Source organism: Strix uralensis, chromosome 19 (assembly GCF_047716275.1).
Source record: "Strix uralensis isolate ZFMK-TIS-50842 chromosome 19, bStrUra1, whole genome shotgun sequence".
Taxonomy (NCBI): Eukaryota; Metazoa; Chordata; class Aves; order Strigiformes; family Strigidae; genus Strix; species Strix uralensis.
The window spans coordinates 16,317,872-16,545,555 of record NC_133990.1 but is presented as its reverse complement, the minus strand read 5'-3'; the positions used below and the strand labels follow the sequence as shown (position 1 = coordinate 16,545,555).

General features: G+C 56.7%; 11 protein-coding genes across 28 annotated transcripts; 7 read left to right on the top strand and 4 right to left on the bottom strand.

Moving 5' to 3' along the window:
* The first annotated feature begins 24,634 nt into the window (after positions 1–24,634).
* ENPP7 (ectonucleotide pyrophosphatase/phosphodiesterase 7) lies at positions 24,635–31,117 on the top strand. Its single transcript, XM_074889124.1, has 7 exons — positions 24,635–24,875; positions 27,675–27,820; positions 28,671–29,291; positions 29,818–30,031; positions 30,451–30,532; positions 30,591–30,650; positions 31,006–31,117. Exons 1-7 carry the CDS (start codon positions 24,635–24,637, stop codon positions 31,115–31,117), a joined length of 1,476 nt encoding a protein of 491 aa, XP_074745225.1.
* Positions 31,118–38,158: 7,041 nt separating this feature from the next.
* Positions 38,159–42,610, top strand: CBX2 (chromobox 2). Its single transcript, XM_074889270.1, has 5 exons — positions 38,159–38,230; positions 38,316–38,359; positions 38,867–38,932; positions 40,803–40,872; positions 41,264–42,610. Exons 1-5 carry the CDS (start codon positions 38,159–38,161, stop codon positions 42,608–42,610), a joined length of 1,599 nt encoding a protein of 532 aa, XP_074745371.1.
* Positions 42,611–48,266: 5,656 nt separating this feature from the next.
* CBX8 (chromobox 8) lies at positions 48,267–52,844 on the bottom strand. 2 transcript variants are annotated; one of them, XM_074889036.1, is made up of 5 exons: positions 52,719–52,844; positions 52,192–52,235; positions 51,916–51,981; positions 51,750–51,840; positions 48,267–51,558 (listed from the first exon to the last, which is right to left on the bottom strand). In XM_074889036.1, exons 1-5 carry the CDS (start codon positions 52,785–52,787, stop codon positions 50,719–50,721), a joined length of 1,110 nt encoding a protein of 369 aa, XP_074745137.1. In that variant the 5' UTR covers positions 52,788–52,844; the 3' UTR covers positions 48,267–50,718. The 2 variants fall into 2 exon arrangements, with proteins under 2 accessions (XP_074745137.1, XP_074745138.1); XM_074889037.1 differs by having other exon boundaries at positions 51,750–51,816.
* An 18,574-nt stretch (positions 52,845–71,418) lies between these two features.
* On the bottom strand, positions 71,419–76,161 carry CBX4 (chromobox 4). The gene is made up of 5 exons (XM_074889038.1): positions 75,959–76,161; positions 75,823–75,866; positions 74,963–75,028; positions 74,169–74,235; positions 71,419–73,651 (listed from the first exon to the last, which is right to left on the bottom strand). Exons 1-5 carry the CDS (start codon positions 76,025–76,027, stop codon positions 72,323–72,325), a joined length of 1,575 nt encoding a protein of 524 aa, XP_074745139.1. The 5' UTR covers positions 76,028–76,161; the 3' UTR covers positions 71,419–72,322.
* Positions 76,162–95,685: 19,524 nt separating this feature from the next.
* On the bottom strand, positions 95,686–128,113 carry TBC1D16 (TBC1 domain family member 16). 5 transcript variants are annotated; one of them, XM_074889572.1, is made up of 13 exons: positions 127,706–127,844; positions 120,947–121,182; positions 119,495–119,909; positions 119,279–119,329; positions 105,460–105,657; positions 104,474–104,621; positions 103,251–103,418; positions 102,430–102,578; positions 101,499–101,633; positions 100,245–100,431; positions 98,960–99,139; positions 98,308–98,454; positions 95,686–97,880 (listed from the first exon to the last, which is right to left on the bottom strand). In XM_074889572.1, exons 2-13 carry the CDS (start codon positions 121,122–121,124, stop codon positions 97,635–97,637), a joined length of 2,202 nt encoding a protein of 733 aa, XP_074745673.1. In that variant the 5' UTR covers positions 121,125–121,182; positions 127,706–127,844; the 3' UTR covers positions 95,686–97,634. The 5 variants fall into 5 exon arrangements, with proteins under 5 accessions (XP_074745673.1, XP_074745669.1, XP_074745668.1 ...); XM_074889568.1 differs by lacking the exon at positions 127,706–127,844 and adding an exon at positions 128,016–128,113 and having other exon boundaries at positions 119,279–119,909; XM_074889567.1 differs by having other exon boundaries at positions 119,279–119,909.
* A 1-nt stretch (position 128,114) lies between these two features.
* On the top strand, positions 128,115–142,007 carry CCDC40 (coiled-coil domain 40 molecular ruler complex subunit). Of its 2 annotated transcripts, XM_074889564.1 has the most exons (20): positions 128,115–128,252; positions 128,569–128,688; positions 129,400–129,531; positions 129,924–130,092; positions 130,671–130,792; positions 131,289–131,372; positions 131,461–131,680; positions 132,513–132,670; positions 133,499–133,621; positions 133,990–134,111; positions 134,865–135,108; positions 135,217–135,399; positions 136,694–136,939; positions 137,714–137,927; positions 138,449–138,618; positions 138,742–138,833; positions 139,390–139,510; positions 140,184–140,372; positions 140,630–140,788; positions 141,674–142,007. In XM_074889564.1, exons 2-20 carry the CDS (start codon positions 128,590–128,592, stop codon positions 141,917–141,919), a joined length of 3,093 nt encoding a protein of 1,030 aa, XP_074745665.1. In that variant the 5' UTR covers positions 128,115–128,252; positions 128,569–128,589; the 3' UTR covers positions 141,920–142,007. The 2 variants fall into 2 exon arrangements, with proteins under 2 accessions (XP_074745665.1, XP_074745666.1); XM_074889565.1 differs by lacking the exon at positions 129,400–129,531.
* A 269-nt stretch (positions 142,008–142,276) lies between these two features.
* Positions 142,277–148,818, top strand: GAA (alpha glucosidase). Its single transcript, XM_074889566.1, has 19 exons — positions 142,277–142,675; positions 142,750–142,895; positions 143,229–143,394; positions 143,746–143,842; positions 143,926–144,045; positions 144,198–144,316; positions 144,460–144,591; positions 144,751–144,861; positions 145,029–145,142; positions 145,255–145,339; positions 145,464–145,581; positions 145,946–146,079; positions 146,186–146,337; positions 146,428–146,576; positions 146,670–146,811; positions 147,016–147,114; positions 147,264–147,428; positions 147,842–147,994; positions 148,351–148,818. The coding sequence occupies exons 1-19, from the start codon at positions 142,280–142,282 to the stop codon at positions 148,408–148,410; spliced, it is 2,658 nt and encodes an 885-aa protein (XP_074745667.1). The 5' UTR covers positions 142,277–142,279; the 3' UTR covers positions 148,411–148,818.
* Positions 148,819–149,159: 341 nt separating this feature from the next.
* SGSH (N-sulfoglucosamine sulfohydrolase) lies at positions 149,160–153,127 on the bottom strand. 3 transcript variants are annotated; one of them, XM_074889578.1, is made up of 9 exons: positions 152,974–153,119; positions 152,542–152,702; positions 152,309–152,414; positions 151,392–151,542; positions 150,969–151,125; positions 150,589–150,670; positions 150,302–150,505; positions 149,875–150,032; positions 149,160–149,781 (listed from the first exon to the last, which is right to left on the bottom strand). In XM_074889578.1, the coding sequence occupies exons 1-9, from the start codon at positions 153,065–153,067 to the stop codon at positions 149,473–149,475; spliced, it is 1,422 nt and encodes a 473-aa protein (XP_074745679.1). In that variant the 5' UTR covers positions 153,068–153,119; the 3' UTR covers positions 149,160–149,472. The 3 variants fall into 3 exon arrangements, with proteins under 3 accessions (XP_074745679.1, XP_074745680.1, XP_074745678.1); XM_074889579.1 differs by having other exon boundaries at positions 149,160–150,032; positions 152,974–153,127; XM_074889577.1 differs by having other exon boundaries at positions 149,160–150,032; positions 152,542–152,699.
* Positions 153,128–153,216: 89 nt separating this feature from the next.
* On the top strand, positions 153,217–161,403 carry SLC26A11 (solute carrier family 26 member 11). 4 transcript variants are annotated; one of them, XM_074889574.1, is made up of 16 exons: positions 153,217–153,532; positions 153,779–153,971; positions 154,164–154,249; positions 154,992–155,071; positions 155,768–155,910; positions 156,197–156,372; positions 156,523–156,595; positions 156,985–157,035; positions 157,380–157,440; positions 157,798–157,853; positions 157,969–158,109; positions 158,239–158,366; positions 158,734–158,833; positions 159,076–159,209; positions 159,552–159,624; positions 160,395–161,403. In XM_074889574.1, exons 1-16 carry the CDS (start codon positions 153,356–153,358, stop codon positions 160,481–160,483), a joined length of 1,761 nt encoding a protein of 586 aa, XP_074745675.1. In that variant the 5' UTR covers positions 153,217–153,355; the 3' UTR covers positions 160,484–161,403. The 4 variants fall into 4 exon arrangements, with proteins under 4 accessions (XP_074745675.1, XP_074745676.1, XP_074745674.1 ...); XM_074889575.1 differs by having other exon boundaries at positions 159,073–159,209; positions 160,400–161,403; XM_074889573.1 differs by having other exon boundaries at positions 159,073–159,209.
* A 167-nt stretch (positions 161,404–161,570) lies between these two features.
* RNF213 (ring finger protein 213) lies at positions 161,571–216,149 on the top strand. Of its 7 annotated transcripts, none has more exons than XM_074889558.1 (67): positions 161,571–161,895; positions 164,091–164,215; positions 166,900–167,225; positions 167,769–168,449; positions 169,075–169,256; positions 169,950–170,108; positions 170,371–170,558; positions 170,787–171,067; positions 172,214–172,482; positions 173,490–173,678; positions 174,208–174,406; positions 175,082–175,137; positions 175,414–175,567; positions 176,063–176,218; positions 176,855–176,953; positions 177,755–177,877; positions 178,288–178,468; positions 179,062–179,235; positions 179,504–179,662; positions 179,953–180,545; positions 180,846–181,011; positions 181,612–181,829; positions 182,369–182,509; positions 182,705–182,866; positions 183,310–184,450; positions 186,139–186,332; positions 186,711–186,863; positions 187,537–191,130; positions 192,016–192,152; positions 192,478–192,573; positions 193,030–193,148; positions 193,727–193,849; positions 194,541–194,623; positions 195,437–195,584; positions 195,932–196,067; positions 196,498–196,686; positions 197,142–197,281; positions 197,721–197,875; positions 198,230–198,442; positions 198,830–199,011; positions 199,678–199,798; positions 199,909–200,009; positions 200,280–200,459; positions 200,989–201,152; positions 201,246–201,348; positions 202,031–202,145; positions 203,048–203,258; positions 204,228–204,418; positions 204,722–204,850; positions 205,700–205,810; positions 206,042–206,284; positions 206,937–207,018; positions 207,632–207,666; positions 208,002–208,096; positions 208,847–209,006; positions 209,328–209,508; positions 210,309–210,403; positions 210,973–211,224; positions 211,523–211,655; positions 212,090–212,173; positions 212,526–212,706; positions 212,829–213,030; positions 213,177–213,254; positions 213,563–213,760; positions 214,542–214,631; positions 214,736–214,914; positions 215,430–216,149. In XM_074889558.1, the coding sequence occupies exons 2-67, from the start codon at positions 164,119–164,121 to the stop codon at positions 215,581–215,583; spliced, it is 15,624 nt and encodes a 5,207-aa protein (XP_074745659.1). In that variant the 5' UTR covers positions 161,571–161,895; positions 164,091–164,118; the 3' UTR covers positions 215,584–216,149. The 7 variants fall into 7 exon arrangements, with proteins under 7 accessions (XP_074745659.1, XP_074745660.1, XP_074745658.1 ...); XM_074889559.1 differs by lacking the exon at positions 161,571–161,895 and adding an exon at positions 161,965–161,986; XM_074889557.1 differs by lacking the exon at positions 161,571–161,895 and adding an exon at positions 162,987–163,097.
* Positions 216,150–216,237: 88 nt separating this feature from the next.
* On the top strand, positions 216,238–227,005 carry ENDOV (endonuclease V). The gene is made up of 9 exons (XM_074889582.1): positions 216,238–216,292; positions 216,722–216,893; positions 218,049–218,183; positions 218,366–218,405; positions 218,508–218,620; positions 218,730–218,798; positions 219,459–219,587; positions 225,582–225,658; positions 226,722–227,005. Exons 1-9 carry the CDS (start codon positions 216,249–216,251, stop codon positions 226,747–226,749), a joined length of 807 nt encoding a protein of 268 aa, XP_074745683.1. The 5' UTR covers positions 216,238–216,248; the 3' UTR covers positions 226,750–227,005.
* The last annotated feature ends 679 nt before the right edge of the window (positions 227,006–227,684 follow it).

The window sequence follows — 227,684 nt, the reverse complement described above, 5'->3', positions numbered from 1 at the left end:
TGCAGCATGTTCAGCTCCAACACAGCACCGGCAGGTCGAGCCTGGCGCTGCCGGGAAGTTCACCCGCCGGTGCTGGTGCCGGTGCCGGTGCCCATCCTACCTGCGCAGGTGGCCCGGAGCTGCCGGGGGGCCGGGGGGCACGGTGCCAGCTGGAGCCTTCCCCAGAGAGCTGCCAGAACACCGGGTACCGGCACCGTCCTTGGCTGCGGTGGAGAAGGTGGGATGATATGGCAGGACCCAGATTTTTTTTCTGGCAAGTGTCAGATGCCCTGACCCAAAAAACCCGAAGCGGAACGCGCGATACCCGGCGAGGAGCTGAACGCCTGCCTGGTCATGAACACGCTCAGCCTGCAAAGCACTCTCCAGCGCTGGGGAGAGGAGAAGGGAGAGCCATGCTAATGTGCTCTGAAATAATGCTTTTTTAAATATAATTTATGATAGATTTCATAGCTAAGTTATGCAATATAATGAGCAAATCTAAAATGTAATTGTCACTGCACATTAACAGCAAAATCCTGAACCTCTATTACACTAACAAACTTATTAAATCAGTGAACATTGCATGGCATCAGTCAATTACTAAAACAATGCCAAAATCAGTAGAACAATCTGATATCCATTACGGGGGGAGAAGGAGCGAGGGCGTGCAACCAGGGCTGCCCGCAGCGCGGCGTCTTTGAAAACATTAAATGTCTTTACACCTTTGCTCTGCCGCTTCACCTCTGGGGTGTTTTGCAGCCGCTTCCCCTGCTGCAGGAGAGGGAGAGGAAAGAGCCCGAAGCCATCGCTGTGCCCGAAGCCATCGCTGTGCTCGGACCCAAGTCCCTGCCCGGCAGCCGCAGCCCAGGGAGGGAAGCGCCACCGGCCTCGCTGCTGGGATTTCCCCAGCGCCAAGCAATCAACTCTGCAGCATCGGCAGCGCTCGGTGTCAGAAAACACCGTGGAAAAAGGCAAATCTTGTACAAAGCGAGGGACACACCGCAGCGGGCACTGCTGAGCTGCTCGGGTGCCCGGATCCCCATCCCGGGCACAGCGGGCCGGGCCCCACCGCGGCCTCCGCCCCAGCTCCTGCCCCAAGCGCCTCCCCAAAGCGTCCCTGGAGCAGAGCCCCGGGGTGGATTCGAATCAGCCGCGATTCAGCCGTCACGTTGCTGCCACTGCCCGAGGAGCCGGCGTTGGCCAGAGCCCGCAGGTCGGTGCCCGCGGGCAGAGCCGGGTCTGAGCTCATCCCTGGCGCCCGGAGCACGGCCACCCGCGGCCGCACAGATTTTCCGCGAAGGGCATTTGCTCCAACAGCAGGACAGGGCAGCAAAGGCTGGCAGGGCTTTCACCCCGCAGCCCTGGGCCCTCGCCTCCCCTTTTGACTCCGTGAAATCCTGCCAACAGCGATGCCACGTCCTTACGAGACTGTTAAACGTGAAATAAGGTGAGCTGGAGTAACCCTGGGAAGATGTCCATGCATACATCTACAGCAAAGTGTGCCTTGCACCTCGGTGAAGTGATTTGACACAGCACTAATTATGCAAATTAATCATCGGTAAATCAGGTACTTGTTTATTTATTTATTTTGCATTTTGCACAGCAACCAGGCAGGAGGAGCACCGGGAGAGAAGAGCTGCTCGATTTCAGCTGAGAAGAAATGTTTGGTAACGTGTTGCATGATCCAACCTCCCCACGTTCTTTTTCAGATTAAATTCTGAATTGATTTGCTGGTATCACACCGCTCATAGCTCTCAATATGTCATGGCAGCTAATGAACCATGCCAGGGACACATTTATAACCTGCTATTAGCCACTTCCATCAGGAAAGGATTTTTTTTTTTTTGTCCTCTTTGCTCTGAGGTTCTAAAAGTCAAAAAAACAACCCAACCACCAAAAACAAAAAAACAAATGCCAAAATCATCATCAGCGAACATTTCTACTGAAAGTCAAGCAGTTGTGCGATTTCAATCCCTCCCCACCGGGACCCGCCTCGCAAGTGGCCACAGAAGCGGCCCTGGACAAGTCACCCAAACCCCACTGATCCTCCCCAGCCCTGGCTGGCCCCGAGCAGGTTCCTCCCCTTGCCCAGACCTTCACCCTCCGGGCACAGAGGCTCACGCCATCTTCTCAGCGAAGCTGCACCGACACCATCTACAAAACCCACCTCAAAGGGCAGCCCAGAGCGGAGCCAGCAGGAGCTGGACTTCCACGCCCCGACCCCCCGCTCCCCACCGCCACAGAGCCGGGCTGGGAGCCGCGGCACGGGCTGGGAAAGGGGTGGTGGGGGCAGGAAGGCGGCGGGGCCGCGGGGTGCTCACTGCGGGGAGGCAGCGCTTCGGCCAGGAGCCCAGCTCCCCTCCGCTCCGAACACAGCGCTTCGGCGTCGCGGGGACAACTCTATCGGGGGAGCAAGAGCTAATTAAATTTACTGGGATCACTGAAGAGGAAATTATTGAATATTCTGCATGGAATTTAATATCTGAAAGCATGAATGGCCTTGTTTCTTCAGAGATCCGTTCCCTCCCAACATTGGAGTTTACTTTTCGCAGCCAGCCCCACCGCCAAGGGACGGGCAGGGACGGGGGAGGACGCTGCCTGCGAGGAACCGCGCTGCCGGAGCCGGAGAGAAACAAACAGCAGGAGAGCAGAGCGTCGCCGGAGCCGCGGCCGCATCCTCGGGTGCTCCCGACGGAGCGGCAGCTCCACGAGCCAGAGGAGAGCAGCGTCCCGAGGGGCTCTGCCGGCTTTTCGGCAGGAGGATCCCCCGCTCCCTCCCACAGCCGCTTCCGTGTGGGGCTGCCGCTCCTCCGGCGAGCACCCGCCTCCACGTGGGGCCTTCAGCTTATCCCTGACACACCGTCACCTCGTCCCATTTAACTGCCCAAATGTTGGCACTTCTTAAATCTCCCCAGCCCGCTCCTCCATCCGAAGAGGAGCCTGGGCTGGGCACACCAGGACCCAGGGACAGGAGGGAACCTTCGCCTTGGCTGCGCATCCCTCTGGTGCTGCTGACCCCGACCGGCCTCTCCGTATCCAGCACCTTCCGCACCGCAGGAGGATCCCGACGCTTCATTTTCACACGCTCCGTGCTGGCAGCTCTTCAGCTGCTCCTGGTTGCAAAGACCCTCCTGGTCCCACCGGCTGGCAGCTGCCTCCGTGCCCTCTGCGGGCTGTGTCCCTGCAGCAGCGGAGTGTCCGCGGGAAGCGGGATGTGGAATGTCAGCGGGAAGCAGGATGCCACCAGGCCACCCTCCCGCCCATGCAGGGTGGTGGTGGCTGGGACGCCGCGGGAACGATGCCCTCGGCACAGCGCGTTTCCCTGCTGCAGCTCAGCCACGCCGCGCACAGCCGCTCATCTGGGACTGCTCCGTTCTTGTCCCTACAACCCGACTCCTTCCTTGGCTGGTTCATGATTTTCTAGAAGCAAAATGTCAGACTCCACTTGTGACTGTTAAGAAAAATCCAGTGGTTGCTTCCCGATGGCTCCCGGAACGTTGGCTGCCTGTCCCCTCCGCCCGGCGGCCGGCGCTCTGCTGGGATGGGCACAGTCCATTTTGCCTCTCCCCGAGCCAGCAGCTGGGGGGACCCCTCCAGCCCCCCAAGCCTCAACTGCCCACAACCCACCTTCCCCCAGGTGCCACTCAGCAGCCCGGGTGCTGCGGGTCCCTCCCGCAGAGGTGGGCTCAGTCCCTCGGCAGAGCCGGCATCTCTGTTCGGTGGAGCAGGAGCCGCCGGGGCTGGCGCGGAGCGGCACCAGCCAAGCCCCCGGCCCCGCAGCCGCAGGGTCTCTGGCCTCTGGAGCAGAGCCCAAGGATGTGCCAGCCTGGTACTGGAGACCCCAGAGCTCCTGCCCCTCTGGCTCTCCGTTTCCTTCTCTTTCTGCTCCGATAACGTCTCCTTCTCTCTCACACACATGAAAGTGATTATAAGGAGCAATAATTTTGCTTCTGTATTTATGTCACCAATACCTTCAGCTAATTCCTCTAACTGCCAGCATGGAAGCACTAATACCTCTGCAAAAGACAAAGCAATTATTTCTAAACATAGCTCCCTTCCCTTGCGTTGTCACCATCCAAATCACCAAAACCCTGGTTTGTTGTCAGCATCTTTCTCTAACTAGCAGGGCGAAAAAAAGAATTTTTTTTTTTTCTGAAAAAAACCATATCCAGTGGCATCAAGCAAGCAAGAAAAGAGCGTACCCAGACCCTCGCCCTCCCCAGCCCACCCTCGGGCAGAGCAAGTCAGCGTGGGGAGTGACCTGAGTCCTGGCTGGGGGGAGGCACAGGCACGGCCCGGGGACAGCCCAGGACAGGGACATCGCCCTGACGAGGGCTGAGACTCGCCAGTGCCTGGGTCAGGAGAGCTCCGGAGCTGCCCCTTGCCTCGCAGCACCCGTCTGCAGAAAACCATCTGGGTGACAGGGACCCAGCTGGGGACAGTGGCCTTGCCAGATGGGTGGACAAGCGAAGCACCAAGCACAGAAGCCGGGAGCTGGCTCTGCCTCAGGCCCCCGCGCATCAGCTCCTTTTCAGCCACCCAACTTCTTCTGCAGAGACACCCCTGGCTCTTCCCCAGGTGACAGGAACGTGTCACCACTTGCCCCAGACACAGGCACATTAGTGGAGCTCCCAGCGTCTCCGGCTGGATGGAGCCGCAGTGTCTGCCTCGGGACCCTCTGCAGCACCAGACCTTATTATCCTATGGGTCTGCTCTCAAGAAATTAAGTCGAGCCATAAAATGACAAATAAAGTGAAATAAGGAATGTAAAGAGCAGAGAGAATGTAAATGGTGTCATTAGCGCACGTACAGCGCTTGCACGGCGCCTGTTCCCCACCGGGTCCGTGCAGCCCCCCGAGGCGGGAGGACTCCTCTGCCTGGGGGTCCTGGGGGTCCCCTGCCCAGCCTGGGGGTGCTCCCCTGGCCCCCCTCTCCCAGGTGCCCACCCTATGGAGCCGTAAGGGGTTCAGGGCCCTTGGACAAGATGTGGTGCCCCCAGCCCTGCAGATCCCTCCAGGCTTGCACCAAGCCCCCAGACCCACGGGCCAGCCCCCGCACCCGCCGGGCACACCAGCCCCTGCTCCAGAAGGACACTGGGAGGGAGAAGCAGCCACAGAATTAATGAGCAGATGCTGGTTCCCCACCAAGGGCTGAAATGAGCTGGTACCTGGAGGCAGCAGCACACCTGGGTGACCTACATACCCGTCGCTGATGGAATATTTAACCGGCTCTTGTCAAGGGATCGCGCAGGAAAAACCTCCGGGCGCTTGCACGTGGCAAAAGGTGTTTAACGAAGCCTCGGTCCCCGCCAGGCCCTGCCCAGCCTCCGCTCTCAGAGAGCTTTAAGGGAACAGACGGAGGCTGAGCAGGGGGATACAGGAACGGGAGCTACACCACCGACTTGGCCTTTGGCTGGATGCTCAGCAGCAGCCCAGACGTTTGTACAGCTCCCAGAGCTGCGGCCCAACACACCAGGGGCTCACAGCCCTGGGCAGGGCGCCGGCGTCTTGCTTGGAGTGCTGCTCCCCGTCCCCCCAGGAACCGGGGGGGGGACATCCCCGTGTCACCCACTGCCCAGAGCTGGGAAAGCATCATGGATGCTCCTGAGGCCGCCGCACCTTGGGCCGGTCGCAGGGGCCAGGGGAGCGGGCAGCGGGCGCTGCAGGGCCTGGTGCTGCCACATGGATGCGGTCACCCCCGCGGCCCCGTCCCAGCAGCTTCCCAGGGGAGGGGACCCCGGCCAAGGGACACACCAGGGACAAGGGAGCGAGGCCAGCTTCCCAAAAACTGCCCTTAAAAGTGTTTCCATAACATTTCATATCCAACCTACAGTAGCACCTCCAGTAATTAACAGCTAAGTTTTAATTAAACATTGATTAGCAACTAATTAGTCTAATGATTAGTCACCTGAAGGAGACAAAGCAAAATACTGGGGCTGCCAAGATAGGAGTGGGAGAAGGCAAATGATGAAAGATGAGAGGCAGCTTCCCTCTGGGCCAAACGTTTTCTCATATTTTGGTCCTTTACAAATGAAGCCTTCGATGTGAATTTTCCTAATTGTAGCAAGTCTGATAGAGTCTCAGGTGAGTGATGTGGAGGAGACCGACTTCCTTCATCTTTCCCATCAGATCTCAGCCTGTTCATGCAGCTAAAGAGCCTTTCCCTGCTAAAGGGGACTCGGTTTCTGTCACCGTAATGAAGTCGGGGGGGGATTTTCGTGCCTTCGCTCCTGCAGCATCCCAACGAGAACGCCGCAGGGCGTGCAGGGAGCAGGGGGGCAGCTTCCCCCCGCCCGCGACAGCCTCGCCCCTCCCGGACACAGCTTCACTCTCGGTTTCTACCAGACAGGGACCTGCCTGGTGGGGGGGTCTCCCATCACTGCTCCCCCCCCCGCCCCCGACACAGCTGAGCTCGGGGATGAGCAGGACTCAGTATCAGACTGAGCCTATGGGGGGCTGGGACAGACCCGGGGCTCTGGAATGGAGAAAGAAACCACCCCGGCAGGCAGAGCCCTGGGCTGGTTCCCAACCTCCTCTGAAGGGATCCGGGCTGGAGACCTGCTCCCCCCTGCCCGCACGTGTCCTGGTGCGAGCCCCTCGCCTGGCCAGGCACGTGCTGCTTCGCCGCGCTCGGGGTGGGTTTGGGACCCCAGCTCCTTCCTCCCCAGTAGCCCCGGTGCCTCTTCACAGTCCTGAGCACCCCCAGCACCCATCAAGTTCATGTCACACCGAAAAATGGGCTCGTGATACTCAGCCCCACGCAGCCGCGGCTTTGCGCTTACGAGGAGCCGTAGAGTCAGGCCAGGTCCTGAGAAGCAGCTTCTCCGCGTGCCGGGGCCACTCCCGGTGCTCACACCCACGGTCCGGAACAGGCTCTCGGGGTGATGACGCCCCAACACGCTCCTGCCCGGACGCGGCCCCGCTCCCGGTGCTGGCTGCGGGCAGGGCTGCCTGCCCCAGTCCGGGGCGGTGCTGTTATCAGGATGTTTATTATTTTGCCGTTTCCTTCTGTGAGATAATCCTATTTACCTACATTACTTACGCCTCAGAAAAATCACTTCTGGCTGAGGGTTATGAAAGCACTTACAGCCGAGCGCTCCCTCCCCAGGGGCGAGAGCTCCCGGCTCCGCTGGCCGAGCATCCCCGGCGTGCCCGGCAGCTCTGCAGCCTCACAAGCTGCCCCTTTCCCTCCCTCCTCCTACCCCAAGTTTCTTCACCCTTCTGTGTTTGAGCCTTTTTGCGTCTTTTTTTTCCCCTTTCTTTTCCTTCCTCCCCCAGCTCTTCCCAAGCTCCTCTCAGGAGTTTTACAGGAAGGTGAAACAATAATGCTGCTGTGTATAAGGAGGTTGCAAACAGCACGAGGGTCGGAGCAGAGCCGGCGCTGAGCCAGACGCATCTTGGGAAAGGCTGGAGAGGGCTGGGGAGGCCATTTCACCATGGTGCTGCGTGAGGAGCCCGACGGCATCGGTCCCTGAGCGCAATAAAACCCCCAAGGGAGGGAACTCAGGGGCTGGGCAGGCTGGTGGGACACTCGGGTGGGGACACCCCGGGATGTGTGGGCAGAGGGACAGTGGTTCAAGAGCCACTCGTCTGTCCCCAGGCAGCGAGGGGACACACAGCCCAGCCTGGCCCACGGGAAGCCCTCAGCCCCGGGGGGGTGGGACCCGCAGTGGGGGACAGGAAGGGTTAAACGCCGGACCCTCATCCCCTGCCTCCCTGCAGCCTTGCAGAGCTGCAGGTGTATTGATCGCTTCACACATCTCATCAGACTCGGATCGGTGCAAATCGATGGGGTTAGGTCAGGGAAGGAGGCAGCTGAGTGGATACCGATACCCTCCTCCTCCTCCTCCTCTCGCCAGGAATGGCACCTGCTGGGAAGCCCCCGCAGCTTCCCCGGCTCCTGCACAGGCACATCCTGAGCCTCCGTGGGTCTCTGCAAAGGGGCTTCTGGATCCCCCAGAAGAGGTAGAGAAGAGGCAGAGACCAGCAGCAGCAGGCAGGGGCCTGGCAGCTGCCTTCTCCCGGAGGGAGGGACACGGCTGGGCTGCCCGTGGGGGCGGCTGCTGGGCCTGGCTGTCCTGCAGAGCTGGGATCTCCAGCCGGAGCCGGGAGATGACCGGCCATCCTGGGAAGAGCCCCCGCTGCCTGCACCCCCCCGGGGCTCCTTGTCCTGCCCGCGCTCCATCCTAGATACGCCCCGATCACACCCGTGAGCTTCATCCAGCTGAACGCGTGAGATCTGTTGGCAGCAGGGAGACAGCAGCTCTGGCTGCGGCTGTTTCATGCTTCTCTCAAAGCAATCTGCTACTTGGGCTCCTCTGTTCTTCCCTCTTATGCAACTGCACAAAATGTAGAGGAAAAAAAATCCCCTAGATGCTAATTTATCTGAGGAGCTCGAGCAGGTTTGCACAAGGCAGCAGTTTCAGCAGGAAAAAAAAAAAAGGGAACAGCCATGTCTGAAATGTTGCTTCAGAAACCTGCCCCCCCCTCCCGGGGACTCCTGCCCTCCCCGGCTCCCTGCAGGGATGCCTGCCTGCATCCCTGCCTGCATCCCACTCTGCCCGATGGGCTGCCTGCTGACCTCAGCACCTCTCCAGGCTGGGACCTGGCTGCCCAGCGAGCCCAGTGCCCGAGCTCGCCTGTGAATTATCCCAGGCTCCGCTGCTGGGGCAGGGGCATTAGAGCTCAGAGCAGGCAGGCAGGCAGATGGTCCATCCCCCCCTGCCCCTGCCCCCTCCCGCCCGGGGGACACAGCCCGAGCCCACCGGCAGCACCTCGCAGCCCAGCCGCTCTCCTTTGGTGGGGACCTTCGGCAATTGCAGGTTTAGTGGTGCAAAACCCAGTTTAATAGCAGCAGAGGCTGGTGGGATTGATTTCTTGTTTTGTTTTAAGTGCAGCTAATCTAATAGATAATTTATTTAAATTGATAGGGCAGAGAGAAATTACATTTCTATCTTCTCCGAATAGATTTTACTGTGTCTGGTGACTCAGGCGAGCTGAAGGGCCAGGCTGAGGGCCCTGACATGCCTTGGGATAGCTGCCTTGATCAGCTGGTAATATTTTTTAGTTCATTACTGCCATTTTAACAAACAACTAGTATAGATCTTTTTTGCTACCACAGCTCCTAACGTGTTAGTTGGGTGTGAGCTGGTACCTGCCTTAACCGGGTCCAGTAAAGCTTTTCCCTCCAGCAAACCGACCCACTGAGCCCAGCCCAGCAGGAAGGGGTTGGGGCTCCCCAGCTGCCTCCCCACGGACCCCAGACAGCCAGAAAAGGGGGCCCCGAGGTGTGGGCAGCCCAGCCCGGGGGCTCGTCCTGCTGCCAGAGCCCCTTCCCAGCCGGGGCCGCAGATAAAACCCGTCTGGGGATGTGCTCTGCGCCATGGAGCTGATGGCAGCTCCCGCCACAGCGGCGTTCTGTGGCTCAGCCGGGGGAGGAGGGAGCAGCCTGGGCTGCAGATTTTGCTCTTACGCCTTTGGGAATCGTCTTCAGGGCTCTGCAGGATCCCGGCCTGTGCCGGAGCACGCGGGCTGCCCCAGCGCTGCTCCTGCAGGAACCTCGGAGGGTTTTCCCAGCGCAGGGGAGAATCACTCAGGACAAGCAGGGAAGGGAAAGGCTCATTTCCAGGCTGCAGCCCCCCCTCAGGAGGGGAATTTGGAGGTGTTGGGGTGCAGGTGGTGGCCGGTGTGGGCACAGGGGCACATGTCAGGGCTGCTCCCCGCTGGGGCATTTCTCTGCCGGTGCCACCGCGGGAATGCAGGTGGGCAGCAGGCGATGGGCAAGAGGGCAAACGGCCGACGGCTTCCATGACTTGCCGGAGCACTTCGTGGTCTGCGCAGGCGATTAAAAAGGCACCGTCTGAGCCCAGAGTGCAGGGGGGGAACCAGCAAGGGCAAAGCCGGGGCGGGGGGAAGGCATCACGTTGGGCGTGGGGACGCAGCCCTTGCTTCTCTGTGTGCTAACACCCACTCCTCTGGCAGAAGAGCAATGCCTGAGCTGCCCACCCCTCTGCATCGTGCCCCCCTGGCCCCCCAGGCAGAGCAGAGACCCCCAGGCTGCCCGGCCGGCACCCACGGGACCAGCACCGCAGGGCCAGCACCCCACTCCCACCCCCGCCGCGCTCCCGCAGCGCTGCCGCAGCCGCTGCCGTAGCCTCTGCCTCTCACGTCCCAGCTCTCCCTCCCCGCAATAACTCCAATAAAGAGTAAATCGCTATTATTCTGTCCCCAGCTCCTCCGATCCATCCTGATGAGCACCTTCCCCTCGCCTCCTCAAAGTCACCAGGCGGAGGGACGCATCCTGCAGGCGCAGAGCCCCGGGGGAAGGGGCCAGGCTCTGGATCCCCCTGAAGCCCTGCAAAGCCGTATCTACCACCCCAGCAAGAGGTAATAAATAAAAGGGAGGCTGGTGGCAGGCGCCAGAGGGAGAGCGGGGCTGAGGAGGGTGGTTAAGCCCTTGGTGGAGGCCCCTCAGCGGCTCTGCTCGGTGGGAAGAGTGGAGGCCGCCCGGGCTGCTGCACCGCCAACGCTCCTGCAGAGACTCCCCGGGCTCGCTCGGCCATCGGCTTCCTGTAAGAGTCAGCACCGTGCCAGATTTATAGCGGCTGCTGCTCAGTATTTCATGCCTGCTGCAGGCAATCCCACTGCTGCCACTGCGGCTGCACGGAAAGCACTTTGTAGATTTGATTATGCGATAAGGGGCATCAGAAATGCAACTTGTTGCCTATTTCCCAGAGTAATTAATTTCATCTGTATTGAACAAATGACATAATTTGAGGATTTCTGGGCTATGGATTAAGTAAAGACCAGATGAGAGCATCCTCATTGGCTTGGAGATTAATTAACAGCACGGGGTGAAGCGAGCTCTCTCCTCTGCAGGGTTGCTTTGCTGGTGCATTTGGAATCCACCTGCTCTGTCCCCATGGCCGGTGGCACCCGCGCTGCCGGGGAAAGTATCAGCACTAGCGTGGCCAGCAGGGACAGGGGAGGGATCTCACCCCTGGGCTCAGCACTGGTGAGGCCGCCCCTCGATGAGTGGGTTCAGTTTTGGGCCCCTCACGCCAAAAAGGCCATTGAATGACTCGAGCGTGTCCAGAGAAGGGCAACGGAGCTGGTGCAGGGTCTGGAGCACAGGTCTGATGGGGAGCGGCTGAGGGAACTGGGGGGGTTTAGTCTGGAGAAGAGGAGGCTGAGGGGAGACCTCCTGGCCCTCTGCAACTCCCTGAAAGGAGGGTGCAGAGACGGGGGATGAGTCTCTTGAGCCAAGGAACCAGCAGCAGGACCAGAGGGAATGGCCTCAAGCTGCGCCAGGGCAGGGTCAGACTGGCTCTTAGGAAGGATTTCTTTGCAGAAGGGGTTGTTGGGCGTTGGAATGGGCTGCCCAGGGCAGGGGGGGAGTCCCCATCCCTGGAGGGGTTGAAGAGTCGGGTTGACCCAGCGCTGAGGGATCTGGTGGAGTTGGGAACGGTCAGGGTGAGGTTCATGGTTGGACTGGAGGAGCTTCAGGGGCTTTTCCAACCTGGATGATTCTGCGAAGCGCAGGGAGCACCCTCATGGGCTCAGTCATGACTCAGCCAAGGGCTCTGAGCGCAACCCCCACCCCAGGACCCCTTGGCCCAGTGCACCCCAAGCCCGCTCGTCCACCTCGATCCTTCCCCTCACAAATCGCAGTACTCAGAAAATACAAACCCCACCTGAGCTCCAGATTACAAACACCGAGAGACAGGCTGAAGCTGAGTACAGAGGGTGGACTTAAATGTGAGGGACGAGGGGAGCAGGGTGGGGGATCCCCGCACAGCTCCTTGCTGCGGAGACTCTCCCAGCCCTGGATGTGCCTTGGGGAGCACCGGGGACAGCAGGGGACTGCAGCAGAGCTCCAGGGAAGCTGGGTACTCCCCCATCCCGCCCCGCAGCACCCTGCCAGGGCACTGCAGCCACGCTCTGCCTCTGCTTTTTGTAACCATGGCAGTGGGGTTGTCACTGCAGCCCCCTGCTCCTGCCGTGGGGAGACGTCCTGCCCTGCTCCATCTCCTCCCCCCAGCCCCGCTCCCGGGGCACCAAGGGGCCAAGGATCTCCCCACACCCACCTCAGCCTCTCTGAAAATTTTCTGAGTGGGGTCAGAAAAACAGGGCTCCGTGCAGCGTTTATTCATGAGCCAGGCATTTTATTTAATGTGCCTTGCGATGCAGGATCAAAGATCCAGAGCAGCACCTAATTAATTATTTTTCTCTTCTTCTGTACCATCCCCTAGTTGAGCACTGAGTCCCAGAATGTAAAAGCCTTCCTTTCAATGACTCCGCATAATGAGATGGATTTGGACTCCAGCAAATTTGTTCAGTTTTATGGAGTATTATATGAAAATGCTGTGAAATTAAGTTCTGTCTTTGCTATCACGCCATGGCCATCAGAGTGCTTTTATGTATGGCACTGAGACTAAAAGATGGGAAAGGGAGTCCTTGCTGCAATAATGTGGCAAACGGGGAGAGGGAGGAGCCGTGCAATGAAGATGACATGGTGGAGGGTTAGACCGGGGAGATAATGAAGGCAACGAGAAAGCGACACAGATGAAGAGAGTTGCAAGCGCAGAGCCTGGAACTGGAGTGGTGGCAGCCAGGAGGCTCCAGCTGTGGGGAGGATGAGGAGGGTGGGGATGATGGGGAGGATGAAGGGGCCCCCTTCTCCAGATTCTCCCTCTGCACAGCTCTCCAGCAGCCCCACTCGCAGCACGAGGGAGGCAAATGCCGCCGTCCTGGAGGACATGGGCAGAGCCCCCGAGGGAGGGGGGGCAGGTCGGCTCGTGCCCCTGCTCACCCTGCCCAGCGCAGGCACTCGCCCACTCAGCACCACGTCAGCAGAACGTGGTGTTTGAGGCCAAAGCGAGCACAGCAGGAAGGAGCTGCCCCCGCCCCGGCCACCAGCACAGACCCTTCATTCTGGGGGGCGTTTCACCCCTCAATGCCAGGAACAGTGCCCGGCACAAGGTGCCAGTTCAGGGAGAGCCCCCACGTCCCTTCCCGAGGCAGCTCCCTCCACCGCCTGCCGATCCCTCCCTGTTCTTTCTCCCCCCTCCATCTCTCCCCATCCCCGGCCTTTCTCCCCCTCCTCTTTACCCCAGCCCCGCTCCCCTGCATTTACCCCAGAGTGATCTGTTTTTTCCCTTGGCAACTTTATAACCCATTTCCTTGCCTGACAGCAATTAAGTAGATGCTTCACTTCCAATCCCATGGCCCATAAACATTGGGAAAAGAAATTGTTATAAAGAAGAAAACAATCAAATCTGCACACAGATGTGTGCACAACGTGTACAGACAGAGGGACAAACGTGGAGGACGGGGTGAAGCTGGGGATGACGTGTGAGCCCCTTGTGCAGAGGCTGGAGACCTCCTCACCCCACACCGCAGCCCCCCCAACTCCAAACGTGCGGGCCAAGGGCAGAGATTTCTGTAACGCGTGAAAAGGCGAGTTGCATCCGTCAGCCCCGCGCCCAGGGCTGCTGCCCCTCTCCTGCCCCACCATTTGCCTCGCAGCGCTCCGGCACTCCCAGAAAAATAAAATGGCCAAAAAAAAACCAAAACAGAAAGAGAGGCAGCAGCACTCCCACGGTGATATATGGGATTTTTAGGTGCCTGACAGGCCCCGAGCCTTTGGGGACCGGCGCTGATGAACCCCACCTTCCAGCTCGCCATGAGCACCTTCACCCGCCCGGGCTGGCCGGTGCCTCCCGTGTCGAACCACGGCCCCGGCGAGGGGGGCAGCGGCGGCCATTCCCGCTCTGATGCACAAACCGCTGGGAACGCGGAGCCCTGCGCCCAGCACACTCGAGCAGACACACTTTCTAATTTCCATGACAACTGTAATGGGGTGTTTGCTGGTTTAGGAGCGCCGGGGTGTGCGGGAACGCGCTCGTTAGGCACGGAGCGAGATCAGCTGCTGCTGCAGAGCCACCCCGAGCAGGCGGGCCCAGGTCACCCCACGCACCCCGAGAGCGGGCAGGACCCCCGCTGCCCGCAGCCCCAGCCCGCACAGCCCCAGCACGGGGCTGACCCTGGGCAGCGCAGACCGGGGCCCCTTCCCGCTCCGTGGAGCCACTGCCCATCACCTCCCGCTGTGGGATGTGCTGGGGGAGGGTGCGGGGGGGAGCCTGGGGTGACAGGAGCCCCTGCCCGGACAAACAGAGGCCGGAATGCTGGGGCAGGGCGGGAAAGGGATGGGACCCAGACCCGAGCGATGGCCCCGGGGCTGCGTGGCTGACGGCCGCAGAGGAGCCGCACCGGCTGCACCGTCCCACACCGCTGCCCTGGGGAGGGACCGAGGAATAGACCGGTTCAAAGGCGAATGCAGCTTGGCTAAAACGAGCTCCTTTCCCATCCCTGGAGGAGCTTAAGCAAAAACTAAGAAGAAACCAGCAACCAGTTAGCAAGAGAGCACGAAATCCAGGCGATTACTGAAAATCTTGGACATGGCTGTGAATCCCGTGGCTGCCAAGAGTATCCCCAAGCTATTAAGAGAAAAATCAAGATGTGGACAGAATTAGATTGGCCATAGGTGAAAAATGGCTCAATTATTTCTACCGCCAGAACCACAGAAGGACATTTCCCTCTGTTCCTGATCCACAACCTCCCACTAATTAGCAGACCTAGCAGAGAGAAAAATGCTCCGAGCCCCAGAAAGAGCAACAGCCAGAGAGCCACAGCACCACAGGCATTTGTATGCACGGTGCGAGCCGGGCACAAAGCGCTGCCCGGGCCGAATTACACCGCTTTGGTAGGGACCAGCCGCAGGAGGTGTTTGAGTGGATCTTTGCCCCCCGGGGAAGGCCAGCTGCCGGGCACAGCCAGCCCTTGGGACGGCCGGGCTCCGCGGTGATGGCCCAGCGCCCTCACCGGCCCACGTGCTGGGACACGGGGTAACAGCAGCCTGCGGGAGCAGAGGGCTCAGGGGGAGAAACAGGGATCCTCATGTTGGCATCAAGATCCTGAGCCTGGAGAGGCACCGGGCAAGGGGGGATCCAGGCCCGGGCAAAGCTCCGAGCAGGATCCAGCCCAGCCCGGCGCTCCTCAGGGATGGGCTGGAGGGCAGAGGGAACGGCTGGCGCCAGCTCCCGAGCTGCTCCTCTCCCCTTTTATGCAGGGATCTTTTAAAACAACCGATGCATAAAACCGAAAAAAGTTACCAGGAGGCCCTGCCCCCTCCCCAGCAAACTTCGGAACATGCTGTCATCAAGAAAAATGATGCTGGCAAGAGAGAAATCCGCTGGGGTTGCTGGCAATTTTCCAGGCTCCAGCCCCAATGAGTGTTTATCAATAATTTCAGGATCTGCCTGTCGCAGGCACTGGCTGGGAGCGCAGGCAGGCAGAGCGCGGGCAGGCGGGTGTCAGCACAGCCACTGGCAGGGGAAGAACGATGAAAAGGGAAATCAATTAACGGCTCCTCAGGAGCGGGGATTTGCCGGCATTACTGGGAAAGGTCTGTTCGCTGGGCTGTGACAGGGAAACACTTAAACGGTCCTCAGTGACCTAAAGGCACATCCCAAGCCAGGGCTAGCTGGCGCCATGGATGGCTAAGCTCCGGGCTGAGCCAGGGATGGTCGTGGAGGGGAGGACAGAGGAAGAGGAGGCTGGGCTGGCTGCAGGTCACACCCGGAGCTGCAGCCTCCCCTCACCGCCCCAGCTGACAGACCCCCACGGTCTGCGCCGCCACCCCCGAGCGCTGCCAGGGGACACTGTCCGGCATCCGTGAACCTGCCCCGTTGCTTTCTGAACCAGGGGCTGTGGGTCCCCACCCTGCCGTGCCAAGTTCACCACGTAACTAAGCATCGCATGGAAAAAAGAAAATCCTTCTCTGCGTTTATGTTTTAAACCCATTGCCCGATTGTTTCATTTGATGCCAACTATTTATGAGAAACAGTGAATATCCATTTCCTATTACACACCTTTCTACCACTCCTGAATTTACAGAACTCGATCCTCTAGCACTGCTGTTGTCTCTCTTCTCACCAAGAGAGTCCTCATTTATTAGTCTCTTCTCACACAAAAGCTGTTCGGTGCCTTTGATCAGCCTTGTCATCCTTTTCTTTACCTTTTCTAGTTCAACTACCTCCTTTTTGTGACCGGGCAACCAAAACCGCACACGGCGTTTGCGCTGTGACACAGCATATCACACCTTGGCATAATGCTGCTGCCCGTTTTGTTTCCAGACTCTTTCCTAACAACTACTAACAAGCAATTTGCCTTATTTGACTGGCACCGGGCACCGCGATGACATTTTCATACCCGCAGTGACTGCGAGGTCTCTTTTCCTGAGTACAAAATATTAAATTACAGGCCAGCTCCGTGGTTTTGTCCTTAGGGATGAGTCCTCATCTGGTTTACCTGGACTCGCCAACATTCATCTGCCATTCTGCCCCCCAGCCACCCCCACTGTGAGTCTCTCCCACAGCCCTGCCCGCTCAGCGTTAGATTGAAACTACCCCAACTACTCCTGACCTCGGCCCACGACCCCACGTGGCACAGGCAGGTGGGGTATTGGCCTCTGGGCACATCCCGAGAGCACCGGGCGAGTCAAGGGCGAGTGAGAGCCCACGGCGGGAGCGCGGGGGGGTCGGGGGAGGCTCCCCGGGAAGCGGCGCAGAGGCCTCGGGCGCCGCCGCCGTCAGCACCGCGGACAGCGCCGGGAGCCGCCGGACCCGCGGGGGGGGCACCCCACGGTCCGGGCACCCCCCAGCAGGGCCAGAGCCCCCCAGCGGGCACAGAGCACCCCCCAGCAGGGGCAGGACCCCCCCAGCGGGCACAGCACACCCCACAGCAGGGGCAGGACCCCCCCAGCGGGCACAGCACACCCCACAGCAGGGGCAGGACCCCCCCAGCGGGCACAGCACACCCCACAGCAGGGGCAGGACCCCCCCAGCGGGCACAGCACACCCCACAGCAGGGGCAGGACCCCCCCAGCGGGCACAGCACACCCCACAGCAGGGGCAGGACCCCCCCAGCGGGCACAGCACACCCCACAGCAGGGGCAGGACCCCCCCAGCGGGCACAGCACACCCCACAGCAGGGGCAGGACCCCCCCAGCGGGCACAGCACACCCCACAGCAGGGCCAGAGCCCCCCAGCGGGCACAGCACACCCCACAGCCATGTCAGGACCCCCCCCTCAGGCACAGCACACCCCACAGCCGGGAGCTACAGCTCAGCCCACAGCCAGGCCCCCGCCACGAGCCATCCCAGGGCACCCCCACTGTGGGGAGACCCCCCCATACCCCGGCACCAGTCCACGGCAGGGAAAGCCTTCACGCGTGGGGAGAACAGGCTCACCACCCAACACACACACGTCTACTGCAGAAAAACCACCCACCCTTCCCACTTTGTCGAGCAAATACAATTCTTTATCCCGCGCTCCGGGAGCCACTGAGGTCCACCCGGGCTGCTGGAAGCGTCCCCCAGCACCCCCCTGCCTCAGCCTCCCGGGGACCAGCCGCTTCGCCCTGCTGGGGAAGGTTCCCAACATCCTAGCTGGGCCCAAACTGGGATGCTCAGTCCTCGCTCTGCTAAGCTGCGGGTGCCCCCTCCAAGAGGAACGTTTCCTAGTTAATATTCCTACTCTGCATCGTGGCAGATCTCAGGGATTGATGCTCCCGCCCTGCCAGTCCCTCGCCCAGCACAAGGTGGTTTTATGGGCTGGGCCTGTGCTACTGGGTGTTCCTGACCCCCGGTCTGGGTGTAGCTGTAATGGATTGGTGACACTGTTGTATTTATGGGTATTTCAAGAGAGAGAAAAAGGCTACAGGGTGTTCATATGTTCTTGTTCTATTATTTAAGAGAAGCCATTTGAGAGCACGGGAGAAGCAGTGTCTGCTCCCAAAAGGAGGAAAAATAATGGAGGGGAATATTTGCAAAAAGCTCAGTTAAGTAAATATTTTATGCCCAATAATGTTATGGCTTTTGAATGATGCATGCAAGAGTTGAAAGGAGGTGAGGCACAGCGCGAGGCAGCGTACGGCGCATGCTGAGCGCGAAGGTGTCTGGGGGGGAGGCAGAGGAGAACGTGGTGCCCTGGCTGGGGCAGCGCGGCTGGGCAGGGCTGTGCCTCTCCCTGCACTGACCGCCTCGGTCTTCTGCAGAAAAGTCAGAGTGAACCTCGCGGGGAGCCAGCTCTGCCCCAGGTGGGTGATACCCCCTGACTCTCCCACTGGGAGAGGGATTGCCCTGGCCAGGGGGAAGGGCGGGCAGGGAGAGGGCAGGGGCTGGGGTCTGAGGGGAGCAGAGCAGGGCCGGCACCGAGCGGGGAGGTTTCCCTGACCCGAGCATTCTCCTCCTGGCAGGGAGCAGCACAGGGCGAGCATCTGGCACAAGGTAAGCACAGAAAGGAGTAAAATACCATTAAGTGTAATAAGAAATGTACTTAATCAATGAGCTCTGCAGCTGAGGATCAATGGGAGGCAGACACAGCCATTAGCTAAGAAAGCTGAGAAAGAGCCCCGGGCTCTGGTGGGGCGGTCGATGCCGGGTTTAAGGGAGCAGCAGAGGAAGGGCCCCGGGGGAGAACGGAGCCGCCGGACGGGGCTGACCCCGCTCTGCTCCGCGGCACTCGGACCCCAGGAGGGAGCAGCAGGAGCAGCCCAGGCCACGGCCAAGCCCCGTGCCCAGCCCTGGGGAGCACCACGGACTCTGGACCAGGCACAGTGATAAGGGCGCGAGAGGGACGGGGACCGCTGCTGACAGAGAAGGGACTGGAGCCCCTTGTCATCACGCGGGGACATCACTTGGCTGCGCAGAGCAACGGCCAGGGTTTAGCCGTGGGCCTTTCTCCGGCTGACCAGAGGCTGTGGTGAACTTCAGGTGTTGGTCCTTGCTGTGGGACCCAGCCCAGGAGGGTGCGGGGGGCTACGGGTGCTCTGGGGAGATCACCTGGAGCAGGAGGACATGCAAAGCCCCACTCGCCCCCAACGCTGCCTGGCTGAGAGCTGCCTCCTCCCGGCTCTTGTCCCTCCACCTTGCTCCTCCCCTCAAGCTGGGTTGCTCCCCGAGGGCCACCCCACGGAAGAAGCGCAAACTGGATGGCGAAGAGGTCACCCTCCCAGGAAGGTGTTGCACCAGCCCGGGTAAACAGAGCTGCTGCTGAGTCAGGGCTTGCCCAGGACCCAGCCTTGAGAGATGCCCCAGTGCGCTCCCCCGACCCAGAGCACTTGGAGCCTGTCCGGGTGGTGCCGGTGCCCGGCTGAGTCACCGTGCACAGGGCTCCCTCAGGAGAGAGTCTTGATTTTCAACCCATGAGCAAATTTAGCGCTGGGGAAGGCAGAGGGCCCCAGGCAGCGAGTGGGTACAACCTCCCGGTCCCACTGCCGGTGCTGCAGCTGACTCAGCCCCGGCACCGAGCCCCTGCCACACTCCTGCCTGCGGCTCCATCCAACACCCAGCTCCTCACGCCGGCCCGACCCCAGCACTGAACTGCTCCGTGCTCCCTTCACGTTTCCAAGGCTGTCGCCCTCAATCCTGACCCCTGCTACTCCCCTTCCTGCCAAAACCTGACAGCCAGAGCCCGCTCAGAGCCAAGGAGCAGAGAGAAGCAGCACGAATCTCCGTGTCGGGGAGTCTTCAGGGACCAGGCACACAGAAAGTGATGTCTCAAGAGCATTAACAGCCTGGAGTTGTGCTTACGGCAGAGCTTCTGTACGTGCCTGTGAGGAGGAGTAAAGCGGCTGTCCCCTGAGGGACAGGGACCCAGGGGGTGGGCTCCCTTCTCCCACTGGGGCTGAAATCACAGCCCTGATCCCAGGAGGCTGCTCCTGGCCCTCCCGGGGCACGGGGTGGGCTCCATCCCTGCCCATCACTGGCTCCTGTCACCGCAGGCTCCGCGAGACACGTTCCTGTCACCAACCCCCTTCCCAGACCCTGCAGCCCAATGGGGGGACAGCTGCCCTGGGAACCAGGCATGGGCTGGGGGGGTCCCCATGCTGTGTCACCTGCCCCTTCCCAGACTCACGCGCTGACCGTGAGTAGATCAGCTCAGCCCCCTCCTCGTGTCCCCCCTCCCTCCCACACCTTCCTCCAGACCCAACGCGGCCACGCTCAGCGCTGCATCTCCTGGGAGGGGCAGGAGGCTCGTTGCCCATCCCAGGTGACAACAGAGAACCAGGCAAACACCCAGACAGGGAGGGACCCCACCTCTTCTCCCTTTGCAGGCAGCTCCTGAGGGGGCCACCCAGCCAGTGCCCCCCCCCAGGCTAGCGCAGGGCCTGCTGCTGCTGCCCCGCAGCCTCCCGGGGACACCCCCCATCTGCTTCTCTGTACACTTCTCCACCCAGCTCGGTGCACCCCGGGCTGGCCCAGACCTCCACACCTCCCACCCGCTGAACAGGGTGGCACAGGGGTCCTGGGAACAGCCCCCCTAAACCGCAGCTCTCCATACCTGGCCCTGGCCAAGGACCGGGTATAACACTGGGTGCCGCAGGCCCTCAGCTAAAGCTGGGTCCTGAGCCCAGCCTTTCGCTGCACAGGCTCAGGGAAAGGTGCAATTTGGGGGATCCCCACAGCCACCACCATGTTCCTTCAGCCCACTGACACGTGGGTGCAGCTCCGTGGTCAGACCTGCGGTGACACCGGTGACCACAGCTCCCGCGCTGGCTCCCTGCAGCCCTGGGGCTCTCAGGGGCACCAAGGGAGCAGTTTCACAAGGGTTAGACCCAAAGTCCTGCCTCCCGGTACAGGCACCCTGGCCCTGCCTGAGGAGCTCCCCTGTAGCAACCAAACCCCTTTTCCTTTCCCACCTCCTCGCTCCTTTTCCAGCCTTTATGAGCCGTTTGGCGGGAGCACCTTCCTCCCACCATCTGCCTCAGGGCTCGGGCCAAGTCCGGGGCTGCTCCTGGCTTCCGATTTCATTCAGCTCGCTGTCACTGCTGCTCTGCGCCTCACTTTGAGGCCATTATCAGCACTTTCTTCCCCTGTATCCCAGTTTCTTGGCCGTGCCTGGGATAAAGCAGCTGGAACACCCACAGACTCCCCCCAGACGGCGGCAGGCATGAGCAAAACCACGCGTGAGCAAAACCAGGTGTCTGCTGGGCTTGGGAGCAGCCTTCCCCCCAAGAGCTGCCCTCAGCCCCCCAGCTACACTCCACAGGGAGCGAACAGGGTCTGCCCCCCACCCATCAACTCCACCCAACCACTCCCAGCGCACCCAGTCCCCAGCAGACTCCGCAGCTCCCAGCCGCACTCAGCTGCAGAGCCCCCGGTTCTGCTCACCGGGCAGCGCCACGACTTTAACCACGAGATCCTGGCACTGGGTATTTCACAGACACTGACCCAGGCGCTCAGTGCTCAGGCAACCACGTCCTGGGAGCCAGGAGCAGCTCTGCAGGCGTTACCCCGTGTCTGAGCCGCACCAGACCGATGCAGGAGACAGGCTTAGTGCAAAGAGCAAACCAGGGCTTCTCCTGCTGCTTTGTTCAAATCTGTCCTCGCTCTCCCGGCCACCCTCTCTCCCCTTCTCCCTTCCTTCACCCTCTTTCACTGCACATGCAACACCTTAACAGAGCAAATGGTCTGCACAGCAGAGCGACCAGGCGGGACAAGGCGAGCAAAATTAAAACACCTACTTGCTTTCCATCACCTCATCCCCTGTGTTATGTCCAAGCGCCCTGTTTCCAGCCAGCAGTGATCCTGCCCTCCAGCACCCCGCAGGCACCTGGGCTCTCCCCAGGGAGCAGAAAGAGCTGCCTGTAAGATCTCTCAGCTCTGCAGCACCCGAGACCCCGCAGGCATCCTACCTCTCCTGAGGTGGCTCCGACCTAGGTCTCTGTTGTCCTTCAATTCCCAGCACTTCCTCCCTCTGCGCTCAGGCAGAGCAGCACCAAAAAGGCTCCCAGGGCTGTGGGGGGCTTTTATAAAGTGCTTCCCCCACGCCCCCTCCCTCCAGCCAAGTGGTCTCACCTGTGGAGCCCTGCCCAGCATCGCCTGGCTCGTCAGTCCCATCGCCAGGAGCAGCACCCTGAGGAACTTACAATTTGATTTTCCCTTTAAAAATAAAAAATAAAGAAGGAAAAACTGCCCAGCCCTGCCTGACCAAATAGCTCCCCCCAGCATGGACCCTGGCAGCTGCCCACACGCGTTCACACGCCGCGGTTCTGCTCCGGTTTTGCCCACGGGGTGCTCAGCGCGTCCCTTTTTCCGAAGGCTGGAAGTAGGCTGCGCCTCCAAGCAGCACATTTCAAACAGGGCAGTCCCACTGGCCCATGACTTCTCTGCGCTCACGGTTTCTATTTTCTAGCCCCTTCATCTGTCTGCACTGTGTTAACGGGTACACAAGTGTGGGAAGGACGATCTCGGCCCCAAGACACCTTTGCAGGGACCATCTTCCCCAATTAAATGTTGGGACTGCACGTTCTCGTGAGCGCTTCCAAGGATGCAGGATTGGGGCCGTCAGCAAGAGGCCCGTGACTCGGCGGGTGCTGACCAGGGCCACGGTGGCCGCAGAGCAGCCACAGCCCCTCGGGCACATCTGCTCCGCGCTGGATGAGTGCCTGGGGTGCTGTCAGCGCAAGATCAACCGCATCAGCCTTCACCGGGGATCGAGAGCGTCCCCAGGCAGCGCGGCCAAAGGTGATGGTCTTTATCTGTGCCTCGTGCTTCTCAGATACCAAATATCAAAACATGCCTTGAGACACTCCTGTTATTAAATATTCCTCCGAGATTAGAGCAGTGCTTCCTCCTCTCTAGCCTCTTCCCTCCCAGCGGAGCCGATGAACACGATAACTTATCGGGACCTTCCCCTGTGCTGTTAACAACGGCACGGGGACTTATTGACCCACCTCAGAACAACACACTGAATATTTAGGACTATCCCTGAGCTCGGTAAGAGATAACATCTTTATCATAGGAGCCCTTTAAACCCTCAGTGCCTGCCAGGCTCCTCTGTCCCCACTGAAAGGACAATATCAGACCCAGAGCAGCAAACACTGATAACAAAATACTTCCTTGAGCGAACGGCAGTGCCGGGGCTGGCAGAGGGGGTTGCCCGGCCAGCAGCCCCTCTCCTGGGGCTCTCCGCTGTCCGGACACACGGCAGCTGCTGGAACGGACAGACACACCAGCAGAGCAACTGCTCCACCCCAGCCTGGCCAAACCCTGGGTGCAGGGGCACGCCCGTCACACCAGCACAGCACCCAGCTTCACAGCACCCAGCTCAGCCAGTACAGCCCAGCACAGCCCAGTACAGGCCCGCAGAGCCCAGTACAGCCCTGCAGAGCCCCGCAGCCCCAGCTCCCAGCAAAGGGATTTCCCCTTAGGCTGCCATCAGACCAAGACCCACCCCACGCCCTCCGTTAGCAGGAGGAGGGGTTGGCTTGGAGCAGGCTCCATCCCGCCGTGGATTGGGCTCGTTTGCAAACGAAGCGCCCAAGGCTGCGCTCCCGGCGTGTGTCGGCCGCGAGGTCCCTGGTGGGATCACTCGAACCTCTCACAGTGTCCTCACACGATTATCCCGTGTCACACCTGGGAAACACGAGCACAGAGGAAGAGGCGACCGAGACCTGGATGCACCCTGAGGAATCGCTCCGGACAGGAATACTCGGGGATGCTCAGGTCTACAGAGAGACTGTCAGGGGCCAGGAAGGATGAAGCACAGCGTGAGCACGAGACTCACCTGCCCAGCTCAGCCCTGGGGGGAAAATGCCAAGGAATGACCCCAGACAGTGCTGGGGAAACCAGTGGAGATGGCTCTGCTCAGCGAGCGAGGGGATGGCTGGGCAATTAGGAAGCAAAGCACCAAGGAATAAATCTGGAGCCTGAGCAGAGGAAGATCAGCAAAGACACAAAGGTTGAGAGTTCAGACCCTGAGGAACCAAGTCAACCTCTGTTACATAAGTCTACAAAAGCCTTAAACTGTTTTGCTGAGAAATGAATCATCAGCAATGATTAAACCCCAGAGAAGTCATAAAACCAGCAGATATTGATAAAATGGGATGCTGATATGGTGAAGCTCAGCCGTGCACAAGCGGATGAGGGTTACCTGCGGTGAGCAGCAGGCGCTGGGCTGAGGGGACACGGGGGCTTCAGAGCTGGGCTCACCCTCTGCAGCATCTCTGGGGGTGTCTGGCATGGCCAGGATCCAGGACAGAGCCTCCTCCCCCAGCACGTACCTCCACAAAGCCACACTCAAGGACCTTGGGTAAATCCAGGCTCTTTTCTGAGCCTCTGAGCATCCCTCCTGAGGCAGATGAGCAGCCCTGGGAGGGGGGTGAGTTGCCTTTTGAGGCTGAACTGGTGAGCAAAGAGTGGGGCACCCCAAGCCAGGAGCGTGGCAGGGACACGGCCGTGGGCTGCAGGGAGCCAGCGCGGGGTGAAGGATGCACGGGGGGACGGGGTGGTGGGGAGGCCGGTTTCGCACGGGCCTCCTGCCACATGAGCAACTCTTCCCCTTTGTCAGTGCTAAAATAGCACCCGACGCCACTGATTGAGGAGGCAGATCTGGTGTTTGACCCAGAAGGAAATCTAAGCTAATCTACCTCAGCCAGCCAAAAACCAGAGGGGCTCATTCTGATACGAAGTGCTGGCTGAAGCCACACACCTGATCAGCAACTGCAAGATTAGATAAGAACTGAACTTAGTCCCATCCCTCATGTATTAATGGGAGCTCTCCGGTCTATTCCAGTTCAAGGGCATGAAGATGTTCACTTCACTGGGGTTCCTACTTGCTGCCCTCTCTTTAGCAAGATGCATCCCCGTGCAGCAGGTATCCCACCGCAGCAAAGTCCTCCTGGTGTCCTTTGACGGCTTTCGGTGGAACTACGACCAGGACGTGGACACCCCCAACCTCGACGCTATGGCTGCGGAGGGGGTGAAGGCGCGGTACATGACTCCTGCCTTCATCACCATCACCAGCCCGTGCCACTTCACGCTGCTGACCGGTGAGTCTTCCCCAGCCCCGAGCCCGACAGAGCAATGTGGGGTGGGCTGGGGAAGGGCAAATTTAGGGTTTATGCAGCAGTGAAGGAAACTAATTCAAGCGGCCATCCAGCCTCGGCTGCACGCTACGCTTTAGGATAGGTGTGTCCTAGAAATACAGCGAGAGACAAGGCAATAGTTGCAGAAAGGGGTAGAACTGAGCCGGTGTTTATCAAAGGTAAATAGCACCAGATGTTGTAGGAATTATGCAGCCGCCACCTAGACCATGGTAGGAATTAGCACGGTAGGAATCAACATCCTGGTTGGCGACGTGGATGGTGGGATCGAGGCACCCTCAGCACATTCCCCGCTGACACCGAGCTGGGTGGTGCAGGGGACACCCTGAGGGGAGGGATGTGCCATCCTGAGGGGCCTGGGCAGGCTGGCAGGTGGGACCATGTCAACCTCATGGAGTTCAAGAAGGCCAAGGGCAAGGTCCTGCCCATGGGCCGGGGCAATCCCAAGCACAAATCCAGGCTGGGCAAGAAGGGGATTGAGAGCAGCCCCAAGGAGAAGGACTTTGGGTGTTGGTGGGTGGAAAACTGCCTGTGAGCCAGGAACGTGCGCTGGCAGCCCAGAAAGCCACCCGTGTGCTGGGCTGCACCCAGAGCAGTGTGGGCAGCAGGGCGAGGGGGGGATTCTGCCCCTCTGCTCTGCTCTCGGGAGACCCCCCTGCATTGCTGGGTCCAGCTCTGGGGACACCAACAGCAGAAGGACACGGACCTGCTCGAGTGGGGCCAGAGGAGGCCACGAAGATGGTCGGGGGGCTGGAGCACCCCCCTGTGAGGACAGGCTGAGAGAGTTGGGGGGTTCAGCTGGAGAAGAGAAGGCTCCGGGGAGACCTTAGAGCAGCCTCCCAGGACTGAAAGGGGCTACAGGAAAGGGGGGAGGGACTCTTGATCAGGGGGGTGTAGGGATAGGACGAGGGGGAACGGGTCTAAACTCAAAGAGGGCAGATTTAGATGAGATGTAAGGAAGAAATTCTTCCCTGTGAGGGGGGGGAGGCCCTGGCACAGGTTGCCCAGAGAAGCTGTGGCTGCCCCCTCCCTGGAAGGGTTCAAGGTCAGGTTGGACGGGGCTTTGGGCAACCTGGGCTAGTGGAAGGTGTCCCTGCCCAGGGCAGGGGTGTGGCACTGGATGGGCTTTAAGGTCCCTCCCAACCCAAACCCTTCTGTGAGTCCATGATTACACGGAGGCCACCCCAACAGGGCTCATCCCTAAGTTCCGCTTTAATAACTGGTCAGATCAAATCTTTTGTAGATATTTATTCCTCACACATAGGATCTGCAGCTCGTAGTTACTGGATTTATAGTCTCTATAGGTCACCTGGTTTCCTGATGGCACTTCTGCTCATCCAGTCCTGTTCGCAGAGCCCAGGGTCTCCTTTTCTCCTGGTTCACTCTCACAGCCTCCAGGCACCCTTTTTGTCTGTGTCTTGAGATATTTCCTTCTCTTTTGTTACAGGATAGCCTGCAGGTAAAGTTTACTTACACTTTCCTACTTACCCAAACAAAGATTAAAGTACAGTTTACGCAGCCCAAGGCTTCATTTATTTAGTCACTACTGCTAAGCTCTGGCACAAATCAGTGTCTCACGACCATGTCCTCCCTGGCTGTATTAGCATACCTGCAGCGTTTATATTATATCGGTGCCGAATATCAGTAGCCTCTGATCTGTGTACAGATTGGATGCAACACTGCAAACACGCAGATATAATTAGAAAGGCACAAACACAAAATAATATTCCCTTCAATATTCTCCTAATCTGGATTCCCCAGTCAGCGAGAGACGAGGCAAGAGCTGCAGAAAGGGACAGAACTGAACCTCTATTTATCAAAGGTAAATAGCACCAGCCCAACCCAACAGCCTTCTTTGATAAGATAAATGATTTTTTAGACAACGGAGATGCACTAAATTTAATCTTTCTGGACTTGAGTAATGTATTTGATACAGTGCCACACGGGAAATCATTAGTTAAGATGGAGAAGACGAAGATTAGTACAAAACCTCTAACGTGGGGAAGTAACGGGCTGCGGGGAAGAGGACAGCAGGTGATGCTGAGAGGAGACTGTCAAGCTGGAGGGAGGGCAGCAGGGGAATTCCTGAAGAATCGATTTTGGAGCCAATCTTATTTAAGATTTTAATTAATAACCTTGGCATAAAAGAGTGGAACATGCTAATGAAATCTGCTGATGAGAAAAGGCAGGGAGGCATTGTCAATACAGGGGAGGACGGGGATATCATGCAGAAGTAACTGTGCAGTCTTCAGGACCAGAATAATAAAAATGGCATGAAATGTAATAGCACCAAGTGCAAGTCTTTCACTCCTAACAGGAATTCCTGCTGCACGCCGACCTCAGGGGTTGTGAGCCCCAGAGAAAGCGAAACGCCGAGGCGATTAGTTAATGCAGGGTAACGGGGAACCCCGCCGGCGCCGGGACGGGCAGGGGCGATTGCAGGCAGCACCTCCAGGGCCGAGGGTCCCGTGGCTCGGGGTGCAGGCGAGACCCTCCTGCGATCAACCCCCCACCCGCGCGAGGAGCATCCCCCAGCATCTCATCCCCTGCCCTGGGAACCCCACTTTGTACAGCACAGGGGGAGGAAAGGGGCAAAGCAGAGGCAAAGGGGGAGGGCTGGGATGGGGTACGAGAGGCAGAAGCTCCTCGCTGAGCCGGAGCGGTCCCCGTGCCCAGCGCAGGGGTGAGACCCCCCTGTCCATCCACAGCCTGGCTCACCGCCAGCTCCTCCGTCTCTCCTGGCAGGGAGGTACCTGGAGAACCACGGCGTGATTCACAACATGTGGTTCAACACCAGCACGGGCCAGAAGCTGCCCTACCACAGCACGCAAGGCGTGGACAGCTGGTGGGACAACGGCAGCCTGCCCATCTGGATCACCGCTCAGAGACAGGCAAGTGCAGCGGCCCCCGCGCACCACAGCCCCTGCGCAGACGGAACCTGCCTGCAACCAGCCAGGAAAGCTACAGGCAAGCCACGATCTCTAGTGGCCGTGAGCTAACAGCCTCGCTGCAAACGGCAGCTAATTAGACCAGCAAAAAAAATGAAATCCCCAGACACCGGCAGGAATAATTATGCTCATTCTGTTAAAAATAGCAAAAAATAATAGATGCGTTTCAGCTTTATTAAGACGTTAATAAAACAGGTTCTCCTTTCTCTGTTTAAGGAAACCTCCACCAGTTCCTTAGGGAGCACCAGGAGCCCAGGGGCTTCAGCTGCTCCAAGGCACAAACGGCGTTTCTGCAGCCTCACCCAGGACCGTGGGGGGGCAGCGTCAGGGGCTGGTCCCCCCTACACTGGGGGCTGCAGCGAGGCTTTCCTCGAACCCCCTAGGCTTTGAGTCTGGCTTTGAGACAGGGCTGGCCCAAGACATGTGCTTTTGCCTGTATTTACCTGCCAAGTTGGCCCCGTTGACTTCAGGGCAAGCGCTTATAGGATTGGAGTGAAACACCTCAATGTGTCGATGGTCCAGAGCCGGAGGGTCCACGCAAGGTACAAACGGGTCACTGTTCCCAAAGTCACAACTAGTGTTACTAACACAGTGAGAAAACCAAGGTGCAGGGAAGGGCAGTGCTTTCAATTAATCACTTTTAATTGGCACTGAGCAAGAAAAACTCATTAGAGGCAGAGGGAGACATTAGGGGGCTGAATGAACTAACCGCATTAGTAGGTGGTTGCACTGACAGATGGAGAGATGCTGCAGGGCGAGCTCAGGTGAGTTTATGCAATGTCTCCCCTAACAGGGTTTAAAGACGGGCTCGATCTATTTCCCCGGAGGAAGAGCAAAATACCAAGGGGAAGAAGTGAATATGAAGCTGGTGGAGCCCCTCTTGTTCAACTACAGCAACGAAACCAACTGGAGAGAGAACATTGACACCGCCATGGAGTGGTTCACGGTGAACAACCTCGACTTCATCGCCCTCTACTTCGGTGAGCCGGACTCGGCGGGACACAAGTACGGCCCCGAATCCACGCAGAGGAAAAACATGATCAAGCAGGTGGACAGAACCATCGGTTACTTGAGGCAACGCATCCGGGAGAGCGGCCTGGAGTCAAACCTCAGCCTCATCATCACATCTGACCACGGCATGGAGACTGTCATAAAGACCAACGAGATTCACATCCAGACGGTGGCGAACTTCACGTTCAAAGACATCCAGTTTGAGCTCTTAGATTACGGACCGAATGGACTACTGGTGCCAAAAGAAGGAAAACTAGAGCATGTGTACTCAGTCCTGAAAAATGCCCACCCAAACTTACACGTGTACAAGAAAGCCGACTTTCCGAGAAGATTCCGCTACGCCAACCATTCCCGGATCACCCCGCTCCTGTTGTACAGCGATCCAGGATACGTGATCCACGGGGTAAGATGTATCCCACTGCCTCTCTCCTCCTGTCCTTCTCGTGGCACCCCAGTACCTACCCACCTTTAGGCCTTCACGTTGTCTGGTCGCCCTACAAACAGGTGGAAGTGCTTTGTGTAAAGACCTTTTCTGCTGTTCAGACAAAGAAGGGTCCAGAAGTCTTGGCGCAGGACTTGCAAAACACGGAGTATCAGTTGCAGGGTCCTCTCCTGGCCTGGCATTAGGGGAAGGCCCAAGGTCAAGGCCAGCAGGCAGCTTCCCACCGCGAAGCTCCTCGGTACAACAAAATGTGGATGAGCTGACATTTAGGGAGGGAACTTGCAGGATGTCATCGCTTGAGAGCTGTGTCTAGGCAGCCCCCTCCAGCTCCTGCAACGTTTAACATTATAGATCCACTCCAAAAACTCAAAGAAACTGAACAGACTGTTGAATGCTGCAGCTGCGGAAGGGGGGGAGGCGTCCGAGGCCGTGCTGGGGAGGGGGGAACGAAGGCTTTGGGCTCTCACATCCTCTCTCTCGCTGCCAGAGGTACAAGGTCCAGTTCAACAAAGGGGAGCACGGCTTCGACAACGAGGCCATGGCCATGAAAACCATCTTCCGCGCCGTGGGACCGGCCTTCCGGCGGGGGCTGCTGGTGGAGCCCTTCGACAGCGTCCACGTCTACGCCCTCCTCTGCGAGCTGCTGGGCATCACCCCCGAGCCCCACGACGGCGACCTGGAGGCCCTGAGGCCGATGCTGCGTGAGTCGGGCGGGGGCCGCGCGCCGCCGGGTACCGGGAGCGCGCGCCGGGATTCCCGCGGGAACAGCGACACCTGGCGGCCGCCGCCCGCCCCGCCCGCTCCCCGACACCGGGGGCACCGACGGGCACCGGCCCCACGCTGATGTCCCCCACGGACACGGAGATCGCAGCTCCCCCGCTCCCCCCCCACCCCTCCCCGGTCCCCGGACGCGGCAACCGGGAAACTTTGTACGTTAAAGGTCCGGGAAACGTCCCCACAGCAGGAGCGGGGAGGGAAGGGTGGGGGGGAGCAGGGTGGGTGGCCACGGGTGCCCAATTCCCCGCGGGAGCTCCCCGCCGCCGCCGGGACGGGGCCGTTGCTCGCCCGGGCAGGGGCCGGGCACCGGGCGATCGCCGCGCTCCTCCTCTCGCCGTTGCAGGCTCCCGCGCTCCTCTCCCTCCCGCCAAGACGCTGCCGGTGACGCTGGGACTCGCTCTCGTTCTGGGACGCTGGGGAGGAATGTACTAACCCCCCCGTCAGAGGTAAGTGGCTCTAAGGACCCCCCCAACCCCCCCGCAGGCCCTTTTCCAGGCAGCTGCGTGCCCCGGTTGTTCGCGGCCTCCTGGGGCTCGTCCGCCCGTGACGCCCCGCGCTGCTCGTTGCCCACCAGCCACTCGCCGCTGGGCACAGCGGAGCCTTCGCCCCCTCGGGCAGAGGGACTCTGGATTTTGACTCAGCACTGACCCCCCCCAGGGCATTTGCTGGGCTAGAAAGAAGGGCTGGGCACCCCCCAGCCGCTGCCGAAGCGGCCCCCCCGCTCTCCGGTCTCTGTGTGGTGGGGACCGGGGGGGGGTGGGGAGGGCAGCTGTGGGAGCACCGGGGAGGAGGGTGAACCCTTCATCGCTCAGGGCTCTGCCTGTGCCCGCGCGGGGCTGAGAGAGAAACAAGGAGGGGGGAGTTGGTCGCTCGCCTCACCGTGCGCGTGTGCCCGCAGACCCAGCGGGACGAGCGATTCTCAGGCTGATTTCCTGGTGCTTCCAGCGTGGCACCACCCAGCCGATATCACCGAATCGTCTAGGCTGGAGAAGGCCTTGAAGATCATCTAGTCCAAGAGCCTATCCATAGGCTGCACATATGTGAAATAAGTATATTCTTAATTACAGCGCTGTGCTCTCCTGCCTTGGCAGCCTCCGAGTTCCAGGCAGCTCCACCAGAAACGGGTGGTGAGATGAGGATGGACACGGCTCATGAAAACCACCAGTTCCGCTCTCAGAGAACCACACTGAGTTCCCAAAACCTCCCCAAATTCCTGACCCACGCTCCTCCAGACTGCCAGCATCCCAGGGGGGAGATGCCCCCCCCCAAGCCTTGGGGTGCACACCAGGACACCCCGCTGTGGAAGCCGGCACCGATGTACAGTCTGACCTTGAGAAGGTCACCCCGTGGCTGCGTTACCCCGACCTCCCCGAGGCAGAATGACTCCGACTCGGTTTGGACCAGGGACAGCTAATACACGTTGAGCATCTAAAGCAATTAAAAGTATTTGTTCCGAGTGCGCCGGGAGGCTCCTGTAAACGGCGCTGGGCTCTGGCACAGAGCGAACAGCCGCGACACACCAAGGAGACGGTGAGGCCCAGCACGTCTCTGCCGGCCGCGGGGCTGGGCTGGCTGCCGCAGCGGCACGGGGAAATCCGGCAAAGGCCTGGGAGGGATCCCAGAGTCAGTCAGTGTTTCTGGGTGCCCTCAGCACCCTTCTGCTTGTCTTTCTGTCCCTTATGGCTGTGGACAAAAACGGGAAATACCACCTACACACCCCTGAGCCCAAAACCCGCAGGCAGGGCAGCCCCGGCTGCGCTTAACACACCTGACTCGGCTCCGGGAGCTCTGGGAGGGGGCATCAACCCTTGATGTGTTTTGGGGAGACAGAGGAGGTGGCAGCGACGGGGCCAGTCCCCCCCACTCAAAGGAGACACCCAGCATCGCCATTCCCCAGCCCAGGGCCACGCAGAGCCTGGGCCGCCTTGTGCCGCCCGGCCTGGCCCCCCCGCAGCGGGGCTGATGCACCCTGGATGCCAAAGGCCCTCGCACGAAGCCCAACTCCTCTCTGCAGGGAGCAGCCCAGGCTCCCTCAGCCGGGCTGGGGCTTCGGGGAGAGGCAGCAGGACACCCCCCAGGCCCCTCCAGCGTGGCATTAGCGTGGCAGCTGCCCCAGGCCCCATCCCAGATGCTGAAGTGCCTCTCCCCAGCCCGGTGCCTCATCTCAGGGGCTCGATAAACATCTGTTGCCATAGAGACTTGCTCGTGCTGCCTTCCCTGCATCGGCTTCACCCAGCGAGATGAAACAAGAGACGCACGCTCCGCTCGGAAAAACAGGAAGAAAATGTTTGGCTTGAAACCGTGCTGGGGGTGGGGGTCAGGCCGGCAGCACGCAGCGCAAACAGCCCGGCGGCAAACGACAGGGAGGCTCTGAAAGGGGAGCGCGCGGGCCAGCGCCGCACACACTTCTTAAAATAATAATAATCGTGCACAGAAACTTTCCCAGTGATCCTGCTGACGACCTGGGGACTGTCCGTGCAGGTCAGCACCGCCGTGCCCGTTTTACAGACAGAGGGGGGCAGCTCGGCTGGGATCCCAGCGATGCCGGCGGTGGGAGCCCGCAGAGCTCCTGACCGTGGGGGGGCCTCTGGGTGCCCGGCAGGGACAGAGCGGGATGCTCGTAGCGCTGATCCCACTTGAGTTCCCAGACCCACGCAGGCAACGGGATTTATAGTGACCCACCTCCTGGCGGGAATCCTTACCTGCCAGCTGAATTTCGCCTCAGCTGTGAGTGGGAATTTAGCTCCCGATTCGACAGGCAGCGTGTTCAGTCAGACAGGGCTCTGCCAGAACAACCTCTCGCGAGGCAGGTACTGAAGAGTGAACCCTGCCATCTCCCTGCTAGGAAGATTCCCACTGCCCCTGAGATCACACGTTCTCCGTCAGACATCCCCTGGAGCAGCTCTTCTCACTCGGAGCGGGGGGGAAAGAAAAAAGCGAGCGTTGAACGGGGCATTTCTTCAGTGCGCCCGTATTTACAGCACAGAGCATCCTCCCAACTCTGCGTCTCTGAGCACGGCAGGAACCGGGAGGATTCCCCTCCCTGGCCGGAGACCCAGCCCTGCCTCTCCATCCTCCCCCCCAGACCCTCTCCCTGTGCCCCCCTCGACCCTCTCCCCTCGCCCTGGCCCCCCCCGCCGGGGGTCCCGCTGCAGTACCGGCAGCCGGCGGGCGATGGCTCCCGAGCCGCGCTCACGGCCCTACACCCCCCCCCCGGGAGATCCCGGCACCGGCGGGGCGGGGGGGCAGCTCAGGATAAAACCCCACCCAGGAGCACCCCGCGGCTTGTCAAACCGGCGGTGCCCGCGGTAACCGGCCACTCGCCCAGCTCCAACAGCAGCCCCGGGGCCCTCAACTGCCGCCAGGTCCCGGTGTGAGCGGCCTCGGTGGCTTCCGCGGGGACAAATCCCCGGGTGCTGCCCGGTGACAACTCAGAGCTGAAGGGCTCGGCGGCACCAGCCTGGGACCCACCTCTGGGCGCTGCCGAGGCCGGAGCTCCCAGCACGCAGCACCCACCACCGCTCTGGCCGCGCGGACACGCCGGGCTGCTCAGGGTGATGCCCTGGAGATGCGCGTCCCTTAAACCTCCCGGTCCCTTCCTCCCCCCTCACAGCGCAGCCCCGCAGTGACGGATGCTTCGAAGTCCCAGGCGGGATGGGTGAGGCCGATCCTTCCCCCGTGGGTGTGGGGAGGTTTAACCCCACCGACACGCAGAGCTGTGAGAGCCTAAACCGGCTGCCGGTCCCCGGCCCAGGGGCTGTCTCCAGCCCAGCCCCTCCCCAGCAAACCCTGGAATCCACAAGACACTGCCAAATTTTGCCTGTCCTTCTCTGAGCCTCTCCCAGCTCTTCCCGCTGCATCTCGCACCTTGTACACTTACTTCCCCCATGTGACATTTCCACCAAACCTTTACCCGACAAGGCCCTGCCCAGCCTTGCCAGCAAACCCGGCACTGGGTTGTGCTGGTGGACGCAGTCGCTGAGATCCCGGCTCTGCCCAGCGCTGCATCTCCCCCCACCCTCCCGTCCCCATTCATTCCCCACCGCCCCCCTCCCCGGGCCTGGGGGTCACACAGCAGGGAGAGCCCCCGCTGTGGATTGCATCCCAATTTGCTCCGCATTTCCACACCATTTGCTTCCTTTTCTTTTTCCTGCACTAGAAAGACGCCGCTGCCCAGGGGTCCCGACTGCTCCCGGCTGGGAACACAACAACAAACACCCCCCTACACCTGTGTCCTTGCGGCAGATGCAGTTTCCAGGAAAACTGCTGCCTCTTGCAATGCCCGCTCGGGGGGCGGCACGTGCCCCTGCAATTCCCGCACGCGGCCGCGGGCCCGGACACCACCTGCTCTCTGCTCATCCCACCGAGCCCCGCAGCCCCGTACCCAAATGATATGCAGATCTCTGGGCTTCAATTGGCCAATGCCTTGGGGAAACAGCCACCATTTGCCCACAACAAACATGGTGGCTGCAGCCCAGCCGCTCCCTGGGCTGGGCCCAGCTTCATCCTTTGAAGTCAGGAATATGAGGCGCCCTTGGCCCCCCCCAGCAAACCCCGTCACTGTTCACCCTGACCCAGGAGAGCCCCGAGCCCGCAGTGCCAGGAGGAGCGCAGGCACCTCAATAATGCTCCTTTTTTCTGGGCGGTCCAGGCACAAAGACCAAGTGTCCCATCAAACAGCCCCGGTGCTGACCCCCACCCCAGCCGGGGCTCTTTGCTCTGCAAGCCCCCGAGGAGCAGCCGCATCCCTCGCCGCGGGTCCGAAGCCTGATGCGATGGGCTCTCGCTCCTGGTTGATGCTTGGCCCCGCCACACTCACCCCGGCAGCCCCGCTCAACTTTCCTGCTCCAACCTGCCAGAGGCACCAGCAGCTTCACCGAGAAGGTCTGATCTTGGGGCAAACACCTTCCTCTGACAGCAAATCACCACAGCCCCCCACTACCGGCATCACGCAGGATGCGCAGCATTCCTGGGATGTCTGGAACGCTTGGGAAGAGCTACAAAGTTATGCTCCACCAGATTAGTTCAGGAGTCTGAGTCTCATGTTTAAGATGCCAAAGGTTTTCTCAGTGACTGCTGAGTTTATTGGCTCTGCTGTCACTTAGCTCGGCTGGAGCCAGGGATTGTGGCAACCAAACTATTTACTGTGTGTTCCCAAGTTTCTCCAGGAAGGTGAAGCCTGTCAGGGATGGTGATCGCCGAGTTCAGCCCAAAGGTGCTCACAGGTGGAGCCGCAGCTTCGGCAGCAGTGGGCAGACCTCTCCTCTCCTCCTGCAGCCCCCCAGGAGCTCTGCCCCAGCCCGCAGCGATGCCCGGGGAAGCGCCGTTGCTGGGACAGTCCCCTCTGGCCAACTCAGCAGAGAGGGGACATCACTGTGCCAGGACCCAGAACTCCCCCGTTTCCCCTCCTTGCCCTCGGTCCTGCCGTGCAGACGCCATCCCTGCCCTCCCCAGGGCAGCTGGAGGCAGCAGCAGAAGGCAGACGGGCAGGGGCAAAAGGCACTTGCGGACAATTTTATTTTTTTTCCATCACTAAAACATCCTGAAATGCCAAGGAGAAAGCTGGGCAATACTGGGCTGGCACCCCCGGCACAGGGGAGGGGCAGGCAGCTACACTTCCAGCAAGATCCTTTTGCTATTGCTGAGCCCAAGAGCAAAAGATCTGAATTGCAACATAAAAACTCACAAAATTTTAACATATAAACAAATGTAGGATTTTTTTATTCGCTTCCTGTTTTTGCAAATCTTCAAAGCCACAAGTTCAGGCATTTTGAATGCTTAAAGTGATTTATTCTCTTCCCTTTTCTAAGAAAAAGGGAGGTTTTTCACTTAACCACATGGCTCCATTAAAGAGATCAAATAATGGGAAGGAAACCTGTGATCAACCTGAGAGAGCTGCCACCCCAGAACGGGCGACAGCCAGGCCTCCGTGTGCTCTGCGTCCCCAGGAAACCCCCGCTCTGCCCCCGGCCATCACACGCAGCTTTTAAACTACACAAAATAACCTGCGGCTCCAAACTGGGGAGAACCAGCAGAATGTCCGGAGCCCACCGCAGCCCAGGAGCTGACCAGGACCCGTTCCCAGTAACACCCCAGGGATAGAAAGGAGATTTCCAGTCCACGGAGCAGCATGAGCTCGGGGACTTGGCTCCGCGTCGACGCGGAGGCGGGAGGAGCGGGAGCGCGACGGCGCTGGGGCAGCACCAAGGAACCGGGGTCACTGCTGGGAAGGGACAGCTCGGGGCGGGCCACGAAAGGCCAGAGCAGCCGGCACAGCCCCGTGCCAGGCACCTGCCTCCCGCACGCTGCGCTCAGCCCCCCCAGACCCGAAGGCCCAGGGCTGCTCCCGCGTCCCACCCCCGGCCCAAGCAGAGCATCTCCACCACACCGGGCTTTTCTTCTTCTTCCCTCCGGGAAGGGTGGACACGGCTATTCCATCCTGCGTCCTCGCAGGGAGCCCCAGCACCACTCGGTAACACCCGGTGCCACCCGAATGGGGGCCCCTTTCCCCCGGTGAGCCGGATCCGGGTGACCAGGCGAGCCCCCCGCGCTGCTCGCGGGCGCGGAGGCCGTAGTGTGCACGCACACGGCGAGGCAGAGGCGCGCACGTTTCTTCACGGAAAATTTAAGAGGTGCTGCACACAAAGAGCAGAGCCGGCAAAAGGTAAATTAACTCTGAAGAAAGACAAAGTGCGGCGCTGGGTGGCATTTCTGTGCCACCTTCCGTTAAAAAACGGCGTCTAACCCTTCTCCTGGCCAGCGAACAGCCAGAGTCAGCGTACAAAGAAGACAACAAAGCCCGATAGCGCTGGACCGAGGACAATTACCCCGTCTTGACCCGCACCCCGGGCACATCCCCAGTCCTGCAGACCCCAGCCAGCCCCGCCCCGCTCGCCCACCGGCTCTTTGCCCCCCCCCAAACCACGCAGGGGGTCCCCAGCAGCGCCGTTACGGCCGGCAGCGCCCCCCCCCCCCCCCCCCCCCGCAACGCGCCAGCCCGGGGCTTTGAAAAGCCTTTTCCTAACCGCAGCAGCATCGCTTACCGGGGTTTGCGTGAGGCCCCTCCCGCAGGACACCCCATCGCCCGGCCGCAGCCCGCTCAGCCCCCGCGCCCCGTGGCCACCCCGGCGCGGCGGCGGCGATTCGTTTCCCTCCGGCTCCTGCACGGTTAATCGCGGGGCTCCGCGCCCGCGGTTGTAAACTCCCCGCGGTGCTGACTCATCCGCGGCCATGCCCGTCGAGCACCATGTTTCACCGCTCCACGCCCCCGGCGCGCAGCCCCGCCGTGGGGCAGCTCCTCACGCCGCCTCGCACGCCCCGGTGGCCCGCGGAGCCGCGGCGTTGGTCGCCACCGCGGGCCCGGCCGGCGCTGGCTCCCAGCCCGGGGTGACGGGCATCCCCGCAACCGCCCCCCGCCGAGGAAAGACGCTTTATTCCATTATAACCGACTATTTCACACCCAAAAACGTGCCGCCGCCGTCCGCTGCGCCCGGGAGGGACCGAAGCGGGGGGCTGCGCCCCCCGCCGGGGCTTTGTCCCCGGGAGGGACCTCGGCTGCCCGAGCAGGGGACGGCGGAGCCCGTGGCCGTGCAGACAGCGAGCCGGGCAGGGCGGGCAGGACCCCCCCCCCGCGCCCCGGGGAACAAAGCGCCGGGCCGGGCCGTCCCCATTGTCCCCGCTCCGGCCGGGCAGCGGCCCCCCCTCCGCCACCCCGCACGGGCAGGAAGAGGAGGGGTCGCGCAGACAATGCCTCCCCCCCACACACACCCCCCACACCCCCCTCCGCCCATACGCTCCGCCCTCCGCTCCCCATTGGCCAGCAGGGAATTTGGGGAGCCCCCCCCCCCTCCTCCTCCTCCTCCTCCTCCTCCTCCTCTCGCCAGCTTTCTCCCCCCCCCCCCCTCCTCCGCCGGGGGCGCGCACGCCGTATTGTGCCGGGGGGGCGCGCAGGGATGGGATGGGATGGGGGGGGGGCGGGGGCGCGCGCGGCCGCCGTCGGGGGCGCGCCCGGGGGGCTCCCCTTGTGTGTGCGTGTGCGCGGGGCCGGGGCCATGGAGGAGCTGAGCAGCGTGGGAGAGCAGGTCTTCGCCGCCGAGTGCATCCTCAGCAAGCGGCTCCGCAAGGTGGGACCCGCCGCCGCCCCCCCAGCCGCCCCCCCCTTTCCCCCCCCCGTGCCGCTAACGCGCCCCTCTCCGTCTCTCTCGGCAGGGCAAGCTGGAGTACCTGGTCAAGTGGCGGGGCTGGTCCTCCAAGTGAGTGCGCGGGGCTGCGCGGAGCGGGGCGCGGGGCGCGGAGCCGCCCGCCCGGCCGCTTTTGTTCGGGTCGCGCCGCTCCTTTTGTTTACAAATAAGCGCGGCCGCGGCCCGGCCCTCCCCCGCCGCCGCGTGGGGGCCCCCCCCTTCCCCCCACACCCCTCCCCCGGGCCGGACCAGTCGCCCCCAGAGCCCCCACACACACCCCCCTCCCGCCTGCTGAAAGCGGAGCTCCCCCGGGATGCGCTGGGGTCCCCCTCGCCCCGCGGCGTGGCCGCCCCCCCCCGCCCCGGTCTGCCTCCCGCCCCCCCCCCACCGTCCCGCGGGGACCGGATCGGCCCCCGGTGCGGGGATGCCCCGGTGCCCCCGGGAGCTCGGGCCCGGCGGCACGAAGGGCCCGTTTGTCCTTGGATGAACTCCCCGGTGCCGGGCCGGTAACGGGGGCGGCGGGGGGGGCGGGATGGCGCTGGCCCCCCGCTCTCGCCCAGCCCGTGTCTTCTGTTGCAGGCACAACAGCTGGGAGCCCGAGGAGAACATCCTCGACCCGAGACTCCTCCTCGCTTTCCAAAAGAAGTGAGCAAACTCTAAATATTTCTAAGCGAACGATAAAGTCAATTAACTTCTAATTGGCTGCGCGTGCGGTGGAAGTTGTGGAAACAACAGCCCGAAGCTCGCCGGGCCCTTTGTGGCAAGAGCCCTTTTGTTCATCTCCTGAAATTACAACTCAGGTCCACCTAGGACGGCTCTCCCGGGCTGGGTAAACACCAAGAATTTATGGCCCCGCGCACAATCTGGGCTGGCGCTGGCTGAGACCTTGGGCTCGTGTTCCCCGGCCTCTGGCCGGGGCCTGACTGGGTTTGGGGGGGCGACCACAGGCCCCGGTGGGGAGATGGTGCCTGGGACTGCAGGAACGGTGGGCTCAGAAGGCTCCGAAATGGGCTACCGGAGGGCACCGCTGCAAGGCGGTGGGAGAAAATGGTGTCCCCTGGCAGGGCCGGGGCTGGGCCGAGCTGGGACCGGCCGTTGTTCTGCCGCTGTCGCACACCAGGAATCGCGCGGAGGTCAAAAAGCAGGCAGCTGGCTCCGGTCAGCACAGCGCTGCCAAATATTTTGGCTCCGTATTAATAAAAATCATTAAAGTTTATGATAGGATTTAATTATAACTCATTTCTGGATCCCTTTTCAAGAGTGGAATCTGGTGGTTAGCGCAGGCAGCTCGGTGCTCAGTTGTGGTGCAGCTTAGCACGGTCCTTCTTGAACGGGCAACCACGAAAAATCAGAGAGTGGCCTGAAAACTCTCCCCGCTGCCAGCCCTGGCCCCGCGTCCAGCCCGGGAGGTGCAGGAGAGGAGAAACGTGCCCGGCGAAGGGGAGAACTTGCCGGGTTTCCAGGGAACGCGTTTGCTTTTCCTCCGCACAGAGGCCACGCCGCTGCTCGCGGTGTGCGGGGGGGAAGCTCAGCTCTGCGGGTGCCGGAGGAAGGCAGAGCTTAGCAGAGACCTGGCAGATGCTCCTGTTTGCCTGATCCTGTTGTACCAGAAAAACTGGAAATTTTACCATGAATTGGAAGAGCCAGAGTCAGGATGGGTAACGCCGTGCGGTCCATCACTGACCGCTGGAAGCTTCTTGCTGCGGGGATGTTTTAGCAAACGGGGCTGCCAGGAGGGCTGCCCGCAGGAACACTCCCCCATCACTGCCCGGTTCCCTGGCACGAGCAGAGCAGGGAGCTGCTCTCGGGGGCGGCGTTACAAAACTCAATGCCTCTCAGTGGAAGGCCTGTGCCTGGCACCAGTGGGGCAAAGGGACCAGGATGGGGGTAACCAGGAGGACGCTCCCGTGTGGGAAAGGCTTTGGCTCTGTGAGCAGTTTGGTAAATACATTTCAGCCACCCGGGCAGTTCTGTCCCGTGCTGTACGCAAGAGAGTTTCTCTTTTTTTCACCTCTCTTCCAGCACATCAGGGCAGATGCCCACTGCTGAGCCAGTGGGATACCCCAGCACCCTGAGAGCTGTCCTTGTTCTAAGACCACCCTTTTCATAACCTTTTCCTCACTGTGTAGTTCTTTTTCTCGCATTACATCACATTCATGGCCCGAGTCTTCCAGTGACCTGTCCCAGTCCCACAGGGTAAACGATCCGGGTGCCACATGAGGGGGGTTGAACTGCACAAGTCGCCGGGTTTCTGCAGGATTCCTGGGGATCTCTGACCTCACTTGAGCGCAGCGTCCCCGTAGCAGCGTGGGTTCGAGTAAGTGATGTGCTCAGAGTCTGTAAGATCATCAGGTGTTGGTAGGGGTTGAGAACACCCCCCAGCCGCTGCTCAGACAGGAGCTGAGCCTTCGGCATCCCATGCAAGGGGGTTTTTAATGACAGAAGAAAGGGAGGAACCAGGATGATTTGGGATGTTTTTCCTCCCTGCAAACCGTGTCCTTAATTGTTTTTTCAGGGAGCATGAAAAAGAAGTGCAGAATCGGAAGAGGGGCAAGCGGCCCCGGGGAAGGCCCAGGAAACACGTGGTGAGTCCTGGTGGGTCCACGGCCGTGCCGGCGCTGGAGGGGCTCTGGCCTGGGAAGGCACCAGCGAGTGTCTGTCCTCAGTGTGGGGAGTGCGGGGTGCTCGGCCTCGGGGGGTGGCGAGGACACGGCCGGTGCCTGCAGACCCCAGGTGCCTGTGAGGAGAACATGTCTCTTCATCGCTGCGCTGGCGCGGGCGTAGAAGGAGACAGAAGGGTCCCGCCTGGTATTGCAGCCCGATCGGTTTGTGCTCTGCGCTCCCAAAGTCGTTTCGTGGCAGAGGACGAGCAGATCGGCTGACGTGGAGGAGGAACCTGTGTGTGTCTGTGGCACCTGGCCCGTAACAGTTCTTCGGTAATTTGTGTTGACTTTCCCCGTCTCCGTTGCTTTGCAGGAACCAGAGATGCCTGCAAAAACTAAGTCAAGTAGCTCCTCTTCCTCCACATCCTCCTCTTCCTCCTCCTCTGATGAAGAGGATGAAAGCGACCTGGAAACAAAGAGAGGTCCCCGCAGCAGAGAGACTCACCCGGTACCACAGAAGAAAGCTCAGATCCTGGTGGCGAAGCCTGAAATGAAAGACACTTCCAGGAAGAAGCGTGGACGGAAACCTCTTCCCCCAGAGCAGAAAGCGGCTCGAAGGACCGTGAACCTGACAAAGGTGCTGAAAACATCCCGGAAGGAGGTGGGCGGCAGCGCCAAGCTGCTGGGGAAGCTGCAGCCCCAGCACAGCTCGCAGGGCTCGGGCATGGCCGTGCTGAAGGACCCGCCGGGCGCTTTGCCTGGGCTCAGCTCCGCGGGGTCGTCTGCAGAAAACCTGCCCAACATGATGAAGAGCGGCTCCGCGAGCCCAAGCCGGGCCATCAGCTGGCAGAGCTCCATCGTGCACTACATGAACAGGATGTCCCAAAGCCAGAACTCGGCGGAGACCTCGCCCCTGGGCAGGCTGGCGCTGAAGTCGCAGGCATCCAGTAAGAGCGGCTTAGGGCTGGACTTAAAAATGAGGAGCCAGAAGGGATCTGGGGAGCTTGGGCTGAGCATGCAGGGACCCAAGACTGCTAAGGCTCCTAGCAGCGGCGCTGGAGGGGACCAGAAATCAGGATTTGCCGCGGGAGGCCAAATGCTGCACAACGGCAGCAAGACGCCTGCGAGCTCATCCGGGGCCGGCAGCCAACCGGCCTCCAGTCAGGAGCTGAACCTCCAGGCTCTGAACCTGCAGAGCGTCAAAAACGGGCCGAGCTTGGCTGGTGGGAGCAGCCTCCCCCGCCACCTTTGCAGCGCCCTGTCCAAAGGCTCCGGCGGTGCAGCAGCGAGTGCAGGGGCCGGCGGGGCGAAGGGCGGCGCGGCGGGGGCCGGGGCGAACGCTGCCAGCACCGGTGGGCTCGCAGGGGGGGACGGCAGCAAGAGCGAGAAGCAAGCGCACCGGACAGGCGACAGGGACTCGGCCAAAGGCGGCCCGGCCGGCCCGCAGGAGGGGCACGCGGCCACCGAGACCCGCAAGCCAGCCGCCCTTTCCGAAATGAGCACAGGTGAAGAGACCAGCTCGGATTCGGACCGGGATTCAGCTTCCTTCCCGGGCATGGGTCAGAACATGTCTGTCTCCATCCAGACCAGCCAGGACTGGAAACCCACCCGCAGCCTGATCGAGCACGTCTTTGTCACCGATGTCACCGCGAACCTGATCACAGTGACAGTCAAGGAGTCCCCCACCAGCGTCGGGTTTTTCAACCTAAGGCAATACTGAGCCCAGGAGCGCGAGAGGAGGGAGAGGGTCCTTCAGCCTCTCCCTCAGCTTTGCCCAGCTCTTCCATCAGGTTTTTCTTTCTTCAAGTGAATGCGTGAGACCTGCTGGGACTCGTGTCTGGAGAGGCTGGAGAAAGACGTGGTGAAACCTGCTCAGAACTGCCAGCGGGCCGACGGATCCCTCCCGGCTCTCCCCATCCTCTCCCAGAGCCAGTGCCCCCAGCGGAGGTGGCTGATGCCGCTCTCCGGGCGCGGGGGCTCTGGGGGTGACGGGCTGGCAAGTTTTGAGCCAGGCTTCACTGTACGCAGGTTTCTTTGCTTTACAGCTTGAAACAGCAGATGACGAGGTCTGCGGCTCACTGGCAGCAGGGAGGGTGTGGAGCTGCGATGGGCCAGGCTTATACTCGGGAGAGGAAGAGGAGATCCTTCTCTCTCCTCTGGGCTCCCCAATAATCTTGTCTGTGAGCGTGGGGAGCTGCAAGTCAATCCAAATGAGACAGCCGCTGCTCCCAGTCCTTGGGGGCTGCTGGGGGGCGGCTGTATATGGGGGTTTTTCAGGGTACACTCAGCCCAGCCACCCCCCTGGGCGAGGTCACTTCCAATGATGGTGAAGTCCACAACGTTTCTGTTGTGGTTTCTAGCTGATAGGGAAATACTGTTTACATTTTTTATTAAGGAAAAAAACTTTGTTTTTGAGGGGGGGGAATAAACCCGATCTAGGGAAGACTGAATCCTGAATGCCGCTGACAATACAGGCGTCAGAGGTGCCTCTTCCAGGGCGAGGGGTGGCTGGCAGCAGTGCCTCCTTGCTGCCCGGGGAGGGTCCTGCCCTGGGAGCCAGCCAGAGCCGCTGGCTTCTTCGCAGTGACTTGACTTTCAGAGGAAAGTGAAGCCCGAATTGTTGCGCAGCCCAGGGAGCCCCAGCGCCGCTCCTCTGCCTCGTCCCGGCATGGCCAGCGTCTCCCCCTCCCGCTCAGCAGTTGCCAGGCCCTCGTAGGGACCGAGCTGGGGAATATTTTTTAAGTCTCGCAAAACAAGCAAACCTCCCAGCGGCAGGTAGGTTGGTGCTCGGACTGACACGTGTCTGTGAGGTCAGTGCTGGGGTCAGAAGTGGCGCCCGGGCAGAGCCGGGGGTGAGTCGAGCTCTCCATGCCAGGAGCCCGACCCAGCCTTGGACACTCTCTGGGTTTGACTCACACCAATCGTCCACCTTTTTCTCCAGCCAGAGGGGTCAGAAGCGGGTCAAGGACACCTGCACGGGTGCTCTGGAGCAGTCGGAAAGGGAAGGAGAGGAGAGGGTGAAGGGGCAGGGCCAGGCAGCGGCTGCCTCCGGCCGCTGTTCCCCGAGGAGCCAGAGGGCCTGTGGCAGCCGTTCACCTTCGTCTTGCCGTCCTGTGCCAGCAGCCGGGGTGTTCATTTTGGCGGGTCGCAACCCGCCAACCAATTTATTGCAACCAATAATGGCTTTTTTACGGAGGTCTTTTGCCCTGCTATAGATTACTCTTACAAGCCAAAATCAGCAGCAGTAGTTCAGGCAGTTTATCAGCATTCGAGCTCATTTTAGCTCTGTTAATGCTGAACTCCTTTCTCGGAGGAGATAAAAAGCCCACGGGTGCCGGGGCTCAGCACGTGGTCAGGAGGTGCCGGTGGCCCTGGGGTGGCTGCTCAGGGTGTGCGTGAGCCCAGGGGTCACCGCTCGCTCGGTGACCGACCTCGCACCCAGACGGGTCTGTCTTTGCCGCAGGCGGGGGCACTCGCAGTGTCGTCACACACAAGAGTGCGGAGATAAACAAACCAAACTGGGGGTACAGGTACTTCTGACACACCCCCCCCCAACAATGCACCAGCCCGCTGCAGCCGCATTTGCTGCCGCTGGCTGGCAGCAGCGCAAGTCTCAGGTGAAATGAAAAGCCGGCGCTGGCAGCATGCGCTGCCCGGTTGTTGGAGGGGTGGGTGGTTGTTCAGGCTCCTGTGCTCCAGGGACGCTCTCCCTTCGCTTTTGTATTTAATCCCCGGCCGTCCTGTTGGTTTCTTGCGTTACGGAGCCGAGCACAGTGACCCGCGTGTGCCGACAACGTGCCGGCAAGTCGGGGCGGGTGGAGGCGAGGGGCTGCCTGGCCGCAGGACCTGTGCAGGCTGCTCGGCCGGCTCCAGTCCAGCCCCGGCGCGGCCGCCTTGGATGTCCCCTCACCATGGTGGCGGTGGCGGGCGGCCTGGGCCGGGGGGTTTGCGGAGGACTGGTGCAGCTCTGACCACCCGGCCCAGCAACGTGCTGCGTCTTCTGCCGGGCAAAGGGCCGAGGGAGAGGAGGGAGCGTTGTCCGTGGAGGAGGTTCCCAAGGACAGAGTTTCCGTTGAGCTCCACGATGCCAAAATGTCACAGTCTGTGCTGTTTACCTTCTAGTCTTTAACTTTGCCAAACGAGCTACCGTTGCTTTGACTGGTCCAAGGAAACGTTAGCCTGTGTCAGCAGAAACGGTCTCTGCTGGGTGTGCTTTTGTGCTGGGGATACGAGCGTTTTGGGAGAAGAATCGAGGAATCTGGGAGTGCGGGGGGTAGCGCCCTTCCCCACACACCAAATGTTTGCTTCTTGGCCTTTGCGAATCCAAACTGAACGACAATGTGCCTTTCGGACCGTCCTTATCTCAGCCTTGTCTGCGACGCCGGTCCCACGCCAGGTTTGTGCCTATGCAAAGCGGGGTGGTCACAGGGTCCTGGGGACAGCCGTGACCCCCAAGGGGAGGGGTGCCCGGGTCCCCAGCGGCGCAGCCCAGCCGCCTCGCTGGCAGCAGCTGAGAGATGGCCACAGAGGGGAAGCCGGCCCAGCAGGGATGCTCTTACCCAGAGCAATAGGGTGTGGGGGCTGGCGTCCCCGAGGGGGACAGAGCATCTGAGGATGCTCCGGGAAGGGGTCGGGCACCCAGTGGCCACAGAGGGTGAGGAGACGGGCTGCGACAGCGGGTGCTGTGCCGTGCTCGCTGCATGCCAGCTCCGAGATGGCTGCTCCCTGCAGAGCCCCCGCCGAAGCTCACATCCCTGCGGGGGCTTGCTCCTGCCTCCTGGCCGGGCGAAGGGTCCCTGGGCCCCAGCTTGTGCCCAGGGGAACACGTATCCCAAGGGCGAGTGGCTTTCCTCCATCACCCCCCTTCCCAGGCGTGTCCCCCCTCCCCGGCAGCGGCAGGACTCTGCTGTCACCACTTGCTATTGTGCCTTTTGCTCACCAGCTGGTTCGATTCCAAAGGTCTAAGGATGGTGAAAATGATAATCCAGAAATTTTTCTGACCTCCGTCTCCTCCTGCGTTCCTTCCCCAGCCCCTTCCTGACCTCGTGTTTCAGATCTCAGCTCTCCCAGCAGCGCTGGGGTGTCTGAGCGAATGGTTCCTGTTGGAGTTTGCCTCTCAAAGGCACATTATGTGAGTGATTTACTGTAATCTTTTGTGGACAGGGGTTGAAAGCCGCTGCAGACCCTGTTTACCAGTCAGTACCATTAGTATTCAAGGTCTACCTTTTATTTTTTTTTCTTTTTTTTTTTAAGTTTGCTGCTATGGGTTGGAGTGTTCAGCCGTGTGTCAAACAGCCAATTAAAGGTTTGTCACTTGTCATTTTCTAAGGGGTTTCCGATGTGGAAAGTCCTGCAGTATTTGTATATTGAATGGATATTTTCTCCAGGCATAATCTGGTTAAGCATACTTGTTGTTTTCCATTGGACTGGAAGAGGTGGCCAATTCAGCCATCTTCCCTAGGAACTTCGTCTATTTTTATATATATATTTTGTACCAAAAAAACTGGAGTTCGTGGAGGGATGGGGATAGTTTAGGGGGTTTGGTTTGTGTTGAGTTTCTGAGCTGGGTGTGAAGGACTCCAGAGCCAGAGAGAAGGTTTTTACTGAAAGAAATGGAGGGATGGGTGAAAACAAACAATTGTTCTTGTAACTTGTGCCAGTCACTGGTCTGATTTGTATGTTTTAATTAAAGAGAGAGCCAAATCGTTCCTGTATGACACTTATAATTGCTTTAAACTACAGCTGTTTGTTTGCTTTTATTTTCAGAGAACAAAAGTTGGAGATGTTGTTACCCTGGGAAAGCGTAAGGGCTCTGTGCAGCAGGACAGGCGCCCAGCCCGCCGAGCGCCGCGGGGCTGGGGGGGCCCCGCTCCCCGCTCCCCCCCGTGCCCCCGCTCGCCCTCCCGCCACCTCGCTCGCGTTTTGTGCAGCGTTTTCTAGTGCTCCCGGACACTGACCTAGTGTAGAGCCACCACCTCGAGGCTGCTTTCAGTTTATTCGCAGGAGAACACTAGGAGATGGTTACGTCGGGGGGTGGGGGGGGGGGGTTTGTGTAACTTTTCCACTGCTCTTTTTTTAGCATATCAATAAATATTTTTTTAAACTTTTCAGCCTGGTGTGGTCACTGCTCTGGGAGTGGCCCCCACCCTCGGGCACTGCTTGCGTTCACCCCCCCACCCCGGGGCTGCCGCTGCCTTGTGAAACCGCATCCCCCCCCACCCTGCGGGGCACCGTATTCCCGCCCCTGCCCGCGGGCTCCGGCCTGGGCCGCAACGGGGCCCCCGGGATGGGGATGGGCGAGGCTGAGGAAAACCGACGGGGCGGGCAACCACCCTCCTGCCGAGGGTCCGGGCAGGACGCGGCCCCTCCCGGCCCGAGCTCCTCCCGGGCTCCGCTGCGGCGGGAGCTGCGCTTGCCCGGGGACGGGGCGGGGGGGCGGCTCAGGTGCCTCCGCTCAGCACCGGCCCAGCCCGGGGACCCCCCCCGGCCGCCCACCAACCGCGGCACCGGGGCCCGCGGGGCGCGCTCGGGCCGGGCCGACCTGGGGAGGGCGCTGCGCGGCCGCGGAAGGGGCGGCGGCCACCGGGGCTCCGCCGTCGGGGCTGCCGTCGGCAGGGAGCTGAGCCCCGGGGCGGGGGGCCGCGGAGCCGCCCCGACAAGGCGCAGGGAGGGGGTGTCGCGTCTGGGGGCTCCACCAGCCGGTCGCCCCCCACCCCCTCCCTCCGCGCCCGCCCCGCGGGGGCCCCGCCGCGGCCCGTGTGAAAGGGCCCCCCCGCTGGGCCGGGGGAGAAAGGCGCCATTGTGCGGCCCTTTCTCCCGCTCCTCCTTGACACTCATTTTCCGCGCCCAGGCGCTGACAGCTCCCATAATGCGGGGGTCCGCGCCTTTCACCCGGCGGAGCAGAAAAAGGAGGTTAATGAGGACACAGCTTAAAAAAAAAAAAAAAAAAAAAATCACTAAAACCAACACCACCCCCCCACCCCGCTCCCGCTCCCCTCCGCCTGCGCGGCCGGGGCAGATTTGAATACAAAGGCCGGGCTCGCCGGGTAGGGGCGGCCGCCGCGCCCCGGGCCCCGACCCGCACCCCCGCCGCGCTGCCCGCCCCGTCGGAAGGGCGGAGCGGCGGCCCCGGGGTGGTTCCTCGGAAAAGAACCGCACAGCGGGCACCGCGGAACCCCCGAGGGGGCGGCCCGGAGTCCCTCCCCCCGTGCCCCAGCCCCGCACGACAGCAGCTTCCAGCCCGCCTGTGCAGGGGGGGGAGATGCGGGGCCGCCCGCCCCGTCAGGGCCCCACCACTCACCCCTCGATGCTCCCGGCCACCCCCCGGGCCCCGCGCCCCCCACTTGCCCCAGGGCCACAAAGGGAAGACAGACACGTTTCTATTTACAAAGTATATATTTAAACTCACATAAAAAGCAGGTCTCATGGACATTCACGGCTGGCAGAAGACACGTAGTTAAGCTTCACTTCTGAGACTGAGATTTAGCCAAATTGCTTTTGTACAAGTCTTAAGATTTAAATAATTCACACGCACACACACCCCCACGCGCACACACTCGGTATATACGTCGCTATATACATACACACATATACACCCACATGTATGTTCTGCTCCATGCCCGCGTGTCGGGACACACACACCGGGCTGGAGCGAAGCACCCCAAAGCCCACGCGTGTCCCGGGGGGGCAGGAGCGCGGCTTCGGGCTCTTTTGCAAGGGGAAGCGTCCCTCGGCCTTGGCACGGTGGCAGCGGGGGGACGGGCAGCTCAACCCCCTCGCCGTCCCTTCAACAACACACGTGTCCCGTGCCAGCTGCCCCTGGCACCGGCACCGAAACCAGCACGTTGGTTCTTCGTATAAACCAAGTTAAAAATCTCAATTTTACAAAATATGCCTTTTAAAAAAAAAAAAAAAAAGGAAAACAACACCACCAACCAAAAAAAAAAAAAATCCTCAGAACTCACAGACATGGGCTCCCTTTGTAGAGTCAACCCAGCACCCTCCTGCCAGGCCACCTGCCCGAGGTCCCAAAAGGACGGGGATGGGGACGGAGCAAGGTGGAGCTGCAGATGGGCCCAAGAGCCGAGGGCTGCTCCTTGCCCCAGCACCCTTCCCCGCCCGTCAGGCCCCCAGCGCTGTCCCCCCGCCCCGTTACAGCCCCCCAAAAGCAGGAGCCTTCAGGAGCTCAGCCGGGACAGGGGGACAAGGGGGACCTGGCCCAGCCCTGGCCCTCGGACACCACCGGACAGATTTGTGCTTTCCAACCCAAAGAGATGCTCAGAGCAACGCGCGGGGACGGGGCCACCTGCTCCACCTTGACCGAAATCACAACTCGGGGATCCCCACCCGGGCCCGGCCGCAACCGAGCTGGGGGACCAGGAGGGAGCGGGGCGGGGGGCTGCAGCCCCCCACGGCCACCCAGGGATGCTGCTGCTGCTCGACCCGGCGGGGAAACTGCTGCACTTTGTTCAGAGCCAGGAAAGCCCGCGGCCGTGCCCTGCCCCAGCCCGGGGAGACCCGCAGCAGGGTCCTCCAACGGCAGAAAGAACACAGGCAAATAAACCACAAAAAGCCACCCGAGTCAGCAGGGCTGCTCGCGCACGGGAATCTTTCGCCTCTTGGCTATTGTTTAACTAGCATAAGAAAAGGGAAATATTTATTGTCTCTGAATGCATAAAGGTGGCTCTGGGATTTGTCAGAGATGTGGATATTACAAAACACTTTATCTGGAGTCTTCCAACAGTCTGAAGTGAACTATGTTTGGGGAAAAAAAAAAAATAATAATAATCCACTTTCTATAGCAGTATAAAGCATCTAAATATGGGCAGTGACATGCTACCCTCCCAAACCTCTCTGGCATTTCAGGAATGTAAACAGAGGGGTTTTTTGTTGATTTTTTTTTTTTTTAAGTGGATGGGGAACAGAATCAAGCGACCAGACAAAATGAAAACAGATTCTCAGCTCAGTCCCATCTCCCACAACTGCTACGACAACTCTATTAAAGTGCATTTCAGTATCACCCCTCTCAGGAACCTTACACACACAAACCTCCTCTTCCTTCACAAGAAAAGGTAATTCAAGTTAATACTCCGCTAGAACAGTTTTAGCTTTTTTATGGATTTCTGCTTTTCCCCGCCCCGACTTTGTAGCAACATTATTTTTTTTTTTTTGTTAGACTGGAAACGCCCCTTCCCCAACAATACTGTAAATTCAAGTGCTTACTTCAACTGTCAAGGGCAACAGTTCTGGATACAGCACACTTGATTGTACAAGCAACACCTTATATCACAATCAAGAAATCAGGGCACTTCGCCCTCCGAGGGAGTAACACTTCCCCCTCCACCATCCATAGCATCATATGAAAAATAATAGTTAAAAAAACCCAGAACATAATTAGCTATGAACATCGTTCGTTATGTACACCGGCTCCTGCAACAGATGCATGAACTCTGTTAGTTCTCAGTTTTATTGTCCTTTCTAAGAGCAACTGAGCAGTCACTGTTGTCTCCATTTAAATAAAACAACTCAGAGTTGAAATATATATATATAGATATATATAAGCATTTTTTCTTAAATAACATATTTACATCTAATAGAAAATATAACTCTAGAGATAATCTTTCCAACGAAATGTAAGACGTGACAAAAAAATAAAGAAAACAAAAAGAATGAGTTAATGAATTTAGGACAGTTTCTAAATCCTCTCCAGGACCAAAAAAAAAAAAAAAAAGAAAAAAAAAAAAAAAAAAGAGAAAAGGCCCACCAAGCTCTAACCAAGCTTTTGTCTGGATCTGACCGAAGAAAACCCCAGCACCACCTCCGCCAAACTCATCGCTTCTCTTTAAAGAATCCTTGGTCCGTGCTGCTCTCCTTGATGGTGACGGTCAAAAAGTTAGAGGTCACATCAGTTACCACCACCTTCTCCAGGTTGTTGAGAGAGGGGCTCCAGGACTCCTCCTCGGGGTCCCCCAGGATCCTGGAGACGGGGATCCTGGCGATGAGGGAGGGTCGCCCCGCCTGGCCCCCCACGCCGTCGCGGTACAGGCTGCCCACGGCGCCCGGGCTGACGGCGCCGTGCAGGAGCTTGGGCCCGCCGGGGTCCAGCCCCCCCTGCCCCTTGGGGTCCAGAAAGTCTGCCCGGTGCTTGGCCAGCCGGGGGGGGTAGGTCTCGGCAGCTCCCAGCTTGGCACCCACCTCGGCTCGGTTGGGGCCGGGCAGGGCACCGGGGAGGTCGGGGTCCTGCCGCCGGGCCAGCTGGATGACACTGTGTCCTGAGCCGAACTTGGCCGCCCCCGCCGCCGCCTCCTCCATCTTCCTGGCCTTCAGGTAGTCCCCCACCTTGTCCCCCGGGTCCCCCAGTTTCCTCTTGGAGGCATCCAGAGTCTCCGCCAGGTCCTTGTAAAGCTCCTTCCTGGGCTTGGGGCCTCTCTTTTTGGGGGTCTCCCCAGGTTTCTCCTCCACGCGGATCACCCGGTCCCGGATGCTGTCTCCCTTGGGGGTGCTGGTGCTGGAGCTGCCCTGGGGAGCCAGGGCTATGTTTCTCAGTCCTTCCCTAGCCCGGGACGTGGAGCCCAGCTCCTGGGGGGACCTGCCAGGATACGGCACCCGGATCCCCCTGGAAGAGTCACTGCGGAATTCATAGGTTTTGGCTTTTGCTTTTGCCTGGGCCTGCAAAGAAGATAAATCAACCAGTGACTTTATTATCCTGCCATCCGGCTGCGTAATTACAACTTACAAGACAACAAGAGGCCGCCTTTACCAGGAGCATCCTCCACGGGGGCCGGAGAGGGACCCCCGCTCCCCACTGCGGCGTGCAGCCCTGGCCAGCACCGGCGTGCGCGGGGCTCGGGCCTCCTTACCTTTAGCAGGAAGGTTTTGGGCTTGGGGCCTCGCTTTTTGGGCCCGTATAGCTCCATTTCTCGCTCCCTAGAGGTGTTAAAAGAACCAAAGCTTCAATTCAGCATAGCTACAAGACAGCAACATATTTACAAGCGCAACGGCTACGGCAAGCAAAGGCCTTTGTACCTTTCCTCAAAGGCTGCGAGCAAACGGGCATCCAGGATGTTTTCCTCAGGTTCCCAAGTGCTGTACCTGTGGGGGGGGCACAGAGAGAGGGACCAGCATGAGGAGCCAGAAACAGGAAAAAATAAAAATCAATAAAATAGAAAATACAGGGGATAAAGGAAGGGACCCAAGTTTCCTTTCTACTACAATGGGAGAGCAGGGCTGCAGTGAGCCGGCTCCCCACGGCCCCCCACGGCTCCCCGGGTGCAGATCCCCACGGACAAACGGCCGACTTACTTCTGAGACCAGCCCTTCCATTTTACGAGATATTCCATGCGCCCCTGCAGATGCAAAGAGAAAAATAAATATGCATGGAGGGAAACCGCGATAAACGCCCGCGACAAAGCTACACCCGCAATTCCACGCATGCAACAAACACGCGCCGCGCCGAAAACACACGCAAGGGGGGGGGGGGGGGGGAGGAGGGGGAAGGGAACGCGGAGGGGTGGGGGGGGGATGCAACAAAAAAATGAAATTATTATTTAAAAAAAAAAAAAAAAAACAAACCCCCGGGGGTGCGCAGGCCGGCTGGCGGGCAGGCAGCGGCGGAGCACGCCCGCCCCCCCGGCGGGGAGCGCCCGGGCATGCGGCGGGGAGAAAGAGCCGCCCCCCGCGGGCGCCCAACCGCAACCGGGCCGGGGCCGCAGCGGCGGCGGGGAAGGGAGGGGGGGGGGCGGAAAGGAGGGTGGGGGGAGCGATGGGGGAAGGCGCGGGGCCCGCGGAGGGGGGGGGGGGGGCGGTGCGGGGAGGTGGGGGGCACCTACTTTGCGGATGCGGCGCTTGAGCAGGGCCTCGGCCGCGAAGACGCGCTCCCCGACGGCCGAGAGCTCCATGTTTACGCGGCCGCTCGCAGCACACAGGCAGCCGCCAGCGCAGCCCAGACCATAATACTCCGCCCGCTGACGTCAGCGCCGCGGCCCCCCCCCCCCTCTCCCTTCTCCCCCCCCCCCCCCGCACTTGTTGCTGGCGGAGCCGGGTGGAATATTCCGCCCGCGCCGCATTGGCTCTGCCGCCGCCCCGCCCCCCCGACGTGCGCCGCGTCCCGATGAGCGCGGGAGGGGCGGGGGGAGGACACGCCCCCGGGACACGCCCCCCAACGCCCCGCCCCTCTCCGGGGAATTGGAGGGGGGGGAAGAAGGGGGGGGGGGTGCGCGGAGCACAAAGGCGCCCCGGGAGCGCGGGAGGCGCCTGGACGGGGCGGACCGGGAGGGGGGGGGCGGGTCGTTCCCCGGTGACCGGACAAAGGGAACGGTGTGAGGCGGGAGCGGTCACGGACAAACCGCCCCCCCCGGCGAGGAGCCCGCCCACGGACACACGCGGTCCCGCGGGGGAGTGGGTCGTTCCCGGCGGGGCGGGCGGTCCCGCAGCTCAGCGGCCTCCGGTACCCGCCCCCCGCGCCCGCTCCGCTCTCCGGAGGGGGCGGAAGGGTGGTCCCGGGGCCAGCGGGGCGGCCCCACGCGCGATTTGGTGGGGGGGGGGGTGTCCCCCACCCGCGTTACCCATCAGCAAAGCGGCGTGCGACCGCGGGCGGCACTGCGGGGGGGACAGCCGGTACCGGGACACACACCCCCCCTGGGACCCCCCTCCCCGGTTCTGCCGCTCGCCCCACGTCCCGCCCGGGAGCCGTCGCTGAGGCGGCCACGGGAGACCGAGACACGCGCGTCTGGGTGACCAGACGAGTGGGACGCGTCCAGCCTCGCGGGGAACCGGAGGCCCCAACCCGCCCCCCCCCCCCCCCCCCGGGGGGGCTCCACGGGGACCGGGCAGCCCCGTCCCGCGGAGTGGAGCCGTTTCCGCGCCCGCGGGCAGTGGGGCTGCGCCGCGAGTGGGACGCACAGCACCGCGGCCCGGTGCTGAGTGGGCTTCAGCGGGCCCGTCCACGCGGGATGAGGCCAGGCGAGGCTGACACCCCCCCACACGCCCCCCCGCGCCGCCGCCTCTCCTCCGCGAAGGAGCTCGAAGCCGAGGGGAAATGGGCCTCGACAGCCGCCGCGTTCACGCGTGGGGACCCCACGGTGGGCGTGGCCTCGAGGATGCGACTGCGCCTGCTCTCCGGTAAAACGAGACGGCGGCTGGCTCGCCCCGGGGCTCCGGTCTGGTTGCGGTTCGCCGCCGGGGCGGGAAGGGGGGGGTGGTAGCGCCGGGTCACGCGTGGCGGGGACAGCGAGACCAGCGCGGCTGCGGGACCGCGTTCGGCGCGGGGGCTGCGGGGCACTTGGCTGCCCCCGGGCCTTGGGGGACCCCGGGGTACGCCGGGACCGGCCGCGGGGACCGGGGGGCACCGGCGTTGTCCCGGCCCCGGGGTTCGTCGTCTCCCGGGGCTCCCGCCCGCCGCCGCCGCGGAGCCCTCCCCCGCCCCGCCACCGGAGGGGGCGGTCGGGGCCCTCCAACGGGGATCACGGGGGCAACGGGTCCCCGGCAGTGGGGTGGGGGACACGGGTGGGGCTCCGCGGCCCCACGGGGGACTCGCGAGGCGCGTGGGTCGGGTCCCCGCCGGCGGAGCCCTCCCCCCGCCGCCGAGGGGAAACCGCGCTCACGGGAAGAGGCGGGAGGTTCCCACCCCGCGGCTCCCGTGGGCTCCCGGCCCCACGCCTCTATCCCCGCGCCCCGCGGGTTTTGCGCGGCGGTGCCGGGCGGGGGGAGCGCACCCCCCCGCGCCCTCTCGGCCCCCGGCGAGCGGCGTCCCAGGGAGTTTTTCGTTAATGTCGAATTAATCGTTGTTAATTAAGGCACGTCGCGGGGCGGCTCGTGAACTGGCGTGGACGCGCCGGTCCGGATCCCGCGAAGGTGCCGCGCAGAAAAGAGACCCGGGGGGGGGGGGGGGGCGGGGCTGGGGGAGGGGGGCGGCGAATCGTCCCCCCGGGTCCGACGGTGCCGCCGCCTCCTCCGCTGCTCGGCGCTCCGGGGGCAGCCTCCGCGGCCGCGCCGCGGGGCCCGTCCCCGTGGCCGTGGGGGTGCTGCAGCCCGTGGAACGAGGTGTTTGCTCCGCACCTCTGCTGCCGGGGTCCCGGTGCGAGCTCGGTCCCGGGGCCGAACCTCCCCGCACCGGAGCCCTGAGGGGCCTCGGAGCTCCCGGCTGAGCAGCCGCCTGCGCGGAGCAACGCGGAGCCCCACAGCCACGCGTGGGGGCGGAAAGGGGAGAGGCCGCGGCTCTAGCGGCCTCCCGAGCGGGCATCCGCGCAGGGAACGGCTCCATCCCCCCGCCGGGACCCACGCGGGACCTGCGCGGGGCCGGGGCCGGGTCCCCGGTTGCGGGGCGGAGCGGGGCGGGTGGGGGGGGCAGGGGGCAGGGAGAAGGCGAGACGCAAACGAGAACGGCGCGGGGAAAGCAGCGGGGAGCGACCGGCGCTGCGTGGGGGAGCGGCCGGAGCCCGCGAGCCGTGGGCGAACCGGGGCCGCGGCTGCGGTCACTCGTGGGGGTCTTGGGTCGGAAGGAGAAGCGGAACGGAGCCGCCCCGGCGCCGCGGGGACGAGACAGCGGCGGGAGGCACCGCCCCCGGGTCTCCCGGGCAGTTCTTCCCGCTGCTGGGGGGGGCCCGGGGACCCCCTCGCCGGGGCCGGTGGCGCTGCGGGGGGCGGGGGGGACCCTCCCGCCCGACCGGGCCACCGGGAGCAGGAGCGGAGCCCGGGCACGGGCCGCCCTCCCCGCTCCCGAGGTCAACGGCAGAAGCTGCCCGGACGCCCTACGGGGTCTCGGCCCGGGGGGGCCGCTCGCCCCCGAGCCCCCTCCGCCCCCGCCGGCCCCGCCCGTCCCCGGCCCTGCCCCGGGGTCCCGGGGCTCGGTGCGGACTCGGGACGGCTCCGGCCCGGCGAGGGCGGCGTGTCGCCGCGGCAAACCCCGATTTCAGCCCATTTGACCCCAAACCCGCCCCTTGGCCGCCGCATCTCTGCTCCCCCAGCCCGTAGTCGTGCGATGAGCTCCTCGGGGCTCAGCGGGCCGCCGCGGGGCAGAGCGCCCGGCTCCCCCCTCGTTTCTCGCTGCGCGGGGGCTTCCACGGCTGCGAGCTTTGCAACGAAACCGGGGGGCTGCTGCCCCTCCCGGGGCCGCGCGTGGGGGCGGCGGGGCGAGCACGCGTGTCCGAGCGCGGCTGGGCCGGGGGCGGCGGCGGGGCGGGGGGGAGCTGGCTCCAACCCAACCGCCGGCGCGATCGGTCCCCGCGCCGTAGCCGGGCTCTTCCCCGCGGCTTCCCGTGCGCTCTGGTGCCCGTGCTTCAGAAGCCGCTCCGCCCCACGGACACCCGTGCCCGGGACGGCTTGGATCCAGCCCAGCTCCCGCTCCGGCCCGGTTGCCCGGGCGGCCGAGGGTGTCGGTGCCAGTGTGAGACCCGGTTACGCCACGGTCGCGCTCCCCGCCGTGTCTCCTTCTTCTGGGCGACCCGAGCGTGGCCTCAGCGCTGAGATCGCGGGGGGAAGTGGCGGCAGAGCAAGTCGCCCCCTCGGCAGAGCCCCAGCGCCCCCCAGTCCCCGAACCGACCCTGCGGTCGGCCCCGTGCCCCGGGAGGGGCAGCCCGTAGCCCGGCCGGGCCGGGGGTACCGCAGCGGAGGGCGGAGCGCGCCCCGGAGCCACATTCCACGCGAGCTCCCTGCGTGCATGGACGCTTCCCCCGCACCCCCGGGGCGGCCGGCCCCGGGCTCCCCATCCGCCCCGCCGCCCGGTTCGGCTCCGGGCTTCTCCCGGTCCGGTCCCATTCCCGAGCCGGCCGGGAAAACGATTCCCTCCACCCGTGGCTGAAGGGAACCGGGACGAGCCTCGGGGCAAATTCGCGGCTCCCCGCGCCGGTACCGGGCTGCCCCGGCGGGGCGGGCGCGGACCGGGAGGGACCCCGCGACCCCGCCGGTCCCCGCCGCCGTTTCGTTTCCGAGCAGCTCGGGGCGAAGCCGGGAGGCAGCGACCGGCCCCGGGCTGCGGCACCTGCACCCCACGCGGGACGGGTGGGGCGGGGCAGGACCGAGACCGAGGGCGGGCCCGGAGACGGGGCCATGCGCGGAGCTGCGGTCACTCGTGGGCTCGCTGCCGGCGGGACCGGGCCGCCCGCGTTCCCCCCCGTTTCCCTCGGGGCAGCGCGCTGCCGTGCGCCCGAACCCCCGGGGCCGCGGGGGCGGCCTCTGTCCGGTGCTCGGGGGTACCGGATCCGGGGAGGGGAGATGTCCGGGGCTGCCCGGGCAGCGGTGTCCCCGCGGGGCCGCTCCTTCCCACTCTCCGCAGCCCCGTGCGAGGAAGTTTTGGTGTCGACGCGTTTGACATCGAATTCAGGCCCGGGAGCGGCTTCACCGGCGGTTCCGGAGGCGCCGGCGCCCGGGGCTGGCGGGGGGAGGCGGTGGCTCGGGCTGGGGCCCCGCGGACCCCGGGAGGGCACCGGACCCGGCTGCCGGCCCTTCCCCTGGCACCGGGGGGGGCGCGGAGGGGAGCTCGGCGCGGCCGGACCCAGCGGGAGCGGGGAGGGGGCAGCGAGAAGGCAGCGGTGCGGGCAGGGTCAGCTGGGACAGGCAGGACCGTGGGGACTCCCCCCGAGCAGGCAGCTCCCCTCGGGGGGGCCGCCGGACACCGCTCTGCGCGGGTGCGGAGCGGCCCGCACTTCCCCCCCGCCGCGGTGCGGACCCAGCGCCGCCCTCCGCCCATCCCGGAGCCTTCCTCCCGTCTTCCTCCGTCCGTCCGTGTCCCCCCCCCACCCCCCCCCGCCCCGTCCAGGCGCCCGGCGCTGCTCTCACTCCTCCGGGGCTCGGGATGGAGCCGCCGCGACCGCGTTCGCTGCCCGGCGGGACACGGAGCCTCCGCGTCGGGGGATCCCCGCCCCGGGCAAAACCGCTTCTCTCTGCCCCGGTTGTCGTTATCCCCCGGTTACCGGGGCCTTGACCAGCTGGCGAGGGGACCGTCCCGGGGGGGTGCAGCCCACCGCCGCCCCAGGACCGAGCCCATCATCCTCCCCGCGGCCGGCGGGCCCGGGGCGGCGGTGCTGAAGGACAGCAGCGGCCCCGCCGACCGGGGAGACCGAGCCCGGTTTGCCGCCCTCCGGCTCGGCCCGGCCCGGAGGGGGGGGGCGGGCGCGGGGAGCGGTGGGCGCGGCGGCGGGCGCTGCCCGGGCTCGTCCCGGGGGTCCCGCACGGGAAGGAGACGCTGCCCGGTGCGGCCCCGCCGGGCCGATTAATTCCAGGTGCTTTCCATAGGTGGCACCGTCCTCCTGGAAATGGCGGCTGTGGCCACCGCGCTGCCAGCGGCGCTCCCGCCCCCCCCGGGGGGCACTGCCGCCCCCCACCCCCGCCCCCGCCTCGGGGAGGCCCCCCGCCCCGCGGGCTTCGGCGGGGCGAAGCGCCCGCGGGAGGCCCCGGGGCGGTGGGGGGGAGGGTCCCCACGGGGGAGAGCTGCCGCCGTCCTCGCCCCCCCGGAGCACACACCCGCGAACCGTCGGAGAGGCTCCCGCGTCGGCACTGCGCGTGGGAGCCACCCCACGCGTGTCCCCGCACCCTCCCCAGCAGGGCCCGGGGGTAGTGGTGGGGGGGACGTGCCCCGAGCACACCCCCCTGCTCCGGCGAGGCGGAGCGGTGGAGTCCCCACCCGCGTCCCACTGCGGGGGGAGCCCACGGGCAGCCCTGAGAGCTGACGGCAAAGCGCCCGCTCCCCGTTTCCCACGCGTGTCGGCGTACACCGAGAGCCGCTCGTCGCCTCGGGCCCCGGGGCCGCCCCCCCCCCCCCGCAGCCGCGCAGCTCCGCGGGTCGCTCCGAAACCCCCGTGTGAGGAAAGTGCCTCTCCCGGGGGCGGCGCGGGGAGCGGGGGGGGGGGGGGGGGGCCGCCGCTTTATCGCCCCGCTCCAGGCTGCGAACACTCCGCACAAAAGACCTTTTGTTTCCGGGGTTTCTGAATTTGCTGATTATTTGTAGGAACAGAAATGCGGGTTGTTTGCAGAGGGGGGAGAGGGAGGAACCGACCCGAGCGCCGCGTCGGGCGAGGAGACCTGAACGTTTCGGGCTATTTCCTTTCCCCCCCCTCCTCGTCTAACCGGCGCGGCTCCGGCCCGACAAGGACGGCAGAAGGACGAAGCTGCTCCCTCGCGGCTCCGGTCGCAGCGGTCACGGGAGCGCCACGAGTGGGCAGGGACCACCCGACGGCCCCGCCGGGGCGGGAGGGACCGCGCTGTCAGGACCAGCGTCGGGAGATTTCAGCTGGGATGTGCCCGAGGATGGGGGGGGCGCGACTGGAACGGCCCGTCCCTACCCCTACCCCGTGCCCCGCTGCCGGCCCTGCCCGGCCCCGCCCGCCCGCGCGCGGCCCCGCGGCTCCGCTTTTAACAAAAGCAATTAGAGGTGAAACGCGGCCCATTTACATTCCCCCTAATGACCGGCGGCGGCTTCCCCCGGGCGGGGGGCGGCATCTGCGGCGCGGCCCGTCCCGCTCGCCGGCCCCGGGCCCCGCCCGCCCCGTCCCGCCGCCCCCCGCCCGCCCGCCCCGTCCCGCCGCCGCGGCCCCGCCCGCCCCGCCCAAGGTAGCCGCTCTATTTAGGTTCATGCCCTTATATGGCGATGAGCGCGGCGCCCCGCGGACGGCGCGCACCATATAAGGAAGCGGTGCCCGAGCGCGCGGTGAGGTGGTGGACGCTTATTGGCCCGTCGGTATCGCAGCAACCGGCTCTCACGAGTGGAACGGCCCCGCGCGCCCCCCCCCACGGGGCCGGGACCCCCCCCCGGGAGCGTGGGGACGGGGCTGACACCGCCCCGCTCCCACGGGTGACCCTCGACGGGACACACACACCCCCCCACACCCCACCTCCGGTGCGCACCCCTCCACCGGGACCCCCCGCCCCGCTGCCCCTTCCCGCTCCGGAGCGCGCGTGGGGAGAGGCGGTAGCGCCGTCTTCCGTGGGCACCGACGGCACGCGGGAGCCCACGGCGCCCCCGAAATGCGGAGGGGACCGCCGCTCCCTGCCCTGTCCGTGTCCGTCCCACGCGGAGGACGGGTCCCAGCGGGCCAGGCGGGACGGTGGGACGGGGGGGGCGGCGACACGGGATCACGCGTGGGCAAGGGGAGCGCGGAGCCGCGGCGTTGCGCGGACACGGGTGACCCCGATACTGGGCACGCAGACCGGGCGGCTTCGCTGTGACTTCCCGCGGGGCCGGGCCCCCCCCTCCTCTTCCTCTCGCCGAGGCGGGGGGGGGCTGCGCCGGGCGGAGCCTTCCCGGGAGGCACCGGTGTCGTTCGCACCGTGCGTGGCGGGGACGGCGGTTTCCGCGCAGGAGGGAGCCCCGCGGGGCTGCGCGCACCCCCGGCGCGGCAAAACGCCTTCCCGTGTCCAGCCGTCACGGTGCGGACCGGCCGCGACAGCCCCCCCCGCCCCCCCGTGGGGGATCACCCCATCCCGGCTGCTACACTCGCGGTTTTGGGGCGTCCCCTCGCTCCGCGAACACCCGCGAAAGCCACCGGCGGGGAGCGAAGCTCCGGCGGCGTGAGGCGGAGGCAGCGCGGGCGCCACCCGCGCACCCACGCCTGTCCGCTCCGGCGCCGCGACCAGGCGCCCGGGGGCCGCCGCCGTGACGGGGAGGGGGGGGCAGCGACACGCCGCGGGTCCGTGGGGTCGAGTTTTCGTTGCGGTTTCGCCGCGGAGACGGTGCCGCGGCCGCGCAGCGCCGCGTCCCCCGCGCCCCCGGTTCTATTTTACTGATTTTATTTTTATTTTTTATTTTAAATCGAGCGCGAAACCGGCCGCTGCGGGAGCGGCTGCGGGCGCACCTCCGGCGAGGCGGGCTCCGGTGGCGGGGGGGGGGGGACACACGATACACCGGCCCGCCCCTCCGCCGCGCCGCCCCCGGGCCCGGAGCCGCCCCTGCCCCCCGTCTCGGCGGGCACCGTGTGGGGGCTGCCGGCACGTGCCGTCCCGGTGCCGCAGTGGGGGGGGTGGGGGGGGGTGGGAGGGGGAGGGCCGGGCACCGTCCCCACACCTCCCCCCCCACCGTCTCGCCGCAGGTGAGGCCCCGCCGGAGAGGCTCCGCACCGGCCGCCGGGCCCCGCCGCGCTGCGGGCTCCGCTCCGGTCCCGCCGAGCCTCCGGCCGCCCCCCGCACCGCCTGCCCCGGGGTTCCCCGGGGGGGTCCGCGGCCGGCGGGAAGGGCTGCGCCGCTTCGTTGCCGTGTCCCGTTCACCCCCCCCCTCCATGGCAGGATTCAGCGGGCTCCGCCGAGCAGCCATTTTCTGCAGCTGCGTCTGCACCGGAGCTCTGCCGGGCGGCGGGGCCGGGCGGCGGGCACAGCCCGGGGGGGCCCCCCGCCCCCCTGCCTGCCGCCGGCACGGACGCCCCGAGCCCGGCGGGGAGGTGCCGGGGGACCGGCCGGGCTGCGGTGCAGGGTTGCCCGTGACAATCCCACCCTTTCCCCGCCATTTTGTTACCGTGCTGGCGTTTTCCCAAAGCAGACACAAGAGCGGGAGCCTTGGGAACGGGCCCCCGTTGTGCCGGGGCGGGGGGCGCCCCCCGCCCCAGGCCCGGGGCCCCCCCGCACCCGCCAGCGGGGCCGGTCCCGGGACGCCCGGCGGCCGCCGGCTCCTTCCCACCGGGATCGCCCCGCTCCCCTTCGCGCCCCGCGCACGCAGCGGCCGCGCGTCGTGGCTGTTTGGGTCCACGCAGGACCCAGTCACGCGGGGGTGGCACCGGTCTCCGGGCCGCTGTCCCCACTCGCGGGGGGCCCGGTCACCGGTTTCCCTTCCCGATGGGCCGGGGACGCGGGGCTGGTCGCCTCCCTCCGCCCGCCCCACCGGCAGCGCAAGTGCCCCGACGGCCGAGGGGGACCGTCCCGTCGGGGAGAGGGGCCGCCCCGGGGCCGGGCCGCCCGGTTCCGCACCCTTCAGCCGTGCCCGGTCCCGGTGGTGGTCCCGGCTCCCCGCGGGACCAGCCCCAACGCCGTCGCGGGAAGTCCGTGGGGAAGGCGCCGGGTGGCCACGCGTGGGCCCGGCGGGGCGGACAGCACGGGCAGCCCGGCGGGGAGGGCGGCGCGGGGGGAAGGCAGGCGGCCTGGACGAGCGGCGGGGCTGTGCCGTGGCTGCCCCGACGGGGCGGGCCGGTCCCTCCACCCGCGCGGGGGTTGGTGAACGCCGGCGACAAAGGGGACGCGGCGGGTGGGGTGCGTGTCCCTCGCCCCACGGCTGCATTCCCGGGCCGGAGCGGGGGGCGCTCGGCCGTGGCCGGTTCTCGGGAGCGGCGGCGGAGGGCGGAGAAGGGAGCGGGAAGGGGCGGGGGGGCTCCCGCAGTGCTGCAATGCAGCGCCGAGCCCGCCGGCCCGGCCGCGCTCCGCCGCTGCTGCAATGCAGGTGTGAGCGCCGCGCCGGGCCGGGCCGGGCCCCCCCCGCCCCACCGGGCCGCCCCCCGCCCCAACCGCGCCGGGCTTCGGCTCTTTCCCGCTTTCTCGCCCCCGTTTCGTTTTCCTCCCGCTCCTGCCGGGACCGCGAGACGTTTCCTCCCGCGGCGGGACCGTGTCCCCGGGACCTCCCGCTCGCCCCGTGTTTGCCGAGGGAGGGGCGGGGGGGGCTCATCCTGCGCCCACGGGCCACGTCACAGTCACCTTGGCCCTCCCCGCTCCCCGGCTTCTCGCTGCGGCTCCCCCCGACGCCGGGATCGCTGCGAAGCCCCCGGTGCTGCGGGGCGAGTCCCCGGTCTCCGCTCTGCTCCGCTCCAAATTCTCCGGGGGGGGGGGGGGGAAACTCCCCACTCCCCACATTACCTCCGGGCCGCCCCCCGGGGCCCCCCCACCCTCGCCCGGACCCCCGTCCCGTGTCCCACGCGGGACCCCAGGCGTGGGGTGTGGGGTGCGTGTGTCCCCACCTCCTCTCCCCTTCCCCGCGGCTAGGATCTGACACTCGGACACGCACCGCGGGGACACGCAGCACTGCGGCCGCGTGTGGGAGCTCCCGGAAAGGGGGGGCACCCCGAGGTGCGGGGGTGCGGTGTTGTGCGGGCGCGGCTGCCGGGGAAAAAAACTCGAGTGCCCCGGAGAGGAAGAATTCATCTTATTAAAGTCACCGCTGGTAAAAGACACAAACCTGGCGGGGCACGGGGGTGCCTAAAATATCGGGGTGCGGGGCGTTTTCAGACTGGGGGGGCCGGTCTAACCACCCACTGCCCGTCCCTGTCCTGGGGGTGACCCCCCTCGCGTTTTTGAGTCCTGCCGTAGCGGCCCGGGGCTGGGTGGCGGCGCGGCTCGGGGCGGTGCCCAGCACCCCCGGGGTTTTGCCCCCCCACCTGGATTTTTTTTTTTCCTGACGCGGTGAAAATGGCACCGAGCGCGTTCCAGCTCCAGCTGCTGCCGGCGCGGACTTGAGCCGCCGGAGCCTGTTGTGTCTTCGTTTTCCAGATGAAAGCTCCGCCGAGGCCCTGAATTTCGTCCCTGGGCAGAGGTTCACGGGCTGAGCACGATGCCCTCCCCCTTCCCGTCGGGACGCCCGGCAGCCCCCCGCCGCCGCCTCGCGGGCTCCCCGCGCCGCACGCACCCCCCTGCCCCTTTCCCGGCTCCTCGCCGATATTTCTCTCTCCCGAGCTACCGGGGACGCGCAGCGGGCTCACCAGTGCCACACACCGAGGCAGTACCGCCAGCCTGCTCTGCCTCGGCGGGGAGGGCTCCTGGCTGGCGGGGCTGTCCCTGTCCCTGTCGCCGTCCCCCGCCCCGTGTGACACGGCTCCGCGGCGGGGCCGGGAGAGCGGCTGTGGGCGACGGCCCCTGCCCCGGGGGCTTGTGTCTGCGCTCCCCCAGGCAGGCTGCTCCCCGAAGAGGGGTGGGGTGGGGGGGTTACGGGGCCATCCCGCACCGCAAACGCGCGCCGGTGCTGGCGGAGGGGGGGGTCGGGGCTGGGCAGCTCCCGGCCCCGACCCCCCCCGGGCCCCCGAGCCCGTGGCTCCTCCTGCGTGCGGTCCCTCGTCAGGAGAAGGGCAGGGGGGGAGCACGGGGGAGCCCACCCCTCACCGGCGTGGCCCCCGAAGGACGGCGCTCGTTCTCTGCAGCACCCCCCCGGGTATTCCCCCCCCGTTTTGTGATTCAGCATCTTAGTCCCTCGGAAACGCCCCGTCCCTCGGAGGTGCGCGAGGCAGGGGCAGAATTACCTTTCCAGGGAAAATAAAACCAGAGTTAAGCCTGTTAGTCCGAAACCCAAAGAGACGATGCCCCGGCCAGGACTTATTTGTCACAGACTGAGGTGGGAGAGGGGAGGAATCCTCGGGTAAAGCTCGTCTCTGCTCAGCCCATTGCTCCGACCCACAAGCTGCGGCCATCAGCCGGTGGATGAGACGAGTCGTCGCCGGAGTTATTGCCGAGTTCCAGCAGGGTCGAGGAGCGGAGCATCGGACCCTGGAGAAGCGGGTCTGCTTCGGGCTGCGGAGCCACAGAAATGCAAAACATCAGGGAAGCGGAGGAAGAATCGCTCAAAGCGGCGCGGGACACCCAGGGAGGGCTCATCCACCCCGGGCTACGAATGGCCCAGGGTCAGGTTGAGCCCTTGAACTCCGGATAAAAGATCATCCCACCGGCCAGGCGCGGGGGTCAGGGCACCTCTGCCCCCACCACATCGCACTGAATCCCGCTGGTGTGTCCGTCGCTGGTGGCTCCGTGTGCCAGAAGGACGCAGGCGGGGGGCGGGTGGTGTCGGGGCTGGACCCCAAACGCGTCCCTGATGTTCAAACGAGCCTGGTTGGAGCCGCGCCGCGCCCGGCTGGGTCCGTGCGGGGACGACGCTTCATCCTTCATTTCTCAAGCCGTGTGGAATGACTAACATATGTGAAAAATTAACGTTTACCAGCATAAGTGAAAATTACCATTTATTTTGTGCTTTGAGATGCTTCGGTGGCTCCCTGATACCGAGCAAACCTTCCCTCTCCAGAGCTTATATTTGGTATTTAAAAAGAACCCGACGCTTTTTTTTTTTTTTTTTTTTTTTTTTTTAAGCCAAAATATCAATTAATTCTGTTCTTAGGTCGCCGTGGCTGTGAGCTCCGAACAGCTCCAGGAACCTGTGGAGCGCATCCCGGCCCCGGCCCCAGCGCTGGGAACGGGCGCCCTCCCCTCGGGAAGCGGGAGCGACTCCAGCGCAGAGAACACAGTGCCGGGGAGGGGGGCAACCCCAACCCCCCCAACTCTTCTGAAATCACAATCTCCAGGCTCACACAAAGAGCATTTTCAGGATTTTCTCGCTGCTCTCCCCCAGCGCCGGGGCCAGCCGGGGGAGCGCTGCCCGTCGCTGCCCGTCGCTGCCCGCCCCGCCCGGCGCAGCCTCACCGCCCCCACCGCCCGGGCCCTCCCGGTGCAGTTTTGCCTTCCCCTTTCCCAGCATGCCTTTTGGGGGGGTTAACCCTTGCCGCATGGCAGAGCCCATGCCTGCAGCCGAGCGTGGCCATTTTAGCCCGCCGGCTCGCCTCCCCCCTCCCCGCCCCCCCGGCTCTTCGCCCCCCAGCCCCAGCACCACTTTCTGACTCTCGAAAGCGGCCGGGGACAGATCCTGCCTCGGGGCTGGCGTGGCCGTGCCCACGCGGTGTGACATGGCACCGTGGAGCATCACTGGACCAGCCCGGTCCCCCCTGGCCCTCCCCGCGCCGGTGCTCGCCCCCCGCGCTCGCCCGGCCACGGGCGGGAGGGAGACGTTGAGTCCGACTTTCCACCCCGGCCTCTGCTGCTCACGGCTCTCGGGGCAGCTCGTGGGCCGCGATTTTCCGCCTCTACAGAGGTAACTTCTGCAGTTGGAGTCATCCTGGTTTCCCCGTTCTTGTGCTTCATCAACCAAAGCGACACGGTCCCCACAGGGTCCCCATGCTGGGCGTCAGCAGGAGGGGAGAGGGGAAAACCCGAGGCCTTTCTCTGGGCAAAACCCTGGGCGCGGGCAAGTTGCTCCCTCTGGAAGATCATTTCATGCCCGTCACCACCGTTCCTCGAGCTGCACATCCCCGGCTCGTCCCCGCTGCCGAGGACGATGGAGCGTCCAGCGGCTTCCTGGGAGAGCGGGAGCTGGGGCTTTACACGTGCACAACAACAGTCTTTATATCCAATATTAAATATGTGTTTAAGCTTCCAGCAGCTCAGCCCCTCCAGTTGAGCTGCCTGTTAAAGCATTTTATAACAATATCTAAACCTTTTTAATTTCTTTCCTCTATTTGTAGGACTTCTTTGCCCTGGCTGCTTCAGCACAACAATACCTCCTCCAGGTTTAGGTTATTCCCTTTCTCACCTCCAGCTAAGCACTTCCAACCAAAGCACGCCGATACCACAGAAGCTGCGTCCACGCTTGGGCCAAGGCAACGTATAAACCTCCTGGAAAATGGGAGCGCGGCCGTACCCCGCTTCCCAGGCCGGCCCTGGGACAGGGAGCCTGTAACGCCGGCGGAGCTGGTGCCAGGGCCATCCCTTCCCAAAGGGTCACGGCGTCTGATGTGGTGCTGGAGGGTTTGGCAGTTGGGGATCGTTTCTTTCCCCGCCCTTAAACCCCGCGGGAGGGACGGCACGCGGCCCGGCGTGCCGAAGCCACGACTCCCGGGATTCAGGGTGCTTCCTGCCAGGCTGCGCTGCGTTGCACGCTGTGTTTTATATGCCTGCTCGCTCGATAAAAATAAATCTTCATGTTTGCAGTTTGCTTTAAACTACATCAAGGTGTCAGCTGAACTGACGGCTCCCTCTGAGAAACGACTTCAGGAGGTGCCAGCAAATTGCTCCCGGGTGAGCCTGGGATCTCGCCCTGTGATGGGAGATACCAGCAGGTCCCAGCCTGGCAGGAGGAGACCTGGCTGCTCCCACCAGCCCCAAACTTTCATTATTACAGAGATACCCGTTTGTCTCCCATTTGCACCCAAAGGTCCATCGCACAAACACCCCTCCAGCACCCATGAGGCCCCATGCGCCGGCACAGACCCAGGGACGGCTCCTATGAGCAGCGACACCACCAGGACTCTCCTTCCTGACCCCCCCAACACCCATCTGCAGCCACCACGGCCCCTCTCCCACATCCTCCAGCCCCGTCCCCCCCCGCAGCAATCAGGGGGTCCCTCCCTGGCAGCACAGTGAGGGGGGCCCAAGGCCAAGCCCCCATCTCCTCCACACAACATCTTGCTCACGCGACTGCTCCCGCTCGCCGCGCTGACGCTGCCCAAGGCCGGGCAACGCTGCCGGGCCGTGGTTAGGTCAGACGTTGCTGGTGGCAGCCGCCTCCTGAACGCACGAGCTGCTTTGTTTTGCTTTTAATGGGATTCTCCCCAGCTCAGGGTGCGGGCAGCAGCTTTCCTGCGCACAGGGGACCCCCCGGAGCCGCTCACTGAGGCTCTGGGAGTGCCTGGAGATGGTCCAGGCTGTGCGCGGCACTGTGGAGCCTTTTTCCTCTTCTGGTGAAAACGTAAACAGAGCAGTGTCCTTGCGGTCGTCTCCTCCCGACACAGATCTTGCATGAATCTGGGCTGAATCCAAACGATCTTATCTGCGGAGGAGACTAAGGATATCCTACCGCCAGGCGCTCTCGGCTGTTCAAACCAGAGATGGCCCCACGGGATGGGGGAGGCGAGGGGGAGAGGGGATGGGGCAGAACCAGGGGAAGCCCCGTCACCATCCCCCTTGCCGTCCCCCTCGCCCAGCTGCCCCAGTTCAGTCTCACCCTCCTGCAGCCGCTCTCCCAGAAGGACACCAGCCTCACCAAAACGCCCGCAAAAACCCTCTGCGTCGGGCCTCTGCTGCTGGACCAGTCCCATCGGATGCAGTTTTAGTTAAAATGGTTTATAGGGGCCGACACGTGCAGGGCCGAGCTGTACGGCCCTCACCGCGCTCAAGGGGACGGGTCTGGAAAAATGCAGCCTGAACAGCGGGCTTTTTTTTTTTTTTTTCCCCCCGATGTGACCATGAATGCTTTACCTTGTTGCTGCCTTCTCCAGTGGGGGAGAGATGCTGAGGCCGCCGCATTCAGCAAAGTCAGCCAGTCAGCTCCCAACATCGCATAGCGAAATGATAGAGAAAGGAAACCCCCCCCAAAACGCATGCAATGACTGCCTGGAGGAGCGGCCCCCACCCACGTATGAGCAAAAGCACCGAGTGCCCCAACTGCCTGGGGAATCCTCCACTTCCCACCGCAAACGGGCACTTGCACCTTCGGCCCTTCTCCAGGCAGCAGCTCCTCTCGTGTTCCCAGTCCGGACCTGGGAGTCTCCCAGTCCCCACGAGGCTGTTTCTTACTCTGATTAAAAGACATCAGCTGTGTGTTGTGTGTTTAACATCCTCCTCCTTAACAGCATCCTCACCCCAGAGATCCAACCTCTTCTGCCAAGCCCCAGCGCCCGCCCTGCCAGCTGCTGTCACCTGGGGACGGTGTTTCTGTCACCTCCCGTGGAGTGGGGACCACACCAGCGCCTGCTGCAACCGCACAGGGCCCCGGCAAGGGAGGGCCAGCGCCTGGATTCCAACCCAGCACTGGTGCAGACACTGGTACCACCACGGCTGGGGAGGGGAGAACCTGAAAGCGGCTTTACAGCACAAATTTGCAGCCCCTCCTTTCAGCACGGCTGCGTCCAGATGGATGCATCAGACCCTTTCAGAAGAGCTAAAATACGAACACAAATTCTCCTTTTAAATCAGCAAATGTTTGTCTGGAATAAATCCAAACCAAGCAGAGGTTAACGCATTCCTGGGAAATCCATTAAGTGTAGCACGCACCAGTCTTCCTAACGGAGCGCGGCGATGCTTCACCTCGTCCCGGATCACTTCGATAACCATGGGAAGTCATAGTGGACTTCACGTTAATCGGCTCAGGAACAGGCATTTCGGTTTGATGCACTTAACACAGGAAGAGCGCGGTATGAGCAAGTAATTCATATCCTAAACATCCTCATCTTTCCCAGCCAATTGGCACAGAGCAAGGGGAGGGTGTATCTTTTAAACCAGTAACTACTTATCACACCTTTCACTGCACAGGAAGCTGCTGGAGTTCTGATAAACATGATCAAACTATTAAACTAAGAAATATCTGGCTATGTGGTTTCCGGGAAATGGTGCCTCAAACAAACCTCAGCTACAGCCAGCAGAGACAATATTTTAGGTGCTTCTACGGCTCGTGGAGCAGCGGTGGGCGCAGGGAAAGGAGGCTCAGAAAGCACAGACTGAGAGGAACATTGCTTCCTTAAAAATGGGCAATGCAGTACAATCCGTTTTCAAAAATGTTAATGAGCTAAGCTAACTGTAAACCTGCAAAAAAAAAAAAAAATTAATTGCCAAGAGTCTCCCACACCTACAGACTAGAGAAGGAAGCTGCTGACCCGGCTCACGACAGCAGTAGCGATGCTCAGGCTTTGGCCAGGAGCTGCGAGCCCACATTTAAAAGACGCATCCTCCTATTTGCGAGAAAGCCCGTTGGTTTCATCTACCTTTGTTTGGCTGAAGAAAAAGTTCTGCTTTTGCAGAGACTCTGCCCCAGAGCGAGCCCGCCTGCCCAGCCCCGCTCCTGGACTGGCTCCTGCCGCTGTCTGTCGAGCGGCACTTCCCCTTTCATAAATCACATTTTGCATTCTGAGCATGCGTCTCCTCTTCCATGCCATTTTTGTTTTCAGATAACCATTAGCTTAATTAATCAAGGGAAATGCATCATTCCTGATTGTCTGCTCTGCCAGCTCAGCCCGGGACAGCAGGGAAACGCCTCCCTCCGAAGCATCCCTGGGCATCCCCCCGGCACGGCCGGGCTTCACCTGCCCAGCCTGCGGTGTCCTGCCCTGACAGCCCCTCTCCAACACCCTCGGCCGCCGCTGCCCCTGCCCGTCACCACACAGCCCCGGTGACACGTACAGTTGATTAAAACCCTCTGAAGATTCAGCACAGCTAACAGGAAAAATGTGGATTTGAGCCAGAGTTCACCTATTTCCACTTGCTCTCCGCACACATACAATCAGATTTCGGGTGTCCCTGCAGGCAGGTGAAAACCGCAGGCACGAAAGACAGCGCACAAGTTCTCATTGACTTTGGAGCATCAACTGAAACGAGAGATGAACCGAGCTGTCAGCGCTGACCTTGCCCGCCCCAGGGAGCTGGGATGGAGCCACCTTTCCGGTGCGAGCTCCCAGAAGCCATTCCCACCACCACACCAGCACACCCAGTAGCAGAGCGGAGCTACACCAGACCAAAACCAACATCTGCGACAACAGCATCCACAGTTGAGATTGTTCCACTCGGGTACAAGCCTCCACGGCTGTCCCAGCTGAGCAAAGGGCATCCACACGCTCAGTGGGTGCTTTTCCTGGGATTTACCCCGGGCTGCCTGGGACAAGCGCTCTGGCTCTGGCACGAGAGCGGCTGTAGGCCAGACTGGGGCTGACACGGCTCCTGCAGTGGCTCCCACTGCGAACCAGCCCCAGCGGATGACACCCGGCTGGATGCTGCCTCACCCTTCTGCGGGTGCCACATAACCCTCAGGATTTACAAAGGAGCAGTTGTCAAGCCGACTTTTGAAATTATTTAAATAAAATGAAGCCTAGGAAGACCAGGCGGCCCAGAAGCGGGCAGCATGAGCCGGAGGGGTTTGGTTTTGCTTCGGGAACAGCACTGCCACACGCCCGGACAGACACGCCACAGCACAACCCAGGGGCTGAGCAGCACCCACCCCTTGGGCAACTCCCCCACGGCTTCAGGTAGTCCCAGCGTAACTGCAGGGTCCACCTCGCCCAAACCAATTAATTCGGCTGCTCACAAGCTCGGGGCTCTCGTCCATACACATTAATGTGCCATCAACGACAGTATTTCAGCTCAGATCTTTTCTGGAAGAGAAATCAACTTCAAGCAAAAGCCCAAGATGGGGAAGGCCGGCAACTGAGCCCGTTTGGCAAGCACAAGATTATTCAGAGGGCAGTTACCGTCCGAGCAACTCGACTCTGCTTGGGAAGGTTACGGGAGATCCCGGGGGGAGCGGGGAGGGAGCGCTGTGTCTCAGCCACCTGCAGACAGGCTCCACGGGCACGCTGCTCGGTTGCCACCTTTGCGAGCCCTTTTGTAAAGAATTAGCCCTGCACTGTATTTTCAGTGGACTCCAGCAATTATTAATCTAGTTCAGAGACGGCTGCAGGCTTATTTGTGGAATTTGGACCATCTTCCTTTCTGGAGAAGTTCCACTCCTCGTCGCCGGGGATAAGGCCGCTGGGGTGGCAGCGCCAGGCGCTCGCCCAGCCCCTGCCGGCAGCTCCCCGGGTCCCGCCGCAGACCTCACGCAGCCCCTTTTGCTCAGGAGACGCCCAGCCCTGCCTCGGCCCCGCCAGGGAGCACCGAACCGCCGGCTCCTACGGCCTCGCTGCCCGCAGCAGGGTGCCCTCCCGCGCCGCAGCAGCACGCTCTTCTCCGCGCTTCTGGGGAAAAGCCAGGATTATATTCGATACGCTGCGGCTCGGAGCCAAATTAACCTGCGAGCACCTGCTGCGGGGCACCCCAGCCCCAGCCGGCCTGCACAGGGACGCCTTCCGTGCCGTCCGTAGGCAGTAACAAACGCACTCCAAATCCCGGTAGTTTTTGTAAAGGTTTATAGTCCTTCGCAATGATTGCATGATACATTTTCTTCCCCCGTGACACAGCCCTCGGACCAGGAAGCGCCGCTGGCAGCTCGCGCTCCACCTCCCAGCAGCTGGGCTTTGCAATCCGATCTACACTAGCTGCAGAACATCAAATGCACTTTCAACATCTCCATTTAATATTTACATTCAAGCAATTAATAATTGGAAGCTTATAGTTTAGACATTTCTAATAGCAGCAATTTCTATAATAGCTCGTTTAGCTTTAGATAACGATTTTTTTTTTTTTTGCACATAGAAACACCACATGTGTACAGTATCAAAAAATATATACCGGGGATGGTCCTGCGGGTCGTAAGGAGGGCAAGGGGATGAGACTAACAAATGCTGAATGGTTAAAAAGGAGAACAGAAAATACTCATTTGATATAGTTTATAAGGTGATCTAGGGACTCCATAAATCTAGGCTTTATATTTCATTATATAAATACCTACAAATAAATATATTAGCGTGGCCAGAGAGCGACCAGCTTTCAGCTCAAACAATACATTTCAATAACACCACGTACAAACGGGAGCAAGAATCACTCGACAAGTTAGCACTGTTAAAATATAATACTATAACTCTGAGTAACTGGCAGGCCCCGTCCTCGCGTGTCCCGGCGCCCGCAGGTCCCGGGGCGGCCCCCGACCGCGGGCGGGAGCAGCGGTGAGGACACCCCGCCTGGCAGGGACGGCCACCGGGCCCGGCCCTGTCCCAGCGTCCCCTCGGCCGCCGCGGCGCGGGCAGGGGGCTCGCGGGCTCTGGGGAAGGGGCACCAGTACCTTCGAGGGAGGCTGTGGGGCCGGCGGCCCCGGGGCGGGCAGGCAGCTCCCACGGGGAGCAGCCGCCGTCCCACCTCACACCGTCACGTACTCCTTGAAGGTCACGGTCAGGCAGTTTGCGGTCACATCTGTGATAATTATATTCCCAAAGAAGGGCTTGAATTCCTGCAGGGACTCGGCCTCCTCCTCCTCCTCCTCCACGGCCTCCCGGGGCTGTGGAGGCTCCGCGGCCGGTTTCTCCGCCGGCACTGGCGGCGCCTCCGGCTTCACCTGTGCCAGGGCCAGCTCGCCCTCCGCCCGCGGCTTCACGCAGCGCAAGTCTATGGGCTCGTCCAGGTCCGAATCCAGCAGGATGACCTCCGGCTGGGCGGGGGGCTCCGGCCGCTCCGGGGCCGGGGGGCTGAGGCAGGTGGGGGCACTGATGCTCCGGGAGGTCAAGCGCTTTTTGCCCGGCTCCCGCTCCGCGTGTGGCTCCGACAGGCAGCGCTTCCGCGAGCCGGGGCTGGAGAGGTTCAGTCCCATGGAGGAAGGGCTGTGCTCGCAGATGGGGCTCAGGGACCAGGGCACAAGGTCCGGCTTGGTGGTGAGCTGCAGGGGCTGCTCGGCCGGAGGAAGGGGCAGCTCCTTGGCCAGGGGAGTCTTTCGGGGACTTTCCTCGAGCTCCGCGGGGGGCTGCCGGCCCTCGCCCTCTGCTTTGCTCAGGGCGTTGCTGCCCACCACCCTCTCCTCCCCCGGCTTCCTCCAAGCCTCCAACTTCTCCTCCCCACCCTTCTTAGGAGTCCTCTCCTCTGCTGCCCGCTTCCGGGGCGGCTCCCCGGACTTGATCTTCACCGCCTGCATCCCGTTCTCCATGTACTTGCTCATGACGATCACGATGCGCCCGTTCTTGTTTTTGTTCTTGACGATCTTCATCTTGCCCCCGAGGCCGTTGCTGGTCACCCTGTCCCGGGGGGGAGGCCCGGTACCACTCGACAGGTTTTTCTCAGCCCCGTTCTTGCTCTCTGCAGTGAGGTTCTTGACTGGGCCCAGCAGGTTTTTGGCCGGGCCGTGAGCCCACTTGTCCGGGTGGGTGACCAGGGGGCTCTTGGTACTGTCCAAGCAGGCCTGGCCCTGCGGCTCCTTGCTGCTGGGCTGGTAGTGGGGCTCGTACATCTTGGGGTCCGGCTGGTAGTGGTGGTGCTTCTTGCTGTTCAGCTGGTAGTAATACTTCCCTTTGCTGTGGGACTGGTGCTTCATGCCGCTCTCCTTGCCGTTGGGCTGGTACTGGTGGTGCTTCTTGCTGTTGAGCTCATACTGGTGCTGCTGGCTCTTGCCGGAGGAGCCCAGATCCAGCTTCGGCCTGTTGTCCACGGCGGGGTCCTGCAGCCCCGTGAGGATGTTCGAGCGGCGGGCGAAGGAAGGAAGCTGCAACAGAAAACCAGGGGCCGCAGTCAGCGGGGTGCCGGTGCTCCGGTGAGACCCCCCACCCCTCCTGCGGCTCTCAGTGCGGGACGCTGTGTCACGGGGAGCTGCGTCCTCGAGCAGGCGGCCCCCCCCCCCCCACCCCCTCCAACTTCGAGGCTGTGCATTGCTCCAGATTAATGAAGCAATGAAAAGAAGAAAAGCACCCTTCAATCAGCTGTCTGGGAACAGGGGCCGAGCGGGACCGCCGCCGCCGAGCTTGCGAGCAGCCTGCTAATGCTGCCCGGCCGCGGGCGCAGCGGGGCTGCCCGGGGGAGGGGGGGCTGGCACCGCCCCGTGAGCTCAGCGCTGGGGCCTGGGGGTCCCCGGGGAGCTGCGGAGCACCCGGGCTGCGCACACGGCGCCGGGGCATGATGAAACCCGCTGAAAGGGGCTCCCCGGGGATGGGCCGTGCTGCAAACAGGCCGCCCAAGGGAGGGGGGGGGGGTGGGGGGGTTGAGGGGCTCCGTCGCGCATTTACCTGCACGACCAGCGGCTTTGGCTTGGGCCCCCGCTTGCGGTATCCCATCAGCTGCTCCTGCCGCTCCCTGCGGGAACACAGAGTCATGGCCAGGCCCGAGCGGTGGCACGCAGACCCCCGGGGTACACCCCCCCACCCCGCACCCCCCTCGTGTGGCAGCTCCCGCGGTGTCAATGACCCTACGTGGGTGCAGTGAGTCGAGGCGAGGAGGTGGTGGGAGGGGGGCCGGGGCCCCACAGGTGTGGAGCTGCAGGCCAGGGGTCCCGCGGGAGGCAGCGGGACAGGGGACGGGGTGGGGGGGGTCACAGCCGAAGCGCTGAGGCAGCGGGCGCCTGGCGAGGCGGCTTCCCCGCTCCCGCCTCCCCCTGCTGCAGCGAGGGGCTGAAGTTTACAGTTTGCGCCAAAATACTACAGGAAATAAATGCACGGAAAGGAGAAGAAAAAAAAAAAAAAGGCAGAAAAAAAAAAAAGGCCGAGAAAAAAAAAAAGGCCGTCCAAGCGCAGCAGCAGCGCCGCCTCCTCCACTCGCAGGCATCAAATCCCCGCGCAGGCAGGAGCGCAAGGCGCGGCGTGGGGGGAGCGCGGCGTGGGGGGAGCGCGGCGCGGGGGGACCTTGAACCGGAGGCGCCGCCCGCCCCGTCGGGGCCGCGCCCCCGAGCCCGGGCCCGTCCCGCGCCCGCCCCCGCCCCCGCCGCGGCCCCCGGCTCCGTGACGCATCCGCAATTGCCGAGGCGGGTGCCGGTGCCCGCCGCCCCTCCCGGGGGGGGTGTGTGTGTCCCCCCCCCGCCGCTCACCTGTTCTGGAAGGCGATGAGCAGCCGGGGGTCCAGGATGTTCTCCTCCGGCTCCCACGTGTTATATCTTGCGAGAGGGGAGGAGAAGCGGCCGTCAGCCGCGGGGCCCCGCCGGGAGGGGGCCGGGGTCCCGGGCAGGGGTGCCCCGCCGTCGGCGGCCGGCCCCGGAGCACCGGGCCCGGCTGGGAGCGGGCGTCGGGGGCTCGGGTCCCGGGGGAGGGGGATGGGCGGGCGGGGGGAGGGAGGGAGTCGGGGGGGGGGGGGGGGCACGGGGACGGAACTGTTTATTTAGCGCAGTTATTATTCCGGAGGAATTCTAGGCATGTCATGATGAAATTTTCCAAATCCCCTTTCCCGGACCCGGGAAAAGCGGCCGCGGCGCGGAGGGGGGGACCCGGCCACCGAGTCCGGAACGGCGGCGCGGAACCCCCCCCCCCTCCTCCCGCGCCCCCCCGCCGGCACTGTCATGCAAACCCCAAATACTCCGCAGCGGCCGCCCTCGCTCCGCGGCCGGTGCCTCCGCCTCCGCGGGCGGCTCTCGGGGGCCGCCCGGGTTATTTTTGCGGTTATTCCCCCCTTCCCACCACCACCCCCTCCACCCCCCCCAACACACGCCACCCCCCCGCCCCCCTCCCGCTCGGTTCTGCAATATGGAGCCCGGCTCCCGAGGAGGGGAAAGGGGGAAGGAGCCATTTTCTGGTGCACATCAGCCGCCGCCTGCCCGCCTCGCTCGGCCCCGCCGCCGCTTCTCGCCGCCCGCCCGCCCTCACCGGGGCCTTTCCCGGGGCACCGAGCGCGGCGGAGCCCCGGCAGCGGCCCGGGCCGCCCCTGCCCCATCCCCATCGCCGCTCGGTTACTCACTTGGGCGACCACCCCCTCCATTTCACCAGGTACTCGACTCTGCCCTGCGGAGCGCGGGAGGCAAAGACACGGCGTCAGCTGGACCCGCCGCCCCCCCGGCCGCCCCCCCCTCCCCCGCCGCCCCCGCCCTCCTCACCTTTCGGATCCGCTTCTTCTCGATGCTCTCCACCGCGAAGACGTGCTCCCCCACCGCCGGCAGCTCCATGCTGCAGCCGGGAGGGGCCGGGCCGGGCGTCCGCGGCCGCCGCTGCAGCCGAGCTGGGCTCCGGCTCCGGCAGCTCCCGCCGCCGGCCCGACAGACGCCGAGCCCCGACAGACACTGAGCCCCGGCCGCCGCGGCACCGCAACCCGTGCAAATCCCGGAGCGAAACGTCAGGGAGGCGGCGCCTCCCGGGCCCGGCTGCCCGTCAACGGCGGGGCCGGGGGATTGGCGCAGACCTGCCGGGGAGGGGGCGGGCGGGGGCCGGGCAGGAGCGGCGACGAGGCGGGCGGGGGGGTTGGGGGGGGAAGCACGGGCAGCCCGGCCCCCGCCCCACGCGTGACTCAGCACGGCCCCCCACGGCCGAGCCCGCGGGGCAGGTGCGCGATTCGCGCCGCCCGGGAAGGATGGGGGGGGGCACAGAGGATGCGCGGGGGGTGTCCGTGGGGTCTCGGACTGAGGGACGAGCCCTGGGGAGGGCTCCACGCCGCGCCACGTCGCGGGTTGTCCCCCCCTCCCCCGCCTTTCCAGCACGACTCGGACCCGCCGCCTCCTCCCGTGGGGTCCGGCCCGGAGGAGCCCTCGCCCGCTCGACGGGTCCCTGCGGCCGCGGGGAGCCCGGCCCCGGGGGCAGCCAGCGGCGGGGATCCCCCGTTGCAAGATGGCCGGAGCGCCCGGGGGGGGAGCGAGCCCGGGGGCCCGGGGCAGGTGGCGACGAGTTCTCCCTCGCCCGGTGCCGGAAGCCGCAAACGGCGGCGGAGAGAGCCCGGGGCGGGCGGCTCCGCGCCCGCGCTTCTCGTCTGGGCGGCTTAAGGGGAATAGGCTGAGGCCCACGCGTGTCTGCGCCGATCCGCGGCTTAACCAGCGGGGGGACCCGCAGCCGTTCCCCGCTCCGCTCCGGGAAACGTGGCGGTGCCGGAGCGGACGGCGACCTTCCCCCGGGCAGGTGGAGCGGGGCCGGCACCTTTCCGGTGCGGAGCCCCGGCGGCTCCGCGCAGCCCCCGCCGCGGGGACCGGCAGCTCCGCGCCCTCCCCGGCCACGGCCCCGCGTGGGGCGATTCCCGGGAAGGCGCTGCCGGGGGCGGGTGGCGCCGCGCGGAGCCCCCAGACCCTCCCGGGGATCTCGGCTGCCGGGACTGGCCGAGCTCGGTCCCCGCGGGTTTGGGGGTGTGTGTGTCCCCAAGCCGCCGTCGAGGGAGGGGGACGCGGGACCGGAGCCACCGCGCCCGATGCGCAGCCAGGCCGCCCCAGGGCCGCGGGGTGCGCGGGGGGGTGTGTGTGTCCCGGTGCCGCCGCCCCCCCCTCCCTCGCCCGGGCTTTGCCGGGTCGCGGCGTCCCGTCGACCCACGGACGGGGCGGCCGCTCCCCGCGGGGCCGGGACACCCGTGGCCGCCCCCGTGGGGCTCCCGGCAACTTTCTCCGGGGTGCGGGAGTGGCGGGGACGAGCCCGAGCGGCACCGGGGCCCCGAGCGGCTCCTCTGCCGGGGGCCGGGCAGCAGCGCCCGGTCCCCCCCCGGTCCGTGGCATCCCCGCGGGCTCGCTCGGTCGCCGTGGCCCCGGACGGGGTGGCCCCGGCCGGCAGCAGCCCGCGCTTTCGGGGGCCCTTCCCGGGCCCAGGGGTGCGGGGGGCACCGGGGAGGCACCGCTGAATGTCACCGCGCCGGAGACCATAACAAAGACGCAGCCGCCGCGATCCGAGAGCCGAGCCAATAAAAAGCAAACTGATATTACAATTTTGATTTCCCTGGAGGGCCGAAGGGGCTTAATGTAAGAATTATTATCCATTGTGAACAGCAGCCGAAAGAAAGCACAGACAGGAATATTTAATTTTTTTTTTTTTTAACTTAGCGGTTTTCCTCAGAAACATACATTCATTGAAATTTATGCCAGTGGAGTTTGTTAACCCTCCCCTTTGACATTTCCAGCTTCTCCTGTTGCCAGAGGAGACAAGCCGAGCACAAACCACTAATGCTTGCAATAAAACTAAACGCCCAGGGACGAACAAGCGCGATTTGGTGCAATTCCCCCCCAATCTGGGTAAACTGCAGAGCGCAGCCAGCCCGAGGAGCCGCGGCGGGTCCGGGCCCAGCCCAGGCAGGCAGCCCGGCTCTGCCCAGGACACAGCGGGAGGGGGCGAGGAGCAGGGCAGGGGCTGGCTGGCTGCATATATATACATTTATTTGTAAAAAAATATGTGTATTTTTAAACATGTGACCAGACATCCTTGGCATCTCTTTAGAACCTGCCTCGGGAGCAGTATGAGAGGCCACTGATGAAATATAATATTAAAAAAAAAAAAAAAAGAGGTGAAAGCAACACTGAAAACCAATATTAAAAGCATTTTAATCTTCGCCTGGCTGGTGGCTCCCGCAGCTCAGCACCCACTCCCGTCCTGTAGGTTTCTGCAGGATGTTCATCTGCTTTCTGTTACCAGGCTGATTGCACATGATTCGCAGTAATGATGGTAATGGTGGTGATTTTCTACCCCTTACCTTGCTCAGATAGCAGCAGTTCGTGAACTGATACATCTTTCCCTTTGTCAGTTCGAAAGAGGACACCTTATCTGAACCACATAAAATATCCTAAATAAGGAAAGCGGGAAACGTTTCCAACTGCTGCCTCTTCCCGACGGGTCAGGGCATATCACAGGGATGAGGAAAGAAAAAGAATTTCCAACCAAAAGAAACAAGAGCCAACTGCTGCCTTTTAAAGCCAAGAGAGCAGTTGTTTAATACTGCACAGTTGTTTAATACCGCGCGTTTTGTTTACGATTTGCCTCTTTGAGAGGTACGAGGTGCAGACACACGTTCTGTGGCTGCTCTTCACCTCCGCCACACACCTGCGCAAAAATCCAGCTTCCTCTTTCCCTGCAGAGCATCGCCCATAGGAACACGGCTCCTGGCAGCGGGACGACTCTGTCCCAGGTGGGGCTGTGAGGAGCAGGGGCTCCAGCCACCCCCCGTGTGCCCGTGGAGCCTGGCGAGGGCCTGATCCTGAGTGGGGGCTGCCAGGGTGCAGCTGTAAGACAAAACCTCCACCAGCCAGAGACAGATGGGCTTCCTGCAGGTGCTAGGAAGTATACCAAGGCAATTTCCCCTCAAATACTTGCTGGCCATGTTCCCTCCTACTACCCAGAGCTGACGTCTGTCTAAGTTTATTCTTTTCATCATTATTTATAAAGTTCTTACCCCGGAGCGCCTCGCTCAGGCTGGGTTCTGCCTCTCTGAAACAAGACGCTCTGCTTCCCCTCGCCCCTTACACCAGCAGCTCCTGCAGCCCCGCTGCATGTTTGCTGTCAGGCAGCGCTGATTACACATGCCATCATTTCTGAGGTTGCTCATTAGTCTGTATCATTATTAGCAATTCAAACCAGCAATTCTTTTTCAGCTCTAATCCTCCAATTCCACCGAGAAGACTCCAAGGCTGCAGTTTGGGTGCTCAGATTTCCCCCCGCTCTGCCCTGGCACGGCCAGCGGTTCCTCCTGGAGCCCGAGCAGGCCAGGAGCACGTCAGGCTAAACACCAAATGATAACAGAAAGTTAATTCATGAATAGTTGCAGCATTTCCTTCAAGGCCGCTCTCACAGGCGGCCAGGCACAGACTTTGCGACTCTCTTGCATGACGGTGTCCTTGGAGGGAGGGGGAGGGCGCTGGCCCCGTTCATTCCTACCTGGCCGCCCGCAGCCTTGGCCAGCTGGGCTCGTGGATTTGCCCTTCTGCTTTTGTCAGCTCTGGCTTGCATTTGAAGTTGCGGCCAGTCTGAAAACCGGATTATAATATAGCCCTTGCTGAGGTCAACACCATGCTGGAGAGAGACAAGAGAAGGATGAGTAGGTAGGCTTGGGGGGAAAAAAAAAAAGCAAACCCACAAAAAAACAAAACCCACCCACCCAATCAATAGGATGCCATGAGGTAAGATGCAAACAATGAAACCCTGCTCCAGGTTGCCAAGGCAAATCTGTCAATAGAGTATTGAACAAGCAAAGCTGACTTGCAATTATTGTCTCCTTCTAAGTACAAGCTGCCCCTTTGCCTCACAGTTCAGACCCAACACTGGTGGCTGAGAAGCTCAGTGATTGCTGGCCAGGGCTGTTTCAAAACGGTGAGGGAAGAGTCAACTCTGCTGGAGGCTGGGCTGGAATTTACTCCAACACATGCACTGAAAACCCCTGGAGCATCCCCACCACCTTCGCTCCAGCAGCTGAAGTGACACATGCCCTGCCCCCAGTGTAACAGCTTTTCTAAAGCAGCAAAAACCCCTTTGCAACAGTTTGCTCTTCGAAGCTTTCAGTAAAACACACAGGACCATGGAGCACACACGAGCATTTTCAGATGCTGCTGCAGGAAGAAAACCAGCTTCTTGTGGCGCTCAGGAAAGCGCCGCGAAGCCCGAGCGCTCAAGGCTGGGGCTGTCAGTGTGGAGCAAGCGTGGTGGCCTTCAAACCGAGTACAGCAGCGGGGTCTGGAGCTGCCACCGCCCGCCCAGAGGCAGCAGCAGTGGGAAAATCCAGAGGCAAAACCACCCTGAACTGGGTCATCACGTGGAAACTGAAATGGCTCCACAAGTGCGTCGCTGCCGTTGCTGCTGGTGCGCACAGGGCCGCGTTAGGCGAATTCTTTTTTCTGGTGCCGCTTCCAGCGCAAACCAGGAGAGGCTGCGTGTGAAATCCCCAGGAATGAGACACTTGCCAGGGGTGCTCAATGCGCTTCCACAGCGGTTTAACAAAGCCCAGCGGAGCTGCTTTCGTGTGGCCGGTGGAGGGGCTCAGACACAGAGTACGCGTGACACTGTTACCCACAGCGGTGGTTTTGGGGGCATGGCTGGGGTCCCCTCACCCCCAGAGCCCCCTGCGAGGAAGGGGGTGACAGCCCGGCTCTGCAGAGCCCCAGTCAGCGCAAGCGGGGAGGGCAGCGCCGAACAGCAGGTTCCCAGGAGGCTCCATCCCTTGGGGCCTTGGGTGGGAATAACCCCCCTTCTCCGGGGCCTTTTTCCACCATGCCCTCACCCCCAGCCTCAGCATGGGTGCCAGCAAGCAAGCCCTGGAGACCATCTGTCCTTAATCTTCTTAGAGTCAGGCAAGTCCAGAGAAATTCTGAGGTGCTGAAGTCCCTCTGTCCCTGGCCGTGACCCTCCTTGCACGGCACAGGGCTCAGCACCCACTGGTGGGAGCAGGTCCTGCCTGCCCCACGTCCCCACAGACCACCTGGGACAGTGACCAGCAAGCACTGGGAAGCGTTTCCACCCGGGAAAAGGGGTGTGGGGGGGCTGCGGGTCTGGGGCAGAGGGAGATGGGAATCCCTTCCCCTGGTGCACGTCATCTGCCTCATCCTGCCCTGCACCTCCTCTGCCGTCCCCCTCGGCTCCTCCAGCAGCCCCGGAGAGGGCTCTACTCGGAGCTCCCTTCCTCCTCTTATCACTTAAGCCAACGCTGTTCCTTGGCAGCCGAGTGTAATGATGATATTTTCTCCATCAGAAATGGGTCTGCGCACGTGCCTCCCGGCGAGGCCGCGATCCGCCGGTGGCAGCAGCGAGGAGGCGCTCGGCTGCCCAGCAAGTTGTGAAAGGCTGGAGAGGTTTCGTGCAAGCGCTTCCAATCTTCTCCATCCACCGGAATCACAAAAACTTCCATCAAAAAAATAAACAGTGCCAAGGCGCCGCAAGCCCCAAACAGCTCAACTTTCAAGCCGCTCCACAAAAATCAAACAAGAAGCTACTGGAGTCAGATTTAATTTTGGACACAAAACCCCAACTAAAACATATTGAACAAAAGTGCCTCTGCAGCACAGGGGACACAGGAGTCCCGCACACGGGCCAGGAGCTGGGATGGCTCCGGCTGGCCCTGGCCCAGGCATAACAGCCTACAGGTAGCTCTGGGATTTCCTCCCCTCTCTGTGCTCCAGGTAGACGGGAGCTAAACCGCCGCCTGCCCTGCGCCCGCTGCCGAGAGCGTGAGAAAGGCAGAGGCTCCAGGACGTCTTGCTGAGGAGAGCAGGTTGGGGTGGTGATTAGGGTGGTGGTTTGGAAACGCCATCAACAGAGGCGCTGGGAAGAAATTACCCTCTGTGGCTTCCCAGGGCTTCCAGAGGGCTCTTCCCCTGCGATTCTCCAACACACTCAAGTGGAGAGCAAGAAATTCCCTTTTTCTTAGGAGCCAGGCTGAGAAGCTGCAGCTCGTTTCACACCAAAGGTGCAAGGACGAAAGCCTCCGGGCAGATACTTCCACCATCACAGCAAACAGAAGCCTGGCCTCCGATGACGCACTTTAATGAGCAAAACCACCAAACCACTCCTAATAAAGTGAGTCAAAGCACATCCCTCCGGGAGGGTCCTTATCTGTTCTAGGAAGACAATCTAAGATGGGTATCTGGTACAAACAAAGTCTTGACCATGCAGAGGAGTCACCGGGCGCAGGGGTTTGCCCCCACGGTCCGACAGCAGAACACGGGTGGACGATGCAGCTGGACATTTAACTGGAGCTTCCAGGGAAGAATCTCAGCTGGAGCCTCTCGGGTCGCTCCAGCTCTGCACGAGCAGCCGGGGAGACGCTTCGCTGGAAGGGCTACGGCTTTGAAACACAAAAACCTTGTCTTGGCATTTCAGTAATCGAACTCAAAGACTGGAGCTGCTCTACCTGAAGATTCTTTGAGAAGCATCACCTTTCAGAGAACATTAAACACGGGGAAAACCAGTCCCAAAAGCATCCTCAGGAGATAAACCACCACCTGAACCTCAGCAATAGCACACACCACTGGAATTGCCATGTGCAGCAAAATCTGATTCCTCCTCCTCATGTGGCTGCAAAGCCAGCGTGCTCTGCCCACGCCGGCCTCGGCTCACCCCACTGCAGGCTGCTCCTCCGACACACCCGCTGGTCCCCCGGAGCGGGGACAGCCCCATGCCCCTTTCTCCAGGCCCTCACCACTGCTGCTCCCTCTGGGGCAGGAGCTGGGCTAAGCCCTGGGAGAAAGGGCTTCCTCGGTGCTGCCCTGGCCTGTGCACAAGCTCTGCTGGCTCCCCTCCACACAAACAGCTCTTCTGGGAGCGACAAATATCCATGAGGCCTTCCCTGGCTGCAGAAGAAGCCAAACTAGTTATGCCAAGTTGTTTAAGTGCAGAGATTGATTGGTTGGTTGGTTGATTGATTGATTAATTGATTGATTTGCCAAGCTGAGGAGAGCATGCCTGCACCCAGGTGCTGCCATGAGCTGCCCGGGCAGGGCAGGGTGACAGGCAGCCCCGCCGCAGGCAGCTGCCTGGCCCTGTGGAGAGCTGCTCCAGCACACGGGCAGGAGGGCGAGGAAGGGATGTGGGGAAAGCTGCAGCCCTCCCGTGCTGGCACCGTGCGGGCTGCGGGCAGCAGAGCTTTTATCCCCGAGCTCTGCACCATGCCGGGGCTCTGCTCCAGGTACCACCGAGCCGTGGCTCCGGCTCCCTCCCGCTGCCAGGCCCAGCTCCCCTGGCAGAGCGGTTGGACACCATGTGCTGCTCATCCAGACGGACACCCCGGCCTCCCCTCCCTGGGCAGCGTGGCCACGGAGAGGTGATTGCCCACAGACAGAAGGGAGTTACTGGTTTGGGCTGGGACAGCTCGGGGAGCTGCAGTAAGAGGAGCAGGTGAGGACCTGCCAGCACACGTCCCTCCCCACGGCCCCGGAATGGCAGATGGCGGGGACTGGCACAGGGGCAAAGTGCTGGCGGTCCTGGGAACTGCAGAGATGGTGACGGCCACCACACAGCTGGTGATGGGGACCTTGGGACTCTGCAGCTCTGGGGGCTGCGAAACACCCGGGGGGCCCTTCGGTGTCCCCAGGCCTGTGGCGTCCTGGCTGGTGGCACCATGAGCTGCGGCTCCCACGGCACGTGGCGTTGTGGCTGTGCAGTGGGTGGGTCTGGGGCCGCGCTCTTGGGCCTCTCCTGAGGCAAATGGCTGCGGGATCCTCGCTCTGGGCACACAGTTCCTTTGGGATTGAGCTGGGAGCTGCTGGGATGGATCTGGCCACTGTGCCGTGGACGGGGAGTCTGTGCAGCCACAACCAGAGTGAGTGCTGTGGCATGGGAGCGAGGGGCTACAACCCCTGCACTTCTCCCCTCTGGCAGATCCATCGCCAGTGGCCAGCGGCCACAAAAATGCAGCATTTGACAAGAGGCATCTCAGTTTCGAAAGGGTTCACGCCCGAGCAGCGAGGCCAGGGAGGCTTCGGCTGCCTGCACGCCGCGACTGGGTGCAGGCAGAGGGAGGAAGCGTGCGCAGAGCTGTGGTCAGGCAGTTTCCATCCTCCCTGCACCTGAGCCGAGGCAGCGGTGCGGCTCCCCGGCAGCCCTTCCCCTGCCTCGGCGTGCTGGCAGCTTCCTTCCTCCCGTGCCGCTCTGCCAGCACCGCCTCAGCGGGGTTAGCCAGCGCCCGTGCCTGCCTGAGAGATGATTTCACCCACCCAGCGACTGCCCTGGCACTTCATCCTCTCAGCGGATTACACCCAGTATTTATGTTTTCAAAGGTTTTGGGAAGATTTACCGGCCGCGCTGTCTGCCCGCCGTGCGTTACGCTGTCACCAGAGAGCTCCCTGCTCTAAAGCTGCTTAGCCCAACCCAAGTGGAACCACGTTAAACCCATTAGGAAGCGAGCACGTGTGCCTGGGGGTGGGAGCCCGTCTGTGTTTGTGGGGCAGAAACCCGGCAGGTCGTGGGCCTCAATCCGAGGCAGCCGCCGGCCGGGTATCACACACGTGGGGGTCCGCTCCGTGCCCCCGCTCCCGCCGACCCGTGGGGCTCGGGCAGCGATTCAGCACCCGCAGGCGGCTGCTGGGGAAGGCTCAGCCCTGGATGCGATTCGCACGGCGTATCAATTCCTTAAACCCAAAGGCTGATGATCTGCAAGTCCGTTGCGTGTGCGTTAAATCGGGCAGAGCAGGCACCGGGCTCCCGGCCGGCCGCGGGGGCACCAGCTCACGCCAGGTTTAGGCGACTGGGAACAGCCATGCAGCGGCTGGGGGAGCGCTGCTGGGGAGACAGACTGGTCGCTGACTGGTTAGACTGGCTCCTCCAACCTCTGCCCCTCCTTGGACTGCCTGTAGTTGGTTATATAGAGCCAAGTGTTTGCTAAGGGACTCAAATTGAACTGGGATCCTGCAGCACTCCTGCCTGGCAGAGCTGTCCTGCCCCACAGTGACCTTGTCTGGGCCCTGCGGGTGCCGGTCCCTGACCCTTGGACGCTTTTTCATGCGGAATGTTCGGGTGAAGGCGTCGCAGGAAAGATTTTGCAATTCACGCACGGGAGAGTGGTGAAGCAGCACGGTGAGAGCAGGGTGCTCTCGTCCAGAGAGTCCTGCAGCCTGAGAAACCCCCACACCAGGGACCTCTCTGGGCAGGGAAACCTCCCCGCTGAGTCCTCTCCTTCTGCTTGTTGTTCGCTGGGATATTTCGAAGGGGACGATGTCTCAGCAGAGGGAGGGCAGCTCCATGGGAAGGTCAAGCCCCCTGGGCACCGTGACCCTGGGATGAGCTGCAGGATGGCACAAGAGTCGCACAAACTGGATGTGCTGTTTTCACCCCGGGCCGGAGGAGAGGAGCCCAGCGCGGCTGGTGGGGTCATCGGCAGTGGCCGGGCAGCACCAGCCATGCTGTGAGAGCAGCCTGGCACCGTCTGCCCCGCAGCGTCACCTGTGGGAGAACGGCAGCGGGAGATTTGGCCGTGGCACAGGGAGACCTTGGCACGTCCCGGGGAAGCAGTTGGCGGGCGAAGGGACAGAGCTGCTGTCCCTCAGAAGGATGGAGACATCCCTCCATGCAGAGGGTGAGCGGGGCCATGGCTGGGCTGGGGGCTGTTCCTTGGAAAGCTGCAGACCACCTCCCCTTTCACTTCCCCTTCTCTTGGGCGAGCGCATGTGCCCTGGGCCACTATTTTTAGGCTGCTGCTCGCTGTCTGGTTTCCCCTGGGGATGCTGAGCAGGTTCTGGGAACTCCAGCTGTCTCTCGGGCAGCGCGAGAAGATGCTTCGCTTCCTGAGCTCGCTCCTGCGCTCCTCAACACGTGCAGCCGTGCTGGCACGGGAAACCCCCCGGCATGGCCCTCGCCAGCACTCCTGGGGTGGGCAGGACGGCCTCATCCAGGGAGTGGGGTTTGAACTTCACCCCAAGTGCATTTCCCCACTCCAGGGGTCTTCCCGATTTTGTACCTCGCCGCGATCTCTGGGATGCCCGTGAGGTTCTGCTCACCCGCACTCCCACACCGGGGCTGGGGCGGGGACACGCGGGACGCCGTTGGGGACAGCTCTCGTTGCCATGTGCACACACTTGCTCCATGTCCCCAGCCTTGCCCGGCTGCCCCACTCCCTCTTCTGCTCCCTTTTGTGCCCCGATGTCCATGCTGAGCCCATGCTGAGCCCCCGGCATGGCCAGCGCTGAGCAGTGAGGTCCCACGTGTGTCCCCATCTGTGATGACCCGTGATGGAGCCCAGGCTGGGCTCAAGCCCGGCTGGGTCTGAACTGGAGGCGAGGAGCTGCTGGAGCCCCGGGGTGACAGGCAGGAGCCCACTCTCGGGGGGTGACACTGAGGGGATGGCCGAGTCGTTTGGTTTCTGACACACCCTGTGTTGCTCGGTGGGGCACACCCTTTCCTCCGTGGGGAGCCCAGCCCGGGTACCGGGTGGGAGGAGGGTTCCCAGGGCTGGTGGCCCCTCGTCTCTGACCCTCGGCAGCTTGTTTCTCTGTGAGCAAAACCGGGGCTGTCCCGGCTTGGTGTGAGCTGTGCTGTGCCGTGCCGTGCCGTGCCGTGCCAGCGCAGGGACCCTGTGGCTGGAGGGGACGGGGAGGTACGAAGTGACACTGTGCACAGCCAGAGACTGGCACAGGGTGCAGCACGAGGCAGGGATGGGGGGGTGTGAGGGGCAGAAATGGGGGGTGCAAGGAGCAGGGATGGGGGGTGTGAGGAGCAGGAATTGGGGGGGTGTGAGGGGCAGAGATGGGGGGGTGAGGGGCAGAGGGACAGGGCCACAGGGCTGCAGGGTGCTTGGGGACCCCCCAGAGAAGCGGGGTGCTGCTGACACGGGGCTGCTCTGCCCCAAGTCCCTGAGCGCACCCACCCAAGCTGGGGGGGCTGTCGGGGGCAGCCCCCGTCGCCGTCCGGGGCAGCTCCAGGGAGGCTCCCAGCTCCGCGTTCCCGCAGCCCATGTTTGGGCCGTGGCTGCAGCGGGGCCATAAAAGGCAGCGTGGGGACGGCGCTGGCGCTGGGCCCGCTGCATCGGGGCCACCACGCCGGGGGCGTCCCGGGAAGCTGCCACCGGGAATTGGGGCTGGGGACCGGGGCTGCTCCTGGGGCGGTGGGGCCACCCCTCAGAGGGGATGCTCAGGACCCCCCCCCCCCCCCCCAGCCTGTTGCTGCCCTGCAGAGCAGCCTGTGCCCTGCTGGCCCCCAGAAATGGCCAGGCAGCCCTTCTCCCTGCGGGCAGGCGCCCACCCCAGCACCCATGGGTGCCCAGGGTGCTGGGGAGTGTGTTGGGCTGGTCCCAAGCCGCAGCCGTGCCCCAGCTGGTCACAGCTGGGGGGCTGGCTCAGTCTCAAGTGCCCTCCCCGGGGCTGGGGAGCCAGACCTGCTCTCATCCAAGATCGTCTGTCACGGAGGGGCCGCGGCAGCCGCGGCACAGGGAGGGTGTTTGTGGCTGACACTGACTCAGGAGGTGTCGCAGATGCCAAGACACGAGAATCAGAGGGACCAGGAGAGACTGGCAGGGGCTGAAAGCACAGAAATGAAATCCAGGCTGGAACCACACTGCTAATCCATCCCAGGGGATGCTTGGGCTCAGAGGCGTCCCGAGGAGGAGACGATGGGGCAGGAGCTGAGGCAGGGGAGGGAGCAGTGAGCTTGAGAGCTCGTTACGCATCGGGATGGCAGATAACAGTGGTGGTGAACTTGGTGCAAGTGTTTCAGCTGAGCCGAGCTGATGTAGGACCTGCTGGAACACCAGCTGAGGAGCAGAGCTGGGAGGTGTTCGGTGAGCTGGGGTCCAGCAGATGTGCGGTAAACGCAGCCACACCAGCCAGCCCCAGAGGGCAATCATGGGGAAAAAAGTGGAGGCAGCGAGATTTTGGGGGATTCATCTCCTCCAGCTGAGCCCAGGGACGTCCTTACCATCAGGGACTGAAACACTGACCAAGCAGAGGCGCCAGGTAACAGTCCCATCACGGAACTGTGACTAATTTATGAGGAAAACCTGAATGTGCCATGGTGCTGCTGGGCGGCTGGGGTGGGGTGTGAGCCAGCCCGGAGGAATGTGAGGAAGATAAACAGGGAGAGGGAAGGGCAGTTCCCCAGGTATCGGGGTGGGCACCGCCGAGCAGCCGGGCAGCGTGTGAAGGCTGGAAAGCTGCGGCTGTGCATCGGGACGCGCTTCCAGCTGGAGAGGTGGACGGGGTGGGGGAGACTCTCCCCAAATGGCACCTACCAGGGCCTTTCAAGTTGGGCTGGGAAATGCTGGAAGGGTCTCGGGGGTTGGGGCGCTGGGGCAGGAGCGCTGCTGGCGCTGCTGGGCGGTGGCGAGAAGGGCCGTGGTGGCAGCCGTGTCCTTCCCGAGCTGGGTCTCCGTGCTCAGCTCAGGTCCCGTCCCCCCACACCCAGCAGCTTCCTTGCTCCTGCTTCAGCTTGCAAAGCGTTTTTGGCAACGCTGGCATGTAACACTAAGCCCAGCTGCAGCCATTTTAGACCTGGCATTAGACAAAGCAAAATAAATCCCCATTGTCGGCACCTCCCTACACCCCAGGCGGGGCTGCCGCGGGGGTCTGGGGGCTGCAGCCCCGGGGCCGGCAAGTGCAGGTGAGGGGCTGCCTGCGCCCGCTCAGGTCCCCTGTGCTGCAGAGGACACGGGGCTGATTCATCTCTTGCCTTGGCTGCTGCTTACGTATGTTCACACTGTTTGTTCTCTGCCTGAACGGCTAAATTAAGCCCAGCAACAATGGGCCATCGATTATCCCATTATATTTCCATCGGGCCTGACTTCACAGCTGGCTCCTGGAGCAGCAGCACACGTGGCCCTGGCAGGGGCTCAGTGCAAACAGCCCCTCGCTCGGTTCTGCTCCCTGGAGCCCCGTGCCCCACGCACCGGGCACCCTGGTAACACCAGGCCCACGGCCGCATGTCAGTCGCTGCCCCGTCCACTGGCAGGGACATTGGGCAGAGCCCATGAGCCAGTGGTGATGCACCCGCAAGGGAAATGGCTCCTGTTTCTGGGGACCCCCCTGCCCCAGCTCTGGCAAGCTCAGGGCTTGCTCCAGCTGTTTGCAAGGGCCTGGGGGCTGTGTCCTCCTGTCCCCTGCTTTCTGTGGGGCTGTATCCCCTCCCAGGTGCCTCCCCTCGTTGCTTCCCCATGGCCAGCCATGGCAGAAGCACTGACGGCCTCTTTCTCTCGTGTGCTGCCTGTGAAGCCCAGGAGAAGCCAAGTGATGGGGTCCTGCAGGTCCCCTCATCCCATCCCACCCTGTTCCATCCCATCCCACCCTGTTCCATCCCACCCTGTTCCACCCCACCCCACCCCACCCCATCCCATCCCATCCCATCCCGTCCTGTCCCACACAGGGGAACAGCCCCAAAAGCACCAGGTCTCTGGTGGCCGTTTCTTCCTGTGACACCAATCTCAGCTTTGCTCGTTCCAAGTCTTTTTATTACTCAAGCTGCTGAGGAGGGATTTTTCAGGAACATCATGGTCAGCACGTGCCGACCCTCATCGGTGGCCCCACGGTGCCCACCCTCCAGTGGGGCTGCGGCTCGGCTCTGCCCCACGCCCCCGTGATGCCTGTGAGCATCCCGGTGCCACGAGCATCCTTCCAGCAGCAGTTTGCAGGAGCAGGGCTGGGTCTGGCCGCGTTTGGGAGCAAGGAGAGGGGTGGGCACCCTGAGGTGGTCCTGGGTGACACGGGTCATGCTGTGTGGGGTGGCAGCTCCAGCCTGAGCTCCCTGCATGGAGCTGAGTCGGTCGCCCACTCCCCGTGTGCTACTCCCGCTGGCGGGGGAAGCTCTGCAGCAGCCCAGCGGAGCGGTGACGGTGACGCTGCTGTGTCTGCACAGGGATGCTTCGCCTGCAGATCTCCTACCTGCGTCAGCAGCTGAATTCCCTGGTCTCATTCCCCGCTCTGGCAGCTCCTTAACCCTCTCCTCCCGGCAGCTGCGCGGCGAGGCGGAACGGCTCAGCACACAGGCTGCCTGGAGCTCGCGGCACGGTGGCCGTGACCCTCCTGCTGTGGCAGCCGGGCCTGACCCCGTTCCCACATGCCCGCAGGAGCGGACGCAGCATTTCCCAGCTTGGGGAAGCTGCCCCGCATCCTGCTCAGTGCCCCCAGCTCGCCTGCAACCTTCACCTGGCACCCCCTTCCCAGCCTGGCCCTGGCTGCACCCCATCCCTGCGCACCCCTCGTGGCTGCAGCACAGGCGTTGGGGCAGATTTATCACCTTGGCAAAGGGCCTAAAGGCCAGCTGGTGGTTGGGCTCTTTCCAGGGTTTCCAGTCACCACTGGAAGTTTTTCAGTGCCCACCCTCCCGTGCAATATGTGGGAACTGGGATCCTGGAGCTGGGACCCAGCTGCTGGAGCTGATTCGGGCCAGGCAGCCCTCCCGGTGGGTGCCCCCGCACCCGGGCACGAGCAGAACCGAAGGGCTCTCTGCCTTCATCCACAGCGCGGGCTCTGCCCGGTGCCGGGGGCTCAGGGTCACGCAGGGGGTTGGGATCGCTCTGCCGGGGTGTTTGTCGTGTCCCCACAGCACCTCGGCTCCGGCTGGGCCACCGCTGAGGTTGGTCAAGCACTGGCCGCGGACAGAAGCAGCTTAACTTGTTTGTGGTTCCTGAAAGACAAACCCAAGCCAAACAAAATCCAAAATCCCAGGAGGAGTCTTTAGGCTGCTCCTTCTCCAGGTCCCCACTGCTGCTTTGCCACACAAAGCAGGAGCTTTGGCAGGGACTGAACTTGCAGGTGACTGAATTCGGAGGGACTTGGCTTATTTGGGCACAGTGGAGGGTTGGGGGTGGCTGGAGAATCCCTTCCAGTTGGCAAAAAGCAGCAATAAAGTGCCAGCTGACACCCTTTTGCTGGATTGTCCGAGCTGTCACCACGCTCACTCGGTGTTTCTGGCGCACGCCCGGCGTTGCCGGGGTGGTTGTGGACCCCAGAAGCCACAGGCGGCTCCACGCGTCCCTGGGCTGCAGACAGACCCGAGTCCCTTCGTGGCAATTTTCCTTTGTCAAGAAGACCTTGCGCAAGGACAGTCGCTTGCTTAATTCTGCTTTACAAAAGCACCCGTAGTAGAGGTGCTGTTGCCTCGTTGGGGTGCACCTCCAGCCCTCTGAGTCCGGCAAAACACGGGAGGACATTCCGTGGTGCAGGCAGAGCAACAGCGAGGTGGAGCAGTGTGAAAACAAATCCTAACCTGGGTGTCCATGCTCACACGCCGTGGTCCCGGGATGGCCCCCGGGATGTTAACAGGAGGATGAATTTTGATTTCGCTTTGTTTTTCTGCTTTTTGTACCACTGCACCACGGCATGGCTCTATTTATTTATTTATTTGCAGAGATGCCAGCCTGCCGAACAGAACAGAGCGAGCTTGCAAGGGGAAACAGAGGAAAAAAAACCCAACCCCCTTTGATATTCCCTTCCCACGAGACCGGCTGGGGCTTTGTTTTGAAGGTGAGCTGCAGAACATCAGTTTAAATGACAGCAGCTTGCAGACAATGATGGGTTTGGAAACAAACCACCAAAGCCATGAGGGTGGGCAGGGATGCCCCTGCTTCCCGGGGGCTGAGCCCAGCCTTCCAAGAGAGGGAAAAAGGGGACGGGGACAGTCCCTGCCCTGGGAACGGCTCGTCCTGGGGCCGGGGTGAGAGCCTGGCGTAGCCCCAAGCCCTGCTCCCCACGCCTGGCCGGCTGCTGGAGAGCTCAAAGGCCAAAATCCGCTCTCTGGAGAATCTCTGCAGCACCATTTCTATCAGATGTGTTTCTTTTATCAGTTTCAAGTGTAACATTTATTTTCACCACCCCCGGGTTGAAGCATTTCCCCCCAGGACTGCTGAGGGATGTTACAGCGACGCGGGTCCACGGGCGCTGCCCCAGCCCCGGCACAGAGAACCCTCAGGTCGCCTTTAGCGAGTGACCCAGGCGACAGCTCGGGGCGTTCAAGCATCTCACCCCAAAACCAAACCAGCCTGTTGGGTTCATTACCGAGACTTGCTTCATGACAACATTACCCAAATATTTTCTTATTAAACCAGCAGCATCCAAACACACACCGCTCTCCGCCTGGCAGGTGAACGTGCTCTTACAAAACCGGCCTGGAGAAGCTTCTCCAAACCACCAGACCTTTAGATACGTCTTAAAATGGAAATCGGTGCCCAGCTCTGGGGCGGGGGGTGGAGGAGCCCAGGGCCCTGCGGCACCCCAGGGTGCTCTGCCCCGGCACCCCCTGCATCGCTGTCCTGGAGACCTCGTGCTGCCAAAGGGGTCCTACGGGCACATCAAGGCAAACAGCTGTAGACAGGTTCAGCAGGTCAAATATCTTTAAATGGAAAATTTTGGCCTTTTTTGAACCTGTTTGAGGCTGGCCACGTGGACATGAGCGGTCACGGAGCTCCTGCTGCACACTCAGACGCTGGATTTTGACAGTTACGGTACCACACATACCACTTGACCACTGCAATTTCAAGACTACAGCACCAAAATTGCCCCCAAATTTTTTTTTTAAGGCAGAAACCCTATGAAACGTGAGGAAGAGCCCGATTCCCTGTCTGGACACCTCAGGGGATCATCCCTGCACACTGCTCAGCTTCCTGCTGCCCCAGGTTAGATCAGCTGGGGAGGGGGAGCCACGGGCAGAGACCAGCAATGCCGGGAGCCACCGCTGCCAGAAGACACGCTCTGAAAAGATCCTGCTTTTTCCTTCGAAAACTTCAGTCTGTGGAGGAGGAACGTGAGCCGGGACCTCATGAACCCGCCATGAGGGATGCGGGACATGGTAAAAAGCCCAGCTCGGCAGCAGGCACGGCCCGAGGGGAGGCCAGAGGCCAGGGCTCAGCTCTGTGACCTGGAGAGGTTTTGAAGCGGGGGAGCCTGGACCTTCACAGCAGAACTATTCTTCAAAGCCCTTTTAAAGCTTGAGCTAAGAGAGAGTTGCCTTTCATAACTAGAAGGAGAAATGAGCTCCATTCAAAGAGCAGCGATTTTTGGGTACTTGGATGATGTTGAAGCTCTTGGCTGAAGCGCAGACTGCAATAAAATTGGCCACAAAAATATTTAAGGAGCTTCCTCTAAATTTCCAGCCTTGCAGTTAGAGCAACCTGGTTCCGGAGCAGTCAACGGGGAGAGGGGGAAGGGGGGGACCCGGTAGATTTTGGGGTGTGACTCAGCTTGGGAGAGGACTGGGCACGTGTTGCTGGAGAAGGGCTTCCTCCACCGCGGCTCCGGTGGCCCTGGGATGGGCAGCACCAGCCCGGCCGCTCACAAGCTCCTCGTCGTGGAGTCACCGGCAGCCCCGTGGCTCCTGTGGCCTCTGCCGGGGACTTCCCCCAGCCTCGGCTTTTCTTCCCAGGTGGTGTGAAACCTCATCGCACCTTGGGCTTCTCGATGTTTAAATGAGAGAAATAACCGGCGTGTGGAGCCTTCCCCGGAGCAGGGCAGGGCTGGGCCAGCGCCCCGGAGCGGGACGTGACCGTGAACTACAGCCGGCCAGACTGGTCTATTTTTACGACCCAAGCAGAGAGACTTGGGGATTAATCAGCCAGCCCAAGGGGGACGAGCTAAGTTGGGTTTCAAATTCTTTGGTGCCTGTAATAACTCAGGTGAGTCTCTTTGTTCTTGTGAACTGTAATTTTTCATTTGCCAGGCAGCGTCCCTCGAACACCACAGCCAAGCAGCCGTGTCCGAACACACCCCGCCCCGGGACGCGGGACCCGGCTGCCTCTTTGCTCCAGTTCCCAAACGCGGATTTTCCCTCCAGCAGCGGTTTGGCCCAACGCCACTGCCCCGCGCCCGGCGCCGACCCAGGCCCCCGGCCGCTCGCGTGGTCAGTGCTTAATGCCGAGGCCAAACGAAGCCGTTTGCCCGATGCCCTCCCGCGTGCCCTCGTGCGGGGCGGGCGGTGCCTCCTCTCGCGGACCGGGAGGCGGCTGGCGCGGCCCCGGCCCCATCCCGGCTCCTTGGTTTTCCAGCTGCTGGCGAGCGGGTTCCCGCCGGGGTTACAGACGCGGGGTTACCGCTGCCAGGAGTGGGGACTCGCTTCTCGTTTCTTCCTGCTCGCCCTGCTCCCCTTCCCCCCGGCACCGGGAGCCAGAAGGATGTGTCAGCTCAAGGCTGAGTCTAAAGAGGCTTATGCTGACTATTTACCTTTGCAAGGGTCTATTTTTGGCTGCTCAGCTGCAGCTAATTCAATGAACAGGGCAGCGATTCAGGAGAGAAGCCACATGAGGGGCATTGTTTCTAGGATCCACTTTACTCCTCTGCAGGGGCCAGAAGCCTTGCTTCTTTTTTGTTCCTTGTTTTTTTTTCAGATGTCAAAGCGTGTCACAAAGGAAAAGGGGATCTTGGGGACAGGCCAGAAGGACCCTGGAAACCTGCTCCCTGTCCAACACTTGACCTCTTGCCCTTCTCTCACTGCAACGGAACCCCAAGGTTGCTCCTGACTCTACCCCAGCTGCTGCCAGACGGCTCCAGGCTGGCTCCACGCCCCCCCATCCCCGCACCTCCCACCCAAAACATGCTCAGAATTCGTGGATATCCAGTGGGAATTTAATAACGGCCTCAGGAGTTAACGAACAGGCTGGGACTGGGATCAAGTCACCTGGGACACGATTGCTGCTGGTGAACGGGGAGCAGCCAGGCTGTCAGCTCCGCCTGTTCCTGCTGCGAAGGGTTGGTGAGCGCGTGATGGGAGCTGGGGGGCACCAGGGCTGCAGCAGTGGGGAGACCCCAGAAATCTGCTGGCAGTGGGACCCGCAGGGGACAGCAGGCACAAGGTCGCTCCGAGGGGCGGCACGCTGATCCTGGCGACGCGCTCCCACCGAAAAACCTGCTGGAGAACCGCAGTGCAGAGCCTTTAACTAAACAACTCCTGAGTGATTTCCACATTGCTGAATGACATTTTAATAGTGGAAAAGTAACGCTCAAAACGATCCACTTCATCTCTCCCTATTGTCTTTTAGTGGCTGGGAAGGGCCGCTGCAGCCAAACCAGTGCTGGATCTTCTGGTGGGTGTTTGCTGGTGCCCCCCAGCCCGCCGCAGGCAGCCGCGGAGCGCAGGCAGGGCCTGCCTGTCCCTGCCCAGCACACGGAACCCGGCACGGGCCGGGACGCAGGTGGTGGCAGGTGGTGGGAGGCTCCTGCCCTCCTCCGGAGGGGCCTGGCTGCGTGTCACCGCGCCGCTCTGCAGGAAGACGCTTCTGGCGTTTTCCGACGTGTGGTTTTTCTGACCCTCATTCAGGCACCGCCGCTCGGAGCCGGCAGCCAGGTGAAAATGTCGAGTGGGGCCACACACGGCGCCGGTCAGCGGAGCCTGGGGGGAGCGGCGCAGACCCAGCACCCGACGTGTCCCCTTGCACGGCCGCGGAGGAGCTGCTCGAGCTGTGGGTCGTGTCCAGCCGAGAGCCGTGCCCTGACTTTAAGGTGCGGTGCCCAGCCAGGACAGCAATGTACCACACGAGTGCCTCACACAAACTTTTATTATTCACTGAAACGTTATAAATCTCGAAGAACTCCCCATTTCACAGCAAAACAGCCACCAGCCCTTATGTGTGGTGTCACCTCCTACAGCCCCTGCAGCCTCGGTACCTCTCAAGCTGGGTGATTTTGGAGGTGTGTGATACTGCAGTGGTTTCACCATTGCTCTCACCAAGGGGAAGGTTTTCATCCTCTGAATTAAAGGCACACAAATCAGGAGCCAAACCGTCCTTCTGCCACACAACAGCCAGTCTCTGGCGTGGTGCCTACATAGGGCCAAGTCCTCTTCCCCTTATGAACACGCTGTGCACCTGGGCTTCACACAGGGCACCCCAGACTTCCCAGCAGGGCACACGCACTCCACAACAGGCTCTGGGTAAGGCCTTGCAGGAAGATTTTTAGAGAAATTGGTTTGTCAGATGCAGGAACCCGCTGCAGCACTGTGCACGAGGATCCAGGGTTTTCCAGGCGTGCTGCTGATGGGACAAACAAGCCTGACAGGCAAAGCTGAAAAGCGAGCGCAGACTTTCCCCGCTGGCAGACTGAGCCAGCCGCCCAGGAGAAGCAGCGTGGCTGACGTGAGAGGGAGCAGGACGACCAGGAAAGGCTGAAAGACTTCATACGCCGTGCAGAGGGATGCAGCAAAGCCGGCACAGCCCGCTGTCCCCTCATCTCCTTTTTTTATTCTTACAAGGAAACGATTCCCTCGGCTCTGTTTGGCACAAACGCTGGCTCAGGACATGCCTTGGGCTGCCACTGAATTTGGTAAGGACATTTGGCAACGTGGCTGTGCTCAAGGCCCCAGCTCCACTTCTAGTTGGCAAATTTTATGGAGGACAAGAGGAGAAACATGCTGTCCTTTCAAAAATACTTGAAGGGAAACCTTTATCAGAGACAGAGCTCAGCAAAAACGACTGCAACAAATCAAGTTTCATTTTCACTTTGGGATGGGGAAGAGGGTGCACTATTGGCACCAGCTGAAGAGCCTGAAGCCCTCTTGGAGTGTTTGTGCTACAGCCTATGGTGAGGACAAGGAAGGACGGTAAATATTCAGTAATTGAGAAGAGCCAAAGGAAACACAATGGGAAACATACTGGGAACAACAGACTTCCATAAACAAGTGTCTAAAGTCTGTAGTTGTCAGCAGAAAGAAACAGCTTTGCTGTAACACCATGAAGTAAACTTTGGAAGGTGTCTGAAATACCCTGACTACAGAAAAGCAGTGCTTTAGGACCTGTGGCTGTACACTTTCTGTACAAATAGAAAAAAAATTCATGTCACTATACCATATGAAAAGAGAAAAGGCGAGAGACAAGACCTTTAGGTGACCAGTTCTTCCTCGCCAACACAGCAGACACCTTCCCTGCAATCCCAGTAGCCTGCAGTTTCATTTTTGGCAGATTATAATTAAAACTGTCTTTATGGCTTTAGAGAGAAGCCACTAAGCTGCACGTTTTGGTTGAAGCAGAGAGCATGTGCACCTGGTATGCTCTGGATGAAGGGGCAGGCAGAGGTCTTGCCACAGCTCTGCTCCTTCCACCTGACCCACAAACGCTGCTGGTCGTACTTGGCTCTCTTTAGTGTTCTCATTTCTCATCAGCAAGTAACAAAGTTCTGGTCACTAACCAGTCCAATCCCAGAGGCAGAATAAAAAGTCTTTGTTAAGACCTAGAAAAAGCATGTTTCTAACAAAATCAAATCCAAACACGTGCAAACGCTGTTCCTGGTTTGATGCATTTTGTTCAGGTTCCACCTGCAGTGCACTGGAATTTGCTTCCCCTGTAGAGTGATTTAATTCTTCTTCCATTCTCCACCTTTTGGTCTTCCCAGGAGTCTTGACAAACTATCCCTCCTTTTCTGCCTTCAACATTTTTTCTTATGCACATCCTTCCTGCTTTTCCCTCTTCCGCTGTCACATCCCGTTCCTCTACAGCTATTTTCGGAAAGCAAAGACGTCCCGTGTTTTCGAGCCTCTCTTGCCTTCGAGTCCTGGTTTAGGAGAAGACGCCTCCACCAGCCCACCGTAGGGGCAGCTCTCGGACTGCAGGTGATGGCCAGAGCACTCCACAGCGGGGATGAAGCCGCTGTCCCACATCCCTGTCCCGCAGAGCTTGCACAGGTCGTGCAGGCTGCAGGGGATGCGGGGTAAGAGGTGGAACTGATAGAGCAGACTCCTCGCCTGGAGGGGAGAGAGACAAAGTCATTCCCCCCCTCACCGGGGGCCCGCAGCCTCCTGCCTGGCTACCTTAGGAGAGCCAAAGCCCCAGCAGAGAAGCGTCCCTCCATGTCCCTCCTGAGCCCAAACCTGACGGTTAAAGGAGGTGCCGGGGACGCGCAGCCCCTGCCCCGCCGTCACTCCCAGCCCGAGGCGGACGGGGCACCGCGGCACAGAGACGAAGAGCTCGCTCTGCTGTTTCCCTGCGTGCAGGGGTTATCCCAACCTGAAGCGCTCCGTAAGTACCCCTATTTCTGCAGCACCCCACCCTCCCAGGCTCCAGGCGTGCAGGGGGATACAGGAGATTCGGAAGATTCGTCATCAGTCCCTGATTTTCTCAACGCTCTGACTCATCTCTGGGACCTGAGGCTCAGCCCCCGTCAGCATTTACCTTCCTGAGCACCAGTTCGCCGTTCATGTGCATCGCCAGGTTGCCGAAATGCAGCAGCATCTGGTCAGTGGCCAGCTGCTGTTCAATGACATCGTCCCCATAAATCACCACAATGGCCACGCAGATGAAGAGGTGGAAGTAGTCAGTCTGCAATGAGAAAAGAGGGGCTGGAGTACAGCAGGTGGAGGCAGAGGTCTGACCTCACTTCCTCACCCTTCACAAGCATGTCCTTAGCAGAGATTTTGTTCTTCTTCCAGTTTTGCTGAGTGGTACCCAGAAAGCGAGTTATTGGTGGATTCTGAATCAAAGTCTCTTGCCTTTACAGCACGGCAGCAAGGTTTGCACCACTGCTTTCAAAGCAGACTAGTGATTTTCGGGAAGACTTTTTCCATCTGTGTAAGAGGAGTCTGAACTTCAGAAGTGGATGTTCAGCACTTTCTGAAAAATCTCCTTTTGAAGCCCAGACACCCTCAAGTAGGAGAGGCAAGCCTCCATCCTCCTGCTACATGGATAAACCCCTTCGACAGTTACAGACCCGCTGTGACACCTACTTCTTTTGGATACTTTTCTACTAAGAGCCGTTAAGGAAATTCTGCAACGCTTGCTGAGACAGTTGCCCAGTGCACGCTGAGCCCAAGCCCAGCTCTCTAACCTGATAGTGAGCCCAGCACGCTTCCCACATGCGCAAAGCCTCGGCGTCTGGAAATTCACGTTTAAAACAGAGGAGGATCCAACGGTGACAGAAAAGCATCTGCAGGCCGTCCTCTCCCAAGGAAGAAAGGTGCTGGTAGAAGCGTGGGTGCATGAGCCGTAGCAGCTCTCGCAGGTACATCTGGAAAAGATGCTCTGAGCTGAGCCGCTGCCCCCACCCGCTGTCCTGGGGAGCCCCCGCACTGCACCCCAGGCCTGGGTGCCCGCAGAGCTGCCCACGCTGCTCTTCTCCCACAAAAATCTCTGGCCTTACGGCCTGGATGTTACAGCACAGGAGCATGCTTGGATCTACCACTAAAGGCCAGAGCTCACAGGCCACGGCAGCTATTTCACAAGGAAGGATGGAGGGTGAAAAGAAGATCCCGTGACACTACGTTGTGAAAAGAAAGAAGGGGAGAGATTCAGGCTGAGGAAAGTGGCTGGAGCCTTAAAAAACAGAGAAAAGAAAGGACACAGCTCTCTGGCAATATCTCATTTCAGTTGAGGCTGAGCAATGAAGCGATTTTGGAAAGCCTGACTATACAGGCACATTACAGTGAATAAATCTGCACGTTAACTAACTGCGTCCCACCAGCAGCCTCCCATGGGGTTTCCACCACAACTTTGCCACTTTAAATTAGTGTCATCATGACCCGGACAGGATTGTTCAGCTTTAGAATGGATTTTTCAGGACCTTAACCAGAAACAACTGACATTCATGTTAAAACCTAAAAAGTTCCAATTTGTAAACAAGATCACCTTGTTTTAAGAAACTGCCAGATACATAAGGCTTTCATTTGGACATAATTTTAAAAATCTATTAAAAATATTAAGACCTTAAAAAACAGAAAGAGGGCTGCAGCTCAATCAACTCCTCTGCCTCACTGACACCAAACACCCCAGAATCAGGACAAAGCCAAACCAGTGACTCTTCACCACCTGGGAGAAGTACAGAGTCAAAGCCAGCAGCACCCTAAATACATTTGCTCATAAAAGATTCCTTGAGTCGGCACCCTTTAGCATAGCCAAGGTAAGTTTACTCTGGCAATTTATTGGCTCTAACTGCCTCTGGAGTGCCCCAATCACCCAGGATCGATTTTATCCATGGGGTATTTTGTGGCGTTGGGGCGTGACTCGGCATGCTGGAACCCAAGAGCCCCGGTAACGTGTCAGCGCGTTCTTCTGATCTGACCGGGGGGCGGAGAAGCTAAAGACAGGGTGAAAGGGAGCTCAGCACTCAGCCTCACCAGCTGTTTCTCCATATCCTCATCCCGGGGTGAGCTGATGAAGATCGTGTTCTGCATCAATCCTACAAAGCACCAGAAAGTATCCGACTCATCTAGGACCTCTGCCAGGAGTGGGGCAACCAGGTCGGACATCCCCTGGGAGTATCCGATCGTTGGGTTAAACACTGCATAGTTCAGCAAGATCCTCCTGGAGGAGAGATGAAAACAGGGAGGTGAGACAGGGAGAGGGCAGTGCCCCTTCCCCTCTACCCCAACTCCCACCGTACAGGCGGCAGCAGAGCAACAGATCACTCCTGCCATCTAAAAGATTAACTTGCAATATCACCCGGTGGCTTTGAACTTTGGAGCATCTGTGCAGCATGTTGCATCCCAGAGAGTCGCTTTCCCTAGAAGAACTGTGTCTAGAAGCACAACAAAGACACACTAACACTACACCTAACTGGAACTCTCCTTATTTTTTAGGATTACAACATTTTGTGTTGTAATGTGGACGGGCAACAGCAGCCTAAGACCACGGATTTGAACAGAACTCCTTTAGGCTCCTGTTTTCCAGCCGCAGCGCAGCCCGCTGCGAGCAGTGCAGTAGGAACAAGCAACACCGGTCATCTCAGGTGCATCTCAGTACTGCAAGGTGCTTTAACACATACAGATAAACCCGGCTGCAAACATCACACCAGTGAAATAAACTCCAGGAGAAGGTTTTCAACACACAGGCACCAAAATATAAAAAGAAAATGAGAATTGAAAAAGACAAAGAGGACAGAGATGAAGGGCCCAGGGGAAAGGAGAGCTGATGCCTACACATCCACGAGGCTCCACGCCACGCTGCCAGCTGAAATCTGACTGTCTGTAGGCACACATTCACAAGTCACACCCCCATGAAGCAGCCTCTGGTGTGCTCGTCCTCACCCCCATCAGAACCACAGACCCAAGCGACTGCTCAGAACCCTGCTGCAACACCCACGACGCCCCCAGAGCCCCCAAAGCTCACCCCTCTTCTGTGCCTGGCTATGGAGGGAAGTTAGGTGATGGGAGCAGGGTTTTTGTATCGGGAGGTCGGTGGCCAGAGCAGCAGTGAAAGCTCTGGGGCAGAAGTCCCTGGTTTTGCATCCCGTGGTACCGGTCACCACATGCCCGGTGCTCTTCAGCCCTCCCACAGCAGTGACCGAGGCAGCCTGGGCCGGGGGGCGGTTACTGAGCTTTCTCACGGTCAGTAGGACACGTTGTTTGGGACACTAGGATCAGATACTTCACCTCATAGTTTCCACGTTTGGGTTGTCCTCCCCTCGAAAGAACTGGTTGCTGCGGTCAGTCCTCACCACGTCTTTATCTACCGTGAACTGTACTTTACACCAAAAATCCTTCTGTTCATCCGGAGTCATCGAAAGCCTGAAAATGGAGCAGCAACAGGAGGACATTGCCGAGAGAGGAGTATGATCGCCACAAGGAACAAAAAGCCTTATTTCAGCTTGAGTTTTCAGGGAAAAATTATCCCTGTACAGTTTTCTTATCACCTGAAAAACAGACAAGCAGGTCTGTCCAGAACAGCAGATTTTCTGACCAGAGGAATTACTAGAAGGAGCCTCCTGGGTTATAAATGGGATGACATGATGTGTTTTCTGCGATAAACTCCACTTCAGCAGCAGTCGGACTCTGCTCTCCACTGCTCCTTGTGGGTGGCACACCAGAACTCACCACTCTGTTTTGATTGTCTCCTAATTAATAACACTACTGTCCCTCTCCAGCTTAAATGTACCCACAACTCGATTACAACATACAGTTCTTGCAGTAATAATGACGTTGAATTAGATATCCCTTCTTCTTTCCAATTCTTACATTAGATATATTTACAAAGAAATATAAGATCCCATTTTCACCTTCTGTGTGCTAAACCAAGCACGCTCAGCTTGCAGTCTTGCCTGTGAGATAAGCTTCCCTACCTGGGACTGAGGAGCCTCTTTGAGGACCCCAGGTAAGATAATCCTGGAGCTGTTTGGTATTAGCTCTGGGCTCCCGAGAGGTCAGCTGTGCCTGATACACCTCCTCTACCATCCCTCTCGCTCCTCTGCTCCAATCAGCTTCTCCTGAAGCGAAGGAGGCAGAGACTCTCTACAGCACCAGCGGTGTTACTGCAACGTCAGGCCTGGGGAGAGATGAGCAGGGGAGGATGAAGCCGGTCTGTTACCTTTTCTCCTGGATCTCAAAGTATTCTTTCCTCTTCTGCAGCCTCAGTGCCTCCCTCTCTTCAGAGGTGGACTCGTAGCTGTAGTAGTGCAGCAGAAAGGGCCACACCTCCCCACGGATGGAAATATCAATCCCACCAAAGAAAATGGCCTGGAAGAAGGAGCAGAAGTTATGACTGGTGCAGTTTTAACGTTCCCAAAAACAGCAACAAGAAACTGCCCGCTACTGTGCTTTGGTGGCTTTGCAGTTCTTTCCTGACAAGTGACGCCTTGATTCAAGCTCCTGCAATTTGCACATGTTTAGAGGGAAAGTGCTGGCCTTCTATTCCCAGACGAGACACAAATCGGGCTCATTTCAATGTCAATAACCCCCCCTGGAGAGGCTCTATGATTAACGTGTCGTTCTCATGTCACGGCTTAATCCTCAATCTTGGAGACACTGCATTGCACTGCAAACTTCTCTCTCAGGACCCGGACCCAGTGATCCCCCGCAAGCCTTGCGTTATTTCATACAGTAATCTCAATTTTTCTCTCTTTGATTTGCTCACATCGCATTTTGCAAGCACGTCTCGCACTGGACGCTTTGGTTTACTGATCCCAACCGGCAGCAGAAGCCGGACAGCTGAGGGAGATGCTCTCCCACCCTGCCTGCAGCAGCCTCACCTGCAGTGCCAGCAAGACCTCCAGCCAGGCTGGTCTTTACATGCTCGGACACGCAGTTCTTGCCCCCAGCACGAAAACAAACTCTTGCGGCTTCCACCCGGGGACTCACCCTCCGCGGCAGGAGAGAAAGGACCCAAACCAGAGCGGCTGCCCCGCTCACCTTCTGCAGCTTGTACTCCTCCTCCACCTGTCCGGATTCATTCAGGTGATGGAGCCAGGCAGACACGTCCAGACGCTTGTACGTGTTCTCCTCCGGGTGGGTTTCCGAGGAGGGCAGCTTGGGACGGCGGATGGAGAACTGCATACATGTTTTTTCATCAGCAAGCTGCTGAACCGGGGAAAACAATACAAAAAAACTGGAGGCAGGAGCCAGAGATAGCAGCGGAGTATGAAACACAGCAATTTTCAGAGCAGGAAAGCCTTTTTGCATGGTTCGCGTAGGATTAAACGCTGAGGCGCTGCACTTGGGGAGGGTTTTTTTAAAATTCTAACCATTACAATAGCAAGAGTGATTAGAATAATTAAAAATCTGAGCGCCACAAAACAGCTTCATCTTTAAAAAAAATAGTTTCCATTCCTCCCCCAATCTTATCCCTGACCTGAAACTGAATTAATGCTGCTTACAGCAAAACTTCACCCTGCCAGGAATGCCTGCAATAAATTACATATGATTGGCCATATACAAAGGGATTGCTGTTAGGCAAGCAGGGAGCTGCACTGCCAGGCTCTCTAAGGGCACTCATGATCCCAGTGCAAGACTGCAGCTGACATTTAATTTAAAAATCAAAGGTTGTTCAATGCAAAAAGTGAGCCCATGCGACCATAATAAGAAAAGCAGCAGGGGGCTCTGTGGGAAGGATGGAAATTTAAAAATCACTGTTTCTAATAAGCACATACAGTATCTTAAACAGATAATTAAAGAGCTCTTATCACATTTGTATGTAGATTGAACAAAATATGGCAAGATGCCTTGTCAAAACATTTTCCAAAGCGGTGTGCTATGCTTCACAAAATGGATGAAAGACTCTGACAGAATTTCAGACCTACCACTGCAGATTTCCAAGTCACCTTATGTGCCTAAAGCACCGTGCTGACCTGTCGGGTCTAGCAAAATAACTACCCAAGCAAGTCTTCTGGATTATCTTCCCCCATATCCCACAGGCAGAACAGGAATGGATGGGGATAAGCGAGTACGAGAGAGGCCTCGTGTCCGACTCGTGGTCGTGTCCTAAACAACATCCAACACGTTGTAGCTTTCTGCCTGACTGGGTGACATGAACTTGACATGGCTTCAGTCCCCAACGCACTGCCCTGGCTACAAATGTTAAGTGTGAAACATCTGCTGGAAAACCCCTCTTCGCCCCATCAGCCTCGCTCAGGTACCTGGTCCTTGAGATGGGTCTCTGTGCAGTACTTCCACTGCTGGAACACCTCGGACAGTTTATCCAGGCCACCATGGTGAAAATGGAAGATCTTGTACTGGCTCTCCCTGCTCGCAACAACCAGCTGTCCGCAGGTGCACGCCTCATCGCTGTGGGACAGAACCACGGGGGAGAACAACCTGCATTTATTGCCCAGGATAACGAGGGGCCCAGCGGGAAGGGGGAACATCAGCTGAGGGGAGTGGGAAGCAAATTACAAAGAAGTGTAGCAGCAAGTTATGCCTTAAAACAGGGCACAGAAGTAATTTTACAGCTCTGGGAGTTGATGATCCTTACGGGTCCCTTCCAACTTGAGATATTCTATAATTCTGTGGCATGGCCATCGTGACCGTTTTCCCCAAGAAGCTCCACTCGTGCCTGCTAACAGCACTCTTTTTACCCTTCCATCATGTGAGGGAATTAAATTTTGTCTTCCCTGGAGAAAAACCCACAAGAAGTCTGCCCCAGCAATATTAAGGCAGTACACAAAGTCAGCTCCTAGGGATGTGAGGACTTGGTTGCACACTGCATTGTCTAAAGAAGCAGGGAGTGAGAGTGAAAAGAAAGAGTCAAAATGTTTTTAGTATCTTTTGTAATAATTTGAAAGATAATTGAAGAGGCTAAGAGCAGGAAGACCCTAGAGGAGCCCCAGGGAGGGGCAGGCAGGGGAGAAGGTACTGTAGATAAAGACATTTTTTCCACACCTCCAGGTTCTTTTAAACATTTTTGGTAAGATAGCGAAGAGCAACCTTTACCTTACTAGGGAAAAAAATCCTTCAGACCCCATAACTGTAATTCAGAGGCTCTCCTTGGGAAGGCTGACGCTTGCTTTCCTGGAGACAGCCATTAGGGAGAGACTTCCAAGGACGGCAGAAGCCCTCTGCTCCCACAGAGCCAGCGTGCGCTGACCCCGGGCACACACAAACACCACACACAGAAATACGGTACCTGAAGAAGAGGCGAAGGGATCTCATTTGTCCCAGGTCCACTCTGAAGACACCACAGACCTGCTCGAGGGCAAATACTTTCTGCTGTTCGTCCCATCTGGTGCTCTGCATTTGCCCGTTATTCTCCTGGAACTGGGCACTGGTGTCGAGGCTGGAGGCAGAGCTGGTGGAGCAGGTCATGCGATTGTCACACGTGTCCCTGCAGACAAGAGCGGGGAGGGAGGAAGCCCCGCAAGACATCAGCCAAAGACGACTGCAGTTACACGCAATAACCACAGATGCTCCACGTTAAAAATCTCTTGTCAGAGCTCTGAAATTGGAATTCAGTGCAGGTCTAAGGAGTCAATAACCGACAGCCCGCGTAAGAGACTAAATTATTTTCAATTAAATTAATTCCCTATCAGACCAAAAAACGATCCTATTTCTTTGTCTGTTCCTAAATTCCATGCAGAACTGGGGAGAGCCAAAACCATTCCTCAAAACACTTGACTTTTGAGAAGGCAAAAACTAAGAAGCCCAGCGTGGGAACAGCCCAGACTCCTCCAGGAGCGGCCCGTCCCTGCTCCTTCGGCGCAGCACAAGGACCAGTTTGGGATCCCCCCAGTCCAGCAGGCTCTGCCCGCTCTCCAGCCCACGCCACAGAGCCCTGGACTGCAGGACCCCTTCAAACCATTATGCCTCTGGATTGATGACCCCAAGATGGAAAACCTTGGGCCATGGAAAAAACTTGACAGCAGAAGCACGGGTGCCTGACGGGCTGCATCAGCAGCTCCAGCGTCACGTAGTGAATAACTTCCCAAGGAGGAGAGTTCTTGTCCCACAGCACGAGCAGCTGCCTCAGCACGCGGCTCTGCTGCTCCGCACCGGGCTGGGGAGAGGAGGAGGGAGCACATCCAGACGGCAGCACTGACTAGGAATTCCCTCAGTGACCAGTAAGATCCAAAGATATTGTCCCAGAGCTAGAGTTTCCCATTACACCTTTGCAAGTGGACCTGACAAGCCTGGATTCATGTGTATAAACTTTAGACAAATGGTTTCCGCTTGCAAACTCGAAACTTCAGAGAGTGCAGGAGCGGGAAATTACACACGAGCTCTTTAACCCACCACAACGTAGAGAGAGCGAACCCAACCGTTTTCCAATATGCCGGGAGCTCGCTGCACCCCAGACATTTATCTTTAAGAGTAAACTGAGTTTAGATTAAAAAAACCCACATGCCCGCCACCAGCCCTGATCCCAAAAGAAAAATATCACTGCTTTGAGAATTAGGTGAATCTGAAACTGTGACCCCTTGATTCTTAAAAAGGCCAATACATGTGAACAATCTCAGCGCAAGCTCTGAATGGGTTCCGCTGTGAAATCAGGGTTTGCAAAACAAGGCAAGTAGCAGGTATAAAGACAGCCCCCTGCAATGCCACTTTATGCAATGTTTTCTAATCCGCTTATCTAACAATGTAGGCACTGAACGCTGAAAATCACACACTCAGCATGCATCTGCAGCACACCACATCAGTATGCTTTCCAAGCCTGGCTACAGTGCCTCTTCCACAGGGACAAGCCTTATTTGCAGCATCTACCCGTGGTTCAGGTCATTGCGTTCCAATGGCCAGGTCTCCGGACATCCCAGTTAGTTGTGGGTTAAATTGTTAACCGAGCCCCTGTGAGGCGCCCGGTTCAAATGTATGACTCAAAACCTCGGCGCCCACACGCATGGGGAATAAATCCCCGAGCCCCCTTCTCCAGTTCTGCAGCATTATGCAGATGAGACCAAGTCTGCTTTACTTTCAGCTAAAAGAGTGGCCTCACCACTCTGTTCATGAAGTTCTGCTGCTCCATTTTTCTGAACGGAAACATCAAAGCAGAACTTACGTTTGAGCCATTCGGAGGTTGAGGACTGAGAAGTGACACGGCAGCATCGCCATGTGAGCAGGGATCACACGACACACCCAGACTCACTCACAGCAGTTTTTCTAGGTTAGACCCCGGGATACTTCCAGTCTCAAGCGCAGCTACACACCATCACCTGCACCTTGTGAATTTTTCCATGAAAACTGTACTGGCCTTTGTGAAAAATCAAGCGTTACTTTCTGATAAAGCTGCAAAATGTAACACTTTCTAAAACATTCAGTACCTCGTGTTAATGCGAAAGTAATGAGAGTCCTGGTACAAGACACTTGTGCTGGACTGCTTGCTATAAGCAGCTGGTATTTATGGAGCAACACTTCGTAACAGCCACAGCTGGTTACACAGGATTTTCCTGGAAGAGATGACTCAAACCGGCTCAAAGACTAAGCAGAGGCAACCAATTTTCTAAAACTCTTGCAAAGATGAACTGGTCAGTACGGCAAAGGGCTGGAAGACGGGTTGGCTGTGAGGATCATTGTCCCGCGGTTCCCTCGTCAGAGGCCAACGCGCCCATTCTCCAAGAGCCTCATCTCAAACGACCAGTGGCAGAGGGATGACTGCCAAGAAGCGATGGTTCCCAGCAGAGCTGGGCAGGCTCGCTTTGATCCCCGGGACTCGGGCAGCTCCTCCGTACACAACGCTGCTGCCAGCTGCAGCTCCTCCTGCGCCGTAACCAAAATCCGCTTCAGATACACGAGTAGCTACCCGAAAACTCAGAGGCTGGACACACACATCACAACATGCTGGCAATGTTCTAGTTTCTGGAAATGCCTTTTCAAGACAAATGTTTACAGTTCACATTTAGCCACCAGCTACAAGCTTGCAAATGCATCCAACATACACGTAAGCAATCTGAAGCAACATGTGTAAGTGGATTTACCCTTTCTGGACAGCAAAAAGCCAGCAAGTGTACGCAGGGTGCCTCAGAGTGTGCAGCCCAGGGAAATTCCAATGTTTTCATTGATGTAGAAGATGAAATCTGAAAGAGACATCTGTGCACCCCACGCCTTTCAGGGAGGTCGATGAACACGGACATTCATACACAGCACAGGCGCAGAGAGAGCACCGCCTCATACACCAGCACATACTTACTCACTGTGGAAATTAAGAAAAAAACCGCACTGCATTTAAAATTACTTTTTCCTGTATATATTGACTGAAAAAAAAATAATTGAAGATTCTAATCTGTTGGACTACTTTTTAAAATAATTTTGAGATCATTCTGTAAGTAACAAGTAGTATGATCAATGCTAACTTTGTGGCTTTTGGGGCGTCCTCTAACTAGGCACACAAGATACGCAGATGCAAAGGAAGAATTTATTATTTGTCAAACTATTTTATCTGTTAGATGAGGAATTCATACCAGAGTGCCCTGCAAAAGGAGGGAGCTGAAGCACTGCAAGGCAAATAGCTGGAGGAACATTCCAGAGAGACTTTGGGTTGTGGGATCCAGGAAAAACAGAGCGCCAGCTAGTATACAGCACTGCTCAGCAAAACAAGAGAACAAGTGCAATGGTCCCTGGGAATAAAAGGGACAGGGGGAAAAAAAAAAAGGAGGATTAGCAAAACCTGAAGCAGGAAACCCACGGACATATTCATGATTCCACTTAAGCCTTTTCCCCTGCTGCAGTCCCATTACTCTTTTGTCACAAAATACATCTCATTCTTGCTGGTAAGCAAGACCCGGTGGTGATGTATTTTCAACAATCAACTACAGCAATCAACCCTATCTGCATTCCTCGAGCTTCTGCAGGCCCTAAGACAGCGAGCGCTTGCGCAAGGCAGCCGCCGTCCTCTCCCACCGCACGGCAGCTCTCCTGCACGCCTGATCCGAGGAGGTCGGGCACTCTGCGAGTGAGACTTTGGGCGTGCAGTGATGGAGTAATGGGACCCAACTCACTGGTCAGCTAAAACATCTGCACACACCTACAGCCTAAAGAGAGATAAAACCAATGATTTTCTCTGTTACAGAGCCAGGGCAGAGACCTGCACCAATTACATGGGAAGACTATTTCAGCAACAAAGATCTAATAACTCATTTTACGACCCGATGTGACAAATGTAATTATAAGAGGGAAAGGGGCTGAAGATTACAGCCATGATGTGGCAGTTACCTAAGCTGTCAGCGTGCATCGCCCTGTCGTGGTTTAAACCCGGTTCCCAGAGAGCCTCTCGCAGCAGCCAAACCGCCTGGCTCTCCGTCACCGCTGCACGAAAGCGCGCCGTGGCTAATAACAGCTCTCCTTACAGCCCGAGCTGCTCCTGCACGCTGGCTTCTGAAGCATCATTTACAGACAATAAGTATCATCATAATGTATGAGCATCCATGTAATGGGAATTACATGCCCCTTTTCCTCCCCAGGGGTTAGCATTTCTCTTTCTCCACTATTCCCCACAGGCACTGACCTTCTAGGTTCCTCTTCTTTCCAGCAAGGTGAAATAGCTCATGGCAGCATCAGCTGCCTAAAATGTCTAATACAGAGAGCTTCAAAAAAATAATCCATCAATAAAATTTTGAAGTTATCCTGAAACGCCTAAAAATTTAGTGTAGCGACTGTACAAAGTGAGGCAATCCCGGGCAGCTGGAACCCAAATCTATTGTTTTGATTAAAAAGTGTCCTTGACAATGTACATATATAATGAGTTGTGAAACAAGCTGACTTCAGCAACATATTAAAGACATGCAAAAGAAAACCGACTGGTAATCTGGGATTAGAAAAAATTTGTCAAAATATTTCTGCTCGTTCTGCGTACGCTGCAGAGAAGGACTGGAAGGACACTCGTGGGATGGCGCCTGCTCCCAGAGGAGCGTGGCCACGCGCAGTCAGACGGTGACAGTGAAACGCTGCAGTCGCACCAGCCACTCGCATCTGATCAGCGCAAACGAGTAACTAGGTTAAGAATTGTGTTAAATTCACCCTTTGGCTGAAAATATTTGGAACTTGAAGTGCCTCTCCCTCAGAGAGCCCGAACAGAATCCATTTACACTGACCTCAGTGAATAGGGAAAAAGGTGTTAGTCTGGATGAAAGCCTAACCAGAATTTCTGAAATTAAATGTCAAAACATCCTCATGTGGAAGCGTATCTACATGGCTGCAAACACGCGTGGAAACAAATCTAAGAATTCTTCCTATTTGTTGGGGAAACCTGTGAAAAACTGCCCAGGCTGTTACAGTACAAAGTACACGAATGTCAACGTGGACTTTCCAAAAGCTTGTTCCACAGGCTTTCCATTGATCTGTTTGCTTTCAAAACATAAATTTCCCCACGTTGAACCGCACTAAATGCTATTTAGTAGCTAATTAACTTTCTGTGCTGAAAACCTCCTGTAATTGCACTTCTTTCACCTTTTTTAGCCTGTGTCCTCCAGGGAACCCAAGCTGTCCTACGGCATTTGTTCTGCTCATTTCTGTCTCACAGGCACAAGTTCCTCCCTGACACCAGGCTGCCAATCACGGCTGCAGAGGTCACTGGAGACCAAATTAGGAGCACTCTGCCTCTGACAAACTTGCTTTGCTTAGCTTGCCGTAAAGGGAAAATAAAAGGTTATGAAAAATAATTGTATCCTTTCATGCTCGGCACCAGGAAGCAGATTCAACAGCGCTTCTAAAAGTCAGCATATTATTGTTAGTCACTCTTTGCATTGTTAATGTTATTAACGATATTCAAAGAAGCTGTTTATATCTCAAAAGCGTTGGAATCCCTCCCGCCCTCCCCCCGCACAGGGGAAGAGCAGAAGGTGGTTTGTGGTTCCCAGCCGTCCGCGCGCCGGCCATCCCACCGCACATGCTGCGGGGAGGGCAGCAGCTTCTACAGTCACCCTCCGACCTTGGACTGTAACAGCGAGTTCAGGATCAGGGACGGGGCTCTGAATTAACATCAACTTTGTGAACACGAGCCTGACAAATAAAACATTTTAACACAACGAAACAAGGGACTCAAGGAAACTCGATTATGCAGCTTTGCCTTCCGATAGGCGTAATTGGTTTGTCCTTGAGAAATAAAGATCAAAACAATTTGTTATGCTTTACGGGGCTATCGCAATCGGCTGCTTCAGCACCCTGCCTGCCTTCCCAGAGCAGACACAACCCCCGGCGCAGGTAGGACAGGCAGCGGCCACCTCTGCTGCCCGTTCCTCCTCCCAAAGCTCGGCGGACAAAAGCGGAGCTGTGCGGCCGCGGCCGGCGCCCCGGGATGACCCACCTCTGCAGCGGGGCTGGGTGCTGCCTTCCTGCCCCGCGCCGCCGAGGAGGGCGGCCGCTGGGCGAGAAGCCTCACTACACTGGGGGCTTTGTTGCTCCTAATTCATTCCTGCGAGTCCTCGTGGCCTGAAGGGAAGCCGAGCGATTTTAGCCAGCAAGAGGGGGCATTAGAAAAACAGCCCCGCTCACCTCCAAGGGGTTCCCTCCAACTGCTGTGAATGAAACCAGAAGGAAAACAAAATAAACCAAGAATTCTTGAGTTAATTATTTTGAGTGTAAGTGGGAAGGGAAAAAAAAAATAAATCAGAAGTTTGTAGTGAATTAATGTGTGTTTTAATCTCTTTTACCCAATCGAAGCCTGGAACGTGACACACATCTACCTTCAGTTAAAAGACAAGCAATCTGTTTTTCGCAGATGAGACTCCCAGGCAGGTGTAGGCTACTGAGGTAAAACCCAAGCAAGGTTTTTCTCTGTGACTTCTTGTTGCAGTGAGGTAGCGGGGGCAGAATTAGCAGTTTGATGCTTATGAATAAAATACACACAGCTCCCAAGAAGCCAAACACAACAAATCATTTAGAGCCGAGCCTACGCTGCTCAATGATGCAAATGTTACCCTCATCTTAAGGAAAGAAAATATTCCAAAAGCTGAATGGCAGATTTTTACAATCCATACAGCGAAGGGGCACCTCATGCCTCGGCTTTAGCTCATTAATAAATCAATCGAAATGCAACACTTAAAAAAAAAATTCCTTAGATGGAAAAAGTGATTTCTCAGCAAAGCCCGAAAAAGAATGTTTGCTTTTCAGCCTATTCCAGACTGGAAAAGGGGACCTTTCTTACCAGTGTTTATTTTATATTTAAAATCAATGGATTACTTTGCTTTTTTTCTTTCAGTTCTATCCATGCAAAAATAAAATTCTACACTAATTATGCTAATTACAATCAAGCCTTCAAAACCCCGGTCCCTTGAAAGCCCTGAAGATTACCTTTGTTCTTGTATTCTTGGCTCTAAGCAATGAACTGGGAATTTCAGGGGGACTTTTTACTGACAGACAAAGTTAACCAACTCCCCGGACTCCGCACTGCTGCTGACCCAGTATTAGCAGAGCCAGCACCACCCAGAGAGAATTTCACTGTTTCTACAATACAATGCGGATTTCCCAAGGGGAGAGCTTTCTTCGAGTAGCAGAAAAGGGAGAGGAAAAAGGAGAGCTGACTAAAAGCATGTTTCAGAGTTATTGTAAATGCTTAATGCTGTTATAATTGCGAGGACCAAGCCAAGACGACAGAGGCTATGCAGATTTATTTGCATATACTGTTGTACTTCTTAGAGGGGACATGCTCTTTATTTTGATCCAGTTAGCGCAATTCTTCCCTCACAAAGCTATGGATACCTGCCAGCAGCATTTATCTCCGCTCTCAATTAGGATTTCTGGGCGTTCCGATCGTATAAATAAGGAACAGAAGAAATGCAAGAATATCCTGGGAAAAGGCACTTTATTGCAATGCCTCCCGGAGAAAACAGCCCCGGTTGTGTTTTACTCCGCTCCTGCAAGATCTCCTGCTCTCCAGCGAGGCTGGCCTGCAGCCCAGCCTTCCCCTCGCCCCGCTGCCCGCTCGGGAAGGAGCCCCCTGCTCCCTTCGAAATCCTCCTGTTCCCCTGGGACAAGCCCACGCTGTCATTTTCTGTCCATCATTCCGCTCCAGGGTAATTCCACGAGCGAGGAACAGCGGAGCGGAGCTGCCGGGCCTCAGCCTGGGTGCAGGGTGGGCCCAGCGCTCCCTCGGGCGGCTCTGCCGAGGGGGCGGGAAGCGGCCGGACCCTCCGCTTCGCCAGAGGGCACGGGGCGGCTGGGCCGGGGGTGCCCAGCGGGGTCCGGGGGTACCGGTGGGGGGGGCGGCCACCGGCACCGGGGAGCGCGCGGCCGCGCCGCTGAGCGGAGCCCGCCCCCTGGCGGCCGCGCCGCGCCCCCCGCCCGGCCCCGCGCCCAGCCACGGCCACGGCCACGGCCACGGCCACGGCCACGGCCACGGCCACGGCCCCGGCCCCGCCGGCCCTTTCCGAGTCCGAAGTGGGAGTTCAGCGCTTCCCCGAACAGCGCCTGGAGCCCCAAAAACCCGGGGGGGGGGGGAGGCCCAAAGCGGTTCCTCTCCGTTCCTCCATCGCTGCCGGTGGCGTGGCCGCGGGATCCCCTGCGGCAGCACCTGCTCCCCTCGCTGGCTGTTCCTCCTCCGAAATCCCGAAGAAAGAGCTTCGCGATCCCGCTAGCTACAATTCCTGATCTCAAGTTAGCTGTCACTATTTTTTTTCCTTTCCACAGAAATCTGGCAGCGAACCAACGGAGGGAAAAAACAAACCTGCTATAATTAATGTTCTTGCTGTTCAAATATTTATATAAAGCAAGATAGAGCCGTATGCCTCCGCAATCTCTTGGATCTGTCCAACCTTCCCAGCTCTGCAGCCGGTAACAACTTTAACTGATTACACAGCACCGCCGACGGCAACGGCGAAGGCCAGCTCCTCTTCCCAGCGCCCAGCTCCAGGCAGACCACCCAAAAGTACTGCCTTGGAGTGCCCTCAAGGAGAAGGGAAAAAGGATCATCCCTGTGACGAATGAAGGATTTGGGGATGTTTCTGGGTACAAATGGAATTAGGTGCTTCGGTGTCTTACATCATAAATGGCACTAGTTCAGGCAAACTGGGGAACTGGAGCCCCGAGGCAGCAGCAGTGAGGGACCCCGTGCCCTCATCCCCAGGGCTGAAATCACCAGAAGTAAGACAGCATGTCACGGGGTGCTGCTAGAAGTTACAGGAGATTTTGAAGTCTGTGACCAGTTCCCCTGGTTCTGAGAATATAATCACTTCTGTTACAACAGCAACGAATTCCCAACCTCTTGATGACTCCAGAGCTCCTGCCAGTTCACGCTAATTTCAGCTCATTTCCCCTATAATTTTGCCTCCTGTTTATTCTGCAGGGTCTGAGCAGCACCCAGCCTTTCAGGTGAGCTGCCAAAACAACATGATGCAACACCGTAGGCTCTGTTACCACCCGCTCCTGCAGCTGCTGCCACCCTCCGTAGGGCTGCACCTCCGCTCCCCCGTGAGAAGGTAATTTACTGATTAGCTCCCTGGGAAGAGGCTTAACAACAGGATGTGCAACACATCTGTAAAAATTGCATCAACTACGACGCCAAAGGGGTTTTTCCTTGTGTTGTGTGCTCTGCCTGGGCCGTCTGTAATAGTTCTGTTAGGTGAATTCACGTCTGCTGAAGAACATGAGAACTATACCATCGCTTAGCACCATTATGAAAATGTGTCATTATTTTTATTACTGGCTGCTAAAATTATCACCTTATGAAAGGCGTCTCCTTCTTGCATTGATACCCACGACCACATCGGTCACGTCGCTTCTGCTTGTCCTCTAAAGCAAGTGCTGTGGAAGCGTGAGCTGGCGCCTGGTCCACCACCCGCAGGACCGCTCGCAGAGCTCCAGCCTCTGGCCAGGCGTTGCCCCAAACTCCACGCAGACGATTCCACCGCCGAGGCTTCTCGGTCCAAACGCTGACTGTATCGACTGAAATCCCAGCCTGAAGTTAGCGAAGGAACCAGTGCCAGCATTTATTTGTCCTCTTCAGCATTTTTATACGGTAACAGCAACTGCAGTTTATTACCGAAGTGAAAAGCCTTTAGCAGCCCTACCACCCATTGCTAAGGAAAGCTCCTGTTAACCAGGGATCACTCTGGCACGGCACGAAAGAAAACCCAAACCAAACACCACTTACAGAGCACTAAGTGCTTCCACAACCGATTGGTATAGATCTGATGTCACGGCCAGTTAAAATAACTCCAGGAGCATCAGTTGAAAGACATTCTATAGGTGTCAGATGCTATTTGGTTGCCAGGATGTAACAAAAGGCTTTTAGTTTCACTTTACTGATGGGGAAAATGGAAGCTGAGTAATTTAGCAGGGCGGCAAGAAGCCAAAGCTGGGTATAGAGTACAGTCGTCCTGAATTAGTGCCCTTCAGACCACAAGGCAAATGTCTCCTGACAGACAGCAAACACCGGTGACAGGGAAGAAAAGGAACAAAATGCAAGGATTTTATTTCCAGTATCCCTCCTTTCTACAGAAATACAGTCAGTGACAGAGCCGCTATCAATACAGGCACTTCCCACATTAGCTACCCCCCTGTAGGAACCACGTACTACGAGCAGAAAGGGGCCACCACGTTCACAAGGGCACAAAAGCCAAGAGAGCAAAGCCACCTTTCCACGAGAGATGAGCGCACGGCGCAGAAGTGCCAGGCTCGTCTAAGAAGAGAAGCAAGAATGTGTACGCTGGTGCTGGGACACTCCCATAGCGCCTAGCCTGAGGAATTGTGTAAATGGGAGGAAAGCATCAATCACTGCGTGGGATCCCTGGCAGCCTGTCAAACTGAGAAGCAAAGAGGGAAAAAAAAACCCAACAAAAAACAATGGATACGTTTTTATTTCCTTATGTTCTACAAGGCGAGTTGTTGACTTGAAATGACTGACTTGTTGTGCAACTCGAAGGCTTCCAAGCCTACCTCCCTCCCTCCTCCCCGCCCTGCTCTGCCCGCCGCCGTGCGCATTGGTGGCTCCCTCCTACCCCGGAGGCCAGGCCACCTCCTCGGAGGATGCTCCAAGCGGCACACGGGACTGGTGACTCCTGGTCACACGGATATTTTGGTGAGCCCCTGATCTCATCTGATCCAAGTCTACATGTACATCCTAATTCTTCCACAATGTCACATTTTTCCATATCTGATGATATCTAATGGCACGGACAGAAAGACGGCTGGACTGAAACACCCATGCAACGCATTGTGCTTCAGCTTCTGAAACAATCATGGGGAAAAGCAGAGCTCTCTTTACAACAACTCCCCAGTGCAGAGGGAAATAACCAGAAACATTCGTTCCTCTTTGCAGGGAGGAGGTGGTGACCGGGGGGTAGGGAGGGAAAAGAGTTGAAACAATCTGCCAGCAGCACAAACTTTGTTCGCACTCCAATTCTGTCTCAGATGGGAAGCAGCCAGCAGGAAAAAAAAAAAACAAACCCTTAAGAAACAAGGAAGCTGTTCTCATGCTTGTAGTGACTTCTGAAACACATCCCCCGCGCCTTGAAACACTGGGATGAACGCAGGAAATAAGAGAATGCTTTTTGACAAGACTTTTGCAAAGTCTCTGACTCAAACCAGTTTGTAAGATCTTGCAGATATCATGCAAGGGGGCTCTACGGGGAAGAAGAAATGGGCATAAAAAATGGACACACTGGACAAAAGCCTTTCAAGTCTGAAGTCCCAAACAATGAAAGGTCTGTTTTATTACTCTGCTGCAAATTATAAGTGCCGCATATGTGGTACGAGGCTTCCAGACTGGTGCCAGAGGAGTTAAAAGAAAAAAAAAAAAAGAAAAGAAAAGAAAATTCTACCAGGAGAGGAGCGGTGTGCTCGCGGAGTAGCTGGAGCTGTCAGGGCTTGGGCAGCATGCGGGGATAGCCGGCAGAGGGCTCGCCAGAGCCGGGCTGCGGAACAACAGGGAAATGCTGCGTGAATTCACGGGCAAGGCAGTGAAGATGCAGTAAACTGTATTTCCTTCCTTCCCTGACGCTATCAGCGCTCAGAGTGTGAGCACTGACCAACAGTTAAAGCACAACGCCCCGTACCCGCCTGCCGTGCCCCCGAACGCGGCGCCAGCTCCCACCTGCACCAGGTCCTCACCCCACGCAGGAGCTCTCCGAGGCTGCCCCACGCCTTGGGCAGCACACGGCCTTGTGGCCACGGCCAAGGACGGGGATTTCCCCAGGATGAGCTCGATCTCCTGGTTTTCAGCAGCTTGGACGTTACTCTGAACGTGTCCCTCGCCTCTAAGCACTGAAGCGGGGATGACGAGCCCTTGCTCAGGGGGTGTGGGTGACCTGCGCCACAGCTTCCCCACACACATGCTGAAAGCCAGGAATGTTTGTCCCTTAGGAATCCTAATGTCAGAACTCAGAAATGTTCACAGTAGCATTTTAATTGTATTTTATTTACAAAAAAATGCTTTAAAAAAACCCCCAAACCTCCAAAACTTCACTTTTTTCAGAGTAACAGGGACAGCTCAAACAGAAGGAAAAACAGCTTTACACACCTTAAAGAAACAGAGGCTTTGGTTGCAGTGGATTTGGGGGTTTTCTGTTTCTTAAGTCAAGGCTGAGACATTTCTAAGCAAACACAACATTCTCTGAAAGTGTATGCAACTAAAAGTTTCAACCCCCAAGCAGTAGCCCAGTGCTAGAACACAATCTGAGTGGGACAAAAAGCCTAAGAACCAACAAAATCAAGGCAGTTATCAGGCACGAAATTTAATCATTCAAAGATCTCTCTGTAAAATTTTTTCAAGGTGTGTTTTGTGACATTTCTGTAGTTTCCAGTCTTCTATATTCCTACGAATACTTGTCCCAAAAGACTGTCAGGCATCATATCTAGAGAGCTAAAAAGGTCACTGTCAAACTGAGGTCGTTCAACACAATTTGGAAACCAAAGGCCATCCTGGGCACCCTGCAGCTGCTCTGCAGCCAGAGGAGAGCTGGGCTGAGCTGGGCTGGGCTGGGCTGGGCTGGGCTGGGCTGGGCTGGGCTGGGCTGGGCTGGGCCAAGGCTCTGCTCAAACCAGTGCCACAGAGCTCATGCCCAGAAAACCCTGTGGGCTCACAGTTAATTAGAGCATACTGCTAGGACACATATCAAATACAAAGCTGATACAAAGTCTGAGATCACCACACCGAAGCGTTTTAAAACATCCAGAGAGAGTTGAATCAATTAGAATACTTCCTTCACAAACCTTGTTCTTACTGGCATCTCTGGGCTTGAGATCAGCCCATAAAACAAAGAGGCAAAATCTCATCAAACGTCAAGACTTAATGTAGTCTGTACATCGCTGACACGCACAAAGCAGAACTCGTTTTTCCTAATTTCAGGTGGTTTCAAAGGTGAGGTATACCCTTAAAATCAGCCCCACGGTGCCCCATGAGCGCAGCACACCCATCCTCCCCGAGGTGGAGATGACACCACACAGAGCAGGAAGGCAGAAACGTTGTGCATCAACACAGTGAGGCATATAGGTACCCTGCTCTCAGTAGTCCTCTGCCAAGGTGCCCTCTTTCCCCTGTGCAGAGTTTACTGCAGACGCCACTGAGAAGCACTGACACTTAGATATATCAGCCCTGACTAAAATATCCAGGTTAGACATGCAAGAATTAATATTTATATGTCTTAAGTGGGACCACGCTCCGAACAGCGGCAAAACAAGCTCATACATGCAGACTTCATGTCAACACGGTGCCTTGCAGAGGCACCCACAGCTCAGAGGAAGTCAGAGAGACACTTTGATGTGGCTGCCACAAGAAGTGACTAGCACATCTCCTCAGCAGAGCCAATTAGACCAACAAGGAACCTTTTGAACTTAGTAATGCTGCTTTCAGTTCACCTGAAAGACTGTACATACACAGGCCTGAACGTTCGGGGCCAGGGTTCACTGAGCAGAAGCAGGACTGGCCGACAAATAATGTCCTGTAAATTATACAGGTGTCTGAAGCAAGACAGGATGTTCAGCTCAACGCACTGTGAAGCTTCTCAAGTTCCTTCAGCATCTCCAAGCTCGGCAACCAGCACCACAGCTATTCACCCAGAAACTGGAGAAAAGGATACACTCACCTGCTTTCGTTATCCAGAAACACAGAACTGCTGCTTTTCCCGAGGGCTTCACTAATGGGAGAGAGGCAGAAGGGGGAAGAGAAGGCATCAGAATCAGAGTCAAAAGTACTGTCCCTGCTCACGTCATCGGCAGACAGCTCCAAGGAGCCCTCGTCCTCCCCCGGCTCTGGCCTGCAGTCCAGACCTTCCTCCGGCCCCTCCGCCGACAGCTCCGACCTGTTCTGCTCCTCCTGAGAGCTGATTGTCGAGAGGATTCCTGAGTCGCTGCGGGCAGGCTGGGGGGAGCGGCGGGTCCCCTCTGCCGCGGGGCAGCACTGGGAGAGCTTCTCCCCTTCCGAAGAGGGGGAGCTGATGGAAGCCACATCTTTCACAAGCTGTGACACAGTCAAGATGTCTTCTCCTTGCAGGAGCCCTGCCCCTCCCTGCTCGGTGGGGGAAGCCTGACGGACAGTGCTGAAACCCTGAGTGTGGCGGCCGCGTTTGCGGGGAGCTTTACGGACAGGGGAGCTCTCAGGAGTGATATAGCGCAGGGCTTCCTCATCCTGCCTCTGAATGCGGGAGTTTGGCACCCAGGCAAGGATAAGCGTGGTTCCGAGGAGCTCGTCTTTCTCCATGTACAAGCACAAATAACCTTCGAGAGAGCAGAGGAGCCATCAGTTATGACACAGCTTTATTCTTAGGAAACTGCATAAGCCTGAAATCTGGCCATCCCCATCTCCCCCCACTTCACCACCATTACACATGGGCAAAACAAACCCTTTTATTCACCAGGAGAGAATTCTGCCAAATGAATCGTGGAGTGCTCAGCATTAGTCAGTATTTACAAATAATTTCAAGCCTGCATATGGCTTTTGAATAGTCTAAATTCCCTCCGGCCTAAGTGGACATAGAAATGACATGCAAATACTTCAACTTCCTGGATGGATTACTAATCAAGAGTAAATTCTGAAATATGTTGCCACATGAAAAACTTCTACTGTTTGTTAGTTAAACAATTTCAAGTGCCAGCTAAACATTTCTTTCTCAAGAATATTTACCTTACTGTAGCTAAAGTGCTACAACTTTCATGGAAAGCCAATAGAGAGAGTCACACACAGAAAAAGGGAAGCGTGGGTCAATGTTCACAGAATAATTAGTTTTGTGAAGCTAAGCCAGTAGCCACGGCTCTCTTTGATGAAAACATGAAAGAGCGCAGTACCAGATGAGAATAAAGGCACAGGGCAGTATTTATCTTCATTTACTCCAGTGCACGCAGCCACAATCAGGTTTTCTTTTTTTCCTTTACCAATGGTTGTTGAGGCCACTCTAGCAATGCCAGTTACAAGATAATACTTGGCTTTCCTGAACAATACACGTATTTGAAAGAGCAACAGAAGCTACTTAAATGACAGCTGTCCATCTTCTGGCAATACAAAAGGACTTACTAGAACAGGTAAATCCACACTAGACCAGAAGAGAAAGGAGAAATATCATCCATTTTCCTACTAAAAGAAGAGCTGATGGATCAGCTCGTGGATGGCTTTCCTTAGTCTTGCATAAGACTGCCTTGCCCTGTCCCCCACTGGCACCTCTTCTTTCTTTAGAGCCCAAGATGTTGAATTTGATACAAACACACACCCCAGGAGAGAGAAAAAGAGTGAATGAGCAGTGTCTGCAACGGCCTATCACCTGGATGATGCTCCCCGATGCCTTGTAGCAGCTCAGGTGGGTGGACACAGACATTGTTCTTGGAGTAGATAATCTCCCCATCAAGTACGGAAGATGAGCTGCTGCCAGCACCAGGGTTCAAGGTCAGGAGGTCGGAAGCTTTTGAAGAGGCACGTCGGAGGAGTCGCCCCAGAGACATCGCCAAGGAAATGTTTCCATTATCTGTCAGCTTTAATCAGGAGCCAAATTCAGAAGATCTGCCAAGAAGGTGGAAAGAATAGTGTTAGAACAAACATAACGACAGCACAGCACGTGTCTACCACCATCTGAGAAGGAAGAGGTCTCCCATCAACTGCCGCATCAGTCCTACAACTCAAGCAAGGGCCTTCAAACGCTCTGGATCTGTGACATCACCTCTACGTTTTAAAGATGCTGACCTACAGAATCCCAGGATGTTTTTCTCTGCAACAAAGAAATACGAAGGCAGCAAACCCCCCATATTTTAATAGTTGCTGTGGGGAGGAAACAGAAGAGTAATGCTTGTCACTGAAAATTGTCCATTCAGGGAACAGCCCAGAGATGCAGAGCTGCCCAATGTGTCACTGTCCTGGGGATGTCAGGGAGTCAGAGCAGACCCTGGAGGACTCCTTCAGCCCAGAAAAACTGCTGAGACTATGACATTACACAAGGGGCTGCTGCTTCATCTACAGTAACCATCAAAAAAAACATTAATCAAAACAAGTTTGTCTTGTGTTTATCAATTGTTGGCATAATCCTGCTGTGCACTTGAGGTTTTTCGGTTGGGGTTTTGTTTTGCGTTGGGTTTTGAGCAGTGATGGTTAAATAGAGCCTTTTCAGGGAGGAGTGGCAAGAGACCCCAGTTCAACAGAGCGGGCAGACTCTGGTGGTGGCACAGCAACACAGGGCAACCACTTCACCTCTCAATAGGCAACTCCAGCTAACGGTGGAGGACGATCCCCAGCTCAGCACTGAGTAAGCTCTCGACTCCCATGAGACGTGCTCCTCATCGGGGCTGCTGATGGGGAGCTCTACGCTGAATCCAGGGGGGTCACCCAAGCTACAGACTATTCAGCAGACGGGTCAGGAAGAAGACTCGATGTGTTGAAACAGCAGGTGGGTCTTGCACAAAGCAATCCCACGGCCAGCCCAACACAGCTCAACGCGGAGCAGGCTCCCTCCGCTGCTGGCCCTGGCTGGGAAACAGAGCGTCCGAGGCACGGCAGCTTCTGTTCTGCCAAAAGTACATGAGGAGAGGAAACACCGACGTTTGTTCCTTCGTGTTTACATGGTCTGGCTTGCTCGCAAAGAGGCCAGTCCGACCGAGCACACACCACACATCGCCACGGTGCCGGGTCTGGGGGCAGCACGTGGAGAGGTCAGCTCGGTGTGTTCCTCGTGGCAGGTCCCACTCCACGGCCTGTGAGCGTGCAACAGGGCAGCCAGAAATGAAAAGAAAAGCAGACAGGCCCTGACTTGTACTACCAGGGGCACTGCATGCAGGAAACCTTCAGGGGCCTAAAGCAAGTGTCATTAAACACTGAATAGCTCCGATTTCTCTAAACATGGCTCGAATGGTGTCTCCAGACAGACAAGGAAGCGAGAAGGCAGAAAGGACAAACAGAAACCAGCGTCTCTCAAAGAGCAGAGCGAAACCTGCAGGGAAGGAAAATAGCTGTCCTGATTCTGACAGATTTGTACATACAGAAGATTGCAAATGAGACTGCCAAGCAGTTGACAGAGCTTTCATTAAAGGACAAACTATTGGTTTAACCGGCAATCTCTACATTTGTCAGCTTGAATCACAGCATAAGCAGTTTCTGTATTTCAGTCTTGGCTGGAACTTGACGGAGAAGCCTCAACCCTGCTATGCACTGTGCCCAGCAAGTGTTTAGGGTATGACAATTACTTTGCAAGTCCTTCACACTCTTGTCTCCTTCTAGCACCAAACACAACAGGTATCTTCGTGTCTCAGCCCCCAAAACCAAACCCCAGCGGAGCCATATGGTCATTCTTGTCCAGATTGCCAAAAAACACAGTACTGTTTCCAGCTCTGGGTTACGTCTTAGAGAAAGTCATTTGCCTCAACCACATTTAAAAAGCAAGTGACCTTTCCTCTCCTTGCACCCTGCAAGAATACAGACAGTAACCTCTTCTGCAATTCCTCCTTCCCACCACCAAGTTACAACACGCCGTTTCAACACAGTGTTGAGGGAGTCTGAAGCAGCGATGTGGAGCAACCTGTATGGCATCAGAGGCCCGGAGCCTCCAGCACATCCGAAGAGGGTCATCTGTCACCACAACATTTTGTGGGCAGCACAGTCCGCCCAGCTCTGCCCCGTTGCCATCGAGACTGAAACCAGCCTGGACATCCAGACCTTCAGCTAGGTCAGCTATTCCATCAGAACTCTAAAAGCGCAAAATCTGCACAGGCAAAGGGGGAAGGTGGTGTCAGGTGGCTGCGGCTGTTGACCAGGGAATGCCTCCTCAGAAACCACCAGCGAGCATTTCCTACCACGGACAGCAGATGGAGATGCACGAACGAAACAAGAGCTTGTGCGACATCCCACTGCAGCTCTCCAGGGGCTCTCAGGAATGCAGGCAGAGGGGCACGACTTCTCTGCCAACACAGGCAACATTTAATTAGCTTTTACCTAACAAAGAAAGAACAAAGCAACAGGTAAAAGATCAAAAGCTGCTGCCTGGAAAGCAGGAGGAATTTTAAGGGAAATTATCGCTTTGATCCTGCAGAACACCTGTTGCTTCAGCACTGCCTTGACGTGCAGGTGGACAGCGCTGCAGGTACGCACATGCAGGCTGGGAAAAGGAAACAAAAAACCCCCCAAAAGACAGGAGGTGAAGAATATGGTGTCCTGCCAGCACAGAAATTTAGTCTGGTGTGTTTGTCTTGCAGAAGAGCTATGCATCAGGAATCAGAGACCACTACAATGCTGCAAACAAGCAGCCAAACATACTGGGACTCAAATGAATCCTTCCACTGTCGCCACAGGGCAGGGAATTCTGTGTCGCTTTGGTTGCAGCCTTAAAGAAAATCAGATGCAAGTCACTGGACAGTTTCAGGGAGAGTGACAAGAGTGATCTGGGGCATGGGAAGAGATTGTTAAGGGAAGATTAAAGAAAGGAAAATGTATCAAAAGTCTTCATACACAGGAACTGTCACTGCCAAAAAAAGGAAGAGCTGTCTCTGGAGGACAGGAGAAGTACTAATCCGTGGCAAGGAATATCTAATTTAGCCATTCTGATAGCAGGGATAAGGGTGTCCCAGAACGGGGCAACCTGAAGAGGCCATTTCCATTGCTGGGGGGTTTCAAAGACAGGCCGCAGAAATAGGCAGCCGGTCCCAGCTCGGACAAGATGATGGGCTGGACCTCTGAAGGTCATCTAGTCCCCTTGTACAACCCCAAAAGCCTCTGAAACACAGCATGTGAACGTGCCTCTCCTTCCTAAAAGACAGTTCATACAACACAAACCAGCAAATAACAGACCAAATCTGCAGGGTTTGCTCTGTTCTCAGCCCTCCTCTGTGCAGGACAAGGGCTGCACGCACAGTCCATGGGGCCGGGGTCATGAGGAGAAGCAGGTATTGCTGCTGCCTCTTGTGGGAGCTTGGGACGGCAGGCGGGAACTGTCCTACAGCTAAGTCAGCATTAAATTAGCACAATTCAAAAAAAAAGTATTTTTCATATTAATTTTTTATTTATCCCTTGATCTGAAGGGATTCTTTGCAATGTGGCAGAGACAACCCAGCCCTCCAGAAGCTGAAGCACTGAATTAGCTGATAAGCTCTTGCTGAGTGCCAATATTTATTAAGCACACATACATTTTCTTCTCCCACACATCAACTGTCACCACTAAAAATCTCTGCTACAGCTACCGAGTCTGTTCGCACAGCCCCTGGCTGCTCTCCCAGTCAATGCCAGCACTTCTCAGCTACACGAGATCTCAGAAACGCGCTGGGGAGCCAACTCCTGAAATCACCCCAGGAGCCTCTTCACAAGAGCCTGACCAGTTCCAGCGAGCAGCATCTGAAATAGCACCGGCTGCTTGCCTCCCTTGGAACTGCCCTTCCCCTTCTCACAAACCCATCAACAACAAAACCCTGTTTGGCTTGGCAGATCGCACCCTCACCTTGGCAGACGCTGCTGGACCAAATGTTGCTGCCTCCGGTTGCGCAAGATTCCTGTATCCTGGCGCAGGAGGGCAACGCGGGGCTCCTGCCCAGGCTGCCACAGGCTCCAGCACCTTACTGCCGGTCTCCGGAGCAGTTTGCGGGCACACAAGGCAACAAGGCTTCTCTCACGAGTAAGTTTAGCCTACAGAGGCATAGGACAGCCTGCGCGTTGGGGTTGGCTGCAGCTGACAAGTCCCACTGCTGAGCACTTTGTGCCTGGCAGCGGGTCTTGTGGTTCCAAGGGCAGATTTGCTGTGCAGGAGTTTAATAGCTTTACAAGCAAAATAAGCCGAACTACAGGGCTCTTGAAGTGAAACATGAGACCTACAGCATGTCTGGGCACAGAGGAGAAACGCGAGCTGTCAAACATCGGCACCAAATTTAAGCATGAAACGCCTTAAGTAAGAGAAAAGCAACAAGCTTTTTCTTCTTTTTTTTTTTTTCCTTAATAACTTGAATTTGGTTTTACATATTTAAGGAGTACAGAGTCACTGCACTGTGGAGGTCTCGAACACCGCAGCAGTTGCTGCCTCCTCCTCCCCTTGGGCAAAGCAAATGCCAGGTTTGCAGCTCTGGTAGCTCAAGCACAGGTTAGAGCACGCTGGAAGGGAGAGAGGCCGGAGATGGAGAGCAGGAGCCCAGAGTCAGGACTCGCAGCTTCTTTCCAGTCCTCTGACTGGATTTTCTGTGCAACCCTCAGCTAGTCACTCACTTGATCTATACTCCTCTATGTATACATGAGAGCCCTTGTAACGACCTTCCCTTTGTATTGTAATACCTCTACATTAGGGGAAAAAAAAAAAAAAAAGCTTTCAAAACTACTAGCTATTAGCTGGAGCTATTTAAGATGACCTAGCCAAATCAAGGAAAAAAGTTTACCATAGGGATCCATTCTGAAGTCATCCCATTTCACGGGGAGAATTATGTAGGTCACCAAAAAGTCTTTCATTCCTGACCTGCTGGTGCAGCAGTGGCACGCAGAGCACAGAGTAAAGGAAAAGTAACAGCAGTCACCAGCGAAGGCTGAAATCCCGACACTCGCACAACTCCAATTCCAGTCACTTCAGTGGAACAGATTTCACTCAGATGCATCTCAGCTGAGAAGGTAAAAAAGGGACAGCAGACTAAATACTGCAAGTTTGTGACTCAGAGATAAAAAGGGAAATGAAATGCTATCATCGGAGCCTGCCTGCTGCTCCCAGCCACACCTGCTTAGGCACAAAAAAGCAAACAAAAGCTTACCACCCCTCCAGCACTAAAAGTCAAACCACAACACACGCTTTAGTGCTGAGAAATTATTTGTGCCATATGTCCCTCCAGCCCAAGATTAAACACCATTTCATATTACTTAACTGCAGTGCTTGTGCAGCAGGTAACACTTTTACAGCTTTTTATTGCCAATGCCCTGCAGCCATGGCCTGATAACGCCCACAGTACTAGATCCCTAACTATCAGCAGCTAAAAAATCCCAGGAACCTGGTTTCACAGCTGAATTGATGAACCAATTGCAAAGTCTCTTCTTAATATGACAGACATCAGAGCACATGTCTCTGCTGCTCTGGCACTTTGAAATAGTCTCCTTTTCACCCTGCCACCGGCAGGACCATGCCCCTTCTTGCCAGCAGGACAGAGAAAGCAACGCTCTGCCCCATCCCAGCTCTCCAGCTTTACACCAACCACACAGCGAGACGCAGAGAATAAACCCAGATATTCAGCAAATCCAACACAGGGTCAGAGAAGCAGCTTTCAGAGACTTCTCTGCTCTCAGCCAAGTTATCACCAGAACAAGAACGAGCTCCTCTAAGGCTACAAACCTACAAAAGAAGCTGCAACCCCGAGATCTTTACCCTGAGCTATCCTGGTCTGAACATTTCTACTATTTCCTCTTAAAAGATCTTTCATTTTTATTAGTTCCTATTCAGAGGGACAACTAAGAACATAATACCTTCGCAAGATGTGCTACCAGTCCGAGAACGGAAAAGACGGGCAGACCTCAGAGAGGAAGAAGCAGAGTTATTTTACCGAGTGTCAGCAGCACAGCGAGCAATATATCAACATGTAATCCCTGCCCTGGAGCGCCTGAAGGCCAAACAGCAAATAATTGCCAAGGATCCCGACCATCCATCTTCCCGGCTCCGCTGGTAGCAGGACTCGGCAAATGAAGCGGTAGATACTGGGGTAATCTGAGAGGAGACCACCTCCCCAAAAGTAAGGAAATCATTAAAATACCCCAAGCTGTGCGGAGCCACTCCGAAATAGCAGAAGATAAAGTTGAAGAACTATTTCGCGTTCTGCCAGCCCCCTGCCCGCCGGCCGCCTCGGGGGCTCCGAAGGCAGCGGCGGCGGCGGGGGGGGCGTTGGAAGGGAAGACAAAGAGCGGGATAACAAAATGGATGCACGGCCACGGCGCCGGGCAGGATACCGGGGCGCCTCGTCCCCGGGCACGAAGCCGTGTGACAGTCACACGCGTGGCGAGCAGCCGCCCCGCGGGCCCCGGGTGGGCTGGGGCAGCCCCCGCCGCCGCCCCCCGCCGCCCCGAGACACGCCCCGCGCGGCGCCGGCGCTTTTACCGGTAAAGACGAGCCCGGGGAAAACTTCTGGCGGCTCCCGCGGTTAGACGGACCGGCCCGGCCCCGGGCGGGCTCCGAACCGCCGCGCCCCCACCGGGCCCTGCGCGGGGCCGCCGCCGCCGCCCCGCTCCGCCCGGCCCGGCCCGGTGGGGGTGTGCCCGCCCGGCGGCCCCGCCCGCCGCCGCCGGCCCCGGGGCTGCCCGGCAGCCGCCTCAGGCGGGGCCGCCTCCGCGGGGGAAGGGCAAAGAGGAGCCCCCCTCCCCTCCCCAGCACACCCCGCCTCGCCCCGCCCGGCCCCCGGCGCCGTTACCTGCTGCCGCGCACCGGGGCTGGCGCGGCCGTGGCAGCCCGGGACGCCGCGGGCCTGGCCCGGGCCCGGCGGGCTGAGGTGGTGCGGCCCGAGCGCCCCCCCCTCCCCTCCCTCACGGGCTGAGGTGGTGCGGCCCGAGCCCCCCCCCGCGGGCTGAGGTGGTGCGGCCCGCAGCGATCACGTGACCCGCTGTTGACGCGTCGCCTGGCAACGGGAAGATGGTGCCGCCGGTGGCCGGTGAGTGCGGGGACGGGCCCGGCCGGGGCTCTACCGCGGCCCGGCACCCCCCGGCCGGGCCCTCCTGGCCTGGCACCCCCCGGCCTGGGGGCCAGGCCCCCTCTGCTCGGCCCCGCGGCCTCGTACCGCGGCCTGGCCCACCCTGCCCGGCCCCGCGGCCTGGCCGCCGCCTCCCAGGCCCGGCCCGATCTCCCCGGTCCCGTGTGTTTCCGTGCCCAGCCCCGCGGCGGAGGGGCGGCGGGCAGAAGGCGGGCGCCGGCGAGCCGGGCACTGGGCTGGTGCTCACTCTCTGTCCTGCGGGACGCTCCGGTTGCAGGCACAGGCCAGCCCCAGCACCATGGAGGAGGCCCCCGGTGCCCCAGCAGAGGGATCTGGGATGGAATTCGGCTCCGGTGAGCAGGATGCAATCAGAGTTCCATCGCATCTTGCTGTGGAGGTGATTTCCTTTGATATGTTCACAGGGCAGCGTGTTCCCACCCTTCCTTACAGAGCGACGTCTTCATGGGAGCGGTTTCAATTGGAAGAAGTAAAACAGAGCGAGCAGTTATTGCAGTCTTGCCCTGCATGTAAAAAAAAGCTACTAAAAAGTAAATTTAGTTAGTCCTGTGTGTCAGCAGCATCTTGAAGTATGTGTTTCTCTCTCAGTTCTTAGATAACACATTTCTGCTGTAGATACTTTAAAAAGGAAGTTATCCACATTTCACAGATGCACATACTTGGGCTTTTTTTGAGATTTGTTGGTGATAAGTTTTCTTCTGTTGGTACTACACAATACTTGAATTTGGCAAATGCTGATATGGGATAAAACAGTGTCTCTTTAAAAAGAAAGAAGAGAACAATTTGACCATAGGTAGTGCAAGCTGGAAGACTTCCTTTAATAAATCCCTAAGGGCATTTTTTTAAAAAAATAGATGTGAGCTAGAAACACATGGGAAATTATAAGTGGTGTGTAGAATTTTTGTCAGGATCTTTACTCTCTTCATGCTAGCTGGGTGACCGTTTTTGTGAATGAGGTTAAACTTCTAAATTAATCTTCTGGGCCCTGTGACAAAAAGCAGTTGTTATAATACCGTAGCATTAACATTGAACAAAGTCCACACCCCGTTGTAATGCTGCTGTTCTGCTGTCTCCCTGTGTTGTGTGCTAGGCGGTAGAGGCAGAGAACGGGAACGGCAATGAGGAGGAAGAGTCTGTTCCTCTGGAGGACCAAAAAGAGACGTTTCCCCCAGCAGAAAGAGACGGCTACGGAGCTACAGAGCTGTCTGTTGGTTCTGCAGAAGTGAGACACTGCAATAATATTTATAATCTTATTCACAGAACGTGTGACCAGTATTTGTAACGTTACATTCTCTTGGTGCAGTTTTATTGCTGCAAACACAAACCCGATCAGAATCGGAACAGAGAGAAGCTCATTGGTCAAGCACGAAGTATGCAAAAGCTCTGACAAAACAGGAGAGGTTCCTTTGCTGTGCTGTATGTGTGTAAAGTTGTTTCTTTTAATCAGGAGTGACGCAGCTTTGCCAGTATATCTGTGCACTGATTTTAGAACAAGGCCTTGTTGATTCTTTGTCTGCATTGTTTGTGTCTCATGATGACAAAAACAAGCATATTTTTAGGGGCAAATCGAGTTAGGTTGAAAAGCTGTTTCAGGTGATGGATTTTACGTTTCAGGAAAAATCTCCTGAAACTTTCTTGGACAAAGTGGAATTAGACAGTTGTCCTCCTGAACTGGGTGACATGGAGCAGCCACTAACAGACAGAGGAATCCCCTCCCTTCCCCCAGGAGCTCCTCCACGGGCATCTGCAGCATCAGTGGAGTTGAGCAGCTGCGCAGAGTCAGGTATCATTCAGCTCCTTATTAACAGTACACAACTCGATACCATCTGTCAGTCACAGAATCACAGACTGATTTGGGTTGGGAGGGACCTTAAAGCCCATCCAGTGCCACACCCCTGCCCTGGGCAGGGACACCTTCCACTAGCCCAGGTTGCCCAAAGCCCCGTCCAACCTGGACTTGAACCCTTCCAGGGAAGGGGCAGCCACAGCTTCTCTGGGCAACCTGTGCCAGGGCCTCCCCGCCCACTTCCCCAATTGTTCTAAGGAAACAATTTCTCCCTTAGATCTCATCTAAATCTCCCCTCTGTCAGTTTAAACCTGTTCCCCCTCGTCCTATTCCCCCCCCCCCCCCCGCCCCGATCAAGAGTCCCTCCCCCCTTTCCTGTAGCCCCTTTCAGTCCTGGGAGGCCGCTCTAAGGTCTCCCTGGAGCCTTCTCTTCTCCAGGCTGCACAAGCACAGTTTCTATTTTTCTCCCTTTCTGTTCATTGTTAATCCAGCTGGAGGCATAACATTAGGAAATCGAAGCCTTTATCTTTTTTTGGGGTCCAGGTAACATTGAGAACGCATTTCTCTCTATTCAGAGTCTGCCTTTGAGCAATTTGGTCAGCTTACTAGTGAGGAGGAATGGCAGCAGCATGGAGCTGAGGAACAGGAAATAAGCAGAAGTGAAGAAACAGAACTGATTGTCTTGGATCCAGAACATGTGAGAAGCCCTCAAATCTTGCCATTCTTCTCTGCAGACTTGATATTTTTATTTGTATAAAATGTGTGAGGCAAATTGTAAGCGGTGGCTTAGTTGTTTAAAAATGGCTTTTGCAAAAGTACTAACTCCTGAATGTGTCTGCTCCCTCAATATTAACCCCGAAGCTGCAGAAGTGAGCAATGCGGTGGGTGAATCTGATACTCTTCAGCACTCCTGAAAGAGACGTACTTACCACGAGAGTCAGTAGATGGGTGCTCAGATGTAGCTCTTCTGAGATGTTTCTGACTTTCAAATATTCTCAGTAGTCACTTCCTGATGTCAACAAACACCCGTTATATAATGGCTGTTGCTTGCTACAGTGAGTTTAGCTAAAATAAGAATGTGTCTATGGCAGAAAATAAGATGTTTTATTTAACAGTGGGAGTAGCAGTAAGGTTTCTTCATTATTTATTTACACAAGTATGTTAAAGTTTATCAATGTCATACTTCTTTACAGCCTCTGATGAGAAGATTCCAGGCTGCCCTGAAGAACTTCCTTACCAAGCAGATGGAAAAAGTGAACCTAGAACTTCAGGAACTGGTAGATGGTGTTCCTTCCGTGCCTTCCCCCAGCAGCCCATCCCTGTCCAAGCTGAAGTGAGAGAGCCGATTTCCTCTTGTGTTTGCAGAGGATGGCGACAAGGAAGGGCAGAGTGCAAAGAGAAGAGCTTGGGGTGATTCTTTACGGGGCGCAGCAGCAGCTGGCGCGTCTGCAGATGGAGCTGGAGAAGAGCCATGAGCGCCGCTCTCAGGCGGCCGCAGCGCGTCGGCAGCTGGAAGAGGAACTGGAGGGCCTCAGGCTGACTTACAAGAAAATGTGTCACAACACGGATGATGAACGCAAGAAAGGTGACTGAGGCAGTCCTGGCCGTATTTCCTAATTCTAGTACTATGTGGAGAAGTTAATTTGAATGTAAGTCAAGCACTAGATTGAAAATACAGTAAAATTAATCAGGAATAATGCACTTGTGGAAAAAATTCACTGGTATTCCTGGTTGCCATATAATTTCTATTGTTTCTAAGACCATATTGCTACATTGTACTTCTAAGAAGGTCTTTAGGACTAAAACTGTTCCTGGCAGGTAGGCTGTTGTGTGACTTAGAAGAAGGAAAATTCCCATCACTGTTACGTTTCCCTGCGTCTCTGTAAGGGTGTGACGAGACAGCAAAGGCTGTGGGTCATTAGGGGCATCCAGGAGTATGAGAGCAGTGCCCATTCCGGCCAAAGACATGGACCTGACTAATTCCTGTTGTGTTGCAAGCATTGGGATAGGAAACAGTAAAACAATTGCAATGGCAAGGATAGCTGAGCATTAAAATCAATTGCCTAGAAAGTGTTTGCAGGTCCCTGAAAAAATTGAGAAGCATTCAACAGACTGAGAAAGAGGCAGGTCTGTTTTGGGACAGAGAAGTGGATTCGCAGCCTCCTGAGGCCCCTTCTTTGATTTCCTGGGATTCTGTGTGCTGAGAATCAAGGAATTGCTTACCAAGATTTTTAGCTTTGCTTGTGGAGCTACACGCCAAAGCTGATGTAAATTCTTATTTCAGGGAGGGCTGATTTAGCGGGTACGTGTGCGGTTTTTGCTTTGGGTGCTTCTGTATTTCTGTCCCTTTTATCTCTGTTTAAAATGTGTCCTACAAACGTACTTTTCTGTAAATATTTTTCCTCCTGCCTCCCCAGTTTCTGCAATGCAGACCCAGGCTGAAAACCTGGCCTTGCATCTCTTCTACATGCAGAATATGGACGAGGATATGCATCATAATATTTTACTAATGAAACAGTCGACAAAGAAGGCTGAGGCAGAGAAGGTCCAGGCTGAGGTGGAAAAGAAAAAACAGGTATCAAGTAAAACTCTCTTCTTTAAAATAAATAATGTCAGTTAGTGGTGAGTCTTGGCAGACGTGCTGCCTTGTCAGAAGGAGGGCTACAGTGACTGAATCGTGGAAGATGGGTCAAATAATTGAAAAAAAACCCCACAGGCTTTTCTCAAAACGCAAAGAATCCCCACCACCAAGATAGGGGCATGTACTGCCCAGAGGTTTTTGACAAGCCTTACAATAGTAAATCACTCTTCACTCAAGCAAAGGGGTGTGGGGGCAGAAAGATATTTGGCGAAGAAGAATCATATGTTCAAATCTGGAGAATTGTTCTGAGTCACAATGAGTTTCACAATGAAAAGCCAACTTTGCAAAGGGACCGAGCGGGCTGGTGTGCTGGAGCTCCCTCTGCTGCCTTCTGCTGGCAGCAGGACACGGATTGAGGATTATTAGTGCAGAATTGCATGCAAACGGTTGAAACCAAATGGATTTGGATGTTTTTTAACAAAGGATTTTAAAACATAAATTACTAAGATTCCCAGCTGCTGGAGAGGTGGCACAATATAATCCGTGCTGACAGGCGTGAGTGCTGCTTCAGATCCGAAGTATCAATTTACTGCTGCAAAAGGGATAATAAAAAATTAGCGGAGGGGGTCTCACTCTCTTGAACGTTGTCCCTGCTGCATTTGTGAATCATTTGTATATGAACGGAAAAGTTTCAGCAGGAATCAACTCTAACCCAGTTGCCAATTTAATTCCTTTTCTAGTTTATGTTATTCTTGTAGAATATAGTTGGTTAAGACTGAGATTGTATTATTCATCCTGAACTGTTTGGCTCTGACTCTTTAGGATCTTTTACTAGACCGCTTAACAAGAAAAGCCCACGAACTACAAGAACAAATTGCTCTGTTTGAAGCCCAGTTTGTGGCCCAGGCAGAGGACACAAAAGTAACTCGGCAAGCAGTAAATGAGGTAGGAGGGTGCCTTTTTCGCCTCTGGTTAATATTTCCCTCTGGAAGGACTGACCCCTTTTGCTCCTGCTCACGTGGTATGCACAGTCTAGGCCAGAGCTGTATGGTTCATTCCTGTTTGGAGGAATGAAGACTTCTGGTTTTTTTTTTTTTTTTTCCTTTGTCCTTAAGAATAGCCTGTAAATCACTTCCTCCCCCTCACTTCTCAGCATTTTCTTTTCTTGCAAACCTATGTTCTGTGGTCTAGTGTGGCAATAAACTGGACACATGTTAGTTGAACGTGTTCATAAAATGCCCTGCATTGTAACCTGAATTTGTGTTTTCAGCACAGTCTAGCTTCACGCTGTCCACCAGCTCTCTCTTCCCTAGGCTTGTACGGAGGTGCAGGCTATTAACATGGAGAAGAAGCGATTGATGAACCACTGGAATAGCAGCTTGGCTGGAATGAAGCAAAGAGATGAGGCCTATATTGCTGCACAAGAACTGCTGAGGTACGGTGTCTGAAAACAGTCCCAGGAGAGACCTCAGATAATTTGGACAGGAAGGATTCTAAAAGGGGCAGTATGTCTTCTGTTGAGTTTATTACTGTATGTGCAGGATATGTCGGGCAGAACAAGTTTGCTGCTCTACAGCACATAATAAGGTTAGAGGATAAGAAGCACAGTCCTTTGTTACTATTTTCTTTATCCAAAACACAGCTCTCCCTTGAAACGTGTGGGGTTTTTAAAGCTGCTTAGAGTTTTTCTATTCCTACTTTATTCCTTTAAAAGAGTTCCTTCACCTTTGCAGCATCTCTCAATCCAAAGAGCCAGACATCAGGAAGGATTTACCTATCCCTTTCAGTTAGGGTTTTGTGATGCCTTTAGGAATCTTCAGGAAAACCTTCCTATTGTTGCCAAAGGAAGTGTTTATTTGGTCTGGAGTCTTGAAGCTTGACTGATTCCCTGAGAACAAACAACATGCTTTTATATGGTGGCATCCTGGTAAGAATGGGGGGGTGGGGACGGGACTGAAAGAAGGAATTACTTTTCCTACATACATTTCCTTTTAAATGTTAATGCCTCCATCCATCTTCTGATGACTCTGCGCTGTCACAGCAGACCAGGCTTTATAAAGATCTTCCTTCCTGGGCAGTTGTTGCTGCAATAGCCCGTTTGAAAAGAGGAATTTGTAGCTGACCTAGCTGACCGTTCAGCACATGAATCAATCCCTGTGATGAATTTCCATCCTCTTTGCCTCTCCAGCAAGTACAGACATGACCTCAAGTCCCTAGAAATGGACATCCATGGCTGTAGAAAGTCGATCAGGAAGGAGGAGGAGAAGAATGAGTTGCTTGTCACCGTCCTGAGCCGTTCTGAGAACGATGCCAACACTACAAAGAAACTGCTTGCCCAGTGCCTTTCGCAGCAGGAGGCCTTGAAGGCTGAATCTGGCACCTACGCTCGTGTTCTCCATGAGACGGAGCAGGCCCTCAGCAGGACCAAGATGGTGAGAAGAGTCACATGGAAGATGAACCCTTCTGAATTGTACATGGGCATGTAATTCCCTTCTCCTAACAGCTGTAGTGATCCTGTCTCTCTCTTCCCTACCTTTTAGGATCAAGCTGCTCATCTGAATGAGTTGCTGTCCATCAGTAAGGGTATAGAGAAAGGAATGGATGCCAACGCACAGTTGGAGAATGAAATCATGGCAAAGGTTCAGGACCAGATGGTGTCCAGCAAAGCCACAAAGCACTTCTCACAGCTGGCTGCAAGACTCCGTAGGAGAAAAACAGATCTGGTATGGTATCTTCTCCATTTGGGAGGGCAGGGGAAGGAAACCGCCTCGAGCAGTGTTTCTCAAGGGTGTTTTGTCAGTGTCTTCGTTCTGGTTTTCAGGTCTGTAATTGAAGCTCTGCTGGGTTTGCAACTTCAATTTAGTTCTTCCAGTGATCTTATTGCAGGATTCTGGTGTAGGCAAGAGCATGGCCAAAAAGTCCTGACACATAACAAACTATTCTTTCTGTACTTAAAAAATGGGGGACAATGATGAATCCTGGAAGTATTTACTGTAAAGTGGTTCAAGTTCTCACATATGGCAGGAAGATAGTGGATATGTGGTACTTCTATACTCTACATTAACTCTCAATAGTGCATGATGGAATGAGATACAGGTAGTCTCTCAGTTTCTAAGAAAGGATTACAGTCCGAGGAACACTCAAACCAGACCCGCAGCTCTTCATGGCAGGATAAGTTGCTCTTTTGGGAGTGTATAACTGGTACAGATAGAGAAACTAGAAGATTCAGCGTAGTCTTTGTCACACCGAGTTGTGTGGGCTGGCACTAACTCCACGCGTGCACACCTCTCTATTTCCACGGGTTACTTCAGCCTGCCCCTGGCTTTTTTAAATCAAGGGCACATCTTAAGTAACTGGAAGGCTGCCAGGGTTGGCTTTTGTTGTGAGAAAGGCCCCTCCAGCCCCTTTCCCACAGGCACACAAACAAGTGGATACTCCGCGCTGGCTCCCGTTAGCATCTGTGTTGCACAGGCAACTACAGCGTGGAGACCACGGCCTCGGAGGGAGCTCAGGGTGACCTCCTGCGGGGCGGGGCGGGCTGTGGGCAGCCAGCAGACGGGCTCCCGGAAGGCACCTGCCTGCATTCGTGCTGCTCCCGAACAACAGGCAGGGCCGCGCGCTCTGGGTGGTGGGGTGGTTGTTGGGCAAGGGCTGCGTTTGCCAGGTGTGGTGGAGCCATGTAGTAATGTCCTACTACTGTCAGCCAGACAACTAGAGACCTCCGGGCAGGAAGGTCACTGCACAAGTGAGGAGTGTGGTCTCTGAAAGGGTTTGGGGACATTCAGGCTCCTTAATGTTTCTCAACAGCCTTATGGCAGAGGTAAATATTGCTGTCTGCTGCCAAGAGGTGGAGAAACAACAGTACGGAGAGGGGAAGTAGCTTGCTCATGGCTTGTAGTACAGACCTGGGAGGAAGATCTGAATCCCCCGGCTCCTGTGCTTTGATTAGTGGGCATTACAAATCAGTGAGTTGCTGTTGGTGACAGTGATTTGCTTTCTGTCTGTTGATAACCCTAGGAGCTGCATTTTTCCAAGGCTGAGAATGATACGGCCCAGGTTATTCTGAATGCAGCTCATACCAGCTGCAGGCTGACAATCCTCCAAAAAACACTTTGTGAGCTGGACAAGGAAATCAAAAATGTCCGTGATCTGATCAGCCACAGCGAAAGTGAGATTGCAAAGTGCAGTCTCCTGACTGAGAGCAAGCGGCGGGTCATCAGCCAGTACAACAAGAGGTTGGAGACGATTCTTTCTCAGCAGGGGGTATGTGCATTTACATTTCAATCCCAAATTTGATTTTATTCTTTGTGACCACAGATGTCCTTGATGAATGTAACTGCATAAGGGTTGGATAGTTAAAACTTGCAGGCATCAGTACTATGATTTAAAAGCTGCACTAGTTAGTGTAATTGTTTACGTTTGTCAAACAGTTCTTAATCCGTGGGAAGAAGAGCTGGAAAGAGGAGCTGGCATTAGGGAATTGTGAAATGAGGGTGTGCCCAGCACAGATTTCTGCAGGGAGTTGTCTGCACCCAGTGAAAATGTTGAGTGACATCAGTACTCAGGGAGTAAATAGGATCTCATTATAAAATCTGCAAAGATTGTCGAGGGGAGAATGGAGCAGGCAGAGCCATTGCAGTCACGGGGTGGTTGGGCCCTTCAGGTGCCACCCAGCCCCGTCCCTCACGCCGCGAGCCCTCGGGCCGTTACGGACACGAGGAGGAGCACTCGCTGTGGCACGCGCTTGGCATCCCTCCCTGTCGGCTGTACCTGTTGTAAGAGCTTAGGAGGCCCTTTGGGCACAGAGTCTGAGAACCTTTCGGGCTTCTGTTATGTTTATTCCTGTGAGGTCAGGGGGGATTAGGCCCATCCAACTCCTGGGAAATGGAGGCAGAAAGTAACTGACTGACAAAGTCACGGCACAGCTGCGGTATTCAGTGGGTGTCTCGGCAGTGGGACTGGCCACCTGCAATGATGCTGTAAACAAGTGCTCCAGCAGCTTCTGCCTGATTTATCCCACACCTTGCCCTTGTACAGGGGCAAGAATTGGGACCCCTGGAAATTGAGATCAACAAGTTGACCAAGGAGATAGAAGAATGTAATTCTGAGGTGATGACACTGCAGACGTACTGGCTCAATCAGCAGAAAGAGCTGGTCAAGCTAACGCACGAACGGGAGGAACAAAGAGCCTCCCTGGATATGTTAAAGAAACAGATCACAGTGATGCAGCAGAAGAAAGTGCGCACTGAAAGTAAGTCATTTCCTAACGCTTTCTTAAAATGTTCATCTGTGAATGGAGGGAAAAGGGAGCGAGGGCTTACAGGCAGGTGATGCTAAACCTTCCCCGAGGGCTGCGCTCGCTGCCCCTGGGGATGTGTGAGCAGTAACCGAATGGCCCCAGTGCTGCACCCTGGGGCTGAGAGCCAGGCACCTGCTGCTGTTCTGCACCTCGTTATTTCCTGGAAGTGTTGATCCTGCTGTCCTGACCGACACAGTCGAACCCTAAGTGACCATGTCATGTGTTACACTTCTTAAATAAAGTTTGTGAGCAGTTGGTAGGTAAATTCCCCACCAATGATAGCACTTTCCTTGGCCAAAACCAACTCTCTTCCACAGTAATCTCCTTCTAAACCTTATTTGAGTTCTGGACTTGTGGAAAAATGTTCTGACTGGGTGTGAGGGATGCAGGTTGCTCTACAGTTTGTCACACCTTGCCTGTATTCAATCCAGTGCTCATGGGAATTTTAAGACTTTTTTTCTATTTGCCTGTAGATAAAATTCAGCAGGAAACAAAAGAACAGAAAGACATCGAACATCACATGAAGAACATGTCAAATGACTTGATAAAGTTGAATGTGTTGATCAACAAGAACAACAGCAGCTGCGAGGAGCTGCGGCACAGCAACATGATCACAGAGAATGAGTTTGTGCGCTCCCTCAAGGTACAGAGGCTTGACGTCTTGTTTCCAGGTCTCAACCTCCTGTGCAGATCGGAGGCAAACGGTGATCCTGGAAATCTTTCTCAGTCTGACAATGTTGTATTGGTTCATGCTTCCCAAATCTAGGCAGCAGAAAAAGAATCAGTTGAGATGCAGGAGAGGCACAGTCAGTTGAGTGAGGAGAAGGACAGACTCCTGAACAGCCTGCTGGAAGCAGAGTAGGTACCAGAGAGATTCTTGCTTTGTGCCACAGTCTTTGAACTTTTGTACCTGTGTCCCTGTTACCTTTCTTCTCCAGTCATCAAACTGAACCAGCAGCAGCAAAAGTGCTTCTGTCCTTAGAGAAGGTAAAAGGCATTGAACGAATTTTTGGAACACAGAAACTGAAAGGTGCTTTAGCTGCCTTGAACCAGCAATAGCTGAGAGGATGTTGGCTTTAACAATTCCAGCTTGCTTGTGCTGGATGTTGCAAAGATCCCTGGGGGAAGACTCCACATGCCACCTCCTCTGATGGTAACCCAGAGCGAGTGTGCTGCACTGGGCAGCTCATCGGGCTCTGCCAGCCTGTGTCAGGCTGGGCAGGCTTGTTTTTACAGTCCCCATGCCACTTTCTAACTTGCAGTGCTTCCCGTCTGATTCTGTGATTCTGTGATTTCACGCTGCTCTGTTGCTGCCCTTTGATGTCCCGTACGCAGCTCCTGGGTTGCAGCTCTGCGCTCAGAATCGATCTCGGGAGCGCGCTGCCACTGATGCTCTGCTTTCCCTTTCTGTCAGGCATCAAATCATGCTGTGGGAGAAGAAGATCCAGCTGGCAAGAGAGATGCGTGCAGCCGTGGATTCTGAGACAGGACGAGGCGAAGTCCAAGCCATGAGAACAGAGATTCATAGGATGCAGGTGAGCCACTGCCAAAGAGAAGCACCAAGGGGAAGCTGCACACAGCGTGTTCAGCTTTGGAGCTGCTGAAACATAAGGCAGGAGATGAGAAACAGGCTGGAGAGGCAGCATCTTCACGGCTATAGCAGTACTGGAAATCTTACCACCCTGCAGCTGGATTGAATTAAATCCATCCAGCCTGGGTGTGCTTCGTGCCTCCCTTGCGCGTGCCACGTAACAGGCTGCCCCAGGAACTGGATACACCTCAGAAATCGATTTGAAATGCGACATGTCTGCCACCTTCTTCTGTGACCCCAATTTATAAGCAAAGAAACGATTATTAAATCTTGCATCATCTTAATCACTGGTTAGGGAAGTCTTCTATCTTCTGGCAAAGCAGCTCTTCCCTTTCATTCTCGGGATGCTTCTGCTCTTCTGCTTTTGCTATTGCTAATGAGTTCCAGTGAAACATTTTGAAGAATACTTTAGACAAGTCGATAATCCAGCCCTCTGCCTTCCAGATCCACACAGGGCAAACCAGGTTTCGATTTAGAGCAAATTTGGCTTGCCAACACTCATGTGTCACGTATATCTGGTTTATGTTGGTGGGATGTGCCACACAGATGACTTCAGTTAGGTGCTGTTCGTAAACATTAATTATTTTCAGCCTGTTTTGTATCTCGGCAAATGGCAGGTCCGCTATGGCCAGCTGATGAAGCAGCAGGAGAAGATGATTCGTGATATGGAGGCATCTGTTTCTCGTAGAGAGGCGATAGCAGTTCGTGGGGAGGGTCAGAACAAAACAGATAAGACACGGATCACCAAGAGGGACTTTCACCGCGGGAAAGAGGAGCTGAGAAAGAAGATCAGCGAAACCCAGAAGGTGAGCGAGAGAAGCAGCGCTGCAGGGGCTCTGTGTTTGCCTGGTAGTGAGCACCCATGTGCCCTTAGCGCAGACCCTGGGGTGTCGGCACCCAGACCCTGCACCCACACAGGGACAGCGCTGCACAGGCTTTGGAAACGCATTAAAAAAAAATAACAAACACAACAAAAAACCCCCAGAGTTCTGGGAAGATGGCTGGGAGTGCAGCTGAACTGAAGAACCAGCATCTGCCAGTTTCCTTCTCTTCTGTTTTCTAGAACACTCAAGGCTGCAACAAAACCCTCCTGGAGCTGGAGAGCACCCAAGTGTCCCTGAGTGCTGCCTTCTCGGAAAAGCAGCAGGAGCTGCTCAGGCTGCAGGCTGAGTGCCACGGCCTCGATTCGGACGCAGAACGTCTTCGGGACGAGAAGCAATGGGTGAGCATCGCCGCTTCCCTGCAGCAGTGAGCCACACACAACCTGCTGCTCGCCTCTCCCAGCTCCCGCCCCAGCTCTGTCTCGCTGCCATCCCGAACCGGGCGTGTTGGCGTGTCATTTTAGCCACACTTTAAGGTAACTGAGCATGGTTTGAGGGCTCGTAGCAGTCCTGAATTGATGCTGCAGTTGCACCCTTAGTGAGGCAGCATTCACGTGGAAGCACCAGCCTGAAGGACATTGTTTGTGTCTGGAAAATATCTAGTACCAGCCATCCTCCGTGAGCGCTAGCTGGCTACTCACAGGTATGGTACAAATTTGAGAGGCAGCTCAAGGTCTTGAGTGACCTCCTGTGATGTTTTTAAGTTGGTGAAACCCTGTCCTGGCAAGGGTTGCCCTCATATGTGCAGGTAGTTCTCTGATTTATGGAATTCTGTGCCATCAAGGCCAGGTTGGATGGGGCTTTGGGCAACCTGGGCTAGTGGAAGGTGTCCCTGCCCAGGGCAGCAGGTAGGACTGGATGGGCTTTAAGGTCCGTTCCAACCTGAACCAGTCTGTGATTCCATGATCCAACATTTTAAAATATCTTTTTCTCTTAGTGCAGATGGTGCTTAGGGACAGGGTTTGGTGGTGGGCTGGGCAGTGCTGGGTTTACAATTGGCCTCAATCATCTTAAAGGTCTTCTCCCACCTAAATGTTTCCGGTTTGAGGGCTGTACCTCTGCAGGTTTGGCTGGTACAGTGGGAACTTCGTAGCCCTGCCCTTGAGAAGCCCTTTCGTGTCAGAACAGGATGGTTACAGCACCTGTGACCTCACTCACGTCCAGCTCTTAGTTCTTTTCTGGGTGCAGTCTGCTGTCAAAGCAGTTTCTCTTGCTGCTTTTCCCAGAACCTCTTGGAGATTGTGGCCTACCAGACTCGCCAGAAGCACCTGCAGGCCCTGAAGGAAGGGAAATACGCTCCCCTCTGCCGCACCGAACAGGCCTGGAGGAACAAGCAGCAGGAGCTGCGGGCCCGGCTCCGGACCATCGCTGCCATCACCCGCCGGGCCCAGCAGGAGCATCCCCGGCACCAGCGGCCGCTCCAGCGGCTCCGGCAGCGCCTGGAATCCCGGCTCGGCTCCCTGGAAGCCTGACAGGGCCAGGGACAAAACAACGGGGACCCGCCTGTTCTTGTTCTGGGGGCTTTGCAAAGAAATAAATATTTAAAAAAATAATGTTTGTTAACAAGGTTTTTTTTGTTTGTTTCTTTTTACATGTCGCCCTCGCTGCAGAGGGCGGGTTCATCTGTGCCGCACGGCTTTGGGGGCAGTTCTGGGTCCAAGGGGCCCCCCCGGGCCCCGCTTTTCCCGTAGCTCCGGCCGGCGGCAGCACCCGGGGGCGGGGGGGGGGGTGTTGGGGGCGGCTCCGGTGCCGGTGCCGGTCCCGCCCCGCGGGCCGTGACGTGCCATGGGCCGCGCCCGCCGCGCCTGCTGGGAGCCCGGGACGGCGGGGCCATGGCGGGCCCGGGGCCGCGGGTCGCGGTCGCCGTCGCTGTCGCCATGGCTGTGGCGGCGCTGCCGGGCCCCGCCGCGGCTCGCAGCCCCGGGGCCGCCGGCTGCCAGGTGCCCCCGGGCGAGCGCTTCGACTGCGGCCCCGAGCGGCTGCTGGGCCGGGCGGGCTGCGAGGCGCGGGGCTGCTGCTACGGGCCCCCCGGCCCCGGCCCCGGCCCCGGCCCGCCCTGGTGCTTCTTCCCCCGCGGCTACCGCAGCTACCGGGCAGAGAACCTGACGGCCACGGCCACCGGCTTCACCGCCCGGCTCCGCCGCGTCGCCGCCAGCTTCTTGCCGGGTGACGTGGGCGACCTGCGGCTGGACGTGGCCATGGAGACCCCCACCCGCCTGCGCTTCACGGTGCGCCCCGGCCCCCCGGGACCCCGGCTCCGGCCCCCCCGGCCCCGGCCGACCCCCCGTCTGTGTCCCCGCAGCTGCGGGACCCGGCCCGGCAGCGCTACGAGGTGCCCCTGGCCACGCCGCGGGCGAGCGGCCGAGCCGCCTCCACACTCTACGGGGTGCGGGTCAGCCCGGACCCCTTCGGCCTCCTCGTCTACCGGCAGCGCGGCGGACGGGTGCTGTAAGTGCCCGGCAAAGCCTCCCCGCCCCTCCCGGAGGGATTCGCTCTGGCAGCGGGACCCGACGCCAGCCCCCACGGGGACATGCCGGGGGACACGGGGGACGGCAGCAGCGTGGCCGTCTGTGGCTGCGGGGCTTTGCTTGGGCCCCTGCTGCGGTTGGGTGGCTGGGAAGGGACACGGGAATCCCAGAGCTTGGCCAAAATGGGGTTTTGTTTCACGTGGGGACGAGCATCCACGTCCCTCCCCAGGGCTGGCGGTTCCCAGCTCGGTGCTTCCCTCCTCCCCGGGCGCTGCCGGGGCCGGTTGCCGGAGCCCCCCCCTCTCTCCGACAGGCTGAACACCACCGTCGCGCCCCTCTTCTTCGCAGACCAGTTCCTCCAGATCTCCACCTCCTTGCCCTCCCGTTTCATTTCTGGGCTGGGGGAGCACCTGACGCCGCTGGTCCTCGACACGACGTGGACCAGGGTCACCCTCTGGAACAGGGACATGGCACCCGCGGTACGGAGTGGGGCTGAGGGCGAGGGCTCACTCACGCCTGCAGGGGCGGCCCCACCGCCTCTTCACGTCATTATTTGGGGCTGGGGAAAGGCGCCTGCTGAGCTCTGGGCCCCGGCCCCGACCGTGTCCCCCCCCAGGGCTCGGTGCCGCTCAGAAGCTGCGTTGCCCCGCGCGGGCCAGGGCTCTGGCTCGAGGCAGAGCTCTGCCGACTTCAGGCGGTGTTTGGGGCCACCAGCCCTGGGCTTGCACCTCGTGAGGGTGCTCCTGGGCAGCGGCGAGAGGCGGGTGGGTGGGTGCTGTGCCAGGGACTCTGGCGGAGCCTCACTGGCACCGTGCTGTGCTCTGCTCCAGCCCCAGGTCAACCTCTACGGCTCCCACCCTTTCTACCTGGGGATGGAGGACGATGGGTCAGCTCATGGTGTCTTTCTGCTGAACAGCAACGCGATGGGTGAGTCCCACAGAGGTGCCGGGCGCAGGCTCAGCCCCCGTCCCCGTCCTCAACTTGTTCCTCCGGCGCTTGCGCTTCCCCAGACGTGCTCCTGCAGCCCAGCCCGGCCCTGACCTGGCGCACGACGGGCGGGATCCTCGACTTCTACGTCTTCCTGGGCCCCGACCCAAAGAGCGTGGTGCGGCAGTACCTGGACGTTGTCGGTAGGACCGAGCTGTGGGCGGGGGGCACGGGCGCTCCCGTGGTGACTTTCCCGGGATGCTGCGAGCGGCGTGGCGGAGCGGGGCTGCGGGGGAGCGCGATGCTGGGCTGGCCCTGCACCCGCCTGGCCAGCACCCGCCCTCCCGGCTCCCAGGGTTCCCCTTCATGCCCCCGTACTGGGGCCTGGGCTTCCACCTCTGCCGCTGGGGCTACTCCTCCACTGACATCACCCGGCAGGTCGTGGTCAACATGACGGCAGCCCGCTTCCCCCTGGTAGGTCTCAGCTGCTCCCCGGAGCCTCTGCCTGAAAGCGGCTGCGGGGGGGCTGCTGGGGAGTGCCCCCCTGGGGCGGGGGGTCCTGTGGTGGCGTGTGGGGGTCCCTGCTCCTCCCCGAGCACCGGTGCCGCCGTCCCCAGGATGTGCAGTGGAATGACCTGGATTACGCAGATGCCAAGAGGGATTTCACCTTCAACAAGAAAAGCTTTAAGGATTACCCGGAGATGGTGCAGGACTTCCACCGCCGCGGGCTGAGGTACATCATGATCGTGGTGAGTGACACCTCCGGCCGTGCCAGGGCTCCCGCACCGGGGGGCTGGCACCGGGGTTTCCATCTGCCCCCGAGGGTGGTGATGGCACTTCCCCCGAGGAAGGTGGGGGGGGCCGTTCCCTGCCCTTGCTAGCGAAGCCCCGGTTTTGTGCCCCGCCAGGATCCTGGGATCAGCAGCTCGGGGCCTCCCGGCACCTACAAGCCCTACGACGAGGGACTGAAGCGAGGGGTGTTCATCCGAAACGCCACGGGGCAGCCCCTGATCGGGAAGGTGCGTGCGGGGAGCAGCCCAGGTCCCCACGGGGATGGAGCTTGAGTGAGGCCCCGAGAGCTGGAGGGAAATACCCGGGGAATGGCCATGGTGGAGAATGGGGTGGCTGTGGGGTGCAGTAGGGTGGGGACAGTGGGGCTTTGCCGGTTGCTGCCTCCCTCCCGCAGGTCTGGCCGGGTCCGACAGCCTTCCCAGACTTCACCAACCCAGAGACTCACGAGTGGTGGCACGACATGGTGAAGGACTTCCATGACCAAGTGCCCTTCGATGGCATGTGGATCGTGAGTGGCCCCGGCAGAGCCGCCGGCTGCGGCTCCCTGGCCCCTGCCCCGTGCTTCTGCTGGGCTCCGGCGCGGCGGTGAGGGCAGCTCGTCCTTTCCCTTCCCTCCCCAGGACATGAACGAGCCATCGAACTTCGTGGAGGGCTCCCAGGACGGCTGCCCCAACAACAGCCTGGAGCAGCCCCCCTACGTGCCAGGTACGGGGAGCGGGTCCCAGCCTCCTGCCCGGGGCTCCCTGCACCCCCAAGTTCCTCCCGGGGATGCTCCGGTCCCGGGGGGGGGCGCTCCGCGCTCGCCCTGGCCAGCGCTGCTCCCATGCAGGAGTGTTTGGCGGGCGGCTCCAAGGCGGCACCATCTGCGCCTCCAGCCAGCAGTACCTGTCCTCCCACTACAACCTGCACAGCCTCTACGGGCTGACCCAGGCCGTCGCCTCCCACGAGTAAGCCCGGGGCTGGTGTCGCAGCTCCTGAGGAGCTGATGCACATCCCGGGGGGGGGGCAGAGCTGGGAGAGACCCCTCCCCACAGTGCAGTGGGGGCATTCGGTGGCGGGGTGAGGGCTGGGTTTGTACCACGGTGCGTTGCCTGCTGCTGCCAGCCTGGCACTGGAGGGGGCTGGAGCTGGTGCTGTGCGGCCGTGCTGGCTCCTGGGCTGGGGGGCCGTGCCCTGAGCACTGTCACATGTCACCTGCCCTGTGGGCAGGATGGTGCTGGGTGTCTGCCCCAGTGTGTCCCAGCTCTGCTGGGAGCTGCTGAGCCCCTTCCCCAGCCGGGCGGTGCTGAGCAGACCCCATCCTGCCCGCAGCGCGCTGCTGAGGGTCCGGGGCAAGCGCCCCTTTGTCATCTCGCGCTCCACGTTTGCTGGGCACGGGCGCTACGCGGGGCACTGGACTGGGGACGTTGGCAGCAACTGGGAGCAGCTCTACTACTCCATACCAGGTAGGCTGCGGGGTGCCGGGGCCGCATCCAGCTCCACTTCCCCCCTGTGGCCCACCCTCCGCCGCAGCCGGGGGCTTCCCCGACACCCTCTGTGCCCCCTCCGCAGAGGTGCTGCTCTTCAACCTCTTCGGGGTGCCGCTGGTGGGTGCTGACATCTGTGGCTTCGCGGGCGACACGTCCGAGGAGCTGTGCGTGCGCTGGACCCAGCTGGGCGCCTTCTACCCCTTCATGAGGAACCACAATGACCACGGCGCCCGGGTGAGCGCCGGGGGGGCGGCTGGGGGGACGGGGCACCCACTGTTCCTCCCCGCACGGTCTGAGCATCCCCTGTTGGCTTCTCCCCTGCAGCCGCAGGAGCCGTACGCCTTCAGCCCGGCTGCCCAGGCTGCCATGAGGAAGGCCCTCTGCCTCCGCTACTCCCTCCTGCCCTTCCTCTACACCCTCTTCCACCGGGCCCACTCCGCCGGGGAGACGGTGGCACGGCCCCTCTTCCTTGAGTGAGTGCTGATGGGTGCCGGTCCCCGCCGGGCTCAGCGGGAGGGGGGTGCAGGGTCTCCCTGCACTGTGCTGCCTGTCCCCTCCTTCCCCAGGTTCCCCAAGGACCCCAACACCTGGGCCGTGGACCGCCAGCTGATGTGGGGCGGGGGGCTGCTCGTCACCCCCGTGCTGCAGCCGGGAATCACCAAAGTCAGTGGCTACTTCCCGGCGGGGACATGGTACAGCCTCACGGGGGTAGGTGCTCCCCTGTTTGTGGGGGCTCTCGGGTGGCTGTGCGGGGGCTTTGCTGCCTGTGTCCCTGTGCCCCACCGCCGCTACCAGCCCCCCGGGGCTGTGCTTGGGACTCAGGCCTTGCTTGTGGCTGTTGGAGGGGGGCTGGGACCCCCCTGGGCGCACTGCACCCTGCGCTTACTCCTTCCTCTATTCGTTGGCATTTAGGACTCCACCATCCGCAGCAAAGGGCAGTGGATCCTCCTGCCTGCTCCCCTGGACACCATTAATGTCCACGTCCGCGCGGGGCACATCCTGCCGCTGCAGGTGAGCCCCCCCCGGCACCGCGGTGATGCTGCAGTGGTCACCGGCAGAGCGGACGCTGCCGAATAAGCCATGAGCCTGTGGTGCGTGGCCGGGGCGGGGGGACGGCAGCCGTGGCAGTGCTCGGAGCTGAGCCCCATCCTGCGCCCCAGGAGCCCGCGTTCAGCACGGCTGAGTCCCGCGGGAAGGGGATGGCCTTGGTTGTGGCGCTGACACCGGACGGCTTCGCCAGGGGAGAGCTGTTCTGGGATGATGGGGAGAGCTGGCAGACCTTTGAGAAGGGCGACTACACCGAGATCCTCTTCCTGGCCACACACGTAAGGAGAGGGGGGGGTGCTGCTGACGGGGGGCACCCGGTTCTGGCATCCCCAGAGCATGTGCGCGGTCACGGGCAGCACCGCGGGGTGTCGTGCCCCAAGTGCCAGGCTGAGCCACTGCAGCACTGTGGGGTGGTGGTGGGGTGTCCCCCGCGGGCTGCGCCCCCCCAGGAGCCCCCTTGGGAGGGGGGTGCCTGCGCTGGGGAGCTGGTTGCTCTCTTCTTGCACCCATGGTGCTGCACAGCACCCACTGCTCTCCAGCTGTCCGATGAACGGCTTCACCGCTCTCGGGTGTCAGCAGAGCACCCACGGCCCCCAGGCTCGGTGCCCCACGGCTGGGCAGCGCGTGTCGAGGAGCCGTGGGGGCGGCTGAGCCCCGGGAGCTGGGGGGTGACGGTCCCCTGTCCCTGCAGGGCGCTGTGCTGAGCCAGCTCCTGCGGGCGAGCGCCCACCTCGACGGGGTCCTGCTGGAGGCCGTCACTGTGCTGGGTGTCACCAGCCCTCCCCGGCAGGTCCTGGCCAACGGTGCCCTCGTGGGCGACTTCTCCTACCGAAATGACACCCAGGTGAGTGCTCATCTGGCCCTGGGAGGGTTTTTGGGTGGGGGGGGAGCTGCTGGCTGGCAGCTGGGAAGGGACCTGGGGCTCAGCCGAGGGGCTGGTGGGGTTTGGCCCCAGCGATGGCCCAGCACCCGCTTTGTTGGCACCCAGGAGTGCAAAGGGCTGCCCAGCACGGGCTGGGTCGCTGCGCTGGGGCTGGGGCAGGATTAGGCCGTGCAAGGGGGCAAGGGTGTGGAGAGGGAGGATGGGAAGGGAGCATGGTGGTGGGGCTGGAGCTCTGCGAGGAGCAGGACACCCCTCCTTGGCTCTGACACTCCGTCCCGGCTGGTTCCCCCGTGCTGACCCTTCCTTCCCTCCCCCAGGTGCTGCGAGTCCCGGTGTCGCTGCCCATGTGGGAGCGGTTTGTGATCACTTGGTCCTGAGCCCGCGCCGGACCCGCGCCGCTCGGCAGGGAGAGGCAATGCTGCTCCCCCCAGCTCTGAATCCGTCCCCTCCTTTGTCAAACCGGAGCTGCTGCTGCTGCTTGTCCCCCCCCCCAAGGCGGCTCCTGGGCTTTGCCTTCCCTTCTGGCTAATGGGAGTCAATTGGAGATGGGTGCGCTGGACTGGGGGGCGGGGCGGGGGCTTGCACAGCCCCTGGGGACGGGGAAACCCTCATTTCCTCCAAAATGGGGAAAAAAAAGACCCAAGTGCCTTGTGAGACAGCAAACCTGTTAACATGTGGAACTGGTAACCTGTCGAGGGACTGCAGGGAGTCTCCTGTTTTGGGGGAGGGCTCTGTGCTGGGGGGCAGGGGAGCGGTGCTGTGAATAAAGTTGCTGTTTGCTGGGAGCAGCCCCAGGCTGTCTCTGTGCCCCTCTCTGCTGGTGAAATGTCCTGCTGAGCCCTGGCTCAGCCCCCCGCCCCGGCTGGGACCCCCCCGGCTCCATCCCTGCCGGGGGCCCTCCCAATGCCTGCGCCCTTTGCAGGCTTCACCCCATTTCCTGGAGTGTCGGGGGACCCTGAGCTGCTCCCACAGCCCCGTCTGTGCCACAGAGCCCCTCGGCCCATCCGTCCCGCTGGCTCCCACTGCCCTCGGGGGGCTGCCAGCCTCAGCCCCCCGCCGCAGCTCTGGTCCAGTCTCTGCTGCACAGGGAGGGAGCAGACACCATCCCCCCGTGCACCTCGGTGACTCTGGGCACTTTGTATATTTTGTTAAATTAAACCGTCCCGCCTCGCCGGTGCCCACCGGGCCACCTTCCCCCCAGGGCCAGCAGCTGCCCCCCCGCAGCAGGGCTGGCAGGGACCTCGATCTCTCCTCCAGAGGCTTTATTGAGGAGCAGCTGGGCCCTTACGGCTCCTCTGGCCGGGAATGGAGGATCCCTGAGCGCTCCCGGGCCGGGCGGTGTTTGTGCTGCAGGGAGCAGAGCCTCGGGGTGTCACCCAGGACCCTGCTCCGACCCCCTTGTGCCCGAGGGCAGGGGGGACGCCGGGCAGAGGGGACGCTCACAGCTCGTTGTGCAGCGGCTGGCACTGGGGGCTCAGCTTCTCCTCCAAGACGGCGTCGGGGGCACAGACCCAGGGGTCACCCGTGTCCCACTGCCACTTCAGGAGCTGCGTGCGAAGGAGCTGGAAGACGGCGGCGTAGCGGGGGTCAGGGGCCAGGTTCTGGCTCTCGGCGGGGTCACGGCTGTAGTCAAAGAGCTCCCAGCGGTCCCTGTAGTAGTACTGGTGCAGGGTCTTGTTCCAGTGGGTTGGTCGCCCGGCCCTGGTGCGGTTGAGAAGGTCTTGGAAGGTGGGTGAGACGTAGAAGTCCTGGTCGATGGGGAAGGGCATCTTGTAGTTGAGGTTGTGAATGAGGCGGAAGTGCCGGTGCTGGACGGCTCGCATGGGGTAGAACATGGTCACCTCGTGGTGGCTCTGGCTGCTGAAGGCAGTGGCCCAGGGCTGCTCCGACTCCAGCGCCGGCAGGAGAGACTTCCCGGTGAGCTGCACCCGCCTCCGGCCAAAGATGCTGTAGGAAGGGTACGGGACGGAGAACCAGTCCAGAATGGTCGGTGTCAGATCTGGAGGGGGAGAGAAGGGTGAGAGGGGCTAGTGCCTGTGGGAGGAAACAACCCCGGAGAGGGGCAGAACGGTCCCCGGGGCTGCTGCCGCGTGGGCTGCGGGTGGTCCTGGGACCCTGCTGCTTCATCCTCCCTCCTCTCCCCTCCTGGGGCCGGCCGAGGGCTGCAGGCCCGTCCTCCGCGACAGGGATTCGGCATGGGGAGGGTGGGCACTGGCTCCCGGCCCCCCCACACAGCTCTGCGCCCTCCTGGGGGCCGCGGGCTCTTACCCAGGAGGCTGGCGAAGGCCCGGCTGAGCTGCCCCCAGCGCTCGGTGTGCTCGGGGGAGGAGATCAGCAGCGGCTCGGCGGTGCCCGAGCGGTAGAGGTTGGTCCTGCCGCTGGGGAAGGGGATGCCGTTGTCGGAGGTGTAGATCACCAGGGTGCTGTTGTGGAAGCCGGCACGCCGCAGCTCCTCCAGGACCAGCCCGATCCCTGCGGATGCAAGGGGAGAGCTGAGGGCAGGGGGGAAGGCGGGAGGGCCCACAGCACTGGCCAGTGGCCAGCCTGGCTCCTACCTTGGTCCATGCGCCCGATGGTTGTGTACTGGGCTGCCAGGTCGGCCCGGGCAGCCGGCGTGTCTGGGACAAAGTGGGGGACCTAAAGGGAGAAAGGGAAAGTGGCATGTGGCCACCACGGGGACAGTCACGGGGACAGCATGGTGGCCTTTGCCTGCTCTTGCCCCTAATGCGGGTGGTGGTGACCCAGCTGGGACCAGCCCGCGGCTGCCCTGGCTTTGGTGGAGGCTGCTGTGACATAAAGTCCCATATAGCCCTCCACAGCCCCATATAGTCCCCCACAGCCCCATACAGCCTCCCACAGTCCCATATAGCCCCCTGCAGCCCCATATAGCCCCATGCAGTACCATATAGCCCCCCGCAGCCCCACAGGCCCCCACCTGCACTTGCTCCGGGTGGTAGAGCTGTGGCTTCCAGTCAGGGATCCAGCCCATGCCGCTCTCTCCGTTGCCGAATTTCTCACAAAAGGCCCCATATTGGGGCTGGGAGTGCCCGCAGCGGTGCGGGTCGTGGAAGGCGACGTAGAGGAAGAAAGGCCTGGAGATGGAGAGGGTGGAGGTGGTGCAGCAAAGGGCTGCCTGCGCCCCCCGAGACCTGCCCCAGGCTGTGAAGGGGTGAGCTGGGGTCAGCGTGGCGACTCCCACCTAATCTGGGCTTCTGGATCTGGGGTGAGCCAGAGACAAGGTGTCCCTTCCTCTTTGTGACCAGCTGGGACATGGAGACACGTCTTCAGCGAGGCCTGTTCCCCCCCCCTCACGTGCCCCCTCGCAGCTGGCCCCAGGGATGGGGGGGCTCGGTCTCACCTCTCATCCTGGCTCTGCAGGAACTGCCGGACGAGCGCTTTGATTCGAGTGATGTTTCTCCCAACCTGCAAGACGGAACTGTTCTCCTCTGTGTAGGCGAAGTCGAAGGGGTAGACAGCCTCGGGCCCAACATGCTTCTTCCCAATGATCCCTGTGAGAGGGCGGACACGCGCTGTGCCAGGAGCAGTGGCGGGGGGATGTCCGCTGCGCTCGGCAGACGCTGCTGCGTGTGGAAGATGCTGCAGCTTCTCACAGAATCATTCAGGTTGGAAAAGCCCCTCGGGATCATCGAGTCCAACCCTCAGCCCAACTACAAAGTTCTCCCCTACCCCACATCCCCCCACAGCTCATCCAAACGGCCCTTAAACACACCCAGGGCTGGGGACTCCACCCCCTCCCTGGGCAGCCTATTCCACTCTCTGACCACTCTTTCGGGGAAACATTTTTTCCTCATGTCCAGTCTGAACCTCCCCTGTTGCAGTTTAAAGCCATTCCCGCTTGTTCTGTCCCTAATTCCCTGGGAGAAGAGACCAGCACCAACCTCTCTACAAGGTCCCATCACTTCTGCCGGCTGCAGAGGCACTTCCACACCCGGCCAGAAAACGGGGCCCACCCGGGGACCCCGCTGCCCCACAGGGGTGGGCGAGCGCTGGAGCCGCCGAGTCAAGCACAAGCCTTATGGGAACTTGGGAGCCGGGAAGGAGCAGGATGGGGCTCAGAAGTGAAAGTGGGGTGTAATGAGGGTGGCAGAGGAGCGCCGGTGGGCGGCCGCGGAGCGAGACCCGGGTGTCGGCACAGAGCGGGGGCCCAGGGCCGGTCGGGGCTGTCCGGCTCGCAGGCAGGTGCTGTCACCCGAGGGGGTTCAGCGCACAGAGGGGGGGTTCCCGGCCCGTGCCCCGTGCCCTGGGCTCCCCCACCTGTCCGGACGCCCGCGTGGCTGAGCAGCCGGGGCAGGCTCCGCACGCCGTCGAAGGAGTTGAAGTGGTGCACGTCCTGGTGCAGCCCGTACATCCCGCTCTGGTGCTGCAGGCGGGGAGAGACAACGCGGCTGGGACCGGGCCTGCCAGCCCCGCGTCCGGCCGTCACCCCGCGGGAGCGGGTCCCACGTCACCCCCGAGCACACCCCGTACCCCGGGGGGGGCTGCCACACCTGGGGTAGGCCGGTGAGGATGCTGGCCCGGCTCGGGGAGCAGCTGCTGACGGAGGCGAAGGCGTTCTGGAAGATCACGCTGCGCCGGGCCAGCGCGTCCAGGTTGGGCGTCCGGATGGCCGAGTTGTTGTAGGCGCCGCTCTCGAAGCCACCGTCATCTGCTGCGGTGGGAGGGGCGCGGGGTGACCCCCCAGCACCGGGCCTGAACCCCACCGCCGGGCCTGACCCCCCAGCGCGTCCCTTAACCAGCGGGGGGGGGCACAGCCCAGGGGGGCACTAATGACGCCGGGAGCATCCCTGGGCTGGGGAGGGGACGCAGGGGGACCCCCGGGGCCGTCCCTCCCCTGCCCACGGGGCACCCCCGCGCTGGGGGCGGCGGCAGCGGACCCGGTACCGGCTCCGGTTCTCCGCCGGGCCGGCGGCCGCACTCACCCAGGAGGAGCAGCACGTTGCGGGTCGGGGCCGGGGCCGGGGCCCCGTCGGGCCGGAGCGCGCCCAGCAGCAGCATCAGCGCCCAGGGCCGCATGGCACCGGCTGCGGTACCGGCACCGGCAGCGGCACCGGAACCGGCAGCGGCGGGACGCGGCGGCTCCTCCTCTGCCCCGGTCACATGAGGCGGCCCCGGCCGCTCAGATCCGGCCCGGGCGGAGCCGTCGGGCCCCGCGGCTGGGAACGGGGTGACCCCGGCGGAGCCGCCCCGCCGCCCCCCCCGGCCCCGCGGGGGTCCCCGGCCCGCGGTCCCTCTGCCCGCCCCGCTCCCCCCAGCCCCGCGGTGTGTCCGCAGCCGGCCGGGCTGGCGGGCGCTGCCCCGGCCATGCCGGTGCAGGTTCCCCGGTGCCCGGGGGTGCGGACGAAGCTGCCGGTGCTGGGCTGGCTCCCGCGCTATTCCGGGGCCTGGCTACAGCTCGACCTGGTCGCCGGCCTGACCGTGGGACTCACCGTCGTGCCGCAGGCGCTGGCGTACGCCGAGGTGGCCGGGCTGCCTCTCCAGGTGGGTGGCAGCGCCCAGTGGCACCCGGGGCCACCCGCACCCCGAGCGGGCTAGCGGCAGGGCGGGCAGGGCTAGCCGGACGAGGGCTGCTCCTCTGCAGTCGCCCATTTTCCAGGGCTGGGAGCCGCAGATGTCAAGGGTTTGCTCAGGAGGGCCCTGAGGGCGGCACAGCCCTCCCCGGCCTGGCCGTGTCCGGCACCTCCCGGCTCCGAGCGTTGTGCCAGCGCTGCTTTTGTCCCCGTGCAGTACGGCCTCTATTCGTCCTTCATGGGCTGCTTCGTCTACTGCTTCCTGGGCACCGCCAAGGACGTGACGCTGGGTCCCACTGCCATCATGTCGCTGCTTGTCTCTTCTTATGCATTCCACGAGCCCGTCTATGCCATCCTGCTCGCCTTCCTCTCTGGCTGCATCCAGCTGGCCATGGGGCTCCTGCACCTTGGTGAGATGCTCTTGCCGTCCATGGTTGTATTTTTAAGGATGCCGCTGTACATCCTGCAGTTGTTCCCTCCCTGGTGCTTTCTGAGGCGCTGGGGTCGTCCCGCTGACGCTTGTGACAGCTCTGTGTGCGTGCAGACACCCTGTGCTCCCCGTCGGGGCCAGCGCCGTGCTTACTGCCCCCCGTCCCGTGCAGGTTTCCTTCTGGACTTCATTTCCTCCCCAGTCATTAAAGGCTTTACATCGGCTGCTTCCATCACCATTAGCTTCGGCCAGGTCAAGGTACAGTCTGCTAGTCTGCTCTCTCCTGGAGCCGGCCGTGCTGCGGAGCCGGGCTAGTCAGCACCGGGCTGGGCAATGTGCTCGGTGTGAGGGGAAGGAGCCTCAAAAAGGGGGCACAGGTCCCCCCTGCCAGCAGATCTGGTGGCTCCCTGAGTGCTCTGCTCTGAGCAGACCGAGCTGAACGCACCCTCTGCCAGTGACCCTCAGGACACCAGTAAAACCAGGACATTTGATTTGGTTGCTCGTGGGAGGTGCTGGGGGAGCCTCGGGCACGGTGGGTTTGCAGCTCTGCCAGTCCCTCGCTGGTCTCTCCCAGACATGAGGGCCCCCGGCAGTTCTGGGGCTGCAACACTTCCTTTGTGGTTAAAATCAGAGACTCTGGGAGATGGTGTCAGGCTGCGCTGGCAACCTCGGGGCTGGTGTTGGCTAATGGCTGCGGTCGCGCCGGGCAGGGGGACGGGTCACAGCAGGGCTGCGCGGGCTGGGGTGAGGGCCCCGAACTGAACCGTGTGTGTAGGATGGGGTGGAGGCACCTCGGGGCCTGGAAACGGGGAAAAAAATCAGAGCATCTCCGAGCCGTCCCCGCACGGAGCCGTGCAGGGAAGGGGCCGTCCTGGGGTGCATGTGGGAGCCCACACCGTGCGTGTGCCTGGCTGAGCCCCCGTGCTCCCGGCAGTCCCTCCGTGGCACCCGGCAGCTCAGGTTGTGCTGAGCTTTCACCAGGCTTTGTCTTCCCGCACAGAACATCCTGGGGCTGCAGGGGATCCCACGGCAGTTCTTCCTGCAGCTGTACGAGATGCTGCGGAGGATCGGGGAGACCAGGTCAGCACCATCCCTGCGCCTGCCCTGCTCCGTCCCCCTGCGGCTGCGGGGCCGCGGGCTCTGCTGCTTCGCTCCCCATCTCTTTGCTCACACCTTGGGCTGATTTCTCGCTCCCCGCCCAGCACTGTGACACGAGGGCTTGTTCTCAGCCATTTCCATTTGAGCTGGAAATCTGAGGATGGGGGAGCATGCGGGCTCCCAGGCTGCAGGATGGGGCATGCTTGTTCTGTTTTCCGCTCCCAGTTAGGTATACCAGGATTTTGCCAGCCCAAAGGCACATCCTTGGGACTGGCTGTGTCATAACTCCTCTTGTTTTGACAGCCCAGAAGGGAGCTCGGGCATCCCCGTGCCCCCTGTCCTCTCCCATCAGCTGCACCCGTGGCTCAGGGTCTGTGCCGCAGCCTGGGTTTCACACGCCACATGGTGCCACGCGGGATCCACTTCATCACGGCGGGCAAAACCCTTCCCTGCCTTGCTGTGGGGGCAAGCAGGAGGAGGGGGGGAGGCAGATCCTGCTGCATGGATCCTGCCTGTCGTGGGGGGTCCTGCTTCCCTCTTTACGAAGAGCCCACAAACCCATTAGCCGATTTGCCGGTGGTACCAGCGGCGTCCCTGCCAGCTGCCGTGCATGCCCGTGGGCCAGCTCTCCCTGAGCCCCGCAGCGTGTTTGTCCTGGCACTGATGGGCCTATTGCAGGGCTGGGGACGCCGTCCTGGGGCTGGCCTGCCTGGCCGCGCTGGCAGGGCTCCGGGCCATGAAGAGCCGCTTGCCCCGAGCTGCCCCTGCGGCGCCGCTGGCTGCCAGGATCAGCCACCTGATCGTCTGGACCTCCGCCACCGGTGCGTTGGCCATCCCCTGCCCTCCCCCTCCCACGGCCGTCCCTCCTGGGGCCGCGTCTCGTTGGGGCAGGGAAGGGACAGCCCGAAACTGGTAAAGCCCAGGTGGGCCGGAGCAGAGACCTGGAGGTGGGTCGGGGAGGACAGAGTCCCCAGGATGGTCCTGCTGCTGTGCGTGCCCCTTCCTAAGGCTTGGAAGGTATCAGCAGCCCGTTACCCACCTCCTGCCGTCCCTCCCGCCGCTCTGGGCTCCGGGCAGGTTTTCACAGTTCCTCTCTCTCCGCTCCAGCACGCAACGCCCTCGTAGTCCTGTTTGCTGGCCTGGTTGCTTACTCCTTCCAGGCGATGGGCTCCCAGCCGCTCACGCTCACAGGCAGCATCCCCCAGGGCCTCCCCACCTTCCGGCTGCCGCGCTTCTCCATGGCAGCACCCAACGGCACCGTCCCCTTCCAGAGCATGGTGGAGGTGGGTGCCAGGCTGGCGGGGCAGGCTGGGCGCCCCGCGGGCCACTCTCTCCTTGCCCCTTTGCTGGCTCCCCACGCGGCGGGGGGAGGCTCTGCTGTGGGGCCACCCTTGTCCCTCGGTGGCGTCACTCACCCCGTCCTTCCCTCCCAGGACATGGGGGTCGGGCTGGCCGTGGTCCCGCTCATGGGCCTGCTGGAGACTGTTGCGATTGCCAAGGCTTTTGGTACGGCTGCGCCAGGCCCCTGCACTCGTGGGGGGGCTCTGCAGGGGACTCGGGGTGTTGGGGAGGGTGCTGTTCCCATGGGGGCAGTGGGAAGGACTGGGCTGCCTGTGCTGAGCCCGGTTCATCGTGTGGGCTGGCAGGAGGGGTCCCCCGGGGTGCTGCCAACCCCCTCCTCAGCCAGGCAGCTCCCCCGTGTCTGATTTGGGAGCGGGCTGGGGGGTCCCTGCGTTGTGCACAGCTGAAGCTTGCGCAGGAGCTGAGTGTTGTCTCAGGATGCTCCTGCACCTGGGGGGTGCCGGGATGGGGCCCACGGCTGCCGGCCCTGCTCCGTGCGCGGGCTTGGTTGTGCCTGCGGGAAGCTCGGGGCGATGCCGCTTGTCTCCTTTCAGCCTCGCAGAACGATTACAGGATTGACCCCAACCAGGAGCTGCTGGCGATTGGTAAGAGACTGCTCAGAAGAGGAGGGCAGGGGGTGGGGATCCGGCCCGAGCATCGCCATGTGTCCCGCAGCCCTGAGCTACCGGAGATCCCCATCTCAGCAGTCTGACCTCAGCCTGAAGCGTTACCTTTCTTACCTTGCGTGTTCCCCCCACCCCAAGCCTCTCCCACAGCTTTGCAATTTCCAAAGCAGCCTGAGCCTGGCTCACATGGCTGGACGGGCTCTGCTCCGGCCCCGGGTACCAGCCTGGGGATGGAGGGGGTGACGACAGGGGCACAGACCTCTCTGCAGCCCCGGGCAGTGTCCCCCGTAGCTGCTGCATCCCCCTCTCCTTCCCCACCACAGGTTTTGCCAACATCCTGGGCTCCTTCGTCTCATCGTATCCCATCACGGGCAGCTTTGGCCGGTGGGTGGCAGGAGGGGGATGAGAGCCCCGGCCCGTGGGGCGCTTGCTGGGGCTGGGTGGTGAGGGGGGTCTGCAGGATCTCGGGTGGACAGTTGTGCAGACCCTGCTGGGTCCCCAAGCTTGTGTCCTGTCCCCAGCCGCCCGCCGGGGCTGCACGTGGGTCCCGCAGTGACCTTCCCTCCCATCTCACGTGCTCTGCGGTCCCGCTGCAGGCCGGGACCCCCCAGCTTGCTGGTGTTTCTCCCTGGTGAGCTCTGATGGGGCGGGTGGTTTTCCTGTGTGGGGTCTCTGGGCATGGGGTGGGGGCAGCTGCCGGCCCTGGCGCGGCCTGGGACAGCGCATGGTTTTGCATTTCAGGACGGCGGTGAACGCGCAGTCGGGTGTCTGCACCCCCGCGGGAGGGCTCGTCACAGGTAGAGCCCCCACCCTGCCGTGGGCTGCTCCGCAGGTCCCCATGCCCAGCACCCGCTTCCCCAGGCACCCTGGGCGTCGGGGACCCCTTGGCTCAGGTGCCCCCATCTCCCGCAGGCGCCCTGGTCCTGCTCTCGCTGGCGTACCTCACCTCGCTCTTCTACTACATCCCCAAAGCGGCGCTGGCCGCCGTCATCGTCTCGGCTGTGCTGCCCATGTTTGACGCTGGGATCTTCAGGACGCTCTGGCGGGTTAAGAGTGAGGGCACGAGCTGGGAGCGGTCGATCCCCCAGTGCTGCTGGCTCTGTCTGCAGAGCAGGTGTCGTCCCCGAGGGCCCCGTGGCACGAGGACGAGACGCAGCTGAGCCTGGGTTGTGTCTCTTGCAGGGCTGGACCTTGTGCCCCTCTGCGTGACGTTCCTGCTCTGCTTCTGGGAGGTCCAGTACGGCATCGTGGCCGGGATGCTGGTCTCGGGGATTCTCCTGCTCTACTCCATTGCCAGGCCCCCTGTTAAGGTGGGCTTCCCACCTCCCCTTGGATGCAGTGGGGTGTTGGGGTGCAGGGTGCTTCTGCCTGCTCCTGCCCTCTCCCGTGTCCCCAGCCTGCCGCTGGCACAGCTCAGGGTCCCCTTTCAAAGCGCACGAGGAAAGGAGTATCCCAGGAGCTGAGAGCGGGAGAGGGAGGCATGGCTGTCCCGCTTCCCGCTGGCACTGGGGTCTGTGCAGGAGTGGGGGTTCCCTGAGGGATGGGGGCTCCCGCATGTCCCCCTCCGGCCAGAAGGACAGCACTTTGCTTCATCGCACGGGCACTTGTCCCCGCCTGGGGCAGGTCACAGCCCCGAGCTCCCTGTGACTCGTCGCCCCGCACCGGGGTCTCGCGCAGGTGTCGGAGGGGGACGCGCTCCTGGTGCAGCCGGGGAGCAGCCTGCACTTCCCGGCCATCGAGCACCTCCGGGACACCATCTGCAGCCGCGCTCTGGCAGGTATGGGGGCTCCCTGGCCCGCCGACTTGTCCTGGGGACCCGGCGGTAACCCCGCTTCTGGCGGGGGTGACAAGTGCTGCCCAGGCCTGCAGGCTGTGGGTGCAAGCAGCGACGGGCCACTGCCGCTCTCCCGGGGCTGTCTGTCCCCCTCCAGCCGCGGCTCTGGCTCTAAGGGCTGCGTCCCCTGGGCTGGTCGTTTTTGGACTCGTCGGGGACGTGACCACACCCTCTTCTTCCAGCAGCGTCTCCACCGCGCTCAGTCATCCTGGACTGTTGCCACATCAGCAGCATCGATTACACGGTGGTGGTGGGGCTGGCCGAGCTGCTGCGGGAGCTGCGCAAGCACGGCCGCTCGCTGGCTTTCTGCGGGCTGCAGGTACGTGGGATGCAGATGTGCTGTGTCCTGCTGCCTGGCCCCGTGCTGGGCGTCAGCTCTGCTCCCCAGGACAGGGTCTGTGCCCATGGGCTCACCGCTGCCTTCCCCGTGCCGGCCACGCTGGCCACTGGCACTGCCCGGAGGATGCTGCTCTTTGGGTAGCACCTTCATCATCTCCAGCACCTTCGCCTCAGAGAGGTGGAGGCTGCAGCTGCTGAGCCCGGTGGTGGGTGGTGGGGAAGGGCTGCGTCCTCTGCCTGGGGCTGGCTGGGGGGCTCAGCCCTGGAGAGACGGGCAGCGGCCGGCAGCAGGCTCCCTCAGCCCGGGTTTCTCTGCCCTCAGGACCCTGTTCTCCAAGTCCTGCTCGCCGCAGAGTTAGAAGGATTCCAGCATTTCCCCAGCCGGGAGGAGGCAGGTGAGGGTCTGGGCTGCCCCGGGTGCTCTCCCCAGGCTGGGGTCCCCCAGGCTGCTACTAAGCGGGGCTCTGGAAGATGAACTTGGGAATTTGACGTTTGTCAAGCCCCAGAGCTGCAGTGGGAGGGGCTGCAGGGGTCTGGCGAGCAGGAGCCCCTCTGGGGACCAGGGTCACCCCGACCTCAGGGATGCACGACGAGCTGCTGTGGTTTAACCCGGCCCGCAGCTGAACAGCACGCGGCCGCTCGCTCGCTCCCCCCCCCAGTAGGTCGGGGGAAAAAAATCAGGAAAAAAGGTAAAACTTGTGGGTTGAGATAAAAACAGTTTAATAGGACAGAAAAGGAAGGTAAAATTATAATAGTGATAAAAAGATGTACAAAACAAGTGATGCACAATGCAGTTTCTCCCAACCCACTGACTGATGCCCAGCCAGGCCCCAAGCACTGGGCCACCACCCCCTGGCCCACTCCCCCCAGTTTTATTGTTCAACGTGATGTTCTATGGTCCGGAATATCCCTTTGGCCAGTCGTGGTTCCCCTCCCAGTGCACCCCCAGCCTGCTCGCTGGCAGGGCAGGGTAAGAAGCTGAAAAGGCCTTGACTTTGTGTAAGCATCGCTCAGCAGCAACTAAAACAGTGTGTTATCAGCATTGTTCTCATCCTAAATCCAAAACACAGCACTGGTAGGAAGAAAATTAACTCTATCCCAGCCAAAACCAGGACACAAGCCTTGGCTTAACTCTCTGTCTTGCTTCTCCCCCTTCCTGGCTCAGAGCAGTGCGGAGGAGCGGAGCTGGGAGGCAGCGGGACAGCCCCCCTCACCAGTGAGACCTCGCTGCTGCCCACGGGGCTCATCCAGTGAGTCCAGGAGCCACCTGGGACCTTCTCGGGGCAGCGTCACCTCCCCGTCTCCTCGCCTCCGACTGCGCCAGCGCTGTACGTCCTGTGCCGCGCGGGGCCGTGGCTGTGACACCCCGGTGACATCCACCTCTGGGGGGGGCCCTGGCTGCCTCCTGGGGAGACCGTCCCCACATCCCACGCAGGGGAGGTCAGAGCGGCACAGCCCAACGCCACACGGGCTGTGCACGAGGGAGGGGAGAGCTGGTGGGGACACTGGGACCGGGGTGTCCCCAGCCCCACTGGAGGCACGTTGCTGTCTGCAGGCCAAGGACAGGCGACCCGTGGAAGGGGTGAGCGGGGCACAACGGTTCCTATCATGGTCATCGGGGAAAAAGCCACCTCTGCTCCAGGCCCTCCCCATCCCCGAAGCCACTGTCTTTTTTAAATCATGTGTTTTAATTCTGGAGACTTTACTTAAATTGTGTGTTTTAATTCTGGACACTTTTCTTATTCTGGGATGTACTGAACTGTGACACAGAGCGGACTCTTGTCAAAGTGAGTTTCAAGGATGCTGGTGCTTCGCTCCAAGCCCAAGGGCACGCTGCAGCTCCTAACCTCAGGCTGCTGGGAGATGAAAAAATAAGTGATTTTGCTCCTTACTGTTCCCTTTTGGTTTGTGGGGTGTGCTGCCAAACGCTGCCATCGGGCCCGGGCTGTCGCCCTGTGGGTGCAGCCCCTCGCCTGACTCCTGCCAGACACCAAGGGGACAGGCACTGTGATGCTGGCTTGCGCTTGCCCTGCTGTGAAATGGGTGCAAAAAGCAACAGTGCTGTCAGGCAGCGGGGCTGAGAGGGGCAGGGTTCAGGAGAAATCAGTTTTCCTGAACTGCCCTTGGCTGACACCCCCATAAAGAGGGTGTAATAAAGCAGTAATTGGTAATGAGTCAGCGTGATCTCAGCCTTCCTTTGGGGAAAGCTTTTTCCTTTTGTGTGGGAAGGAAAAATTAAACTCTAATTTCTGGGCGATGCTGAGCAGCCCAAGGAAAAGAAACTGAAACCAAGCTCAGGCTGCCCGGCTGCTTGGTGCCTGAAGGCACGCCCCAGAGCCAAAGGTTTTGCGGGTTTTGCCGGGGCAGGCGGTGCCTGGGAGCCACAAAACCGCCAGGGCCTGCGGGTCCGGCTGCTGGAGGCTGCAGGAGTGTTTGTTTTTGCAGCGGAGCAGCGCTGGGCGGCGAGTTCTTTGCTGCACCGGCAGCAGATAAACATTTGCAGGACTGAAGGACACGCGTGCCCTCTGTTCCCATCCGTATCCGTCCGTCCATCTCCTCAGACCAGTGCAGAGACGGAGCAGATTCGACCTGTTTCTCTTCACGTGGTGACGGCGGCGGCCGGCCCTGCGCTGCGAGAGGCCACGCTGGCGAGCTCTGCGTGCCAGGTGAGGAGCCCAGCGAGTGAGTGTGGGGAGGGGGCTCAGGTAACCCCCTGCCTGGGGACACTGGGAGCAGTGACAGTGGGAAAAGAGAGGGGTAAGGGGGTAAAGAGTGTGTCAATGGGGTGTGTGCTCGAACCCGAGTGAGCGTGTGAGCGCTCGTGATGATCGGCTGTGCTGGGAGCCTGTTGTCCGCTCAGTCGCGGTTGGATCTGGGTTTCGGGGTGACAGCCGCGTCCCCACTTTTGGCTGTTGGATCCAGCCTGATGGATTTTCCTCCAACACATGCACCACCCCCCACCCCCCGCTGCTGGCAGGCCCTGTCCCGCATCCCTGTGCTAGCTAGGGGGCACGTGTCGGTGACAGGAGGGGGTCAAGCACCCCACGGCCACCCCCAGCGCTGGCACAGCCCCACTCCAGTAGCCCGAGGAGCCCGTTTATGGCCCTTTGGTGCCAGGGTTACTGCAGCAGCTCAGAGACCCGACGGCAAGGAGAAGCCATCGATCCTGGCCCGAGGGACGTTTTCCCCCAGGCAGCAGTGGGGGGTCGGTGTGTCTCCACCCCACCAGCCCAAAGTAGAGATCTGGGAGATGTGGGAGCTGCAGAATCGGTTCAGGAGGATGAGGAGGGGGCTGAGCCCAGGCCCGTCCCCCCCGGGGCTGCCCCGCTGGCCCCGGGCAGCTGGAGCGGGCACCCAGCTCCGGGCTGGAACGGGCCCCCCCGTCCATGAACAGCCTCTGCCCAGCCCTCCCCCGCGGGCGGGGCTGCCGGGGAGCTCCCGGTGCAGAGGTACCAGGCGAGGTTTGGGCCTCCCGCGGGGGGAGCAGAGCCCCGGGGGCTGCTGGCCCGGCACAGGCCCTTTGATCCGCTCCTCTGGTGTCCGGGAGGGATGTCCGGGGGCCTGGCCCGCTCTCGGGCACCGGGGCCGCCTGCAGCCGCCCAACCCCCGACGGGGCGGGGAGTGCGGGGGAGACACGGACCCCCCGCCCGGCGGGGGCCGCCGCGGCGGGGCGGGACCCCGGCGGGACCCGCCCGGGGGAAGGCGGCTCCGTCGCGGCAGGATTGGCCGGGCCGGGCCCGGGGCCGGGCGGGGGGCGGCGGCGGTGACGTCGAGAAACGAAACTTGGCGGCTCGGCGGAAAAGCGAAACTTCGCGGGGCGGGAGGCGGCGACGCGGGAGCTGCAGGTGCCGATCCCGGCCCGGTCCCGGCCCGGCGGTGAGTTGGGGGAGGCGGGGGCAGCGCTGCGGGCTGGGCCGGGGCACCGGGCCTGCGGGGGGTCTCCGGGCCAGGCGGCGTGGTGCGGGGGGGACTTCCCCGGCGGGCCCGGGGCGGGACGGCGCGCTGCGGGCTCCGGGCCCCGCCACAGCCCCCCCGGTACGCCCGGACCCCCCTCCCGGTGCGTCCGGATCTCCCCGGTGCGCCCCGGCCCCCCCCCCCCCCCCGGTGCGCCCGGCCGTCCCCTGGGCACCCCCCTCCTCTCTCCTTCCCGTGCCCCGGGACACCCCATGCCAGCGCCCCCCCAGTCCCCCCAGTGCCCCCCCGCCGGCCCTCACCTAACGGGACTCATTTGCATTCCGCCGGCCCATTCGCCACGCCATTGGTCCATCCACCCGGCTCGTTTGCATATCCGCGCGGAGGGGCGGGGCTAGGCGCCGCTCTGCGGGGAACCCGCCGCGCCACATTTGCATATAGGCTCCGCCCAGGGGTTCGCCCCGCCCCCGCCAGTGCCGTGAGGGCCGGGGCTGCGGCCTGAGGGTCGCCCTGGCCCCGGCCCCGGCCCTGGCCCTCGCCCTCGCCCTCCCCGGCGGGCGAGCAGCCTGCAGTCCTCCGGCTGCCGGGGCAGGGCCTGCTGGTGAGGCCGCCCGAGCCCGCTCTGGCAGCGGACTATGGCTCGGCCCGGGCCCGCTGGGCCCTGCCGCCCTCACTGGGCCCCACCAGGCCCGGAGCGTTCCCAGAGGCGTTTAATTTTAAAAGGTCTCTGCGCAGCTGTTTTTATTTGTTCATTTTTTTAAAGCGTTTGTGGTTCCCGCCCCCCGCCTGTGAGCTAGCACAGCTGAGGGCCGTGATCTGAGTATCGCAGTTTGTTTCCTGAAGATAAAACCGGAGCAGGAGGGAGGTTGTGTGGCAAAAAGTTCATTCCATCGCATTAATATTTGTATTTCTGCCCCCTCCTTTTCTCTCCCTCTGCGTCTCCGAAAAGCTGACGGCAGAGCTGGCGGTGGGGAAGGATGAAGTGCCGCGTGTGTCGCTCGGTGTCCCGTCACGGCTCTCCCAGCTCCTGCAGCAAGTGTGGGGCCGCGCTGGCCCCCGGGGACGAGGACCCAGGTAGGAGGGTGCGGCGGGGCGTGAGCTGGGGACGCGCCGGGGGGTGGCTCCAGCGCGGTGGCCAGAGGTGGCAGGTGGCCGCTGGAGCCTGTGGAGCTCTGGGCTGCTCGGCTGGGGCCAGGGTGTTACACGCCGCTCTCCTCTCAAACTTCCCGCGTGTTACTGGCCCGAGACGGAGCTTTCCTCGCTTTGCAGTGACTGGTGGGGGGATGGAGAGAGAAGCGAGTCAGTTACTGGCACCTCCTCTGCGCGACCTCCACACTCAGCTCTCCGGAGTTGAATTTGCTTGTGTTTTGGCAAGGAACTGGTGCCATTTTTATGGAATGCTGTATTACAAAGACCAGTCTTGTCCCTCTTGAACCAGAATTTCCTATCTTCAGCTTATTGTTAGGTTTAGAATTCACTTCCTGAATTTCTGTTTCACAACACGCTAATTCTGCCTCTGTGAACAGTAACAGAACCAAGTACACAATTAATGCAGTTACACTGGAGGAAATACTTCCTAATCCTTTTATTTCCTGAAAGAGAGGATGACCTGGGCCACCAGAATTGCTTTTGGTTTGTTGATATGAAAAAGTAGGATCCTAAAAGAATACACTAAATCAGAATCAGCCTGCTGCACTCCTGACAAGTTCAATTCTTAGCAAACCCCTCTGCAATCGAGAATGGCAAGGGAACAAACCCAGGGTCTCCAGCTCTTACGTGCTGTAGGAAAAACATCCAAAGCCTCTGTTTCGGTGGTCCAGAAGCTTTGTCCCTGCTTCTGGCAAAGATTAAAGGCGGTGGAAGGAGTTGTAGTGCTTCACCAGGTCGATATGCTCTGTCTGAGGGACCAGGGAGTTCCACTAAGTAAATATGTGCAGGCCAAGCCCTGTCAACAGAGCCACTGAGGAACAGGAAAAGCTCAGGGAAGAGTTTAAACTCTTCAGATAATGGTGTGATAGTAAATTGGATGTGAACAATATTGCAAAGGGTGCCTGCTTCAGGTACAAACCAACCTGCAGTCATTAAGCATGGTGCGGCCTTTGGGCTGTGTTGCAGATGAAATATTTGACATAGGTATGGTTAGCAGCAATTCAAGATTTATTAATAGTGCGAGGTGAATCAAAAAGTTGAATTTTAGCAGCACTTAATGATTGACCAATTTAAAGATTAACAAGGTGATTTTTTATGAATTTCATTATGTTGTAATGAAAACAGTGACTTAATTACAGATTTGAGAATTCTAAGATTCACGCTAATTTACTACAAGGTACCGTAAATCAAAGTAATGTGTGTATAAACACAAAACATATACACAGGCAGACAAATCTTTGGATCCAGTGGAATATGTGGACACCCCCACTGGTGAAGGCAAATGTGCATATTCAAACACGTAGATGGGGAGGGAGGTGGGTGGAAGAGGCCAGCCTATAGTTAAGATTTCCCTCTTCTTGAGTTTAAATACTCACAACGCATCGGCATTGCTCAGCGGGCGATAACTGAGCCTTGGGAAGTCTGACTTCGCCCTGGCCCTTTGTTGGCTTTGTGGGCAGACTGTCTTAAAACCTCGAGGAGTCTGTGCCCAGAGGTGTCCCAGCTCAGGGGAGATGCTGGTCGCAGCCCGCTGCCGGCCAGGAGAGCTCAGAGGGTCTCGCTTAGCGTCACTATATACAGAGTCTGAGAAAATTGACTTTTGTCAGGTACTTTTCAGCCCAACTCAGATGATGAAATACTTCTGCAGTTGCGCAGGCCCAGAACTTGGTAGATGTTGAAGTTCTGGTATTGCCGCCTTTGGGCCATGACCCAGGGACAGATGTAGCGGGGTGTCAGGAGGTGGTTGATTGTCATTCCCATTCCCAGGCTATAGGGCAGGCAGGAGCCAGGTATGTTAAGGCCGTGCCTTAACACTCTGCTCCGCTGCCCTTGCCAGTCTGCCATCAGTATGTGGCCCAGGGAGGGGGAATCACTCCGAGGGGCCCAGGACGGGGGGCAGGGGAGTTGTGAGCTACCTTCACTGTGATATTTTTTTTTTTTTTGTTCCTGCTCCCAAAAATACCCCGAGGAAATCAATGTCTCTTGGTGCTGGTTGATATCCACTCAAAGAGGTTAAAAGCTTTCACTCTCAAATTGGGGTCGAGGCAGTGAAACGGGTCTGCAGAAGGGGGAGATCTGCTCTGATGCCTGACTCAGGTGTGAGCCGCCTCTTCATGGGTTTTAAGGACTGGATAAAACTGTTAAAGGTAAAAAGGGGTTTTCCCAAGCCTTCCTGGACACAACACTCAGCTGTGTGGCAGAGGTCCCACAGCCAGTCCAGAAGGCTGTGAAAGCTGAGACGTGCCACTGCACTGTCCCCGCACAGCTTGGGGTTCCTCGAGCGTTTGGAGAGGCCGTTGTGGTTCCCAGCACCTGCTGCTTCGGGCAGTAGCATGTTAGCTGGAGGTAGGACAGGGATAGATCAGTACCTCAGTACAGTGGTTTCTTATCTTAATTATTCTGCTGCTGACTGCAGGGGCCTTGGAGAGGGATGGAGGCTGTGCTGGGGAGGATGGTGTCATTGCAGGCGGTAGCTGTTGAACAGGGAACAACAACAAAGCAGCTCCTGTGTTCAGTTGATACATGTAGTCAGGGGCAGACTCTGCTTGCTCAAGGACTGTGTTCTTTCCTGACTCTCTAGTTTAACAGGAACCTTGCCTCTGTTGCAGAGAGAAGAGAGGGGAAGCTCGCTCCAGTCCCTGATACAAGAGCAGAGCCTGGAGGAGAGGTGGAGGGAGAAGGTGCTGAGGGGCCTTCCTCCACCACTGACACAAAGGAGGAGGAGGCAGGATCGCTGGTGGAGGAGGCGAGAGCTCTGATCAGCACCTCAGAGACCACACCTGAACACACAGCAGGTGGGCCTCATTCCTCTACTGAAACACAGGCAGAGGAGGAGGGAGCATCGCTGCTGGAGGGTGTAGCAGTTCCAAGCGATACCTCAGAGACTGCACCTCAGTGCACGGCTGGTGATTCTTCTGAGAAGTCACGGAAGAGGGTAAGGCTCTTTGTCGGTGCTGAGGAGCAGGGGTAGCTGGTAATTTGTTGTGCTCTCTTTTGTAAAGCAGTGAGGCTGGGCTGCATCACCACGAATCCCTTTGGCCTACACCTGGGAGCTGCTGCCAGTGTTCCTAGGCAGAGTGTGGATGTATTTGCTCACGTGAAGTGTTGTGTGTGTGGCCTGGTGATGTGCTGAGCGGTGCAGCTCCTGCTAACAGCACCTTTGCTGCACTGAGGGAAACGGAACAGAGTTCAGCTTAGTAACGGGTCTGCCCTTGTGAGTGAGCATTGTGTCAGTGCTGCTCTGTGTTCCTGCTGAGAAAGTCTCGAATATTAAAACTGCAGAATTCTCAAGAGTTACTTGCGTTTCCCCTGCTATAAAAGATGGTGGCTGGTCTTGTTCTTTCTCTTCCTGGTTGTTCTCCGTTAACCCAGTGTGCAGGAAAATGTTGGTACTAGCTGCGCTGGAGGAGGTAACAAAGAATTTATCTTTAGCAATGAACAAACATTGTGTTGTTCCTTCTTTTTTTTTTTTATATAGAAAAAGAAGAGGAATAAAGCAAAGACGGGTCCTTCCAGCTCTGGGGAGCAGGGCGCCCTGCCTACTCCAAGCACAGCACCAGTTCACAGCACAGAACTGGCCAATATGCATGTTAGTCCACAAGAAATCCAAACCCTGGGCAGTGAAGTCGCTGAACCAGGTGCTGATGTACTTGCTGGTGACAGTGGAGGCGCACGTGAGAGCGGCGGGGCGCTGGGTCGCTTGGGAAAGGAAGCTGGAAGTCTGGAAGCAGAAGGCAGTCGCAGCAGTGTCGATGTGATGGCCCCCCCGAAGCAGAGCAGCACGGACAGTGTGGCTGCCCCGGCTCCAAGCTCTGCAGCCCCAGAGGAGAAGGTGGGGGGTAGAAGTACCACAGAGTGTGGAGGAACGGGCAGGAGTAACGTGGAAGGGGGCAGTCGTGCTCCTGACACTGGCCAGCTTCCAGAAACCAAACCAGCTTCCCAGTCCTCGGGGAGCCATAAGAAACTGGCCTCAACAGGGGAGAGAACGAGCGTTGCCTCTGGGTTGTCTCCTGGTATGGGAGCACCTAAAAGTAAGGCTGGAGCTCCTTGTGCTGAGCATGGAAGTCAAGACACAAAGACTCCACCTGTGGTCAAGAGCTCGCAGGCTGGGAGGGTTAAACAGGACGCCGGGCAGCAAGTGAGCTCTTCGACTTCCAGGGTAAGCATGTGAGGGAGCACTGGTGGGTACTTGGATGAGCTGGGCAAAGTTTCCCTTTGTGACTCGTTTGTGCTGTCGGTAAAGCTGAAGACCACGAGGCTGGGGAGGTGAGAAGAAAGCAGGGAGCACTATGAAGTGTTTCTTTTCTGAGTTGCTCTCCCCTGTGTGTGTTAGTTCCAGCACAACTCCCTCACTGCGTGGCTGCTCAGTTGCCTCCAGGAGCTGTGAACTCCTCCCTTCCCCAGTGAGCTCTGTGGGATCTCCCCTGATGAGATGTTCATGCTTTGTAGGTGTCTGTGCTCTGCTCAGACAGGCCTGTAAAGCTCTAAGTTGCTCTTGGTTGTCTTTCCTTTTCTTCATGGCCCATCCTCTGGGGATCTGTGACTTACTGACCTGACTTCTTGCCAGCGTGTTCGGGTTGGATTCCTTGCACAGCCGGGCACTGTCTTCCTTAGCTGGTAGCTTCCCTCGGTGAGGGATTAATGTTTCCAGAAGTAGGAAGCTGGCTGGTGTGCTGTGCTTTCTAGGCATCCCCACCCCTCTCAAGAGATGTTGGATATTTCTGCGGATGTTGTACTTCCAGGGTCTCCTGTTTCATGGGGCATCATCTGTCTTCCTATTGCAGAATGAAGAGACAAAGCAGAAAAAGAAGACCCCGAGTGAGAAAACGCAGGAAGCAACTGAGAAGGGAAGTCAGACCAAAGGATCTCAGGCTGCTAGAAAGGATGATGCTTCAGCTGTGACAAACGGTCGCAAGGACAAAAAGCAACAAACGAACCAGAAACCTGTGGATAAGATTAAAGAAAGGTGAGACTGACCCTGCTGCTCCCCAGCATTCTTCACTTACAGGGTTTGCTGTGAGGGCTCCAGGCTGAGCCAGGGGATCGAACTGCTAAGGTATGGTCTGCATGGATACGTGGAAATAGAACTGCCTTAAAAGTGAGGTAAACTACTGCTCTTGCAAAAGAGAGCCAGTGTTTAATCGGGAGCTGCAGCACAGTCGTGTACTGGGTGATGTGGTACACCTGGTACTCGAACCTTTTTGAGTATCTGATGAATAAAAAGATGGCCTTTTATTTCTTACTCTTAGGAGCAACATGCGCTTCACACATGTAACTCCTTATATTAATGGTGTGGAGAGCTGTTTTGATTAGTATAACTTGTTTTGCTTAATGTATATAAGCTGGAAGAGGGATAAAGCTGTTTGAGGTGACTGCTGGGTGAGGTGTCTCCGTTGGCTCACTGGTGCAGTGACCCGGATGCTCGTGGCCGGAGCATTTCATGCCGCCTGTAGGAACCCGTCTTCCCTTTTTGCTCCAGGCTTTGCACTAGGCCGGCTGCGCAGCATCGCTTTGAGTGAACTGCTGACAGAGCTTATGGGTCTTGCACCCAGTAAGCCTGTGGCTCAGATCTTTTTTTGTTGTTTATAATGATTTGTGCAATTTTGAAAAAAAATATTTAAAAAAAAAGAGTTCTTTCTGTTTTCCTTCTTTCTTGTAGTTTTGTGTGCCAAAGCGATGGTGTTACAGTATATTTCCATGCAATATTATCCAAAGACTTCAAAATAAACCCTGAGACCCATAAAGTATTCATCAGGGCTGAAGGTGTTTATCCCTATGCAGACTGGAAGGACAACATTTGTGAGCTGATCTGCACCAAGTACGTACCCTCTTGAGTCGCACGGAGGCACCAGAGTGTTTTGGCTCTGGAGAATTTCATTTCATCCATAAGACTGTAGCTGTATGTTTGTAGCTGGGTATTGCTACAGAGGGTTTTCATAGTGGAGATAACGATTCAAAAACTTTCATTGTGAAAGAATGGTCACCATTCTTATTAAAAATGGAGTGATGCGTGGAAAAGGAAGTATATAGATCAGCAGACATGTCCTTTGCCTGCCTTTGCTGTATTTTGTGTTTCCTAGGGGTCTAGAAGAACATGGATACCTCATTGAAGGCACCGTAGTTCTTGCAAAGGAAAATATTGATAAGCACATTCCTTACAAGTATTGGGTTGCCTGTGGTGAAGGGGAGTATGAATTTATCTACAAGAGTTCAAATAATTATGTGAATCGCTGCTTATTGATAAAAGGCAACGTCCTCAACAACAGAGGTGAGCTTTTCTGACTGGATCTGCGTATTGGGATGATCCATGTTTTTTTTGGTGGGGTGATCTATTGAGTTAGAAACTTTGTGTGGACTAGCATTATTATTAGCACTGTCTGGATGGGTGTGTGTGGGGGGTATTTCTGTGGACAGCTGAAAGAGTGAAGACATGCAAAATATGTGTTTGTTTCTCAGACGATTGTTTTCCTCTGTTCTCCTCTGTTGGTTGTTCTAGAATGGCATCAGTATGATGACATTGTGTGTGCAAAGCCTTCTCTAATGAAAAACCTTTGGAAGGTGATTTCTCGTGATAAAAACAAAGACGTGGTGGAAGGGAAGAAAATAGCTGCAAATGTTATGTTAGAAAATATCTTCAGCATTCTTGGAACCTGGAGTGACAACAACCTGAGAAACTTCCTCTTCCAGCTGAGACAGTTTTACACCGTTACAGCAAACCCGTGGGTACATGATGGCAGGGAAATGCTATGGACAGAGTTAAACTTTGGCCCACAGCAGGTAATCTGTTTTCTTTTAACAGGTATTAGAAAACAGACATTCAGTTACTAAACACAGAACTTTTAATTTTGCTGTTGACCTTGTTGGGTTAATTTTGCTTTTCCAGTCAAAAAAATTGAGGTGTGACAGACCCAGTGGGGATCCTTTTGGGGTGGCTGCCACCAGCTGCCTTGGGAACTTGAGTCATGCCTTTACAATTAGGTGCAGTTCTGAGTATCCTGTGTTAGTCAGCAGCAGAGCTGTGACGTGGTGGCTTCTTACTTGAGTGGGTTTTGTGTCTGGATATCAATTTCCTAAGCCTGGCCCTTTAGCTTCGCTGCCAGTCGCTCTGTCACCACCTTACCTGCACTTGTCTTTGACTCCAAACCTGCCTTTTTCTCGAGACAGCCTCCTCCAGGGCCAGTTCTAAGCAGCGATGCAGACAGCAATTCCGGAGTCCTAAATTTATTACCTGGCATAATTATGAAAAATGGCAGAAATGTCACGATGTCTCTTTTGGGGCTTTGGGTCGGTGTTGGGGCTGCTGGTTGCTGATTCTCCCCAGCCTGGTCCCTCCTGGTGCCGCGGGAGAGGCCACAAGATGGCACCCCCGCCCAGCTCAGCATGGCCCGCGGGAGTGTCTGCGCTTTTCAGAAGGGTGATCTTTCTATTGCCAAGCACCACAGCACTATGGACCCCCTGGATGTGGTTTCAGAGTAGCTTCTGGGGGCTGTGGGTAAGGACAGAAACATCTCTCCCTTTGCTGACTCCCAGCCAAGCCTGAGTCCTCTGGGAAGCTGGAGTCCGCTTGCGGTGTGCGATGGTGGCGTAAGGCAGCGTTGGGCGTGTGACTGCTCAGCTCACCAGTTCCTTCCCGAGATCTGCCCTGCTCCCTTGACACTCCCCAGCGCTGCTGGGCTGGGAGGGGGCAGCCGTAGCTGAGTGGTGGGTGCTGGTAGCACGGAGAGGTGCTGGGCTACCGCGCCTCGTGTTCTGGTGGTGCTCAGGACCGTGTGCTTAGATCCCGGCGCCACCGCGGTGCCATGGGGTGTGCAGGGCTATCAAGCGTCCTCGCTGTAACCAGCAGGAGAAAATGGCTTCAGAAGAAAAAGACTTGCTGGGGAACTAACGCTGTGGTTTGTTTGTTTCTTCCCTTCTTTATCCTAGGTGAATGATTTGCTGCTAAAATATATGAAGAAAATAGCTCTTCCTTTCCTTGCACCAGAAGATGCGAAAGCATCGCAGGAGGACACAGTAATAAAAAGTAAACTGACTCTGGGCCTCACCATTCTCACAGTAGTTGAGAGGTTGGAGCTTCCAGCATTTAAAAGTGATTTGACTGCCCTGTGTAGCCTCTTGTGCTTGGATAAGGTGTCACAGCAAGCCATACTGGATGAGATTGGTCATATCAAGAAGGCTTTTGCAGCAGTTACTAGGTATGTATGTTACTAGAACACTTAGAAGGTACCTCCCTGGGCTGGTTTTACTGCAAGCGTAGCACCCTGTCATAAAATAATAAGGGAATTCAGCTCTCTAGTGTCAGCGAATCAGAAGAAAATCAGATTTGAAGGGATTTTTGAACATCTCAGTTCCAACCTCCTGCTCAAAGCAGGGCTAAGGTTCAGGCAAGGTTGTAGTTCTGAAAAACTCCAGGGTTGCACAGCCTCTTTGGGGTCTTCTTACAGTCGCATACTTTTCTTGATGTGAAAAATATTTTCCTTTTGTTCAGACAGGATTACCCTTATTACAACTTGTCATTACTTGCCAGAGTAGTAGATTGAGTTAAAACTACTGTTTTTTCTTTCTATATAAAAATCTTATTTGTTACCCTTTTATGTCAGGCAGTTTCTCGCTTCTTACCTGTTTGCTGCTCATCCTTACAAACTCCAGTGATTGGGATCATCACGTGTTTATTCATTTAAATGCCACATTTGGATTTGTCTTCTCCTCTGACATGCATCATTACAGGTGCTTTGTTGAATTTTCCACGGTGCCTGCTTCTCAGACTCTTATCTAACTGCTTATCTGGCACTCGGATTTCTAGTTCTTCACTTGCACAGCTGCAGCTAATGAATTGCCTTTTGGAGGCCTTCACAGTGCTTCAGCCCAACCAGGGAGGCTGAGAAGTATCCCTAGATCTGCCTCTGTGTCACCCGATCCCTGACCCAGCTGGGGGGCTCACGTGGGAACTGGAGATAAAGTGTTGGTACTTCTTAGTGCTGCATTAGAGGGGTTTGTGCAGAGATTCAAGTAAGATTACAGCTTTGAGTCATAAACTTTTACTGTATATACTCTTCAGTGAAGATAAGATTGAGCTAAAATATGTACCAGAAGTTATTTGAAGGTACATAGTGAGATTGAGATGTAGCCCTCCCACTCCTGGGACATTTTTGAGTCCTGTAAAAAGCTCTTCTTTTACTGTGTTGGTATTTTTTTCTTTCAGTTTGAAGGTTCACCTGACAAACTTGTGCCAGAGGTGCATTGATGCCCAAGTAGACCAGTGGGTCTGGGTTATTCCTCTTCTGCATTTCTTTGCTGCCCCGTTGCAGCACGACCACGTGCTGATGGAAGAAGATGTCTGGGCGGGGCTGGAAGGGCTGCCATTTGCTGAAACAAGGAAGAAGGAAGATAGGTGAATTTTCCAGAATTACTAGTTACATCCAGTGCCTTGACACTGGAGTTTGGTCATCACCTTACTTTATCTCTTTTTTTTTTTTTTTTTTCCCTCCCTTGTTTGTAAAAAAATAAGAAATGTGGCATGTTGATGGTGGATATTTGGGATATATGAACGCAGATGTGGTGGTTGCTCAGAGGTTGTGGTGCAAAGCTGTGCAGTATGTTGCCTTCCAGACACAAACAACCCTTAATTCTGCGAGCTGTGGAGCAGCTCGCGCGGTTGGTGATGCCTGGTGTGAGTTAAAGCAGCTCATGATACGTGTTGTGCAGAATCTGAGCAAGACCTGGAGTTTAATTTCCTTGAGTGCTTCTGCTCGGCGGTTTGACACCGCTTCTGTGGTCGCTGGGTCTTGGGGTCTTCTGCTCATCTTCAGCTGTAAATGAAAAAAGCACAGGAGTGAAACTAAGAGTCCTCCATGGACTGAACAAGCTCTTAGCCTTTTGTACCTTGAAAACTTGAAGATTTTGTTTTGCCTTCCCTCCAGGGAGACCCTACTGCAACTAATGAAAGAAAAGAAATACTTGATGGAATTTGATAAGACTCTGGCCAAGTCCTGGATCTGTGTGCTGCCCCTGGAGAGCCTGGCTGAATTTATAGAAGACTTCTCCAGTGATTTCTTAGTTACTCTTCAAGGTGTTTCTTACAGATTAGAGAACATGGACCGTTTGTGGAACGAGTCTAAGGTTTGTCTTCTGGCAGCTTTACCTAGCTAAGGAATAAAGGCTGAAACTGGGCCGTAGTGTGCCTCTAGCAGAACTGGCACTGAAGGGAATGTGCTTGGAAGCAGGTCAGAGCACAAAGAGCTTAAAATTTAGCTAAAAGCAAAAATAGTCTTCTGAAGTAGGAGACTCCTAAGAGGAGATGAGGGGGTGTATCAGTAGCAAAAAGTGTTGTTGGCATCGATGAGAGAAGAGTCTGCTCATCTGGATTTGCTCTTAGTCACTGACAGCAAGCGCTTTCATCCCGGGAGCCTCAGATGGCTGCTTGAAACTATTTTTCGCCCAGCTCTTGGATGTTCGGGCAAGGCACTGCTGGTTTGAGAGATCTTCCTGCCTGTTGTGAAAACATTTGTGTTTGTGTGAGGACAGCAGGAACTGGATGCTGCAACTAATATTAATAAATTTGAACCCTTTAGATTTTAAGAAGTGCAGGTTTTGTTTGGACAAATAATAGTCCCCTATATGCTGACTCTGACATCCAGTAAATAATTTTGACAATTTTATAGTGTATTTATAAAAGTGTTAGAGAAGGCATGGAAGAATACTGAATTCCCTCTTCCGCAGCATCCCCTCAACTAATGAGAAACCAGTGTCTAAAATTCCTTCCACAGTTCAATATTTCTATCATTTCATTCTTAGGTAGTAGAGAGTCTTCTAAAGACGCTGCTGTGTACCCTGGATAAGGAACAGGCCAGGTAACTGAGGTGCACTTTTGCGAGGGCATCGTCCTTTTTATTTACACCGTGCTTGTGGGGTGGGGTTATGCTTATGGCTTGAAGGTGTGCATTGGAATCTATGAATAAAAGAATCCTGTAGTTCTATTCCTCTGTCAGCAACGTTTTTTTAAATCCATCCGAGAGAGGGGTGGTTAGCTGACACACTATATTGAATTTGGTGGGGTGGGTTTTTTTAATTTTTTTTCCTCACTCTGAGCGGAAGAGAACTTCCTCCTCTTTATTGCTGTCCTTCAGAGCTCTGGAAGCTCGCTCGTGGGAATCCTGCTTGACCTGTTGCCTCAAGCTGCACAAGACGATCTGCAAGTGCCTGAAGTGGGGATCGAGGTTTGCGATTCCTGCCACTTCTGCCATGATGATTTCGAAGGTTGCCACGCTTCAGCCCTCAGCAGTGAGTACCCAGGAGCCATTCGTGGGGTGGTATGAGCAAGATATCTAGAAGTGTTACAGAAATGGTACAACAGACTGCTTTTAGATCATACCCATTCTCAATTTGGAAAACTTAATACTCTGATCAAGATTATGGTACTTTGAAAAAGTTGTGAAATCATTTAATGATTTTGATTCTCCTTACTGAAAATAAGGTCAAATGCCTAGGTTGGCTGTCATGAGTTTTGGTTTAAGTCTTTTTTTTTTTTTCCTCCCCCCTTAAACATATATCCTCTCTACTTCCTGGAATAAGCATTCTTAGACACAAACTGTTTGTAAGCATTGCATTTTCCCAGCCTCCCTCCATCCTTTATTCAAGTAGTGGTGGATCTTTGTTGCGGGGCACATTTGTGCTTTGGATGTGTTTAGGCCTTCTCTTTAGAAATATTTATTTAAAACAGTTGTACGTTGCTCTGCTTGAGCTATTCTTGTTTTTTTTCTTCTCCTGTGTGTGCAGCAGGTTCCAGGAGATGCTGTGCAGGAAGTTGCAGTGGTAGATGTATTCACTGAAGCTCTGAGAGACACTCGAACCTGGTTCAGAAATGCTTTAAACCAGAAGTTATTGAAAGAATACCTGGAGCATGTGACATTCTCTTTTTATTGGGAACTTCGGGTTTGTCATCATCTAGTAATATGAATAAAAAGATGTTTTACTGTAGCTTAACCATATAGTCTTGAGTCTAATGGCTCTTTGATGGGAACTGTAGCTGCTGTGGCTGGGTAAGGAGTGAGATGGGGACAGGCAGCACAGACTACAAGCTGAGAAGCTGCGTTGTTTTAAGCACTGTTGGGCTGAAAAGCAAAGGGCTCTAACTGGTTCTGCTCAGCTCACCTTATTTCTCCTGTTCCAAGAGGCACTGCTGGGATGAGGAGCTGCCCCTTCTTGTGTTTAGCTGGAGCTTAGTCTTGCTCACGCTGTGTCCTTTGCGCCCTCCCGCAGTCAAGCGCAGAGCAACTCCTGACAGCCCGGCTCTGCTCCCAGCCCTCCCTGGGACAGTTTCCAGCATCAGGGTGGAAGTGGTTCATCCAAATGTCTCCTTTAGCAGCTGGGACATTTTGACACTGGGCTCAAAAGCTGCCTTTTGCAGCTCTGGGAGTGTTCTTTTTCTTCTGGATGGAAACATCTGAAAGGACTGCAGGCTGGCTGAGGAGCATGGGGCCTCTCCTCAGCATAGTTCTTTTAATTTCCACATTTGAATGTTAAATCTCAGCACTGAGTGTTTTGGGTTTGTTTGCTTCTCGCCTGCAGGCCTGGAATGAATTTGTGAAGATCAGCTTTCCAGATGGACAGTTCACCGAGAGGTGGAAGAAGACTTTACTTGCAGATCTGCAGAGAAGAATTCAGGAGGTAGCGTGGACTACAGGCAGTCACTGCCAAGTTCAGAGCGGGTAGACAGTCTTCTGCTGTGCTCAGAGAACAGCCTCTAGCGCCTGAATGGGCACTTGGAAACACTGTGGCTTTGGTCATAAAAATTGCCACTGGCTGTTCTAAACCATGTTCTGAAGGCTCAGAAATTGGATGTGAAAATGTACCACAGTGTGGTGTGGGCGTCAGGCTGCAGCAGCCTGCTGGCCCCGCTCTGTGTCACGCAGTGACACCTCCCCTTGTGCTTTAAAGAAAATTGCACTTTTCAAGCAATTACCACTCCTGTAGTTTTAAGAAACAGTGGGTGTAAAGTAAGTGCCCGAGGACTTACAGAAGCAAAGTTGGCGCTTGTCTCTTTTCATTCATTGTGCAGAAACTATGTTGTCCAGGCTCTCAAACACACCCCAATTGTGTAGGTCCCCTCTAAATTGAGCTTGTATACCTCCTTGTCTCCTTTCTACATCAGTTACAAAATTGTCTAAGCCACTGATTTTCATGGTGTAATTGGGAAACAAATATTTCCTGGTGGAAGCTTGGCTTGGAGAGATGCATATTAAGTAATAACACATTTTAGATGGAAACAATCTAAAAGATTTTCCAAGCATTTATTTGTGTTTCATCTCTCTTCCAGGCCCTGATAAATGGTCTGTTGCTTGGCTCCACTAGGAAACTTAAAAGGAACTAAGTCAAAAAATTTACTGTCTTAACAGCACTATTTCAAGCTTTCAGAAGAAACACTCTGGAAACTTTAAGCTGATAAGAAATCTCCCTTCTGCCCTACAGGAGCCTCCAGTTAACCAAATCTTAGTCTACTGCTGTCAGCACTCCCAATTTACACAGCTTGACTCTTCCATCGAGTGGTGTTTCCATAACTGTGCTACAGAGGCTGTAACTGCAGCTTGCCAGGTATTGTATTTTCCCTCAAGGTAGGAAAAGGAAAAGTCAGATTTCCTGTTGCATAGAAATCTGGTTACATAGTATAGGGATGTGCATTGTGGTGGAAGGAGAGTTGCACATTCAGTCTCTTACTGCTTGAGTTGCTGTGGATTGTTTAAGTTTGTTAAAGCAGCAACAAAAAAAATTGACAAGAAATCAGGAAATGGGGATTCGCTTATAAAGGGTCCATGAAAAATACTTGTAATGCTTTTGCCATCATGGCTTCTGGTGTCGGCGATGTCACACGGCTCGTTTGGAATGTGCCTCAGCCCTGGAGGGGTGACTTCTGACACCAGTGCCTGGTCCCGAGGCAAAGACAGATGCAGTGTAATCCTGAGCACTGATCCATCCCTCCCCTCTGCTTCCTTTGCCTCGGGCAGACTCAGAGCAATCTCCTGGAGAAGATCTCCTCCTACAGCATGGGCCGATTCAGCCGGCTTGTATCGACTATTATTGTGAAGTCATGGCCAGTCAAGAGTGGGCAGTCTGAGGATGATTTTGATGAGATTTTGCACCATGTGCTTACGTGGCCTGACATCAAACATGCCTTCAGCTTTAATGGTATGTCTGTCATAGGAGTCCATGAAAAGCTGTTCTCTCCTCGTCACTCCCACTTTGCAGAGCAGCAAACAAATATATGAAAATTGTCCTGCTCGTGTTTTATTCCCCATCTCAAAGCTCAAGGTATTCAGCCTGGTTTTGGAGAGGAAAGGCTATGGAAGAGGGGGCTAGTGTTCCTCTTGTGCTAATCCACTGCAACTGCTTCAGGATTTGTCCTGGACTGCTGAACCTGGAGAGGGAGTGGATTTGTAGCACATAACTTCTTTCTCTGAGACGTTCTAATAAGTTATTGCTACACAAAAATGCAAAGTGTTGCTCATGTGAATGGATCAGAATGGCTTGTGATTCCTCCATGGGTTTGGGTATGAGCTCTCCATGGGAAGGCTTCTGAATTGCTCTCCTGAGATCCTGGCTTTTCTGTTCAGAAAAACATGAGAGGTGGAGGGTGGCGTGATGAGTTCACAGGCTTTTGGGTAGGGATTCGAGTGGGAGATGGAAGGGCTCTGTATCATGACATTGAATAGTTATTGATGCTGCCTAGTTTTCGTGAAGCAGGGCTGATGTAGGTTTTACTTGCTTTGTTTCTGGAACAGGAACAAACACAGAGCTCCTAGAGAAACTTACAGATGAAGCAAAGAACGTCATGGCCACAGCAGACTCTGTGTTTATGAGTGTCACCGATGACATCCAGAAAGGGTGTATCCTTGTGAAACATCTGGAAGAGATTTTCCAGCATGAGAAACAGTTCATCTGTATCTGGGAGATAAGTAAGAGCACCATGCAGGGGTGGTGGTGTTAGCATCCTTGTAGTAATCATGGCCGACTCTACTAATCACTGAAGTAGCTTAACAATGCTGATTAGTGATGCTGATGAGGTGCTGCAGCAGTTAACAGCGCTGCCCTTGTCTCTGTCCTGTATCCGGAGCTCCCAGCCCCCGTTTGTGTTGTCTGTGACTCTGCATGTCCAAACCTGAGTTACGGGTGCAGGGAGTGGGAAGTATCTGCCTTGTGACTACAGATGAGTTTTTTTTTCAGAGCACCAGCAGTTGTTAAATGAACACAAAGAACTACTCCAGAGACAACTGAAAGAATTGCTGCAGAGGAGGCGAGAAGAAGTGACACTTCTCAGAAAAGAGAAAAAAGCAATAGGAACCTTCCTGAGCATGTGTAGGAAGGTGCAGGCATCTGTGAAAGGTAATGTTCAGGGGGAGCAATTTGAAAGTGGCAACTCCAGAAAACATAATTTTCTTCGAAAACAACTAGGCTTTGTAAACAGGTTTTATTATAAACCACAGCAAGGATGAGGAGGGGTGGGGGAAGTAAATCAAGAGCATTTGAGGGATCAAGTGAGTGCTTGGGCATCAGATGATATTTGTAGGGGTCCGTGTGTGCAGGAGCATTTTGCAGCTTGGCGAGGTAGATGAAGGAAGCTGGACACAGGCCAAACATCTGATCTGTCTCTGACCTGTCTCTCTGTCTTAAAGTGTATGTAGGTGAAGTGGAATTTCAACACTTGGAAGATCTTCGCTCAAAAAGACTAAATACAGTTGTGAACGTGGGAAACAGACCCCTGCAGACCTACTACAGCTTGAGCCCAGAAGTGAAAAAGTTTGCCCAGAAAATGCACTCTTTCAAGGACAGCCTGATCTTCCAGCAGTTCTGGGAGGAAGCGGCGCAGAAGGCAGGAGAGGAGTATGGAAGGTCAGAAGAGGAGGAGGACGACAACATTGTTCCTGCATTGGACCTTGATGATGTTTTCAGCAGTCTAATCTCCCCTTGTTTTGTGAGCTATGAAATGCTGTACAATGATCTCAGATCTGGAAGTCTCACGCTTTCTGCAGTTGATAGAGTTTTTCAGGAATTCACAAATCATCCTGAAGATATCAAAACTGAGCTACATACCATATGTGAGCTGAGACCCGGAGAAGACAGAGGCTGGATTGATCAGCGATTTCAGCAGATCCAGCAATACCATGAAATGCATTTAACTTTTGATGCTGCAAAGATTATTGCCAATGTCAAAGAGAGTTTAAACCTCTCTGGTGACTTCAGTATCCTGGAAAACTTGTTGGACATAGTAAGTATCCACTACTTCAGCTCTGTACCGTCAGGGTGTTGGCCAGAAAGCTTGAGTAAATCTGAGCCTTCCTGCAAGTGTAGCCTGGTCTGTCAAGAGCCATTTTCTGTCTCAAAAGGCTTATTTGAGATAAAAATTAAGTGTTCAAACAAACCGCTTTTGTGTAATCTTTCTTAAAAGAGAGAAGGAAGATGCTATTCCTCTGTTTGAGGTGTGGCTTTGGGGTGTTTCCTTTCCCTGCCAGAGAACGGGTTCTATTTCCCATTTCCAGACTGAATGTTTGCCCCGCTTGCTTTGTAGACTGAAAAGCTGGAATCCTACAAGACACACAAGCTGGATTTCATCAGCCCCGAGCTTATGCACGCCAAGAGACTGCTGCAGGGGATCACTGTGACCCGTCGTGGGTGTCTGAGGGAGCTGGCCCAGCAGAAGGAGTTTGTCTGCTGGGTCCGAGAAGCACTGAAAGGTGTGTGCTGCTCACGCAGGAGTTAGGCCGATAGGACTGGAAGGGGCGGTGGTCTGTGTGGGGCAGGAGCGAGGCTGTATCCCTGACGCTTTATGCCTTCGCAGCTTCTGGTGTTGGCAGTTACAAGGGTTTTGGTGTGAAGCAGTCCTGTTAAACACGCCCAGGCCGCTGCAGCCTCGTGCAGCGCGCAGTAGCTGCCCTGCCCCAGCACTGGGCTGGGACTGGAGGTGTGGAGTAGCGGCCGCAGTTCGGCTCAGGCCGGTCACTGAAGAGAACAGAGGCCATCCCTTAACAGGACGGAGCAGTCTGTTAGTTGTGTGTCTGCCAGCTCAGTTGTACGCATGGAGACGTGGCCTTTGTGTCGCTTCCATCCTGGCTGCGAATCCACTTTTCATGGCAACACGGAGAAAAGCCGGGGCCAAGGATGTCATCAGAGTGGGTGAACCGCCTGGTAGAGCTGCTGGCAGGGTGGGTGGAGGGAAGCTGCACAGGAGAAACCCTTCCAAGGGATTCTTTCTGCATTTCCTTAAAAGGTGGTGATGGGGAATTGTATAAAGCTGCCTCATTGGTGGTTCATTGATGTGTTTTATCTCATTTAAGATATAAATGAGCTGAAGGTATTTGTAGACTTGGCGTCCATCTCTGCTGGGGAGAATGACATGGATGTGGACCGTGTGGCGTGTTTCCATGACACTGTGCATGGCTACTCTTCCCTGCTCTATGAGCTTAGGCAAGAGTCGGGGTTTGAGGACTTCATGTGCTGCTTGAAGAAGCTGTGGCGAGCCCTGGACAGTGATGAGAATCTTCCCAAGAAACTGGTGAGTTCTGCTGGAGCAGGTCTTCTCTACATCCTCTTGTGTTTCTGCCTTCCAAGAGGGGCTGGAAGATTGACTGCACAGGGCAAGTTGCACTTGTGTGGGGACATCACAGCAGCTCTTATTATTGGAAGAAAAATATCTTATGTTTCTGTGGCACAAAACCAGCAGCTGTAACTGGTGCAGCACAGATTTCTCCAGAGCGCTGCTGAGGCTTTCAAGTGTGACATGGTGTAGCTTCGCTCTTGCAAGAGCTTGAATGATGCAGAAGAGGGAGGGCAGATGGCTGGGAACTCTGTCTTACTCTTTGCAGCAGGGGTGTGTTTCTATAGCGAGAGGCATTGGAGCACTGTGGGCTCTGTTTGTTCAGCCTCCCGTGGTGCAGAAAGGTCAGGTTGTGGCCAGTGGTTCATTCCTTTCTTTCTTCCCATCCGGAAACTCTTACGCCAGCCCCAGCTGTTTGTCCTGACCGCAGGTGTAATCCTGGAGAGCAGTGCCAGGTCAGAGCGATTAGGGCAGTGCTGTGTCTTCTCCTCCCACAGCGTGCTTCAGCTCAGCACTTGGAGTGGTTGAAAACGGTGAAGGAGAGCCATGGCTCTGTGGAGCTGTCATCACTCTCGCTGGCAGCTGCCATCAACAGCAGAGGAATATACGTTCTCCGAGCCCCAGCTGATGGCCAGAAGGTGCGGCTGCTTGGCTCTCCCTCCCCTCCCGCAGACTGCGCTGCCGGCACCTCGCTGCCGGTCAGCAGTGTGCTACAGCTTTTCTCCTGCTCTGCACAGCTCCTTTTTGGGGGCTGCTGCCCCTTGCTGGGCATAGCCCTGCCTCAGGAGTGCAGCCTCCGTGCACGTCAGCGCTAACGACTTGTTCTCTGGCAGGTTTCTTTGGACAACGTCCTGCGCTTCACCCTCCCGGGGAGCGCTGGGGATAACGAGGCAGCATGGAAATACTCTCTGGCAGAGCTCCGCGAGCTGCAGAACAAACTGATGCTCATGTCAGCAAAGGGGGAGCAAGGCTTGGAGGTGGAGAAGTTCTCTGAGGTCAGATTTCAAACCCAGTGGGTTACTGATGTTGAGGCTGGGGTTGGATTTTTGCCTTGAATATCAGCTTTTGGGACTGTGGTTTACAGCTGTGTTGCGGGGGGTGAGTGGTAGCAGGCAGATAGATGTTCCCACCTCCTTGGTTCCCTGTTGAGGTGGAACTAAGCTGGAGACTGGACAGTGGACTGGGACCATCACCCTCTGGCTGCACTGGGGATGCTCTTGGCTGGGAGGGTGGCTGTGCTTTTGTAGCAAGCTGGGGATTCCTTCCTGGGATACTGCTGTTTAAAAAGCCGCAGAGAGTCTTTGCTCCTGTACGAGGCCTGACACACCTGGCCTGGGACCAAAGCCTTTAATTTCATTGAAACTCTTCCCTGTGGTTTCATGACTGGGACTTGTCTTGGTAAATCAGCTTAGTTTTTTTTTTCTCTATCCTCACACAGATCTTTTCCAACGTCCAAAGACTTGCACAGGCCTTTATAGACCTTTATTCAGCTGGGAACATGCTCTTCCGCTCCTGGCTTGCCCACGTGTATTGTTCACCCAAAAGAGAATCGTGTGTTCTTATAGACTTCTCTTTGGGGCTGCTCCCAGTGCTCGAAGGGCAAGGAGACAGGGCAGCTGTACTCCCAGGCCTCTGCAAGACCATGGAGAGTTTCCTGGAGAGTTGGAAAAGCTTCATGTATGAAAAACGATTCCAGCATTTCTACCTGAACTACTACACTGCGGAGCAGCTGGTCTATCTGTGCACAGAACTGGGGCAGGGGACGCCCAGCCAGGATGCCCTGATGATGCTTTCGTTCCTAAAACCCAACTGCAGCAAGGAGGATGTCCTCCGAGCCTCCAGGAGCGAGGTGCCTCCCACCTCAAGGAAGGCTGTTTCTGACTTCCAAGTGATGCTGGATGGAGAGAAGGACCTGACTGCACGGCTGGAGTGCATCTGGGAGTGCTACATGTGCAACATGGGCTCCTTTCTCCCCAACTGCCTGGATATCGATACGCTTGGTGGGTGGCTGAAGAACCTGGCCAGCTGGGAGAGCGCGCAGGTCACGCGAGACTTCCCGCGGGATCTTCTGTCCGTTGGTCAGCCCAACCTCATCACGTGCCCTCGCTCCGAGGTGCTGACGTCTGCTCTGGCTCTCTACATGAACAGCCCCAACCAGCCCCTTCCCACTTTTGATGAAGTTCTCCTGTGCACTCCTCAGACCACTGCTGAGCAAGTGGGGCTCTTCCTCAGGAGGTGCCTCATTCCCTGCAGCGGAGGAGAGAAAATCTACACCATGCTGTACGCAGATGAGCTGAGTTATGATGTCAGCTGCAGAGCAGAGGAGCTGTTCCAGCACCTGCAGCACTACAACAGCACCTATCGCCTCGTCATCCTGTGCAACTGCGAGAGGGAGCACAGCTACATCCCTTCTGTCCTCAGCCAGTACAAAGTGCACATGATACCCCAGAGGCCGCTGGCTGAAATCCAGCGATACCTTCAGTACCACTACAGAGTCGCTCAGCCTTCGAGCTCGGCTGCTTCCGTGTTCAAGGACAATATGTGTGTTGGGATTGTGTCCTCCAAAAGAGCCGGTGTGGGTAAGATGTCGTATGCGAAGTGGGGTCTGCTGGGTATTGAAAAGCAGAGTGGGGGTTCACCTTGCCAGGTTTTCTGCCCAAGTCATAAGCATCTAGTCAAAAAGGATGATTCAGGCTATAGTCAGTGGAGTGAGGTGAAGGCTGTAAGGACAGCTCATCTTGTCCTGAGATTGGCATGTCCAGAGATGGTTCGTCTTGCTAACCTGACAGCTGTCACTTTCTACTGACTTCTGTTGTTAACATAAACTAGATAGCTAATGCTGGATGAATCTGACCTCCTGAGGTTAAAATATACCCACAGGAAAATGTATGAGATGGGACAAAGGTTGTAAAACCTGCCTGTTGTTCTTGCGTAGGAAATAATCATTGGCTGTCTCTGAATGCAAAAAGCTAAAGAACATTAAGTAAAACTGCTCGGCAGGCTGAAAAGCAACAGTAGAAGGTGGTTCTTGAACAGCACTCAGTTAAATTGTGGAGCCCAAAGCTTTACACAGGCTTAAAAAGTGATTAGATACAGTCATGAGAGAAACATCCATCAAATGCTGTTAAACACAAGATGCTCTCTCTGACACTGGAGTTCTTGAGCTGCAAATCACTGAAAAAATACTGGGAAGGAGTCGCTGTGTGTCAGTTGTGTTCTTACCCCGTTCCTTGGCCATTGTCCTTGCAAAGGTTGGTAGCCCAGTGAGTGCTCTGGCTGTCCGGCTGTGTGTGTTTCTTGTGTAGACCTTGTGCACAAATCCAGGAGCAACACCAGACCGTGCTTTTTCCTTACAGCAGCCACTCTTGGGCTGTGACAGAGTTACCGCCCCAGTGAAGAAGGTTGGGCTCAAAAGGGGAAGTGTGCTACATTATCTTCCAGGGATCAGTGAGAAAATCCAAAGCGGTTTTGATAACAAATTGCATCCTTTGTCAAACTTCAGAAATTCAGGCAGCTCTTGGCTGTTACCTGTGAATGGCTGCTGCCTTAGCTTCAGTCTGGAAAGCTGCATAAACCCAGCTTTTTTTGTTGCATTACAAACCTTTCATCCTGCTGGGGGTGAGTTTGGAGCTTCCAGAAGGTTGGAGGAGAGCTTCACCCAGACACCTGTAACTGGGAAGTCTTCATGGGATGAAGCTACCACCGCCAGCTCCTGCACTCGTACAGCAGGAAGGTGTGATGGGCTGTAGCCAGTGGACGTGGCACAGTCTCCGTTCCCCCTGTTAGTCTGGGCAGCAGCAGCTGCCGGCTCCAGGCAGCCACAGGCAGCAAACCTGAGTCACTGGCTTTGCCCGAACGCTGGCAAAATCAGCTTCTACAGGATGAGACAGGAAACTTGAGGGTGCTCTTATCTTTGACAAGAACCATTTTTTTTTCCTCCCTAGGTTTTGAATTTAGAAACAACCACATAATAGAATAGATTCAAGTCCTAATAAAAAGTAAAGCCTTTTTCAGGTAGTCTAAGCTAAACGAGCCATGTGGGCAATGACAGCCTTCAGTAGCCACCAGCAGCAACAGCTTTGATTCTAGGCTGCAGCTGCTCTAACCAGGTTTAGGCTTTCCTCTTCTGGAGTGCTTTTTGGGAAGGTTCAGAGATTTCAGAGGGTAGTGTACTTGAGCATTTGACTTCCTTCTTTCTATGGTGACTTTAATATGATGTGTTTGATATTGATGGCTTTAATTCTTCTGGTGTTTTTTATGGTAACAGGGAAATCTCTGTACGTGAAGAGGCTACATGAGAGACTGCAAGAAGAGCAGCCTGACTGTACAGAACTTCTGAAAACCATCAGACTAATTGAACCAGAAGTGGATGAAGATAAAGTGCTAAAATCTCTTCTGCCTTTTCTGAAGAGAAAACACCAGACAAAGCCCATGATATTCCACTTTGATATCACCTCGTCAGTAAGTACATCCCTCCCACAGCTGCCTTGTCCTAGAAGTTCTGAGTGGATCCTTGCAGAAGCTGCTTCTTTAAAGTTTTTGTTTCTTAGTAAGCCATTTCACTAGGACATGTTTTCTAATTATTGTGTAAGTAAGTAACATAAAGAACTCTTTACCACCAAGGTGGCTGACCTTTAGAACAGGTTGCCCAGAGAAGTTGCAGAGTCTCCAACCTTGGAGATGTTAAAAATCTGACTGGACATGCCCTTGGGCAACTGAGCCTGCTTTGAGCAGGGGGGGTGGACAAGATGATCTCCAGAGATCCTCAACTGTTCTACGACTCTGTGCAGTTACGATGAATAAATGCAGAGGAAATGCCTTTGTCTTTTCTTGTGATAGGTACAAAGTGGAATTCCAGAGTTTCTGTTCAAGCTGTTGGTTTTGCAGTATCTGACAGATAATAATGGCAATATGTGGCTACGACAGAAGTGCCATTTGTATATCATTGAAATCCTCGAGGTATCACCCGTGCCAAAGAAAGCAGCAAGACATGTATGTACACAGCAGTACTTGATTTCTTTGAATTTCTCTGTCATTTTGCCCATATGTTTGTATATAGCTGCACATGAGTTGTAGAGACTCCAACTGTAAACATAGCGTAGGAATCCCCTGCCCGTGGCAGGGTGTCCTGTGCATCTCCACTCCACAGTGGTGGTGTACAAAGTAATATTAAAACCAGACAGTAAATTATACCTGTCGGTGTTTTCTTGGGTTGGTAATTTCTGAAGGCCTGTTAGTCCAAGCCTCTCTGGCCCCGCTGTAACATTTACATAAAAATGCAAAATCTAATCTTCCTCATGTTACTTTACATGTTTGAAAGTACTAGAATATTTATATGCATTTATAAGAACAGAGCGTAGAAAGGACAGGGATAAATAACAGCAGTTTCTTGGGTTCAGTTTTCTTTGGGGCCGCACTGAGGAGGCGCTGGCGGTAACGAATGGTGATGTTAGAGGAAGGAGACTGGGGGAGGAAATAGAATTAATTGTGATGCACTTTAAGTGAAAGAAGTGATGCAGAGGGGGAGAAGTGTCATGGTTGTATAGGCTAGCTGCTGTTATAGTTGGGTCTGTGATTTTAGGGAAGAATACTGTTAGGAACAGATTCAACAAAGTGACGATGATTACAGCTTTGTGATGATGTACTTCCTTCTCCTCCACTCCAGCTGTCAGTGAGCCAGAAGTATAATTTCTTTGATGTGTTCCCTAAAGTAACATGCAAGTCTCCCAAGGAAGTACTAGAAATGGAGACACTTTGGAACCAGTCTGGGGATGCTTCAGACCCAGGGATGGACAAGGAGGAATTTTGCAGTGAGGCTTTCCAGAGACCTTTCCAGTATCTGAAAAGATTTGACCAGGGGTGCAATCTGGACACGTTCTGTTACGAAGCGCACTCTGTGGAAGGCAGCCCAGCAGAATGCCTGCAGCAGTTCCTCCTGCACTGTGGGATGACAGATCCCTCCTGGGCAGAACTCCGAAACTTCACGTGGTTTCTCAATGTTCAGCTGAGAGACTGTGAAGCTTCTGTCTTTTGCAACCCTGACTTTGTCCATGACACTTTGCAAGGTTTTAAAAACTTTGTTGTTACCTTCATGATTTTAATGGCAAGGGATTTTGCAACACCTTCCCTAAACATTTCTGATCAAAGTTCAGGAAGGCGGTCCTCCAGCCTGGAGAACGTGGCAGAAGAAGATCTTCTTCCTTTCCGCATTCGGAAAAGATGGGAGTCTGAGCCTCATCCGTATTTATTTTTCAATGAAGATCGTGTGTCCATGACATTCATCGGTTTCCACTTTCAGCCTAATGGCCGTGACGGCGTTGATGCCGTTAATCCTTTGAATGGCAATGTTATCAAGAGAAATGTCATGACTTCACAGTTGTACAATGGCTTGTTACTCCAAAGAGTTCCCTTCAATGTTCCATTTGACCAGTTGCCTCGTCATGAGAAGCTGGAGAAGCTTTGCATGGTTTTGGGAATCCCCTGGGTAATAGACCCTGACGAGACGTACGAGCTCACGACAGACAACGTGCTGAAACTCTTGGCCATTGAGATGCGATTCAGATGCAACATCCCAGTTGTCATCATGGGAGAAACAGGCTGTGGGAAAACCAGACTTATAAAGTTTCTGTGCAAGTTACGCAGAAGCTTTGTAGAGGTGGAGAACATGAAGCTTGTAAAAGTGCACGGAGGTACTACTGCAGAGATGATTTATGCCAGGATCAAAGAAGCAGAAGCCCTTGCTAAAACCAATAAGGAGCAGCACGGGTTGGACACAGTCCTCTTCTTCGATGAAGCCAACACGACGGAGGCCGTAAGCAGCATCAAGGAAGTTCTGTGTGATCGCACGGTACAGGGGAAGCCGTTGGTCTCTTGCTCTGGCTTGCAGATCATAGCAGCCTGCAACCCTTATCGTAAACACACGCCGAAGATGATCCAGCGCCTGGAATTAGCTGGATTGGGCTACCGTGTCAAAGCAGATGAGACAAAGGATAAGCTTGGATCTATTCCGCTGAGACAGCTCGTGTACCGGGTCCATGCCCTCCCACCCAGCATGATCCCATTAGTGTGGGACTTTGGGCAGCTGAACAACTTCACTGAAAAACTGTACATACAGCAGATTGTACAGCGCGTTTCTGAGCACGTCCCAGTGGGGCAGTTCGAAGCAGAGGTGATCACAGAAGTGCTTTTTGCTTCCCAGCAATACATGAGGCAGAGGGACGACGAATGCGGCTTTGTCAGCCTGCGGGATGTGGAACGCTGCATGGAAGTTTTCAAGTGGTTTCACAAACACAGTGAACTACTACTGAGAGAACTGGAGAAGTACCTTGCTGAGAAGAGAGCTCCAAAGAGCACCGCTGAGAGAAACAACGTTATCTGGTCCTTAGTGCTGGCAGTCGGGGTCTGCTATCATGCGTCCTTGGAAAAAAAGGAGGCATATAGGAGTGCTATCAGCCAGGTCCTTCCAAAACCTTACAATACCCAGAAAAAGATTTTGGAAGAAATCACCCTGATGCAGGACTTATTCCTGAGTGGCGTGCACCTCCGAGATACCATAGCAAGAAACTTGGCCTTGAAGGAAAATGTCTTTATGATGGTCATCTGCATTGAGTTGAAAATCCCTCTCTTTCTTGTTGGGAAGCCCGGGAGCTCCAAATCCCTTGCGAAAACCATTGTGGCCGATGCTATGCAGGGCCAAGCAGCTCATTCGGATTTGTTCAAGGACCTGAAGCAGATCCATCTGGTGTCTTTTCAGTGCAGCCCTCTCTCCACTCCAGAGGGAATCATAGGCACTTTCAAGCACTGTGCTCGATTCCAGGAAGGGAAGAACTTGGAGGAGTATGTCTCAGTGGTGGTTTTGGATGAGATTGGGCTGGCAGAAGACTCTCCCAAAATGCCCTTGAAGACTTTGCATCCACTTTTGGAAGATGGCTGCATAGATGATGTCCCTCTTCCTCACAAAAAGGTTGGCTTCATTGGGATTTCCAACTGGGCTTTGGACCCTGCTAAAATGAATCGAGGCATCTTTGTCTCACGTGGTGACCCCAGCAAAGAAGAGCTTATAGAAAGCGCAAAGGGGATTTGTTGCTCAGCACGAGGAGCTCTGCAGAAGGTCGAGCAGTATTTTTGTCACTTTGCAGATGCATATGAAAATATTTGCAAGGCCCAAGACAGGGAGTTCTTTGGTCTGCGTGACTACTATAGCCTCATAAAGATGTTTTTTGCCTTAGCTAAGAGCTCCAAAAGTGAGCCAACACCTCAAGACATAGCTGAAGTTGTTCTTCGTAACTTTGGGGGCAAAGATGATGTCAATGCCTTGGAAATATTCACCTCGCAGTTACCAGAAAAAGGAGAAATACATGCTCGTGATATCAGTAGAATTGATCTGGTGCGACAGAACATTTACAGCAGTGGTCAGGATGGTGATTGCAGGTACCTGCTTGTTTTGACTGAGAATTATGCAGCACTGCAGATCCTCCAGCAAGCTTTTTTTACTGCCCGACAACAGCCAGAAATTATCTTTGGCTCCAGTTTCCCCAAGGACCAAGAGTATACCCAGATATGCAGGAACATCAACCGTGTGAAGGTCTGCATGGAGACTGGCCAGATGGTTGTGCTCCTCAACTTGCAAAACCTTTATGAAAGCCTCTACGATGCCCTCAATCAATACTACGTGTACCTCGCTGGCCAGAAGTACGTTGATTTGGGACTGGGCACCCACCGGGTGAAGTGCCGAGTGCACCCCAAGTTCCGTTTGATCGTCATCGAGGAGAAGGATGTGGTGTATAAGCACTTCCCCATCCCGCTGATCAACAGGCTGGAAAAGCACTACCTGGATATCAGCACTGTCCTGGACAAGGGGCAAAGAGAAACCGTGAGGGAGCTGAAGAAGTGGGCGCACGAGTTCGCTGCGGCCAATACAGAAGAGCACTTCATAAGCCAGCAGAGATACAGCCCTTCAGACGTGTTTGTGGGCTACCACCCCACCACCTGCGCCTCGGTGGTCCTGCAGACCACGGAGAGGCTGAGACCGGCGTGTCATCCGAGCGAGCTCCTGCGCTGCGTGAAGAGGGAAGCGCAGCTGGCCCTGCTGAACTGTGCCACCCCGGACGCCGTGATCCGCCTCTGCAACTCCGTGGGTTTGTTCATGGCAGATTCTCTGGCCAATATCTACTTCAAGCAGCAGCAGCACACGTCTTTCGCAGACTTCCTCCGAGCTCATGTCCACGCTGGGGCTGGGTACCAAACAGTCTTTACAGAGGTGAGTGTCCTGCAGAGTCCCCTCCAGACCCTCCCCGCCTGTGCTGAGGTTTCAGTTTACCCTGCCAGGGCTGTGTGATGGCTACACCCGAGTCAACTCGCTAATGGCCTCGCTGCTTAGTGCCCGGCTGCGCAGAGGTGGCGTTTTGGCGAGCCTGTTGTTGCGTCCTGAGGAATCGAATACCTCTGCTGTGCGTGGAGCAGTAGTTGATGCTCCCTGGCAAGCAGGGGCTTTAAGTGAGCTTGGGCAGCTGAGGCATCTCTTCACTTTGAGAGTAGTTCTGTCTCTGCATACGCAGCCAGCAAAACTGGCTGCAGAAAAAGTCCTCATGAGCCTTTGAACCCTCATTTCTTTGTGTCTGCCTCTGGTCTTAAAGATACGAAAGATTTTAACCCACCTAAGCCACAAACATGGAGAGATCTGGCAGGCCTGTAATGGGAATACCTCTGGCTTACTTTTGCCTAGTAGCAAAGCTAAAGAACTTCAACTGAGATTGGCTGTAGAAGTTCTTCCTCTCCTGCTTCACATGGAGACAGTGTGCTTTCTCCTGGGCTTGGACTCGCCGCTCCCTGGCAGCGTGGTGGGGAAGGCAGCCTGGCAGGGAAGCATGGGAAGGGCTCACACGGAGTTTTTCAAAGCCTTGGCTGCCCCTTCTCAGCTGCCCCAGCTCTGGCAGCACCACGAGTCACTGTGTCCAGCTACCCAGCAGTGGCCCTGGGCTGCTGTGACAGCCCATGTTGACCCTTTGCCTGCTGGCAGGGCAAATGCATGTTGTTTTGGAGTGCAGTCCAGCTCTGCAGCAAGTTAGCAGCATCTGGGAGCACAGATGAGTCAGTCTCTACTGCATTCCTGAGCAAAGAACAAACCTACATCTTGCACTCCCAGGTCACCACCTTCTCGAGGCTTCTCACCAGCGCTGACGCTGCTTGTCTGGAGAGGGAAGTGCAGGGTAAAGCGCAAAGGCCTCAAATCCTATTCCTGCAGCAGTTTGACACGGAGTACTCGTTCCTGAAGGGCATCCGGTAGGTCTGGTTTTGTGTTATCCTGCTCTGAATGGGCTGTCACCTGCATGAAGGAGGCGTGGGCTGAACACTCGGAGTAGCCTGTATGGAAAAGGGAGGCAGGAGGCCGTGCTGTGCCCAGCAGTGGCCTGGCTCGGTGCCAACTGTATGAGCTCCAGCGTACTGAGAGGGGGTTTTGAAGTTACCCCATCGCTGTAGGATGGGTGTTTTAATCTCACCTTCTGCCTGCAGCAGCCAAAGCTAATGTGGAGTGACTGTTTCTACAGGCTTTAACAGTTTGTTTTTACACTTAGTGATTTCTTTTAAATCCCCTTTCGCTCTTCAGAGATTTCCTTGATGCCACACCAGGAAATAAAATCCTTATTATTCAGACAGACTTTGAAGATGGCTCTCAAAATGCCCAGCTCATCGCCTCAGCCAAGTAAGTCAAGTGTGAAGTGGTCCCCAGCTAGCTGTTCTGCTTGGCGACTCCCCACCACCATTTGATGATCAGTGATGTTCTGGGGGGTTCAGAATCAGGAACGAGTGATCCTTTGTTTATTCCGTAGTGGAATGAATGTAGAAGCACTAATTGTATTTCAAATAATAATTCATAACCCACGACAAAATAAGCTAGGCCGGGTCATGTTACCAGATAATCCCCTCTGAAGTGTGAATCCTTGCTGTTGGCTCCAGAAGTCCTGAGGACTTGAGGATGAGGGGGGTCATTGGAGGCGTAACTAGAGGTGGCAGGCTCGGCATGGCCGGCTGGGCAGGGTTGGCGAGTCGCTTATGTCTGTAAGGGGGGAAAAACTGCGTCCTCCCTTACAGAGGAAAGACTTGTGGCCATGCCTTTTTGTCTGTCTGATCTGTCAGCAGCATTTCCACTCTCTTGTAGATACACCGTTGTTAATGAAATCAACAGGGTGGACCTGGGAGAAGTCTCTGTCTTTGTTTACTTTATCATGAAGCTTTCCCGGGTGGAAGGAGGAAGCTCCTATGTGGGATTTCATGGAGGTGGGTCTGCCCGTCTGTCGCTCTTCAGCTGGCTTCAGGAAAGCACACCAGAGCAGCATTTCTCTTGTTCACCTTCCTTTTTAATGCTTAAAATCTGGAATCGGTGTGTCCTGTGGGTTGTCAGAGCTGCTTCTCCTACCCATGGGGACTGTCCCTGGGGGGGGTCCTGGTCTCCTCTGCGGGAGCACCTTGCCTTGCTGCTGGCAGACGAATCTTTCTGGTCAGCTGGTGAGCATCAAACACCGTGCTGCTGCATTGGCACGTTGTCCTCCAGGAGGCTCCTGAGTACGTGCTCACACATTCTGCTTTCAGCAGCAAGGTTCCTGCTGCATGTGGTGGGCTGGAGGAGCCTCAAAGCCCCCCAGTAGCGTGCACCCCCCCCCAGTCAGGGTGGTGTACGTGAGCGTGTTCAAAGCGACTTGCTGCTTTCCTTTTCCACATAGGAAGTGAGAGTAAGCAAACTCTGACTGTGAACTGCTAGCCCACAGGCACTGAGAGATAATTCCTGGGAAGTTCTTCTAGAAGAGCATGCTGCAGGCATGAAATGACTCTTTAAAATTTTTGTCCTCTGTCTTTAGGACTGTGGCAGTCGGTGCATATAGATGATCTCCGCAGATCCAAGGACATGATCTCCGATATGACGGCCCTGCAGAACCTCACCATCAGCCAGATGTTCTGTGAGGACTCGGGTAAAACCAAAGGTGAGCTGCGTGCTGGCTGTGCCAGTGGGGAAGAGGGAAGATGCAGTCCCAGGCTTGGTGCTGGTACAGCTACTTTTGCCTGGTACAATGTATCTGGCTATTTTCCCTGCTCAGCATCTGTTTTTTGTGGGGGGTTACAACATGGCTACCAAATTTTATTTGTATTTGGTTTGTTCCTGCAGTTTTGGGTCATCAAGTAAGTTATTTTGGTAGTTTCCTCTTTTGACAAAAATGTGGTATTTGCACTGCTCAACACCCCGAGAGCTCTGCCTCAGCACGGGAGGCAGCAGACGCTGCGTGGCAGAGCCCCCTGACAGGGAGTCACTCCAGAGAACATCTCACTTGAATGAATGTAGATCCGTTCACCTAAACCTGTAGGAAGATTAGAAAAGACTTTTTCTTTCCCCTCAGTTTTTCCTTATGCTTTTTTCTTTCACCGTTCTGCCTCACAGGATTCTGGTAGAGCTTCGTGTATTAGCCCTGGGTGTCATATTTCTCCCAGTTCTTGCTGTGTGAGGCTTGGCAGCCCCAGCAGCTGTAGCTGTGTTTAGGGAGGTGGATCTCAGCTACTCACGCAGGTGATAATGGGTCTCTGACAGATGTTCTGCTGCTCTGGGATGCAGTTGCTAAATAAACTCTTATCTGATGCAGAAATGTACTGCTTCTCTCTAATAAAAATTCTACACCTTAGTTGCAGCTCTGCCTGTGAATGGAGAACAGGAGGAGAGCAAGGTGGAGGCTGAAGCGCCAGTGCCAGAAGCAGAGCACTGTGAGGTCAGTTCAGAATACATTTGTTTGCTTCTCTGCTCTCAGTGTGGCTCTGCTCTCTGTCATCCGTAGGCACAACACACCTTTTGCATCTGCATTCACTTGAAATCCATCAGGAATATTATCTGCATTGTGAATGTTAACGATCAGACACAAATTCCTCCTCCTGCAGCCCAATCAAAATCAGCATCATTAAAGTAGTAAACCATTCTAAGGACCCTCTAATTCCTTAGTCATTTCATACTCCTAATTTTTAAAAACCCGGTTTAAGTGTCTGTTGTTTTTCTACACCCTGAAGCTGAGAACTGTGATCCTGAGGCTGCCACTCCAGCCGTTGGTGCATTTGAAGCTGTGCCAGGGTTGGCTGTGGTCTTTGCTGGGCTGCAGCCCTGTTAAGACTGGCTCATGTTCCCCTGGCAGCATCAGCTGGAGGATGTCCAGGACAAGGGTGACTGAAGGTGGTTTTTGCCCCTCCAGTGCCTAAGCATCTCCCAGGGAGGGCATATTTTCCCTAGTCGTGTTTATAATTTCCACTTTTTTTTCCTTGAACTGCTGAAATTTCCTCCTATAGGAGTCTTACCTCAATACAAATGCTGTGGTGCTTGCTAATCTGAAAGGGCCATAGGAGTTGCATCATGTACTTGAAAGCAAAAGAAGAACTTAAATTTGCAGCCTGAGATGAGAGGAAAACAGGGAGCTGGGATGCAGGGGGACAGGCCCTTTCTAGAGAGCACTATAACCAATTTAAGAGGGATGTGTTGGGGGCGAGGGTGTAAAACTGAAGAGTAATGAACTTGTTTTCACGCTGTCCCTGGGAAGGGTGAAATCCTGGACACCACTGTACTCCTGAGGACCTGTGTACAAAGTGCTGTGGGGATGCTGCGGGACCAAAATGAGGATCTTAGTCGAAGCAGAAAACGAATTAAGATTCTCCTTGGCCTTCTGTCCAAAGAGGATGACTTGAAAGGTACGTGCCTCCTGGCTGCAGCAGGTAGCGTCCCTGAGCATCTAGGGGCCTGCCAAAACATGTACGTTAGTTCAGGGGGGACCCAAAGGTCAGGGGTAGGCAAGGTGGATCTCCCAGGCAGTCTCCCACACACACGTGTCTGCTGCAGTCTGTCGCTCCTTTGGCTGTAGGGCTTTCCCTGCAGTTCAGGTCGTGGCGTTTTCTCTGGCTGGGCTAGCTCTGGTGGTTGTTTTTTTCCTGGTTGGCTCATTATTGAAACAACTGTAAAATGCTGTGCTTGGTGTGATATTTGGATTTGGATCCAGTGCCAATAGAAGAGAAAATGCAAGTTCCCTGTTGTTTTCTAGCCTCTTTCCTGAAGATAACAAAGGCTCGTCTCTCCAACCTTTTGAAGAAGCAAGAAGAAAATTCCCTTCACCCAAAAAACTGGGTTCTTCGGGAGGCTTCCAACCTCAGTGCTCTCCAGGAGGCAGGCACCTTCAGGTGAGGACAGCAGCAGTGTCTTGTAACCTGCGGGCTTCCAAGAGAAGTCTGCGAATGGCAACTGTGCAGCAGAGCCAGCAGTTCTGTGTAATCTGAATATTTGCAGTGTCAGTCTCCAGTCTGTGCTGGAAACTCTCCGAAGGCGGTTTTGTCCTCTCCTGGCTCCTGAGGGAGAGTGACTTTACAGCTGAATGGGCTGTACTGGGGCAGGAATGCACAAGTGCTTTGAGTGGAACAGTGGGATTCCAGGCGAGCCGCAAGTGAGAGAAGCGTAGGGGTTTTATTGGTGGTATTTTTTCCATTTAAAGGCAGGATTAGGATTTTTCTCACATGCAAGTGTCAGCAGTTTTTCGAGACAACCACCTCCAGATTTGCTGATAGTGATGCTCACCTGCCCTCTGGGTTTCTCGGTCTCTTTCTGCCCCCAAAGGCACACCCTGTGGAAGCGGGTCCAGAAAGTGATCACTCCGTTCCTGGCTCTCCTGATTGCTGTCATAGACAGAAATGGCAATCTGGAGCTGTTGGTCAGGCCGGCAGCTGAGTGGGTGACAAACCTGTGGATGTTCATCTTCAGTGATACAAAACTTCTGACTGTGCCTTCTGGCGTGGGTGCGAACAGGTGAGCCGCTGGCGAGAGCAGCCGGAGGGCTCGGCTGGCCGTGCTCAGTGCTGCCTTGAAATCCAGGTGGGAGACTGACACTTGGCTGCTGCCCGGCGCTGTGCCGAAGGCAGCAGGGCAGTTCTCGGTGACTTGTCTGACGTCTGTTCTTTCTACCTTATTCCCAGTACTCCCGGGCTTTGCTCTCTAGCTCTTGGCATGCTCACGCTTCTCACCCAGCCCCTGAAGCCCACGTGTCCTGCCACTGCAGCCCTTTTCCCAGGGACGGCTTCCTGAGTGAGTCCTAATGCTACACAGTTGGCAGGATGAGCTGTATTGATGAGTCCTTCAGTTCTTCCCCTTCCCTCCTCCCCTTCTGGGGCTAATTTCTTGCTTTCTGCAGCTTCCTGCCTCTGTTGTCTGAATGCATTTCCCAGGCAAAAGCCCAGTGCATTAATGACCTTTTAATCTCCTAGCTCTCAGCCAGAGATAATTCTGGTGCAGAACAACATGACGGTGTCTGCTGATGTTGGGAATGAGATGCCCTTCAGCTGGAGGATAAAGGAGTACTTGGATGAGCTATGGTTGGAAGCTCAATATATCCAAAACACTGAAGGTGAGAGCCTGGCTTGAGCTCGTGACACGGAGCATCTCCACCCACCTGCCCTGTAAACTTATTTTTCACTACTGTGCCTCTACCTTTCTGTGACCCTGGAGTCACCTTCAATCCCCCTGTGTTGACAGGAGCCAACAGAGCTTTATGCAACTGCCTTTTCTTTGTGCTTCTCACTATTAGTCTTTCTCACGTGTTCTGTGCCCTTGTATTCAAAATGCTGTGGAAATTCCAGGAGTTAATGCCAAGGTGAGATTCCATAAATAAGTCACTGGTGCCTGGGTGGAGAAGGCCTGGCCTCAAATCCCTCGTTAGTGCTCTGAATGAGGGCAGTGCTGTATGGATCAGTGATTAATCAGGTGTCAGTCTCTTTCAGATAGAAGCTGTGTCAAACCCACCCTCCTCCTAATATTCAGCTTTTCTCTGCATTCTCATTTTCCAGACCAAGCTGAGAAGTTTGTGGATATCTTCCAGAAAACGGCACTGGGAAAATTCCTCTCTGCTCTGAGTGAGGAAGAAAGGCACATGCTCTTCCAGTGCTACACCACAGACTTTATTGTCCTGACCATTGGTGTGTCGTCGCTAGAGGAGCTGCAGGTCAGTGTCTGGAACGAGAGCTGGAGATCCTTTGGATGGAGAGAAGAGCATGATGTGTGTGAACGTTTCTGTTTCAGTCTCGCCTTCTCAGGCAAAATCCCCCGCCGAGGCAGACTCATAGCAGGGTGGCCACAAAGCGGAGGCGTTTGACACTGAATGGCTGCTGGAATTGCTGAGACTTTACTCAGAAAAGCACTTCTATAGGAGCACCTATAAAAACTGACACATCATTTAAGGCTGTCTTTGTCAAGTACTGGTTCTCTTCTTTCAGAGGATTTTGCGAGGATTTCCAGTACAAATGAATTATAAAAGTTCTTTTTTCATTTTGATTTTAACTTCTTTCTAAACTTCCAGTGTCTGCGAAGTGCGTTCTTATCCTGCATAGAGGAATGGAAGGCAGCATCTCCCAGGAGAGAGGAGACGGTGCCGTCCTTGCCTTGGGTCCACCTTGGATACAGTCAGTTCAAGAGTCGCCTGCAGAACTTTTCTAGGATCCTGGCTGTACACCCTCGTGTGGTTGACTACCTTGTTAACCAGCAAGGAGATGGAATTCCACATTCTGAGATGGTAGGGTCACTCCGGGTGTTTTGTGATCCTCAGCCCCAGCAGAGAGCTCTAGCTTCACTGAATTAGCTGGTGTTCAGGCTCCTTTTGATCTCAGCAACAGTGAAGTGGGAGGCGCAAGCTCAGTCAGGATTCTCAGTATTAGGAGTAATCTGCTATGTTATGGTTGTTACTAGCTGGTTTTAAAATAGTTGCCCTGCTTTTGCATCAGTTAATAGGATGTGCTAATGATCCGAGCCATGAGCATGAGAGTTCCAGAGCTTAGGATAATCAGCTAGAACATTATTCAGTAGAACACATGGTACAGCAAAACCACGTTGGGAGTCCAAGGTTCATAAATAATTCTGAAACACAACTGTTGTTATACTTAAACCTTGTGTGTGTATCTAGGTTTTAGATGTGCTAGCTGCAATGGTATGTGCTGAAGAGCTGGAGAATCAAGTGCAGACAGCCCATCCAGAGACCTGGCTGCAGAAAGTGAAGAATCTTCGTATGCCCATTGAATTCCTTTGTAAAGAGAAGGATTTACAAAGGACTGGGAGTTGGTGCCATCAGCTGCTGAAAAATCTGAAGTATGTAGCACAGATCTGCTCACAATCTTGATCTTTTGCCTTGCTGTTAATATTAGTACAGGCTGAAAGCTGCTCTGGTGCTGCTTTTCTCCCTTTTTAGATTCTCCCTCTAAATCTGGCAGTATCATCCAGCTCGTTCCAGCTGGGTTCAGGGGTTATTTAAAACTCTCCTGAGGTGCCTGTTAAGCAGCAGCATCTCCCCCCTTCATCCCCTGTGTGTAAAGGGGGATGGGGAGCTTCACTGCGACTAAGATGGAGTCTTGTCTCTTGGAAGACGAGCCCAGAGAGCTACCCCAGTTTCCCACAGACCTTGTTTAGTTTAACTGAAGCGAAGAAAGTGTAGTTAATTCTGATTTTTTTTTTTTTTTTTTTTTATTGCTTCCTTGGTGTAGAAGTTAGAGGTGTGAGAAGGTCTTTGCAGTGCTGTCTACAGGACAGCTCCTACGCTGTGAGCTCACGGTTAGCTGCTGGTACGTGTTCTGTCCTTGACAAAGAGCCAGGGCTGATTAACCCAAGGGTGGAGCAAGAAGTTGAGTGAGAAGCAACAAATTCTGCAGTGCTGAGTGTGAAAGGCAGTGAGGTCACAAGACTGACCTGACACTGCACTTCCGTTCATGCTCTCAGCTCATCATTGTACTTTCTGAAATCACACTTTCCTTCCCACAGAGTCTGCTGGGACCGGGTCTTCTCCATGTCTCTGTTTGTAGAACATGTGTTGCTTGGCATCAACACTCTGATGCCAGAATTTGAGAATTTAGTGAAAAAATATACTTTGCTTCTTGCCAATGTAAGTAAAGATGTGATTTCACCTCTTCCCTGTTTGCATCTGCTGATGATGTGAATTTTTGTCTCGGGTGTTATTGCTGAGTCATTTAGCTTTGTCCTTCTCCTCTGCAGTGTTTTCAGCACAATTCGGACATGAAGACTCATCCAACTTTTGTTGCAATGATGAAAGTACTGTGCCAATGTAAGGATGAAGTCAGCCACAGGCTCTACAGGTAGTGACATTGAGACAAGTCGCAGGGTGCAGTAGGAATATTGCCCATCTTGCCAGCATATCTCTGGGTGTAAGACAGAGCTGCATGCAGTGTAATGAAAGCCAAATGAGGAGCAATAACTTCCATTTTATTCTGCACCCTGAAGCTAAGAGTTAGCCAACAGGTCTTACATTATGTCCTCTTGCTCTAGTTGCAGATGAACATCTTATTAAAGGCTTTTGGTAAGGTAGCACTGAGGCGATTGTGTTCATTGTTGTTTCTGAATTACAGACACGGTCTGAAGTCATGTCCAGTCTGCCTAGGAGAGCCGAAGGATCCCGTCTGCCTGCCATGCTGCCATGTGTTCTGTCAGAAATGCATCAGAACGTGGCTGGTACCAGCACAGATGCATTGTCCATACTGCAAAGTTGCCGTGGGGGATGTTGATTTAGACGTCTCGGTGGAGCTCAGGTACTCGCCCTCGCCAGGGTGGAAGCATTGCAGTGGGGCTGGCTGCGTGAGGGAGTTCTGATCTGCAGCTCTGAAGTTGTCAACACAAGCAGAATGGGTGGAGGGAACTCTGCTCTTTTTAGGACTGGAACAGGTCCTGTCCATTTTCTGTTTATTGTTTCAAAGGAAGGGAGGAAGTTGCCTTGGCCGCTGTAAGAAAACTGTAGTTACAAACCCCTGTAAGCTAAAGCACTGTTAGAGGCTGAATCAGACAAGGGAACTGCTTGTCCCCTTGGATTGCTCTGTGATAGCTTGGCAAAAAACTCTCAGTAAACGTATCTGGCATCGCATTGCCATTTGTGATCTTAGTTGTCAATGTGACACAGCCCTTGCAGACAATACTGCTGAAGTGTTGCACAAATCCAGCCCTTTGGAAAGCTGGAAAAGGATCTCACCCTGGTGACTTCTGCCTGTGCCTGCTTTGCTTCATCCATTATTTAAGGGGTTCTGTATTTGAATGTTGTCCTGATGCTCTTTACCCTTCCCCTAGAGATGCCATAGCAAAAGGTGCCCTGTTCCGGCAGAGATGCAATAATTTCTTCATAGATGTGGTCACTACCATGTGCTTTAAGGACAACGAACCCCCTGAGGCAGAGGTGATCCTAGAGCTCCTCAACCTGCTGTTTGTTCACAGAAGCCTCCTGCAAGGTTCAGGTGAGCTCCCTTCATCCTGACGCTCAGCCTCATGGAGCTGATTCTCTCGCCACTTTCTCGCCCTCCAAACTTGTCTCTTTCTTACCTCCACAGATCAACCTGCTATCTACACAAAATTTCTGTCCCCATTTAACGATGAAGTGGATGAAACTCCCATCATCCGCTCCGTAATGCTGAAGCTCCTCTTGAAGTACAGGTGAGCACAGTCAGGGAACTGATGGATGTTACATGAGGGGGTAGTTCAGCTTTGTTTTTCATGACCTCATCAAACCAGTCTGATTGTTCTCCTCACTTCCATGCTGTTCATTGAATTTGAATCATTACAGGTGAAATTCATCCTGTGCCTTTGTATTAATTATGCAACTTGGCTGGCTTGCATGTAGCTTGTGTCGGTGCCAAGGTTTACCTAGCTGTTCCTAACCTAAACCTGTGCTGAACATGGGTGGCTTAGGTAACCTAAAGGTAGCTAACTGATACGCTCTAGATCAGCAAAGAAATGATGTTTTAATCACAAAGGGTCCTTTGTATGCTTACACAGACCTCTCCATTCACACGAGCTCTTCCAGCCTCCCTCTGCAGTCAGAGCCATTGCTCAACTGTGGTCATCTCCTAAATCAGATGCTTAAAAGAGATCAGGTGATATCCCCTAGAAATGCTAATTTAGTGTGGTTGATGACAAAAGCCTAGCTCAGACTGTGAAGCTAGATGACATCTGGCAAAACACGGCACAGTTGCTTTCCATCTTCCAGATGGATCCAGAGTGACCCCCCCCCCCCCCCGTCATGTGGACACAACTCCTAGTTCAGTCGTGATTTAGAACATAGGTAACAGCCATCAAGTATTGCAGCTGTGGTAAGGGGTGTTTCTCTCTCCTGTAGCTTCAATGAAGTGAAAAATGATGTGCAACACTACCTGTCCCGGGTAGAGCACAACGAGATCCTAGACAAAAATGATAAAAAAGAACTCTACTTGCTTTTTGTCAACTGCTTAGAGGTAAGAGTGCTGGGTAGGTAAGAGCTGGGCAATAAAACTGTTGCAGGAATAAAAAAGTCAAGAATAGAAATTCTTCTGCAATTGTAGGCAAGTTTCTTGTGCACATAACTAGCTGCCCAACTAGAAAGTCCTGAGGGAAGTTTATATCAAATCACTTCAGAACCTGCTCTCCAGTAACGAGCCTGGCTTTGCGAGGGAAGGGGGGGGGTGTGTTTGCAGCAGTACAGAAATTCTTCTTTCTCAGGGACATCCAGGTCTCTAAGTTGTTAAGTGAGGCCCAGTAAGACTCAAACTCCAACACAGGAGTGTTGCAGCAAGCAAGGGAATGTTTAGTTTCAGTAGTTCACTATGGGACTACTTTCTTGTTTTCACAGACACTTTTTTGTTCGCAGAGCTTTTGATTTTGATTTGTTCAGATTGCTGTTTCCTCCCCTTGCGTAACTTTTAATGCTTTGGACAACTTTAAACAAACTTGACAGCAGGGTAGAGGTTTCATTTCTTACAGTTTTCATTAAAATAGTGACTTTGTAGATACGATCAAAATTTGTATTCTTGCTAAGGGAAAGACAGGTAGAGCTTGGCATCTCGGAACATGTGGTGTGTGTTTCAGCATGTGGGTGGCTACTCAGCATCCTCGTAACTCAGCTGCATGCTTAGGAGATACGGGAGAGAGTTTGGGTGCATTGCTGAAAATGGTGCTTGGTGACGTGGCAGAGGCTTAGGATAAGCACTGGAGAGATCACAGGGAGGAGCTAATGGCATTGGGGTGGTGGGTGCTGAGAGACATGGAAGGTTAATGTGCTTACTGCAGTGTGGATGCACTGGAGATACAAAGTAGCAGTGCACGGGACATCTGATTTAAGTGGTTCTGCCACTCATGCAGTATTCTGGCCCATCTTTAGGATTCCATGTGTGAAAAGTCTGAGGGCAGCCTTGGATATGAGCATATAAACTATTTGCCCGGAGAAAGAGGCTTTCCAGAGAACTATCTCCCAAAGAACAATCAAGAAATTCCTCAGGAATCATCCGTTGAATATCTGCAGGCCATAGCCAAGGTTCGCTTGTACCTGAGTAAGGCTGCAGAGCTGCTCTTCGACTTGCACAGGCCCACAGGTAAGTCTGGTTCTTCTGCTATCAAATGGAAACGCTGTATAGAGAGCAAAGGCATCACGGGAGATGGGCTGGACACAGCCAGTGATCCTGTGCCGTGCTAGAGCTCCTTTTGATGCGTGGCCAAGAACGAGTGCATCCGCTTTCTGCTCTTTCATTAGGAGTGTCAGTCATTATTCGTCCTCCTTACCAGGGATTACAAGTGCTCTATAACTAGTAGCAAGGCTGTGCCGGTCACCCCGAGGGTGTAGTTACATAGCAGTTGTGCCTTTGGAAGGACATTTATTTTATTCTCTAGATGCTAACAATGAAATTTTATTTAGAGCCAACTGAATTGAACTCTAATGAATAAATGAATAAAACATAAATGATGCTTCAGATACATGACTGCTGTAAGGTTTATAGTTTTATATGAATGAGAGCTCTGTGCAGCTAAAAAGGATGAAGAGATACTTAAAAAAAAAAAACTTTTGAGCTGATTTGCTGACCCAATAAAAAGGAACAGTGTGTGGAGAGTCTCGGATACTTACACAGTTCATGAAGCGCAGTAACATAACTAATTCCAAGGGACTTCAGTGTCCAGCCCTTGCGTCGAGCATGTCAGGGTAGCGAAATGCATCCCAGGGATCCTTCTTAGGGAGCACCATCACCTTGGCAGTTGAGACAGTGGAAAGCCACTATTGAGCAAGATGGAAGAGCTCTGAGAACGAACTACCAGTACATGGGAAAACTTGTCCTTGAGAAGGACATCCTGTGACAAAGAAATGAATCATTGTCTAAAATCCGGCTGAGGAAACGCTCTAGATAAGCATCTGAGGAAGAGAGGGCTCTTGAGTTCTCCTGTGTAATTAGTCAGTACTAGTAAAAGGGGCTTGCTGCTACAGCTAGTGCCAACAGAAAAGTTTTACAGGGTAGGATGTGGTTTTGCCTCTTTTTTTTTTTAATATTTTTTTTTCCCCCACCCCCATCCAGAACAAGACCATGTAGAGGAGAAGCAGCGTTACCTGGCAAACGTGAGGGTGTTCTGTAACCTCACCAAGAACAACTGGCATCGTGTTTACCTAGTACGGAAAATTGCTAGTCAGTATGGGATGGAATTTGCTCAGAAGCTTGTCACGGAGGCACAGTTTAACTGGGTGTTCCCAGTGGAAATTCTGCAACAGGTAAAAAAGAGGTGTTGTCTTGGAGATGGCTCTAGCCTCCTCTTAGTCTTCAGCTTGTGCTGCTTTGGGCTGTTTGTACTGTTGCATGGCTCTTGTGGGGCTCACCATGGTGGGAGTGGTTGTGAAGGTGACGTATCGTCTGAGTGGGGTCTCTTACAGCAGTGAGAAGCCGTTCGGGTGGCCCTGCCTGCTGTCTCTTTGCAAAGGCTGAAATGCCACAGTTTTGGGAGGAAGAGGAGGTTCTGCCTTGCCTGGTGGCTGGTCGATGTCCACCGTGCTCACCATGGGCTCTTGCCTCTGCAGGTGCAGAACAGCCAGACTAATCACATTGACCGTTACCTGGCATGTGGTGAGAGTTACCGAGCCCTGCGTGATGCTGTGGGGAAAGCCATGATTGAGTGCAGGACTGAGGGACTGCTAGAGGCGGAGAAGGTAGGGCATGCTCTCCTCACCGTAATCCTGCTGTGGGTTCTGGATGGGCAGTGTTTCAGCTTTATGTTCCTGTTGGCAGTGTCTCTCCCAGTGGAGAAGCCTGTGTTGCCTTTGCTTGAAAGCTACTGTGGCTTATGCCCCACACACAAATGTTTGCTTTTCTTCCTCCCCTGTGTTCTAGCGTACGTAACCCTGGGGTTATTTCTGTTGGTTGCCTCATCTCCCTTTTCTCCCCTTGTAATACATCGCAGTGGTTTGGTTTACAGTAAGCAACACAGGCACCTTGTAGCCAGCTGATGGGAGAGTAGGCAGATAATCAAAGGTGCTTTATGCCCCCTCCCTGCCTGCCCATATCAGCCTAGGCTTGTCTTGCCATGCAAAACTCAGACAGGTGATCTCTGTAATCGTAACCTTCTTCCAGTATGTATTTTGTGTATGAAAATCTTCAGGATGAAGTTTGTGGACAATACGCCTTCAAATGCCTCTGTGCCATCTATTATACACTGGTGGTGGTTTGGTTTTTTCCAGTTGTGTTGGTTTGATTTGAAGGAAGGCACGTACAGGTTGCTGCCCAGTAGATCGCAGTTCTGACTGGATGTTAGAAGAACAAAATACTTGAGAGGTTTCTGATCTAAAACCCTCAGTCAGCTTGAGTGCTGTCAGATTACTCATTTATGGCTTGAACAGCTATTTCTGCACAATCCCCCTTCATTTATGGGGAGAGCTTTAGCACAGACCTGCTGAAGCTGGGGAGAGCTTTAGCACAGACCTGCTGAAGCCTGCATGTCCAGGAGCTACCGTGACAGCTATAGCCTGGGCTCTGCCGTATCACCAGTTCTCCTTCTCTAGGCATCTGCCAGCTCCCTGCCTGTACAACGTGTCCATCTGCTCCTGGCTGTTTTCAGAGAGGTCACTGCCCTGTATGGAGTTAGTGACTCAAATCTGCATCCCAAGCAGCAGGTAAGATACTTCACTTTGGAAACTTGCGACAAACATGGTTCATTTGTAAGAATGAACGAGACTTGAATCATTGGTGGAAGAGCCTTTTGTTCTTCTGCCCCAAGTATGGTTATGTCCTGATCTGAGCAGACTGGAAATGTTTTCAAAGCAGAGGCAACACAGCTGATAGTCCTCCTCAGTTTGGTGGGCAGTATCATGCTGGTTTTACTACTTTTAAATATGTGCTTTCAGCAAACAGATGCTATGACTACGTTCATCCAGGACTCCCAAGTCCTGAATTCTCCAGAGCTGCAGCACTTTGCAGCTTCCCTTGTGACGAACACGCTGCCGTCTCTGACAGTGGATCCTCAAAGCTTCAGCCCCAGCGGAGCGCTCATTGAAATGGCCGTTCACACCGCAGCTGTCCTGCTCTGCGGGCAGAGCCCCGTCCTGCAGCCCCTCAGGAACCTGGCATTCTGTCCACACACCATGGAGGTAAAGATCTAACTCAGATAGCAGCTCAGCGTATTGCTGGGTCTTTCACGTGTCTGCTGGATCCTCTATAACTTAACCTTTCTTAACATCAAAAGCACCAACTTATTGTTTTAGCTGTGCATTACGGGTGTACGATGATTTCAGTGTTGTTGGGGTGAATCAGCACAACAAGCAGCTCTGAACCGGTACCTTTTCATGGTACCTCTGCATCCTGAGCACTCTCAGGCAAATACTTTTGCCAATATTTGAGTGAGCAGGTCTGAAAGCAGCTGGCAGGTCACGCTGAGGAGAGCTGCTCTAGAGGATGTTGGCTCACGGAGCCCAGGGCTGAGGCAGGGCGGAGGGATCTGCTCGACGACTTCTGGCTATCCAAGGCGTAAGGAAACGTGCTGGTACACACCAGGGTGCATCAGGCCACCCCAAGAGGAATCCAGTTCAGGATGTCTAGAGAGCACCTGTGCAAGTCTTAACAATATTGACAGTTCTTAAGAATGGAATTCCAAAGGTAGAATTTGAAAATGTGCATGTACATCATCTGCACGACCTCTGCTTTCAGATGTCTCTTGTTCCCCATCATCAATAAAGCGACTGCTACAGGAAAGAACTGATTTATATATTCATTTGTCACCTTTTTTTCCTTTCTCCTCCTTAGCACTCTTTTCTGCCCACAATGCCAGAAGATATAATGGCTCAGGCGAGGGCCTGGAAAGGAGTGGCCTCTCTGCGCTGGTACAGTAAGTGCTCCTGACTGGCTGGGAAAGAAACTGAAGGATAATCCTTGGTTTCTGAATGAAACTGTTCCACATGTGAGGACAGACACACTCCTTAGCATGAGTTTTCCTTTGTAATTTAAGATTTGTAGCTATGGTTTATATGGGTAATGCACCAGAGCGCATCAAGCTTCGGTTAGTCTCAAGCTTAGAGCTGTTTACAGAGTTTGGAGCAGACGACCTGTCCTGTTGCTTCTGGCCAGATGAAAGTGGTGTGAGCAGAGGAGCACTCTGCCACCTTCCTGGCCAGTGTTCCGATCTCTGCTTTCCACAGTAGGATCTTAGGGCAGACTGGGGATCCAGGGGTGGGAGCATTCATGCTTACCAGCCCATTTGGTACTCGGTAGCAGAATCTTTCAGGCTTCCAGTCCTTGTTTCTCAAGGAAAGAAGCACTGAACAAATCCTTAAGTTCCTATATGGGCCTATTGCTCCTTTGAGCTTTGGGACAGTCAGTGCTTTTGATTAGATTTTTGAAGCATATTTCTTGCTCCAAGATGATGATCCCTATGAAAGGAAATAACAGGGGCTTTATAAATGTCTGTCTTGCAATACACTCCTGTCTCTCTTTCTTGACAGCATGTCCAAATGGCCACCCCTGCACTGTAGGAGAGGTAAGAATTTGGGACTGGTGGGTTTTTAAGCAGGTGGTGTTTCCAACAATATAAACTGTTTTATTTTGTTTACTGGTTTTAATGTTCTGTTGCAGCATGGTTCATTTTCCAAACTCTATATTATTAATCATTTTGCCATTGTAATATAAAATTCAGAGTAGCTCTATCACAGCTTATACCCTAAATTTAGGAAACAAGAGAAGCAGAGGTCCTTTGCCCGGTATATAGCAGTTTTTGAATTAACCAGTTACAGCTTGGATTTTTGTTTCATCCTCTTTCTCTGCTGGAGAGGCTCTCACTCTGGAATTCAGTGTTCTCATTTTGCTTTTTGCTAGTGTGGCCTCCCCATGGAAACCAGCCGCTGCCTTGACTGTGGTGCCCAAGTTGGAGGGATGATGCACATCCCTCTGCATGGCTTTCAAGAATTCCGGTACGCTCCGATTCAGGAACCTTTTCAGCACTAAATGATGTAGCACTTGCCTGTCGTGCTTTCGGGCTAAAAGGTACCAACCACTTCACGCTGCTACCTGAAAGGCAGCATGTGGGATTCCCCATTAGCTCGGCCACAGGCCTCTGAGGGAGGAGGCTGAGCTGTTAGGAGTGCTGCTCTGACTTTGCAGAAACTGCCTTAACATAAGATCTTGTCAAGCTGCTGGTTTAGGGTCTTTCATCTCCCTTCTCAGCCAGGCTGATCCAGGTTATGTGGTTCTACACCAACATACAGGATTAGGCAACATTTGCTTAAATGCATCAGCATGACTGAAGAACTTCTACCAGAGCTCCAGTAACTATGACTTGTGCTCCCTCCACCTCGACTCTCTGGGTTAACAGCCCTTGTGTAAGCGTGTTAAAGTTACTGACTCTAACAGCAGCAGCTTCTCACCTATGCAGCGTGGAGTTGGCTAATCTTCCCCTACAGGGCTGGACATTGCCTCTTGTATAGAAAACGTGTTAGGAAGGGATGTCCGAGGAAGAGTAATCAGCCAGCAAAACCAAATAAATTGGCTTATTTGTGTACAAAACTTACTGGAAGTCCTCATTCCCCTGTAGCACTTTTAATTGGCAGCTTTTATGGCATTCAAAGAATTTATGGGTTAAAAAACCAGTACTGGGTGTCAAAGACATCTCTTTTGTGTGTTTTGTCAAGGCAAAAAAATACTATATATACACTTTCTAACAGGAGTAATGAAGACAGAACTCAAACTGGCCACATACTTGGGGATGCACAACACAGAAAAACAACAGGAGTGTCTGATCGGGCCATGTCCCCGGTTGTCTTCGTTCTGATACGCTTGCTCACACATTTGACCTTGTTGCTGGGAGCCACAAAAGATCCTCAGGTATCTTCCAATAATAGTGCCAAGTGGCCACGTGAAATGTAGTGAAACCTTTGTATGATGGTGGTCCTTTTCGTCGTATTGCCGAGTAACTAGGGCAGTCTTCCAAGATGCAAGACCCAGAGTCCCTTCCCCCCTTGCCCAGGAGTAGTTTGGGTTCCTTCCTGCGCTTGCTTATACAGAGGTGCCTGCCTTTATTTGTTCAGGTGGGGAGTCCTCTGGGATGGAGCTGACTTCTGGTAGGACTGTAGTTCTGCATGCCGTGTGCTTGAACTGGGCGTTACTGGTTCTGCTCATTCTTGCCTTTTGTTCCTCTTGCAACAGTCATTGCAGAAGATTATCAAGCCACCGGTGCACAACTCGGTGAGTTTCCTGCAGCAGCATATCCGGGAGGACTTGGCACAGCTGACAAAAATTTTGGGGAAGAGTGTGGATGAGACTATCAACATCCTTCATCTTGTCCTCGGCAGCCTCCTCAAGGACCCCCACCAGCACCCCGGCCAGTGTAAGGAAGACTACCTGCCCTATCACATCTGCAGGCTTCATCTGCATTTGAAGGGCAGCGGTTATTTAGCTTCTTTGCTAACAGACCGTTTCCCACAGGCAGTAGCTGAGCTGATGAGGAAGATCCAGAAATTTGAGGCTCGTTTCTTACTGTAGGGAGTGAAGGATTTTTGGCTGTTTACTTCTTTTGGTCGAGTACATGGGGTTTGCAAGGTTTGGTGCATAATTCTGGAAAGGAATTATTGAGTAAATAACCTCCTGAGATGTTGACAGAGCTTTCAGCTCGCAAGCAGAGGTGCTGCTCAAAGCCCAGTAGCTTGTGCTGTGTATAACCTGTACACCACACTGCCCTCTAAACGACTGCCAAGAAGCTGGTTGGTAGGAGAGGGATGGCAGCGTGTGGTTCATGGTAGGATCCAGAGCTCAAGTTGCCATGCACTGTGTCAGAGAGGGATTTACACGCCATAGCCATATTTTTAGTGGGACACAGCACAGATCAGTATCCCAAGCTCTGTTCTTTGGTCTGTCACTGGTCATGGTCTGACCTTGGACAACTTGTTTAATCTTTCTGGGATTAATGACTTATATAATTGTCCACATCATTCAAATGAGTGACTGGACTGAAGCTTTCTGAAAAGAGGCTCCCAGCTAGAGCACGATACTCAGCTTCTAGCACTTCTGTCACTGCTCTTGGCTCATCATGCTAACTTGCAAGGTTGTCACATCTGGAAGCTTAGAGAATCTGCGCTTTCTTTTAACTGAAATATTGCGGATGTAAGAGACTAAATATTCCTGTTGCAGGGCCAGTTCAGTTTGATGGTGTGCTCTCCACCAAGGAGAAGAGAAACAAATGGGAAGAAATTGTTGCAAGCACAATTATTATTCCTGAATTGGAGGTGAGAAATTTGCTGTATAAAATTTCAGTAGCTGAACAGTTCAAAATCAACTTCTTTGGAAATCTGGCCTGCTGTAATATCTGTGCTGCGCTTTTCACTCAGCTGTTCCTAAAGCCAAGCCATCTGTGACACAACTGCAGGTTAGCCTTAATTTGTGAGGGTCAGCCAGCTTTCTTCTACCTGTGGCAATGGGTATCCGAGGCTGGAGTTGTGCTGTGACGATCCTGTGTAGCTGGAAAAGCAGAAATGTCTTAGCTCAGCTCAAGGTATTCATCCAAGTAAGCATATGGCTGCCCCAAATGAATCCTGGCTGCCTTTTCCCCCCATATACATCATCTCAAGAATGGAAGACCCGGGAATTGGATGAGCTCTAGAACAAAAAATAACTTTATGGTATAAAGAGCTGTCTTGCAGTATGTGTTTTACATCCCTTCTCCAGGAGTTCATCTTCTGCTTTGACATACTTCTGTGTCAATTGGTCATCAAGATAATTAGGGAAATACACTCTAGTGGAGGTTCAACACAACAGGACGCTGCCAATTCTGATATTTTTTTTTTTTTAAATGCAGGATTTGGATAAAAAACTTCTGAAGTTAAATAGACAAATACAAGAGGATGAGAGACTTTCTTCCAATCCAATAGTGAAAATAGTGTATGGTGACCCAGGCACTTTCCTGCCCCAGCTGCCAAAGGGCAGTCACATACATCATTCCAAGATGTGGAGCTGCCGAAAGAGGATTTCAGTGGAGAACCTGGGCCATGTAGTCCAGCAGAAGAACGCCAAGGACACTGTCCCTCTCCTTTGGAAGTTTCTGCAGAAGGTGGGTGTGACAGGGGGACGAGGCACCGCAGTGTTCGGAGATCGGTCACAGAGTCACAGACTGGCTGAGGTGGGAGGTGTCTGGTCCAACCCCCTGCTCAGGCAGAGTCACCTGGAGCCAGTTCTCCAACCACCATTTGATTATAATGTCCTTATTCTCATAACTTTCTGTAATCTGGAGAACTGCACCTGTAAAACTTTTTTTTTCTTTTAAACATTTAAAAAGTAATTCCATAAAAATATTCAGAACTGGTTTGTCCGAGAACAACCTTACTCACAGGCTCCCTTTCCTCTTCCAGGAAACAGAGCTGAGGCTGGTTAAATTCTTACCAGAGATTCTGGCTCTGCAGAGAGACTTGGTGAGACGATTTCAAAACACTGCTGATGTCAAGCACTGCTCGATCAGATACTTCCTCAGTGAACCCCTCTCAGGTGAGATGACTCTGCCAAAACTAACGAGTGAAATAAAAAGTGCTGGATAGTCCAGCTGAAAACGAAAGTGTAAACTTCTCTTGAGCTTGCAATCTTAAGCCCTCATATTTTCCTTTGAACTCCCATCCAAGTGAACTGGAGACGTTAACCCTGGAGTTATGCTTGGAAAAGTCATCGGGTGACTTTAAAGAGAATTAAGGACAGGAAGATTGTTCACAAGGGGTGGGGACTCTGCTCAGAGATAGGCAAGATAAATCCCTGAATGCAGCAGTGGGTATGTTGAATTTTTAAGCTCTGCCCTAGAGTAGAGCCTGCCTAAAAGGTGGGATAGGTGTCCTTCTGTCAAATAAGAATTTGAAAATTCTTACAGTACAGACTTTTGTGTGTTGCCAGTAAAAGGTGTTTCAAGGATTTGTCTTTCTGTTGTTCCTCAGATGTAATGAGGGACCTGTTCCAGAAGAGAGTGAATGTGTTTCTGACTGTTTGGAACAAGCTGAGAAGCTCCTTGGACACCAGTGGTGAGCACCCTTCTTTCCCAGTGTTGTTCTGAGAGTGATGGAAGCTAGAGCGAGCCAGCTGTCCAATGGGGCTCCTCTACTACCTCCCATCAGTGATGCTGAGACATATCCTCAGAACTGACCTTGGCCACTAAAGGTTTAAGAAGATCTAGGTGCAGATGGAAGAATTTGTTTCCCTCCTGTAGTATTCTCACCTGAACTTGCCCCCTTTATTGGTTATATGTCATGGAAACAGCACTGCTTTTTTTCAGGTTCTGTACTTTCTCCTGATGTGGGTCAGCTCAGGAGAGGCTGGCTGATCGTGGGCTGGCTCTGGGCCACCTCAAGCAGTCTTCTCTGCCTTTTATTTCAGGGGAAATTAAGCTTCCTAAGGGCTACTGTGACGCTGACCTGACCCTGGACAGCCAGCTTGAGGTCCTTCTGCCACGTCGGCAGGGGCTGGGCCTCTGCTCCACGGCCTTAGCCAGTTACCTCATCAGTCTGCACAATGACTTTATCCACTCAGTGAACAAACACATCAAGGAAGATGATAGGTATGTTGCTATTCCAGCTAGGCATTGTTTTGGGCTCTGCTCTATTACCTGCTACCACAGTCAGCTTTCCCTGCTTCATAAAGGCTTCTTGCTCTAAATGGAGCCTGTTTTCTCTCCTGCAGGTACTTGATCAGCCCATCAGAAGTGGCCGACCTGCACTTGATCAGTTACGAGGTGGAGAGAGACCTGATTCCTCTGATCTTGTCCAACTGCCAGTACAGCATGGAGAGGGGAGGGCAGACCTTGCAGGACTTTGATCTGGAGAGGATCCAGCAGCAAGTCATCAGCAAGTTCCTGCAGGGGAAACCACTCATCACCCTCACGGTAGGACAAGGCTGCATGTTCTGCAGACTGATGCAACTTCTTGGCTGGTGTTGGAGCCCTGCCGTGTTTGCTGCAGCCAGGCATGCACTGTGGCAGGGTAAGCAGTGTTAGCAAAGATTTACAACCATGGCTTTCTCTCCTGACAGGGAATACCTACCCTCGTTTACAGGCATGATCGGAATTATGAACAGCTCTTTAATGATGTCAGGAACAAGCTGGATCAGGTGAGTTTCTGCATTGGAGGAAACGGGGCGAGCACGTGGCCCCTGCCACCCCAAGAAATGTTAGGTTTGTCTTCTGTCACTTGCCTTGTTCATCTGAAGAGTTGTTCTGCTCATCTCTCAGCATGCCTTGAACACGTACAGACTGGCCTTCTGTCAGGCAGGATTTACAGAGGAAGGGGATATAGTTAAGCATTTTCAGTTTCCTAAATCTGGGGCTCTGCTGTCTTCAATGACTTTAGCAACTTGAGCAGCAATAAGGAATGGCTCTAAACTAATACTAGTAACTGCTTTGACTTCATGGTTTTCAGAGTGCCCTCCCCACTTCGGTGATGAACATGATCAGTGGGGAGCTACAGTCTTACAGTGATGTCTGCGATGCTCTGTCTGTCACTGAAATTACCTTGGGATTCCTGGCCATGGCTGGAGAGAATGCTGAAATGCTTCTGACTGACTACATCGAAAATGTTCTGCAGATGGGTGATCAGACAAACCCTCACGTACTGCAGGTGAGTCCCTGAGAGCAAAGCTCTTATTCTTACAGGATAAAATCTGTACTGGCTTATACTAAATCCAGCCAGTCTGATCTCCAAGCCCAGCAAATGTTCAGCTTGCAAAGGTATCTGATAGAATTCCCGCCCCACCATATTCAACAGCGGGGGGAAACAATTTTTACTTCCCCTGCAACCGGTGTTTGCAAGGTGGGAGCATCTATTAGCTCGTGATGCTCAGCAGGTTCTTGCAAAACCCTCCAGAAAGGTCAGGTGCAGGATGTGCAGAAGGTCACGTTCTTCTCTGCAGATCTGAGCTCTTCTGTCAGCACCAGGAAGAATTCTCAGTTGAGTGTCAGCACAATTAGTTCAATGCTAAAACTGAGAAAAGGGACAACTTCTGAGTCAGGTTTCAGTGACACTGGTTTGCCTGGTGCTGAGCAGGATTGAGAATATCCCTGTACCTCTCAAAAGTGGTGATAGGGAAAGCTTTCTCTCCTAATGATGTGTGAAAAGAGGCCCTTTACTGATAGGGGCAAAGGCACTCTGCTGTGACATGTGCCGTAGCCCTGTCACTTTCCCACTCCCTTTCACGATACCGAAAAGGTGGGTTATTGCAGGCGAAATGCGGAAGAGGGAGAGAGAAGCCTTTTGCAGACGAGCTTCTGTGCTCAGGTTGAACTGCTGAACTCTATGGTTGTGCTCCTCTGCAGTTTTGGCCGGCAGGGCAGGGTGTGGACAGGTTCCTAAATACACCCCTTGCACCCAGGTTCCCTCCATATATATGTGTTTTTTTCAGGCCCTAAGACGATGCCACCTAAAGCACAACATAGCCCTGTGGCAACTTCTCTCTACCCGCAAATCTGAGCAGCTTCTGCGCCTCAAAAGGGTAAGGACACTGCTGACTTCAGTCATCTAATCAGCTGGTTCCTCTTCTCTAAACTAAGTTGCTCAAATGTGTATGGTTGTCTTTTCCTCTCACTGCATTTTTAGGATCCTTTTGTAGACATCAATACAGTCTACAAAGCTGAGCTCAGTCCAGAGATTGCCAAGCTCCTCAACACCTTCCTTGTCCACTCAAGGCTGGAAACCTTCCTGCAGGAGCTCCATGAAATGATCGTTTTGAAGCTGAGACGTGTCCAAGCTGTGGATGAATTCAGACCCACATGGAGGTAACAGTTGTGCAGCCCAAACCAACCCGTTGTTAACTTGAGCTTCTCTGCCTCTGGAAGTGCACGTGATGGAAGCGTTCCCTTGGCACGTGGCTGCCCTGCTAGGCACAAAGCACGAGCGTCACCATTAAGAATACACAGCCAGTTCTAAGACACGGTGCCCGTTTCTGGCACGTATGACTCTTCAGCTTACACAAGCTATTTTGGGAACACTGCGGGCTATACCAGGAGCTGCTGTTCAGGAGCACTAAAGATAAACACAAGCGCTTCCGCACTCAGCTTTCCACAGGCACAGCTTGGCCCTGACCCCTTGGTTCTGACCTGCAGCCTCCCATTCCTGGGTTCTTTAGCCCCTCTCTAAATCTGAGGGGCTGTTCAGTCCTTCTCATTATGAAATACACGTATTAAAATTCTGTATATTTGATATTGGTGCATTCCTACCACACACAATACTATGTGGCATGTGCTGTTTGCTGTACACCATCTCTTAATACTACTTCTGCTCTGTTTTCCAGCCTGAAGGAATCGCTCCTTCCTTACCTTGATGTAAAAGACTCGGAGTTAGCTACAGAGCTGCAAGAGATGTTCCCTGATGAGATTCTTCTCTCCCACGCTACTGCCACATGGAAAGCTGCTGCTCTCTTCAAAAGAGAGCGTAGGGAAGGCTAGGACCGCTACCTTCCTGATCCACAGGGACTTTTAGTGCCACAAACACAGGGCCTCGGTGAGCTTCTGCAACCTTGGGGGCTTGTTTTTTGTGGTGGTTGTTTGTTTTGGGGGTTTGTGGGTTTTCTTACCAACTTCAGTACCAAAAGTGTAATGGAAAGATTAGATGCTTTCACGCATCAGGAAGATGGTGGAGAAGCAGAAGGCCGCACCTGTAAGCAGAGACTCTGGAAGGCGTCATAAAAAAACCCCAGAATCCTCAAGCCACCTGCTAAAGATGGAGGATTGTTCTTAAAAGCATCGCTGCTGGGAAAGGTGGTTTTTTTGTGCAATCTGCCTTTCTCTTGACACAACTGTCACCTCCTCGCCGCTGCCCCGGGCAGAACTGGGTCCAATCTGGAAGAACACGAGCGCCGAGGGACGCTGCTCCCTCCCTGCCTGAACCACCCTCAGCCCCCACTCCCCGGACTCGCCGCCGCGTTGCTCCCCGGGGCAGGGCCCCTCTCCGGGCCCGCCGTGTGCCTCCCCCCGCCCCGGCGGTGGTTCCCAATAAAGCTCCTTTTCTCTGCGCCGTCGCTCCTCCCGCCTCGTTCCCCGCCTGCCCGGAACGGCCGCTCTCCGCCCGCCTTGCCGGGGGGCGGCGCTGAGGCGGTTTCCGGCGCGGCGCCATGTCGGGACCGCCGGCGGCCGCCACCCTCCGCCGCTGGGAACGGTAACGGCGCGGCCTGCGCATGCGCGGGGGCGGTGCCATGGCAACCGTGCGCGGCCCTGGGCGCAGGGCTGGGCCTAGTAGGGTGGGTGGGCCCCATCGCCCCCCCCACCCGGTACCGGGCCCTTTCCTCGTCACCCCCGCGGCCCTCGGGAGGACAAGCGCAAAGTGACGGGAGTTGCATCCCCGCGCTCCCCGTTCTGGGGACAAGCGAAGGGGTTCCCGCCTCCCCACTCGTTACGGGGTCCCTCGGGAAGAGCCCCCCGGTGCTCTGCCGCCATCGTGGGCTCCGTGGGCTCCTCCAGTGCTTGCCGGCCCGGGGGCTCAGCCCGGCCCCGCGGTGCCGTTGGGTTCGTGCCGGTGGGATGGAGCGGGGCCGGGAGCCGGGGAGGAGGGCGGCCGTTTCACTGCGGCCGTGTGCTCTTTGGCTAGCGAGCAGGCCCAGCTGCAAGCCAGCGTGGTTGAGGAGGACACCGAGGAGTGGCAGAAAGATTCAAGTTTTACAGGACTGGAGAGAGTGGGAGGTGTTGACTTGTCGTATATCAAAGGAGATGACACCAGCGCCTGCGCTTCCCTGGTGGTTCTCAGCTACCCGGCTCTTGAGGTAACGGCAAGCGAACTTCCCTCCTTAGGGTTGTGCCAGGGGTGCAGTAACACGGGTGTTATAGAAAAGCTTACACACAGGCCGTTATCTGCTGTCCCTCTGCCTTACAGGCAGTCACATCACGTGTATCTTCAACAAAGCTTCCAACTGTATGTTCTGCAAGAAAGATAAACAGAGAAAAAACATACATGTAAGGATTTAGACATAAGTTTAGGAAGATGTGATGCAAACCACTCCTAATTGTGAGAGGTTCGTAGGGTTACTGGGGACTTCAAGGCGTGGAGAGATAGCTTTGGTATGTGTTAGAGTTAGTTGGTAAATCAGAACATACCGTGGTGAGATGTAGTCCACGGTCAGGCACAGAAGACTTTAACTGGTTTAGGTGTATACTGAAAATAATCAGTCTTGGCCACTACCCAGAAGGAGACAAAAAGGACCATTGTTACTCAGCACCGATCAAGAGAGGAAATTAAAGCATTTGTAGCACTCAAGCAGCAGATGTCTTGTTTGTGAGTTCTTGCTGCGAATCAACTAATAATATGGGATGTAACATATGAAATCCTTTTCAAAATCACCATGAATCCCACATCCCACAGTCATTTTACTTGAATTAATAAAGATTTTTGGTCTCTTTCCCAGCTTTCAGAATGATATAAAAATTATCTTTTAACTATAAAACTTACAACAAGCAGAGAAATAAAGTTTGATATTGGCCGCTGGGATTTTTATGAACTGAATTTAAAATCCTGCCTCGATTCTTGATTTGCCCTGCATGAACATTTTTTTGGTCCTGTCTTACAGAGTTTCTTTTGGCCTATCCCTGCATAGGGACAGACGCCCTTTGATAATGCTCTGGCTGGGGGAACTTTGAGGTCTATTTGAATAACTGCCCTAATTTTGTTTCAAGGACTTCACTCTCAGGCAGGGGATGGTAGGTGATGTCCAGCCCTCTTCTCCCAGCAGCCCATTATCCCCTCTCTGAGTGACCGACTGACACAACCCAACGGCCTCAGCTTTGCGGGAGAGATCCAGAAGCAGAGTGTTTTAAAATAAGATGAGAGCAAGGGATGTAAACCAGAGGAGGTGTCTCTGAAACAGGAAGCACCCCGCAAAGTCCCCGAGGTCACTGTCCCTGCACTGTCCCACTGCTCCCAGGTGCTGTACGAGGATTGCCGGATGGTGGCTGTGAGCGCCCCGTACGTGGCAGGATTCTTGGCCTTCCGGGAGGTCCCTTTCCTGGTGGAAGCTGTTCAGAGACTTCAGCAGGAGCAGCCCAAGCTCAAACCTCAGGTGTGACATATTTCTTTGTCCTGATTTAGAGTCTGGTGTAGACAGCACCACAGGAAGACCCTTATAGAGAGAAGTAAGAGGTCAGAGAGAGACTTCTCCTTCCTCACAGGGCCAGCGTCGCTGTGTTTACTGGAGTGGCTCTCAGTGTGCAGGAAATAACATTTATTTTTTGGCTTTTTCAGGTACTTCTTGTAGATGGGAATGGCCTGCTCCATCCCAGAGGTAGGACTTCACTGGAGAGCCCTGCTCTCCAGGGTCCCCATGCTGCCACTTGAGATGCCTGTTCTCTGGTGTCCTGCAGTGACAGTGACTGGTTGTTGGCAGGATTTGGTGTGGCCTGTCACCTCGGAGTCCTGACGGATCTACCGTGCATCGGGGTGGCCAAGAACCTCCTGCAGGTGGATGGCTTGGTCAGGGATGAGCTGCACAGAGAGCAGGTTAGGCCAGGTTGGGGATTTATTTCCACTCTTTAAGATCCCAAGAGAATTGGGGCAGCCGCATACCCGTGCTTCCTAACCAACAGACCTTGTGTGTGTTTATCCCTAGATTCGTTCCCTGCAGAGGGAAGGAGATACGTTCCTGCTGACAGGCACCTCGGGGCGTGTCCTGGGCATGGTAAGCTGCGGGGAGTTTCCTGTTTGCTTGGCCATCAAGTGTTCCAGCTTTGTGCAGCTGGGAGCGCTGGAGGACGTTGTCTCTATAGTGGGACAGTCTCAGTGATGTTAGTTCAGGAGGACATGGTATGAACCGGTGACCAGTGATGCTGCTTTCCCCTTTCTGTGAGCTCAGACATTGGTGGAAGGCGTTGACAGTTCAGGCGTTGGGTGTGTTTGTGGCCGTGGCGCCTGAGGTGCCGCTCTCCAGTCCCTCCCCCATCCCCAAGCCGTGGTCCCGCAGGTGCCAGCTCTGTAGCAGCTTACGGGGCTGCACCACGGGAGCATCTGACTCAGGAGAGTGCTGCACAGGAGACTCACAGATGTAGGAAACTTCCTGTGTCTGGTCTTATTTCAACACAGTCTGCATCGGCGAGTCTCTCCACTTCCCAGAGCAGCGTGAGGCAGGTGGGGGAGGGCCACAGGGGTCCCAAAGGGTGAATGGTCCCTACCAGGAGATACTGGGAAGTAGAAGAGGTTCAAGAAGGCTGGGAGCTTCCAAATACAGAGCCACCATCCCACCTTCTGAAGGCAACTGGCTAGTTTATAATTCATCTGTCACTCTGTAGTTGTTAAAATAAGCCTCTTAAGTATTTGATCTTTCTCGTTTTTGAATGCACAGGCCCTGCGGAGCTACAACAACAGCTCTAAGCCGCTCTATGTCTCTGTGGGTCACAGGGTGTGCCTGCAGACAGCCGTGCGCCTGGTCAAGTCCTGCTGCAGGTACAGGATCCCGGAGCCCATCCGCCAGGTACACAAGCAGGGGGGCCGAGGAGGGGCAGGCAGGCCTGGAGTAGGGAAGCAGACAAGCAGGCAGCAGAGGGGGCAGGGGCTGTCAAGCCTCTGGTGAAGTTTCAGAGCCTCGTCTGCAGCTGGCACCCTTCTTGCCGGCCTGTTCTCTCCAGCCTGGTTGGTGGTGGCTACGCGGTAGTTAACTGATCCTTCCTCCTCACTGCTTCTGACGCAGTGCCCAGAAGCACACGCAGCCCTTACCGCAGACCCTGACTGATTTCTTGGTTCCTCTCTGCAGGCAGCTTGTGTGACGCTGATGTGAATAGAGAGGAGCTGGCAATGCAGCTCGCCTGGGCACTCCGAGCCCGGCACAGACTGCAGTGCTGCTCCTCTGGGCTTTGCCCTGCTGCCGCACTCCGCAGGGAGCTGCGGGCTCAGCCAGTAGGTGACAGCACTGGATCACTGAGCCGCAGCTGCCACCAAGGCTCGGCTTCAGACTAATTAAATCGCAGCAGGGCTTGAGGAAAGGATCTGGAGAAGCACAAAGCCTCTGGGACTTCTAGCCTGACGAGTGCTTCACTTCTCTCGGGGTCACCCCGCAGTTGGTGGCTGGGGCCGGCCAGCCCCAGCAGGGAGCGGGGCCGCTTGAGGTGTCGGTGTCCGTAAGGCTGCCCAGGAACGGGCCGCTGGTGCCACCGTGCCCGGCCACCTTTGCTCTGCAGCTCCTCGGAGCAGCGCTGAGCTGATCCTGCTGCGGGCTCTTCCGCAGTCTCTGCACACAGGAGCTTCTCGCTGAGCTACTGCAGTGTTTTCTGAAAACAGTCTCGAGTCTATAGTTAAAAACCAGGCAAAAATCTAACACCTTAGAGCAAAACAAACCTTGAAGTGGCCGTATCAGAACTGGAGTTTCTGAGCTCATAAACCACTACCTGCCAGACGGGAGTAGGCTGGTAGATCTTGTTATGTAATCGCTTCCAGCAAGGGACAGATGCCTCCGCAGAGCTCTGAGCTAGCTCTGCAGTTCGGCATGTTCAGAGGAAAGGGGAAAAGCATTCCCTTTGGAAACAAAAAGGTGTCTTGGAGCTTTTCATCACCCTCATTTCATTTCCAACTATCTCCAGTATTTGTCTGTGTTCTGAGGCTCTTCCAGTTCTCTAACTGCGACCTTTATTTAAAGTGATGGAATGAGTTGTTGTCACTTTCCTTACAGAGAGATTAAAAACCCAAAAGGGAGGGTGTTTACTGTAGAGGTAGAGGAATGGCCAGGGGTAAGGATGCTTAAACCTTTCCATGGGACTTCTCCCTGTCGCAGTTCCTCAGTGTGGTAGCTCACAGATCTTGGCACAGAGCAGTGCTGAAAGCCTCAGCCCTTGAGCACCTAAAGCTGGAGTTAGGAAGTAGAAGGCTGTGGGGAGTCCGGCCGTGGGTGACTTCCTTGGCCTTTTTGCTCTGCTATGCCCCCAGGACAAGCTCGCAGAGCTGATGGGCGATGTGCTTATGGCTTTCCCAGGGTGGTGGAAGATCTCTGGATCATCAGCTTTTAGCTGTAAGTTCTGGTAGCCCCAGAAGCATAGTGCTGCTAGGAGAGCTCAGCTGCCCGTACCTCCTGAGGCTGTTTCGGGCTCGTACGAAGGCAGCGCTGCGCTGCAGCGTGTGTGGTGCTGGGCAGCTGGTGGGGGAACTTCAACCTTCTGCTTCCCTCGAGGTGCGGCTGCCCGGTCTGCGTAGGGCGTGTTGTGCTTCTTGGGCACCCGACACTGTCTAGGCAGCGATCAGAAACAGTTTGATTTGCATTCAGCCCACAATGTGGTCACGCTGCCAAAGGAACTGTGGCTGCGACGCAGGTGGGAGAAGTGATCTTTCAGAGAAAGCAGAGGGAAGTTCATGGTCACCTACAATCGGTATTTACATCCCACTTAGTCCTTATTCCATGTGTACGTGCAAGGCCAGTCGGGGAGAATTTTGCTTGTGGGGGGGTGATCTCTGCCCAGCCAGCTTGTGAGACTTTGAGGTTCTTCTGCAGAGAGTTGGTCATCTGGAGCTACCCAGACTGGGACTGAGGTAGGCAGGAGCTGTCCCGGAATACCAAGCAGAGCCTTCACGCCGAGCAGCACGATACCAGGCCCTCCCGAGAGCAGCTGCCCTTGCCTTCTCCAGTGTGTGCCCACGCTCTGAGCCTGCCCAGCCCCGGGAGCCCCACGCACAGCGCGGAGACGGAAGCTTTTGATGCTCTCCAGCTGACGAGGATTGCACTGGGACTGATTCTTCTGTGCTGGCAGGTCCAGGCTCCTGGCTGGCTGCACACCCGCCTCCAGCTTACGCCATGAGCCGTTCGGCTCCAGCTGGCACCTTGCCCTGCTGCTGCTCGCGATGTGCCTGGTGGAGCAGCCTGATGTTGCTCCAGCCCACGGAGAAGGACAGGAGGAGGCCTGCTCAGGGCCTTCATGTGAGAAATTAAACACCTGCCCGCAGGAGAACTGAAGAAGAAGCCATCATCCCTCTCTGCGACCAGCTCCTGCTGCCCAGCAGGGAAATCAGTAGCTGATACCCTGGAACTCAACTCCCTTCAGATGTGCGCCCCGCTGCAAGTGTGCTGTGTACCCAGGGATCACCACTGCCCCTCGCAAAATAGGCAAAGCAACAATTCCTAATGCCAGCACTAGTCCCCTCTGAAAATAGAAACAATCTGTGAGGATTATTGCGGGACAGTTATCCATCTTATTGATTAGCCTCTTGGGTAATACACTGGATTAAGCTGTCTCTCAACACTGCGTTAGGAGTGAGGACTGGCTGGTAACTTGCTACCTAATCAAGCATTAGCTTATGTTACCAGCAGAACCTGGTCAGGGTTTTTCTTCCCTGGAAAAATAGTTTGTAGATGTGACTCTTGCTACCTTGGTCTCCCAGTAGGGACTCTATTGAACCACCTCCTTCCCTTGTTATAAAATGCATCACGTAATCTCTTATCCTGAAGAGTGATCAAAGTTATTTGTCAGTTCAGTTATGAAACTGTCCAATTATAGAGAGAAGGGGAAAAAACCTCACAAACAAACCACCCTTATGTAACTATTTTTCATTCCTGAGCTTGCAGAATTGTTAAGCAGTTGTGGAGCTGCGTTTCCAGCGGTGAGGCAGAGCCTCTGCCCGAGTGGCCCGACTGGAAGTGGCAGGGATGGAGGGGTGGTGGGGAGCTTCTGGGGGTGCAGGAGAGGCTCTTCAGAAGTAGAACAGCGATGAAAGTAGCAAATGCTTCAAGGACAGCCACTGGGGATGCGTTAACCCACTTTATTAGCGTGATCATCATATGCTGTGAAGCTTTTCCAGCTGGGAAGGTCACATACTGCTCTTGAAGTGGAGAGAGACACTCAGCCTTTGAGATGGGGCGCAGCAGCTGCTCTAAAATGTCATGGCATAGCAGTGTTTTTGAGAAAGGAAGTTTCTAAAAAAGAAAAAAAACTTTGAGGGAATGTAAAAATCAACTGCCCATTCTCAAAGTTGTCCAAGAGCCCAGGACCTGCGTGGTTGTGATATCATCTAAGAGTCTTCTACTAGTACGGTGCATCGCTGGAAAGTTGAACAATAACACTTCTGGGGGACAAGAATGTCCAGTCGATGTCCAGCAACACTTTCTTACAGCTCTTAGGATTTCCACTGGTGTTCTTGCCCCACTCTGACCACGTGCTGTCCTGCGCTGCGGATACGACACGGCAGGCACGTTTTCCTGGTGGGCTCAGGAGGACTCACGTCCCAGGAGAGTATCAGAAGAGGAAGGGAGGAACCAGACGCTTGCATGAGGACAGGTTTGATGAGGTTTGGTGATGGCTCCAAGCTCAATTTCAAACGAGGAGGGCAGTAAACCAGGAATTTGGTAGAGTCTCAACTTTCCTCCTTTTGGTTTTGGTACTGGAAAGCGGAGCCCAGAGCCTGGATACGGGCTGGCGTGTGACCTGCTGCCGTCAGCGTCCTTGGCAGCTTTGCCTTTGGGCTCCCGAGGTGGGACAGTGCGAAAGGTGTGTCAGTTGCTTGCCTGCCTTGCCACTGCTGCCAGGAAGTGCCAGAGCCAAGGCTGGGCTTGTGTCTTGTCTCTGTTTGCTTTTAGTGGATGTTTTTACCTGCTTTAGCTGCATAATTACCATCGCACAGCCAGCCCATCCGGCGCGTAGGCAGGACGAGCCAAGCTCTTGCCTAGGGAAAAGGATATGCAGCAGACGAGTGGTGTGCTGCTCCATCTGTTGCTGCAGCGTACAGCTGCTGGAACGGAGGAAGCAGAGCGATGGGTACAAGAACGGGCGATGCCAGCTTCTCTCTTCTCATCCCGTGTCCTGCTGAGAACTCACCCGCTGGGTTGCCACGTTCCCAGACTCTTCACAGCCCTCTCCATAGCTTTGTTCCCCCTCTCAATTCACAGTTTCCTGTGGAGGGCAGAGGAATTTCTCAGCTGATGAGTGTCCAGAAAGGCTGATCCTTTGGGAACATCCCCATGTCACAGCTGTGGACGGTTGCGGGGTGCTGTGAGCCTGGAGGCTGCAGCCTGCACCTGCCTGGGACGCAGAGTCCTGGGACACGGCTCCTGCTTCACTGAGCGTGCAGCGAAGGTTATTGTAGCAGAGTCCTGGGGGCGTTCTGCTGCTCTGGGACAAGTCAATAAAATGCCCCAGTAGTTCTCCACCTTTTGAGGAGGGATCTGTGATCCACCGTCTTGTGCTGAGTTACCTTGCAGTGCTGCAGAGATCTGCCTTCACACCCATAAGGTGCTGGCACTCCCAACAACTTCCCCGGGGGGCCAGGGGCATTCTGCTTTTGTACATCAGTGTAGGCTGAAGGATTTTGATAGCTTTGAGCAGAGGGGGTGAAGAAGATCCCAACAAATAGAAGAGCGGGCAGAGTCCTGGGCTGAAGGGAAGTCATTTGTTCTGGGCATCTTTATCTGCGAGCATTCTGCTGATGCACGGGAGCTCCTCAACACCGCGGAGACCTGCGTGTGATCGTGGCACAGGGTCCCTTTGGGGAGTGGGGGTGGCAGAGCAGCTTCGGCAGAAGGGAGAGCTGGTTTGCTTTTTGGAGTCTCTCCTCTCAAGGGAAGGAAGATTCACCCTGCCCTCCATTTTCTATCAAGTCTGTTCTGTCTCTCATCAGATAGTGATGAGCTGTTGCTGGGGGGGCCTGCGGAGGGGCTTAGCTGCTCGCTGCATGTTCCTGCATTGCACTGGGAGGTGCCTACATGTGGAAGAACTCATCTGGCTCAGTTCAAAGGATGAAAGCACTAGACTGCTCTCAGCCTCGCAGGTCTCCTCCAGTCTGGCTCTGCTGTCAGGGCTCATCAAAGAGAGGTTGCGGTTCTGCAGTAAGGCACAATGACAGAGCAGCCCATCACCTCGGCAACTCCCTTTGCCAGTGAACAGGTCTCCTTACTAAGCCTCTGGAAATCCTTGCTGGCCCCTCACGTCCCTGGACGATGAGGAGCCGCTGGTTGGGGTAGGTGTAAGGCGAGGGATTCCGGCTGGGTCAGCGCCTGCTGCTGCGCTGCGGCGTGTGCTGGTGGGGCCCCGTGGTGAAGGCTGGTCGCACTCGGCCGCAGCCGGGATTTGCTGAGGAAGCCCAGCCTGGCTCCTCCCTTGGCTCTTCCTCCCGCCGTGCTCGGCGCAGGTCAGGGCTGTGCGCAGGAACTGCCTGTGCCCGGTGTCTCGCCTCCTTACTCCTATGAGAAGTAAAGGGGCAAACAGGAAGGGTTCAGAAAATGTCATTTCTGCTCCCGAAATGGACTGTACTCCAGTAAGGCTGTTTGGTCCAGGAGTCTCTATTTCTTCATTTTAAGTCTTCATCCTCCCAGGCAGCTTGCAGTGTTACACAGAAACCACACAAGGAAAGAAACGTGCAGGTTCATCTTTGCAACACAGTTGTACAAGAGCTGTTTGTGACGTGCTGACCTCAGGGACATACCGAGATATAAGAAAGGGGAGGCACCAAGCAGGCTGATCAATCCATTTTCACTCATTTTCCTCCTTAATTGCAGGCTGATATCAGATCGAGGGAGTATATTCGGAAGCAGCTGTGTTCACCACCGGAGGCCGTATCTTCTGGGCCAGAGAGGTAGGTGTGGGCAGCCCAGGCAGGCAGCTGCCTCTCCAGAGGGGATCTACTCATGTAATGAGGCAGTAATGGCATTACAGGGACAGGCAGGGTACCCAGGTGAGCTCAGGTGACAGCAGGACGCATGCTGCTGCCACCCAGGGTGATTTCTGGCAATTGTGGCCATGCCACCCCCCACATTTCTCCCACAGAGCACCGTGTTCTGGGCTGAGGAAGGTTGGTGGGGATTTGGTCTGTTTCTGGTGCCTGCGATAAGCGAAGCACACAGGTGTGACACGAGGGGGAACAGAAATACCCTGCAGGGAGCTGGGTTCTGCCCCCAGAAAGGAAGGGAAGGGCCACACTCCTCCTCTCTTACATAACGTCACCCACCAGCTGCTGTGTCCACGGGTGTAAATCCATTGCAAGGCTGCCGGGGCATAGGAGTTCCTTGTGTTGTGGCTCCCAAGAGTCTGTGGCTGGGATCCTTGGGGCCCACACCAGTACCGGGCTGGGCAGGTGCCGGGTGGCCCCGAAGAGCAGCTCGGGGGTGAGCCGAGGGTGTTGGGACCCGAAGCCCGCTCTGCTCTGGGCATCCTGACAGGCCAGTGTGAAGGTGCCTGGTGGCAGCAGTCAGGGGTTCCTTTCACTGACTGAGGCGGCTTTTTGGGATTCCTTAGGGCGCCTGGGTGGTGCAACTCCTCGTGCTCTGCACAGCTCCTCGCTTCTCGGAGTCCTGCGGCCAGAAGCAAAAGAAGGAGCTTTCTCTGCTTTTGTAGTGGCGGCTGCAGCGCGTGGCCAGGCAATGGGTGTCCAGGCCGTGGGGGTGGCCCTGTGCAGTGCCAGGCTGGGTGTCCCCCGTTTGTGCTGGAGCTTCATCTCTAACACCCTCCTGCCATGGCTGGAGCTCTCACAAAGTCTGGCTGGTTTGGAGGTCTGTGCCACAGAACAAACTCGTTCCATTTATGACCGTTTATCTCAAAACCTGTGTATCCGAGCCCTTATTCACCAAGGGACATAGTTACTTGGTCGTCTTAGTTTCTACTTTAAGTCTGTGACCCTTCCTTGTTTTTGTTTCTCGCAGAAAAAATGAGGCTGAACTGGATGATTAGTCTGATGGCAGAAGAAGCTGTGGGGCTCCTCTGTCCTGGATCCTCTCCTCCACCACGACTGCGGCTCTGCCAGGTGCCACCCCGGGGGCGCGCGGCGCGAGGCCGGGGCAGGATAAGGCCAGGGGCTGTGCCTGGGTCTGGTGGGCAGGCAGAGCCGCTCTGCTCCAGGCTAATGTTTAGAGCATATTTCTCAGGGTTGATTTTTAAGCATTGTAAAAATATTTGTGTAAGCAAATGTACACTTGTAAATTTGCAACAGTTTCCTCGAGTACTTGGGGAATTGCAGGAGGTGATTTACAGAGAGATGTTGGGGCATTTAACTTGGTTATAAACAAGCTCCAGAGCTGGGCTTTGGCTCCCACCACACCCCCATAGCATGGAGACTTCCCTTCTCATCTTTTTTGGAACAGCTTCCCCCTGCCCCTCTCTGCAGCCTGCGCTCTCACCCGTGCTTTGTGCGTCCCCGTGGAGCAGAAGCCCCACGCCCAGCTCCCCCTGGCCCTGCCAGCCGGGCAGGTGGGCGTCTGACTCACGAGGGAGGGGACGGAGCCAACACTCTGCTGCAGATTTTGGAAGAGGCTCAGACATCTGAGCTCTGCTACTGGAGAAGTTTTGTGGCTGCCTGGTGTCGGTGGGTCCCGTGTGCCTGCTGCCTTCGTGCCGCGCAGCAGTGACCGGGCCTCGGTGGCTGCGGGCAGGTCGTTGCCTGCGCTGGGCATGTGGTGCTGGTCATGGAGGGAACTTGTGCTGCTGCTGAAGCCTGACTGGGCTGGAGGGGTGTGACAGTGCCCACGTGGGCTTGGTGTTACGGTCACCCACTGCGGTGACAGAGGAGGGGCTGGCAGTGCAGACCTGCGCTTCCTGAAGTAAAGGTCACTTCAGGGGGGAAAGGAGAATCTCCAGTCAAGGAGAACGGGGAGGGAGGTTCTTCCTGC

Coding starts and splice junctions, on each gene's coding strand:
- ENPP7 (XM_074889124.1), top strand. CDS start 24,635: ATGTTCACTTCACTGGGGTTCCTACTTGCTGCCCTCTCTTTAGCAAGA. Junction 29,292..29,817: donor CAGGATACGTGATCCACGGG/GTAAGATGTATC, acceptor TCTCGCTGCCAG/AGGTACAAGGTCCAGTTCAA. Junction 30,533..30,590: donor CTGGGACGCTGGGGAGGAAT/GTACTAACCCCC, acceptor ACCCCCCCGCAG/GCCCTTTTCCAGGCAGCTGC.
- CBX2 (XM_074889270.1), top strand. CDS start 38,159: ATGGAGGAGCTGAGCAGCGTGGGAGAGCAGGTCTTCGCCGCCGAGTGC. Junction 38,231..38,315: donor TCAGCAAGCGGCTCCGCAAG/GTGGGACCCGCC, acceptor CTCTCTCGGCAG/GGCAAGCTGGAGTACCTGGT. Junction 40,873..41,263: donor GAAGGCCCAGGAAACACGTG/GTGAGTCCTGGT, acceptor GTTGCTTTGCAG/GAACCAGAGATGCCTGCAAA.
- CBX8 (XM_074889036.1), bottom strand. CDS start 52,787: ATGGAGCTCTCGGCCGTCGGGGAGCGCGTCTTCGCGGCCGAGGCCCTG. Junction 51,982..52,191: donor TGGAAGGGCTGGTCTCAGAA/GTAAGTCGGCCG, acceptor CCCCCCCCACAG/GTACAGCACTTGGGAACCTG. Junction 51,841..51,915: donor CTCGCAGCCTTTGAGGAAAG/GTACAAAGGCCT, acceptor GCTGAATTGAAG/CTTTGGTTCTTTTAACACCT.
- CBX4 (XM_074889038.1), bottom strand. CDS start 76,027: ATGGAGCTGCCGGCGGTGGGGGAGCACGTCTTCGCGGTGGAGAGCATC. Junction 75,029..75,822: donor TGGAGGGGGTGGTCGCCCAA/GTGAGTAACCGA, acceptor CCCTCTCGCAAG/ATATAACACGTGGGAGCCGG. Junction 73,652..74,168: donor CAAAGCCGCTGGTCGTGCAG/GTAAATGCGCGA, acceptor TTTCTGTTGCAG/CTTCCTTCCTTCGCCCGCCG.
- TBC1D16 (XM_074889568.1), bottom strand. CDS start 121,124: ATGTCTCTGGGGCGACTCCTCCGACGTGCCTCTTCAAAAGCTTCCGAC. Junction 105,658..119,278: donor TTTCTGGATAACGAAAGCAG/GTGAGTGTATCC, acceptor TCTTGTCTGCAG/GGACACGTGTGACAATCGCA. Junction 98,455..98,959: donor CGTGCTGGGCTCACTATCAG/GTTAGAGAGCTG, acceptor TTCTCATTGCAG/ACTGACTACTTCCACCTCTT.
- CCDC40 (XM_074889564.1), top strand. CDS start 128,590: ATGGAGGAGGCCCCCGGTGCCCCAGCAGAGGGATCTGGGATGGAATTC. Junction 130,093..130,670: donor GAGCAGCTGCGCAGAGTCAG/GTATCATTCAGC, acceptor CTCTCTATTCAG/AGTCTGCCTTTGAGCAATTT. Junction 138,619..138,741: donor AGTTTGTGCGCTCCCTCAAG/GTACAGAGGCTT, acceptor TCCCAAATCTAG/GCAGCAGAAAAAGAATCAGT.
- GAA (XM_074889566.1), top strand. CDS start 142,280: ATGGCGGGCCCGGGGCCGCGGGTCGCGGTCGCCGTCGCTGTCGCCATG. Junction 143,395..143,745: donor ACAGGGACATGGCACCCGCG/GTACGGAGTGGG, acceptor GCTCTGCTCCAG/CCCCAGGTCAACCTCTACGG. Junction 147,995..148,350: donor CCTACCGAAATGACACCCAG/GTGAGTGCTCAT, acceptor TCCCTCCCCCAG/GTGCTGCGAGTCCCGGTGTC.
- SGSH (XM_074889579.1), bottom strand. CDS start 153,067: ATGCGGCCCTGGGCGCTGATGCTGCTGCTGGGCGCGCTCCGGCCCGAC. Junction 150,671..150,968: donor ACCACCCGGAGCAAGTGCAG/GTGGGGGCCTGT, acceptor TTCTCCCTTTAG/GTCCCCCACTTTGTCCCAGA. Junction 150,033..150,301: donor GGCCTTCGCCAGCCTCCTGG/GTAAGAGCCCGC, acceptor CTCCCCCTCCAG/ATCTGACACCGACCATTCTG.
- SLC26A11 (XM_074889573.1), top strand. CDS start 153,356: ATGCCGGTGCAGGTTCCCCGGTGCCCGGGGGTGCGGACGAAGCTGCCG. Junction 153,533..153,778: donor TGGCCGGGCTGCCTCTCCAG/GTGGGTGGCAGC, acceptor GTCCCCGTGCAG/TACGGCCTCTATTCGTCCTT. Junction 154,250..154,991: donor TTAGCTTCGGCCAGGTCAAG/GTACAGTCTGCT, acceptor CTTCCCGCACAG/AACATCCTGGGGCTGCAGGG.
- RNF213 (XM_074889558.1), top strand. CDS start 164,119: ATGAAGTGCCGCGTGTGTCGCTCGGTGTCCCGTCACGGCTCTCCCAGC. Junction 195,585..195,931: donor CAAAGAGGATGACTTGAAAG/GTACGTGCCTCC, acceptor GTTGTTTTCTAG/CCTCTTTCCTGAAGATAACA. Junction 209,509..210,308: donor CCACCAGCACCCCGGCCAGT/GTAAGGAAGACT, acceptor TTCCTGTTGCAG/GGCCAGTTCAGTTTGATGGT.
- ENDOV (XM_074889582.1), top strand. CDS start 216,249: ATGTCGGGACCGCCGGCGGCCGCCACCCTCCGCCGCTGGGAACG. Junction 218,406..218,507: donor TGGCCTGCTCCATCCCAGAG/GTAGGACTTCAC, acceptor GGTTGTTGGCAG/GATTTGGTGTGGCCTGTCAC. Junction 218,621..218,729: donor ATGAGCTGCACAGAGAGCAG/GTTAGGCCAGGT, acceptor GTTTATCCCTAG/ATTCGTTCCCTGCAGAGGGA.